This window comes from Oncorhynchus nerka, linkage group LG25 (assembly GCF_034236695.1).
Source record: "Oncorhynchus nerka isolate Pitt River linkage group LG25, Oner_Uvic_2.0, whole genome shotgun sequence".
Taxonomy (NCBI): Eukaryota; Metazoa; Chordata; class Actinopteri; order Salmoniformes; family Salmonidae; genus Oncorhynchus; species Oncorhynchus nerka.
In genome coordinates this window covers 37483549-37722289 of record NC_088420.1, presented here as the reverse complement: position 1 = coordinate 37722289, position 238741 = coordinate 37483549, and the positions used below count along the sequence as shown (strand labels likewise).

General features: G+C 44.7%; 10 protein-coding genes, 2 long non-coding RNA genes and 2 pseudogenes across 13 annotated transcripts; 5 read left to right on the top strand and 9 right to left on the bottom strand.

The window, feature by feature from the left end:
- Positions 1 to 1812: 1812 nt before the first annotated feature.
- LOC115109801 (phosphatidylinositol phosphatase PTPRQ-like) lies at positions 1813 to 43910 on the bottom strand. Its single transcript, XM_065009766.1, has 42 exons — positions 43355 to 43910; positions 43147 to 43258; positions 41981 to 42089; positions 40226 to 40340; positions 35786 to 35855; positions 35503 to 35702; positions 34791 to 35019; positions 34500 to 34628; positions 34234 to 34380; positions 33824 to 33987; positions 29023 to 29554; positions 24879 to 25040; positions 24609 to 24788; positions 20813 to 20920; positions 20416 to 20697; positions 18762 to 18870; positions 18503 to 18675; positions 15133 to 15483; positions 14775 to 15050; positions 14499 to 14650; positions 14235 to 14376; positions 13824 to 14105; positions 13528 to 13745; positions 13230 to 13392; positions 11482 to 11871; positions 11125 to 11366; positions 10592 to 10661; positions 10272 to 10430; positions 9830 to 10148; positions 9649 to 9722; positions 7697 to 7796; positions 6201 to 6329; positions 5775 to 5819; positions 5269 to 5295; positions 4958 to 5039; positions 4775 to 4865; positions 4612 to 4688; positions 4313 to 4447; positions 4088 to 4213; positions 2833 to 3114; positions 2560 to 2683; positions 1813 to 2469 (listed from the first exon to the last, which is right to left on the bottom strand). The coding sequence occupies exons 1-42, from the start codon at positions 43406 to 43408 to the stop codon at positions 2432 to 2434; spliced, it is 6969 nt and encodes a 2322-aa protein (XP_064865838.1). The 5' UTR covers positions 43409 to 43910; the 3' UTR covers positions 1813 to 2431.
- A 15285-nt stretch (positions 43911 to 59195) lies between these two features.
- On the bottom strand, positions 59196 to 61806 carry LOC135564578 (uncharacterized; annotated as a pseudogene).
- A 1633-nt stretch (positions 61807 to 63439) lies between these two features.
- LOC115109477 (otogelin-like protein) lies at positions 63440 to 116789 on the bottom strand. The gene is given in 57 exon segments (XM_065009765.1): positions 63440 to 64985; positions 65069 to 65148; positions 65745 to 65816; positions 67203 to 67248; positions 67323 to 67442; positions 67564 to 67668; positions 68789 to 68967; positions 69049 to 69112; positions 69210 to 69250; positions 69423 to 69527; positions 69645 to 69746; positions 69899 to 70006; positions 70100 to 70204; positions 72024 to 72236; positions 72457 to 72642; positions 72839 to 73198; positions 73578 to 73730; positions 73733 to 73766; positions 73869 to 73961; positions 74053 to 74076; positions 74217 to 74359; positions 74478 to 74655; positions 74798 to 75636; positions 75718 to 75797; positions 75930 to 76047; positions 76150 to 76428; positions 76516 to 76695; positions 76876 to 76902; positions 77254 to 77410; positions 87979 to 88095; positions 88504 to 88623; positions 88782 to 88928; positions 89129 to 89260; positions 95348 to 95486; positions 96163 to 96270; positions 97064 to 97247; positions 97507 to 97550; positions 97698 to 97772; positions 98295 to 98463; positions 100691 to 100900; positions 101021 to 101145; positions 101284 to 101461; positions 101624 to 101756; positions 101850 to 101995; positions 102113 to 102159; positions 102237 to 102345; positions 102433 to 102558; positions 103751 to 103857; positions 104061 to 104167; positions 104307 to 104431; positions 104932 to 105137; positions 105905 to 106181; positions 107934 to 108026; positions 115475 to 115553; positions 115758 to 115803; positions 116037 to 116076; positions 116630 to 116789. Coding segments are annotated over 57 exon segments (7866 nt in total). The 5' UTR covers positions 116715 to 116789; the 3' UTR covers positions 63440 to 64784.
- Positions 76381 to 83977, top strand: LOC135564530 (uncharacterized). Its single transcript, XR_010461119.1, has 2 exons — positions 76381 to 76464; positions 82444 to 83977. It is a non-coding gene; the product is annotated as an uncharacterized LOC135564530 (long non-coding RNA).
- A 1737-nt stretch (positions 116790 to 118526) lies between the features above and the next one.
- LOC115109476 (synaptotagmin-1-like) lies at positions 118527 to 120357 on the bottom strand (annotated as a pseudogene).
- Positions 120358 to 121784: 1427 nt separating this feature from the next.
- calub (calumenin b) lies at positions 121785 to 125477 on the bottom strand. The gene is made up of 7 exons (XM_029634398.2): positions 125371 to 125477; positions 124607 to 124833; positions 124319 to 124512; positions 124042 to 124208; positions 123897 to 123957; positions 123540 to 123739; positions 121785 to 123442 (listed from the first exon to the last, which is right to left on the bottom strand). Exons 2-7 carry the CDS (start codon positions 124828 to 124830, stop codon positions 123338 to 123340), a joined length of 951 nt encoding a protein of 316 aa, XP_029490258.1. The 5' UTR covers positions 124831 to 124833; positions 125371 to 125477; the 3' UTR covers positions 121785 to 123337.
- Positions 125478 to 133036: 7559 nt separating this feature from the next.
- On the bottom strand, positions 133037 to 144831 carry LOC115109468 (NACHT, LRR and PYD domains-containing protein 12-like). Its single transcript, XM_065009767.1, has 14 exons — positions 143850 to 144831; positions 143620 to 143733; positions 143405 to 143503; positions 141927 to 142025; positions 139101 to 139214; positions 138895 to 138996; positions 136964 to 138757; positions 136693 to 136866; positions 136402 to 136575; positions 135819 to 135992; positions 135390 to 135563; positions 135060 to 135233; positions 134752 to 134925; positions 133037 to 134548 (listed from the first exon to the last, which is right to left on the bottom strand). Exons 1-14 carry the CDS (start codon positions 144026 to 144028, stop codon positions 134368 to 134370), a joined length of 3726 nt encoding a protein of 1241 aa, XP_064865839.1. The 5' UTR covers positions 144029 to 144831; the 3' UTR covers positions 133037 to 134367.
- Positions 144832 to 152307: 7476 nt separating this feature from the next.
- Positions 152308 to 154692, bottom strand: LOC135564529 (uncharacterized). The gene is made up of 2 exons (XR_010461118.1): positions 154115 to 154692; positions 152308 to 154012 (listed from the first exon to the last, which is right to left on the bottom strand). It is a non-coding gene; the product is annotated as an uncharacterized LOC135564529 (long non-coding RNA).
- A 4039-nt stretch (positions 154693 to 158731) lies between these two features.
- On the top strand, positions 158732 to 159504 carry LOC135564577 (zinc finger homeobox protein 4-like). Its single transcript, XM_065009936.1, has 3 exons — positions 158732 to 158897; positions 158945 to 159140; positions 159222 to 159504. Exons 1-3 carry the CDS (start codon positions 158777 to 158779, stop codon positions 159502 to 159504), a joined length of 600 nt encoding a protein of 199 aa, XP_064866008.1. The 5' UTR covers positions 158732 to 158776.
- A 123-nt stretch (positions 159505 to 159627) lies between these two features.
- LOC115109467 (zinc finger homeobox protein 3-like) lies at positions 159628 to 172453 on the top strand. The gene is made up of 5 exons (XM_029634379.2): positions 159628 to 160170; positions 160346 to 160574; positions 163654 to 163904; positions 166041 to 169856; positions 169934 to 172453. The coding sequence occupies exons 1-5, from the start codon at positions 159640 to 159642 to the stop codon at positions 170171 to 170173; spliced, it is 5067 nt and encodes a 1688-aa protein (XP_029490239.2). The 5' UTR covers positions 159628 to 159639; the 3' UTR covers positions 170174 to 172453.
- A 16775-nt stretch (positions 172454 to 189228) lies between these two features.
- LOC115109466 (deoxyribodipyrimidine photo-lyase-like) lies at positions 189229 to 194360 on the top strand. Its single transcript, XM_029634378.2, has 10 exons — positions 189229 to 189710; positions 190075 to 190813; positions 190908 to 191219; positions 191312 to 191484; positions 191563 to 191647; positions 191732 to 191964; positions 192062 to 192256; positions 192924 to 193149; positions 193392 to 193567; positions 193749 to 194360. The coding sequence occupies exons 1-10, from the start codon at positions 189486 to 189488 to the stop codon at positions 194100 to 194102; spliced, it is 2718 nt and encodes a 905-aa protein (XP_029490238.2). The 5' UTR covers positions 189229 to 189485; the 3' UTR covers positions 194103 to 194360.
- A 3544-nt stretch (positions 194361 to 197904) lies between these two features.
- On the bottom strand, positions 197905 to 199754 carry LOC115108921 (glycine cleavage system H protein, mitochondrial-like). Its single transcript, XM_029633477.2, has 5 exons — positions 199557 to 199754; positions 199313 to 199392; positions 199095 to 199158; positions 198843 to 198974; positions 197905 to 198688 (listed from the first exon to the last, which is right to left on the bottom strand). The coding sequence occupies exons 1-5, from the start codon at positions 199750 to 199752 to the stop codon at positions 198591 to 198593; spliced, it is 570 nt and encodes a 189-aa protein (XP_029489337.2). The 5' UTR covers positions 199753 to 199754; the 3' UTR covers positions 197905 to 198590.
- Positions 199755 to 202084: 2330 nt separating this feature from the next.
- Positions 202085 to 218501, top strand: LOC115109465 (inosine-5'-monophosphate dehydrogenase 1b). Of its 2 annotated transcripts, XM_029634376.2 has the most exons (16): positions 202085 to 203449; positions 204391 to 204489; positions 205300 to 205348; positions 210439 to 210540; positions 210768 to 210842; positions 211032 to 211238; positions 211387 to 211474; positions 211609 to 211808; positions 211891 to 211981; positions 212090 to 212185; positions 212318 to 212461; positions 212604 to 212748; positions 212855 to 212998; positions 213107 to 213190; positions 213395 to 213491; positions 215438 to 215526. In XM_029634376.2, the coding sequence occupies exons 1-15, from the start codon at positions 203214 to 203216 to the stop codon at positions 213477 to 213479; spliced, it is 1845 nt and encodes a 614-aa protein (XP_029490236.1). In that variant the 5' UTR covers positions 202085 to 203213; the 3' UTR covers positions 213480 to 213491; positions 215438 to 215526. The 2 variants fall into 2 exon arrangements, with proteins under 2 accessions (XP_029490236.1, XP_029490237.1); XM_029634377.2 differs by lacking the exon at positions 213395 to 213491 and having other exon boundaries at positions 215438 to 218501.
- Positions 218502 to 219471: 970 nt separating this feature from the next.
- LOC115108920 (proline-rich transmembrane protein 4-like) lies at positions 219472 to 233519 on the bottom strand. Its single transcript, XM_029633476.2, has 3 exons — positions 233297 to 233519; positions 231783 to 232432; positions 219472 to 225525 (listed from the first exon to the last, which is right to left on the bottom strand). The coding sequence occupies exons 2-3, from the start codon at positions 232321 to 232323 to the stop codon at positions 223355 to 223357; spliced, it is 2712 nt and encodes a 903-aa protein (XP_029489336.1). The 5' UTR covers positions 232324 to 232432; positions 233297 to 233519; the 3' UTR covers positions 219472 to 223354.
- Positions 233520 to 238741: the final 5222 nt, after the last annotated feature.

Below are 238741 nucleotides of genomic sequence, written 5' to 3'. Positions count from 1 at the left end.
ATATATATATATATATATATATATATATATATATAATGTAAAAGGAATGGACGGACTGCCGATGTGTGTATTTATGTATTTGTACAGAGGTGGAAATCTATTTGTTTTTCAGATTATGGGGGCAACAGCACCCCACTGTTACCACGAGAGACACACACACAGATGACACATTATCATAATTAGAGCTCTGTGTAAAGGGCTATACTGTAGCTGTGATCACACTAGCGTTAGCATTAGCTAGATGGTTTAGTGGAAAACAAGCAGGAGTCATAGTAGACATTTTAGCATGTTCTAAAGCCCTAACATATCACCTTAACACTGAGTCTGGCTCGCCTGTCCTGCATCCATCTTGGAGATGTCTTACACTGTTGAACAGAGCACCTGTGCACCGTCACATTAAGTATTTACTAAGATATCATGTTTATAACAATTAGTGTTTACTAATGGAATATTTCTAAAGATTTATGTTTGAAGAGAATGACATAATAAAGTAGTTTGTACTCTGCATTGAGTCCTGGGTCCTGTCTGTCTGTTTGTGTGAAAGGTTTGCCTGCCGACAGTACTTAGCAAATCAAATTTATTTATATAGCCCTTCGTACATCAGCTGATATCTCAAAGTGCTGTACAGAAACCCAGCCTAAAACCCCAAACAGCAAGCAATGCAGGTGTAGAAGCACGGTGGCTAGGAAAAACTCCCTAGAAAGACCAAAACCTAGGAAGAAACCTAGAAAGGAACCAGGCTATGTGGGGTGGCCAGTCCTCTTCTGGCTGTGCCGGGTGGAGATTATAACAGAACATGGCCAAGATGTTCAAATGTTCATAAATGACCAGCATGGTCGAATAATAATAAGGCAGAACAGTTGAAACTGGAGCAGCAGCACGGCCAGGTGGACTGGGGAGAGCAAGGAGTCATCATGTCAGGTAGTCCTGGGGCATGGTCCTAGGGCTCAAGTCCTCCGAGAGAAAGAAAGAAAGAGAGAAGGAGAGAATTGGAGAACGCACACTTAGATTCACACAGGACACCGAATAGGACAGGAGAAGTACTCCAGATATAACAAACTGACCCTAGCCCCCCGACACATAAACTACTGCAGCATAAATACTGGAGGCTGAGACAGGAGGGGTCAGGAGACACTGTGGCCCCATCCGAGGACACCCCTGGACAGGGCCAAACAGGAAGGATATAACCCCACCCACTTTGCCAAAGCACAGCCCCCACACCACTAGAGGGATATCTTCAACCACCAACTTACCATCCTGAGACAAGGCTGAGTATAGCCCACAAAAGATCTCCGCCATGGCACAACCCAAGGGGGGCGCCAACCCAGACAGGATGACCACATTAGCACCTCTGAACAGTGTCGGCAGTCAATCTCTTTTGTGTTCACACAGCAAAGACTTTGGAAGTCGTCAGCCACTCAGCCTTGTTACAATACTCCAAACCAGAAGGGGGCAGTAACGTTGTTTGGCAATGCATATCCATGCGTATTGCTTATGGTCATGATTCTATTTTGTAGAAAGCCCCTATATTTTTCATTTTTTTTGTTGGCTCCCCCACATGGAGGTTTGTGTTTCTGATTGGCTCCAAGTCAAGCTGTTGGCCACTGACAAGCATTGCGTAGGTTCTTCGCTACCGGGTCGGCACGCAACAGGTACCGCTTTTGTACTAGCAAGAGAAGGAACGGCCTCCCACTGTGATAAGTACCTACAGTATCAGCAGTCAGTGAGATTCTCAGTGTATTTCATGCTTCACTCTTTTGGGGTGTCATTTTTATACACTAAACAGCTCACTGAGACAGACAGACAGACAGGTGAGTAGTGGAGTTGATTTTACTTCTGGTCCAAAACACAGATGTGGAACAAAATACATCAAATACACAAGAACACCCCACAAATATATTATACCTCAAACCTCCCAATTACAATGACAAACATAGCAACACGTGACATAAACGTAGTAATACAGCGAAGCAAACATATGAACACCGTGACAACACTATTTGGCCGAAAAACCTAATATACAAAAACATGATCCAAGAATCCAATGAAATACACAGTGGAATGACTATTGCAAGATACCTGTAAACCTCCATGTGTGATATATATCCCTCTCTTTTCTGCCTGTGAACTTATACAAAAGATGCAGGACTCCACAAGGACTGTAATTGTGTGATGATTCAGGCCAGGTAAACAACTAAGTTTTGTTGTGTTGTTTTGACCCTCCTGCCAGAAAAGGGCAACTTGTGTTCCCAAAGAAGCTAGAGGAAACATTACTCTGTTTGGACTACACAATTCTCTCTCCCTCCTCTTTCTCTATCTCTGGTGGAGCAATCCATCTGACAAACAGTCAGAGTGTCCAGGATTTGGCCCCATGACCCAGGGATAGATGTGTGTTCATCAGGTGTGAAGTTGACTGATAAGTTCTCAGCCTTTACATCGTAGTCTCCTCCCATTCCAGCTCGACATCACCTGCAAGAGGACAAAAAAGTAGATATGTGAAATGTGCGTTTATGACGTATGTGTATGCTAGTGTGTGTTCTTGTATATGTGTGTGCTCACCCTCCATAGCTTCCAGTGAGTCCATCTTCTCCAGAGCAGAGTAGTTGATGAACCAGATGGACTGGCTGTTTCCTTTACTGTTCAGCAGATCCAGAGTACTCTGGTGTAGGAACATATACTGGGCCTGGGGATATGCGTGAACAGACTCTCTAAGATTCTGTCTGGCAGGTTTGAATGCACCAGGAAAACTAGATCATACTATGAAGTATCATATCCATATTAGAGTAAGAATATTATATTATGATACATGTTGTATAAATGCATATTTCTCACCAGGTTCTGCACCATACACATCCTCTCACTGCGTAGTTCAGCCACCAGACCGTAGATGTCCACAAAGTCGTGATCACTAACGTGTTGGATCAGGTGATCCAGCGTTATAAACACTCCTGTCCTGCCCACGCCAGCACTGCAGTGCACCACTATAGTAGTGTTCTCATGCCTGTTGGCTCTGATGGCTCGAACAAACTGTATGAGTGTGGTGCTGGAATCTGGTACACCATGCTCTGGCCAGGAGGTGTAGTTGAAGTGGTGAACCACCATGTAGTCCCCATGCTAGGGGGAGAAAGGGAGACAGACAGAGAGAGAGGGGGGGGGGGAGTGTCAGAGGGAGAGAGAGCGAGGGAGTTAGAGAAGGAGAGAGAGAATAATGATTTTATTGTCAAGAGGATAACTCTGAACTTGTTTACTCTGGGGTACTCAAATATACACTGATTGTACAAAACATTAGGAACACCTGCTCTTTCCATGACAGACTGACCGGGTGAAAGCTATGATCCCTTAATGATGTAACTTGTTAAATCCATTTCAATCAGTGCAGTTGAAGGGGAGGAGACAACTGAAAGTAGGATTTTTAAGCCTTGAGACAATTGAGACATGGATTGTGTATGTGTGCTATTCAGAGGGTGTATCGGCAAGACAAAATATTGAATTGCCTTTGAATGGAGTATGGCAGCAGGTGCCAGGTGCACCGGTTTGATTGTGTCAAGAACTGTAGTGCTGCTAGATTTTTCACACTCAATAGTTTCCTGAGTGTATCAACCAACAATGGTCCACAACCCAAAGAACATCCAGCCAACTTGACACAACTGTGGGAAGCATTGGAGTCAACATGGGCCAGCGTCCTTCTGGAACGCTTTTGACACCTTGTAGACTATTCAGACCCCTTGACTTTTTCCAAATGTTGTTACGTTACAGCCTTATTCTAAAATGGATAAACTAGTTTTTTTCCCCTCATCAATCTACACACAATACCCCATAATGACAAAGCCAAAACAGTTGACATTTTTGCTCATTTATAAAAAAAATATTATATATTTATATCTTATTTAAATTCTAAAAATCTCTTTGCTTTGTCATTATGGGGTATTGTGTGTAGATTGATGAGGAAAATATACAATTTAATCCATTTTAGAATAAGGCTGTAATTTAACAAAAAGGTGAAAAAAAGTCAAGAGGTCTGAATACTTTCCGAATGCACTGTATGTATATATGTGTGTGTGTGTGTGTGTGTGTGTGTGTGTGTTACCCGCTCCACTTTGAGAGCTCTGACGGTCCAGTCAGGATAAACGTCCTCTGTCAGCTTGGTGATGATGATGTCCCCAAACACTGTCACCGGCTTATTGTCCTCTGGCCAGTACTGGTGACACCGGATCTAAACACACCCACACACAGCACACACACACAAAATTGGTGACCGGATCTAAACAGACATACGAACCTGACACTACTAAAACCTTGGTCCGGCCCTTACCCTTCCTTTCTCATAGCACTGTGTGAGCATAGCGATGGTTCGTGTGCGAGTCTCCCAGATCATCCTCCAAAAGTCAGCCACAGTGCCGGGGAGAGGACCCTGGGTCGCTATGAACTCACTAGGACACAAGTAACCCTGAGCGGGAGAGGAAGAATGTTATAGTCAGAACAGAGTAGGTCACAGGTCTCCAGTTTTGTAACACAAACGTTGGGGTGTTTAGAAATGTGAGCTTCTCTGAAAGCATGAGTGTTCTCTTTTCTGTGTCTGTGACTGTGTGTGTGTGTGTGTGTGTGTCTCACTGAGATGAAGCTAGCGTTAATGTAGTCAGATCCAGGCATGCCAGGCTCAGACAAGAGCTTCACACGGTTGTTGTTGTCTGTAGAGGAGAGAATGTGTTAGGTTGTGTGTGTGTGTTACGCTCACTGTGTGTGTGTGTGTGTGTGTGTGTGTGTGTGTACATACAGGGTTTGATGTTAGTGAAGCGGTTCTTGGATCTGTTCCAGGGAAGGTCAGCGTCTGAAGTAGCCAGATCCTGCAGCAGTTTGGGCAACTCCTAGAGAAGACAGGGTTAACGCTGTCAATCCACGTACACACACACACATACACACGGGTTTTCACATGGGGTCAGAGGTTAGAGTTACATACGGCAAACTCTTCCTGGAACTTGGTGTTCTCGTTGGCACACAGATCCTCTACATGCTGCAGGAAAGACTTCTTATTGACGGGCCTGAGAGACAGAGATAATCAGAATCACGTTTTTGTCCTACAAGAGCAAAATCTTGGCACAGCTCACACATAAATGCATAAACCTTATATGAATATCAAAAATCAAACAAACAGGAGGTGGGGATAAGAGAAATCCTTCACAGGGCAGCAATCCAAATCCAACTATTATTGCCCAACAAACTCACATAATGTACACATAGAACAACATACACACTCATTAGGTGACTTACTTGAGAGACTTTCTGTAGCTGAGAAGTCTAAAACAGAGTTGACAGAACAATATTAGTCACACCAGTACACTGTGAGTACAGCAGACTTTATTTTCCAGTCACACCAGTACACTGTGAGTACAGCAGACTTTATTTTCCAGTCACACCAGTACACTGTGAGTACAGCAGACTTTATTTTCCAGTCACACCAGTACACTGTGAGTACAGCAGACTTTATTTTCCAGTCACACCAGTACACTGTGAGTACAGCAGACTTTATTTTCCAGTCACACCAGTACACTGTGAGTACAGCAGACTTTATTTTCCAGTCACACCAGTACACTGTGAGTACAGCAGACTTTACTTTCCATTACTGTACAGTTACAGACAGACTGAACAGCACTTCAGTAGACTAAAGCCATGAGACAACAATACACACTTCCAACTGTAGCAATGCAACACAGCAACACACACACACATGGAGTGCTATATAACAAGGGCTACACACACTGCCCACTACAACTTACTGAATGACAAATATCTCCTTCCGTCTAAAGAAGAAGGAGGAATACCTGGAGAGAGAGTTGGAGCAAAGCTTGATGATTAGTTGATCATTTGAATCAGCTGTGTAGTGCTGGGGCAAAACCCAAAACGGGCACCCGTGGGGTCCCAGGGACCGAGTTTGTAAAACCCTGGGTTAGAGTGAGAGTGGAGAGCACAGACAGTCTTTGTGTGATTGTGTGTGTGTTTATGTGTGTACTGTAGTGTGTGTGCGTGTGTATGTGCATGTGTTAGCAGCAGCCATGCACATTCTGTAGGCATGCAGGTAGAGTAGTAGAGGCAGAGTGAGCATAATGTTACAGTGGGTAAACCTTTGTGAAGTTGTGTGCGAATGAGAGAGAGGGAGTGTGTATGTGTGAGAAAAAGACACACACAGGCATACACACACTGACCGGTGTAGTTTCTCTTCCTTCAGCTCCAGGTCAGCCACAGCAATCAGTTGATCCAGTTTAAACTTGGTCTCTATAATCTCCGCCTCCCGGGGAGAGTAGGTCCCGCCCTCCTTCTGCCGCTGACGGATCCTGTCATTGGATGAGGAACATGTCAATCTCTCTGACACAACTGACTATGGCTGGCTGGGCTTAAACTAGAAAACTTAAGGTTATAGATTTCAAAACTCTAATTAATACTTTTAAAATAAATTGGATTCTGAAGTATGTTAAGAACCAGAACAGTATTTAGAATGTCTTCCCTAAGTATTTATTTGACTCTGTTGGTGGTTTAGAATGTTTGCTTTGATGTATTTTGATGTTGATAAAATCCCAGTAAAGTTGGCCAAATTCCATAAACAGGCCATTTTAGCTTGGATGTTAGTGTATAAACAGATACAGATACAGATACTTTATATGGAACAACAAAGATATACGATTGAAAAATAAGTCTCTTTTTTTTCGTAACTGGTTTGAGAATAAAATTATTTTGGTTGGTCAGTTACTGAATGAGGATGGATATCTACTCTCATAAGGGGAATTTCTTGATACATTTAAAATTCCAATAACACTGAAAGAATATGCAATTGTTTTTGATTTAATTTCCAATGGGGGTTGTATCTCTTTTAAATTCCTCTGTGGTTGATGTAAGTAACATAGATTTACATGAAAATATATTAATTGGCAATATTAACATCAAAGATAAATGTAGTAAAAACAGATTAGGAATATTGTTTGTGACACTACAATTCCCTCAGCAAGATTATTTTGGTCAAATATCTATGGTGATATACAATGGGGGAAAGCATGGAAAATTGCTAACAAATATTGTATCAGTCACAAGGTAAAGGGAGTTTCATTTAAAATGTTACATAGAATCTATCCTGTGAAACATGTTTTGAAAAGATTCATGCTGAATATTGACTATAAATGTGATTTCTGTGGAATGGAGAAGGAGACCATTTTGCATTTGTTTTTTGCCTGTATTTATAGTAGAATGTTTTGGATTGACATACAGAATTTTGTTACAAAAAGAAATAGGACCGGTTGTACTATTTAATGGTTTTGATATAATGATTTATTTGATCAATTCTGACATAGATAAAGATGTAGTATATTTAATTCAACTGCTAATAATACTAGGTAAATTTCATTCACAAATGCAAATGGTCTAATTCAAAACCTAACTTTTTTCACTTTATAAATGAATTTAAACAATATGGCACTACTTTAACTCAAATTAAAAACAAAAAGGCAATTAAAACTTGTATTATTAATGAATATGATTGGTTTGTTTAAGATTCCTGGCAATGTAAATCGTTTGTATGTATGCTTGTTTGTATGTGACTATTTATCTTTTGTTTGTTGATATTTGTTAATAATAATTAAAAAAATATATATATATAGAAAAATTAAATAAAAACCTACAAAACTAGAGGCATCAGCTGGAACCAGTTTACCTGACAGAGGCGTAGATGACGAGGATGAGCAGCAGGGCCAGGAAGAAGGAGAGGAGAACTCCCAGAATGATCTGTTCATCTCTGGTCAACAACCCATCCACTGACAGACAGGAGGGGTTGAGGGAAAGAGAAAAAAAGAAGCCTTTCGTGAACTAACACTTGCACTTACATCGACGGCCTGCAATGGATCGGGTCGAGAGCTTCAAGTTCTTCGGTGTCCAAATCACTATGGACTTAAAATGGTCCACTCAACCACACACAGTCGTAAAGATGGTGCCTGAAGAGCTTCTATTCCTAAACCACAAGACATAGCTAACAGAATGGCTACACGGACTATGTGAGTTGACCCTTGCATTTTGTTTTTATTTTTGCACTGTGTAGGGCTTTCTCCTATAGAGCTCCATTTTTATGGAACGGTCTGCCTACCCATGTCAGAGACGCAAACTCGGTCTCAACCTTTAAGTCTTTACTGAAGACTGATCTCTTCAGTGGGTCATATGATTGAGTGTAGTCTGGCCCAGGAGTGGGAAGGTGAACGGAAAGGCTCTGGAGCAACGAACCGCCTTTGCTGTCTCTGCCTGGCCGGTTCCCCTCTTTCCACTGGGATTCTCTGCCTCTAACCCTATTACAGGGGCTGAGTCACTGGCTTACTGGGGCTCTCTCATGCCGTCCCTGGAAGAGGTGTGTCACCTGAGTGGGTTGATTCACTGATGTGGTCATCCTGTCTGGGTTGGCGCCCCCCCTTGGGTTGTGCCATGGCAGAGATCTTTGTGGGCTATATACAGCCTTGTCTCAGGATGGTAAGTTGGTGGTTGAAGATATCCCTCTAGTGGTGTGGGGGCTGTGCTTTGGCAAAGTGGGTGGGGTTATATCCTTCCTGTTTGGCCCTGTCCGGGGGTGTCCTCGGATGGGGCCACAGTGTCTCCTGACCCCTCCTGTCTCAGCCTCCAGTATTTATGCTGCAGTAGTTTATGTGTCGGGGGGCTAGGGTCAGTTTGTTATATCTGGAGTACTTCTCCTGTGGCTAGCTGCTATTCGGTGTCCTGTGTGAATCTAAGTGTGCGTTCTCTAATTCTCTCCTTCTCTCTTTCTTTCTCTCTCTCGGAGGACCTGAGCCCTAGGACCATGCCCCAGGACTACCTGACATGATGACTCCTTGCTGTCCCCAGTCCACCTGGCTGTGCTGCTGCTCCAGTTTCAACTGTTCTGCCTTATTATTATTCGACCATGCTGGTCATTTATGAACATTTGAACATCTTGGCCATGTTCTGTTATAATCTCCACCCGGCACAGCCAGAAGAGGACTGGCCTCTCTACCTCTTTCTTTCTCTCTCTCCACATATGCTCTCTCTAATTCTCTCTTTCTTTCTCTCCGAGGACCTGAGCCCTAGGACCGTGCCCCAGGACTACCTGACATGATGACTCCTTGCTGTCCCCAGTCCACCTGGCTGTGCTGCTGCTCCAGTTTCAACTGTTCTGCCTTATTATTATTCGACCATGCTGGTCATTTATGAACATTTGAACATCTTGGCCATGTTCTGTTATAATCTCCACCCGGCACAGCCAGAAGAGGACTGGCCACCCCACATAGCCTGATTCCTCTCTAGGTTTCTTCCTAGGTTTTGGCCTTTCTAGGGAGTTTTTCCTAGCCACCGTGCTTCTACACCTGTATTGCTTGCTGTTTGGGGTTTTAGGCTGGGTTTCTGTACAGCAATTTGAGATATCAGCTGATGTACGAAGGGCTATATAAATCAATTTGATTTGATTTGAGAGATGTGGTTGACCCGCCTAGTAATCTTAAGATGAATGCACTAACAGTAAGTTGCTCTGGATAAGAGCCTCTGCTAAATGACTAAAATGTAAAAAATTTAAATGAAGGAGTGAGAGTGGTGTTGTTTAATCAGTTTGCATCAGAGAGGAAAGATGTTTGTGGAGAGAAGAGGAGTGCTTACCTGCTGTTCTGATATGCTCAGAGTAGTCGGAGTCTGTATACTGACCCCGGATGTTGGTGGCTCGGAACTTAAATCTGCCACACAGACAAAGACATGTACTGTATTAAACTTTGTACGTATGTGTTTATATCTACGTATGTGCACGTGTATGTGTTTACATGTTTGTGTTGTGTATACTCACACGTAGACAGTGTTTGGTTTGAGGGGTCCGTTACAGAGTGTGTTACTGTACTCTTCAGTCAGACAGTTGTCCTTCTCTCCGATGACATAGTGATCATCCTGGTGGTCTATGCGCTCCCCCCCTGAGTCTCTATGTCCCAGAACCCTGTCCCTCACAATACTGTGTCTAATGAGTGAGAAAGTGAGTTTGCTGGTTTGTGTGTCCCTGCTCATACGGTCCCTCACACAGAGTGGGTTGGGGAAGCCATTGTCTGTTAGGTAGGGGGCGGGACGAGAGAGAAATGCTGTCTTCCAGTTGGTCAGGTTCATGCTGTCCATCACTGAGACAGAGAGACAGACAGATGTCAGACTAGACCTATAGCAGTGGCTCCTACATACTTTAGTTCAGGATATATTTTCTGTGTGATTGATGTGTGTTTATGTGTGTGTGTGTGATGTCGTACCCCCAGATTCGGACATGATGACCTGGATGCTGCTGATTGGTCCGTTGTCATTGCTGTAGAAACAAGCTGGCATGCGAACAATGATGCTTCTGGAGGTTACCATGGCAACTCCTCCTCGGTCCAACATCACCTGGGGTCTCTGGGTGGGCTTGGCAGGAGCTACCCACACACACATTTCTGTATCATGAAGTGTTCGTAGTGCACACACATATATTCACAATATGACACCCCCTACAACTACGTTTCTAAGGATGTTGGGGTTATAAAGGGGTTATGTAGGGATTATGAATGGGTTATGTAGTGTTTACGTAGCACTGTACCTTTGATCCCTGTAGTGATCTGAACCTCTGAGCTGGGGGGGCTTAAACCTGCTCCGTTTACCGCTGCAATCTGTGTGTGAGAGAGAGAGTTGGTCGGAGTGTTTCAAATGGTGAGAATCATTTTTCAGAAAGCACAATTGTTATGTGACACTGTGTGTGTTCCTCACCCGTATACTATAGTTGTGAACCATGTGTTTGTGTAGTTGTGCCTGTGTGTGTGTTCCTCACCCGTATACTATAGTTGTGAACCATGTGTTTGTGTAGTTGTGCCTGTGTGTGTGTTCCTCACCCGTATACTATAGTTGTGAACCATGTGTTTGTGTAGTTGTGCCTGTGTGTGTGTTCCTCACCCGTATACTATAGTTGTGAACCATGTGTTTGTGTAGTTGTGCCTGTGTGTGTGTTCCTCACCCGTATACTATAGTTGTGAACCATGTGTTTGTGTAGTTGTGCCTGTGTGTGTGTTCCTCACCCGTATACTATAGTTGTGAACCATGTGTTTGTGTAGTTGTGCCTGTGTGTGAGATCCTCACCCGTATACTATAGTTGTAGCCTCCCTTCAGCCCGTCGATGACTGCGGTCAGGGTGCGGTTCTCGTTTTGAACCACGGTGAGGCGGTCGATGGTCATCTCTAGCTGGCCCTGGCGGTAGACCAGCACCGTATAGGAACTGATGTTCCCATTAGGCTCCTCCGGGGGGGCAAAGGTCACAAACACACGGGTCACTTCCTCTGGAATTACCTGGAGGGTCACATTCTTAGGAGGATCCCTGGGCTCTGCAGGGGAGAGGGATGGAGGGAGGATGAGGAGGAGGATGAGAGAGAGTGCTTAACTACCTTCTAGCAGTTGAATAAAATAGCTACTGTATTACTGTATGTGTGGGTTCCTCACCCTCCTCCATTGTTCTGATGACAGTGGGCTCAGTGGCTTGTCCGTCCCGCCGTGCGTTCTCCAGTCGTCCAGTGAAGGCGGTCACGGTCACAGAGTAGCGAGTGAACGCAGTCAGGTTTGACACAACTACGGTCCTCAGCTCCTCTGGGCCGCGTACTACAGACTGGTTTAACCCCTCGCTATCCAGCTGAACAACAACACAACATACAGATGCAAGAAACTCCTTTTTTCTCATTATTCTTTGAGTGTGTGTGTGTGCATGTGTACTCACAGAGATTACGTCTATGAGGTAGGAAGTGGGGCCGGTAATCACATCTGGGAGTTGCCATTCGATACGGAGGCCATTGGAGGACATGGTCATTGAGAGGTTGCTGGGAGGGGCATCAGGGTCTGAGGGGAGAGACAGGTATGAATATACGCATACTGCCTGGGTGTGTAGGTACTTGTATTTCCAGTCACATCCAGAATTATTGCTACCCTTGATAAAGATGATTTAAAAAAGACTGTATAAGCTATATTGTATGCTAATTTTAAAAATATATATACAGTACCAGTCAAACGTTTGAACACAACTACTCATTCAAGGGTTTTTCTTTATTTGTACTATTTTCTACATTGTAGAATAAATTTAGGCAGCGGGTAGCTAGCGGTTAGAGCGTTGGGCCAGTAACCAAAAGGTTGCTAGATCGAATCCCTGAGCTGACAAGGAAAAATTCTGTTGTTCTGCCCCTGAACATGGCAGTTAACCCACTATTCCTAGGCCATCATTGTAAATAAGAATTTGTTCTCAACTGACTCCTGAGGGGGAAAAGGTTTTGTTGTGCCCTCTTCACGACTGTTTTGGTATGTTTGGACCATGATAGTGTCACGCCCTGACCATAGAGAGCTGTTTATTCTCTATGTTGGTTGGGGTGTGATAGTGACTAGGGTGGGTCATCTAGGTTATTAATGGTTTAGGTTGGCCTGGTATGGTTCCCAATCAGAGACAGCTGTTTATCGTTGTCTCTGATTGGGGATCATATTTAGGAAGCCATTTCCTCATTGTGCTTTGTGGGATCTAGTCTACAGATAGTTGCCTGTGTGCACACCAGTAGCGGCATGTTTCATTTTTGCTTGTTTATTTTGTTTTGGTTAGTTTCTATGAATTACAATTATGTGGAACTCTACGCACGCTGCGCCTTGGTTCAATCATTTCGACAAGCGTGACAGATATTTTGTTGGTGATGTGGACACCAAGGAACTTGAAACTCTAGACCCGCTCCACTACTGATTATGTTTTGCTTTTCGTGTATTGTTGTGTATAATGATGTGTTTTAATGTGTAGTTTAATGTGTTTATTGTATTTTGATGTGTATTGTGGTGCTATACAGGGCTCAACTGGTCTCAAAATTTAATAATTTTTTGTATCGTCATTAGCACAATATTCATTATCCTAATTCTAGCTCCAAGACTCCGGCAATTAGAAAAAAACAACAATGTAGATTGTGCTGATTTATTGGCTTATTGAACCAGGTCGCGCACTGTAGTCTAAAACAATTATGTCATATCTGAATTATGTCATCTTTATACACATTCACCATTGTATTAGTATAAAATAATAGATTTTTCTCATTTTTTGGAACTTACAATATAGCTCGGTATTTGTATTATTTATTTTAAACAGTCTTTTTTGCTCATATTTGTCAAGGGTTCCAATCCTTTTGGATGTGACTGTATGTGTATGTGCGTGCGTGGGTGGGTGTACTTACTCCCAGCCAATGTGTGTGTGTATCTCCAGGGTGTGTGTTCTCCTGGCCCAGCATTAGTAAGGGCTGTGATTCTGAAGCGGTAGTGGCGGTACTTGACCAGAGACTGGAGAGTGATGCTCCTATTGCCCTCACCACCATCAGAACCATTCACTGACACCAACACCTGACCAGGAAGATCATGAACATGAATATGATGTTGAGTTCAATGTTAGGAAGTTTATTCTGCAGATATACATGTAGAAAGATGACGACACAGCAGCTTAACAACATTTACATTCAGATATCCAGGTAAACGTACCTCCTGATCCACGCAGCCTGGAGCCAGGGAAGGGCTCGGCTCTGGGAGGGGTGTGGCTTCAGAAAGGGGTGTGTTGGACAGGCAGTCAGGTGACAGCAGCTGCACAGTGATGCGGTACTCAGTGAGCATGCCCAGAGCAGAGAGGGGAGCAGCCCATTGGAGCGTCACGCTGGTGGACGTGGCCTCTGACACACTCAGGAATCGAGGGACACCAGGAACTGCAGGAGGATATAAGAGTGGGTTGAGTGGGTACAGTTCATCTGGTCTCCTGGTGTAGTGTACGTGTGTACGTGTACCTGACTCGGGGTGTGTGTAGGCAGTACAGTTGACCTGGTCTCCTGGGCCAGCAGAGTTGACAGCTGTTACGGTGAGTGTGAATTCTGCGTCCGGCGCCAGCCCGCTGACCGTATACTGGTTTGTGTCAGCCTGGTGTATGTATGACTGTGAGTCTGAGTGTCTGTCCACCTGGACCTGGTAGTACAGGATGAGTCCATTGGGGTTGGCTGGAGGCTCCCAGTGTAGAAACACAGAGTCCCAGCCCAGACCAGAGCAGGACAGGTTACCCACCACTTCAGACACTGGAGCCAGGAGACACAGGGGTTATGCAAAAGGATTAATAGCCAATTCCACACGCATATGGCACTTGATTTCTAGTTCCACAACCATACATACCCACACACACATACCACCTACACCCACATACATACCGGACTCATTGGTTGTGAAGGACACAGGAGTGCTATACTGGTCTCCATGACCCACTCTGGTGTAGCTAAGCACACTGATCTCATAGGAGCTGTGAGGCCTGAACCCACTCAGCTGTCCTTCTGTCCACGGACCTGTAGAGTTCTGAGAGTGAGAGAGAGAAAAATGTGGAAATCTTCTAGTCAGAACATAGCAAAGTTGCAGCACTCCAGTTTAAAAATGTTAATGTTTCTTTGTTAGTGTTTGTGTTTGTGTGTGTGCAGTACCTGATATCTGATTGTGTTTGTGTTAATCTCCCAGATCCTGAAGCCGTAGTTTGTGACCACACCATTGGGTTCCAGAGAGGGTTCCCAGGTCAGCCACACAGAAAAGGCTGTGTGGTTATACAGAGACAGATTCCTGGGAGGAGACATCGGACCTGGTGGAACACAATGTTAGAGTACATTACTGGCCTTCGTCTGTATGCAGCAGCAGTTGGAGGGGTTATGGTAGGGTAGAGGTTAGAGGTTAGTAGGGGTTAAAGGTGAGAGGTTAAAGATGACCTGCTTCATCTGTGTGCAGCATCAGTAGTAGCGGGGGTCCGGAGCCCTTGCGGGTGGCTGCGGTGATGGAGAGGTTGTAGGCTGTGTAGGGCAGGAGCTGTGTGAGTGTGAGGATGGTGTTGGGGGTGTGTGTGGTGTTGGAGCCGCCAGGGCCGAACATGGTGAGGGAATACTCTGTTATCTCTCCATTGGCCTCCAGGGGGCGCTGCCACACCACAGACACAGAGGAGGACGACAGGTTCCTACAGGACACCAGCACTGGAGCTGAACTGGGAACTGAAGGGAGAGAGTGGGTTAATAGTATGTATGTGTATGCACATGTGTGCATTTGTGTGTGTGTGTGTGTCTGTAGACTCACTATCATCATCAGTCCTCACGTGCAGCAGGCTGGTGTGGTTGTGGGCCGGGCCGGCGCTGGTTGCCGGAGTAACAGTGAAGACGTAGGGATAGTACTTCCTGAGTTTGGTAAACAGGAAGACGTTATCGTTGGTTGTCTTGGTGATGGTATTGTTGACAGCGGGGGGTCCGGGGGGGTTGGTGTTAGGGTAAGAGGGGTTCATAGGTTTTGGGGGTTGGGGGTGTCCTGCTTCCTGCAGGGTGAGCAAGTAGAAGGGGCGTCCATTGGGTTCCATAGGGGGGTCCCAGCTTACTATGATGGCTGTAGAACTGAAGATCTGAGCACTGAGATTGTGGACCGGATCACTGGGCACTGTGGAGAGAGAGGGGGAATTAGTATCACTGACTGAACTACATAATTCTTCAGACTCAGTCCTAGCACTAGAAGAACATTACAGGTTATTTATGCTGTATATACACATAATAGTACATCTACACCCAAACCAGCAACATCAACCAATCAAACACTGGCACCACCCCAGGGAGAGAAACACACCAACAAACATAAAACAGCACTTTGTCATCATCATCATTAACAACATCGTCATCATTAACATCATCATCACCCCATGAGTCATATGGAGAGAATAACCTCAGTGTGGAATAAAACAAGAACACTTTGACCAGAGATACTTCAAATCGAGAGAGACATTTTGAATAGCAGATACTCATCCTGGCCACACCCACTTCCGGTGTCCATCCTCTAAGTTCCGGTCACTGAGTCTGACCATATGGAGAGAGCAAACTGAGCATGTGCACCAGGGGAAACAGGGATGGAAAGAAGGAGAGACGCAGAGATGGAAGATATAAGGAGGGAGGGGAGACCTCAGTGAAGGCAGATTGAGAGGCTGGTGAAGTGGATGGATGGGTGGAGGAGAGAGGACGGTGTGTGGGTGTCTGAGCCCAGGGCAGTGAGCCCTGCTGGGCTTGGCAGGGCAGGAGAGGCAGGGTGAGCTGGAGGTCCCGTGGCTGGAGCACAGAGGCAGAGACACACAGTCAGTATTAGAGATATCTTCAGACCGAAACAAGAGGCAGTCACTATTATATGTCAGATGGAGGCAGCAGTCTGTCTACACAATTTTTCCCAAAATCACATAAAAACAAAGAGATCATCGTCAAATAGGAACAATAACTACATTTCTTTTGAATAACACAAAAGCTACTATTTTTATCTACATAATTTATTTGACAGGAACATTGCTACTTCTTGTGATCATCCAGATACTGCCATTTGAAAAGGATTCATCTGCATCTTAAGCTACAGACTAAACTACTAACACTAATACGATAATAACCTACTCACAAAACTACATGATGAAACATCTCTACTGGATGTATGTTGATAGCATTGTGACATTGTTGATAGCCAATGTGTTTACAAAAGAACTGGATGCCTGTATCATTGCTCTGTTGGGAATATAAGACATTATCAGATATCCAACAGGTCAAAGAGTAAGCTTCCACAGGGTTCAGTAAAAGGAGATACAAACTGGTTGTCTGAGGTACGGAGGCCTCGGAGGGACAAAAAGGGCCAGTTTGTCAGACTGACAGACTTACCTCCTTTTACCAGCCAGCTGAAAGTTACACTTCAATCGCAGAATTTTTACGTGATTTTAGCAAGTTCAACAAGAGGTTGGAAAAAACAGTGCAGACTCTCTCTCTCTGTGTGTGTGTGTGTGTGTGTGTGTGTGTGTGTGTGTGTGTGTGTGTGAGAAACTGACCGCCATCTGGGGTGAGTAGGTCTAAAGGATCAGTACGGACCCCTCCGTCCCCTTGCATGGTGCTGGAGGTCAGCCAGAGGCTGTAGTTCTGTCCTCCTCTCAGGCCAGACAGACAGTAGGACAGGTCCTCCCCCAGAGAGACAGGGTCCAGCTCTGACACTGGGATATGCTGATGGAGAGGAGAGAGAGAAACGATGCCTTTACAGTAGAAAATAACTCACTTTTACACACGAGCATACAGTGTGTGTGTGTGTTACTCACCTGCTTTATAACAGTGTTATTGTCTGTGTAGTATAGAGTGTAATGCTGTATAACTCACCTGCTCTGTGACAGTGTTATTGTCTGTGTAGTATAGAGTGTAATGCTGTATAACTCACCTGCTCTGTGACAGTGGTATTGTCTGAGTAGTACAGAGTATAGTGAAGGAGGATTCCATTTGGCTGAGTGGGGGGTTGCCAGAGGACGGTCACTGAAGAAAAGGTCAGGTTCACCAACGACACATTCTGGGGTGGGTCAAATGGCACTGGAAGAGAATTGCAGGATGAATTGGTGCAAGTTGCATGTCACTTGTGTTTACTAAAAATGAACTGGAGGCATGTTCAGTTGGGACTACAAGATTTTTCAAAGGGTTGTGAGTGTGAGTGCATGCGTGCTTGCCAAACGTATATGTGTGTGTGTACCTGCGTCAATAATACTGAAGCTGATGTATATGAGGACTCCCCCGTCCCCCAGGCGCGTCCAGCTGGAGACAGAGGCGTTGAAGCGACTTTCTGAGTCAACGCTGATCACCACCGCTGTACCTGTTACATTCTGCCACACCTCAGATGACTCATTCCTACAGGAGAGAGAAGGAAGGAGGAAGAAGAAGAAGAGGCCATGTTGGAGCTGTGTTGGAGCTGGCCATGTTGCAGCTGTAATTCATGCTTCAATCAGAATGACTCATCCCTCAACATCTCCTTTTTCAACATCACATCAGCAGTAGGTTTCAAAATAACGATCAATATTGAAATCAAACTCACCAGACTCTGACTATGTAGTAGAGGATCTCAGAGTTGGCCTCTTTCGGCGGTTCCCATGACAATTCTACCTCGTAGTCTGACAACTTCCTGGCTAACAGGAACTGAGGGGGAGTGTCTGGGTCTGAAACACACTTCCTATTATTTAAGACCAACCAGGTCCCTAGGGGAAATGGACTGGAAGGAGGAGAGAACGTTAGCTAAACGCTCCTTGATCATTGGAAATAGCCTGCATGCTGGCTCATCTGTAAGCACAGCCCTGTGAAGTAAACCTGGTTGGTTAGAAGTGATGGTGTTGATGTTGTTAAATAACACTGTGGTAGCCCCTGACCTTTGACTTGTATTGTCAGAGGATCAGGAAGACTTGAGACAGAGAGGAAGTGAGAGGAGGTGATGATGAACATTCTGTGGTCCAGGATCTCTGGTCTTGTTAACGCCATAGTCCACTACGCGGCCACCTGAAACACAATGACCCTAACCATGGCCTCGCTCTACCTCCCCCCTCTTACCCCAGATCCCTCACTCCATTGGGGTGATGTATAGTGGTTTACTGCGGTGGTTCTGGGGTGTGTTTGTGTGTTAGAGAGGCTCTCACCATCCTCCAGTGTGGTGATGTTGAGTGGGTCACTGCTGTGGTTTCCAGGGCCCATTCGTGTGTGTCCCTTCACCACCAGAGTGTATTGCGCAAACTTCCTTAGGTGAGTGATCTGGACGTGGCTAATGGGTGTGGTCAGGTTGAGGAAGTGGGAAGAGTTTCGCAGCTCAAGGCTGTAAATCAAATCAAATCAAATGTAATTTAAAGTGCCTTTTCATCATGAGACAGTACAATTTCCAAAATCCATGCAGAAATGTACCTGTAGTGCGTGATAACTCCATTGGGCACTAGTGGGGGTTCCCAGGTCACATTCACCTCATTGGGACTGACGGACTCATAGGACAGGCCGTAGGGAGGACTTCCCGGTACTAGAGGGTACACACACACTTCAACAAATCAAATCAAATTTTATTTGTCACATACACATGGTTAGCAGATGTTAATGCGAGTGTAGCGAAATGCTTGTGCTTCTAGTTCCGACAATGCAGTAATAACCAACAAGTAATCTAGCTAACAATTCCAAAACTACTACCTTATAGACACAAGTGTAAGGGGATAAAGAATATGTACATAAAGATATATGAATGAGTGATGGTACAGAGCGGCATGGGCAAGATACAGTAGATGGTATTGAGTGCAGTATATACATATGAGATGAGTATGTAAACAAAGTGGCATAGTTAAAGTGGCTAGTGATACATGTATTACATAAAGATGCAGTAGATGATATAGAGTACAGTATATACATATACATATGAGATGAATAATGTAGGGTATGTAAACATTATATTAGGTAGCATTGTTTAAAGTGGCTAGTGATATATTTTACATCATTTCCCATCAATTCCCATTATTAAAGTGGCTGGAGTTGAGTCAGTGTGTTGGCAGCAGCCACTCAATGTTAGTGGTGGCTGTTTAACAGTCTGATGGCCTTGAGATAGAAGCTGTTTTTCAGTCTCTCGGTCCCAGCTTTGATGCACTTGTACTGACCTCGCCTTCTGGATGATAGCGGGGTGAACAGGCAGTGGCTCGGGTGGTTGTTGTCCTTGATGATCTTTATGGCCTTCCTGTGACATCGGGTGGTGTAGGTGTCCTGGAGGGCAGGTAGTTTGCCCCCGGTGATGCGTTGTGCAGACCTCACTACCCTCTGGAGAGCCTTACGGTTGTGGGCAGAGCAGTTGCCGTACCAGGCGGTGATACAGCCCGACAGGATGCTCTCGATTGTGCATCTGTAGAAGTTTGTTAGTGCTTTTGGTGACAAGCCGAATTTCTTCAGCCTCCTGAGGTTGAAGAGGCGCTGCTGCGCCTTCTTCACGATGCTGTCTGTGTGGGTGGACCAATTCAGTTTGTCTGTAATGTGTACGCAGAGGAACTTAAAACTTACTACCCTCTCCACTACTGTTCCATCGATGTGGATAGGGGGGTGTTCCCTCTGCTGTTTCCTGAAGTCCACAATCATCTCCTTAGTTTTGTTGACGTTGAGGGTTATTTTCCTGACACCACACTCCGAGGGCCCTCACCTCCTCCCTGTAGGCCGTCTCGTCTTTGTTGGTAATCAAGCCTACCACTGTTGTGTCGTCCGCAAACTTGATGATTGAGTTGGAGGCGTGCGTGGCCACGCAGTCGTGGGTGAACAGGGAGTACAGGAGAGGGCTCAGAACGCACCCTGGTGGGGCCCCAGTGTTGAGGATCAGCGGGGTGGAGATGTTGTTGCCTACCCTCACCACCTGTGGCGTTAGTGTGTGAATGTGCCTAGTTTTTATGTGTGTGAAATAAAAGGTAAAATAGGGGGTGCTTATATTTGTCCTGTTTCACTGCATGTACAAGTGGGTAACCACCCGGAGAGTGGTGTGTGTGTGTGTTTGTATGTACTATATGTGTGTGTGTGTATGTTTGTGTGTGTGTAGACTCACCGTCCTCCCCAGACAGCATAGTGAGTGTGTCTGAGGTGTGGTTCCCGTGTCCGAGGCGTGTGTATGCTCTGACAGACACGTTATAGTAGGAGAACGGCATCAGCCCTGTCAGAGTCACTCTGGGGACAGAGCTGTTCAACACTGCCACAAATGATTGGTTCTTGTACAGGACCTCATACTGTTGGATCACTCCATTGGCTCTCTCCGGGGGCGACCAAGAGAGGGTGGTGGTGGAAGGAGAGGTGTCTACGACTGTTAATCCTATGGGTGGGGAGTCAGGTTCTGAGAGGGAGAGAGAGAGGGATAACATTGGACTCTCTATAATGAAACCCACATAATGAGAGAGGTGGGGGTGGGGGTGGGGGTGTGTGTATGTATGTGTGTGTGTGCCAGGTACCATCTTCGGGTGTGACAGCGAAGATATCGTCTCGGTCAGACAGAGAGCTCTCTCCTACAGCAGTAGATGCAGCCACTCGCAGTTTATAACCTGTATACTTCTCCAGCCCTGAAACACACAGCAAGCAGTTTATAACCTGTATACTTCTCCAGCCCTGAAACACACAGCAAGCAGTTTATAACCTCTATACTTCCCCAGCCCTGAAACACACAGCAAGCAGTTTATAACCTGTATACTTCCCCAGCCCTGAAACACACAGCAAACAGCCTATAACCTGTATACTTCCCCAGCCCTGAAACACACAGCAAGCAGCCTATAACCTGTATACTTCTCCAGCCCTGAAACACACAGCAAGCAGTTTATAACCTGTAAACTTATCCAGCCCTGAAACACACAGCAAGCAGTTTATAATCTGTATACTTCTCCAGCCCTGAAACACACAGCAAGCAGCCTATAACCTGTATACTTCCCCAGCCCTGAAACACACAGCAAGCAGTTTATAATCTGTATACTTCCCCAGCCCTGAAACACACAGCAAGCAGCCTATAACCTGTATACTTCCCCAGCCCTGAAACACACTGCAAGCAGCTTATAACCTGTATACTTCCCAGCCCTGAAACACACAGCAAGCAGCTTATAACCTGTATACTTCTCCAGTCCTGAAACACACAGCAAGCAGCCTATAACCTGTATACTTCCCCAGCCCTGAAACACACAGCAAGCAGTTTATAACCTGTATACTTCCCCAGCCCTGAAACACACAGCAAGCAGCCTATAACCTGTATATTCCCCAGCCCTGAAACACACTGCAAGCAGCTTATAACCTGTATACTTCCCAGCCCTGAAACACACAGCAAGCAGCTTATAACCTGTATACTTCTCCAGTCCTGAAACACACAGCAAGCAGCCTATAACCTGTATACTTCCCCAGCCCTGAAACACACAGCAAGCAGTTTATAACCTGTATACTTCCCCAGCCCTGAAACACACAGCAAACAGCCTATAACCTGTATACTTCCCCAGCCCTGAAACACACAGCAAGCAGCTTATAACCTGTATACTTCCCAGCCCTGAAACACACAGCAAGCAGCTTATAACCTGTATACTTCTCCAGTCCTGAAACACACAGCAAGCAGCCTATAACCTGTATACTTCCCCAGCCCTGAAACACACAGCAAGCAGTTTATAACCTGTATACTTCCCCAGCCCTGAAACACACAGCAAGCAGCCTATAACCTGTATACTTCCCCAGCCCTGAAACACACTGCAAGCAGCTTATAACCTGTATACTTCCCAGCCCTGAAACACACAGCAAGCAGCTTATAACCTGTATACTTCTCCAGTCCTGAAACACACAGCAAGCAGCCTATAACCTGTATACTTCCCCAGCCCTGAAACACACAGCAAGCAGTTTATAACCTGTATACTTCCCCAGCCCTGAAACACACAGCAAACAGCCTATAACCTGTATACTTCCCCAGCCCTGAAACACACAGCAAGCAGCCTATAACCTGTATACTTCTCCAGCCCTGAAACACACAGCAAGCAGTTTATAATCTGTATACTTCCCCAGCCCTGAAACACACAGCAAGCAGCTTATAACCTGTATACTTCCCCAGCCCTGAAACACACAGCAAGCAGTTTATAATCTGTATACTTCCCCAGCCCTGAAACACACAGCAAGCAGTTTATAATCTGTATACTTCCCCAGCCCTGAAACACACAGCAAGCAGCCTATAACCTGTATACTTCCCCAGCCCTGAAACACACAGCAAGCAGTTTATAATCTGTATACTTCCCCAGCCCTGAAACACACAGCAAGCAGCCTATAACCTGTATACTTCCCCAGCCCTGAAACACACAGCAATCAGTTTATAATCTGTATACTTCCCCAGCCCTGAAACACACAGCAAGCAGTTTATAATCTGTATACTTCTCCAGCCCTGAAACACACAGCAAGCAGTTTATAATCTGTATACTTATCCAGCCCTGAAACACACAGCAAGCAGCTTATAACCTGTATACTTCTCCAGCCCTGAAACACACAGCAAGCAGCCTATAACCTGTATACTTCCCCAGCCCTGAAACACACAGCAAGCAGTTTATAATCTGTATACTTCCCCTGCCCTGAAACACACAGCAAGCAGTTTATAATCTGTATACTTCCCCAGCCCTGAAACACACAGCAAGCAGCTTATAACCTGTATACTTCCCCAGCCCTGAAACACACAGCAAGCAGTTTATAACCTGTATACTTCCCCAGCCCTGAAACACACAGCAAGCAGCTTATAACCTGTATACTTCTCCAGTCCTGAAACACACAGCAAGCAGCCTATAACCTGTATACTTCCCCAGCCCTGAAACACACAGCAAGCAGTTTATAACCTGTATACTTCCCCAGCCCTGAAACACACAGCAAGCAGCTTATAACCTGTATACTTCTCCAGTCCTGAAACACACAGCAAGCAGCCTATAACCTATATACTTCCCCAGCCCTGAAACACACAGCAAGCAGTTTATAACCTGTATACTTCCCCAGCCCTGAAACACACAGCAAACAGCCTATAACCTGTATACTTCCCCAGCCCTGAAACACACAGCAAGCAGTTTATAATCTGTATACTTCCCCAGCCCTGAAACACACAGCAAGCAGCTTATAACCTGTATACTTCCCCAGCCCTGAAACACACAGCAAGCAGCCTATAACCTGTATACTTCCCCAGCCCTGAAACACACAGCAAGCAGTTTATAACCTGTATACTTCCCCAGCCCTGAAACACACAGCAAGCAGTTTATAATCTGTATACTTCCCCAGCCCTGAAACACACAGCAAGCAGTTTATAATCTGTATACTTCCCCAGCCCTGAATCACACAGCAAGCAGCCTATAACCTGTATACTTCCCCAGCCCTGAAACACACAGCAAGCAGCTTATAACCTGTATACTTCCCCAGCCCTGAAACACACAGCAAGCAGTTTATAATCTGTATACTTCCCCAGCCCTGAAACACACAGCAAGCAGTTTATAATCTGTATACTTCCCCAGCCCTGAATCACACAGCAAGCAGCCTATAACCTGTATACTTCCCCAGCCCTGAAACACACAGCAAGCAGCCTATAACCTGTATACTTCCCCAGCCCTGAAACACACAGCAAGCAGCCTATAACCTGTATACTTCCCCAGCCCTGAAACACACAGCAAGCAGTTTATAATCTGTATACTTCCCCAGCCCTTTTATAACCTGTATACTTCCCCAGCCCTGAAACACACAGCAAGCAGCTTATAACCTGTATACTTCTCCAGTCCTGAAACACACAGCAAGCAGCCTATAACCTGTATACTTCCCCAGCCCTGAAACACACAGCAAGCAGTTTATAACCTGTATACTTCCCCAGCCCTGAAACACACAGCAAGCAGCTTATAACCTGTATACTTCTCCAGTCCTGAAACACACAGCAAGCAGCCTATAACCTGTATACTTCCCCAGCCCTGAAACACACAGCAAGCAGTTTATAACCTGTATACTTCCCCAGCCCTGAAACACACAGCAAGCAGCTTATAACCTGTATACTTCCCCAGCCCTGAAACACACAGCAAGCAACTTAACACCAATACAACTTCACAGGCTTGAACTAGGCCTGTACCATTTAACATTTACATTTAAGTCATTTAGCAGACGCTCTTATCCAGAGCGACTTACAAATTGGTGCGTTCACCTTATGACATCCATACTAGACATCCTAGCAGTAGAGTTACATATATGTATATGTGTACATACAGCATGTGTGTGAGTTACCTGTGAGCAGTATGCTGGTGTTGTTTGTAACTCTCTGCAGGGCCTGGTTGCTGTGCAGGTTGAGTCCGTAAACGGTGTAATGTGTGATTCGTCCGTTGGGGTAGAGGGGCGGAGTCCAGCTGACCAGGATGGAAGTGGAGCTAACGTTCTGATAGGACACAGCCACCACTGAGCTAGGAACTATGACAACAACAACACACAACAATAAGAACAATAATAAACAACAATGACACTATTAAAAAACAATGTATATACAGTATCTATGTGTACCCTGCTCGCGGGTCTTCTCAGAGACGTGTGAGGCAGGACCCTCTCCAATAGCGGTAGCCGCGGTAACGGTGAAGGTGTATTCAGTGAAGGGACTAAGACCAGAGACAAGGTAAGACAGCTCCTCAGACTTCATGTCTATCACCTCCTCTCTCACATACAGTCCTGGAAGACACACACAGTATAGAGGACAGACTGTAGTGCATGGTAACACACCTCACTCTACTCATCAACTCTATAGTCTTCAATCAAGTTTCTAGTTGTAATGTCACATGCACAGGTACAGTGAAACACAAGTAAGCAAGCATACAAAAAGTTACAAAAAATGGCAGCAATTTTACAGGCGCCCAACCAATTGTGCTATTATGTGTTTTTTTTTCACGTTATTTGTAACTTATTTTGTACATAATGTTTCTGCAACTGTATCTTACGGCAAAAAAGAGCTTCTGGATATCAGGACAGCGATCACTCACCTCGGATTAGACTAAGAGCTTCTGGATATCAGGACAGCGATCACTCACCTCGGATTAGACAAAGATTTTTTCTACAACAAGGCGGACGCACAAGACATTCTCCAAACACCCCACAGGGCCGACATCCCCGTTATTTGCAAGAGGAAGTGACGCAGGTACAGAGGACAAAGAGCCGGATGCCTGGTCAGGTCCCGGAGAAGGCGAGTGGGAAAGCTACCGTTACCGTCAATACTACTCGCCAACGTGCAATCATTGGACAATAAACTAGACGAGGTACGATCACGAATATCCTACCAACGGGACATCAAAAACTGTAATATCCTATGTTTCACGGAATCGTGGCTGAATGACGACATGGATATTCAGCTAGCGGGATATATGCTGCACCGGCAAGATAGAACAGCACACTCCGGTAAGATGAGGGGGGGGGGGATCTGTGCATATTTGTAAATAACAACTGGTGCACGAAATCTAAGGAAGTCTCTAGATTTTGCTCGCCTGAATTAGAGTATATTGTGATAAATTGCAGTCCACACCACCTGCCTAGAGAGTTTTCAGCTATACTTTTCATGGCTGTTTATTTACCACCACGGACAGATGCCGCACTCAGTCAGCTGTATAAGTAAATAAGAAAACAGGAAACCACTCACCCAGAGGCGGCGCTCCAAGTGGCCGGAGACATTAATGCAGGGAAACTTAAATCAGTTCTAACAAATTTCTATCAACGTGTTAAATGTGCAACCAGAGGGAAAATAATTCTAGATCACCTGTACTCCACTCACAGAGACGCGTAAAAAGCTCTCCCTCGCCTTCCATTTGGTAAATCCGACCACAACTCTATCCTCCTGATTCCTGCTTACAAGCTAAAATTAATGCAGGAAGCACCAGTGACTCGGTCTATTAAAAAAGTGGTCAGATGACGATGTCCCCACAGTGACCGTATGTACATACCCCAACCAGAAGCCATGGATTACAGGCAACATTCGCACTGAGCTAAAGGGTAGAGCTGCCGCTTTCAAGGTGCGGGACTCTAACCCGGAAGCTTACAAGAAATCCTGCTATGCCCTGCGACGAACCATCAAACAGGCAAAGCGTCAATACAGAGCTAAGATTGAATCATACTACACCGGCTTTGATGCTTGTCTTATGTAGCAGGGCTTGCAAACTATTGCAGACTACAAAGGGAAGCACATCCGCGAGCTGCCCAGTGACACGAGCCTACCGGACGAGCTAAATCACTTCTATGCTCGCTTCGAGGCAAGCAACACTGAGACAGCATCAGCTGTTTCGTAGCCGACGTGAGTAGGACCTTTAAACAGGTCAACATACTCAAGGCTGCGGGGCCAGACGGATAACCAGGACGTGTGCTCCGGGCATGTGCTGACCAACTGGCAGGTGTCTTCACTGACATTTTCAACATGTCCCTGATTGAGTCTGTAATACCAACATGTTTCAAGCAGACCACCATAGTCCCTGTGCCCAAGAACACAAAGGCAACCTGCCTAAATTACTACAGACCGGTAGCACTCACGTCCGTAGCCATGAAGTGCTTTGAAAGGTTGGTAATGGCTCACATTAACACCATTATCCCAGAAACCCTAGACCCACTCCAATTTGCATACCGCTCAAACAGATCTATAGATGATGCAATCTCTATTGCACTCCACACTGCCCTTTCCCACCTGGACAAAAGGAACACTTATGTGAGAATGCTATTCATTGACTACAGCTCAGCGTTTAACAGCGTTGTGGGTGAACAGGGAGTACAGGAGGGGACTGAGCACTAACTGAGCACAAAGCTTATCACTAAGCTAAGGATCCTGGGACTAAACACCTCCCTCTGCAACTGGATCCTAGACTTCCTGACGGGCCGCCCCCAGGTGGTGAGGGTAGATAGCAACACATCTGCCACGATGATTCTCAAAACTGGAGCTCCCCAGGGGTACGTGCTCAGTCCCCTCTTGTACTCCCTGTTCACCCACGACTGCATGGCCAGGCACAACTCCAACACCATCATTAAGTTTGCAGACGACACAACAGTGGTAGGCCTGATCACCGACAACGACGAGACAGCCTATAGGGAGGAGGTCAGACCTGGCCGGGTGGTGCCAGAATAACAACCTATCCCTCAGCGTAACCAAGACTAAGGAGATGATTGTGGACTACAGGATAAAGAGGACCGAGCACGCCCCCATTCTCATCGATGGGGCTGTAGTGGAGCAGGTTGAGATCTTCAAGTTCCTCGGTGTCCACATCAACAACAAATTAGAATGGTCCAAACACACCAAGACAGTCGTGAAGAGGGCACGACAAAGCTTATTCCACCTCAGGAAACAAAACAAAAAAATGGCATGGGTGCTGAGATCCTCAAAAGGTTCTACAGCTGCAACATCGAGAGCATCACTGCCTGGTACAGCAATTGCTTGGCCTCTGACCGCAAGGTACTACAGAGGGTAGTGCGTAAGGCCCAGTACTTCACTGGGGCTAAGCTGCCTGCCATCCAGGACCTCTACACCAGGCGGTGTCAGAGGAAGGCCCTAAAAATAGTCAAAGACCCCAGCCACCTCAGTCAAAGACTGTTCTCTCTACTACCGCATGACAAGCGGTACCGGAGTGCCAAGTCTAGGACAAAATGCTTCTCAACAGATTTTACCCCCAAGCCATAAGACTCCTGAACAGGTAATCAAATGGCTACCCGGACTATTTGCATTGTGTGCCCCCCAACCCCTCTTTTACGGTGTTGCTACTCTCTGTTTATCATATATGAATAGTCACTTTAACTATACATTCATGTACATAGTACCTCAATTGGGCCAACCAACCAGTGCTCGCGCACATTGGCTAACCGGGCTATCTGTATTGTGTCCCACCACCCGCCAACCCCTCTTTTACCCTACTGCTACTCTCTGTTCATCATATATGCATAGTCACTTTAACCATATCTACATGTACATACTACCTCAATCAGCCTATGTAGCCTGTAGCCTTGCACTACAGTATGTAGCCTCGCTAATTTTATAGCCTTGCTACTGTATTTGGCCTGTCTTTTTACTGTTGTTTTATTTCTTTACTTACCTATTGTTCCCCTAATACCTTTTTTGCACTATTGGTTAGAGCCTGTAAGTAAGCATTTCACTGTAAGGTCCACACCTGTTGTATTTGCCGCACATGACAAATAATTTGATTTGATTTATATATAGGGTTAGTCAGTTCCAGTACCATATTTACAATGTGCAGGGATACTGGAGTGATGGAGGTAGATATGTATAGTGTTTACGCTGCAATATGTAACTTTTCCGGCGACCCAACCAAATTCACATAGTAATGTTTGTTATAGATCTGTCATTGGTATTGAAAGCAAGTCTAAGACGCGTTGGATCTGTTCTATGCGTGATATTTCTATGCTTCCCGTTCTTAAGTTTCGCGTTTGTGTCTTATGTTCGGTTTTGTACACCAGCTTCAAACAACTGTAAATACTAGATTTCTGGTTATTTAAAATATATTTTACAGTGGTATAGATTGTACAATGATTCTCTACACTTTGAGTGCTTGTTTGGTCATGTAAACTGAAATTAGGAGAAATATTAGAATTTTAGCAACCAGGAAAGGGCAGAGGCATTTCTGCATAGAGGTTAAAAGGTGAAATGGTTATAGGTTAGAGGTGAGTGCAGTACCTCCCGGGGTTCTGGAGGCTGCAGCCCTGGTGGAGGGGAGTGTCTGGAGGTGTCCTGTGACTGCAGGTGCAGAACGGGTGGAGAGGCGTGGCTGGCCAGAGGTGAGCTGGCCGGGATGTGAGTTGGCAGTGAGCCAGGGGAGGGGTGTGGCCGGGGTTGAAGAGGTCAGGGAGAGGACAGAAGTCCCTGAAGTTACAGCATCAAAGGTCATAGGGGAGGAGTCTGGAAAGTCAGAGGTCTGGTCAGTCCCAGGGCCCATACTGGTCAGACTGGGGCTCTCAGTGACTGTGGGGACAGTGTAATTGTTGTGGTCAAGGTTAGGATTAAGGTCAGGGGGGGTTGAAGCGCTGTGTGTGCGGCTGGTTGTGGTCATGGTCATGCCAGTGACGACTGTGTGGTCGGACAGGGTGACCGTGAATGCAAGTGGAGAGGTGGTCAGGCTGAGGTCAGCTGATCTCTTACGCCGCAGAGAGTCACCAGGGATACCTGGCACTAACGTTCCATCACCATGGAGATCAGTGTCATTTAGGTTCTGAAGATAAGAGGAAAACATCAGGCACAAACACACACACACAATCGTTTGTTTTACAATCGTTTGTTTTACTTCAAAACCTACCCCTAAGCATTACCTTAAACCCTAACCCTAACACCTAGGTCCTAACCCTAACCCTAAACCAGGTATGGGCAACTTTGAACCCATCATGAGGGGCCGCAGTTGCTCGGGGGTCAGGGGTACCCCCTGAGTTCCTAAATTAAAAAAATATATATACAGTACCAGTCAAAAGTTTGGACACACCTTCTCACTCAAGGATTTTTCTTTATTTTTACTATTTTCTACATTGTAGAATAATAGTGAAAACATCGAAGACATCAAAACTATGAAATAACACATATGGAATCATGTAGGAACCAAAAAACTGTTAAACAAATCAACATATATTTTATATTTCAGTAGCCACCATTTGCCTTGGTGACAGCTTTGCACACTCTTGGCATTCTCTCAACCAGCTTCACCTGGAATGCTTTTCTAACAGTCTTGAAAGAGTTCCAACATATGCTGAGCACTGCTTTTCCTTCACTCTGTGGTCCTACTCATCCCAAACCATCTCACTTGGGTTGAGGTTGGGTGATTGTGGAGGCCAGGTCATCTGATGGAGCACTCCATCATTCTCCTTCTTGGTAAAATAGCTCTTACGGTTGCTGACAGGTAAGGCAGCTCTGCTTCTAGCTCCTAAGCAACTAAGTATTTAATTTTTTTGCGTGTTATTTCTTACATTATTAGCCCAGGAAATGTTTTGTGCTATTACATACAGCCGTAAATAACTTTTGGATATCAGAGCGGCGGTAACTCACCAGCATTACGACCTGGAATATGACTTTTCAGAATTGGTTCCTTTGTTCGTACCTCCCAGGGCAATTGAACTGATTCCAGAGGCTTATCCAAAACACCGCTGGCGGAGCAGAGGTATTCGGAGTGGACTTCTAGTCCGACTCAGGAGGCACGCATCCACCACTTCCGAGTATATTACTCGCTAATGTTCCGACTTTGGATAATAAAATAGACGAGCTCAGGGCGAGAATCTCCTTCCGGAGAGACATAAGGGATTGTAACATACTCTGTTACACGGAAACATGGCTCTCTCGGGATATACTCTCTTTGTCCATACAGCCAGCTGAGGTCTCAGTATATTGTGCAGACATGAATAAAGAACTCTCCGGGAAGAAGAAAGGCAGAGGTGTATGTTTCATGATTAACCCCTCATGGTGTGATTGTGATAACATACAGAAACTCAAGTCATTTTGTTCACCCGACCTACAATACCTCACAATGAAATGCAGACTGTATTACCTCCCAAGAGAATTCTCTTCAAGGCCCTCCCCCGCCCTCCCTTTGGCAAATCCAAATAGGCAGAAACTCAAACAGGAAGTAGCCGTGTTATGGACTATTCAACGCTGGTCTGACCAATCGGAATCCACGCTTCAAGATTGTTTTGATCATGCGGACTGGGATATGTTCCGGGTAGCCTCTGAGAATAACATTGACGAATACACAGATATGGTGACTGAGTTGATCAAGAAGTGTATAGGAGATGTTGTGCCCACTGTGACTATTAAAACCTACCATAACAAGAAACCGTGGCTCGATGGCAGCATTTGCGCAAAACTGAAAGCGCGAACCACTGCATTTAACCATGGCAAGGTGACTGGGAATATGGCCGAATACAAACAGTGTAGTTATTCCCTCTGTAAGGCAATCAAACAGACAAAACGTCAGTATAGAGACAAAGTGGAGACGCAATTCAACGGCTCAGACACGAGACGCATGTGGCAAGCCACGTCGCGGACACTGACGCCTTCCGGCCCAGATGGCATCCCTAGCCAAGTCCTCAGAGCATACACAGACCATCTGGCTGGAGTGTTTAGGACATATTCAATCTGTTCCTATCCCAGTCTGCTGTCCCCACTTGCTTCAAGATGTCCGCCACTGTTCCTGTACCCAAGAAAGCAAAGGTAACTGAACTAAATGACTATAGCACTCACTTCTGTCATCATGAAATGCTTTGAGAGGATAGTTAAGGACCGTATCACCCGTACCTTACCGGACTCCCTAGACCCACCTCAATTTGCTTACCGCCGCAATAGACCCACAGACGATGCAATTGTCATCGCACTGCACACTGCCCTATCCCATCTGGACAAGAGGAATACCTATATAAGAATGCTGTTAATTTACTATAGATCAACATTCAACACTATAGTACCATCCAAGCTCCTCATTAAGCTTGGAGCCCTGGGTCTGAACCTCGCCCTGGGCAACTGGGTCCTGGACTTGTTGACGGGCCGACCCCAAGGTGGTGAAGGCAGGAAACAACAACTCCACTTCACTGATCCTCAACACAGGGGCCCCACAAGGCTGCGTGCTTAACCCCCTCCTGTACTCCCTGTTCATCCACGACTGCGTGGCCAAACACAGCTCCAACACCATCATGAAGTTTGCTGACGACACAACAGTGGTAGACCTGATCATCGACAACGATGAGATGGCCTATAGGGAGGAGGTCAGAGATCTGGCAGTGTGGTGCCAGGACAACAACCTCTCCCTCAATGTGAGCAAGATAAAGGAGCTGATCGTGGACTACAGGAAAAGGCGGCCCGAACAGATCCCATTAACATCAACGGGGCTGTAGTCGAGCGGGTCGAGACCTTCAAGTTCCTTGGTGTCCACATCACCAACAAACTATCATGGTCCAAACATACCAAGACAGTCGTGAAGAGAACACGACAAAACCTTCTCCCCCTCAGGAGACTGAAAAGATTTGGCATGGGTCCCCAGATCCTCAAAAAGTTCTACAGCTGCACCATCTTAGAGCATCCTGACGTGTTGCATCACCGCCTGGTATGGCAAATGCTTGGCATCTGACCGTAAGGCGCTACAGAGGGTTGTGCGAACGGCCCAGTACATCACTGGGGCCAAGCGTCCTGCCATCCAGGACCTACATAACAGGTGGTGTCAGAGGGAAGCCCATAAAATTGTCAGAGACTCGCGTCACCCAAGTTATAGATTACAGATTACAGATTACCTCAACTAGCCTGTACATCTTCACTGACTCGGTACCGGTGCCCCCTGTATATAGCCTCGTTATTGTTTTTCTTATTGTGTTACTTTTTATTATTAACCTACTTGGTAAATATTTTCTTCTTCTTGAACTGCATTGTTGGTTAAGGGCTTGTAAGTAAGCATTTCACGGTAATGTCTACACATGTGTGTGTATGGCACATGTGGCAAATAAAGGTTGATTTGATTTCACCTCCAACTCAATCATCAAGTTTTCAGATGACACAACAGTAGTAGGCCTGATTACCAACAATTACGAGACAGCCTACAGAGAGGAGGTGAGGGCCCTGGGAGTGTGGTGCCAGGAAAATAACCTCTCACTCAATGTCGACAAAACAAAGGAGCTGATCATGGACTTCAGGAAACCGTAGAGGGAGCACGTCCCTATCCACATCGATGGGATCGAAGTGGAGCAGGTGGAAAGCTTCACGTTCCTCGGCATACATATCACTGACGATCTGAAATGGTCCACCCTCTGCAGCAGAGGTAACTCCAGGTCTTCCTTTCTTGTGGCAGTCCTCGTGAGAGCTAGTTTCATCATAGCGCTTGATGGTTTTTAAGATTGCCCTTGAAGAAAGTTCTTGAAATCTTCCGTATTGACTGACCTTCATGTCTTAAAGTAATGGTGGACTGTAATTTTCTTTGCTTATTTGAGCTGTTCTTGCCATAATATGGACTTGGTCTTTTACCAGATAGGGCTATCTTCTGTAAACCACCCTACCTTGTCACAACACATCTGATTGGCTCAAACGCATTAAGAAGGAAAGAAATTGCAGAAATTAAATATTAACAAGGCACACCTGTTAATTGAAATGCATTCCAGGTGACTACCTCATGAAGCTGGTTGAGAGAATGCCAAGAGTGTGCAAAGCTGTCAAGGCAAAGGGTGGCTACCTCGAAGAATCTCAAACATAAATATATTTTGATTTGTTAGCACTTTTTTGGTTACTACATGATTCCATGTGTTATTTCATAGTTTTGATGTCTTCACTACTATTCAACAATAGTAAAAATAGTAAATAGTAAAAATAAAGAAAAACCCTGGAATGAGTAGGTGTGTCCAAACCTTTAACTGGTACTGTATAAATGTTGTTCTCCACTTGTCTGAATTTAACTTGTTTTGGTATCCTTGTGAGGACTTCTGGTCCTCACAAGGATAGTAAAACCAGATCCACAGAGTGGTACCTGTGTTCCGATGAGAGTGATGTCCTGCAGCAGTGTGTTGTCAGACAGAACCAGGAGTCTGTACTGTGTGATCAGACCATTGGGTTGGGCAGGGCTTCTCCAACTCACACCCACCGACACAGAGTCTAGTGCTACTGCCTGCAGAGCCTGCACCGCACTGGGAGCTACACACACACACACACACACACACACACACACACACACACACACACACACACACACACACACACACACACACACACACACACACACACACACACACAGTCTTAGAGACAATGTTAGAGAACCAGGCAGAATGTTTAGATATTCAAGGTAGGAAAATACTTCTGCACTCACCTCGTTGACCAATAGGGAAAGGAAAACTACGGCACTGGTAGAGCACATCACTCAAGACATGTGTCTGTTCTTACCCTCAGCGTGTGTCAGTACTGCAGAAAAGGCCTCAGGCCCCAGCAGGCCAGCAGACTTGGCCCGGACCTCTACTCTGTAGTGTGTGTAGGGAGTCAAACCAGAGTACGCAAACTTCAGGTCCCCTGTGCTGTTCTCATAGATAAACCCTGACACACACACACACACAGTGTTAGGGTTAGATCTGCCACCTTCAGTGTTTTTACTTCAGCAAGTATTTTAAATGTACTGTATATGTGTGTGTCTGCATGTGTGCGTGTGTGTGTACCTGTGGGGCCGTAGAGATGGGTGACGTAGCTGAAGCGTCCGGTAACAATGGTTGGCGGATCCCAGGAGACAGAGACTGACTTAGACGTCACATTCCATACCGACAGGTTGTAGGGAGGGTCCTCTGGGGCTGCAGCACACAAATGCATATTCACATGGTGAGAGAGAGAGATGAAGCGAGGAATAGATAGTGAGACACGGAGGGATTGAGATGTAGACGGTTATAGAAAGAAATATGGAGAGATGGGCAGAGATATGTAGATGTAGAGAGGTGGAGTGTGTGTCTGTGTACCTGACTCAGGCATGCGGACCATGGTGGAGGCTACCTGTCCCTCTCCGTCGGAGGTGAAAGCAGACACTTCGAAGACGTATGCTGTGTAGGGACGCAGCTGGTCCACCCCTACGGATATTGGTACAGCCCATGTGGCGGCAGGTGGGACGGCTGACAGGGTGACAGGAGGAGAGGACGCTGTCACCTCTGATGGACTTGCGGTCCCACGAGACAGGATTTCTACTGCATCCTACAAACACAGACACACACTGTGTATTTAAGTACACAAAGACAGAGCTTACATTTTTTAACTGCTAATAATATCAGATTTTAAAAGCTGTCTAATGTTTACTGTTAATGTCTGATTGTTTTTGTCTTCACTTTGTTTAATTCGCTTTGTTGGTTTTTGTCGATGTTGTTTTGTTTTTTCACTTGCTTTGGCACTGTAAACACGTGTTTTTTTCCATGCCAATAAATCCACTTTGAATTTAGTTGAATAGAGAGAGAGAGAGTGAAAGAAAGAGAGGGAGAAAAAAAAATGGAGGCCTGTAGCATTGCTCTGTTTGGACTGCAATATATTTTCTGAAAGTTGAAAAACCAGTTGAAAAAGCTCATCTCACGTCCGTCACAGAGGACCAAAGTTCAAACTAGATAGTCTTCTGTTTCCGATATAGTCAGAGTATCTCTAGACAGACAGAGAAAGAATGAGAAAGACAAAGACAGACATACGTACGTTGCAGTGTGGTAGCGCTACGGTCATGATTTCCTCAGCATCCAGCTCCAGCATGCGGACGGTCTGACCGGTACGAGCGTGTTTGGCTTTGACCGCAAACTTGTTGATCAGACCGTTGATGCGGAGCGGCAGGAACCACGTGACCACTACGAACGTGTGGTTCTGAGCAAATGCTGTCAGATTAGTCACCAGGCCGGGGGCTTGAGAAAGGGATAGACAAACTGATGTCATTGCCTGTGTGTATAAGTGTGTCTGTGTTTGTATGTTATTATTGGATACCTACGGGCCTCAGCAGTTTTGATGTACATAGACTTGCTATAGGGACCAATACCAGCAGAGTTTTCTGCTGCAACCTAGATTTTATATATATATATATGAGAGAGAGAGAGAGAGAGAGAGAGAGAGAGAGAGAGAAGAGAGAGAGAGAGAGAGAGAGAGAGAGAGAGAGAGAGAGAGAGAGAGAGAGAGAGAGAGAGAGAGAGAGAAAGAGAGAGAGTCATTATTACTAATTCAAGATTCAGAACTTTTACTGATGCAACAGCCACACAACACCAGGCAGGCAGGTACACACACACATAGCCATAGCATCCCACTGCTAGTTTGTCTTTGAAGCTAAGCAGGTTGGGCCTGGTCAATCCCTGGATGGTCCATGCTATCTGGGATCCTTTGGAAGTCCCTACCCCATTGAAGTAGAAATGTAAATGGTAAAGGTATGGGTTAATGTTAGGGTTTAGGGTTTAGGGTAGGGACATCCCAAGGATCCCAGATAGCACTAATCATCCCTGGAAGGGAGACACAGATTATGCTGGCTGTGGTGTTGGGGAGGCCAGATGGGGTCAATATTAAAGGAAATATTAGTCTTAAAGGAAATATTCACCCATTTTTAATGTATATAATTTGTGTGCATCTCTGAGCGATTCCCGGGGTCATTTCATGTGCATCTGAAGTATTCCCCGTTCAATCAGGCATACATTTAGGGGGCGTCCTGGTGGCGCAGCTGTCTAAGACACTGCATCTCAGTGATAGAGGTGTCACTACAGAACCTTGTTCAATTCCAGACTATATCACAACCACCCATGACTGGGAGTCCGAAAGGGCGGTGCACAATTGGCAGAGCGTTGTTAAGGTTTGGCCAGGGTAGGCCGTCCTTGTAAAGAAGAATGTGTTCTTAACTGACTTGCCTAGTTAAATAAATATACAGCAAGTATGACAAGTTTTGCATCATATAATGGGTAACTACCGTGTACAGCAGTAGGGCCACATTGGGATTTCAAAATTCAACGGAGGGCCACAGATTATTTTTGTACCATTTTTTTTGTCAAAATCAATTTCACAGGCCAGAAAAAAATATATGAATCCATTATAATTCCTACATCCTCTTTATCTAGTTTTAGACATTCATGAGTGGCCTGGAGTGTTTTTTAAACCCCAAATAATAATTTCCCCCTTAAAAAAAATGACATAAGGGGTTTTACTCAAACCTCCTGCACGGTGGACTGAATGGGCTCGCGGGCCATAGTTTGCCCAACCCTGCTGTAGAGAGTACCCTTTAGATGAGATGTTAAAGTGAGGTTCTGATTCTAATAAGATAATGAAATGGCTACATAGCTTTGAAAATAGAACAGAGAATATTAATAGAAGACCAGGAAGAGAAAAGGAAACAACGGATAGAGATTATTGAATGAGGAGCAGGACAAAGCAGCACATAGCTCGCTCAGTACTGCTGGGTGTGCTTATACAGTACACATAAGTAACGTCTGGTGATGTGACACACACACACACACACACACAGGTAATTAAGGATTAATGCATTCTGAAAACTATTAACCATGACCACATACAATATGTTGACATAAGAGTATGTGGAAAAAGAACAGCATGGCTGATCCATAGATCTGTTTATAAGATCAATAATTTAATCACAATGAATTATTCAACCAGACCAAGAGAATAGTTTCCCCGCTAGAGGCATCTGCCTAGAACACACAGGCATGCACACACACACACACACACACAGCCATTAGGGTAAAGCTAGGCCTCAAAACAAGGCCTCATGAGATATGTTTATTGCCATAAAGATTTAATTAAGCAATAAGGCCAGAGGAGGTGTGGTATATGGCCATTATACCACGGCTAATGGTTGTTCTTATGCATGACGCAACGCGGAGTGGTATTTTGGCCATATATCACAAACCCCCTAGGTGCCTTATTGCTATTATAAACTGGTTGCCAATGTAATTAGAGCAGTTAAAATAAATGTTTTGTCATACCCGTGGTATACGGTCTGATATACCACGGCTGTCAGCCAATCAGCATTCAGGGCTCGAAAACACCCAGTTTATAATTATTTTTAGCTTGGCTGTTTTGCATGTTATTTTGGCATTAATACGTGTCACATATCAGTTTGCAAACAATGTAAAAAAATATATATATCATTGAGTTAATAAGGTGGCATACAAACATTGTCTCTTTTTTGTTTTCTTGAGTAAGGCAGTTTCAGCCTAGCTCAGTGCTTTCTGTGGTGGTGGGGCCAGCCAGCAGAAAATACGGAGCGTTGCACCGTGCTTGGCTCAGTGTTTTGTCACTCATGGGGACACTACGTCACCGCCAAGTCTAAGGGTTAGACCTAAAAATTGTAGCCCTTTGGGTTCTGCCATCGAGTTACATTAGAAGTGCCCATCCAAGAAGGCCCAAGGTCATTGGCCACAGATAAAATTAAGTAAAATCACGTTATATCTACAGTAACTTATCTAGCAAGCTAGCAGTCATCATCATGAATCAAGTCCACGATCTACTGGCAAATGCTTTTCAATCCTTTCTAGAGCTACGACCTGAAGATCACAGACGTCATCATGATTTGACTTTTTTTTTTCAGAGTTCCCAGTTGTTTTGAAATCGCCATAAATCCAGAGAATGCCAGACTTTGATGACAAAGTTCAATCACAAAATATACCCACAAAGGACCGCCGAGCCACATTCCTGTTCAAGTGAGCACAGCACAACAAGGTGACATACTGACCAGACCGCACGCGCGCATTTGTCCGTGTGCGCCATTGCATGTAAGTTGATTTTGTCTACCCACACCAGACGCGATCAGGACACGTAGGTTGAAATATCAAAACAAACTCGGAACCAATTATATTAATTTGGGGATAGGTTGAAAAGCATTAAACATTTATGGCAAATGTTAGCTCATTTGTCCTTGGACATAAACATTGGGTTGTTATTTTACCTGAAATGCACAAGGTTCTCTACTCCGACAATTAATCCACAGATAAAATGGTCAACTGAGTTCATTTCTAGTAATCTCTCCTCCTTCAGGCTTCTTCTTCTTTGGACTTTATATGGCAGTTGTTAACAAACTTTAAGGTGTATTACCACAACCAACTGGACTGGAGTGGATACCTCAGTTCATCTTTCAATCACCTAGGTGGGTATATGCTCCTAAAAAACATTGAGGAGATGGGAGAGGCAGGACTTGCAGCACGTTGAGTATCACAAATAGAACCAAGTTCTATTTTAGCGCCTGGCTACGCAGACGCTCGCTGACGCGCACGAGCAGTGTTGGTGCAATGATAGAATAACATGTATGTGTAAATATACTGCATTTTGCAACGCTCCCGTACGCAATGCGTCCAGTCTGGTCAGCATGTGACTCCAAAAATGTCTTGTATGGTGCTGCATAAATGAAGTAATATGCCACAGAGATATGTATACTGTAGCTAAGAAAGTAATACTAAGTGTGTGCTGTGTAGTAAGCTGTTCATAGCCCATGTGCCTCATCCTTATAATTTGGTATATTTTCCCTTCTTCATTTCATCTACTGTTCTGACTTGGTGTTGCACATGTAGCCTATAACATGTTTTAGAGAAATGTAATCATTGAATATTGTAAGAGCTTTCATCGTCTGCTTATATGCCTCCTTTATTTATCCTACGTTTCAGACTTGGTGAACAGGGAGAACGGCCCATGTTCTGAATTCTGTCGCTGTACATTTCCAAAGTGCTAATCAAATAGTTATATTGACTACGTCCGTCGTGGCTTGCTTATTAATGTCTTAATCGAAATTACAAATTGCGTCTTATCCGCTTGTCGTCCCCTTATGCCTTAGTTTGTACATCTCAATTGTCAGTAGAAACCACATTTGTTTAAGCAAGTCAGGCATATCACCTTTGTTTTTTTAAGTCAGTAAATGAGGCTGAATTAACTGTTTCGCTGCCAGACAAGGCTCTGTTGATAACCAAGTGTCGTAGTGGTAAGGTGTTGGGACTGCTGTCCTAACAGTTTGTGGGCACCGTTTGTCGCCATTACAGGGCAACTAATGTATTGTTTAGTGTTGTGTTGTGTAGTGCCTTTGCTGGCATGCATATGCCCACATTTTTGGGGGTTTGCCCCACCAAGAATTACATGCTAAAATCACCACTGCACCTACTGCCAACAGCGCGAAACAAGAAATAAAAATAGGAACGCAAAGCTTTATCGTTTGATTTTATATAGAAATGTTTTGTAATCGACTACAAAAGGCTTGGAGATCGCGATCGACCGGTTGGTGACTACTGCCCTACAGGGTCACAGTGAATCTATTGGTTTGAGTAATGACTACAAAATCACTTAGAGTAACTGTACTCAGATATTTGAAGTGCAACAGGTTTCCTCAAGAGCTTTGAGTAATGACAACACATTGGGATTTACAGTGTACTTATGTGTACTGATTGAGTGTTACCTTAATGTTATAGGTAGATCCTGGTAAAAAGAGGTTGAGGAGGGTCTCAGGGACATCTAGGTGCTTGGTCACCTCTTTGAAGGTGATATCTGGATATGGACACATCTCCTTGTACCTGAAATAGATACACATTTATTTTTATTTTTAACTAGGCAAGTCAGTTAAGAACAAATTATTATTTACAATGACGGCCTACACTGGCCAAACCCGGACAACGCTGGGCCAATTGTGTGCCACCTTATAGGACTCCCAATCACAGCCGGTTGTGATACAGCTTGGAATTGAACCAGGGTCTGTAGAGACGCCTCTAGCACTGTGATACGGTACCTTAGACCGCTGCGCCACTCGGGAGACCAAAATCTAACCACCAGATGATATAAAAACAACTTTATTTACATTTGATTTAGAAGTAAATAATAGTGGAATATCAACAACCGATTCCCCTTATAGTGTTATTCCCGACCCAGATCAAGCCTGCACTGTAAACTCCAATTTGCTGCCATTACTAAAAACCTTTAAAGAAACCCATTGCACTTCATATACATATACACTTCATATACATTTCCCCCATTAGCTGACGCCCATATGTGAGTGTGGTCACATGGGGGAGAGGCGTTGTGCTGTGAGGTGTTGCTGTGAGGTGTTGCTTTATTTGTTTTTTGAAACCAGGTTTGCTGTTCACTTGCGCACTCATGAGTCTGTATGATACTGTATGTTTCCTTGAATTTGTTCTGGACCTGGGGACTGTGAAAAGACCCCTGGTGGCATGTTAAATGTCGCATGCACAAGTACAGTGAAATGCCTTTCTTGCAAACTCAAAACCCAACAATGCAATAACTAATAACAATGTATTACTAGAAAGAAAAAAAACACGAAAAGTAAGAATAAGAAATATTAAATACACAATAAAGTAAGTAAGTAAGCATACTATATATAGGAAATATTTTTAAAAGTACCATATTTACATGTACATGGATACTGGAATGATGGAGGTAGATATGTAAAGGGTAAGGTGACTAGGCAACAGGATGTAAGATAAACAGAGTAGCAACAGCTTGTATGTGAGTGGGTGTGGGGGTGTATAGTCAGTATAAATGTATGTGCATTATGTGTGAGTGAGCAAATGATGGAGTGGGTGTGTGTGTGTGTTGGAGTGGCTGTGTGACTGCGTAAGGCCCTGTGTGCATAGAGACAGTGCAAAGATTGAAATAAAAGGTCAATAAAGATACAAGGTAAACTCGGTCCATGTAGCTATTTTGTTAGCTATTTATCAGTCGTATTGCTTGGGGATAGAAGCCCTTCAAAAGCCTGTTGGTGTCAGACTTGATGCACCGGTACCTCTTGCTGTGCGGCAGTAGAGAAAATAGTCTATGGCTTGGGTGGTTGGGGTCTTTGATGACTTTCCGGGCCTTCTTTTCACAACTCCTGATATAGAGGTCCTGGTGGGGTAAGTGTGTGTGTCATGTGTGGTGGCGCACAATTGGCCCAGCGTCATCCGGGTTAGGGGAGGGTTTGGCCGGTAGGGATGTTATTGTCCCATCGTGCATTAGCTATTCTTGTGGTGGGCCAGGTGAAATGCATGCTGACATGGTCGCCAGGTCTATGGTGTTTCCTCTGACACATTGGTGCGGCTGGCATCCGGGCTAAGTGGGCGTTGTGTCAAGAAGCAGTGCGGCTTAGCTGGGTTGTGTTTTAGAGGACGCACGGCTTAGTCCACCTTAATCTGGGGTTACATCATACAGTATGTCTCTTTACCTGATCACATAACCGTCGATGGGAGAGTCAGAGGGCATGGTCCAAGACAGAAGGATCCCATTGGAGCCTACCCTCTCTCCCTCTAGATTGGTAGGTGGGGATGTTGGGGCTAGAGGAGGAGGAGGAGGAAGAAGAAGTAGTTCAAGCCATATTCACCAAAATCTCCTGAAATTCTATTAAATATGTCATCATAAAGCATCCAATCCATACATAAAGGTCCTTAACAAGTAAATCCATTCAACAAATTGGGAGGATGTTGTGAAAGATGGAGGTGACCGGGGTTGGTTGCCACTATGTTTGCTAGTAGCTTATTCCTTTTGTAACAGGAAATTAAGCACTATACCATACAGTCTTAGAAATAGCAAAGCCTTTCTTTGATCGAACAATATTCCTAGCAAAATTCAGCATTTTATGCTGTAAGAATAATATATGACATTTTGTGTAAATGTGAGTGTACAGTATTTACAGTATGCGTGTGTTACAGTATGCGTGTGTGGGTGTGTGGGTGTGTGACAGAAAATGGATAGGCTTGAAATATATCTCCCCTGTTTCTCTTTTCTACAACCCATAATTGTTCATGGATACTCACATAATTCAAACATTTCCAAAGAAAATTCCAAGATTATTTTTTAAAACTTTCACCTATGAAAAACATAGATTCACACACCTCAATTATTTGTCATGAGTGTGAGTTGACCAGTTGGATGAGTTCTTTTTTTTTAAATCAGGCATTTTAACCTTAAAAATATTACACAGGTCCATTTAGATTGGGAATAATTAAAACTATGACAACTAACCCTTGAGACAACCAGCCCCGGTCTCCCTTACTCTTGTTGCAGATACTGCAGATACTGTTGTTGTTTGGTATGTTTGGTCAACCAACTGGGTGTGGGTGTGTGTGACCAGCTTGCTCTATTCTGGTGAGAGCTCTGGCATTTCACTGACATTCACTACACATCATTCATCCTGCTTAGCACGACTACAGTTACCACACACACACACACACACACACACACACACACACACACACACACACTGTGTGGGAGATAATAAAGCGAGGGCAGCAGCAGAACAGACCCAACGATTCCTCAGAGCACTATCAGTTTGGCTGTCACACATTAAAGTGTTTGTGTATGCGTGTGCATGTGTGTGTGTTTGTGACTCACCGGTTTCGTTGGTGTTGATAATGCGGCTGACCGGAGGGCTGAGGTTGGAGGAGGACGCGGCAGTCACCATGACTGTAAACGCTGTTCGAGAACTCATACTGGATACATCAGCCTGATGAGAGACCGCATGGTCAGAACATGACCACAACACAACTATGCGGTTGCAGACGTGTGTGTGTGTGTGTGTGTGTGTGTTCGCCAGTCTAACCTGTGAGTGTGTGTATCCCAGGTAGGTGATGAGCAGGAGGAGAGTGAGGCCCATGATGGAGTTAGCACAGTTAGCTGGTCAGAGGCAGCAGGTTAGAGAGGAAGAGGCTGTGTTAGCGTCTATTGCTAGCCATTATCGAAAGATTCTAGATTAGAGGGCTTAGTCCAGAGTTAGCCGTTAGCGTGAAGTTCTAGTTGACAGTTCTTCAGTCCAGTGTTGTCAACAGTTTAGCTACAGCAGGTCAGTGTTACAGCAGGTTACAGCAGCTTAGTTCTTAGTGCAGTAGTCCAGGCCTAAAGTAGTAACCCAGTCCACAGTTAAGAACAGTTAGCCACGGTTAGTCGGTTAGAGTTGAAGAGTTTCAGGGCGGTGCATACCACCGTAAAGTAGAAACAGTTAGAGCAGGTAAGTTACAGTAGTAGTACTAGTCCAGGGTAGCAACTGGTTAGCTTCAGTAGTTATAGTCCAGCTCTGGTAGTAACCCAGTCGTCAGCAAGTTAGGGTCAGAGAGAGTCAGGACATAACTCCATGCAGGCACTCTCTCTCTCTATCTCTCTCTTTCTGGGGAGAGCAGCTTCACTGAATAAATGATTCAGGGTATAGCTCAGGAGGTCTACCTAATAAATAATGAGCTCTATTACTCAACCTGTGTGTGTGTGTGTGTGTGTGTGTGTGTGTGTGTGTGTGTGTGTGTGTGTGTGTGTGTGTGTGTGTGTGTGTGTTAGGTTACATTGGGGGTTATCTGACACCTGGCTGCTGAGCAGGGCTGGGAATGGTTTGGGTCTGGGGGAGCTTCAGTGCCTTGCAAAAGTATTCATCCCCCTTGGTGTTTTTCCTATTTTGTTGCATTACAACTTGTATTTGTATTCAATGTAATGGACATACACAAAATAGTCCAAATTGGTGAAGTGAAATTAAAAAATAACTTAAAAAAAAAATAATAATAATAATAATAAAAAATGTAAAAGTGGTACACTGCTCAAAAAAATAAAGGGAACACTAAAATAACACATCCTAGATCTGAATGAATCAAATATTCTTAATAAATAGTTTTTTCTTTACATAGTTGAATGTGCTGACAACAAAATCACACAAAAATGATCAATGGAAATCAAATGTATTAACCCATGGAGGCCTGGATTTGGAATCACACTCAAAATTAAAGTGGAAAACCACATTACAGGCTGATCCAACTTTGATGTAATGTCCTTAAAACAAGTCAAAATGACGCTCAGTAGTGTGTGTGGCCTCCACGTGCCTGTATGATCTCCCTACAACGCCTGGGCATGCTCCTGATGAGGTGGCGGATGGTCTCCTGAGGGATCTCCTCCCAGACCTGGACTAAAGCATCCGCCAACTCCTGGACAGTCTGTGGTGCAACGTCTGTGGATGGAGCGAGACATGATGTCCCAGATGTGCTCAATTGGATTCAGGTCTGGGGAACGGGCCGGCCAGTCCACAGCATCAATGCCTTCCTCTTGCAGGAACTGTGGACACACTCCAGCCACATGAGGTCTAGCATTGTCTTGCATTAGGAGGAACCCAGGGCCAACTGCACCAGCATATGGTCTCACAAGGCGTCTGAGGATCTCATCTCGGTACCTAATGGCAGTCAGGCTACCTCTGGTGAGCACGTCTCCTGATGTACTGGCCTGTCTCCTGGTAGCGCCTCCATGCACTGGACACTACACTGACAGACACAGCAAACCTTCTTGCCACAGCTCACATTGATGTGCCATCCTGGATGAGCTGCACTACCTGAGCCACGTGTGTGGGTTGTAGACTCCGTCTCATGCTACCACTAGAGTGAAAGCACCGCCAGCATTCAAAAGGGACCAAAACATCAGCCAGGAAGCATAGGAACTGAGAAGTGGTCTGTGGTCACCACCTGCAGAACCACTCCTTTATTGGGGGTGTCTTGCTAATTGCCTATAATTTCCACCTGTTGTCTATTCCATTTGCACAACAGCATGTGAAATTTATTGTCAATCAGTGTTGCTTCCTAAGGTTACAGTTTGATTTCACAGAAGTGTGATTGACTTGGAGTTACATTGTGTTGTTTAAGTGTTCCCTTTATTTTTTTGAGCAGTGTATTCACCCCCTTTGCTACGAAGCCCCTAAATAAGATCTGGTGCAACCAATTACCTTCAGAAGTCACATAATTAGTTAAATAAAGTCCATTTGTGTGCATTCTAAGTGTAACATGATCTGTCACATGATCCCAGTATATATACACCTGTTCTGAAAGGCCCCAGAGTCTGCAACACCACTAAGCAAGGGGCACCACCAATGAAGTGGCACCATAAAGACCAAAGAGCTCTCCAAACAGGTTAGGGACAAAGTTGTGGAGAAGTACAGATCAGGGTTGGGTTATAAAAAAAATACCAGAAACTTTGAACATCCCACGGAGCACCATTACATCCGTTATTAAAAAATTAAAAGAATATGGCACCAGAACAATCCTGCCAAGAGAGGGCTGCCCACAAAAACTCACAGACCAGGCAAGGAGGGCATTAATCAGGGAGGCAACAAAGAGGCCAAAGATAACCCTGAAGGAGCTTCAAAGCTCCACAGCGGAGATTGGAGAATCTGTCCATAGGACCACTTTAAGCTGTACACTCCACAGAGCTGGGCTTTATAGAAGATTGGCCATAAAAAAGCCATTGCTTATAGAGAAAATAAGCAAACACGTTTGGTGTTCGCCAAAAGGCATGTGGGAGACTCCTCAAACATACGGAAGAAGCTACTGGTCAAATGAGACTAAATTTGAGCTTTTTGGCCATCAAGGAAAAAACTATATCTGGTGCAAATCCAACACCTGTCATCACCCCGAGAACACCATCCCCACAGTGAAGCATGGTGGTGGCAGCATCAAGCTGTGGGGATGTTTTTCATCGACAGGGACTGGGAAACTGGTCAGAATTGAAGGAATGATGGCTCTGTCGCACCGGGAGGTCCATGGGGCGACGCACAATTGGCCTAGCGTCGTCCGGGTTAGGGAGGATTTGGCCGGTAGGGATATCCTTGTCTCATCGCGCACTAGCGACTCCTGTGGCGGGCCGGGCGCAGTGCACGCTAACCAGGTCGCCAGGTGCACGGTGTTTCCTCCGACACATTGGTGCGGCTGGCTTCCAGGTTGGATGCGCTCTGTGTTAAGAAGCAGTGCGGCTTGGTTGGGTTGTGTTTCGGAGGACGCATCGACCTTTGTCTCTCCCGAGCCCGTACGGGAGTTGTAGCGATGAGACAAGATAGTAACTACTAACAATTGGATACCACGAAATTGGGTAGAAAAGGGGGTCAAATTCAACAACAACAAAAAAATCTAAAAAAATTATTCAAGGAATGATGGATGCTGCTAAATACAGGAAAAGTCTTGAGGGAAACCTATTTCAGTCTTCCAGAGATTTGAGACTGAGACAGAGGTTCACCTTCCAGCAGGACAATGACCCCAAGGATACTGCTAAAGCAACACTTGAGTGGTTTAAGGGGAAACATTTAAATGTCTTGGAAAGGCCTAGCCAAAGCCCAGAACTCAATCCAATTGAAAATATGTGGTATGACTTAAAGATTGCTGTACACCAGCAGAACCCATCCAACTTGAAGGAAATTGAGCAGTTTTACCATGAAGAATGGGCAAAAGTCCCAGTGGCTAGATGTGCCAAGCTTATAGAGACATACCCCAAGAGACTTGCAGAAGGTGGCTCTACAAAGTATTGACTTGGGGGGGGTGAATAGTTATGCACGCTCAAGTTTTCTGGGTTTTTTTTCACAATAAAAAATATTTTGAATCTTCAAAGTGGTAGGCATGTTGTGTAAATCAAAAGATACAAACCCCACAAAAATCGATTTTAATTCCAGGTTGTAAGGCAACAAAATATGAAAAATGCCAAGGGGGGTAAATACTTTCGCAAGCCACTGTATGTGCTAGTATGTTCGTGTGTGTGATGTTAACAGAAGCAGGTTAACTTCTCGTCTCCACTGCTGCTGATAACATCTACTGCTTCCTTGTGTGTGTGTGTGTGTGTGTGTGTGTGTGTGTGTGTGTGTGCGTGTGTGTGTGTGTGTGTGTGTGTGTGTACCTGTACGTGTCCATTGTGTCTGTGGTAGACAGAGACAGTTCCTTGGATGGGCAGCAGGCTGACAAGGTACTGGTCCACACACCCCTCTGACTGCTCCCAACGCAGAGAGAAGTTCTGAGCAGACACACTCACCATACACACACCCTGCACACGGCCCGGTACTGAGAGAGAGAGGGAGGGAGAGAGATGAAGGGAGGGACAGATAGAGATATGTATTTTTGTGGAGAAAAACTAATTCTGACTGGCTGGGCCTGGATCCCCAGTCGGTGGACCTGGCTGCCAAGTGGGTGGGGCTATGCCCTCCCAGACCCACGCATGGCTGCGCCTCTGCCCAGTCATGTGAAATTCTTAGATTAGGGCCTAATTTATTCGTGTCAATTGACTGATTCCATTATATGAACTGTACTCATTAAAATCATTGAAATTGTTGCATGTTGCATTTATATTTTAGTTCAGTAATAGTTGTGTTGCACTCAGGTACCTGTGGTTATGGTCAGGGAGGCTGCTGTCCCTGCCACTTCTTGTCTGATGCACCCCACACTCATGTTGTAGCTACAGCCGTGCCTCAACCACTAGCGTGTGTGAATGCAAGCCATTTCCCACAGTTACCCTGTGGAAGTCAAACTGGCCAATGGCAGCGTTCCACTTCACCACAGCACAGGAAGAGTTAACATGGAGGAGAGCGAGGGAACACACACCAGCCGGACCTGCAGCACACACACACACACACACATTAGTATAACGTCTCATCTGGCTTATCTCACACTCAGTTCTGTCTCAGTCTCTCCACATATCTGAGGTTCAAAGGTTACAACTAGGAACTCTGATACGGCCCTGATATGGCCAGTTACATTTAGAGTTGCCACAAAGAGGTTGATTTGTGTGTGTGTGTTTGTGTCTTACGTATGGAGAACTGTGTAATGACAAGTTGCCTGGTGTCTGATCCCAGCAGGCTAAGGATGGTAATGTCATAATCTGATCCTGGGGTCAAACCTCCAACTTGGAGACTGTTGCTATGGACCAGCATCTCACGACATGACGACTTGTCCCCTGATGGACACAACAGTAGCTAAGAAGAACACACACAATCAGACAAAACATTAGAGGACCAAATCAAATGTGGGATGTTGTTTGGGCAAAATCAAATGTTGTTTTGGCAGTGACAAACCCCAAATCAATGACATAGAGCGAACAGCATTTCTGTTTATCTGGACAGAATAAAGCAGTAAGTCTGTCTGTATGTGTGTTTGTGTGTGTACGTGCGTGTGTGTATTGTGCTTGGTCATTCTCCCTGGCAGTGGCTGTGGGGGGGTCATACATCTTTAAATGGCCGGTAACCAGAGCCAATCTGCGCTGACGACGATCACTAGGCAACCACCAGGTGAGTGTGTTCTCTTGAGTGTTACTTGACCCATCTGTCCTGCTTCCTCTGACGAAGAACTCATTCTATGTGTGTGTGTGCGTTAGTGTGTGAGAGAGAGCGAGTGATGACTGTGTGTTTGAGCATTTGTGTATGTAAAGGGCTTATTATGAATGGGTAAACCTAGACTGTTGTTGCTAATGATTTGCCATTGTTAATGATTTGTCAGGGGATGTAAATTATAAATTATGGAGAAATGAGGAAATGAAAGGAAAGGAGAGGAGAAGAAAATAGGAGAGAGAGAGAGAAAGGAGAGAGTAAGGGAGAGGACAGGACGGTGTACTACCTTGTACCCCTCCACCCCCCTGCGGCAGCTCCCCAGCTCACAAACACTGATGAGGTCACATCCTCTTCCACCAGCAGCACTTCCTGTGGGGCTCCTTTGACTAGAGAGAAACACCAATCAGAACATCTTTTGTCATATCAGTCAATCAACATTCCCCTCGTCGCTCTCAACCAATCTTAATTAATCGTACTGGGTTCATGTATGTGGTTAATATGTAGTGTGTGTAGGTATGTGAATGTGTATGTGCATGTGTGTGTGCGTGTGTGTGTGTGTGTGTGTGTGTGTGTGTGTGTGTGTGTGTGTGTGTGTGTGTGTGTGTGTGTGTGTGTGTGCATGTAGAAAAAAAGCAGTTGAACTTAACCTGGAACAGAAACTGGAGATAAACTCTGAATTCCTCAGTTCCTGCTGGAACCTCCCAAGATAACTCACAGTTGCTGCCAGTCAAATATCTGGTGTGTGTTTGTGTCTCCATTACTCACTGGTGTTGATGTCTACAGAAGCATTTGTACTCCTCCTCTCTCCATTGCTGCTGATAACATCTACTGTGTAATGGCTTCCTGGGGAGAGGCACTCAAACCTGTAGGACCTACACACACACGCACGCACGCACGCACACACACACACACACAAACATGCAAACACACACAAACACAACCAGTGTTACCCAGACAGCAAGGGGCAGCTAGATCAGCCAATAAGGACAGTGTGCCAGGAGGGCAGGACTCACCATGTCTCCTGGGCAGAGAGGTTCAGCTGCTGATTGGAGGTTTGGTTTGTAATTGACAGGATGAAGCCTTTGACATCGCCGCTGGCTTGGCCCCAGCCAACTGTCACAGACGAGGTGGTCTTACTGAGGATAAAAAACTCCACTGGACTGGGAGCTAACATACACGCACATGCACACACACACCGATTAAGCAGAGCCAGGGAGACAGGTGTGTGTGTGTGTGTGTGTGTGTGTGTGTGTGTGTGTGTGTGTGTGTGTGTGCAGGGGGGCTGTCTGTGAAGGACTCTTTCTCTGTCCTCAGAAAGAAGTGGTACAGCCTGCCTGGTAGCAAACCAGAGAACACTGCCCTCTGAACACATACCTTCTGGACCTAACACACACATATTAACATATTCTATAGATATGCGGCCAAGTATCTATATAATGTGTGCCAACTCACATGAGATGGCGCTGCAGAGATGGATAGCTGCCTGACCAATTCTGTTTTGTGTGTGTGTTTTTTTTACGCTGATCTTGACTTTTTTTGGTACATAATATTTCCACCATAATTTCGTATGACCAAAAACAGCTTCTGGACATCAGAACAGCAATCACTAACCTCAATTTAGATGAAGACTTTTCAACGAGGCAGCAGCTGTGGATGTACTGCTCATCCCAAACTAGGCCCTAATCTCTTTCAAGTCCCGGAGATTCTCCCTGATGAGACTACGACGGTTGAGTAAATAAACCACCTCTACCCTCAGAAACATATAATAACTAGAGAACAAACTGGACGAGCTCCGTTCGAGACTATCCTATCAACGGGACCTGAAGAACTGTATACTATGTTTCCCGGATTCATGGCTGAACAAGGACATAGACTGAACAGAAATAGAAACACAACATGCAACAATTTCAAAGATTTGACTGAGTTACAGATAATATAAGGAAATCAGTCAATTTAAATAAATTCATTAGGCCTTAATCTATGGATTTCACATGACTGGGAATACAGATATGCATCTGTTGGTCACAGATACCTTAAAAAAATGATAGGGGCATGAAAAACACCAGAAAACCAGTCAGTATCTGGTGTGACCACCATTTGACTCATGCAGCGCAACACATCTCCTTCGCATAGAGTTAATCAGGCTGTTGATTGTGGCCTGTGGAATGTTGTCCCACTCCTCTTCAATGGCTGTGCGAAGATGCTGTATATTGGCGGGAACTGGAACACGCTGTTGAACACGTCGATCCAGAGCATCCCAAACAGGCTCAATGAGTGACATGGCTTGTGAGTATGCAGGCCGCCAATAACTGCATCAACGACATCGTTCCCACAGTAACAGTACTTATATATTCCAACCAGAAGCCATGGATATATTTTCCACCCAGAAGCCATGGATTACAGGCAACATCCACACTGAGCTAAAGGCTAGAGCTGCTGCTATCAAGGAGCAGGACACTAATCCAGACACTTATAAGAAATCCCGCTATGAACTCTGATGAGCCATCAAACAGTCAAAACGTCAATAAAGGTAGATTGAATCCTCTGATGCTCATGGTATGTGGCAGGGCTTGAAAACAATCGTAGATTACAAAGGGAAACCCAGCCACGAGCTGCCCAGTGACGCAAGCCTACCAGACAAGCTACATTCCTTCTATGCTTGCTTAAAGGCAAGCAACACTGAACCATGCATGAGAGCACCAGCTGTTCCGGATGACTGTGTGATCTCACTCTATGTACCCAATGTAAGTAAGAATTTTAAACAGTTTAGCATTCACAAGGTCGCAGGGCCAGACGAATTACCAGGACACGTATTCAGAGCATGCACTCACCAGCTGGCAAGTGTCTTCACTGACATTTTTAAACTCTCCCTGACACAGTTTGTAATACCTACATGTTTCAAGAAGACCACCATAGTCCTTGTGCCCAGGAACGCCAAGGTAACATGTCTAAATGACTATCACCCCGTAGTACTTACATCTGTAGACATGAAATGCTTTGAAAGACTGCTCCTGGATCACACCATCATTCGAGACACCCTGGACCCATTCGGATTTGCATACCGCACCAACGGATCCATAGATGACGCAATCTCTATTGTACTCCACACCACCCTCTCCCACCTGGACAAGAGGAACACCTATGTGAGAATGTTGTTCATTGACTATAGCTCAGCGCTCAACACCATAATGGACTCCAAGCTCATCACTAAGCTCAGGACGCTGAGACTGAACACCCCCCTGCGCAACTGGATCCTGGACTTCCTGACGGGGCGCCCCCAGGTGGTAAGGGTCGGCAGCAACACATCCGCTACGCTGACCTTCAAAATGGGGGTGTGTGCTTACGTCCCTCCTGTACTGCTTACGTCCCTCCTGGTTACCCACGACTGTGCTGAAGACACAACAGTGGTTGGCCTGATCACCAACGACGATGAGACAGCTTATAGGGAGGAGGTCAGTGACCTGGCAATTATCATGGCCAACTCCACACACACCAACACAGTCATGAAGAAGGCACAGCAATGTTTCTTCCCCCTCAGGAGGCTGAAAACATTGGACATGGGCTCTCAGATTCTCAAAAAGTACTACAGCTGCACCATAGAGAGCATCTTGACTGGCTGTATCACCACTTGAAATGGCAACTGCTTGGCATCCAATCTAAGGGCGCTACAGAGGGTAGTACATACGGCCCAGTACATCACTGGGGCCGAGCTCCCTTGCTATCCTGGACCTCTATACTAGGCGGTACCGATACAGCAAGTCTGGAACCAACAGGACTCTGAACAGCTTCTACACCAAGCCATAAGACTGCTAAATAGTTAGTCCGGGTAGCTATTGGTTAACTATTTAACTATCTGCATTGAACCTTTTTGCACTAACTATTTTGACTCATCACATATGCTGCTGCTACTGTTTATTATCTATCCTGTTGACTATTCACTTTATCCCTACCTACAGATGAAGTCAGAAGTTTACATACACCTTAGCCAAATACATTTAAACTCAGTTTTTCACAATTCCTGACATTAATCCTAGTAAAATTCCCTGTCTTAGGTCAGGTAGGATCACCACTTTATTTTAAGAATGTGAAATGTCAGAATAATAGTAGAGAGAATTAATTATTTCAGCTTTTATTTCTTTCATCACATTCACAGTGGGTCAGAAGTTTACAAACACTCAATTAGTATTCGGTAGCATTGCCTTGAAATTGTTTAACTTGGGTCAAATGTTTGGGGTAGCCTTCCACAAGAAGTTGGGTGAATTTTGGCCCATTCCTCCTGACAGAGCTGGTGTAACTGAGTCAGATTTGTAAGCCTCCTTGCTCGCATACGTCTTTTCAGGTCTGCCCACAAATTTTCTATAGGATTGAGGTCAAGGCTTTGTGATGGCCACTCCAATACCTTGACTTTGTTGTCCTTAAGCCATTTTGCCACAACTTTGGAAGTATGCTTGGGGTCATTGTCTATTTGGGAGACCCATTTGCGACCAAGCTTTAACTTCTTGACTGATGTCTTGAGATGTTGCTTAAATATATCCAGATCATTTTCCATCTTCATGATGCCATCTATTTTGTGAAGTGCACCAGTTCCTCCTGCAGCAAAGCACCCCCACAACATGATGCTGCCACCCCTGTGCTTCACGGTTGGGATGGTGTACTTCGGTTTGCAAGCCTCCCCCTTTTTCCTCCAAACATATCGATGGTCATTATGGCCAAACAGTTCTATTTTTGTTTCATCAGACCAGAGGACATTTCTCCAAAAAGTACAATCGTTGCCCCCATGTGAAGTTGCAAACTGTAGTCTGGCTTTTTTATGGCGGTTTTGGAGCAGTGACTTCTTCCTTGTTGAGCGGCCTTTCAGGTTATGTCGATATAGGACTCGTTTTACGATGGAAATAGATACTTTTGTACCTGTTTCCTCCAGCATCTTCACAAGGTCCTTTGCTGTTGTTCTGGGATTGATTTGCACTTTTCGCACCAAAGTACGTTCATCTCTAGGAGACAGAATGCGTCTCCTTCCTGAACGGTATGACGGCTGTGTGGTCCCATAGTGTTTATACTTGCGCACTATTGTTTGTACAGATGAACGTGGTACCTTCAGGCGTTTGGAAATTGCTCCCAAGGATGAACCAAACTTGTGGAGGTCTACAATTTTTTTTCTGAGGTCTTGCTTGATTTCTTTTGATTTTCCCATGATGTCAAGCAAAGAGGCACTGAGTTTGAAGGTAGGCCTTGAAATACATCCACAGGTACACCTCCAATTGACTCAATTGATGTCAATTAGCCTATCAGAAGCTTCTAAAGCCATGACGTAATTTTCTGGAATTTTCCAAGCTGTTTAAAGGCACAGTCAACTTAGTGTATGTTAACTTCTGATCCACTGGAATTGTGATACAGTGAATTATGGGTGAAATAATCTGTCTGTAAACAATTGTTGGAAAAATGGCTTGTGTCATGCACAAAGTAGATGTCCTAACCGACATGCCAAAACTATAGTTCATTAACAAGAAATTTGTGAAGTGGTTGAAAAACGAGATTTAATGACTCCAACCTAAGTGTATGTAAACTTCTGACTTCAACTGTATCTACCTCAAACAACTCGTACCCCTGCACATTGACTCGGTCCTCGTACCTCATGTAAATAGCCAAGTTATCGTTACCCATTGGATATTTATTCCTGGTGTTATTATTTTTCTATAATTTCTCTTGTTTTCTCTTTGCAATGTTAGGAAGGGCCCAAAAAATGCTGCTTAACTTGTAAGCATTTCACTCTTAGTCTACTTGGCACTTGATTTGATACTCGACCACATACACACACATTATACAGATACTCGACCACATACACACAGTATACATTACATTACATTTAAGTCATTTAGCAGACGCTCTTATCCAGAGCGACTTACAAATTGGTGCGTTCACCTTATGACATCTAGTGGAACAGCCACTTTACAATAGTGCATCTAAATCTTTTAAGGGGGGGGAAGGATTACTTTATCCTCTCCTAGGTATTCCTTAAAGAGGTGGGGTTTCAGGTGTCTCCGGAAGGTGGTGATTGACTCCGCTGTCCTGGCGTCGTGAGGGAGTTTGTTCCACCATTGGGGGGCCAGAGCAGCGAACAGTTTTGACTGGGCTGAGCGGGAACTGTACTTCCTCAGTGGTAGGGAGGCGAGCAGGCCAGAGGTGGATGAACGCAGTGCCCTTGTTTGGGTGTAGGGCCTGATCAGAGCCTGGAGGTACTGAGGTGCCGTTCCCCTCACAGCTCCGTAGGCAAGCACCATGGTCTTGTAGCGGATGCGAGCTTCAACTGGAAGCCAGTGGAGGGAGCGGAGGAGCGGGGTGACGTGAGAGAACTTGGGAAGGTTGAACACCAGACGGGCTGCGGCGTTCTGGATGAGTTGTAGGGGTTTAATGGCACAGGCAGGGAGCCCAGCCAACAGCGAGTTGCAGTAATCCAGACGGGAGATGACAAGTGCCTGGATTAGGACCTGCGCCGCTTCCTGTGTGAGGCAGGGTCGTACTCTGCGGATGTTGTAGAGCATGAACCTACAGGAACGGGCCACCGGCTTGATATTAGTTGAGAACGACAGGGTGTTGTCCAGGATCACGCCAAGGTTCTTAGCGCTCTGGGAGGAGGACACAATGGAGTTGTCAACCGTGATGGCGAGATCATGGAACGGGCAGTCCTTCCCCGGGAGGAAGAGCAGCTCCGTCTTTCCGAGGTTCAGCTTGAGGTGGTGATCCGTCATCCACACTGATATGTCTGCCAGACATGCAGAGATGCGATTCGCCACCTGGTCATCAGAAGGGGGAAAGGAGAAGATTAATTGTGTGTCGTCTGCATAGCAATGATAGGAGAGACCATGTGAGGTTATGACAGAGCCAAGTGACTTGGTGTATAGCGAGAATAGGAGAGGGCCTAGAACAGAGCCCTGGGGACGCCAGTGGTGAGAGCGTGGTGAGGAGACAGATTCTCGCCACGCCACCTGGTAGGAGCGATCTGTCAGGTAGGACGCAATCCAAGCGTGGGCCGCGCCGGAGATGCCCAACTCGGAGAGGGTGGAGAGGAGGATCTGATGGTTCACAGTATCGAAGGCAGCCGATAGGTCTAGAAGGATGAGAGCAGAGGAGAGAGAGTTAGCTTTAGCAGTGCGGATCGCCTCCGTGATACAGAGAAGAGCAGTCTCAGTTGAATGACTAGTCTTGAAACCTGACTGATTTGGATCAAGAAGGTCATTCTGAGAGAGATAGCGGGAGAGCTGGCCAAGGACGGCACGTTCAAGAGTTTTGGAGAGAAAAGAAAGAAGGGATACTGGTCTGTAGTTGTTGACATCGGAGGGATCGAGTGTAGGTTTTTTCAGAAGGGGTGCAACTCTCGCTCTCTTGAAGACGGAAGGGACGTAGCCAGCGGTCAGGGATGAGTTGATGAGCGAGGTGAGGTAAGGGAGAAGGTCTCCGGAAATGGTCTGGAGAAGAGAGGAGGGGATAGGGTCAAGCGGGCAGGTTGTTGGGCGGCCGGCCGTCACAAGACGCGAGATTTCATTTGGAGAGAGAGGGGAGAAAGAGGTCAGAGCACAGGGTAGGGCAGTGTGAGCAGAACCAGCGGTGTCGTTTGACTTAGCAAACGAGGATCGGATGTCGTCGACCTTCTTTTCAAAATGGTTGACGAAGTCATCTGCAGAGAGGGAGGAGGGGGGGGGAGGAGGATTCAGGAGGGAGGAGAAGGTGGCAAAGAGCTTCCTAGGGTTAGAGGCAGATGCTTGGAATTTAGAGTGGTAGAAAGTGGCTTTAGCAGCAGAGACAGAGGAGGAAAATGTAGAGAGGAGGGAGAAAGGATGCCAGGTCCGCAGGGAGGCGAGTTTTCCTCCATTTCCGCTCGGCTGCCCGGAGCCCTGTTCTGTGAGCTCGCAATGTGTCGTCGAGCCACGGAGCGGGAGGGGAGGACCGAGCCGGCCTGGAGGATAGGGGACATAGAGAGTCAAAGGATGCAGAAAGGGAGGAGAGGAGGGTTGAGGAGGCAGAATCAGGAGATAGGTTGGAGAAGGTTTGAGCAGAGGGAAGAGATGATAGGATGGAAGAAGAGAGAGTAGCGGGGGAGAGAGAGCGAAGGTTGGGACGGCGCGATACCATCCGAGTAGGGGCAGTGTGGGAAGTGTTGGATGAGAGCGAGAGGGAAAAGGATACAAGGTAGTGGTCGGAGACTTGGAGGGGAGTTGCAATGAGGTTAGTGGAAGAACAGCATCTAGTAAAGATGAGGTCGAGCGTATTGCCTGCCTTGTGAGTAGAGGGGGAAGGTGAGAGGGTGAGGTCAAAAGAGGAGAGGAGTGGAAAGAAGGAGGCAGAGAGGAATGAGTCACAGGTAGACGTGGGGAGGTTAAAGTCGCCCAGAACTGTGAGAGGTGAGCCGTCCTCAGGAAAGGAGCTTATCAAGGCATCAAGCTCATTGATGAACTCTCCGAGGGAACCTGGAGGGCGATAAATGATAAGGATGTTAAGCTTGAAAGGGCTGGTAACTGTGACAGCATGGAATTCAAAGGAGGCGATAGACAGATGGGTAAGGGGAGAAAGAGAGAATGACCACCTGGGAGAGATGAGGATCCCGGTGCCACCACCCCGCTGACCAGAAGCTCTCGGGATGTGCGAGAACACGTGGGCGGACGAAGAGAGAGCAGTAGGAGTAGCAGTGTTATCTGTGGTGATCCATGTTTCCGTCAGTGCCAAGAAGTCGAGGGACTGGAGGGAGGCATAGGCTGAGATGAACTCTGCCTTGTTGGCCGCAGATCGGCAGTTCCAGAGGCTACCGGAGACCTGGAACTCCACGTGGGTCGTGCGCGCTGGGACCACCAGATTAGGGTGGCCGCGCCACGCGGTGTGGAGCGTTTGTATGGTCTGTGCAGAGAGGAGAGAACAGGGATAGACAGACACATAGTTGACAGGCTACAGAAGAGGCTACGCTAATGCAAAGGAGATTGGAATGACAAGTGGACTACACGTCTCGAATGTTCAGAAAGTTAAGCTTACGTAGCAAGAATCTTATTGACTAAAATGATTAAAATGATACCGTACTGCTGAAGTAGGCTAGCTGGCAGTGGCTGCGTTGTTGACTTAGTAGGCTAGCTGGCAGTGGCTGCGTTGTTGACACTACACTAATCAAGTCGTTCCGTTGAGTGTGATAGTTTCAACAGTGCTGCTATTCGGGGGCTAGCTGGCTAGCAGTGTTGATTACGTTACGTTGCGTTAAAAGAACGACAATAGCTGGCCAGCTAACCTAGAAAATCGCTCTAGACTACACAATTATCTTTGATACAAAGACGGCTATGTAGCTAGCTATGTAGCTAGCTACGATCAAACAAATCAAACCGTTGTACTGTAATGAAATGAAATGAAAATGTGATACTACCTGTGGAGCGAAGTGGAATGCGACCGGGTTGTTGAGTGAGGAAGTTCTATTCGGTGGACGTTGGCTAGCTGTTGGCTAGCTAGCAGTGTCTCCTACGTTAAGGACGACAAATAGCTGGCTAGCTAACCTCGGTAAATTAAGATAATCACTCTAAGACTACACACTCTAAACTACACAATTATCTTGGATACGAAGACAGCAAAGACAACTATGTAGCTAGCTAACACTACACTAATCAGGTCATTCAGTTGAGTGTAATAGTTTTTACAGTGCTGCTATTCGGTAGACGGGGGACGTTAGCTAGCTGGCTAGCTGGCTAGCTGCTGGGCAGATAGCAGTGTAGACTACGTTAGGACGACGAAATACGATAATTACGCAATTATCTTTGATACAAAGACGGCTATGTAGCTAGCTAAGAAGAAATTGCTAAGATTAGACAAATCAAACCGTTGTACTATAGTGAAATGTAATGAAATGTAATGAAAAGTTATACAACCTGCGGACCGAAGTGCGAACGCGACCGCTCACTCCAACCCGGAAGTGCACACACACTTTATAAACACAAACACACACACTTTATAAACACACACACACACTCTACAGAAGTACCATAAGCGTGTGATGACAGTCGAGACAGATGACTTCATAGTTGTGTCCATGTCCAGGGGCTGGATCCCAAAGCATCTCTAATGACGACTCTGTTACTGAGCCCTCACTCACACTGCTGGGTGACGGCAGAAGTACACACACACACCTGACAGGGTCGGCCAACACGTTGTCAGATTCTCCCCCCTGCTAGAAACATACACACCACCTGGGGGGCTCAGCGCTACACACACACACACACACACACACACACACAGTCAATATACTGTACAGAACCACATAAGCACACACTCAATATATTTATAACACACACAACCACGCAGAAGCACACCTAAAGGATTACACGAACAGAGTTTCATACCAGTGTGTATGGTCAGTTCCTCCACTACTTGCCACATCATGTTCTGTGATGGAGTTAACTCTGACCCTGTACTCCCTGAACCCCTCCAGTCCTCCAATCACAGTCGACCTGGAACTGCTGGCCACGCCCCTTCTCCTCTCCTGGCCTGAAGCTACATCCCCCCAGCAAACCAGGAACAGCACAGCATGCTGGGAGTCTGGGGCCGTCCAGCTTACTGTGATCTGACTGGCTGTCACATTGCAAATGGTGATGTTCCGAGGGGGAAGGGGCCGTGTGTGAGTGATGTGCGTGTTCCCAAGGCTTCAAGCGGCCCCAGCGAGGTGAGAGGCTCTGAGGGACAGAGAGTAGATCTTCCCTGGGGACAGACCTGGCACCTTCAGCCCTCTGGACAATAGGGACACGACTTGCACTTCTCTTCTCCCTTTCTTTCTCCTCTTCCCCATTTTCTTCCCCTTCCTCCTGATCTTTGTATTGGACATAGAGCTGGGGGGGTGACGTCACTCCAGTGGATATCTGCTTTTCTCTCTGTTACATCAAGCAGTTCAATGGTGAACAAACGAGGGAAGAGAGGGAATGAGAGAGAGAAAGAGAGACAGAGAGAGATAGGGTTAATGTGTGTCTGGCAGTGGTAAAGAGGTATTGGTTGTATATTTACTTGGGTATTGACTGTATTAATGCATACTTTCCCAGTGACGGATAAAGGGTAAAAGGATGTGGCAGAAGAACGGCGTAAGAAAGTAGCCGGGTCCAGTAGAGTTCTTCTGCAGGGCAAAACAGTCCGTCTGATTGGCTAGCAGCGATAATGATAGCACTAGCCATATTGTAGGAGGAGCCATCAGACGAATGGGGCCACCTCTTATCCTGTGAAGAAAAACAACAACAACAAAAACATTTTGTGTGTAACGGTTGTCAACTTCCTCCTCTGGGGAGGAGTAGTAGGAAGGATCGGAGGACCAAAATGCAGCGTGGTATGTATCCATAATGTAATTTAATGAATACAAAATATATAATAATAAGATAATCAAAATGAAAACCGAAACAGTCCTGAATGGTGCAAACACTGAAACGGAAAAATAATCACCCACCAATCAAGGGTGAAAACAGGCTGCCTAAGTATGGTTCTCAATCAGGGACAACGATTGACAGCCGCCTCTGATTGAGAACCATACCAGGCCAAATACAGAAATACCAACTCATAGAAAAACAAACATAGACAATCCACCCAACTCACGCCCTGACCATACTAAAACAAAGACATAACAAAAGAACTAAGGTCAGAACGTGACATTGTGTGTGTTTGTGTCAGACAGACACGCTGAGAATGTCCCAATCATCAGTTTTAAATCACAGACTAACACGCTCCTCTGTAAGGAGGAAACTAATGTGTCTGCCTGTTTAGAAAAGCAAATAACTAATAATGCTAACACAGCCCGTTTCTCTCACTCACACGCTTGTGTGTTACCTTTCTGTCATTGAGAGCGGTCCAGAGCAGTAGCAGATTGTTATGTGTGGTCAGGTGAGAGGAGGTCAACTCTGCTGTGATGCTGTAGTGTGCTCCAGGCTGCAGACTTCTCACTGCGTACGAGGAGTTGTGTGTGTGGTCAGTGTGTGTGTGTGTTTGGTGTGCATGGTTGTGAAGAGTGAGGGCAGTGAGAGTCTGTTGGTTCTGTAGGGTGCAGGACAGCAAAGCACTGGTGGTGGTCACCTCGGCATGGAGAGAGGAGAGGGGGACAGGAGCTACACAGTGCACACATAAACAAACACAAATGCACGCGCACGCACGCACACACACATACACACACACGAACCTGTTACAACTGCACAAGTCTAATTGTGAAACAGTAAACCATTCCTTTTCATCCATTATCTGTTCAATTCTGTTGTATAACGGGACCATAGAGGTCAGGGGTCAAGGTTAGGCTCACCAATATGAAAGGTCTTAGTCTCCAGTGTGGCGTTTTTTTTATAGCGTTCCATGTGATGTCACTTCCTACTGGCTCCTCAGCCAATTGCAGCAGCAGCCTGCAGCCTGCAGTCAGGTGAACACTCAGAGCGGCCAATAGGATCAAGCCACACCTGAAGGGGCGAGGACAGAGAGTGGTTTAGTGGTTGCGATATGTTTGTGGTTGTCCAGTGGTTGTGTGGTCAGACCGTGAGGTTGGGTGATGGTTGTATGGTGGGTGGGTTCTGACCATGAGGTTGTGTGCCGTTCTATAGGAGATAGTGTAGCAGTCTGGACCAGAGGGGAAGCGGCCAAACATAACCTCAACAACCATGACCGCCAACTCGGCACACTGGACACAAGAGAAACTGATCACCTGGAAAGAGAGGGAGAGTGAGAGGGAGAGGGAGAGTGAGAGTGAGAGGGGAAAGAGAGAGACGTTCTATACATAGACATTCTATAAATCGCTCAGACTATAGGTGTCACATTTGAAACTTTGACACAGACTGTTAAACGAGAGTTGTGATAGATAACTGTTTCACCTAAGACTAATAGCTAGAAACTGTGTGTGTGTGTCTTACCTGGATGAACCCTATCAGCAGCCACACATGCACCATTCCATCCATTGGGAAGCCTGGTCCTCTCATCATTGCACAACAGGAGTGACATGCACTATCCTCTAAAGATAGTACCACAACACACATACATCCAATATCAATATGGCTTTGGAATCAGAAAACTTGTCTGTTTGGATATCTCATCTATGTACTGAAGAGCGAGGTAATGTCCAGTGGCTTCAGTGAGGACTGAGGTTGTCAGTGTTCTGTGTAAGAGGAGGAGTGTAATCACAGCTGAACTGTACCGAGGAGTCCTCCCCAGTGACGCAACACAACTTTGAATTTAGCGCTCCGCAGCAGCATACCGAGAAGCAGAGCCTCGTGTGAAGACACGCACAGTCCATTTCAATCAGTCTGTGTGTCGTTCAGCCCATTTTTTTCTGCCCTGCTGCCCTTTCCTCTTTGTTGGGATAAGAGCCGGTTACTATGACAACCAGGCTTGCAGCCACACAGAGAGCAACTCCTGGGGAGAGAGGGAGAAAGAAAGAGAGGGAGAGAGAAGGATAGGGAGAAAGAACAGGGTGAAAGTAAAGAACTTAAAGTAGACCAGATAGACAACATTCCATATACCTCAGCCTCTTTGCAGATTTATTCTCTAGTGCATTTAGGACCACTCTCTCTTTCTCACACAGACACACACACCCACTGTTCAGTCGATTAATTTCTGGGCTGTATTGATGCAGTGATTTGCTAACCAACTCCACTGCTGTGTGTTCCACACGGCAGATCAAAACAGTCGGTGTGTGTATGAGAGAGAGTGAGTGTAGAGAGAGCTGAACAGCGAGTAGTTGAATGTGAGCTAGTGGTCTGTGCGAATGATAAAAAAATGAATAATTTACTGATCAATCACTAATCAATGACGGATCAATGTGGTTTCCTGCCTCTTCAATACTTCACCTCTTCCTGGTGGAGGTCACTGGTATTTTACTGATGACGAAGTGTCATTAACATGTTTTATTTAGATGGTAATTATATACTGAGTGTACAAAACATTAGGAACACCTGCTCTTTCCATGACATAGACTGACCAGGTGAATCAAGGTGAAAACTACGATCCCTTATTTATGTCACTTGTTAAATCCACTTCAATAAGTGTAGATGAAGGGGAGGAGACAGTTTTTAAGCCTTGACACTATTGAGACATGGATTGTGTATGTGTGCCATTCAGAGGGTGAATGGGCAAGACAAAGATTTAAGTGCCTTTGAACGGGGTATGGCATTAGGTGCCAGGTGGTTTGAGTGTGTCAAGAACTGCAACACTGCTGGGTTTTTCACAATCAACAGTTTCCTGTGTGTATCAACAATGGTCTACCACCCAAGGGACATCCAGCCAACTTGACAAAACTGTGGGAAACATTGGAGTCAACACGGGCCAGCATCCCTGTGGAACACTTTCAACACCTTGTAAAGTCCATGAATTGAGGCTGTTCTGAGGGCAAAGGGGGGCGCAACTCAATATTAGAAAGGTGTTTCTAATGTTTTGTACACTCAGTGTATATACACACACATTGTTACACAGACCCCCACACAATAATTACACACTACCAGGCCAGAGAAACACAAACACACATCAGCACGGAACACACTGAGTCAGCAGGGGAGTGTGTGTGGAGGAGGATGGAAAGTTTTTCATTCATGCAAAAAAAAACACCAACCAGTCAGACACTGTTGAGTATTTTATTGTTCTATTCTGAGTGGTAACATCTGTGTGATGGCAACAGCACATACTGTATGATTACTGGCACAATGCTTCATAATAAACAACACAGCACATACTGTATGATTACTGGCACAATGCTTCATAATAAACAACACAGCACATACTGTATGATTACTGGCACAATGCTTCACAATAAACAACACAGCAGATACTGTATGATTACTGGCACAATGCTTCACAATAAACAACACAGCAGATACTGTATGATTACTGGCACAATGCTTCACAATAAACAACACAGCAGATACTGTATGATTACTGGCACAATGCTTCACAATAAACAACACAGCAGATACATCCTTCTGTAGAATTACAGATCATCTACTTCCAGATGCTTAGGTGGATTAATAATGCATTGATTTAAATCCAAATACTTTTGTATAAAAGCTTTACATTTGTAATGAATGTTTTTTGTTCTAAGACAAATATTAGCGGCATATTAAACATGTCAGTCATCAGGAGAGAACTAGATCACTGACATACTAAATCAGCAGTACTCCTGTCAGCTGGGACCAACTGATCTGAACATTATAAAGCCAGAGAGGACTAGCTAGTGTTAGCAGGCTACAGCAGTACAGATAGGACTAGTGTTATAATAGTACAGGAGGAACTGGTTACAGCCCTACACATCTGTAATGACAGGGTCACTACAACAGGCCAGCATACACCCTTCAACAACAGACTGAAGGAAGACTAAAGAACTCGCCTACCTGGACGCTTCACCTGTCTGACCTCTAACCTTCCATCCTCCGTCCAACCTACTGTTTGCCATACTGGAGCTCACATTGACTAGATCAGGGTAGATAGACTTTAGTTTTACGTTAAAAAAGACTAAAATCACCAGGAATTCAGCTAAAAATGAGTTTACTTTAGGAAATGTTTCCAAGTATTCCCACAAAAAAAAAAGACGTGTCTCAATGTATGAAATGATTGTTATTTTCAAATAGCATTTATGTTTTGACTTAGTTGTGGTCAATTTGCAGTGTAACTAATCAAAAGAGAACTATCACGCTCTCCAGAAGCTTGGCTGGTGCATAAAACCTGTGAATTCAGACAAACAAAGAGGTGTAATGGGTTCACAAAATATGTTGCATAAAGCTTAGTTCATTATTCAATATGTTACATTTTTCTACTGCATCAGGGATAGCGTACACAGATGTTTCGTCTTTACAGCCTTCTTCAGTGTGTAGGTACCTGTGTACAGTGTACAAATGATTATAATTATTTTCCATGCCCCTGACCATCCTCCTGAATCTAGTTGCCTACCCCTGGATTACAGTAGATCTCTTTAGTTCCATAGGCAGGAGCAGTCTAGAGGTTCCTGGAAGCTGTAGTCCACCAGGGTAGCATTGCGTGAGCAGTAGAGGGTGACGGAGCGGGATTGTAGTCCACTCTCTCTGCAGCACTTACAGAAGCGGGCATGGCTGTTGATGTTGAAGTTAAAGATGGTGGCAGACGGACACTTCCCATCACACGAATACACTGTCAACTGAGAGAGAGAGAGAGAGAGAGAGAGAGGTAAGATTTTATACTCCATAAAAAAACATCTTATTGATACTGTCTCTCTCTCACCGGTGCGTTGCTCCTGCAGTCGTCTTTCCTGATGGTGGTTCGGATTGCTACACGCTTACACATCTTACCGTCCTCCTTACCTAAACACACACGCACACAGAGGAAACGCTCAGATACACGCAAGCACACACACAGCTTTCAGCCCCAGAGTTTTGTCATTCACACAGTAAAAGGCCTATTGAGCAGGACTCTTTTGCCTAGCAGCGGTGGCTCAGTTTAATTGACAGCCAGCTGACTGGGGGCAGTTCTCATGCCAGAGACCCAGCTCCCATTGGGCACTGGCCTGAACTTAAACTCACTCTAGCCAATCGGGGATAAGACACAGGGGGCAGAGGGGTGGGGGATGATGGAATGTTGAGAGGTAGCAACATGGCATCCAGCTCTACACTTGGCCAAACTCTCTGTATATGTGAAGGAATGGGGATGATTCTTACTCACATAGAGGATTCAGCACAGCAATAACATGTTGACACATTGGAATGGGGTTTTGTCCTGAGGAATGTTAGGTGAACCTTGACCTGTAGTTTATATGTATGGTGTGGTAGGGTTAGGACTAGACAAACACACACTGTGATAGGTGAAGGATGAGAGGTCGTGGTACCTGTGTCACAATTAGTACTACCAGTGAGGGTTATGGGGTGAGAGGTTAAAGATGAAAGGTGTGAGGTCGTGGTACCTTTGTCACAGTTAGTACTACCAGTGGGGGTTACAGGGTTAACGGTAAACGGTATAACACCGACTCCAGAACCTGGGAGCAGCGGCAGGAACAACAACGTCAGGAGAACGATAGGAGAACACACAGGTTAACGTTGGTTTAGAACACATTGAAAACACACAGAGGAATCAGCGCAGTGGCATGCACAGCCATGGGAGCCAGACAATGTTCTCTGAGACTGGGGAAGACAGCCAGATGGCCAAACACTCAGGATTACTACACGCTGATGCACCAAGGCTCATTCTCATTGGCCAAACTAAACACCAAGCATCACCATTGGCCAAAATGTAACAAAAACAAAGCATTCCCATTGGCCAAACTGGTAAAGCAGGCAAGCGGACAAGGAGGCAGAGCTGCTGTATTACTGGCAGAGCAGACTGGGTCTGTGTTCTTCACCTTTACATGCACAATTTGTGTTTAATGGGACAGTTCACCAGTGGTGTAAAGTACTTAAGTAAAAATATTTTAAAGTACTACTTAAGTAGTAATAATGTAGTTTATTCCATACATTTTACCTGACATCCAAAAGTACTTCATTTTGACCGCTTAGCAGGACAGGAAAATGGTCCAATTCAAGCACTTATCAAGACAACACATGGTCATCCCTTCTGCCTCTGATCTGGCAGACTCACTAAACACAAATGCATCTTTTATAAATTATGTCTCAGTGTTGGAGTATGCCTCTGGCTATCCCATACACTTTAAAAACAAGAAAATGGTACCATATGCTTTGCTTAAAAGAAGGAATTGGAAATGATTTATACTTCTGATACTTTAGTATATTTGAGCAATTACATTTACTTTTGATACTTAAGTATATTTAGAACCAAATACTTTTAAACTTTTACTCGAGTAGTATTTTACTGAGTGACTTTCTATTAAGGTATCTATACTTTTACTCAAGTATGACAAATGGATACTTTTTACAACACTGCAGTTCACTTAAAATACAAACTGCCTTCCTCTTATGGACTTCTAAGTATTTTATGGATTTACAGAGTCTGTTTAGCTACAGTTTATCATTAGCATCATTGAGTTTAAAAGAAAATTGGAGTAGTAGGACGGACCACTGTTTGCATGCTGTTAATCTCCAGATAACTGTGAGTTATGATCATTTATCCACTAAATAAAGTATTTTCCAATCAACAGTAAAATCCTTCTTCAATATTATCATGACAGTGTATCAGGACCATCAGGCAGATCAAGGACCACCCCTACAGCAGAGGCTGCTGGGTTGTGTAGTGATTCATGCTGGTTGTTGCCAGCCAACCACAAGCTTTTACTCTGCTTTAGGCTGCTACAGGCCACACCCCCCCAACCAGTCAGCCAATAAGCCCAACCGTTGCCAGGCAATGCCCTGCCCACCCCTATGATTGACAGCTGAAAGCATATGAGAAGCAAATGTGATCGGTCACTTACACGTTCTGCAACAGCCGTCCACATAGCTCTGGACCACGCCCCCATTCTGCAATGATTGAAAAAAGGTTACAGACAGACCTCATTGTGTGTGAATGTTAGTGTGTGTGTAGGTGTGTTTACCTGAGTGCACTCTGTGTCGTTGAAGGGGGGGCAGACCACCCCTGATGCCAGCACCACGGTTCCCCCTGCCGTCTCCACACAGTCGTACCGTGTACAGTTATCTACCCAGGAGCTCCCCGCCTGTTCACACACACACCGTCAAAGTTATTCATCCAGGATTTTCCTGTGTGTTAGGTAGATTATTTGTGTCTGTTTGGCAGTATTAGGTTGTGTGTGTGTGTGTGTGTGTGTGTGTTCTCACAGTGAAGACCTCAGTGGTTCTGTTGTGGCTGTTGAAGGAACAGGAGACGTTCTTACAGGAGCCACAGCACACCTGAGGATCTGACGATGCTGCGTAAAGCTGGTGCTGAGAGGTGGGAGGGAGGTCAGAAGGGGGGGGATCAGAAGGAGGTGGAGAAGTCAGAGGAGGGGAGAAGTCAGAAGGAGGGGGAGGTCAGAGGAGGGAGAAATCAGAAGGAGAGAGAAGTCAGAGGAGGGAATAAGTCAGAAGGGGGGGGTCAGAAGGGGGAGAAGTCAGAAAGAGGGGAGAAGTCAGAAGGGGGAGAAATCAGAAGGGGGAGAAGTCAGAAGGGGGAGAAATCAGAAGGGGGAGAAGTCAGAAGGAGGGGAGAAGTCAGAAGGAGGGAGAAGTCAGAAGGAGGGGAGAAGTCAGAAGGAGGGGTTGAAGTCAGAAGGGGGAGAAATCAGAAGGGGGAGAAGTCAGAGGAGGGAAAAAGTCAGAAGGAGGGGGAGAAGTCAGAGGAGGGGACAAGTCAGAAAGAGGGGGAGAAGTCAGAAAGAGGGTAGAAGTCAAAAGGAGGGGGAGTCAGAAGGGGGGAGTCAGAAGGGGGGTTAGAAGGGGAGAGGAGTCAAAAGGGGGGAGAAGTCAGAAGAGAGGGGAGAAGTCAGAAGGAGGGGTTGAAGTCAGAGGAGGGGTTGAAGTCAGAAGGAGGGGTTGAAGTCAGAGGAGGGGTTGAAGTTAGAAGGGAGGAAAGTCAGAGGGAAGAAGTCAGAAGGAGAGGGAGAAGTCAGGGGAGGAGACAAGTTAGAAAGAGGGGGAGAAGTCAGAAAGAGGGGAGAAGTCAGAAGGAGGGGCAGAAGTCAGAGGAGGGGACAAGTCAGAAAGAGGGGGAGAAGTTAGAGGAGAGGGACAAGTCGGAAAAAGGGGGGAGAAGTCAGAAAGAGGTGATAAGTCAGAAGGAGGGGAGAGGTCAGAAAGAGGGGAGAAGTCAGAAGGAGGGGGAGTCAGAAGGGGGGTCCGAAGGGGGAGTCAGAAGGGGAGAGGAGTCAGAAAGGGGGAGAGGTCAGAAAGAGGGGAGAGGTCAGAAAGAGGGGAGAAGTCAGAAGGAGGGGAGTCAGAAGGGGGGGGGTCAGAAGGGGAGAGGAGTCAGAAAGGGGGGGAGAAGTCAGAAGGGTTTACGTAACTCTGATCAGGATGGAAGTTTGGAGTGTGTGTGAGAGAGAGAGAGAGAGAGAGAGAGACATACCGGGCCACACTTCTGAGAGCAGTTGACAGCGGACACGTCCATGGCGTAGTACCCGGTGTGTGTGTCACGGTGTGTCAGACAGTGTACGGTGTAACACAGCTCTCCTTCATAGTACTGAATCAGGCTCTGCCCTGGCCCAAGCACCGTGACTCCCTGGAACACACACACCTCTGCCTTCTCTACACACAGAGATCAGGGGTCAGGGGTTAGTAGCCTAGGGTGTGTTTGTGCATAGTGTGTGTGTATGTGTGTGTACTTACCGCAGGTGTAGCGGGGGCAGCCACAGATGCTTCTGCTGTCTGGAACCTCCACCTGTACCTCCCCCTGAGAGACCAGAGACGTTACTATGACACACACAAACACACACACACATGCACATTGCACACACAAACAGGAATATTCCTGAAGTTGACTGACTCACCACCTGACAGACTGGGAGAGAGCTGTCCTCACACTGGCATTCTGAGAGAAGAAGAGAGACTTTGTTTACTACAGAACTGGAGGCCTAGAACCATGCTCTGTTTGGACTACAAGATTTTTCAAATACACAGTTCTGGGCATGATGGTATGTGTGCATTTAGATGTGTGTGTGCAACTATTGCGTGTGCAAAAATGTGTGTTTGTGTGTGTGTACCACAGCGGTGGTCGGGGCAGCAGTGTCCAGGGTGGGTGGTTTGGACCAAAGACAGGCCAGGAGAGCAGGTCAGAGACGACTCAGGACATAGGTTCACATCACACACTGCACACAGGAGAACACTGCTGTAAACATCAACCCTGTGTGTGTGTGTGTGTGTACATGAATGTGTGTTGTCTGTACAGCTTGTATAGTGTGTAGAGTATAATGTGTGTGTGTTACCACAGTGGTATTGAGGGCAGCAGCTGTTAGTGGTGTTTAGATTCACAGCTAATATCTCGCCATCGGAACAGGCCGGGACGGGCTCGATACATGACTCACACACTGCAGAGAGAAGACACACACACCGTTGGTCACTCACTGTTTTTGGCCGATTGTCGGTCCTCTACTTACGGGCAACATCTACCCAAAGTTCAGCTACAGTGATGTTGGACGGAGACGGTCGACCCAGGAAGCAGTAGAAGGTCTGACCTTACCACACAGGAAGGAGTAACAGCAGGAGTTGTCCTCACGGACCTCCACGAGGAACTGATCTTCTCTGCAGTCAGGGGCGGTGACGGGGGGACAGGCATGGGGGTCGCACTCTGAGACAGACCAATCACAGGACTCAGTTATTAAACCACACCTAACAATACCAGTGAATGATTAAAGCTATTATCTTTTGGTTCAGTACCTACCACAACGGTACTCTGGGCAGCAGGACAAGGCACTGTAACCAATCACCAGCCGGTTCCCATTTTCACAGGGTGGAGCCTCACTCTCACAGATGGTCAGATTACACTCTGAGAGAGAGAGAGAGAGAGAGAGAGAGAGAGAGAGAGAGAGAGAGAGAGAGAGATGCAGCTTAAGCCCCACCCTCTTCAACATACATATCAACAAATTGGCGAGGGCACTAGAACAGTCTACAGTACCAGTACATCTACTGTTTGCTGATGATCTGGTGCTTCTGTCCCCAACCAAGAAGGGCCTACAGCAGCACCTAGATCTTATGCATAGATTCTGTCAGTAAATCTCAGTAAGACAAAAATAATGGTGTTCCAAAAAAGGTTAAGTTGCCAGGACCACAAATACAAATTCCATCTTGACACAGTTGCCCGAGAGCACACAAAAAACTATACATACCTCTGCCTAAACATCAGCGCCGTAGGTAACTTCCACAAAGCTGTGAATGATCTAAGAGACCAGGCAAGGGGCTCCCGAGTGGCGCAGCGGTCTAAGGCACTGCATCTCAGCGCTAGAGGCGTCACTACAGACACCCTGGTTTGAATCCAGGCTGTATCACAACTGGCCGTGATTGGGAGTCCCATAGGGCGGCGCACAATTGGCCAGCATCGTCCGGGTTTGGCCGGTGTAGGCCGTCATTGTAAATAATAATTTATTCTTAACTGACTTGCCTGGTTAAATAAAGGTTAAATAAAAAAAGAAGAGCCTTCTATGCCATCAAAAGGAACATAACATTTGACATACCAATTAGGATCTGTCTAAAAATACTTGAATCAGTTATGGAAACCATTGCCCCTTATGGTTCTGGGGTTCACTCACCAACCAAGAATTCACAACATGGGACAAATACCAAAAATATCCTCCGTGTACAACGTAAAACACCAAATAATGCATGCAGAGCAGAATTAGGCCGATACCCGCTAATGATCAAAATCCAGAAAAGAGCTGTTAAATTCTACAACCACCTAAAAGGAAGCAATTGCCAAACCTTCCATAACAAAACCATCACCTACAGAGAAATAAACCTGGAGAAGAGTCCCCTAAGCATGCTGGTCCTGGGGCTCTGTTCACAAACAGACCCAACAGAGCTCCAGGACAGCAACACATTTAGACCCAACCAAATTATGAGAAAACAAAAAGATAATTACTTGACACATTGGAAAGAATTAACAAAAAAACAGAGCAAACTAGAATGCTATTTGGCCCTAAACAGAGAGTACACAGTGGCAGAATACCTGACCATTGTGACTGACCCAAAATGAAGGAAAGCTTTGACTATGTACAGACTCAGTGAGCATAGCCTTGCTATTGAGAAAGGTCGCCGTAGGCAGACCTGGCTCCCAAGAGAAGACAGGCTATGTGCACACTGCCCACAAATTGAGGTGGAAACTGTGCTGCACTTCCTAACCTCCTGCCAAATGTATAACCATATTAGAGACATATTTCACTCAGATTACACAGACCCACCGAGAATTTGAAAACAAATTCAATTTTGATAAACTCCCATATCTATTGGGTGAAATACCAAAGTGTGCAATCACAGTAGCAAGATGTGTGACCTGTTGCAACCAGTGAAGAACAAACACCATTGTAAATACAACCTCTATTTAAGTGTATTTATTTGAGCTTTTTGCACAACGTTACAACACTGTATATAGACATAATAACACTGTATATAGATCATAATATGATGTCTTTATTCTTTGGGAACCTGTGTGAGTGTAATACTGTTCACTTTTGATTGTTTATTTAAATGTTGTTTATCCATTTCACTTGCTTTGGCAATGTAAACATATGTTTCCCATGCCAATAAAGCCTCTTGAATTGAATTGAGAGAGAGAGAGAGTCGAGAGAGAGAGAGTGTGTGTGTGTCCTCACCACAGATCTTCTTGGGACAGCAGGCCCCCTCTTCCAGGACATCCAGTACATACTCTCCCTCCCTCTCACACAGCGGAGTGGGACTAAAGCTGCAGTCAGGTTCTACTGCCACCACAGAACCGTTCTCCAGGCAGCGGAACAGACAGCAGCCACGCAATGACCCGTTCCACACCTCCCCAGGGGCCCGCGGAGACCCCTCGTTATCCGTACACACTACAAACACACACAGACACACGTATCAGTACACTCTAAAAAACACAGAAGCAGAACCATAACAAGAGTCATACAGAGCACAAGCTCATAGAGCTGACATACTAGAGAAGACGTACACTGACATAGAGATGACATACAGCTGACATAGAGCTGACATACTAGAGAAGACGTACACTGACATAGAGATGACATACAGCTGACATAGAGCTGACATACTCACCACACTGCTCCTCTGTGACGCAGTAAGTGGAGTCTGCTCGGTGCAGGATGGTTCCAGAGCGACACACACACTCCTCTCTGATGTGGGAGCAGGTGGTCTCCTCATAGAACTCTCTGTTCTGACAGGTCCGGGTGGTACAGGTCGACACACACGCCTGGTACTCCCTACCTGAAGGACACCTCAACGCTACACACACACACACGTACGCACAAGCATGCACAGACACGCAAACACACACACACACGTACGCACAAGCATGCACAGACACGCAAACACACACACACACAGACACACCGCTGTTGTTGTCACGTCACCAGCTAATACAGACCTGATGTGTGTGTGTATTAGTGTGTATTGGTGCGTGTGTGTACGAGGTCCTTACGGCAGAAGTTGTGTCGTCTCCAGTTGATGCAGACTTGGTAAGTGTAGCAGACAGCTACGTAGGCTGCCAGGAAGTCACACTGGTGGGCCTTATAGTGGAGGTCCCCTGCCCACATCACATCACAGAACTGCTCTGGAGACACCTTGCTGTGGCAGGGAGTGAAAGGTCTCTGTCTGAGCATGGAGAGACAGGTGGAGCAGTCTCCAGTGGTACAGTTGTCTCCAATGCGCCGTGTGTGTTCCGTGTCCTCTGAGGTGTGGACCCTCCAGGCCTGCAGGAACAGACCCAGGTCTGCCACCTCCCTCACCACCGTACCGTTAGGCAGCTTCAGGTCATCAGCCGGGTTCCCGTCACAACACCCTGGGAGACACACCAGCAGGGAGTAAAAGGTGCTTAACCAACGTGAGACAAGGTGCAACCAAATAATAGTATGAGCATTGAGAAGGAAGAGGCGCAACTCTCGATCACAATTTAAAAACAACTTGATACTTTATTTACAAAACTGTTACGGATACACTTATATTCATCACATGTACGGATGAACAAATGCACGCCCACACGTGCACACCCTGAAGAAATAGGCCAGAAATAGGGCAAGGTCTGAGAGAAACGTTCTCTCTTCTCCAGGTTCATTAAATCGTGCTAGAGGACGTCTTCAAAACAAACCCACATCCCTGATCTGACAATGAAGTATGGAAGCGTTAGAGTAAATGCTAAATCTAGCTCATGGATGTCTTACCACAGAGGCCTCTAGTAGGAGCAGATGTGTTGGAGGGGGCGGTGTATTGCAGCACCATGATGCCAGTGCTGTGGTACCACTGTATGTTGACTCCTCCAGGAGTGGTGATCAGGTACATACTGCCTGTGTCCTCTACTGACAGAGCCTGGCGGAGAAAGGCAGCCGCGCCTTGATGTGGTTCACTGACACCTGTATACCCACACACACACAGATATAGCATGAGCTGTGTTATACAGTGTATGCGATCAGTAATGGTTCAGTGGTCAGTCGGTTGCGGTCAGTGATGGTCACCTTGCGGTCAAGACGGTTGATGATGATCCTGTAGGAGGGAGTGGTGATGTTCAAGTTCTTGAAACACAGACCTGACGTTCCACCACTAGGGCTCTGAGAGAAAGATGTCCAAGTAACACAGTGTAATAATGACCATACAATTACTATGATAATGATCATGATTAGATGTTAAAAGGAAACTCACAGGTCGTCTGATGGAGTTGACGCTCTAAATATGAAACAAGAAAAAGTAAACCAATCAGAATCAGGTGCTTATAGCATCCTATGACAGTTTGTAATAGCGAGTGTATTTAAAACAGAGAGCGTTTGTGTGTGTGTTTTAGCTTGTGTGTGTGTGTGTATGTGTACCTGGCTGGTAGGGCATTTGTTCACTGTTCCTATGATGTTCTCTGTGGGCAGGTAGACCAGGATGTAGGAGCCGTTATCATACAGCGCCACGTTGTTACCGTCAAACGTTATCACACGCAGGTCTGACATCACAGAGCAGCGACCTAACACATACACACACATGCACGGATAGGCAAACACACACAAGCACAGTATGTTTGTAAAATGTGTGTGTGTTGGTATGTATGTAGTGTGTGTTACCACAGTAGTGTGTGTTCTTACAGGGGCACTGCCAGAGCGGGCAGCAGGGGTCGGTGTTGGTGAGGACAGCCATGCCCAGCAGAGAGCAGCGAGGAGGAGTGGTGTTGTACCGACAGTGGAGGGAGGAGTTATGGAGGAGCAGCTCCCCATTAAAACAGATCAGCTCTGCACATTCATCAACACGGTAGGAATACGGGGGCTGGAGAGAACAGAGAGAGACGAGAGAGAGGGAGATCAGAGAGATCAAAAATTCAGCTACTGGCAAAGGGAGTTCTCCAGGGCTGCATGCTTGGCCCTCTTATCATGTCCATACAAAATGTCTCTCACAGATAGGCTCTTACTGTGCAGGGGGTGGTGGGCAGGAGGAAGGGGGACAGCCCTGTCGGCATGCTGACTGCCTCAGGTGTATGAGAGGAGTCTGGGCTAGTGGCTGTTTCCGTTGTTATGGACCCCGTCGTCTCGGGGGGTGATGTCGACATGGTAACGGAGGTGTCATAAATGACTGGGAATACAGAGGTAGTCTCCGTGGGCGTAGCAACAGGACGGTGTGTTTCTGTGGTGGTCAGGGTGGGGGTGGAGGAAGAGAGAGGGGGAGCAAGGGAAAAGGAAGTGGGGGAGGAGATAGGGGGAGCTGAGGGGAGCTGGAAGGCTGGGTGGAAGGCTGGGGAGGGGTAGCAGGAGGGGGGAGGGGGAGAGCGAGAGGGAGAATCAGGAGAGAGAAGAGGAGTGGTGGATTCGGTCACTACCAGGCTGGGGGAAGTAGGGGATGGCATTTCCATAGTTACTCTAGTGACCACTGCAGGGGTCAAGGTCGGGGTCGTGACCCCAGTGGTGCTGCTAGTAATGGTGGGGGAGATGGAGGGAGAGACTGCAGGTAAAGGGGTGTCCTCAGTCACAGTGGAGGTGGAGGGTGCGGGCAGAGAAGGGGGAGGAGGAGAGGGGGAGTGAGGAGGTGTGAGGGTGGGAGTGAAACTCTCTGTTAGGTGGGCTGTACTGGGCATAGTGGGGGCTCTGGTGGCAGTAACAGTTGTAGAGGCAGCACTGGTTGTAGTTCTGGTACTACTAGTAGTGGTCCTAGATGTAGTAATAGTACTAGTAGACCTAACAGTAGTAGTAGTGGGGATGGTGGTCGTTCGGTTTACGAAGGCGTAGGGTGTAGGAGTGGGAGGTAGGGACACACCTGAGGAAAGACACACAGACATACATTACTCTAAAAACGATATAACTTTACCGATCCTGGTGTGATGCACACTCTACTCACAGTCCTCTGTGTAGACACATCTCCTGGTGACCTCATCAAGAACCATGTTTTTGGGGCAGCGAGGGAAACAGCCCTCCACCCTGCCAGACACACATATAGACATGGACAAATGTTCAAAGCGCGTATTAATCATGCCCTTACAGTGTATAACCATGTTGTACGTGTGTGTTTGTAAGTGTGCATGTCTAACTGTGTGTTAGGCGTGTTCTTACGGGGGCAGGAAGTGGCAGCGTGTGGCAGCGGGGTCGCTGCATGTACGGACACACGGACTGGCACATGCATGGTAGCGCCACTCACACATCATGCGGTACGGGATCACAAAACTGCTCTCTGTAATACAAACATACACATTGTGAACATACACATAAGAACTACAGTAAAATAAACTGTGTGTGTGCTGCTGCGTATTATGAATTTGTATTTCTATCTAACCTTCCAGGGTAAAGGAGCTGCTGGTCTTGAAGTTGTCAGAGTTGTCATATTTCTGAGCTCGTGCAGACGTGCGTGTCAGAGTCAAGAACACTCCTGGCTGGCCAATCAGCTCAAAAGAGGTGTGGCCAGGCAGGAACACCCCCTGGTGCTGCAGGAAGGAAGCCCTGTGGCCAAACTCCTCCCCTCGGGTCCACTGCTCCAACCGCAGCCCAGTACGCTCAGACACAACCAGGAAGTAGTTAGGACGCTCTGCTGACTCCAGAGAGACCACCGGGAGACCTGTAATACAGAGTTTAACATATGGGTGAAGCTCATGTGAGTTGAGTTTGTGTGTGTTTTGCCTGTGTAGGTGTGTGGGAGACTCACGTGATGTGCGGTCCTTCTGTAGTCCTGCTGTGATCATGAAGTTGAAGAGTAGCCCAGGGGGAGGCAGCCCGCCTACGAACTCCCTAACTAGAGGAAACACTGACCCACTGGTTCTGTTCACACCGAAGACTGTAGCGTTATATACAGCACTGACCACCGAAAACGGTCCTTCACCTAACTCTACAGAGAGAGAGAGAGAGAGAGAGAGAGAGAGCGAGAGATAGAGCGAGAGAGAGAGAGAGATAGGGGTGGAGGTTGAGTGACTATATTAGGTAGCTCAGTTTGTATATGTGTATTTGTATTTTTGTGTGATTGCATGGTGTTCCTTTGTGAGTCATTTTGGTTAGCGTTCAAACAGACCTTGGTTGTAGTATTCACAATCATAGGCTGAAAGAAAAAACAAGTACAAACATTTAGAAACATACAACATCACATATGTACAGTATGTGATAGTACTGTAGCCATTCATAGCCAAGACATACTGTGTAGATCAAGCAGGGATAGAGAGACCATGGTATTGTGTGTGTGTGTGTGTGTGCACGTGTATCTGTGGTCATTTGATAACAGATATAAATATTTTAGGGTCAGAGGGGGTACTCTATAGTTCTGTGTACTGGCATGTGTGTGTGTGTGCATGCGGGCATGTAGGAGCATTGACTGACCCAGCACCTATGCTGACAGACAGAGAAAGTCAGAGGAACAGACACACATTGCGTGTGTATATGTGTCTGTACTCACGGCAGACAGAGGGGTTTCTCCAGACCACAGTGACACCGTTTTGACAGCAGGTATGTGCATAGGCAGCAATGGACGTACACAGACACTCACAGTCTCCGCCTCGGTTACAGTTACACGTGTCTGTCAAGCAGTTCCTATAGAACCATGATACATCCACCTACACACACACAAAAACACACACACATGAAAACACACACACAGGTCATATCTACCTGGGGGGTGAGTGAGGGTTTAGAGTGGGAGACAGGTCATTGGGGTTAGATGTGGGTTAGGAGTGTGTGTGAATAATGTAGGTAGGAATGAGTGACATGTTTGTGTGTGTTGAAGGGGAGTGAATAGGAGTGATGGGACATCAGAACAATGAGATGTGGGTTAAACTCTGGAACACAGGGATCAAAACACATTTTATTTGTCACATGCTTCGTAAACAGGTGTAGACTAACAGTGAAATGCTTACTTATGGGCTCTTCCCAACTATGCAGAGACAAAATAGAAAAATAATAGAAAAAGAATGACACGAGGAAGAAATACACAATGAGGAACGTTATATACACGGGGTACCAGTACTGAGTTGATGTGCAGGGGAACAATGTAATTGAGGTAGATATGTACACATAGGTAGCGGTAAAGTGACTAGGCAACAGGATAGATAATAAACAGTTGCAGCAGCATATGTGATGAGTCAAAGAGTTAGTTCATAAAGGGTCAATGGAGATGGTCTGGGTAGCTATTTTGTTAACTATTTAGCATACTTATGGCTTGGGGGTAGAAGCTGTTCAAGGTCCTGTTGGTTCCAGACTTAGTGCATCGGTACCACTTGGCGTGCGGTAGCAGAGAGAACAGTCTATGGGTGGCTGGAGTCATTGACAGTTTTTAGGGCCTTCCCCTGACACCACCTGGTATAGAGGTCCAGGATGGCAGGGTGCTCGACCCCAGTAATGTACTAGGCCATATGCACTGCCCTCTGTAGCACCTTCTGGTCAGATGCCAAGCACTTACCATATGAAGAAGTGAAGCAGCCGGTCAAGATGCTCTCGATGGTATAGCTCAGGGCCCATGCCAAATCTTTTCAGCCTCCTGAGGGGTAAGAGGCCATCTTGTGCTTTCTTCACGACTGTGTTGGTGTGTATGGACCATATTAATTATTTACTGACGTGAACAGCGAAGAGCTTGAAGCTCTCAACCCGTTGATGTGGGCATGCTCGGCCCTCCTTTTTCTGTAGCCCACGATCAGCTTCTTTGTCTTGCTGCCGTTGAGGTTGTCACTGACCTCCTCCCTATAGGCTGTCTTATTGTCGTTGGTGATCAGGCCTACCATCATCGTGTTGTCAGCAAAACTTTTGATGGTTTTGGAGTCGTAGGTTGAGATGCAATCATGGTTGAACAGGGAGTACAGTACGGGACAAACACACACACCCCTGAAAGCCCCCATATTGAAGGTCAGCATGGCGGATGTGTTGTTGCCTACCCTCACAATATGGGGGTGGCCTATCAGGAAGTCCAGGATCCAATTGCAGAGGGAGGTGTTCAGTCCTAGGGTCATGAGCTTCAGTAGTGGTGAGTGGGTAAAATCAACAGGGAAGGAATGCCAGGAAAAAACACCATATTACAACCTATGTGTTGTGATAATTGCATTGTTTGTTCTATAACCTGTTAGTTCATATGCCTTGACACCGTGATTTATAGGTCTACAGCTGAGACAATAAGACACAGTGTCAGAATAAATTCAACCACATCTTTGTTTCATCTATCCGATGAAGTCCACAAAACATATTGCATGTCACAAACCCTTACATGACCTACAGCATGGTCAAGCAAATGAATGTTTCCCACATTTTCGGACTACTAAACAACTATTGATTTAGAACCATGGAGAGTTACCGCAAGTCGCAAAGAAAACAGGCGTTGCCTCCACTATTCCAGCACCATTTCAACATCTAATATAGTGACAACTAAAATGTAACAAAAACGATTTAGTCCAATCAACGTAAGCTAAATATGGTGTGGCTGTCTATGGTACTGATTTGTGTGTCTGTACGTGCAAGTAGAAGAAAACATGTTAACTCACCTTACTTGTAGAGAAACGCCAATGCCATTCTCCTATTTCATGTTGCCTAAACGGTGTATGACTCTGTCATACACGCTTTTAGTTTTTGTGGTCTTTGGCTACCTGGATAAAATGCTTTCTCGCTTCCCTAACTTCCTTTCACGGGCAACGATGCGCCAAGCCAGCTAGTTAACATTAGCCTACATTACAGTGCATTCAGAAATTATTCAGACCTCTTGACTTTTTCCACATTTTGTTACGTTAAAGCTTTGTTCTAAAATTGATTAAATGGGGTTTCCCCCTCATCAATCTACACAAAATACCCCATAAGGACAAAGCAAAAGCAGGTTTTTAGCAATGTTTGCAAATGTACATATGCAAATGTGGTATTCAGACACTTTAATCAGTACTTTGTTGAAGCACCTTTGGCAGCGATTACAGCCTCTAGTCTTCTTGGGTATGAGGCTACATGCTTGGCACACTTGTATTTGGGGAGTTTCTCCCATTCTTCTCTTCAGATCCTCTCCTTATTAATTCATATAGAAGTAGCCCATTTCACCGTGACAGACAATTTACATTTGAGGCATGCTATGCTAATCTAAGGCGAGGATTAGCTAGATGAGCCGGATACATTTTTCTATTACATGAGAGCCCAAGCACACCCCTAAAGTTTTCTCAGGTTATATACAGATATTTGTGCATCTCCAGTCAGAACAGAACCTGCCCAAACGTTTTCCCCCTGGTGCATTTTCCGGCTGGCGCCCGCATTGCCTTTATCGTTGTTTTCCTTACTAATAATTACTATGTGCATTCTTATCAAAGTACATTCCTTATTACCTTATCATAATACAGTTTCTGTGTATTGTGTTATGTAATTTCTACTGTAGCACACCTTATTTATGTATGGAGTATAATGTATTCTGTGTGTATTCCTTTACCGTGCACCCTTGAGGTACTGATTTCATAAACTTTATGGTGTTATAGGAGAATTGTGCTTATGTAAACTCAGAAAAAAAAGAAACATCCCTTTTTCAGGACCCTGTCTTTCAAAGATATTTCATAAAAATCCAAATAACTTCACAGATCTTCATTGTAAATGGTTTACACACTCTTTCCCATGCTTTCCCAACAATTAATGAACATGCACCTCTGGAACGGTCGTTAAAACACTAACAGCTTACAGATGGTAGGCAATTAAGGTCACAGATGTGAAAACTTAGGACACTAAAGAGGCCTTTCTACTGACTCTGAAAAACACCAAAAGAAAGATGCCCAGGGTCCCTGCTCATCTGCGTGAACGTGCCGCAGGCATGCTGCAAGGAGCCATGAGGACTGCAGATATGGCCAGGGCAATAAATTGCAATGTCCGTACTGTGAGACGCCTAAGACAGTGCTACAGGGAGACAGGACGGAGAGCGGATCGTCCTCACCATGTCAGACCACGTGTAACAACACCTGCACAGGATCGGTACATCTGAACATCACACCTGCGGGACAGGTACAGGATGGCAACAACATCTGCCCAAGTTACACCAGGAACGCACAATCCCTCCATCAGTGCTCAGACTGTCTGCAGTAGGCTGAGAGAGGCTGGACTGAGGGCTTGTAGGCCTGTTGTAAGGCAGGTCCTCACCAGACATCACCGGCAACAACATCGCCTATGGGCACAAACCCACCGTCACTGGACCAGACAGGACTGGCAAAAAGTGCTCTTCACAGACGAGTCACAGGTTTGTCTCACCAGGAGTGATGGTCGGATTCGTGTTTATCGTTGAAGGAATGACCGTTACACCGAGGCCTGTACTCTGGAGAGGGATCGATTTGAAGGTGGAGGGTCCGTCATGGTCTGGGGCGGTGTGTCACAGCATCATCGGACTGAGCTTGTTTTCATTGCAGGCAATCTCAACACTGTGCGCTACAGGGAACACATCTTCCTCGCTCATGTGGTACCCTTCCTGCAGGCTCATCCTGACATGACCCTCCAGCAGGACAATGCCACCAGCCATACTGCTCATTCTGTGCGTGATTTCCTGCAAGACAGGAATGTCAGTGTTCTGCCATGGCCAGCGAAGTGCCCGGATCTCAATCCCATTGAGCATGTCTGGGACCTGTTGGATCGGAGGATGAGGGCTTGGGCCATTCCCCCCAGAAATGTCCGGGAACCTGCAGGTGCCTTGGTGGAAGAGTGGGGTGACATCTCACAGCAAAATCTGGTGCAGTCCATTAGGAGGAGATGCACTGCAGTACTTAATGCAGCTGATGGCCACACTAGATACAGACTGTTACTTTTGATTTTGCTTCCCCCCCTTTGTTCAGGGACACATTATTCAATTTCTGTTAGTCACATGTCTGTGGAACTTGTTCAGTTTATGTCTCAGTTGTTGAATCTTGTTATGTTCATACAAATATTTACACGTTAAGTTTGCTGAAAATAAACGCAGTTGACAGTGCTGAGTTTCGTTACCTTTTCTATTAGTTATGTAAAACAATGCTAACGCTAATGGAGTCAAAGAAGTTTTAAACCTTTAAAGCTGCCCTGGCCGTATGACCATTGCATTGGCCTGTGTATTAATTTTGCCTGCATAGCTCTGCCTTACCCTGCTCCCTAGTGGATACCTTGTGGAGCTCTTCAGTTATTAAGTTACTTCATTGTAATAAGGATCTATTGCTATATCCTGATAATTTATTATAATTACCAATAATTCCTCTTCATTCTGTACTTTCAGAAACCACACACACAGTATTAAACATAACATGCCAAAATCATAACTTGAACTGGACATCTTTCTTGCCGAAGTTTGAGGACAGCTTTTGTATTCTCGCAACAAGTTGTTTGGAGATGGAGTAGGGAGGATGAGGGAGTGGGGAGGTGGGTGAGATATTGTCCATTTAGTTTCATAAAGGAACTGTATTTGATTTGTATGTGAACTGTATGTCCAATTACAAAAAATCTTGTTCAGTAATCGTTTAGTTTGTTAGCCATTGAGGACAGCAGTACCGATCAGATGGAAAAATATATACCAATTGGTGGTTTTCCTAGCGCATGCCACAAAGCTGTTCATCATGTCCGCCATATCCACTGCCCCCCTTTTGCGATTATAGTCAAGCACACAGTCTGGTTTGATCTTTCTCTCTCCCATCAGGTTCCCTGTGGCTCTCTTCTCCTGTAGGTCCAAGGCATAGCGATTGGTCTCCACCACTATATCTCCACCACTTTCAGAAATAGCTTGAAGCACTCTGCCTCAGAGGGAGATGGCAAGGGACTTTGCACTCCAGACTGGAACTCGTCAAAGCAAACAGCAGGGCCAAACGGGGTGAAATGGATGGCGGCCTTCCAGCTACCGCAGACCCTTCGTACTTCACCCACTGTTGGTCTGCCTCCATCACCACCAGCATCTTCAGAGGGACCTGGGACTTTGTCGGTTGGAAAGGGTTCCTCAGATTCTGAGTTATCAATGGCCACAAGGCTGGGGGCAGCTCCTCAGTGTCACTGTCAGAATCTGATTCCTCACTGTCATACTCAGAATCATTGTCAGAATTTACAAATATCTCCAGAATTTCCTCATTTGTGAGTTGTCTCATTTTGAAAGACATTGCTAATGCTACAGCTTAGCCCACTAGCTACATACATAAACAACAACACTAATTGGCTCCAAGTGAGTGTCAGGGGAGATGTGATTGGCTGCCGGTGTGTTGATACTGATGATTTGTCTCCACAGATGGTTTGTTTATATAGCAAGTTAGGAGAACTAACACAGCAGGTTAGGTGAATTAACGTAGGCTCATAATTAGCTACTATTGCCCCTGACACAACGACCAGATAGAGCTGTTGAAGGCCTCGCTATTCCATCTAGCCACAACAGTAGAAACATAAAACAAACTACCTGTGGCGATCAGTATCATTACACCGGCAAGAGCCACTTGTATCCATAAATCACTATCAGAAAATGGTTTGTGTGGTAATAATTTCTTTATTTGTTGTTTAATTCATATGTTTTCAAGTAATGGTGACAAATCATGCATTCTGATTCTTGCATAGATTTTAATGGACACGTATGATGTGTGTAAAATTATTTTTTGAAGGCTGTACTGAGTATGATGAGCTAATGCTAAGCTATTTGCCGGCTATGTGTGGAGCAATGTTTGTTGACATCATTCAATACATTCTGTTTGTCACGTAAATGTCTGTCAAACCAAAGATATTATAGAAAATGAGGTGAAGGGATGGTTCACTCGTCTTTCGAGTCAACTTCAGGAAGACAATGATGGTAGATGACACAGCCCCTTTCGCCTTTGAAATACATACAGACCCAACTCATCTTGTCATCTCTTCTTATCTTTGGTTGACACAGAAAAACAAACATGGCGGTGCGCACAAACTCTGCCCACCGTCGGATTACATTAGTATTTTAGAAAGTGTTTTACTCAATTACTTCAATCACTGGTGAGCTCACCCGTGATTTGATTAATTGTAAATAGTAACTGCTATTAGCTAATTCATATTATGGTTTCGATCAGCTGAGAGTTAGCTAAATATGACAGTTTGCGTTAGCTCCCTCTTTATTCAGTTAGCACTAGGACTAACGTAGCCTACATTTCTCTGATATGGATGAGAATTGTGTTACACTGTTGCTACTTCTGTGCACATTGCATCCAAAAATAAACTGCTCACATTGAGGACATAGCGTTATTGTAAGGGATCTCGTCCTCCTCTTCTGAGGAGGAGAAGCGAGAAGGATCAGAGGACCAAAACGCAGCGTGGTAAGTGTCCATAATGTTTATTTTAAAACATAAACTGAACACTACGAAATACAAAACAATAAACGTGAAATGAACGAAACAGTCCCGTGTGGCGACAAACACTGACACGGAAGACAAACACCCACAACCCAAAACTGAAACCCAGGCTACCTAAGTATGATTCTCAATCAGGGACAACAATTGACAGCTGCCTCTGATTGAGAACCATACTAGGCCGAACTCAAAAACCAACATTGAAAAACAAACATAGACTGCCCACCCAACTCACGCCCTGACCATACTAAAACAAAGATAAAATAACAGAACTATGGTCAGAACGTGACAGTACCCCCCCCCCAAAGGTGCGGACTCCGGCCGCAAAACCTGAACCTATAGGGGAGGGTCTGGGTAGGCGTCTGTCCGCGGTGGCGGCTCTGGCACGGGACGTGGACCTCACTTCACCATAGTTTTTTTGCGCCTCTTAGCCCGCCTCCGTGGCCTGTTTAGAGCGGCGACCCTCGCCGCCGACCTTGGACTGGGGACCCACGCCACGGGTCTCGAATGGACGGGAGATTCCGGCAGCGCCGGACAGGCGGGAGACTCCAGCAGCGCCGGACAGGCGGGAGACTCCGGCAGCGCTGGAGTGAAGGGTGATTCTGGCATCGCCGGCGTGACAGGCAGCTCTGGCAGTTCCTGGCTGACTGACGGCTCTGGCAGGTCCTGGCTGACTGACGGCTATGGCAGGTCCTGGCTGACTGATGGCTCTGGCAGCTCCTGGCTGACTGACGGCTCAGGACAGACTGACGGCTCTGGCAGCTCAGGACAGACTGACGGCTCTGGCAGCTCAGGACAGACTGGTGGCTCTGGCAGCTCAGGACAGACTGGCGGCTCTGGCAGCTCAGGACAGACGGGAGACTCTGGCAGCGCTGGAGAGGAGGAAGGCTCTGGCAGCGCAGGACAGGCGGGAGCACCTGTAGGGAGAAGACAGAGAGACAGCCTGGTGCGGGGGGCTGCCACCGGAGAGCAGGTACGTGGAGGTGGCACCGGACAGACCGGACCGTGAAGGCGCACTGGAGCTCTTGAGCACCGAGCCTGCCTAACCTTACCTGGTTGAATGCTCCCCGTAGCCAGGCCAGTGCGGCGAGGTGGAATAGCCCGCACTGGGCTGTGCTGGTGAACCGGGGACACCATGCGTAAGGCTGGTGCCATGTACACCGGCCCGAGGAGACGCACTGGACACCAGATGCGCTGAGCCGGCTTCATGGCACCTGGCTCGATGCCCACTCTAGCCTGGCCGATACCGAGGTGCTGCAATGTACCGTACCGGGCAATGCACATGCACCGGGGACACCGTGTGCTCCACCGCATAACACAGTGCCTGCCTGGTCCCTCTCTCTCTCCGGTAAGCACGGGAAGTTGGCGCAGGTCTCCTACCTGACTTCGCCACACTCCCGTGTGCCTCCCCCGAGAAATTTTTGGGGCTGCCTCTCGGGCTTCCAGCCGAGCTGCCGTGCTGCCTCCTCATACCGGCGCCTCTCTGCTTTCACTGCCTCCAGCTCTGCTTTGGGGCGGCGATATTCCCCTGGCTGTGCCCATGGTCCCTTACCGTCCAGAATCTCCTCCCATGTCCAGGAGTCCTGTGTTTTTAGTCGCTGCTGCTGCTGCCCGTTACCACGCTACTTGGTCCTTGGTTGGTGGGTGTTTCTGTAAGGGATTTCGTCGAGAAGCGAGAAGGATCAGAGGACCAAAACGCAGCGTGGTATGTGTCCATAATGTTTATTTTAAAACATAAACTGAACACTACGAAATACAAAACAATAAACGTGAAATGAACGAAACAGTCCCGTGTGTCGACAAACACTGACACTGGAGACAAACACCCACAACCCAAAACTGAAACCCAGGCTACCTAAGTATGATTTTCAATCAGGGACAACAATTGACAGCTGCCTCTGATTGAGAACCATACTAGGCCGAACTCAAAAACCAACATTGAAAAACAAACATAGACTGCCCACCCAACTCACGCCCTGACCATACTAAAACAAAGATAAAATAACAGAACTATGGTCAGAACGTGACAGTTATAAAGACTGTGTTTGTGAAAAAAATGTATGTGAAAAAACGGTATGGCCAGCTCAAATGCTAGATGTTCTAATCAAGTGTTCTAATCACACCGGTTTGAGCGTATGCTGCAGGGACCACTGTAGAATGATCACACCTGTGTGTTTGTACGCGTCAAAGGGTTAAAGGTCTTATTCACATTGGCTACGGAGAGCGAGATCACAGTTGTCCGGAACAGCTGGTGCTCTCATGCTTGGTTCAGTGTTGCTTGTCTCAAAGCGAGCATAGAAGGCATTTAGGTCATCTGGTAGGCTTATGTCACTGAGCTGCTCGCAGTTGGGTTTCCCTTTGTAATCCGTGATTGTTTGCAAGTCCTGCCACATCCAACAATTGTCAGAGCTGGCCTAGTAGGATTCAATCTTAGTCCTGTATTGATGCTTTGCCTGTTTGATGGGTCGTCAGAGGTCATAGCAGGATTTCTTATAAGTGTCCCTATTAGTGTCCTGCTCCTTGAAAGCAACAGTTCTAGCCTTTAGCTCAGTAAGGATGTTGCCTGTAATCCATGGCTTCTGGTTGGGCTATGTACTGTATGTACAGTCAATGTGGGGACTTCGTCGTCGATCCACTTACTAATGAAGCCGGTGCCTGATGTGGTAAACTCCTCAATGTTATTGGATGAATCCTGTAACATATTCCAGTCTTTGCTAGTGAAACAGTGATGTAGCTTAACATCTGCTTCATTGGGCAACTTCCGTATTAAGCGTGTCTTTTGTACTTCATGTTTGAGTTTTGGCTTGTAAGCAGGAATAAGGAGGATAGAGTTATGGTCAGATTTGCCAGGGAGGGCGAGGGAAAGCCTTGTATGCATTTCTGTGTGTGGAGTAAAGGTGATCTAGAGTTTTGTCGCCTCTAGTTGCACAGGTGACATTCTGGTAAAAATTAGGTAAAACAGATTCCAGGTTCCCTGCATTAAAATCACCGGAAATGAGTAGCGTTGCCTCTGCATGTGCATTTTCTTGTTTGCTTATGGCCCTACACAGATTAGACATTAGAGATGCATGGTATGCATGTGCATGTGTGCAGTCTTTGTCATGACAACAAATTACACCCAATAAACAATAATATTTTTTTAAATAAACCTTCACATACATTATCTTACTAAAACTGTCAGCTTAATAAGGGTCACTCTTGTTATTGTTTTATTATTCAATTTGTAAGCAGATGGTGTCATTCAGCACCATTTGTTGGCCGCTTAGAGAATAAGAGCACACAACCTCCAATATCCACCTCACGCACACATTTAATAATAATTTGGTGGGTGCTTATATTTGTTTTTTGCATATCCCAACTCCCCCTGAGACACCCTTGGAGAGTGGGGCCATGGCCAGGGTCTGCCATTATCTTGGTGACACTGGAGCAATTAGGGTTAAGTGCCTTGCTCAAGGGCACATCAACAGATTTTTCACCTTGTCGGTTCGGAGATTCCAACCAGCAACCTTTTGGTTACTGGCCTAATGCTCTAATGGCTACACTTCGAAAAAAAGGTGCTATCTAGAACCTTAAAGGGTTCTTTGGCTGTCCCCATAGGAAAACCCTTCGAAGAACCTTTTTTGGTTGCAGGTAGAACCCATTTGGTTCCAGGTAGAATCCCTAGAACCCTGGAACCAAAAAGAGTTCTCCTATGTGGACAGCCGAAGAACGCTTTTGGAACCCTTTTTTCTAAGACTGTAGGCTACCTGCCGCCCACATTTAACCTGAACCCTGTATGTGTGTGTCCATTAGTGTATATCTCCTGAGAGTAGAGCATGTTTACTGAGAGCAGATAAGAATCGTTCCCATAACCCACTCCCCAGTGTGGGTGTGTGTGTACTCACCACGTTGTGACAGGGGATAAAGATGTCACTGTAGAGTAGTGCACACTCTCTCTTGGCGTACGGCTGTCTACCCAGGTCTCCTTCACACGCTCTCTTCACCACATAGTCACTCTCACACTGACACATGCACGCATGCACGCAGACACACATGCACGCACGCACGCAGACACACACACACACACACACATGCACAGAGTGAGTGGGTGTCTGATTTCTCTTAAATATCACAGGTAGGCCCTAGAGACGCAGGAGACTGGGTTGAAGGGTGGAAGCGGGGGGGGTTGAATAAGGGTAGGGGCGGGGAAATAGACCTCTTTCACTTTCCCAACTAAAGACCAAGAACATGAAATGGAAATGTTCCCCCTTTTAGCCAGCTGGTATTCATTACTCTAGGCATCATTTTTATCATTAGAAAGAAATTAAAAAATCGCTGTGAATCTGTTTAGTTCAGTTGTTATTGTTCCAAGTGGGAGTTAGAGCAGATGGTTCGGAGTTTAAAATTCCACTTTGCGTGTGTGTGTGTACCTGTCCCAGAGCCCAGCTGTCTCCAAAGCCCTGAGCATTGCTGACCTCCATGTGACTGGACGTGGTCATGTCATTCACCGTCACACTGTCAAAGTTCCCACACAGACCACTCAGGAGACCCTAGAGACAGACAGGGGGAGAAAGAGGGAGATGCGAGAAAGAAAAAGACGGAATAGGGGTGGGGGTGGGTGGGTGTGTGTGTGAGTGTTCCAACTCAGTTCTGGTGAGAGAGAGAGAGAGAGAGAGAGAGAGAGTGTGGGCGGTAAAAGTATCCTGACCTTCCACTGTGGTCCAGCTCTGATGTGCACGGTTGTCTTGCGGTCCCAGAGAACGGTCAGGTCCTGTTTGGGGAAGTGAATGGCTGTGTAGTAGCCTGCTGACCAAAGCTCAAACTCTGACCCCTTACCTACCACACTGGAGGGGCTCTGGATGAAGAGAAGAGATCACACACACACACACACATAAACTCAAATAATATGTTTGTTATAGCGGCTATCAGATCAGTAAGAGTTTCTAGCTAGTCCTAAATGAGGGTTAGTGCTGCCCACCAGGGAGCGCTCATGGACTTTCAGGTTTTAGAGTGAGAAGGGAAAGGTTGGTGTGCGTGTATGTGTGTGATGCGCACAGGCTGGCCTGAGTTGTCGTTGAAGTAAATCTTGGTGAATCCAACATGGATGACCAGCATCTTCATACAGACGATCCCACTCTGATAACAATCCTTATTCTGGGCCACGATGGACACCTCACCATCTATACTCTGGAGAGAGAGAGAGAGAGAGAGAGGAGAGAGAGCGAGCAAGAGAGAGAGCAGTCCTTATCCCGGGCTACTATGGACTGCACTTCATCTATACTCTGGGGAAAGAGTACTGTGTGCGGTGTGCAGGTCTGTCCCCAGGGCTGATAGAGTGCATTCCTGGCGCTCACTGTTCCTCCTCTGGGGGACTCTGACATTTACAGTAGCAACATCACATTCAGGGTAGGGAACGTACTAAATGATGCAGATAGCAAAGTCATGAAAAGAGCTGACATACACTATATAATTACAAAAGTATGTGGACACCCCTTCAAATTAGTGGATTCGGCTATTTAAGCCATACCCATTGCTGACAGGTGTATAAAATCGAGCACACCGCCATGCAATCTCCATAGACAAGCATTGGCAGTAGAATGGCATGTACTGAAGAGCTCAGTGACTTTCAACATGGCACCATCATAGAGCTCCCCCGGTCAAGTACTGTTGTTGTGAAGTGGAAATGTCTCGGAACAAGAACGACTCAGCCGCGAAGTGGTAAGCCACACAAGCTCACAGAACGGGTTGACCGAGTGCTGAAGTGCGTAGCGCGTAAAAATCGCCTGTCCTCAGTTGCAACACTGACTACTGAGTCCCAAACTGCCTCTGGAAGCAACATCAGCACACAAACCTACGATCACCATGTGCAATGCCAAGCATCGGCTGGAGTGGTGTAAAGCTCGTCGTCATTGAACTCTGGAGCAGTTGAAACAAGTTATCTGAATCACGCTTCACCATCTGGCAGTCCGACTGAAGAATCTGGGTTTGGCAGATGCCAGGAGAACGCTACCTGCGTTCATGGATAGGCCCCTTAACTCTAGTGAAGGGAAATCTTAATGCTACAGGATACAATGACATTCTAGACAATTATGTGCTTCCATCTTTGTGGCAAAGGCCCTTTCCTGTTTCAGCATGATAATGACCCCGTGCACAAAGCGAGGTCCATACAGAAATGTTTTGTCGAGATCGGTGTGGAAGTACTTCAACCCCATCGAACACCTTTGGGATGAATTGGAACGCCGACTGCGAGCCAGGCCTAATCGCCCAACATCAGTGTCCAACCTCACTAATGCTCTTGTGGCTGAATGGAAGCAAGCCTCCGCAGCAATGTTCTACCATCTAGTGGAAAGCCTTCCCAGAAGAGTGGAGGCTGTTGTAGCAGAAAAAGGGGGACCAACTCCATATTAATGCCCATGATTTTGGAATGAGATGTTCGACAAGCTTTTGGCCATGTAGTGTATCTTAGTGTACCTGTCAGTTAAAAGGCATATCTGTTTCCGGAAGGAAACTTACCCCAGCTCATAGCCCTGAGTAAAATAATAGACAACAGAACAGGGAAATGTGATGTGATCAGCATTAGATGGAACACCTAATATGGCTGCCAGTCCAGCCACCACAGAACCTTGATTAGAACTGGAATGTCCCAACGTCCTGCTCATTCTAATTGTATATCCCTGGGAGTCTGCCGCGAACAGGCCTCTCTTTGTGTTACTCAGGTGTGTGTGTGTGTGTGTGTGTTGCTACAGCTTTGCTTACCTCAGTCGCTCTAATTAAAAATCGTTCCCAGATTAAAGAAACTCCTTGGATCCCCTTTCCCTGATCCCAATCTGCCTACACACACACACACGCACACGCACACACAAATGGCCGAGGAGCACAGCGGCTCTCTTCAAACATTGCACAGTCTCTAACCCAGTGACTCTCTGACAGCCCAAGCCCCTAGATAATTCCCATTATTACTACTCGGTCCCTTGTACGGTCTGTTTGAAATTCTCTCAGTTCTTGGGCTGCTAAAATCAGTCATCTTGTTGAGCTATTTCCCCCCATTAGTACGGTTAGCTCTGCTAGTCTCCAACTGTACACTCTCCAGCAGACTTTAAAACGAGGCTTTGGCTAATGCAAATTAATGTACAAATGAAGTATTATCTCCAAGATGGACATGTTGGACATTTGGGTCCGGGATACAAATCCCAACATTTTAGTGTGATCTGAAACATGGTTAAAAAGCTCTGTTGATGATAATTCCATTGCACTTCATGATTAAAAAGTTTACAGATGTGATAGGACAAGAAGGGTGGTGGTGTAGCAATTTATGTGAAAAACAACTTTAAGGTGACCTACTAGTTGAGCTACTAGTTATAAATGTTATTTCTCAGAATATTCATTTCTATGTTGCTGGGATCTATCGACCTCCCTACACCACAGCGGCAGCAACTAGCTCCATGAATAGCCTCTGAAATAGTGATATCGGGGGTCTGAATCTCGATTAGCTTACTCCCTCGTCTGATTGTCTTAAATCAGCATGTACTGTACCGAACTTAGTCCAACTGATTTCAGAGCCCATTTGTTTGAATGTAGAGAATCCTGCTAAATCAACTCTGATTGATTTCATACTTACAAATAACCCTCCTAAATACTTAACTAGTGGTGTCTTTACTATGGGACCTCAGTGACCACTGTCCCAAAGTCTGTGTCAGAAACACAAAGTTGCCTAAAACTCAACCACGCCTTACTGCTAAGAGAAACTTTAAACACTTCCATGAGTAGGGTTCTGACATGACCTTAACCATTGAGTCTTACTTAGTGTTAATGACACTCCGGAAGCAGAACTTGACCTTGAACAATTCTTTAGTATGTTTATCTCTTCATCTGATAAACATGCTCCTATGAAGAGATTAAGAATGAAAGATAGAGCCAATCCATGGTTCACGCCTGAACTTGATGAGTTCATTCAGCTACGGAACAAAGCTTGGTCTGAAGCCAGACACAATGGTAGCTCTGCTGACTGGCTCACCTTCAGATAACTTAGAAATATATTTACTGCTTCCGTAAAAAGGGCTAAATCTAACTATTTCATTAATTCCATATCTGACCCTCGTGGCAATCCAGCTAAGTTTTGGAAGGCTATTAAATCAATAAAAATAAGCAGCCACACCTTTCAGCCCAATGAGGTTCTATTGAACTCCCAATACTAAAGCAGACAAAACTGAAATAACTGATGAGTTAACCAACATTTTATTGCAGCAGGACATTTTTTGAAAGGGGAAATAGCAGCAATAAGGACAACTCTGAACATACTGTTCATGAACATAATACAAGTTCATCTCTGATGCAACCCTGTTTAATCAGACTTGCCTGCTACTGTAAATGGTGACCCACTGTTCTCTCTTCGGCAAGTCACTAGTAGGGATGTTCTGGACAGTCTCTTAGCGATTAATGTTAAAAAATACACTGGTGCAGACATGCTTGACCCATGTCTTCAACAGTTTACTGCACCTCTGATTATGGAGCTCTTGACATATATTTTTTATCTATCCATTCTCTTGGTTACTATTACTAAGGCGTGGAAGGCAGCCCTTGTTCTCCCACTTCATAAAGGTGGTGATCCCTGCAATCTTAATAATTATTTCCCAATTTCAAAGCTTTCATGTCTTTTGAAAATATTTGAACTCTTGGTAAGCTGCAGTCCATTTCAAATAGAACATTTATCCTGAATACTCATCAGACAGACTTTAGGCCAGGACACAGCACCATCTTGGCTGTTTCTCTAGTCATACATGACATAGTTAATGCACAGGGTAGGAAACAGCACTGCGCTGCCCTAACTGGGGCTTACATCTCTATGTGGATGACACATATATTTATTCCCGTGCCCCCTCAGTGCAGCAAGCCATTCACCACCTTCTGCTTGGCTTTAATTCAATTCAAGAATCGCTCACCGATCTTAAATTAGTGTTAAATGTTGATAAAACCAAGTTTATGTCTTCAGCTCTTGTCAAATTGATCCTAAAGACCTGTATCTGTACCTTGACAGGAGCCCAAAATGAGCTAGACCTGCATTATAAGTATGTAGGTATTTGGATAAGTTGTACATTAAAACACACATTGATAAGCTGACAAAAAGTTGTGAGTAAAGATTGATTTCATGTAAATAAATAAATCTTGAAAATTGATCAAGCAACACTGTGTTAAAACCTCTAGATTCAGTCTATCACTCAGCTTTATGTTTCACCACTGGTGATAATTTCTGTACGCATCATTGTTTCTTATAGTTCTGTTGGCTGGGAGGCTCTGACTACCAGAAGGGCCCAACATTAGCTATTATTCATATACACTGCTCAAAAAAATAAAGGGAACACTTAAACAACACAATGTAACTCCAAGTCAATCACACTTCTGTGAAATCAAACTGTCCACTTAGGAAGCAACACTGATTGACAATAAATTTCACATGCTGTTGTGCAAATGGAATAGACAAACAGGTGGAAATTATAGGCAATTAGCAAGACACCCCCAATAAAGGAGTGGTTCTGCAGGTGGTGACCACAGACCACTTCTCAGTTCCTATGCTTCCTGGCTGATGTTTTGGTCACTTTTGAATGCTGGCGGTGCTTTCACTCTAGTGGTAGCATGAGACGGAGTCTACAACCCACACAAGTGGCTCAGGTAGTGCAGCTCATCCAGGATGGCACATCAATGCGAGCTGTGGCAAGAAGGTTTGCTGTGTATGTCAGTGTAGTGTCCAGAGCATGGAGGCGCTACCAGGAGACAGGCCAGTACATCAGGAGACATGGAGGAGGCCGTAGGAGGGTAACAACCCAGCAGCAGGACCGCTACCTCCGCCTTTGTGCAAGGAGGAGCAGGAGGAGCACTGCCAGAGCCCTGCAAAATGACCTCCAGCAGGCCACAAATGTGCATGTGTCTGCTCAAACGGTCAGAAACAGACTCCATGAGGGTGGTATGAGGGCCCGACGTCCACAGGTGGGGGTTGTGCTTACAGCCCAACACCGTGCAGGACGTTTGGCATTTGCCAGAGAACACCAAGACTGTGCTCTTCACAGATGAAAGCAGGTTCACACTGAGCACATGTGACAGACGTGACAGAGTCTGGAGACGCCGTGGAGAACGTTCTGCTGCCTGCAGCATGACCGGTTTGGCGGTGGGTCAGTCATGGTGTGGGGTGGCATTTCTTTGGGGGGCCGCACAGCCCTCCATGTGCTCGCCAGAGGTAGCCTGACTGTCATTAGGTACCGAGATGAGATCCTCAGACCCCTTGTGAGACCATATGCTGGTGCGGTTGGCCCTGGGTTCCTCCTAATGCAAGACAATGCTAGACCTCATGTGGCTGGAGTGTGTCAGCAGTTCCTGCAAGAGGAAGGCATTGATGCTATGGACTGGCCCGCCCGTTCCCCAGACCTGAATCCAATTGAGCACATCTGGAACATCATGTCTCGCTCCATCCACCAACGCCACGTTGCACCATAGACTGTCATCAGGAGCATGCCCAGGCATTGTAGGGAGGTCATACAGGCACGTGGAGGCCACACACACTACTGAGCCTCATTTTGACTTGTTTTAAGGACATTACATCAAAGTTGGATCAGCCTGTAGTGTGGTTTTCCACTTTAATTTTGAGTGTGACTCCAAATCCCGACCTCCATGGGTTGATAAATTTGATTTCCATTGATCATTTTTGTGTGATTTTGTTGTCAGCACATTCAACTATGTAAAGAAAAAAGTATTTAATAAGATTATTTAATTCATTCAGATCTAGGATGTGTTATTTTAGTGTTCCCTTTATTTTTTTGAGCAGTGTATGCTCCCATACTATTTCACCTCACTTCTAAATTGGAAATCTAGTAACAAATAGACTCGGTTTCTAGACTGGTTGGTACAAGAGGTTCTACGGGTCTCCTCTGAGTTAGGGAAGACTGCTTTCAGTTACTATGCCCCGCCGTCCTGGAATGACCTACAGGTCACTCTAAAACTTTATTCTTTGGTCCCAAAAGGTGAATTTAGGGCAGAAAAAAATAGATTATGAAAAGTGCACTTGTTTTGATTGATTGTATGTATTTGTTTCTGCTTACTGCCCCTTTGAATGTAACGTAATTTATTTGAAATTATGTAACTGTAATTGTTTTGTGATCATGCTCACATTGCTTTAACTGCTGTTCTCAGGGCACCGTTGGAAATGAAACTCTGGGCTCAGTGGGTTTCCCTGGTTTAATAAAGGTTCATAAACACACACACACACACACACACACACACACACACCTTGAGTAAGTAGACCTGACAGTCCGAGTGATAGTCATACTCTAGGCCGTCGAAGGTGTGGTAGTGTCTGTCGCTGTAGACCGTACATACTGCCGGACACGGAGAGTAATTACAGTTAAAATACCCCCGGTGACACACACTGGAGAGAGACAGAGACAGGGAGAGATAGATAGATAGACAGAGGGGGAGAAAAACATACAGACAAAAATAAAGACAAAGAGAAGACAGTAAATGAAACACAATTGAGCATTTGAACAATATTTAGGATACTAGTGCTCTATTTTTTTCATGTTAACAGCATTTAACAATCCTTAATGGAAACACACCAAAAAACAATCTTTTGGTATTTGTTTCATTAGTCCATTGTTGATATAGTCCCTAAATGTTTTGCGAGTCAGCAATCAAGTTTTCAAGATATATAACTTTCAAAATACAGAAATACAGCCGGCATCAAATTAAATTGTATTGGTCCCATACACCGAATACAACATGTGAAGATTTTACAGTGAAATGCTTACTTATGAGCCCATTCCCAACAATACAGAGTTAAAAAGTATGACAAATATTTTCTAAATAAAAAAAGGAAATAGTAACACAATAAAATAACAATAACGAGGCTATAGAATGTACAAGAATGTACAAGGAGTACCAGTACTGAATCAATGTGCATCATACCGGCTGTATTTCTGTATTATGAAAGTTATGTCTTGAAAACGTTATTTTTGACATGCAAAACATTTTGGGACTAATGAAACAAATACCAAAATATTGTTTTTGGGTATAGAGTTTTCCTTTAAGGGATGGGAGGGTCTTACCATCTGTAACAGGGGGTGTCGACGGTCTCTCCTGGCAGATACTCCAGGCCCAGCCAGGCACAGGGACAGTTCTCTGGGTAGTAACACTCCCCACGGTGCAGAACCAGCCTACACACACATATACACACAGTCGGGTAGAACCATTACAATAATCAGGGCTCAAGCATGTGTGTGCTAATAAAGTACTTTTTTCTGTGTTAATAATCTAAGCCTGGGGGGGTAATATTAAGCTAACATACGGAATTGTTTTAAGATGGTCATACCATGGATCATTTAGCTATTTGATTTGGAATTTTAGGACCCTGCAGGTATAAAAAATTATCTAAAAACATTATTTGATAAAATATTGAATTTGGCCTTTACTGCCATAGCTCATAGAAAATGCATTGAATAACACATTCCTTGTGGCACAAAACTTCTTCCATACTACTTCCAAAACTACTTTTTCAACCAGTACTGGGTTACCTTTGGACGAGTCCTGTGACACTTGTGGGGGTCATAGAACGAGTCTCCCCTCCCCTGGTATTAGTTTGTACCCTAAACGGTTTGGATGTTACAAAACGGACAACACCATCATCTTCGTGAGCCTTATCTTTCCTTAGTTTGTAGGCCAAACCATTCGGACGCTACAGATGTTTTTTCATGAGAAGACTGATTTTCAGGATGTCTCCAGGTCTGACAAACAGCGCTGTAGCTCTGCCACTTTCCACAGCAGATGCGGAAGGCCGACATTTGAGGATGTGTTGGATTGAGACGCAGCCCAAACGAAAAAACTAACTTAAACAGATGGATTTTGATGGGGATTTTTTAAAATCATGTTAATTAGTTTGACGCAAGGGTGTGCCAATCGACTCCAGTTTTTTTTTAAATAGTTAAACTAACACACAGACACACACCCTACCCAGGTGGGCAGACACAGCCAGGTATGCAGGGTGTGGTGGGAGGACAGGTGAGGTTCAACATCAGGTTCCGACAGGTGAGCTCACAGGCCACACCTCCTCGCCAAGCCACCACCCCCTGGACCCCCTGGGGCTCAGAACAGCTGTGGAACACCTTTCCCTCTGGACACTGGCCTCGCTCTGGCTCTAAAACACAAAGACAGAAGTCATTCAGAAACAGAGCTTTGTTGATGGATAGATGGATGGATGGGATGGATGGATGATGAAAAACTTTATTTAACTAGGCAAGTTAGTTAAGAACAAATGATGGCCTAGGAACAGTGGGTCAACTGCCTTGTTCATGGGCAGAGAGATAGATTTTTTACTTGTCAGCTCAGGGATTTGATATAGCAACATTTCACTAGGCTACCTGACACCCTGAATAAGAGAGGGATGGTGGGTTTACCTCTTTCTTCTGGTACACACTCCATCCTTCCATTCCTGCAAAGGCTGTTGATGGGAGACAGAGCGGGAGAAGAGAATAAACATTTCAATTAGGGAGATTGTTTGAAGGGCATTATGTCTGTGAAGTGAACTCTCTATAACCTCTCTATGAACTCTCTATGTACCATGGCTAGTGTGTGTGTGGCTGCTTACCAAGGGCCGGCGGCGCTGAAGGACACCTCCCCTGGCTGGGACACTCCACCAATAGAGTAACAATGACACTGAGACCTGAGAGAGAAAAGAGGAGAGGATGATGGGAGGGTCAAGTCCTATGTGTTTGACGATGATGATGATGATAATGTGCTTTTGATCAAGATTATGGTGCATACTTGCCTGACTACTCAGAATTCTTCCGCTGCTCTATGTTTGCTACATATTTCAGTCTGAGACTGCCATCACTGAAATCGTTTGTGGTGATGTCGAAATTTGGGTTGTTGTACAAAACAAAGTCAACAGCGATTTAATCATTTCTAAGCAATCGGGTATCAAAGCCTATGATGCATTTTCTAAATGCTGCTTTACAAACGTGGGTTCTGGCTCTGGCCCCACCCATCAGTTTCTGGGACCAATCAGAACAGTTAGAATGGGTTTGCGTTCCAGAAATCGTCGCGGAGATACTAAGATCCAGACTCATTGCGGACAAGAAACTAACGTCCATGGACGTGTCGTAGGGTTTTACCGAAGCAAGGGGTTTGGGTAGCCAGGCAAGATGCATGTTAGATGATAATGTGTAAGGGGGCGGAGTCTTACGGCTGAACACAGCGTTGTCGTACGTCATCGTAGTAACTGCCCTCTGAGCAGCCACACCCCTCAGCACAGTCATCATGGTTACAGGTCTCTCCACTGGAGAGGGAGCGGCACGAGCGGCCACAGGACGACACACAGGAATGGAACAGCATCCCACCCATACACACCACCCCTACACACACACACACCTGAGTTAAACACCTCCGTCACACCACCTACACTGTAACAAATTGCTGTAACTTTACAGCCAAAAATATACAGTTAGCTACTGTAATTCTATATTACAGTGCAGTACTGTAAAGAGCAATGCATTATGGGGGCTCAATGTCATTCCGCTACACTGCTGTAAAATTGTGCTGTATATTTTGCTGTATATTTACAGTAGCATACTGTGAATTATGGTGCATTGTGGGAAAATGTTGTGGACGGAGAAAGAATGTCTGGCTCATTAACATATTTGGAGGTGTGCCTTGTAAGAAGCTATATTTGTTGCACTCGTAATAGGGAAAGCTGTACAACACAGAACACAGAACCATACCGTATTTTTGTGCTGCCAAAAACCTTTTGAACAGTAGTGGATGCATGGTATTGTTGTTTCTGGCTCATTAAAATATTTTGAGGCATGCCTTGTAAGAGGCTATATTTGTTGCACCTGTCAGTGCTGTACCAATTTAACTGAAATGTGGCAGTAGTTTCCTAACAACGATAGACAGCTGTCCCTGATTGAGAACCATACCCGGCCAAAACATAGAAACAGAAAACATAGAATGCCCACCCCACATCACACCTAACCAAATAGAAAAATAAAACGTCTCTCTAAGGTCAGGGCGTGACAGTCATTGCCAGTTTAGACGCCTTTGTTAAGGGCATTACAAGTGAAAGTGATATAAAACACCAAATATTCATTGGTATGCTGCTGTAAAATATAATTACATATTCCATTTTATTACAATACAATTTAACAATAAAGTATTTTATTGCGGTTTTGTTGTATATGTAGTGCAGCATTCTGGAAATTATGTTGCATTATGGGAGGGGGAAAAGTTGCTGGATTATTAACATATTTTGAAGCGTGCCTTGTAAATGAGTGAGAATGCTGTACCAATTGAACTGATACAATACATGGTAGTAGTGTTCTAACAATTTCATGTGGATATGGAACAGATCAGAGTGGCAGGAAGTCTTAAACCTTAAAAGGTTAAGTGTTTTGCCAAGTCCTTTTCGTCTGTTTTGCCCTGTAATCACGGCCAGTTTGGAAGTCTTTGTTTAGGCCTCTAGAATAATGATGAGTGAGAAAGTTACAGACGCACAAATATCCTACCCCCAAGACATGTTAACCTCTCACCATTAAAATTACATTAAAGGGGAGGTTAGCATTTTGGGGGGGGTATGATATTTATGCCTCTGTAACTTTCTCACACATCATTATTCAGGATTCCTTCACATTAATGTAGAAGTGTTAAGAAACATTCTGTTCTTATTTACAATAAAAGTGACGTCAAAATGACACAATACATTATTTGCCATTCATTTCTATTAGGCACAAAATAATCTGAAACACAACCAAAACAAACAGCAAATGCATCCAACAAATTTGTAGTCACAAGCTTGATGTAGTCATTGTATGCTATGAATATGGGGTCAAATACTTAACTTTTTAGTAATTTAATACACATATAAAGTGAAATTGTCCCAATACTTTTGGTCCCCTAAAATGGGGGGACTATGTACAGAAAGTGCTGTAATTTCTAAACGCTTCACCCGATATGGATGTAAATACCCCAAAAATAAAGCTGACAGTCGGCACTTTAACCTCATAGTCATTGTATCATTTCAAATCCAAAGTGCTGAAGTACAGAGCCAAAACAACAACAAAATTGTCACTGTCCCAATACTTTCAGAGCTCATTGTATATCAAATACTACGTAACAGAAATGCTGCCCATTGTTGGGACTAGCTGCCTGCACTGTAAATCTGCTACAGTTTACTAACCACTGTACATTCTAGAAATACAGCATGTTGCTGTAGTCAGGTGTTACAGTAATAGGCTGTAAATGGGGTGGCAGGGTAGCCTAGTGGTTAGAGCGTTGGACTAGTAACCGGAAGGTTGCAAGTTCAAATCCCTGAACTGACAAGGTACAAATCTGTCGTTCTGCCCCTGAACAGGCAGTTAACCCACTGTCCCTAGGCCGTCATTGAACATTTGAATTTGTTCTTAACTGACTTGCCTAGTTAAATAAAAGTTCAAATGTATGTTTCAGTAAAGGTCCTGTAATTTACTGATGTCTGTGCTGCAAGTATTTTACTGTAAATGTACAGTAACCTACTTTTTACAGTGTAGACACACCACCACTACACACAGGCATATCATTCTCCAGCTCTCCACTGCCCAGACTCACCGCACTCTGAGACGTGGGCCCTGTAGTTGACTACAACATGGTGTTTGGAGCAGAGGTAAGTGTAGTGGGCCAGGGCCGTACACAGACAGGTGTTTCCACAGCGACATGCCTGGTAGCGACACTGTTGCTGGTACACACTGGGACTGACGTAACCATGGCAGGGAGAAAACACACTCCCCAACAAAACCTCACACAGAGAGGCATAGAACACTGTAACACACACACACTTCTCAGCTTTTTAGAGGATATGGCTGCAGCAAAACATGAAGATATATCAAGCAGTCAATGGAGGTCAGGGTTAGAGTTTTGAGGTCAGGGGTGAGAGGTTACCGTTGTGCTGGTTCATCTCACAGGGGTCGATGATTGGCTGGTTGATGGGGGCGGAGCAAGCAGATGAGACCCTCCAGGAGTTAGCATGGAGCTGGGGAGTCCCCTCTATCATCCCTGCTGGGGAACTATACACACACAGGCCAAAATGTCATGAATATACTTACTGTAATACTCTTTTACTCAACTGCCTCAGATATAAATGCCCTAAACCTTTTCTCCAAAGAATATTTAGGGGTCAATATGAGAGGAAGTAGTTTCCTTACAGGAAGTCGTCCCGAAGATTTCCGTTGAAGGTTCCACAAAGGCCTAGCGTGTTCCCACGCCATTGGCTGTCCAGTTGTAGGTAGACGCGCCCACCACGGCCGTCATACTGCAGACGCAGTCCAAGCAAGGTCCTCAGCTGGACGAACACCGACGTTAGCCTCTGCACCTCCACTACATCTACTCACATAAACACATATTAAATCTGACGTTAAATAAGGTGTTCCACAAGGCTGTGTTGGGACCATTACTGTTCTCTCTATACCGGATGTTATCCGTATCATACTGCATATTATACGAAGTAATGATAGGAGTATCAATTCGAAGTTGATTGTATCGTACCATTGGTGTAGGGCAAGGTGGGAGCGTGGTTGACCCCTATAAGCACCTCCCCCTCTCGGGTCAGAGTCACCTGGTGACTAACATTTTCATCCAGTACCACTGTCACCGACTGGATACACGCCTGCTGCTGGGCCTGTACACACACACACACACACGATTGTTTCAGATTGTGTGCGTGTTACCTATGTGAAGGTGGTATACTGCAATATGTGTTTGTGTGTGTTACCTCTGTGCAGGTGGTGTACTGAACGGTAACAGTGAATCTGTTGCCAATCCGGCTCTTAACCAAGACGTACTGACACGCCCCCGGCTGCAGGAACATCCTCCCATCGAACGACGTCACAAACACATCACCGACTACTGAACACTCCGCTGAGAGAGAGAGATAGAGAGAGAAAGAAGAAGGTAGGCAGGCAGGCATTGAAAGGTGTGACATTGGATCATTCAGCATATGAGTTTCTGATCATATGACTTGAGAGGTTAGCTCACCTGTACAGTTGTTCTCTGTGCAGTTCCACACTCCCCCCATACACACACTGTAAATACACCACAGGTTAGCAACTCACAAACACACACACACGAACACACACACAAGTCACACACACACACTCACCAGACGCTGCAGCCCTGCTCCAGAGTGTGTCCCTGTGTGTATGAGGTGCCGTGATAGACACAAGGACACTGAGACACTGCTATACACGTCCCATTCTGTAGAATCAACCCTAAAATAGTCGGACACAGAGGGTGAGATGGAGTGTGTGTGTGCGTGTGTGCATGCGACATGTGTGTATAAATGTGTTTGTGTGTACCATCAGGGCAGTAGCATCCATCCAGACAGTGCAAGTTGGTTCCCAGACATTCCTTGTCAAAGGTACAGGTGGGAGGGCAGCAGCTAATACAGTCTCTATGGACAAAACTCTCCTCACAACCATCATCTACGGAACAGTCAAATGAAGAACTTACTGCAGTAATAAGTTAGCTAACTGTCAATTAAAGGTTAGGGTTAATGTTTTGCTCCAGAACTTTTAGAACATTTCAGCCAAAACAGGTCCCCGTTTACATCATCCAGTTGTGTACTCCCTCATCCATTTCGTATGATATGTTTCGTCATGCAAAATATTATTCTCATAATTTTTAGGGCAATTTGTATGATATGCAACGAATACAATTCGTACAATATGTTGCGAATTAGTTGTGCTGAATGGGAAATAGATGATTTTTTTCTACTTAATAGTCATCCCCAGCACCACCGCAACATCAACATATGTGAAAATTGCACGTATCCATGTTTTGTAATAAGAAAGATAGAGGAAGATAAGTGTTTTCAACGACATCATCAACCAATTAGTAGGCAATTAGTAGGCGATTAGTAGGCAAAGCATACTTATAATTGGTTAAAATCACATGATGCACACTGATGATGTCATTGGAAACACTTATCTTCATATATATTTTTTTCCACAAAACATACAGAAAGTAGACAGCGTTGTACCAGATCTTCAGTTTCTCGGCAATTTCTCGCATGGAATAGCCTTCATTTCTCAGAACAATAATAGACTGACGAGTTTCAGAAAAAAGTATTTTCTTCTAGCATTTTGAGCCTGTAATCGAACCCACAAATGCTGATGGTCCAGATACTCAACTAGTCTAAAGAAGGCCAGTTTTATTGCTTCTTTAATCAGACCAACAGTTTTCAGCTGTGCTAACATAATTGCAAAAGGGTTTTCTAGTGATCAATTAGCCTTTTAAAATTATAAACTTGGATTAGCTAACACAGCGTGCCATTGGAACACAGGAGTGATGGTGCTGATAATGGGCCTCTGTACGCCTATGTAGATATTCCATAAAAAGCAGCCGTTTCCAGCTACAATAGTCATTTACAACATTAACAATGTCTACAATGTATTTCTGGTCAATTTGATGCTGTTTTAATAGACAAAACGTGATTTTCTTTCAAAACAAGGACATTTCTAAGTGACACCAAACTTTTGAACGGCAGTGTAGAAACGCGCCATTTTCACATATGTTGATATTGGGGTGGTGCTGGAGAAGAAGAATATGAATTTTAAATTTCCCGTTAAGATCCTGGACTGCATGTTTAAGTTAGGTTAGTATAATGTTACTGACTGCAGGAAGGGAAGCTGTCTCGCCACTCTCGTACAGGGTATCCTACATGGCTGCAGGCTCGTGTGTACTCCACCAACGCACGACAAAACGTCTCCTCATCATCAGACCTGGATCACAGAAGACAACAGTCAGAAATACTCAAACAACAGTCAGACAACACTCAGACAACAGCCAGAAAACATTCAGACAAAACTCAGACAACACACACACAACATTCCGAAAATAGTGAGACAACACTTAAAACAATAGTCAGCCAGAAGACAGACAGGCAACTCACTCACGCACGCACACACACTGGGGTGTGACTTACACACAGAGGTCAGCGACACAGCTGGCCACGTAGGGGTTTGGATCAATGTTATCATGACAGGACAGGAAGGGGAAGAACAGGAGAGCACTGCACTTCTCTATGGCATCCTACACACACACATACACAAACATCAACATAATACAACAAAACACAGAATATCATTGTACAGTCTTATGGCACACTGACAACCTAGGTTCAAGTAATATGTTCCAAACAGACAGACAGACACAGACAGACAACTCTTACGTCCATATCAGACTCAGAGTGGCAGGGTCCAGTGAAGTCTATGTCCACCAGAGGACAACCTCTCTCATGGGGCAGATCTACTGACCAGCTGTTAGCAAACACTGCTGGCTCCTCTGTCTGCACACCTACACACAGACACACACACACACGAAACACGCACACACACAGTTAAGGGTCCTTCCTCTAGATGCCTGAAAATAATCCAATATAATATAATAACTGTATAATGACTGTATATTAAAATAACTTCTCTCCTCTGCTCTACTTTCCTCTCTTCTCCTCTCCTCTGCTTTCCCTCGTCTCCCTTCCTCCCTCTCTTCTCCTCTCTGCACTCCTGTCCCCTTTGTACTCTTTTCCCTCTCTCCTCTCTTCTCCTCTTCGTTTCCCACTCTCCTCTGCTGTCTAGGTCATGTTACAGGACTACGGCCTCCACCTCAGTAATAATAACTATAATGGTTCCCTGTGGTGCTGAGAGGAGAAAGGTTGTGATGGAAGGATGATTGGGTGCTGAGACAGAGGATAAGAGATGGGTGGAGGAAGGAGGATAAGAGGCTGGTCGGACCCATCTGTCCAGTCTTACAGTAGGCTTTGATGAGGTGTGAGTGAGTGAGTGTGTGTGTCTCACCGCGGGCAGTGGTGAGGTCATCGTTGGGCAGGTTGTTATAGTTCCCACAGAGGCCACAGGGGGTGCCGTGGTGCTGTTCAGACATCTTCAGATATACTCCGCTCTCTCCGTCCCACGCCAGAGAGAAGCCAAACACACTCTTCACCAGAAGGTAGTCAGCCAGACGCTCTATAAACACACCTCCTATTGTTTGGGGCAGGCTCAGCCTATGCACATATGCAGGGATAGGCAAACATTTCAAAATACAATTACAAAATACCATAAAGATCAATGTATCAAAATAAACAACCAAATACATGCGTTTTTTTAGTTTTTTTAAAACATTTTAAATGTATACATTTGCATTTAGCCGGCCGAACAGGAACAACATATTTGTACTGGCTATGACTGTGTTATGTTGTTGCTTAACTACCTTAGTTGAGCAAGTCACTCTGGATACGTGTCTGCTCAATGACCAATATGTACATTTATATGTGAAAATGAACATACCAAAAAGAACTGCAAAGCACACTGTGTATTGTTTCGGCCGGAGCTCATTAGAATAATACTCAGCATGCTTTGCAATTGTTCATTTTTTCATATACAGTTATATTTAGTTGATTTAGCACACGCTTTTATCACACCATAGTGCTATCAGACTTCTGATACCAGTGCAGGGTGAAAGGGTGGACACAAAATATGAACTTCTATTTAAAAAATGGTATAGAATTATTTTGTATTTTGAAAATACAAAATGCACTGGAGTGCAATTCAAATGACAAAATACTAGTAATTCAAATATATATTTCAAAAACTGCCCATCTCTGCACACACACACACAGGCGCACACACACACACACACACACACACACACACACACGCGCGCGCGCGCGCGCACACACACACACACACACACACACACACACACACACACACACACACACACACACACATTACAACAGAAAACATACACATTCCTCCATATCCCACCCACCTGCGGCCCCCCTGGTGGACTTGGTATCCAGAGATGTGGATCTCCTCCTCGTTGGGGAAGAAGAGACTGAGAGCCCTGGGACAGGAGTACACACTGCCCTCACACACACGGCTGTTATGGACCCATACTGTGTACTGTGGTGTGGCTGAGCGGCAGTCCTGGGCCAGTATGTAGGAGCAGGTTCCAGGGTAGTAGAAGTAGCTGCCATCGAACGTCTCATAGTGGTGCTGACCCCAAGACCTGCAGATCCCATCTCTGTCTTGGCCCTGGTTAGGAACTACATGCACACACAAACTCTGAGTTGTGCATGCTTATCTCAACTCTGAATTGGCATGATAGTGCGCTGGTGTGTTTGTTTGTGTGTGGGGGTGCCCACAATGCTAGCTCACTAAAAGCCGCTCAGTTACAGGAAAACCCGTCTCTGTGCCATACCCAGCCAACTACACCCACTGTCTAACAGTGTTGGTGCTCTGGTGGTACTTTAGCCAGGTAGGTACTTGGTTGACAGGAACAGTGTGTATCAGAGTTCATCTGCCACACCCAGCATGATAAACGAACAGCAACACTTCATATTCCTGACGCTAGGGTGCTTACCATTGCGCCAACAAAACCATTGTGGTTGGGTGAGGGAAACACTACTTTAGGTCTCAGGCAATGTATCACTATAGAGCAATGGTTGCCAACCGGTCGATCGTGATTCCTAGTCGATCACCAAATATTTCTGTAGAAAAGCCAACAAACAATAAAGGCTTGCACTCCTTTTTTAGAATCATGTTGTGCTGTTGCCGGTAGGTGCACTTGATTCATGAGACAAACTCCGCCTACCCGGCGGACCGGCAAATCTGTGACTAAATCGAGTGCACCTACTGCGCTGCCCAATCGGATGGCTTAAATCGCCGTGGCTGCAGAGCTTCCGGGACCCTGGCCACAGCCAAGTTGAATAGGCTACTAGCCTACGTAAGATTAAATCACTTTTAAAATCATGACCACAGAGAGACTGTCAAAGAATACAGCAAAGAGCTGCTGTTTTTATGAGTGAGTTCATGTTTAAGTTTAAATTCAGCACTGTCACTGTTTTTATTCAACACTATTACAAAACGCGCTTCTCCATATTCCGTACAGCTGTCATGAATGAGTAGCCAAGTATCGATAGCCCTGCATTTTATTATTATTATCAGCTCATCGTGTCGATTTTAATATTAAATAATATTAAACTTTCTCTGGTCATAGGAACAACATTAATTTGTGCATGAGGCAGATGCGGTGCGCTCAAGACGATGTCCCCACTCTCTGGTCAGTCTCACCAGAGGAAAGGACGGAGAGAGCAGGGACCGTGAGAAGCAGTTGAGAAAAATAGTTTTGAAACTCGGGAATTCCAAGTCGGAAACTCAGGCATCTTTCTAGAGCTCCGATTTTTCGACCTGAAGACCACTGACGTCATGATTTGACCTCGTTGACAATCAGATGCAGGTACCATCAGTCCAGTAAAAATAAAAAAGTGCTAAACCAACTGATCTATTTTGTTATCAAAGCTTCAGTTTTGAAATATAATATGGTCTGTTTAACAATATTGGCAGACCAATCATATAGCCAATATGTTGTGATAATCTATTAGGCCTACTGTCCAAACCTCATTCCTACAAAACTGTTTGTGTGAGGTTAATGTAAAAAAAAAAATCTGAGCGTAGATCTCAACTTGCTTTTTGACTGCGAAAGTGATCTTGACTCAAAAAAGGTTGGTGACCACTGCTATAGAGGCTCTACTAGAGACGCATCTCTGATGTATAGAGACCCTGTGTAGTCTACAGAAACTCAACCCTAATCCTCCAGACTTAATCATACACACTATGGACTGGTGTGTGTATGTGTGTGTGTGTGTGTGTGTGTGTGTGTGGTTATTTATGACAGTGTGGACAGCTTATTAATGGTTGCTGATGGATGTGTCAGTCTGACTCTCATGCAGGCACACACACACCAAAATGAAACATACATTGTGGTTCTAGGTTCAAGATGTGTGTGTGTTACTCACTGATCTGGCAGCGGTCTCCGAGGGCCTGGAACTGTGCACAGTCACACACACCTCCCTCCTGACACCAGCCCCCATTCAGACAGCCACAGTACTCTGGTGAAACACAGACACAATCTTTCCTCAATTCCTTAGAACTCCTCTGGAAATACTTTGAGATTCACCAATTGATGAATAACTTATTCTTTACGAGAGAAATTGCTTTAACCCTTTACACTTGTGATAATTGGCCTATATGGATAGAGACAGATTAAAATGTTTCTAACAGAAGAAATATGAGTAGCACATGCATAACCATGGTAGCAATTGAAAGGGAACACTTTGGAGATGATGGTGAAATGATCAGACCACAGATAAGGACCAAACAGTTCACCTGACACAAGACTGAATCAAAACATTACACTGTTGATTTTACATTAACTGAACTTTTCATATTATTTGTCAACATCGAAATCAGAAAATACTCGGGATATTTAGTAACATAATAAGAATATTCATGGAAGTTTTGGGGTCAGTGCAACATTTTTTTAAATGACAAGGGTCCCCACACCTCTTCAAAGTGTGCACAGTTCCTAAGTCATTTCAATTCTCAAGGAAAGAGCCTTCAAGTATTAGGTGCTTATTTGAGCTCTGTTAGCTGTGTTGTTGAGGAACTGAAGCAAGCAAACGTGTTGTTTTTTGTTTGGAACACATCCCTGCATCCCCCCATCGCACAATTACTGTTGTTTTTACGGAATCCAAAAACGGTCCATTATGAACCATGAAATGGGTCAGGTGGGCATAATTTGAAAGCTTATTCAAATTGCCAACATGACTAGCTAAGTTATAAAATACGGTCTTACAGTGTTTGGCTTTCACAAGGAGAAACAGATAGTAATTGTGGTGCTCATAGAATGGAGTCATGAGTACAGTTGACGTCGGAAGTTTACATACACTTAGGTTGGTGTCATTAAAACTTGTTTTTCAACAACTCCACAAATGTCTTATTAACAAACTATAGTTTTAGCAATTCGGTTAGGACATCTACTTTGTGCATGACACAAGTCCTTTTTCCAACAATTGTTTACAGACAGATTATTTCACTTATAATTCACTGTATCACAATTCCAGTGGGTCAGAAGTTAACATACACTAAGTTGACTGTGCCTTTAAACAGCTTGGAAAATTCCAGAAAATTATGTCATGGCTTAACAAGCTTCTGATGGGCTAATTGACATCAACTGAGTCAACTGGAGGCGTACCTGTGGATGTATTTCAAGGTCTACCTTCAAACTCAGTGCCTCTTTGCTTGACATCATGGGAAAATCAAAAGAAATCAGCCAAGACATCAGGAAAAAAATTGTAGACCTCCACAAGTCTGGTTCATCCTTGGGAGCAATTTCCAAACGCCTGAAGGTACCACGTTCATCTGTACAAACAATAGTATGCAAGTATAAACACCATTGGACCACGCAGCCATCATACTGATCAGGAAGGAGACGCGTTCTGTCTCTTAGAGATGAATGTACTTTTGTGTCGAAAAGTGCAAATCAATCCCAGAACAACAGCAAAGGACCTTGTGAAGATGCTGGAGGAAACAGGTACAAATGTTTCTATATCCACAGTAAAACAAGTCCTATATCAACCTAACCTGAAAGGCCACTCAGCAAGGAAGAAGCCACTGCTCCAAAACCGTCATAAAAAAGCCAGACTACGGTTTGCAACTGTACATGGGGACGAAGATTGTACTTTTTGGAGAAATGTCCTCTGGTCTGATGAAACAAAAATAGAACTGTTTGGCCATAATGACCATCGTTATATTTGCAGGAAAAGGAAGAGGCTTGCAGGCCAAAGAACACCATCCCAACCGTGAAAGACGGGGGTGGCAGCATCATGTTGTGGGGCTGCTTTGCTGCAGGAGGGACTGGTGCACTTCACAAAATAGATGGCATCATGAGTGAGGAAAAGTATGTGGATATATTGAAGCAACATCTCAAGACATCAGTTAAAGCTTGGTTGCAAATTGCTTGGTTGCAAATTGGTATTCCAAATGGACAATGACCCCAAGCATACTTCCAAAGTTGTGGCAAAATCTAGGTATTGGAGTGGCCATCACAAAGCCTTGACCTCAATCCTATAGAACATTTGTGGGCAGAACTGAAAAAGTGTGTACGAGCAAGAAGGCCGACAAACCTGACTCAAGTTACACCAGCTCTGTCAGGAGGAATGGGCCAAAATTCACCCAACTTATTGTGGGAAGCTTGTGGAAGGCTACCCCAAACGTTTGACCCAAGTTAAACAATTTCAAGGCAATGCTACCAAATACTTATTGAGTGTATGTAAACTTCTGACCCACTGGGAATGTCATGAAATAAATAAAAGCTGAAATAAATCATTCTATGTACTATTATTCTGACATTTCCCATTCTGAACAATGCAGTTCACGAAATAGAATTCAGAAAATATCAAACTAAATAAACTAAAGTTTTAAAAAATAAAAAAAGTAACACAATAAAATAACAATAACGAGGCTACAAACAGGGGGTACCAGTACCTAGTCAATGTGCGGGGGTACAGGTTAGTCGAGGTCATTTGAGGTCATTTGTACATGTAGGTAGTGGTAAAGTGACTATCCATAGATAATAAACAGCGAGTAGCAGCAGTGTAAAAATAAGGGGGTGTCAATGTAAATAGTCCAGGTGGCCATTTGATTAATTGTTCAGCAGTCTTATGGCTTGGGGTTAGAAGCTGTTAAGGGGCATTTTGGTCCTAGACTTGGCGCTCCGGTACCGCTTTCCATGCGGTAGCAGAGAGAACAGTCTATGACTAGGGTGGATGGAGTCTTAGGCAAATTTTTGTCCCTTCCTTTGACACCACCTAGTATATATGTCCTGGATGGCAGGAAGCTTAGCCCCAGTGACGTACTGGGCCGTGCACACTACCCTCTGTAGCACCTTAAGGTGACGAGCCGTTGCCACACGAGCAGTTGCCACACCAGGTGGTGATGCAACCGGTCAGGATGCTCTCGATGGTGCAGCTGTATAACTTTTTGAGGATCTGGGGACCCCGTGTCAAATATTTTCAGTCTCCGAAGAGGGAAAAGGTGTTGTCGTGCCATGATAGTTCGTCGGTGATGTGGATACCAAGGATCTTGAAACTCTTGATCCGCTCCACTACAGCCCTGTCAATGTTAACGGGGGCCGGTTAGGCCCACCTTTTCCTGTAGTGCACGATCAGCTCCTTTGTCTTGCTCACATTGAGGGAGAGGTCTTTGTCCTGGCATCACACTGTCAGGTCTCTGACCTCCTCCCTATAGGCTGTCTCATCGTTGTCGGTGATCAGGCCGACCACTATTGTGACAGGTTACCTTCACTTTCTTGGGCACATGGACTATGGTGGTCTGCTTGAAACATGTAGGTTTTACAGACTCGGTCAGGGAGAAGTTGAAAATGTCAGTGAAGACACTTGCCAGTTGGTCCGCGCGTGCTTTGAGTACACGTCCTGGTAATCCGTCTGGCCCCGAGGCTTTGTGAATGTTGACCTGTTAAAAGGTCTTGCTCACATCGGCTACGGAGAGCGTGATTACACAGTCGTCCGGAACAGCTGCTGTTCTCATGCATGCTTCAGTGTTGCTTGTTTAGAAGCGAGCATAAAAGGCATTAAGCTCTTCTGGTAGGCTCGCGTCACTGGGCAGCTCGCGGCTGGGTTTCCCTTTGTAGTCCGTAATAGTTTGCAAGCCCTGCCTCATCCGACAAGCATCAGAGCCAGTGGAGTAAAATTCAATCTTAGTTCTGTATTGACACCTGTTTGATGGTTTGTCTGAGAGCGTAGCAGGATTTCTTATAAGCGTCCAGATTAGTCTTCCGCTCCTTGAAAGCGGCAGCTCTACCCTTTAGCTCATTGCGGATGTTGCCTGTTGGTTGGGATATGTACGGCCAGTCACTGTGGGGATGAGTCATTGATGCACTTATTGATGAAGCCATTGACTGAGGTGGTGTACTCCTCAATCTAGAAGAAAAAGAAACGCACACCTATTTAGGCGAGGTGCTGGCTAGCGGAGTAGAAAACTTGAAAATAAAAGAGAGCCGCACACTCTAGGAGCTCAGATGCAAAAATGTAATTACCAACGTTTCGACAGCCAAGCTGTCTTCATCAGGATATAATCACAAACACTGCGGGATGACTCGTTTATGTAGTGTCAAAAGACACAGGTGTCTGTAAACATGGCCAAAAGTAGTTAAGGGTGACATGTTCGATGCCAATATAACGCAGAGACGAAATCGAGTGGCCTGCCACTTACAGACACCTGTGTCTGTAAGTAAAGTTTTTACACCTAATGGTGCTACGATGCTCTGAGATACATACTTTAAATTCGCGCTTTGTTTTACCTACATAATTTTTACCACAAGGGTAGTTAGGACACAAGAATACGTCTTTTTGCGAGACTGACCTTGAAAAAGGTCATGTCTCATTTTGTTTTGAATTTTCTCAATGGCAATATTAATCTGATCATTCTTGTAGCCCCTAGAGGTTTACTCCCTCGCTTACGAATTCTCACAAGGCAGGCACCATGACCTCCGCCCCATTTTTCTCCATCTTTTTTTCACGTGAATGATGGGGATTTGGGCATGGTCTCGAGAAAGCAGCATGTCCTTTATGTCGGAAAAAATCTTTGTCCAGTTCGAAGTGAGTAATCGCTGTACTGATGTCCAGAAGCTCTTTTCATAAGAGACGGTAGCAGCAACATCATGTATAAAATAAGTTACAAACAACGTGAAAAAAATAAATAAAGAGCACAGTTGGTTAGGAGCCCGTAAAACTATCCTCTCCGGCGCCATTATTAGGGTACACAGGGCGAAAGAAAAATGATAGTAATCTAGGTGACAGACAAACACATTCAATAACACCTTGCCCACTCTTGCCTGCATCTAGCTGATCTAGGGTGTAATCATTACTCCAAGCAGTTGCAAAAGAGAGTTTATTTTGGACAAATTCAGATATGTTTATTCCTGTTTTGTTCTATTTGCTTCCGTATAAGAAAAGTTTTTCAACAGAATCGGCAGAATGAATCAACACATCCCTGATCACCCACAAATACAGTTCAATTTCATAGCAGCCACATACAAACAGCATGATAACATTGATCTTTGTATAATCTTTTCCCTTCGCTTGTGGACTTCAGTGCACAACACAACAACTGTCTGTGACCAGGTAAAAAACACTTTCCAAGCAAAACCTTCATGCCATAAGCGATAACCGCTACACACAGCCTAGTCAAGATAGCTTCTAGCTTCTAGACCTGACGTGTTAGTAAACCCGCTACAATCATGAAGTACAGTGTACAGCAAGCAGTTAAGCAGTTACCTCGCCGGGCCCCAGTGGCAATAAAATAATAAAACCAAAAGCTTACCTTGACTTTGAAGAGTTCCAGTGTTGGATAACTATAGCCAGCTAGCTAACATAGCATCCCTCTCTGTTTGAATACTTTAAAGTATTACTTAAGCCATTTTTTGGGGTATCCGTACTTTACTTTACTATTTATATTTTTTTATACTTTTACATCACTACATTCCTAAAGAAAAGTATGTACTTTTTACTCCATATATTTTCCCTGACGCATACAAATATTTGTTACATTTTGAATGTTTAGCAGGACAGGAAAATTGTCTAATTCACACACTTAATCAAGAGAACATCCCTGGTCATCCTACTGCCTCTTATCTGGCGGATCACTAAACACATGCTTTGTTTGTAAATTATAGTGTTGGAGTGTGCCTCTGGCTCTGCTTTGCTTATTATATGGGTTATACTTGTACTTTTGATACTTAAGTAAATTTTAGCAAGTATATTTACTTTTGATACTGAAGTATATTTAAAACCAAATACTTTCAGAATTTTACTCAAGTAATATTTTACACTGGGTACTTTTTTGCACCCACGGTATACCACAGTAACTTTACTTTACTTAAGTATGAAAATTGGTTACTTTTTTCCACCACTGGGTGTTTGAGTAGGCTAAACTAGCTAGCTGCATTTTATAGCTAAGTAATGAAAGTGAAAAAAATATCTCTCTCAAAACTGTTCAACGATTGACTTTCTCTCTATTTGTGTTAGCTACTCACCTCATGTTATGCACTGCAGTGCTAGCTATCTATAGCTTATGCTTTCAGTACTAGATTCATTCTATGATTCGTTGATTGGGTGGGAAACATGTCAGTTCATGTTGCAAGTTGGAGGACATCCTCCGGAAGATATCATAATTACTGTGCAAGTCGATGGAAGGGGGTGAAAAACATGACCCTCCTGGGTTTTGTATTAAAGTCAATGTACCCAGAGGAGGAAGGAAACAAACTGTCCTCCGGCTACAGAGAGTGATGTTGAGGGTAATGTAGACATTGATTCCAAAACAGTGTGTTTTAATACATTATTTGGTGATGTGAATATATTTAGCATGGTTTAATCTAAAAAGGATAACTTTTTTATGTTTCACTATTTTTATTTTTTATGAAATTCACTGAAGCGGATGGTCCTCCCCTTCCTCCTTTGAGGAGCCTTCAATACATGCAAACTATTATGTGACTTGAACTTCTTAAGTATCCGCACCTTTTTTTTTTTCTCCGCCTAATATGACATACCCTAATCTAACTGCCAGTAGCTCAGGCCCTGAAGCAAGGATATGCATATTATTGGTACCACTTGAAAGGAAACACTTTGAACATTGTGGAAATGTGAAGGAAGGTAGGAGAATATTACACAATAGATCTGGTAAAATATAATACAAAGAAAGAACCAACCGTTCTTTTGCCGTTTTTTGTACCATCGTCTTTGAAATGCAAGAGAAAGGCCATAATGTACTATTCCAGCCCAGGTGCAATTTAGATTTTGGCCACTAGATGACAGCAGTGTATGTGCAAAGATTTAGACTGATCCAGTGAACCATTGCATTTCTGTTTAAAATGTTGTATCAAGACTGCCCAAATGTGCCTAATTTGTTTATTAATAATAACTTTTCATGTTCAAAACTGTGCACTCTCCTCAAACAATAGCATGGTATTATTTCACTGTAATAGCTACTGTCAATTGGACAGTGCAGTTAGATTAACAAGAATTTAAGATTTCTGCCAATATCAGATATGTCTAGGTCGTCCTGGGAAATGTCCTTGTTACTTACAACCTCATGCTAATAGCATTAGCATACGTTAGCTCAACAATCCCAAAGAAGCACATTTTTACTCCTGAACTTATTTAAGCTTGCCATAATAAAGGGATAGAATACTTATTGACTCAAGACATTTCAGCTTTTAATTTTGAATTAATTTGTAAAAATGTCTAAAAGCATACAGTAATTGCACTTTGACCTTATGAGGTGTCATAATGAGGTATTGTGTCTAGCAAGTGACACAAAATCAAAATGTTATCAATTTTAAATTCAAGGGGTGTGAATACTTTCTGAAGGCAAGGCACTTTAGGCCCTGTGTTGTGTGTATGTGTGTGTGTGTGTGTGTGTGTGTGTGTGTGTGTGTGTGTGTGTGTGTGTGTGTGTGTGTGTGTGTGTGTGTGTGTACCTGATGAGGCATCGCGGGCGGTGTAATTGTGTAGAACACTGCGAGGGAGAGTTGCTTCAGAGAGAAGTGGACTGAATGTCTGGTGAGAAGAGAACACTGATGATCACACACACATGCACAAACATGTGTAGTAAATGTGTATCTCTACCCCTGTGTGTAGTTGCACCAGTGTATGTATGTGTATGTGTGTGTGTCCTACAAAGGTGTCTTTGTGCTAGTCAGGGTGTTGTGTGTGTGTGTATGCCCTGACCTCATCTGCTTCTCTTAGGTGTAGTGTGCCTACCTCCTCCCCTAGGAGATCCCGTTTCCTCCGCAGTGCATTAGCCCTCCTGCACGTACGCACGCACGTACACATGCACACACACAGACACACACACACACACACACGGCACAGGGAGATATACATTCATTATGAGGAGAAACATGCAAACTGAAGTTAAGTGCACTTTTGACCACTTGAATACATCCAAACCAAACACACACATGCATCAGTTTAGCCATGACATTGAATTAATGAATCCCCTGAGATTATGAATGTTTCTCGCTTCCTCTCCTCTCTTACCTCTGTAATCTACTGTCTGTCTCTGTCAGTTGGCTCTGAGCTGCTGAACACAACAAAAAAACATCAGTAAAACCTCACACACCATCAAAAGTATTAATTCATTGCACTATCACAACACATAAAATATCATCACATATATACCACAAGTCGACAAAACATATCAAATGTATTAATTTAAACGTTCGAATTTAGGGTCGCTGGAGCACATTATTGAACAGCAACAATTTAGGCTACACCTCTGAATGATTTAAAAGACAGTATCAGCTCTAATGTATTCCTATCCAAAGGAAAACATTTGTCAATCATATTTCCCCAAGGCCATAACGATGTCACTGCGGGGGGTTGAAACCCACATTTCAAACGTGAACAGTACAATTTGCCTATCATCCGATATTTCCTAAGGTTAAAACAGCAAAATATTAACTTTTCAAAAATGTATCGCGCATACAACACTGGTGCTAGTTTTCTCTCTCTTTGACATTTTTGGAATCACTCTTAGAACGTCAAACGTTTATGTTGAAACAGTAAAGGTTATTGTACTCATCTAAGTTATACATTTTGATATGATGAGCGTGTGTCGCTGGGAGACTCACCGTGTGCTGTCAGCAGCTGGAGAACTGAACACCACGAAAGAAGGACCAGTATTACTCTACGTGGACCGTTCATCTCAGAGCTCATCCACCCGGAGGTTAACGGAACATTTCACAGGACAGACCGGAGAGTAGAGGAGGGTCTCTGTTCGTTACCGGACTTCCCGCGGTTCACGTCCACGCGCACATAGTTGAGCGTGCAACTCGGATGAATGACGAGGTCACGAGTTCACCTTGGCGCAGGTGCGGGGGGGGGCATGATTTTTGTGTAAAACTGGTGACATCAAACCGACTGAAAGTGGTGTAAAGTACTTAAGTAAAAATACTTTAAAGTATTGCTTAAGTAGTTTTGGGGGAAATCTGTACTTTACTATTTATATTTTTGACAACTTTTACTTTTAATTCACTACATTCCTAAATAGAATTATGTACTTTTTACTCCATACATTTTTCTTCACACCCAAAAGCACTCTTTACATTTTGAATGCTTAGAAGGACAGGAAACTGGTCCAATTCACACACTTCAAAATCAAAATAACATCCATGGTCATCCTTATTGCATCTGACCTGGCAGACTCACTAAACACAAGTACTTAATTTCTAAATGATGTCTGAGTGGTGGAGTATGCCGCTGGCTATCTGCTATACTTTCACTTCTGATAGGTAAGTATATTTTTCTTAATTGCATCTACTGTTGATACTTATGTCACTAAACAGTACATACACAGTACCAGTCAAAACTTTGGACACACCTACTCATTCAAAGGTTTTTATTTATTTTTTACTATTTTCTACATTGAAGAATAATAGTGAAGACATCAACACTATGAAATAACACATAAGGAATCATGTAGTAACCAAAAACGTGTTAAACAAATCAAAATATATTTTAATAGGGAACAACATTGCATCCTTCAAGATTGTTGGAAAAGCCAGGTGAAGCTGGTTGAGAGAATGCCAAGAGTGTGCAAAGCTGTCATCAAGGTAAAGGGTCACTACTTTGAAGAATCTCAAATATACACTTTTTTTGGGTACTACATGATTCCGTATGTGTTATTTCATAGTTTTGATGTCTTCACTATTATTCAACAATGTAGAAAAAGGTTAAAAAAATAAAGAAAACCCCTGGAATGAGTATGTGTGTCAAAACTTTTGACTGGTACTGTATATTTAAAACCAAATATTTTTAGACTTTTGCTCAAGTAGTATTTCACTGGGTGACTGACTTTTAAGTCATTTTCTATGAAGGTAACTTTACTTTAACTCAAGTATGACAATTGGGTACCTTTTCAACCACTGTCCCTACCCCGTTGAAGTTGACATTTAAAATGGTTAAAGTAAGGTTAGGGTTAGGTAAGGGTTATGGTTAGGTAAGGGTTATGGTTAAGGTTAAAGGTAGGGTAGGGTAGAGGTTAAGGTTAGAGTATCGGTATGGATGTTCCAAGGATCCCTGATCCTGATTGCAGTATCCACAGGAGAATAGTGGGCTACCTGCAAGTTAGAGAGATTCTCTGAGTTTAGGACACAAATGCAACAAATTAATTCACTGTAGGGCCTACTTATGATTACAAATATAGTCTTACTTTAGAGACAGTAATTTAACTTTAACAAAATTATAAATTAGATTGTATGTGTGTGTGTGTGTGTGTGTGTGTGTGTGTGTGTGTGTGTGTGTGTGTGTGTGTGTGTGTGTGTGTGTGTGTGTGTGTGTGTGTGTGTGTGTGTGTGTGTAAGACTTGGACTCCCTCTGCTGGCCATTGATGTATGCCTATCTGATATGAGTGAAAATAGACACGAGCAAAAATCTCTGAATGTTTAATAACATAGTATAATGTACATGTTTAATAGTATTATCATGATATACATGTTAATGTCCTGGATACATAATGCGTCTTAAATTCTTTAAACAGTAGAGGAGGGGGTTTGGGGTGGCACGAGTGGTGGTATTGTTAGAAAGTTAGTGGGGGTTGAGTAAGGCTTGATAGGGTTGCATACCAGTGAAGTATTGGGGGGTTAAGGAGTGGGATTGCTGATGAGGGTTCATGAGTGGTGGATGGGTATCAGGTATTTTGGAGTGGGTAAGTGGGCAGCAGTAGAGGCTGCTGAGGGGAGGACAGCTCATAATAATGGTCTGAAGGGAGCGAATGGAATGGCATCTAACACCTGGAAACCATGTGTTTGATGTGTTTGATACCATTCCACTGATTCTGCATTAGCCGTTAGCACGAGCCCGCCCTCCCCAATTTGGTGCCACCAACCTCCTGTGGTGGGTAGGAGGGCAAAGTCAGTCTGCTACAGAGAGCTGCCTAGTAATGTGACATCACTTCCTGGCAGCCAGTTCAGCGTTGACTTGATCCTCAGTTTTGAGGCCGTGCCATTGGGCGATGGGCCTGCGGGGGTTGGCCAGCATGTCTGACCAATGACGGAGCTCGGTGCCGCTGCTGGCTCCACCCAGAAACACCTTCCCGATGGCATCATTCTTCCCAATCTTATCATAGTCCAACACTGTCACTTCATCCTGCACCTTCTACACACAGAGAAACACAGACCTCTGCTCGAAGGGTTGATCAATTATAAAGGAATTCATTGTAAGGGATAAGTGAGAGAGAGAGAGAGAGAGAGAGAGAGAGAGAGAGAGAGAGAGAGAGAGAGAGTGTGTGTGTGTGTGTGTGGGGGGGGGTGTACCTTTATCTGTTCGAAGGGCACCTCAAAGCCGAAGGACTCATTGTAGTAAGGGTTGAGAGTGTTCTCTTCTTGTCTGGTAGAGTTTAACATACGGGTCTGAACTTCCCCCCACATCCATGGCTGGGAGATCACAAGCCTGCAGGATACCTACTACCATCTATAAACGGGAAAGGGGGGCAGAGGGTATGGAGAAGACCCACAGCTATAGCATGTGTCTGATGGAATAATATTTGGTACTCAGAGAACACGGTGAGAACTCCTTGTTCCTGCTCCGAAGGACATTGGTTAGCAGAATCAGATGTGTTAGAGCAGGGATCGAACAAGGAGTTCTCACTGTGTTCTCTGTGAAGTTGTAGTCCAATGAGAACTCCAGTCTGCCCAACTTCACTTCCTCCTCCCTGCCAGTCAATCCAGTCTCTGTGTCACCCTCATCATTTAGGGGCTACAGGACACACACACAAACACACAGAAAAACCTGATACATACTAAGCAGCAGACCTACACAGGTAAAAAAACGTATTCAGGATCGGTGGGACCCCTACGGGACGGTTGACCTAACGTAGGCTAATGCGATTAGCACGAGGTTGTAAGTAACAAGAACATTTCCCAGGACATAGACATATCTGATATTGGCAGAAAGCTTAAATTCTTCTTAATCTAGCTGCACTGTCCAATTTACAGTAGCTATTACAGTGAAATAATAACATGCTATTGTTTGAGGAGAGTGCACAGCTTTGAACATGAAAAGTTATTGATAAGCAAATTAGGCACATTTGGGCAGTCCTGATACACAATTTTGAACAGAAATGCAATGGTTCATTGGATCAGTCTAAATCCTTGCACATACACTGCTGTCATCTAGTGGCCAAAATCTCAATTCTACCTGGGCTGGAATAATACATTATGGCCTTTCTCTTGCATTTCAAAGACGATGGTACAAAAAACGGCAAAAGAACGGTTGGTTCTTTCTTTGTATTATCTTTTACCAGATCTATTGTGTAATATTCTCCTACCTTCCTTCACATTTCCACAATGTTCAAAGTGTTTCCTTTCAAGTGGTACCAATAATATGCATATCCTTGCTTCAGGGCCTGAGCTACAGGCAGTAAGATTTGGGTATGTCATTTTAGGCAAAAAAAAGAAAAAGGGTGTGATCCTCAAGAGGTTGTTGCTTTACTCCACGCTATTTATTAAAAGTTTGTGTGTAGCCCTCCACAGAGAGTTGATATTACACAATGTCTGTGTGTGTGTGTGTGTGTGTGTGTGTGTGTGTGTGTGTGTGTGTGTGTGTGTGTGTGTGTGTGTGTGTGTGTGTGTGTGTGTGTGTGTGTGTGTGTGTGTGTGTGTGTGTGTGTGTGTGTGTGTGTGTGTGTGTGTGTGTGTGTGTGTGTGTGTGTGTGTGTGTGTGTGTGTGTGTGTGTGTGTGTGTGTGTGTGTGTGTGCATCAGAGTTGTCTCCCTCCAGCTCAGTGTCCGTGTTCAAGCCGTTCTTTCCCTTCTTCTCCTATGTTAGCATACTGAGACTTCAGCAGGAGACATCTACATTCCAACTGGATGACTGGTATTAATGTATACATGTCCCTGTGTAACTGCGCATGCATTTATGACATAGGCATTACTGTATGTGTGATTGTGCGTGCATATACTGAAAACCGGTATGCATTATGTTTCCTGTGGTTGATACTGTTTTGTCTCATATTGACTCTATGTATAGATGCTGCTGCCTGAATTAGAACTGTAGGATGCGGTTTCTGCAGCAACGCCGGTATCAAGTTCCGGCCCCACCCAGAGATAGAGATGCAGATTCACACACATACTGTACACACACACACATAGAGCTTAGACCTCTGTGGAGCGTTGTGACTTCAACTGTTGTTCACCTTGCTGATGATTCGGTGGACAGGGACGTTGTATTGATCTGTGTGTTGATTCATGTCTTATAGGGAATTATAAACTGGGTGGTTTGAGCCCTGAATGCTGATTGGCTGACAGCCGTGGTTTATCAGACTGTATACCACGAGTATGGCAAAAACATTTTTTTACTGCTCTAATTACATTGCTAGCCAGTTTATAATAGCAATTAGGCACCTCAGGGGTTTGTGATATATGGCCTATATACCACGGCTAAGAGCTGTGTCCAGGCACTCCGCAATGCATTGTGCATAAGAACAGCCCTTAGATGTGGTATATTGGCCATATACCACACACCCTCGTGCCTTATTGCTTAAATGTACTCTGTGATTGGAGGCACTATAAGAGGGTCATTCATTTAGATACACCCACAGCATTCTATTCCAGTTTCATTTTTAAAAGAAACTGAATAATAATTTAATGTAACGTCTTGGTTGATCCGATGGTTCTAAAATATGTGGAAACAGATATTTTATTTAGATTGGTCTAAAACTTTTCACCCTATATAATACATAGCACCCAATAGTTCATTATATTTCTATTAAAGCAACCCCACACATCGGTACTCCACAAAATCCTTTTAATCAGAAAAACACTTCTCCATATGATTGGTAACAGCACACACACTGTCGACAAACAGGTGACAATGTATGTACAGGGCAGTCACCAGTGACAGGCATGGCACTGCATTGTGTAAAAAAAACAGCTATATCATATACATTATATAAGACAACGCAAACACTTTACTAGAACCCTGTCATAAGGGCTACCTAACATGTCATAAACAATCATACTGTGTCAAGTTATCACAACTGATTTTACACCAACAATCGTGACTGTTTATGACATTGTTATGGCAGTGTTAAATAGCCCTTATAACAGAGGATTTAAGTCAAGTTGAACCAGACCAATAACAGTGGTTATAGATGGTCATACAGTGAGGGGCATTATACAGTTATGACAACAATAACTAAAAGAAGCCTGAGGGGAAATCTGACTAATAATCCTCCAAAACATAGTGTAGTATGTGTATGATTGTGTAGTGTGGCACAGCATAGAATTCAGCAGATTCCAAAATAAAACAGGATGTTTCATACTCATAGCACAGGGCTATGAATATGTTGTGCTAATACAGGGACTAGATCAGAAATGTATGACCCAGGAGGTTCTCGGACTAAAGTTGAGAAACTCTGATCTAACCCCTAATTAAGCATCACCAAGGGACTAAAACCTGCACACAGGGGTCACCGAGGACCGCTATTGGCCGACGCATGAAGCTTTTCAAGCACACTCCTTGGATTACAACCACTAACCCTAGCAGGATTGGCCACATTGCTGGTCTGCGCATCAACTCAAAGAGCAGTTTGTGGTGGTAGCCCATAGAGTGGCCCCCCCTTCATAGTCCAGTGCATGGCAGAATACACACTGCTATTTTTATTTTACCTTTATTTAACTAGGCAAGTCAGTTAAGAACATATTCTTAGTTTCAATGACGGCCTAGGAACAGTGGGTTAACTGCCTGTTCAGGGGCAGAACGACAGATTGTACCTTGCCAGCTCGGGGATTTGAACTTGCAACCTCCGGTTACTAGTCCAACACTCTAACCACTAGGCTAACCTGGCGCCCCTATACACACACCAGGGTTGAAATCAATTCAATTAGTTTCCTATGACATTTTATTTCCCTTCCTAAATTGAACACTGAATTGACCCCAACACGCAGTTCGGCACATAATTGCATGCACGATATTGTTTTTGTAACCTTGTTTGAACAAACACTTACCGTCTTCTATAAATCTTTTTTTTTTTTTTTTATATAACAAAGTTGCTCTGCAAACAAAAAGACAAGCCAAAGGAAATATCCTTTCCATTGCCCGAGAGGGTGGTGGAGGCAGAGCTGGAACAAGGTGTCCTGATTGTGTACTACTTAGTACAAAGTAATGCATTCACTAGTGTATAATAGGCCAGGAAATCAAATAAATTGTCCTTGGCATCAGAGTGAAAAACTCCATCTCAAATGTCACTCCATATAATGCGCTACTTTAAAATTGAGATTTTAAATTCCATGACTGAGTTGAACTGGAATTGAGCCCAACACAGCATGGGAAGTTGAAGGGTTAGAATTCATCGTGTCTTGCCAAGGCTTCTCCAAAGTCAGTAGCCTGGCTACCAACGAAGAGGTCATACTTCTCAACGATCTCTGCCTTAGTCAGTTTGCCATCCTACAAAGGGAGAATAAATAAATAAGTGTTTCAGTATTTGCTTAAATGCACACACACAATGCAGGCAACTAGCTCAAACATCAACATGTGTGTGTACCTTGTCATTATCTGACTCGTAGACCAAGTGTTTGGCTTCTGCCTCTGCGTGGTCATAGTCTGAAGGCAGGATCCAGTCTTTGGTCTCCTCCTTGTCCATGCGGCCATCTTTGTTTGTGTCTCTGAACTCAGTAAACTGTTCTCTCTCTGTCCTCACCCACTCTGGCTCTGACGGATCCCCCTCTTGGTTATACATGTCACCTTGAGTATGGGAGAGAAGGGAAAGGAAGGAAGGGAGAGAGAGAGAAATGTTAATGAACCGCTCTGCTGATGCTATAAATCGCACCTATGTCCTCCTCCAGGTGTAATATAGCAGGCATTGAATAACCCATGTACTTCTCCAGATGTTATAACTTACCTATGTACTCCTCCAGGTCTATAAAGCCGTCTCCGTTCTTATCAATGTCCTCCATGGTCTCCTACAGGAGGGTAATGTCACAAAGATGTTACTGCCTGGCTACCTTCAAACAACTTAAATGTTTTATTTATTGTCTATAACCTACCAGTACAACTATATCCTTCATATGGTCGTACTCCTCAGGATGGAGGAATGCTGTAAACTCCTCTTTATTGGCCTTCAGGTCAGCATCCAGGTCAGACATTTTGAATCTCCTCTCATCGCGTGAAATCATCTGTCTGTAGCTGAAGCCATCCTCTGGGTCTGGATCATCTAAAAGGTCACACACACCAATTAGAAAAATCTGACCTTCCAATAGAAAGGCACAGATTACAGGTGTCATAGATTACATTCTTATACTCCTTTCAGAGTGTCCCCTGTACCCATTATGTATCCATATGTAGCATTCTTGTACTCCTCCCAGGACACCAGTCCATCTCCGTTAAGGTCATGACCTTTCCACTGGCGGTCCACGTCATCATAGATCCACCTCTTCTGACTGTGTTTGATCCACTTTCTCATCTCCTCTACTGACACATACCCATCCTTGTCCTCATCTATATGCTCTACCAACATACTGTAGGGAGAGAGAGATGGCGTGTTAAACCATCTTTTCTATACAAATCCATTTCTCACTTCTATACAAATGTAGCTGCTAGAGTGTGTGTTACCCAAGTCTCTCCTTGCTCTCCTCTGGTGTGAGCTGATCGAAGGTCTTGGCCTCATCCTGCCCTAGAAACGCCTCGTGGTCGTAATCAAAGTTCTCTGCATCTTCATGGTCGCGGTTGCTAAGCGGGTCGTCATGGTGGACGCGGCCCTTTTTCTCGATGGTGGGTTTACTAGAGGCATAGACCACGCACAGCGCAAAGCACATGACCAACGGCCGCAGCTCCATAATCTGGCACACATACACACAGGAGCGAGAGCAGAGTTAACTAACTTGGTTTACTACACAACAATATCGTTTGTGACAGTGCGTTTAGTTGACAAGAATTCGTCATGACTTTCCTGAGTTGAACTAATTCGGGGTTTCCCCTACTCATCTGTGGGTTCACCGTTTATGGTTAAAATAAACAGGGTAGCTAGCAAATTTGTGAGTGCTAGGACGTATTCATTACGGAAACCGTTTAAGAACCTAACAGAGTAAAACGAGAATTTCTATCGAACAAATTCAGGTACGTCACTCCACGTTTCGTTCCGTTTGTTTCCGTTTAAGAAGCGTTTTGCAACAGAATCGGCGTAATGAATACACCCTTGGTACCGGTGCAGTTTGCAAGCAAGCTAGCCAGACTTCAGTTGTTGTACTAAATGCGAATGTCATTTGCACTCCCTACTTCAGTGTGTGTGTAACGTTAATGTTACAATAACTAAGCAGGGGGGAAAAACATAGATGAACTGTGCATTTACGTAAGCCTGAAATAGATACTTTACTCACCACCGGTCTTTCTGAAAAGTCTTTCGATTTTGAATATCTAGCTACTCCGGATACACACCCATCGTTTCCGGTCCTAAAAACTCAACCAGCCAACAGCGTTACGTATGCGTTTGTGCCATGCCTCTTGTCCATTGGTCCACTTCAGGACAGTTTCGGCCTTGTGATTGGTCAATAACCGCCACGTCCTCAAGCTATGAGCAATGGAACGCGGTTTGAGTCTTTGCTGTCAAAAACGATACACGTCAAATAACACTATTTGACATGTCAAATAAGATTGTTGACCAATCAATCAGGACACGAATATGACTGCACGTCACATAATAATTTAACGCCTTCATACATTTTTTAAAAGGTTGTTTTTTTACGTAGATATTGTACATTGATTACACATTCACATTTCATGTCACAACAATTCATCAATACGTATGCTATGACACTGGTAAAGTTGTTTAGCGCTCCTACGGTGCTGGTCATTTAAAAGAAAGTTAGCTAGTTCATGGATGCAAACAATGTTCTTCCCCAAAACATAGAAAACGACATCTGTTTCAGTAGCTATATAGTTAGCTAGCTAACTAACTAACTATATAGCTAGGTGTCATCATCTAAAATAACCCTAATTTCTAAGATAGTTCTTATTTATTTAATGGTGGTCGGGTCCATCTATGTGAAGCTAGCCACAATAGTGTATTTTGCGGTTAGCCTTCAAAATAAACGTGTCATTGACAGTGATGCAAATGAATACAAATAGTAGAAGTATGCCATAATTGAATAGATCATGCTAAACGAGGTTAGAATGTTATAGAAAATAAACAAACGAAAATAATTAGCTAATTTGACAAAAATCTGTTTGAAATCACACTGGAGTATTATACTATAGAATTGCATAGGGGGCATACTTATTTCACTGTACAGCCTTACCTATGGATTGTGGATCAATGACATGGGCTATCAGTCTACTCAGTGACACGCAGAGAACATTAGCGTCGAAGCTCTAATTGCGGGACTCTGAAACAACTGAATTGAGACACATTTTTTTGTCAACCTGTGTATTGAACACTATTCCAAAGGAAAAACAATACTGGGTTGATGTTTTGGAGTCTAATAACTCAGAGGATGTTGGGGAAAAATATATTGGGTTTTGAGTAGACTTATACCCCATTTCATTGATCCCCAATCCTTAGGTAAAGCTGTACAGTGCAATATGAATGTCTATACACACACTAGGCTGACTGGGGTTTGCTTCACGTGGCTAATGACGCTCGACCGGACCTGGTTATTGGTTGTGAAGCTAGCCACAATAAGGATTAGGCATAATAGTGGAATTTGCGGTTTGCCTTCAAAATAAAAGGTACCTCTTTGAAAGTGATGCTGAAGGTTACAATTGGCTGGAATCATGCCATATTTAGATTAGATCATGTTAAACAAGGTTGGAATGTGAAACAATGGAATGAAGTACCAGTCTACTCAGTGACACCGACAGAACACAACTGTGAAGAGTTTACGCAAATATTAGCATTGTAGATCTTATCGCGGGACTGTGACTGTGTGAAATCACCTTATAAGGTTAGCTTTGGGCAACAGGGTTAAATAGCTGGCTATCTACTTCCATTTCAATAGTCGAACAAGTGGCTATCTAGCTAATACTTACTCACAAGGATTCCTAAATCATTCCTAAGAATAATGAAAATGACTGCAGTTTCTAGTGGTCATTGTTTTCAGGCTGATTGTATTGGTGCAAGCTCGGTACCCCAGAAGTTGCGGTCGAACAAATAATGCCTTATTACGTGGTATTGTAAAAGCATCGTTCGTGGCCGGTGTTTGCTTATTTGCAGACATTTTGTACAACTTTGACAGTTCTACTGATAGTAGTGGTGGCGCTTGCCTTGCACGTACAAATTCAGAACATTACATTACATTTACATTTAAGTCATTTAGCAGACGCTCTTATCCAGAGCGACTTACAAATTGGTGCTTTCACCATATGACATCCAGTGGAACAGCCACTTTACAATAGTGCATCTAGGTCTTTTAAGGGGGGTGAGAAGGATTACTTTATCCTATCCTAGGTATTCCTTAAAGAGGTGGGGTTTCAGGTGTCTCCGGAAGGTGGTGATTGACTCCGCTGTCCTGGCGTCGTGAGGGAGTTTGTTCCACCATTGGGGGGCCAGAGCAGCGAACAGTTTTGACTGGGCTGAGCGGGAACTGTACTTCCTCAGTGGTAGGGAGGCGAGCAGGCCAGAGGTGGATGAACGCAGTGCCCTTGTTTGGGTGTAGGGCCTGATCAGAGCCTGGAGGTACTGAGGTGCCGTTCCCCTCACAGCTCCGTAGGCAAGCACCATGGTCTTGTAGCGGATGCGAGCTTCAACTGGAAGCCAGTGGAGAGAGCGGAGGAGCGGGGTGACGTGAGAGAACTTGGGAAGGATGAACACCAGACGGGCTGCGGCGTTCTGGATGAGTTGTAGGGGTTTAATGGCACAGGCAGGGAGCCCAGCCAACAGCGAGTTGCAGTAATCCAGACGGGAGATGACAAGTGCCTGGATTAGGACCTGCGCCGCTTCCTGTGTGAGGCAGGGTCGTACTCTGCGGATGTTGTAGAGCATGAACCTACAGGAACGGGCCACCGCCTTGATGTTATTTGAGAACGACAGGGTGTTGTCCAGGATCACGCCAAGGTTCTTAGCGCTCTGGGAGGAGGACACAATGGAGTTGTCAACCGTGATGGCGAGATCATGGAACGGGCAGTCCTTCCCGGGAGGAAGAGCAGCTCCGTCTTGCCGAGGTTCAGCTTGAGGTGATGATCCATCATCCACACTGATATGTCTGCCAGACATGCAGAGATGCGATTCGCCACCTGGTCGTCAGAAGGGGGAAAGGAGAAGATTAATTGTGTGTCGTCTGCATAGCAATGATAGGAGAGACCATGTGAGGTTATGACAGAGCCAAGTGACTTGGTGTATAGCGAGAATAGGAGAGGGCCTAGAACAGAGCCCTGGGGGACACCAGTGGTGAGAGCACGTGGTGAGGAGACGGATTCTCGCCACGCCACCTGGTAGGAGCGACCTGTCAGGTAGGACGCAATCCAAGCGTGGGCCGCGCCGGAGATGCCCAACTCGGAGAGGGTGGAGAGGAGGATCTGATGGTTCACAGTATCGAAGGCAGCCGATAGGTCTAGAAGGATGAGAGCAGAGGAGAGAGAGTTAGCTTTAGCAGTGCGGAGCGCCTCCGTGATACAGAGAAGAGCAGTCTCAGTTGAATGACTAGTCTTGAAACCTGACTGATTTGGATCAAGAAGGTCATTCTGAGAGAGATAGCGGGAGAGCTGGCCAAGGACGGCACGTTCAAGAGTTTTGGAGAGAAAAGAAAGAACACAACATTCTATAATATAAATGTTATTTTACGTGTCAAAGTAAAAGCTAATTGAATGCGTCAAAGTGTTATTTGAAGTGTATATTTTGACACGCAAAGACCCAAACGCGTTCCACAATGAGCGTGTTAAACAAATTCACCTTCCCCATTCATGCAAATCAGCAGCACTTCAGGCAGTGAGCGATGAATTATCAAACACAACATTTATAGGTATTACGTATTTATTTTCACAACATAAACTTTAATTTGTTTTTTTAAACTGCACCACACAACTAAGTTTAATAGTAAGTCCTACATTAGTGCATCCCCTCTCAAACTGCATACCCATCTCATCCTCAATTACTGACATTTTGACTGAGTGGGGATGTTCAGAAATGAAAGAATACCATTTCAGAGGTCACCATAATCAAAATATATACTGTAGGATAGAGATGTAAGCAATGCCAGGTTTCTCAATTCCAGGTTAATCAGGAAATATTAGTACTAGAATACGGTAATCAAGCACAACATGTCTAAGAAGACATATTTATTTCAACACCATAAACAAGCAGTGGTGACCCCTCATTCGGGTTTTAACCCCATATTTATAGCAAAAATGGGGCATGCCTGTTTTGCATGTTATTTTGGCATTAATACGTGTCATATATCAGTTTGCAAACAATGTAAAAAAAATAATATACATTAAGTTAATAAAGCCTCATACAAACATGGTCTCTTTTGTTTTCTTGGGTAAGGCAGCTCCAAAATGCAGGTGTTTCAGCCTAGCTCAGTGCTTTCTGTGATGGTGGGGCAAGCCAGCAGAAAATATGGAGCGTTGCGCCGTGATTGGCTCAGTGTTCTGTCACTCATGGTGACTTTACGTCACTGCAAAGTGTAAGAGGATACTTTGTTGCGGTTCAAACACTTAAAAGACACCCTATCCCCTCAGCCCTCAAAATAAGTGGACACTTCTGATGACGTATCATGATGTCTGACGAGTATACACTTGGAGGGCAAGGAGCGAGGGTGGAAAGAATGATTTTTAAATGGGCCACCCATGGCCGGAAATTCATCCCGAGATTATTGTGTTTTCAGCCACCGGTAGCTTGTGGGTGCTTTATATGCGCTACAGTCAATTATGAGTGCATGTCTATTAATATTAAATACATCATTATTAATATACGCCTACTGTATGATAGCAAGGAAATTAATTAGCTAACTAACGTTAGCCTGCCAAACTGGAAAATGTTTTATTTTTACAATTTCCAAAAGATAACCAAACAAAAACATATTTACTTTTTACGAGACGTGTTTGTGCCGTCATGTGCATTAGTTGCACAATTTCTAACTTATTTGCATTTGTTTTTACTTACACTTGTGTGTTGACTTCTCCATTGATGTTTTTAAGTGTTCGCAGACTTTTGTTAGCGGATGTACAATCGTCGCAAATTGAATTCTGGGGAGTTTCGGGGCCAGGAGTGAACATAAGTGTACACTCGCAAAACCGACTAAAAACGAGGGCTGAGGGCCTTGCGTTGCAAACTTCCCTTGCTTGGCTAATCATTTGGACCGCCGTCCAAGATGGCAACGGGGATTCCCCCAAGGGCATAAGGCAATGGAAAGTGGACGAGGGTGAGTCTTTTAAGTGTTTGGACCGCAGAGTGAAAATGTTTGTCCTTTGGCTACTGCGGTAGAAGTGCACATCCAAGGTAATTGGCCACAGATAAAATCGTGTTATATGTGCAGTAGCTTTGATTGGACTGATCATGTCAACATCATACTTTCACAATCTTAATTCGCAATCATCACATGAATCAAATCGACAATATACTGGCAAATCCCTTTTAATCCTTGTCATATGAAGAGAAATAATAAAGAGAAATTATAGGTAAAACGTATCGGTGCTCATCGACCATTGGACATAAACATTACACAACAAGTTGGAAATCGCAAATTCATCAATGAGTGGAACGAATCAGTGACAGTGGCTGTGTGGTGGTCCCATATCGGGGATTAAGGGTCTCATTTCCAAGTTTAAAATGATAAACATTCAACATTGGCCATGCTGTCAATTAAGCAGGATTTGTGCTGCGCTCAAAACAACTTAACTCGGAGGCCCGCGGCACCACCTTCCTGTTCAAGTGAGCATAGCATGAACAATGCGAGTCCAAAAATGTATTGTATGCTGCTGCATAAATTGTAATATGCCAGGGAAATATGTATACTGTAGCTAAGAAAGTAATACTTAGTGTATGTTGTGTAGTAAAATGTTAGTAGGCCATGTGTCTCACCCTAATAATTTGGTCTATTTGAACTGTTTCACTGCCAGACAAGGCTCCGCTGATAGCCAGCTGGAGTAGTGGTAAGATGTCGGGACTGCAGTTGGGACAGCTTTATGTAGGCCCTAACAGTTTGTGGGCACCGTTATAGTGCAATTACTGTATTGTTTAGTGTTGTGTAGTGGCTTTGCTGGCATGCATTCCACTTTTCTTTTCTTTTTGCCCCACCAAGATTTACATGCAAAAATCGGTACTGTAAATAAGACCCACACACACACACAAAAAAAACAACTTAAAATGCTAATTCTTGTACCCCATTGTGTGTGCTCCCCCCTCCCCTGTTGTCTTGGAGGTCCTCTTTGTGTTCTGGATGAAGTAAGAGTCGTGTCTGGCTGGGAACGTTCAGTCACTCAGTGGCCGAAACTGTAATCTCCTGCAACAGAAACAGCAACAAACACCACAAACAGCTGAAATTAAACTTATTGATATGGCATTAAAAACTGAGCTGAATTAAAGCATCTCAATGTTTGTATTTGGCTACAAAGGTACAACTCTGCAGTACATTTGGCATTGAATGGAGTCACTAGAAGAAAAGGTCCAACCCTACCGCAGTTATCGATCAATCCAAGATAGAGAGCACAGCAGTGTGTGAGAGATTTTTTTTTTTAACATTCAGAACAAGCAATTTCAGAGCAATTTCTTTCCATGACAGACTGACCAGATGAATCCAGGTGAAGGCTATGGTCCCTTAATGATATCACTTAAATCCACTTCTATCAGTGTAGATGAAGGGGAGGAGACAGGTTAAATAAGGATTGTGTCTATGTATAAGTGCCATTCCGAGGGTGAATAGGGAAGACAAAAGCTAAGTGCCTTTGAACGTGGTAGGGTAGTATGTGCCAGGTGCACCGGTTTGTGTCAAGAACTGCAACGCTGTTGGGTTTTTCACGCTTAACATTTTCCCATGTGTATCAAGAATGGTCCACCACCCAACATGACACAACTGTTGGAAGCATCGGAGTCAACATGGGCCTGCATCCCTGTGGAAGACTTTCGGCACCTTGTAGTCCATGCCCGGACAAGTTAAGGCTGTTCTGGAGGGTGAAAGGCTGGGGTGCAACTCAATAGTAGGAAGGTCTTATTAATGTTTTGTACACTCATTTATATATATATATTAGTACCAGTAAAAGTTTGTACACATCCACTCATTCAAGGGTTTTTCTTAATTTGTATTATTTTCTACATTGTAGAATCATAGTGAAGACATCAAAACTATGTCATACCACATATGGAAACATGTAGTAACCAAAAAAGTGTTTAACAAATCTAAATATATTTGAGATTCTTCAAAGTAGATACCATTTGCCTTAATGTCAGCTTTGCAGGTAGTCACCTGGAATGCATTTCAATTAACAGGTGTGCCTTGTTAAAAGTTAATTTTACAACCTAATGCTGATCGCATTAGCCTAAGTTAGTTCAAACGTCTCACAGGGGACCCACCAACCCTGAAGTTTAATGCATTTGAGCCAATCAGTTCAGTTGTGACAAGGTAGTGGTGGTATACAGAAGATAGCCCTATTTGGTAAAACACCAAGTCCATATTATGGCAAGAACAGCTCAAATAAGCAAAGAGACATTACAGTCCATCATCACTTTAAGACATGAAGGTCAGTCAATCCTGAAAGTGTCAAGAACTTTGTGCAGTCGGAAAAACAATCAAGCTCTACGATGAAATTGGCTCTCATGAGGACCGCCACAGGAAAGGAAGACCCAGAGTTATTTCTGCTGTAGAGGATAAGTTCATTAGAGGTAACTGCTCCTCCGATTGCAGCCCACATAAATGCTTCACAGAGTTCAAGTAACAGACACATCTCAACAAACTGTTCAGAGGAGACTGCCTGAATCAGGCCTTCTTGGTCGAATTGCTGCAAAGAAAACAATATTAAAAGACACCAATAAGAAGAGACTTGCTTGGGCCAAGAAACACAAGAAATTGGCATTTGTCACAGCTGTTGAAGGAAGTGGACCAAGGTGTAGGCTGGTGTGTGTACATTTTCTTTTATTATAACAAATGAAGCCAACAACCGTGAAGCTATGTGCCATAAACAAAAGTCAACTTCCCACAACGACAGGTGGGAAAAGGGCTACCTAAGTATGGTTCTCAATCAGAGACAACGATAGACAGCTGTCCCTGATTGAGAACCCTACCCGGCCAAAACATAGAAATACAAATAATATAACATAGAATACCCACCCCAAGTCACACCCTGACCAAACCAAATAGAGACATAAAAAGGATCTCTAAGGTCATGGCGTAACAACATTAGACTGGTGGAAATCTGTCCTTTGGTCTGATGAATCCAAATTTGAGATTTTTGGTTCCAACCACTGTGTCTTTGTGAGACGCAGAGTAGCTGAACGGATAATCTCCGCATGTGTGGTTCCCACCGTGAAGCATGGATGAGGAGGTGTGATGGTGTGGAGGTGCTTTGCTGGTGACAGTGTTGGTTGATTTATTAAGAATTCAAGGTATACTTAACCAGCATGGCTACCACAGCATTCTCCAGCTATATGCCATCCCATCTGGTTTGAGCTTAGAGGGACTATCATTTGTTTTTAACAGGACAATGACCCCAAAACTCACCTCCAGGCGGTGTAAGGGCTATTTGACCAAGGAGAGCGATGGAGTGCTGCATCAGATGACCTGTTCGCCACAATCACCCAACCTCAACCCAAATGAGATGTTTTGGGATGAGTTGGACTGCAGAGTGAAGGAAAAGCAACCAACAAAACCAGAGTTGCAAAGAAAAAGCCATGTCTCAGACTGGCCAATTAAAATAAAATATTAAGATGGGCAAAAGAACACAGACATTGGACAGAGGAACTCTGCCTAGAAGGCCAGCATCCCGGAGTTGCCTCTTCACTGTTGACGTTGAGACTGGTGTTTTGCGGGTACTATTTAGTGAAGCTGCCAGTTGAGGACTTGTGAGGCGTCTGTTTCTTAAACTAGACACTCTAATGTACTTGTCCTCTTGCTCAGTTGTGCACTGGGGCCTCCCACTCTTTCTATTCCGGTTAGGACATTTCTAAGTGACCCCAAACTTTTGAATGGTAGTGTATATTTTTTAAACTATATCTTCCCGCTGTCTCTGAATTATTAGCTAACAACCCAGCATTCACAAGGATGCAACAAACATCCTTGTTTCTTGTTATAACAATGTTTATGTGTGACATTTCCCCATACATGCAGTGAAAATGTCTGCAGACAGAAAAGGTTTCTTCACAGAAAACTCTTCTTGAAATGTATGAAAATGCATTAAAAGGTGGAAATGTACCATAATAGTTTTCAGACAAAAATGTTTTACAGAGTACATTATACAGTAAGTTTCTCCAGTTTACAGAGTGGATCCTCCAAGACATCAGAGAGCATCTTCTTCCCTGAGTCTCCTGGTTTATTCATTTGTAGATCTAGCTCTCTCAGGTGTGAGGGGTTTGACCTCAGAGCTGAAGCCAAAGAGGCACAGCCTTCCCATGTGACCCAACAACATAACAGCCTGCAGAGAGAGAAACACCTGTCATTCTGTCAGTTCTGGACACACTGAAAAACCATTTCTGATTACTTTCCTTAACAGCACATTATTTGCCTGATGGGTGGCAACAACTTAAAAAAGGTATAAACATGCTATTTTTGATTACTACATTTAGTTTATCATTTGTTTTCATGCAACTTCATGGTCTCCAAGAAAGATGGCCTTACCCCAGTTTTTCCACTTTACAGTGTGTATTCCCCAATCCAGCAGAGAGCAGCTTCACTCCTGAATCCTGTAGGTTATTGTGACTCAGGTGCAGCTCTCTCAGACTAGAGGAGTTTGAGCTGAGAGCTGAGGCCAGAGACCCACAGCATTTCTCAGTGAGGTTACAGCATTTCAGCCTGGGAAAGATATGAATGCACAGTCACAATGTTAATGTCCATCAGCAAGCTGCCTGCACACTGCCTACAAGCCTCCAGGTGGATCAGTTATAGCGCCCCTATTCTGACATTATGGAATATGCTGTAATACTTACGAAAGTCTTTCCAGTTTACAGAGTGGATCCTCCAGGACAGCAGAGAGCATCTTCACACCTGAGTCTCCTGGTTGGTTGTTGGTCAGGTCCAGCTCTCTCAGATGTGAGGGGTTTGACCTCAGAGCTGAAGCCAGAGAAGCACAGCTCTCCTCTGTGACTCCACAGCCTACCATCCTGCAGACAGAGTGGTTTGTTTGTATAATATGCATTTTCATAGGACATGAGGACATTATTCATGTTCAAACATATAACTACCCAATTTAGTTTTCCTTTATCCTTTGTGAACATTAATGAAATAAACAAAGAACATGTATTTTAATTACACATCACCTCAGTGTTTCCAGTTGACATTGTGGTTCCTTCAGTGCAGCAGAGAGATGGTTAATTCCTGAGTCTCTTAACTTATTTCCACCTAGGTCAAGCTCTCTCAGGTGTGAGGGGTTTGTCATCAGAGCTGAAGACAGATAATAACATCCTTCCTCTGTGGTTTTAGAGTTATACAGCCTGCAGAGGGATTCAACATAATTGAATGTCCTACTGTCATCGGCATTGTAGTACACTTCATTACTCATTGAGAAGTAACTTCGAGTTTCTAAGAGCAACTGGAGAGCTGTACTTCCCCATTCTCCCTTAGGTTTCTGATCTCAGAATTAAATGCCCATGCCCAGATATCCTCAACGAAATCAGATCACAAATCACAAAATCATTTGACCTAAATCCTGAAATTACAGACCATTCTTGAGATGTTCTAGTACTCACTTCAGTTTTTGCAATTTACACTGTGGATTTTCCAGGACAGCAGAGAGCAGCTTCACTCCTGAGTCTCCTGGTTGGTTGTTGTTCAGGTCAAGTTCTCTCAGGTGTGAGGGGTTTGACCTCAGAGCTGAAGCCAGAGAAGTACAACCCTCCTCTGTGACTCCACAACCAGAAAGGCTACAGAGGGAGAGAGTATTACATTTACATTTTAGCCAGTTAGCAGACAATCTTATCCAGAGCGACTTAGAGTTAGATTATAACTATCCCCATGTAAACGGCTATTAGAGATCCACGTATTGCTTAGTGAATGACAGATGAATGACCCAATCTTTTTTCCAAGAAGAGAGCCAACTTCATTTGATCACCTTATTACAGGAGAACTTTCCTCAAAGCAGGAAATGTAAAACTTGCAATATATTTAGAGTTTTTAAAAGACTTCAGAAGTATATAATTTCAATTTTCCCATTAAAAAAAGTCCATGAATTATAATCCACATTAATAATTCAAACTTCCTGTTGCTGCAGGATTCTTTTCCTGCTGTAGCAAACTGGCTCAAATTAGGATCCGACATCTGTATGAAACTAACCTCAGTATGTCCAGTTTACAGTGTGGATCCTCCAGTACAGTAGAGAGCAGCTTTAGCCCAGAGTCTCCAAGGATATTCCTGCTCAGATCCAGCTCTCTCAGGTGTGAGGAGTTTGACCTTAGAGCTGAAGCCAGAGAAGCACAGCCAATCTTTGTGGTACCACAGCTCTTCAGCCTGCAATGGGAAAAATACTCAGCTCTATACACAACTGGACATTTAAAATAGTTGAATCATTTCACATTTCCACAAACGAAAGTAATTATACATTTCCATTCTGAGAGATGCCCTTACCTCAGTGTCTTCAATTTACAACCTGGATTCTTCAATCCATCAGAGAGCAGCTTCACTCCTGAATCCTGCAGTTTATTGTCACTCAGGTCCAGCTCTCTCAGTGAAGAAGAGTTCGATCTGAGAGCTGAAGCTAAAGACTTACAGCATCTTTCAGTCAAGTTACAATCTTTCAGGCTGGAATAAATAATAAAAACACACATTTGGTCCACAAACAGGGTAAAGACTACAAAGACCATGAAGAAATTATGAAAATGTATCCATAAATACTCACATTGCTGTTCTGGTGGCTTTGACCACTGGTAGCAGCCTAAGAAGACCCTCCTCTGATCTGAAATACTTTCTCAGGTCGAAAACATCCTGCTTCTCCACTGAAGTCAGCAAAACAAAGACCAGAGCGGACCACTGTGCAGGTGACAGTTCAGTTTTTGAGAGACTTCCTGAGCTCAGATAGCTTTGGATCTCCTCCACTAGAGAAATGTCATTCAGTTCATTCAGACAGTGGAACAAGTTGATGCACCTTTCTGGAGAGGGATTCTTCTTGATCTTCATCTTTATGTACTTGGCTGTTTCCTCACTGCTTTGGGACTTGCTTTCTGTCTGTGACAGTAAGCCTTGTAAGAGAGTTTGATTGGACTCCAGTGAGAGGCCCAGAAGGAAACGGAGGAACAGGTCCAGGTGTCCATTCATACTTTGTAAGGCCTTGTCCACTGCACTTTTGTGTAGAAACAATGCAGGTGTTTCTCCTGACATTGTCTTAATATTTACACCTCGAGAGAGAAGATTTACATTGCTGTTTTTGAATGTGAGAAACACATACAGAGCAGCTAAAAACTCCTGAATGCTTAGATGTACAAAGCAGAATAACTTCTCCTGGCACAGCCCTTTCTCCTCTCTAAAGATCTGTGTGCACACTCCTGAGTACACGGATGCTTCTGTGACATCAATGCCACATTCTCTTAGGTCTTCCTCGTAGAAGATCAGATTACCTTTTTCCAGCTGTTGATAAGCCAGTTTCCCCAGTTTCATTATCATTACTGTATTCCAGTGGTGATCAATGTAATCTTCTCCAAGATACTTTTTACTACTCTGTTTGGTCTGAAAGATCAGGAAGTGTGTGCACATTTGAGTCAGAGTCTTGGGGATCTCTCCACTCTCTGCTTCACCCAACATTCTCTCTAGAACAGTGGCTGAAACCCAACAGAAAACTGGTATGTGGCACATGATGTAGAGACTCTTTGAGGATTTAATGTGTGAGATGATTCTGCTGGCCAGGTTCTCATCACTGAATCTCTTCCTGAAGTACTCCTCCTTCTGTGGGTCATTGAACCCTCGTACCTCTGTCACCTGGTCAACACACTCAGGAGGGATCTGATTGGCTGCTGCAGGTCGGGAGGTTGTCCAGAGAAGCGCAGAGGGTAACAGATTCCCTTTAATAAGGTTTGTCAGCAGCACATCAACTGAGGTTGACTCTGAGACATCAAAACAGGTCTTATTGTTCTGGAAGTCAAGAGGGAGTCGACACTCATCCAGACCATCAAATACAAACAGGACTTTGCACTCATCATAGTTAATCATTTTGGATTCTTTCATTTCCATGAAAAAAGATTGTAAAAGTTCCATCAAACTGCATCTCTTCGTCCTCATCAAATTCAGCTCACGAAAAGGAAGTGGAAATATGAACTGAATATCCTTATTGGCTTTTCCTTCGGCCCAGTCCAGAATAAACTTCTGCACGGAAATGGTCTTTCCAATGCCAGCGACTCCCTTTGTCAACGCAGCTTTTATATGCCTGTCTTGTCCAGGTAAGGGTTTAAAGATGTCATTACATTTGATTGGTGTATCTTGTGTTGCTGGTCTCCTGGATGCTGCCTCAATCTGTCTTATCTCATGGTCATTATTGACCTTTCCACTTCCACCTTCAGTGATGAAAATCTCTGTGTAGATGTCATTGAGAAGTGTAGGGTTTCCTTGCTGTGCTAGTCCCTCAAAAACACACTGAAATCTCTTCTTCAGAGTTGATTTGAGCTTCTCTTGGATTTCTGCCTCAGCACTGACATTTTGGTGCCTGGGAAAATTACATAAAATGTTTAAACATTTTGTATCAAAGGAGGAACAAATGGAAACTGAATTTCAACAGTTATGAAGACCTGAGACAATGTGATCTCCAAGTGATATGAAACCGTAGAAACAGCAGACACTCACATTTTCTGATCTACGGGAAAGACATTCGCTCCTTCATATGGCTCCATGGACACAGTGCAGGAAGGAGGACAGTCCTGTCTCTGCTGAGGGAGTGGAGGGACCCTGTCAAAACAAACTTTTAAATCTTTACAAAGAACAAGAAGTCCTGGGTGCGTGTTTATGAGTTTTGTTTTAAAGAAACCATGAACTCTAAATATTGTAATAACCTTTTATTTGACATAAGTGGTTCATTACTGAACCTCTTTGGCAGGTCCATAGACTTGTCACTCTTCATAGACAAACAGCTGGGTACAGGAGACACTGGTCTCTCTTGTTGGATCCTGACAAAAAAAACAAGGAAATTATATTTAGTTGGGCTAAGGAAGAAATAGTCAAAGTTGTTGAGGAGTAATTATATAATGTACAGTACCAGTCAAAAGTTTGGACACACCAAGAGTACTCGTTCCAGGGTTTTTCTTTATTTTTACTATTTTCTACATTGTAGAATAATACTGAAGACATCAAAACTATGAAATAACACATATGGAATCATGTAGTAGCAAAAACAGTGTTAAACAAATCTAAATATATTTTATATTTGAGATTTTTCAAAGTAGTGACCCTTTGCCTTGACAGCTTTGCACACTCTTGGCATTCTCTCAACCAGGTTCACGAGGTAGTCACCTGGAATACATTTCAATTAACAGGTGTGCCTTGTTAAAAGTTCATTTGCGGAATTTATTTACTTCTTAAAAGGATCGTCCCCTTTAATTATTTTTTTTTAACCTAAAATGACACCCAATTCTAACGTTCTGTAGCTAAGGCCCTGAAGCAAGGATATGCATTTTATTGGTACCATTTGAAAGGAAACACTTTGAAGTTTGTAGAAATGTGAAGGAATGTAGGTGAATATAACACGTTAGATCTGGTAAAAGATAATACGAAGAAAAAAAACAACCGTTCTGTTACCATCATCTCTTGAAATGCAAGAGAAAGGCCATAATGTATTATTCCAGCACAGGTGCAATTTATAATTTGGCCACTAGACGGCAACAGTGTATGTGAAAGTGTTAGACTGATCCAATGAACAATTGCATTTCTGTTCAAAATGTTGTATCAAGACTGCCCAAATGTGCTTAATTAGTTTATTAATAACTTTTCATGTTCAAAATTGTGCACTCTCCTCAAACAATAGCATGGTATTATTTCATTGTCATAGCTACTGTTAATTGGACAGTGCAGTTAGATTAACAAGAATTTAAGCTTTCTGCCGTTATCAGATATGTCTATGTCCTGGGAAATGTTCTTGTTACTTACAACCTCATACTGATCGCATTAGCCTAAGTTAGTTCAAACGTCTCACAGGGGACCCACCAACCCTGAAGTTTAATGCATTTGAGCCAATCAGTTGTGTTGTGACAAGGTAGGGGTGGCAGATAGCCCTATTTAGTAAAAGACCAAGTCCATATTATGACAAGCACAGCTCAAATAAGCAAAGAGAAACGACAGTCCGTCATTACTTTAAGACATGAATGTCAGTCAATCAATCCTGAAAAAGTTTCTTCAAGTGTAGTCGCAAAAACCATAAAGCGCCATGATGAAACTGGCTCTCATGAGGACCGCCACAGGAAAGGAAGACCCAGATTTACTTCTGCTGCAGAGGACAAGATCATTAGAGTTAACCGCACCTAAGATTGCAGACCAAATAAATGCTTCACAGAGTTCAAGTAACAGATGCATATCAACATCAACTGTTCAGAGGAGAGTGCATGAATCAGGCGTTCATGGTGGAATTTCTGCAAAGAAACCACTACTAAAGGACAACAATAACAAGAAGTGACTTGCTTGGGCCAAGAAACACCAGCAATGTGTGGTGCCCACCATGAAGCATGGAGGAAGTGTGATGATGTGGGGGTGCTTTGCTGGTGACACTGTCTGTGATTTCTTTAGAATTTAAGGCACACTTTCCTGACCCCTCCTGTCTCAGCCTCCAGGATTTATGCTGCAGTAGTTTATGTGTCGGGGGCTAGGGTCAGTCTGTTATATCTGGAGTATTTCTCCTGTCTTATCCGGTGTCCTGTGTGAATCTAAGTGTGCTCTCTCTAATTCTTTCTCTCTCTCTCTCGGAGGACCTGTGCCCTAGGACCATGCCTCAGGACTACCTGGCATGATGACTCCTTGTTGTCCCCAGTCCATCTGGCCGTTCTGCTGCTCCAGTTTCAACTGTTCTGCCTGCGGCTATGGAACCCTGACCTGTTCACTGTGATTACTACTATTTGACCATGCTGGTCATTTATGAACATTTGAACATCTTGGCCATGTTCTGTTATAATCTCCACATGGCACAGCCAGAAGAGGACTGGCCACCCCTCATAGCCCGGTTCCTTTCTAGGTTTCTTCCTATGTTTTGGCCTTTCTAGGGAGTTTTTCCTAGCCACTGTGCTTCTACACCTGCATTGCTTGCTGTTTGGGGTTTTGGGCTGGGTTTCTGTACAGCACTTTGATATATCAGCTGATGTAAGAAGGGCTATATAAATGCATTTGATTTGATTAGATTTTTCAACATGACAAAGACTCAAAATACAACTCCAGGTTGTGTACGGGCTTTTTGACCAAGGAGAGATGAAGTGCTGCATCAGATGACCTGGCCTCCACAATCACCCGAACTCAACCCAGTTGAGATGGTTTGGGATGAGTTGGACCGCAGAGTTAAGGAAAAGCAACCAACAAGTGCTCAGCATATGTGGGAACTCCTTCAAGACTGTTGGAAAAACATTCCTCATTAAGCTGGTTGAGAGAATGCCAAGAGTGTGCAAAGCTGTCATCAAGGCAATGGGTGGCTACTTTTAAGAATCTAAAGTCTAAAATATATTTTGATTTGTTGAACACTTTTTGTTACTACATGATTACATATGTGTTATTTCATAGTTTTGATGTCTTCACTATTATTCTACAAAAATAGTAAAAATAAAGAAAAACCCTTGAATGTGTAGGTGTGTCCAAACGTTTTACTGGTACTATATGTGTGTGGTTAAAACAACAAGTCTTATAACCCTTGTTCACTGGAAAAGTTGATTGGTGGTCCCATAGACTGGTCACTCTTCATAGACACACAGCTGGTTACAGGAGACACTGGTCTCTCCTGATGGACCCTGTCAAAAACCATGGAGATTAGTTTTAGTCTGAATGGGGAAGGGTGCGGGTGCTCAGATATCTGTATGGCAATCATTCTTAAATGGAAGAACTTTGGAACTGGACTCTTCCTAGAACTGCCCACCCAGCCAAACTGATCAATCGGGGAAGAAGGACCTTGGTCAAGGAGGTGACCAAGAACCCGATGGTCACTCTGACAGAGCTCCAGTTTTTCTGTGGAAATGGGAGAACCTTCCAGAAGGACAACCATCTCTGCAGCACACCACCAATCAGACCATTATGGTAGAGTGGCCAGACGGAAGCCACTCCTCAGTTAAAGGCACATGACAGCCCACTTGGAGTTTGCCAAAAGGCACCTAAAGTACTCTCAGACCATGAGAAACAAGATTATCTGGTCTGAAGAAACCAAGACTGAACTCTTTGGCCTGAATGCCAGGCGTCACGTCTGGAGGAAACCTAGCACCATCCCAACGGTGAGGCATGGTGGTGGCAGGATTGAGGAAAAGATGAACAGAGCAAAGTACAGAGAGATCCTTGATGAAAACCTGTTCCAGAGCGCTCAGGACCTCCGACTGGGGCAAAGGTTCACATTCCAACAGGACAACGACCCTAAGCACACAGCCAAGACAACGCAGGAGCGGCATTGGGACAAGTGTCTGAATGTCCTTGAATGGCCCAGCCAGAGCCCGGACTTGAACCTGATCTAACAACTCTGGAGAGACCTGAACATACTGTAGCTGTGCAACTACGCTCCCCATCCAACCTGGACTCCCAAGTGGCACACCGGTCTAAGGCACTGCATCTCCGCGCTAGAGGCATCACTACAGACCCTGGTTCGATTCCAGGCTGTATCACAGCTGGCCGTGATTGGGAGTTCCATAGGGCAACGCACAATTGGCCCAGCGTCGTTAGGGTTTGGCCAGGTTAAGCAGTCATTGTAAATCAGAATTTGTTTTTGACTGACTTAAATAAAGGTTAAATAAAATAAACAAAAAACCTGACAGAGCTTGAGAGGATCTGAAGAGAAGAATGGGAGAAACTCCCCAAATACAGGTGTGCCAACCTTGTAGCATCATTCCCAAGAAGACTTGTGGCTGTAATCGCTGCCAAAGGTGCTTCAACAAAGTACTGAGTAAAGGGTCTGAATACTTATGTAAATGTAATATTTCAGTGTTTTTGTTATACATTTGCAAAAATGAATAAACTTTTTTGCTTTGTCATTATGGGGTGTTGTGTGTAGATTGATGAGGGGGGTGAAAACAATTGAATTAATTTTAGAAATAAGGCTGTAACGTAACAACATGTGGAAAAAGTCAAGGGGTCTGAATACTTTCCAAATGCATCGTATATTTGTGGTTAAAACAATAAGTCTCATTACCCCTGTTCACTGGAAAAGTTGATTGATCGTCCCATAGACTGGTCACTCTTCATAGACACACAGCTGGTTACAGGAGACGCTGGTCTCTCCTGATGGACCCTGACAAAAACCATGGAAATTATTGTTAGTCTGACTAGGGAAGAAATAGTTTTTGACGGCGCTCAGATATCTGTATCAGGATTATGTAGGTGTGTGGTAAAACTAAGTCTCATTACCACTGTTCACTGGACAATGGTTCTTTACTGAAGTTATATGGAGGATCGATTGACATGTCACTCTTCATGGACACACAGCTGGTTACAGGAGACGCTGGTCTCTCCTGATGGACCCTGACAAAACCCATGGAAATTATTGTTAGTCTGACTAGGGAAGAAATCGTTTTTGACGGCGCTCAGATATCTGTATCAGGATTATGTAGGTGTGTGGTAAAACTAAGTCTCATTACCACTGTTCACTGGACAATGGTTCTTTACTGAAGTTAAACGGAGGATCGATTGACATGTCACTCTTCATGGACACACAGCTGGGTACAGGAGACACTGGTCTCTCCTGCTCCTCTTTCTCGCCTGAGAGAATATTTTTCGAAAAACTGTCCCCCTCCTCTCTCTCTGCAGAGAGACTCATTTTAGAGGTCGTAATTCCCTTCTCACGGGAAGACAAATACTACTGTCCTCTGACCTATATCAGCCCTGTGAACACACACACACACACACACACACACCTCCACCCATACAGAGAGGGAGAGAGAGAGTATCAATCATACACAATGCTGTCAAATAGCTACTACACACACTACCAAATTTAAGTGGCTGATTTCTGTAACATTTGTTGGTTATCCAGGAAGTGTATCACTTTCGACTGTTACGCATTTGTCAACTGGACTACTTTAGCTTGTTAGCAACTTTGCTAGCATGTATACCTAGCTGGCACATGTACAAGCCATAGCAGTGACAAAGATTAGTAGAATTTAAATGAATGAGGTGGTCCTTTCTGCAAACATTTTTATGAATTTAGCTGGCTAGATTACACAGTTCGCAAACAGGATCAATAATTGAATAGACATTAAATATGCTACTTCTTTAATATCCCCTTTTCCCCATCTCTGCTCTACTCTTCTCTTTCAATAACTTTCTATTTTCTTGTTGCAAGAAACAAAAACGGTCTGTAATGCTTACCACTGAGATGGGTTGCTCGGTTTGAGAATGCTGCTGTAGGCTGTAGCTTCTTTGTTTGACTGCTTAAAGGGCAGAACGTAGGGAGGGCAAGCCAGGGCAGGCACAGTATTTGACTTCCGTCTTATGGGAATTTGGTAGCTAGATGAGCTACATTTGCTTGGTAGGTTGTTGCTATGCCTCTTTCCTCTCACTGTGATCTTTATGGGTGCTTTTACACTGTGTGGTGCATGGAAACAGAGTAATCTTCTGAGCCACTATCTTCAGACTGACATAGGGTAAAGGGCAATGTGCATCACCAAAGTTGTCCGAAGTGATTTAATAAAATAACAGGAAGTAATTTACACCAGCTGTCTGTATATGAAACCTTGGTAAACAGCCTGTTTTAAAACCTGGGGAAAAATGTATTAAAGGTGGATTAACAAGTGACTCGGTGTGACGTACAAACAAACAAAGCCTCCACTGTGATCCAGCAGTTGTACATTTGATGAGATAGAAAATATCTTTGCTGATAAATGTAGATACTTTACGCCCACTGTAACAGTGTTCCTCTCCACCAGAGAGCACTGTTGTTTAATGAATGGTGAGGTTTGTCACCTGCTCCCCCTCTCTGCCAAATCATACTGCCAATATACCTTTTACTTCCCCTACGTTTGTCTTTTTCAATATAGCTTTTTACTTATCTCTATGGTTCTATTTTGATATTGATCTATTTCTCTCCTTCTCTCTCTCTTTCTCTCTCTCTTTTTCCAACTCTCTCTGTCTCTGTGCATCATCTCCACAATGCTGGACTTCAATGGGGTTGGAATGGATGTTACCATAGCAATCGCTCATTTAGGTGGGATACCATCGGATACCATACTGTAACCAAAGACATATAAATGTCAAATAGGGTCTGGGAGGGTGGGGGTTTGAGGTTGGGGTTTCTGTGAAGTGTTTAGGGGTGTTAGGGGTCTCGTTATCAGTGGTTAATTGCCACATTAGCAGGAACAGGGTAAATCTGTGGTGGATCAAACTGTATTACAGTGATAGCAACACCTCCTGGCACACGCCTGGGGGCAGTGGGAGGGGCAACTGGCATCAGGTGTGTGTGTGTCTTATTACATTTGGGTTGGTTACATGATGGTTGTTTTATTGATCCAGTCTGCATTCCCACCAAGATTCCCACACAGATGAATCTCTTTCTTTCTTTCTTTTTCTTTTTTTCTCTCTCTCATGCTCTTTCTCTCTCTCTCTCTCTCTTCACAGTCACATGTGTGTTTAGTTGCTGTTTACTAGATTGTCTCTGAATATACAGCCTATGCATGCCTCTGACACGCACATATTCCCCTGAGAGATCTCTCCGCGTGCTGCTCCTGTCACAAGATCATATAATAACACAATTGTACATTGTTTAAAAAATATTTATCCTCCATGAACAATATTACATTTACAGTAGACTTTAATAAGACCAGAATGGCTTTCCAGTGATCTGTGCAATTTTACACATTTTGCCATTGGACGGAGAGAAAATGTAGTAATTTTATAACACATTTCATGCTAATCTACTCATTTTGCCATGGGGCAGAGAGTAATTTTTGCAGTTTTAAAGCTAATTTCCTGCAATTCTGCAAATCTTCCCATGGGGTGGAGATTTATCAGCCGGGCTAGACAATCTGGACCCTCTCTGTCTAAAATTATCTGCCGAAATTGTTGCAACCCCTATTACTAGCCTGTTTCTCTTTCGTATCGTCTGAGATTCCCAAAGATAAGAAAGCTGCCACAATCATCCCTCTCTTCAAAGGAGATACTCTAGACCCAAACTGCTACAGACCTATATCTATCCTACCCTGCCTTTCGAAGGTCTTCGAAAGCCAAGTTAACAAACAGATTACCGACCATTTAGAATCCCACCGTACCTTCTCCACTATGCAATCTGGTTTCAGAGCTGGGCATGGATCCACCTCAGCCACGCTCAAGGTCCTAAATGATATCATAACCGCCATCGATAAAAGACATTACTGTGTAGCCATATTCATCGACCTGGCCAAGGCTTTCAACTCTGTCAATCACCTCATTCTTATCGGCAGACTCAACAGCCTTGGTTTCTCAAATGACTGCCTCATCTGGTTCACCAAGTACTTCTCAGATAGAGTTCAGTGTGTCAAATCGGAGGGCCTGTTGTCCGGACCGCTGGCAGTCTCTATGGGGGTGCCACAGGGTTCAATTCTCAGGCCAACTCTCTTCTCTGTATGCATCAATGATGTCGCTCTTGCTGCTGGTGATTCTCTGATCAACCTCTACACAGACGACATCATTCTGTATACTTCTGGCCCTTCTTTGGACACTGTGTTAACAACCCTCCAGACGAGCTTCAATGCCAAACAACTCTCCTTCCGTGGCCTCCAATTGCTCTTAAATACAAGTAAAACTAAATGCATGCTCTTCAACCGATTGCTGCCTGCACCTGCCCGCCCGTCCAACATCACTACTCTGGATGGTTCTGACTTATGTGGACAACTACAAATACCTAGGTGTCTGGTTAGACTGTAAACTCTCCTTCCAGACTCACATCAATCATCTCCAATCCAAAGTTACATCTAGAATTGGCTTCCTATTTCGCAACAAAGCATCCTTCACTCATGCTGCAAAACATACCCTTGTAAAACTGACCATCCTACCGATCCTCGACTTCGGCGATGTCATTTACAAAATAGCCTTTAATACCCTACTCAATAAATTGGATGCAGTCTATCACAGTGCCATCCGTTTTGTCACCAAAGCCCCATATACTTTTTTTGTGTGTGAATTTTTACCCCTTTTTCTCCCCAATTTCGTGGTGTCCAATTGTTGTAGTAGCTACTTGTTGCAGGAATTAAATTCCTCTGTTTTAATACCCAATTGAAATTAAACACTCTGTCAATTGATAAGAATTTGTATGACTCTTATTTGTATAAAATGGACAGAGCCCAGTCTTAAAGTCAACCAGCAGCGTTTATTCACGAGAGTACTGCCCATTATACATTTTACCACAGGTTATAAACTGAAAATGACGTCATTAGTTTTAGTCCTAGCCCGTGTCATCTCCGCTCCAGTACAATGGGCTGTATGGTTCTCACATCGTCTCTCCCTATTAAGATCATTTATGACCGAGCCAAGGCCAGCTTGTGTAGATAAGCCTTCTAGCCAGTCTGGCTATACGTTCATTCATTTCTACCAAGGTACAGACAGTCATTGTTCTAATTCTTGATTATATTTACACACATTATATTCAGTACTAGGATTAAAAAGAAAATTCATACATATACAGTAACATAATAGTATTCTGATTAGTACATATACAGTAACATAATAGTATTCTGATTAGTCAGTCCTGATTGAAATGTATACATAATTAGTCATTATTGATAATAATTCCCTTAACACTACTATCTTGTCTCGTCTCTACAACTCCCGTACGGGCTCGGGAGAGACGAAGGTTGAAAGTCATGCGTCCTCCGATACACAACCCAACCGCACTGCTTCTTAACACAGCGCGCATCCAACCCGGAAGCCAGCCGCACTAATGTGTCGGAGGAAACACTGTGCACCTGGCAACCTTGGCTAGCGCGCACTGTGCCCGGGAGTCACAGGAGTCGCTGGTGCGCGATGAGACAAGGACATCCCTACCGACCAAGCCTTCCCTAACCCGGACGACGCTAGGCCAATTGTGCGTCACCCCATGAACCTCGCGGCCGGTTACGACAGAGCCTAGGCGCGAACCGAGTCTCTGATGGCACAGCTGGCGCTGCAGTACAGCGCCCTTAACCACTGCGCCACCCGGGAGGCCCTAAGCCCCATATACTACCCAAAACTGCGACCTGTATGCTCACGTTTGCTGGCCCTCGCTTCATACTCGTCGCCAAACCCACTGGCTCCAGGTCATCTACAAGACCCTGCTAGATAAAGTCCCCCCTTGTTTCAGCTCGCTGGTCACCATAGCAGCACCCACCTGTAGCACATGCTCCAGCAGGTATATCTCTCTGGTCACCCCCAAAACCAATTCTTCCTTTGGCCGCCTCTCCTTCCAGTTCTCTGCTGCCAATGACTGGAACGAATGACAAAAATCACTGAAACTGGAAACACTTATCTCCCTCACTAGCTTTATGCACCAGCTGTCAGAGCAGCTCACAGATTACTGTACCTGTACATAGCCCATCTATAATTTAGCCCAAACAACTACCTCTCCCCCTACTGTATTTATTAATTTTGCTCCTATGCACCCCATTATTTCTATCTCTACTTTGCACATTTTTCCACTGCAAATCTACCATTCCAGTGTTTTACTTGCGATATTGTATTTACTTAGCCACCATGGCTTTTTTTGCCTTTACCTCCCTTATCTCACCTCATTTTCTCACATTGTATATAGACTTATTTTTCTACTGTAATATTGACTGTATGTTTGTTTTACTCCATGTGTAACTCTGTGTTGTTGTATGTGTCGAACTGCTTTGCTTTATCTTGGCCAGGTCGCATTTGTAAATGAGAACTTGTTCTCAACTTGCCTACCTGGTTAAATAAAGGTGAATAAAACATTTTTAAAAAAATATATATTTTCAGTTTTAAAGCTAATTTCCTGCAATTCCACACATTTTGTTGTGACATATGCCATGTTAAAGGGATATTTAACCACTGCTCTATTTCACTATATATGTCCATTAATATGTTATTAACATATAATGTGTCATAAAAATGTTGAATTTCATCACTACATGCAAATACAAGCGGTTCTGCATCTCACCGGTAGAAACGGGGCAGCTACATTACCTGGTTGTAAGAAAACCACAATATCCAGAATTCAAAGCGATTTCAGGAAGTGGAGGAACACCCCGTGGAGGTGTGAGAAATATCAAAATGTTTGTAGCCAGCACTTTCAGCCAGATGATTTCGAAATGGAACTGATGTCTCAACTGATGGGGTTGCCATGTCGTCAAACTTTGAAAGGTGATGCCATTCTATCGATTTTCCCCTTCACTTCAAAGTGAAGTGAAGGGAATATTCGATCAGCAAACATCATCAGCTTAGCAGAAAATAAGTAAATCTACAGTGGGTGGTGAAGAAAGTGTACGAAAGGCTTGTCCACATGGCTGTGGAGTGCAAAATGACCAGATAGTTGTCTACAAGGAGCCAGAGTCATAGCCCCCTGAACCCAGCATCCCTGCCAACATCGATTACAGCCTTGAGTCTTCTTGGGTATGACGCTACAAGCTGGGCACACCTGTATTTGGGGAGTTTCTTCCATTCTTCTCTGCAGATCCTCAAGCTCTGTCAGGTTGAATGGGGAGCATCGAACATCTCTGGAGAGACCTGAAAATAACTGTGCAGCAATACTCCCCATCCACCCTGACAGAACTTGAGAGGATCTGCAGAGAAGAAAAGGAGGAACTCCCCAAATACAGGTGTGCCCAGCTTGTAGCGTCATACCCAAGAAGACTCGATGCTGTAATCGCTGCCAAAGGTGCTTCAACAAAGTACTGAGTAAATTTTTGTTTTATTTATTTATTTCACCTTTATTTAACCAGGTAGGCAAGTTGAGAACAAGTTCTCATTTACAATTGCGACCTGGCCAAGATAAAGCAAAGCAGTTCGACACATACAACGACACAGAGTTACACATGGAGTAAAACAAACATACAGTCAATTATACAGTAAAAAAAAAAGTCTATATACAATGTGAGCAAATTAGGTGAGAAGGGAGGTAAAGGCAAAAAAGGCCATGGTGGCAAAGTAAATACAATATAGCAAGTAAAACACTGGAATGGTAGTTTTGCAATGGAAGAATGTGCAAAGTAGAAATAAAAATAATGGGGTGCAAAGGAGCAAAATAAATAAATAAATTAAATACAGTTGGGAAAGAGGTAGTTGTTTGGGCTAAATTATAGGTGGGCTATGTACAGGTGCAGTAATCTGTAAAATGCTCTGACAGTTGGTGCTTAAAGCTAGTGAGGGAGATAAGTGTTTCCAATTTAAGAGATTTTTGTAGTTCGTTTCCAGTCATTGGCAGCAGAGAACTGGAAGGAGAGGCGGCCAAAGAAAGAATTGGTTTTGAGGGTGACTAGAGAGATATACCTGCTGGAGCGTGTGCTACAGGTGGGAGATGCTATGGTGACCAGCGAGCTGAGATAAGGGGGGACTTTACCTAGCAGGGTCTTGTAGATGACATGGAGCCAGTGGGTTTGGCGACGAGTATGAAGCGAGGGCCAGCCAACGAGAGCGTACAGGTCGCAATGGTGGGTAGTATATGGGGCTTTGGTGACAAAACGGATAGCACTGTGATAGACTGCATCCAAAATGGTCTGAAAACTTATGTAAATGTGATATTTCAGTTATTTATTTGTAATAAATTAGCAAGAAATTACAAGAACCTGTTTTTGCATTGTCATTATGGGGTATTGTGTGTACATTGATGACAAAAAAATGTTTTTAATAAATTGTAGAATAAGGCTGTAACGTAACAAAATGTGGAAAAAGTCAATGGGTCTGAATACTTTCCGAAGGCTGTGTGTGTGTGTGGTTTGGGCCTGACAGGCTACTTTGTGTTGCTTATACTTGGAGCTGGCCCTGGAGTCATTAAAATGTTGATCATAATGTAGGCATAAATGCTAATGTACATTTAAAAATTTTTTTAAATACAATAATTCTTAACACATTTTTCAATGGAGAGAAAGAAAATAAGTACTTGCTTGGCCTATTTAACCTATTTAAAATGGTGAACTCATAAAATGTTCCTGCATATCTGGGATGCTCTTTTGAGTTGATTTTGATGCAGTTTTTATTATGCAAAATAATCTGATTTATTCAGCATAAACTTGTCAAGAACAACAACGGAAACAATAGAAATGTGTAGGCTTACATCAGTGGAGGCTGCCGAGGGGAGGAAGGCTCATAATAATGGCTGAAGGCGAGCAAATTGAATAGCATCAAATACATGGAAACCAAGTGAAAATAGGCCTATAAAAAGCCTTTTATCATGCATCAACATTAGGTTAATTCTGGAAATGGTAAGGGTCTTATCCATAATATTGTCTTATAATATTACCTTTCTCAGGACCTAACAAGCAACAACAGCTGGTGTGCAGAGGACAGTTTCAATATTTTAATCTCAGTACAACATGCCTTTAAATTCTGTCTCAGAAAGGTGTAGACTACAACCGTTTATATTGATGAATTTAATATTGTAGTGAATTATTTCACAATAACCATCTATGTTTAATGCATACCAATTGATGGGACAAGAGAGCATAGAGATAGAGGAATTTAGGAAGAGATGCACTTGCTGAAAATGTACCAACCTGCATGTTAATTATTATTCAAATTTCTCCCAAATGTAACCTTACAAATTAGCAGAAATTCAAATGTTAATGAATCATATATTGTAATTGCGTAGCCTATCAGATATAATTACTGCATGTGATTTATGAAAATAATAATTATTTGAAATGATATTATATAATTGTATTAGGATGTAATGTGATATGATCCTCTATTATATTGGTCTGTATTGTTAATATTGAAAATAATAATCCTATCATAATAATAATCCAGATTGAGAATAAGCTTCTGCTAGGGAAAAAGCAGAAAGGATTGTTACGAATCCCTTTTGGCCCGACAGTCTAGGGGGGATGGTAATGAGACCCGTAACATAACTCATGCAAATTATTATTGTGACAAAGTAAAAGTGTGAACGAAATAACCACGACAACAGAAATCTACCGTCAAACTCCAGGTTTATTTAAACACACGGTAATGGGGGGAGCAGGAAAAGGGGCTGAGCTGGACCCAAGGAAAGAAACAATAAGTATTCAAAAACACCCCTAAGCTAGACTAGCCTACTTTAACAACAGCTAACTAACTAACCAAAAATACAGTGGGTGGTCCGCCCAGTTCTAACTAGTGTATTTAACAAAGTTCACCTACGGGTAGTGTATGCCCATGGGCGACTTGTCTTGGTTTCCACCTTTTCCCACCAGCAAACAAAACACCATAACCAAAAACAATACTCACAGGTGATGACAAAGTGCTATGAGGTGCTTAAACAAAAGAGAGGTTAAGACACAAAGCGAGAGTGAAACACAGAGACCTACAGACATGGCATTTACAGAGAGATTGAGCTAGAGATTGAGCTAGAGATTGCTCCAGAGCAAACAAATGATGGGGTTTTTAAACCATGGGGAAGGAACTGTGATAGGGTAGGAAATAGGTGTGTCTTCTGATTGATGATTGATTGTTGACTGATTGGGGAGTGATGATTTTCACCTGTGAGGGGAGAAGGAGAGAAAAGAAACACACACAGGATACACACACACAGGATAACTGTATCCGTAACAGGATGATAAGGACATGTAGGCCTTAACCATTTATGACTAAAAAGAGAATACGTCTTACAAGCTACATTCTTTGTTTAGGTTTTTAGTCATAAATATGGCTAGTGTTGGCCTATTTCTAAGAGGCAAAGCGAGAGACATGGCAGATACAGTACCTGATTGTTAACACTAATGAACAATGTATCTGAAGGGATTTTTCAGTTAACTGACCAGTAGGCCTAGTCAAGGTTTCTGTGGATGGACAGAAAAACACTTGTCAAATAATACGTGTTACGGGGTTGGGCAGGTTACTTTCTAAATGTAATATGTTAGTTACAAGTCACCTGTCCAAAATTGTAATCAGTAATATACATTTTGGATTACCCAAACTCAGTAACATAATCTGATTACATTCCATTACTTTTAGATTACTTTCCCTTTAAGAGGCATTAGAAGACAAAAATGTTACCAATTGAACGACATCTTTTGCAGGATAAATCAATGTTAAAGTTTGATTAGCTGGCCATCTATGGATGTAAAATTTTACTTTATGGGTTGGTTATGTAGGCTTCTAACCCATTGCTTAATACTTAATACAATTAAATTATATCATTAAAAACCAAAGTATATTAAAATTCCAGTCATTCCAATAAATGTTATACCCCTTGATCTTCAAGAATAGGACTTAGATTAGCCTAATTGTTTAACCTGAGCATGACCAAAACTAAGGACTTATTAGCCAGCCCTACTCTGTTGTTTATGATTTTGTTGTCATGGAGGACTGATTGGGATCATTGATTCCAGTTGAAAAATAAATGCTGCGCTCATGGAATGACATGCTTTGAGCACTACTGAAAAGTACTATTTACATGTGGAAAATGAATGCTATATGCTGCATTTGTCACGTTCTTTCAAAATCGAACCCAGAAGCAGACCAGGACAAGGAGAGTAGGAAGAAGGTGAGTATTTATTTACAAGTGAATGTGAAGATATATCCAGGTGGCGTAGCGGGCAGCGGTGGTGAGTTGATGGGAGTAAATAGGTGGATCCAATGGGGTAGCGGAATCCTCCGACGACCAGGTGGGAATGGGGTAAATGATCCGGGTGAGTAACTGAAGACAGAACAAACGGAGGTAAGTTTAAGGCAAGCAATAAGTACAAAACAACAAAACAAATTCTATCCAACTTGAGGCTGATACTATGGCACAACATACTGTTCATTGCTAACGATCCGGCAGGGAATGGATGTCAGGTCCGGGCTTATGAAGAGGAGAGATGATGATCAGGACCAGGTGTGCAGATAGCTGATGGGATACAGGTGCGGGTAATCAGAACTCCCAACTGGCCACGATGCCCGGCAACCAGACAGGGTGCGTTCCAGGACGCCGGAAAAAACACTCCAGGACAGAACACAGGCAAAAAAAACAGACTCAGGAAACGGGATTCGTGACAGCATTTGCTATAGGCCTATTGTTTACCTTTTTGTTGGTGACACTTTGATATCTTGATAATATGCAGCTGTTTAAAGGGCAAATCTACGGATGAAACAATAACAAAACAGACACCCCGCCTCTGTTTTGTTAAAAAGCTGAGGGATGGGCCTGGAGACATGTAACCGCTCTCAGATTAATAGACAGAGCTATGGACTGACCATCCCATGATATAAAAATGATTGTTTTAACCATGTTATGAGACTATAAAGTGGTTGTTTACATTTACATTGTTTACAAACATTGGAGAAAAACAAGCTTATATTTTGGGTTCTCATGGAGTGTGACAGTTGAGCTAAACTCATGAGGCATTTATGTTATATTCTTCAAGAATCAATGGATATATATATATTTTTATATATAATTTCTACGTTGAAAAATGGATGTAGCAACTACAGATTGCCCCTTTAAGTCTATCAAAAGTGTGCACGTTTTTTTTTCCAGCACGAATGAGATGTTTTTATTCCATAGGCTGGGATCCGCACTATGCAGCTGTTGCAAGAGCGCATTTTTCACTGGCTGTCCACTGGTTTCAAAAACAATGATTGATAGGCAGATTCAATTCTTGAATTCAACCATTATTGGGTTCAAATACACATTTAGATTTGTGAACAGCCATCCACAACAACCACAATCCGTAAAGCGTAAATAGGTAAATGAGAGAGCAGCAGTGTGATTCACATCAATGCGCTATGTAGAAATCAATAATACGTGTTATCCGTATCGCTGTAAACTACACCACTGCTGTCATCCTTACTGTACCTCTAAGCGTTTAGTCAAGTTGGATAATCTTTGGATGCCGACAGCAGTCGCACCATTGGAAGACAGCTTGGACTGTAGCTCACAAAAACCTATTCCTGCTCGTTTCCCTCGATCCATCAAACACCATTTGGTGTGTCATAATAGTGGTCTCTGACTTGTGGTCAGACTCGCTCTGGTGGAACAAATTTAAATCTGCGCCTTTTTTCAATGCTGATTTGAATGTCATTGAGAAAACAGAGAAGTGTCATCCTTTCTGAATTTAAGTAATACTCCATTTTTTCAAAAGTATCTGTGATCTGATTACAATATTTTTTTGCAGGTAACATAACGGATTACAGTTACCGTTTTTTGTAATCCATTACATATACAGTGGGGCAAAAAAGTATTTAGTCAGCCACCAATTGTGCAAGTTCTCCCACTTAAAAAGATGAGAGGCCTGTAATTTTCATCATAGGTACACTTCAACTATGACAGACAAAATGAGGGAAAAAAATCCAGAAAATCACATTGTAGGATTTTAAATTAATTTATTTGCAAATTATGGTGGAAAATAAGTATTTGGTCACCTACAAACAAGCAAGATTTCTGGCTCTCACAGACCTGTAACTTCTTCTTTAAGAGGCTCCTCTGTCCTCCACTCGTTACCTGTATTAATGGCACCTATTTGAACTTGTTATCAGTATAAAAGACACCTGTCCACAACCTCAAACAGTCACACTCCAAACTCCACTGTGGCCAACACCAAAGAGCTGTCAAAGGACACCAGAAACAAAATTGTAGACCTGCACCAGGCTGGGAAGACTGAATCTGCAATAGGTAAGCAGCTTGGTTTGAAGAAATCAACTGTGGGAGCAATTATTAGGAAATGGAAGACATACAAGACCACTGATAATCTCCCTCGATCTGGGGCTCCACGCAAGATCTCACCCTGTGGGTTCAAAATGATCACAAGAACGGTGAGCAAAAATCCCAGAACCACACGGGGGGACCTAGTGAATGACCTGCAGAGAGCTGGGACCAAAATAACAAAGCCTACCATCAGTATCACACTAATCCGCCAGGGACTCAAATCCTGTAGTGCCAGACGTGTCCCCCTGCTTAAGCCAGTACATGTCCAGGCCCGTCTGAAGTTTGCTAGAGAGCATTTGGATGATCCAGAAGAAGATTGGGAGAATGTCATATGGTCAGATGAAACCAAAATAGAACATTTTGGTAAAAACTCAATTCGTCGTGTTTGGAGGACAAAGAATGCTGAGTTGCATCCAAAGAACACAATACCTACTGTGAAGCATGGGGGTGGAAACATCATGCTTTGGGGCTGTTTTTCTGCAAAGGGACCAGGACGACTGATCCATGTAAAGGAAAGAATGAATGGGGCCAGCAAGGGCATTGAAGATGAAACGTGGCTGGGTCTTTCAGCATGACAATGATCCTAAACACACCGCCCGGGCAACGAAGGAGTGGCTTCGTAAGAAGCATTTCAAGGTCCTGGAGTGGAGTCAGAATTGATCAATTATTCCATCCCTTTCTTATTTTCTATAACATCCAATATCAGCATTACAATGATAATCCATTACTTCCCTATTTTCTCCCTCCATCCTTCATCCTCTCCTCCGTAGTCTACTGCTCCCACTCTTTCCCCTTCCTCTCCTCCGCTCCGCCGCATCCAATTGATGCTGTCTGCGCAATTACGCACATGCGCAATGGGATGTTTTAGCCATTTGCAGGAAACCAACTAGCAGGAATAATAAATAGCTAAGTGTTTTTCTCTCCTATATGATCAGACCTAACTGTACCTTTCCCCTTCCGTCCCAATGTTTACAGTAGATATAGCTTTAAGAAGAAGATTGTAGGAACATAGACTGTTATGCTGCTCTCTCTGGTTGAAAGGTAATATGTGGATGTTCAGTAGACACTCTATGTGACTGGATTACTACAGCTCCAAGGAGTCCGCAGACAACAGACACCGCGGTACAGATGTGAGTCTGCGTATTTTTCTAACAGTCGGCGAAATCCCCGACAGCCCATGTAACCCAGGTAATGAAAGCTGCATGGGTTCGTTGTTGACGGCCTGTTATATCGAAATTTGTATTACTTTATTATATTCTAATCTAGACATAATTATTCTACAGACCAGCGGACTGTTTATTTTAACGCAAATGTGTTTGTTTCGTCAGTGCGAGTTTTGAGTGTCACCTTTGTTTGGCTGTGGTTGTTGACTGGAAAGAAGAGCGCTGTGCCTTTGTAAACTGCTGCGGGCTGTTTGTACTTGTTGTCTCTAGAGTAGGCTAAACGAAGACATAAGTAGGCTACAATAAAATTAACATCGCCAAAGTCACCATTCCAGTTAAATAATGTATGTCTGTTTCAGCCGGTGTATGTTGGTTACCAGCAGCAGTTGCAGGCTACTGTCAGAGATACAGTAGTTCCACGTGTTTTAGTAGTTTTTGGGGGCCATTATTTGAACATAGCCCTAGGTTATTGATCTATCTGTGTGGAAATGAAAACCTTTAGGGCCAGGGGAGCAGCTATAAGTTAGTAGTCTTGCCAATGCCTACAAGTCTGTTGGTTATTGTGTTGCAGTAACAAAGTTATTGGTAGTGTATATGCATTTCTTAATTTATTCACAGTATTTATGTGAATACAACAAAAAAACAATCTGCCTCTCTCAGGTGGGGTAGCAATGTGTGGCTTTGGTAAGCACTGTTATGAACAGCGGTGAGGGGAGGACAGGAAGAGAGGGAGGACAGGAGAGAGAACCTGAAAAGAGCCACAAACTGTTATCCCATCCACCCCTGACCCTGGAAGTGATTGATTCCCTGTGAGGGGTGGTCCTCTCGAACCTTAGCCCTGACCCCAGCCAAAGAGCCCACCTTGATCCAGACAGAGACAGAGCAGTGCAGAGGGGACCGCAGGCAGAGAGGAGATCCCGGGAGGGGAGGGAGGGGAGAGGGTTGGACACTCAAATGGAGGCAGACTGGAGGAAGAGAAGCTAAAGGAGAAGAAGGAGAAAGAAAGATTGTTGCTGGTGGATGACAGAGAGGAAACGGTGGGGAGAGAGAACCTTGCACCAGCCTTTAGTAGCAAAGACAGAGGAGGAAAGGAGGAGAAACAGAGGGAAGAGGCCATCTCAAACCAAAGCCAAATGTAGTCTATTACCTTGACGGAGCCAGCACAGCTCTGCCTCCTGCACAGTTATGGCCAGTGGCACACTGAACAATAACACCCTCATCACTTCTTCCTCTTCTCCAAAATGCTCTACCTTTTTTTCCTCGTCTCCTTCCTCAGAGCGAGACAGAGATGAGAGATACAGGAGGAGTGCAGTGCAGTAGTCCTAGTTTTCCTCTGAGCTTTATTAAACCCCAGAAGTCAGCCCTGCCTGAGTCCACCAGCACACCTGCTACAGATGATAGGAGGGCAGACACCACTCACACTTCCCTTATTGCCAATGGAGACACCGCCAAAGTTCCAAAACCAAACAACAACCCGAAAGAGACAGATGGAAAAAGAGAGGGATATGGAGAGCTAGAAGGAGATAAGGATAGAGAGGGAGATGAGAACTTAAAGACCGTTTCTAAATACCTCCACCCCTCTCCGTCCTCTCCTGGCTCACTGAACAGTCACATGGACTTGATGCACTCCTGGAACTCCTGCAAGATGCTCAAATGCCCCAAATGTAACTGGCACTACAAGTCCCAGCAGACACTGCATGCCCACCTCAGAGAAAAACACCCTGCGTCTGGTGGCTTGTGTGTGTGTGGGGGCTCGGGGGAGAAGTGTGTGTGTGTGGAGGGTCAAGGGGTGTGTGTGTGTACTGTAGCATGGGGAAGGCCCACCCTCGTCTGTCCCGGGGAGAGAGTTATGTCTGTGAGTACAAGCCCTACCGCTGTGGTGTGTGGGATTACAAGACCTCTAAAGGAAACCTCAGCATACACATGCAGTCAGACAAACACCTCAGCAACGTACAGGTAGCAGGACACACACACCCTGCGCACGGCACACACACACTCCGCACACAATGGGGGCTACGCTGTCAGAGACACGGCAGGCGAACAGGGCTACGGACGCACACACCCCACAGTCACACAGCCCCCTGCACACACAACACACCCTACCCCAGCCAGCCCCCTTCCCAGGGTAAGAGGTGGAGGTGTGAGGTGTGTGATTATGAGACCAGCATTGCCCGGAATCTTTGCATACACATCACCAGCGAGAAACACATGCCTAACGTGCTGCGCCTGAAACAAACACACAACGTGTTGCAGAGAAGCTATTACCTGGCCCACTGCAGATGTCTGCCTCCTCAACTCACACACAGCATAGGGGAGAGACCACACACACATACTCAATAACTGTTCTGTTGGGCTCTGTTCACTGGCACATCAAGTTAGGTTGATACTTGATTATATCCATGCTTATATGTACAGTATGTTTTCTCACGGCCTGTTTGTGTGCTGTGTATTCTAGGTGGGGAACAGTCTTTGGATATGCATCAACTATCAGCAGAGGAGCCAGTCGCCCCGGATTCAACCCTGAACCCCTCCCCTTCTCATCCTCCCTCCTCCTCACCATCCCCTTCTCCCCCTCCACTGTCTCTCTCCCCCTCTTCTCCTCTTTCCTGTGGTGTGTTCCAGTGCCTGGTGTGTTCCAGTTTCTCCTCTGACAGTGTGGAGTCTCTTATGTCTCACCTGAGCACCCCCTGCTCCCTGCCCCAGTCTGAGTGGCGCTCTCTGGTGGCTGGAGGCTGCTATTGCAGGCTGTGTGGCTACAGCACCCCCCTCAGTGCTAACTTCACCCTGCACTGCCAGACAGACAGACACAGGGCCCAGTACCAGCTGGCTTCCCACCTCTGGGAGAAGGGGGAGGCCGGGGACAGGGAGGAATTTGGGAAGTTGGTTGCTACAGGCAACCCAGTCCAGCTGAAGTGTAACTTGTGTGACTTCCAGACCACCAGCTTGGAGAAACTGAAAATACACAGCATCAACCCCCAACACCAGGCCAGCCTCAGGGTCTACAGGGTCAGTACACACACACACACGATTTGGAGGCCTGTGTCATTGCTGTACTTGGACTATAAGATTATTTCTAAATATCTGGCATATAGACAGAAAATAAAGCACAGGGACCAGATTTATTTAGTGCATCTTTCTCTCCGTCACAGTCTAACCCCAACCTATCACCCTCTCTCTCTAGTTCTTACAGCAGTACGACAGTGCAGTAGATGGAGGGTCCTGGTTGTTCCACTGTGTCCTGTGTAACTACTCCTCCTGTTCTAAACTCCACCTATTGAGACATACCCACTCCCCTGGTCATCAGAAGAGGGAACTTCACTACTTGCAGTTAGTGAGAGGGAAGAGCCTGGAGGAAGGGGAGGGGCTAGCGGCTACTTTCACCATTAGGAAGTGTCCCAGTCCTGAGACAGGTAAGAGACTTAGCTGGTCATTTCCAAATCCCTCCTATCTGAAGTGTGCACTTGTTCAGTCCCCCTGATGAATTTAAAAGTTTATGATTAATTAAGGCATTGGCAAGAGGGAGTTTCAACCATATTTGTACACCAGTCCAAAACAAGTTGATGAATAGAATGGAGAAAATGATCTGCAGGCCTATAATGTCAATGGAGAGAAGAAACCTGGAGAGGTGGAGCAGGGTGAAGAGAGAGTGATAGAGAGAGAAGGAATGATTGATTATGGTCAGGGATCTATTGGGTTAATTGGTTTGTCGAAACAAGCTCGTTACATCCCATATTGCCCCTGACAATGCTAACTTGAGACATCACCACTGAGACACTGCTATTGAACTTTAATGTTCTAGAATAGAGATTTAAAGGGTCAGTTACCCAGACTCAGAGCCTAATCCTGGACTAAAAAGCACTGTCAATAGAGATTCTCCGGCATGATTTTTAGTCTAGCAGCACTAGGCTTATTCAGGACCCGGGAAATCTTCCCTCAGTGTATCAATCAAATACATTTCTAAAGCCCTTTTTACATCATCAGATGTCACAAAGTGCTTATACAGAAACCCAGCCTAAAACCCCAGAGAGCAAGCAATGCAGATGTCTACGCACTGTGGCTAGGAAAAACTCCCTAGAAACTCCCTAGAGACAGAAACCTAGAGAGGAACCAGGCTCTGAGGGGTGGCCACTCCTCTTCTGGCTACGCTGGGTGGAGATTATAAGAGTACATGGCCATTAAGGCCAGATCGTTCTTCAAGATGTTCAAACTTTCATAGATGATCAGCGGGGTCAAATAACAGTGGTTATAGAGGGTGCAACAGGTCAGCACCTCAGGAGTAAATGTCAGTTTCTTTTCATAGCCAAGCATTCAGAGGTAGAGAGAGCAGGTGCAGTAGAGAGATAGATAGATGGAGAGAGCAGGTGCGGAGGATAGAGATAGATGGAGAGAGATACACAGAGAGATAGAGGGAGAGTACCTTTCTGATGACTCTAATTTCCTCTAGTCTAACTGTCAGGATTTAAATCTGGTCTAACTCAGTCTGCGACTCTATTAATTAAACAGTCAATACCAGGTATTCAGTCTGAATGAACTGGTCTGAACCCCATAGACCTATTTGGTAAAAGACCAAGTCCATATTATGGCAAGAACAGCTCAAATTTTATTTATTTTATTTCACCTTTATTTAACCAGGTAGGCAAGTTGAACACGTTCTCATTTACAATTGCGACCTGGCCAAGATAAAGCAAAGCAGTTCGACACATACAACAACACAGAGTTACACATGGAGTAAAACAAACATACAGTCAATAATACAGTAGAAAAATAAGTCTATATACAATGTGAGAAAATGAGGTGAGATAAGGGAGGTAAAGGCAAAAAAAGGCCATGGTGGCGAAGTAAATACAATATCGCAAGTAAAACACTGGAATGGTAGATTTGCAGTAGAAGAATGTGCAAAGTAGAAATAAAAATAATGGGGTGCAAAGGAGAAAAATAAATAAATACAGTAGGGGAAGAGGTAGTTGTTTGGGCTATGTTATAGATGGGCTATGTAAAGGTGCAGTAATCTGTGAGCTGCTCTGGCAGCTGGTGCTTAAAGCTATTGAGGGAGATAAGTGTTTCCAGTTTCAGAGATTTTTGTAGTTCGTTCCAGTCATTGGCAGCAGAGAACTGGAAGGAGAGGCGGTCAAAGGAGGAATTGGTTTTGGGGGTGACCAGTGAGATATACCTGCTGGAGCACGTGCTACAGGTGGGTGCTGCTATGGTGACCAGCGAGCTGAGATAAGGGCAGACTTTACCTAGCAGGGTCTTGTAGATGACCTGGAGCCAGTGGGTTTGGCGACGAGTATGAACCGAGGGCCAGCCAACCAGAGCGTACAGGTCGCAGTGGTGGGTAGTATATGGGGCTTTGGTGACAAAACGGATGGCCCTGTGATAGACTGCATCCAATTTATTGAGAGGGGTATTGGAGGCTATTTTTTAAATGACATCGCCGAAGTCGAGGATTGGTAGGATGGTCAGTTTTACGAGGGTATGTTTGGCAGCATGAGTGAAGGATGCTTTGTTGCGAAATAGGAAGCCAATTCTAGATTTAACTTTGGATTGGAGGTGTTTGATGTTTGATGAAGCAAGAGAAACTACAGTCCATCAATGCTTTAAGACATGAATGTCAGTCATTCTGGAAAATTTGAAGAACTTTGAACTTTTCTTCAAGTGAAGTTACAAAAATCATCAAGCGAATGAAGAGACTTTCTTTGATCCAAGAAACACAAGCAATAGACAGGTGGAAATCTGTGCTTTGGTCTGATGAATCCAAATTTGAGATTTTGGGTTCCAACCGCCATTGCTTTGTGAGATGCAGAGAAGGTGAACGGATGATCTCCGCATGTGTGGCTCCCACCGGGAAGCATGGAGGAGGAGATGTGATGGTGTGGGGGTGCTTTGCTGGTGACACTATCTGTGATTTATTTAGAATTCAAGGCACACTTAACCAGCATGGCTACCCTAGAATTCTCCAGCAATACGCCAATCCATCTGGTTTGCGCTTAGTGGGACTATCATTTGTTTTTCAATAGGACAATGACCCAACACACACCTCCAGACTGTGTAAGGGCTATTTGACCAAGGAGAGAGATGCAGTGACTCATCAGATGACCTGGCCTCCACAATCACCCGACCTCAACCCAATTGTAATGGTTTGGAATAAGTTGGACCACAGAGTGAAGGGAAAGCAGCCAACAAATTCTCAGCATATGTGGGAAGTTGTTCAAGACAGTTGGAAAAGCACTCTTCGTGAAGCTGGTTGAGAGAATTCTAAGAATGTGCAAAGCTGTCATTAAGGCAAAGGGTGGCTACTTTGAAGAATCTAAAATATATTTTGATTTGTTTAACACTTTTTTTGTTGTTAATACATGATTCCATATGTGTTATTTCATAGTTTTGATGTCTTCACTATTATTCTACAATGTAGACAAAAAATAAGAAAAAACTTTGAATGAGTAGGTGTGTCCAAACTTTTGACTGGTACTGTATGTGTTACCTTTCTAGGTGGAAGCATTGAGGAGGAGGGGGAGAGGAGAGATTCCCTTTCTCCAGCCAAGCGATCGTTCTCTGGGCTGGAGGAGACACAGAGCCCCCTCTCTCCCAAACGCCCCAGAACAGACCAGCGCTCTACTCACCAACAGGCTACTGGCAAGTGCCCACTGTGCCAGGACACACTGGTATACACACACCTGAGACGCCACCTCATACTCACACACAGTGTGGTCCAGGACTGTGTGGACAAGCTCATGAGTGTGGTAAGTGTGTGTGTTTCTGTGTGTGTGTTCTAGCTACCTTTTCTTAGCAGAAGGGCAGTCAAGCTGATGGAGCTTTTAGTGTCTCCAGCAAACAAAGAGTGCTCATTTTTATCCACATCACCAACCTCCATTACTTTGCCCAGCATGATCAGTGCTCTTTGTCTCCCTCTTTGACTCCCTCTTCCTATTTCCCCCTTCATCCCTCTCTCACCCTTTCCTCTCATCTCTCTCACCCTCTCCTCTCATCTTTCTCACCCCTCTCCTCTCATCTCTCTCACCCCTCTCCTCTCATCTCTCTCACCCTCTCCTCTCATCTCTCTCACCCCTCTCCTCTCATCTCTCTCACCCCTCTCCTCTCATCTCTCTCACCCCTCTCCTCTCATCTCTCTCACCCTCTCCTCTCATCTCTCTCACCCCTCTCCTCTCATCTCTCTCACCCCTCTCCTCTCATCTCTCTCACCCTCTCCTCTCATCTCTCTCACCCTCTCCTCTCATCTCTCTCACCCCTCTCCTCTCATCTCTCTCACCCCTCTCCTCTCATCTCTCTCACCCCTCTCCTCTCATCTCTCTCACCCTCTCCTCTCATCTCTCTCACCCTCTCCTCTCATCTCTCTCACCCCTCTCCTCTCATCTCTCTCACCCCTCTCCTCTCATCTCTCTCACCCTCTCCTCTCATCTCTCTCACCCCTCTCCTCTCATCTCTCTCACCCCTCTCCTCTTATCTCTCTCATCTCTCTCCTCTCATCTCTCTCACCCCTCTCCTCTCATCTCTCTCACCCCTCTCCTCTCATCTCTCTCACCCTCTCCTCTCATCTCTCTCACCCTCTCCTCTCATCTCTCTCACCCCTCTCCTCTCATCTCTCTCACCCCTCTCCTCTCATCTCTCTCACCCTCTCCTCTCATCTCTCTCACCCCTCTCCTCTCATCTCTCTCACCCCTCTCCTCTCATCTCTCTCTCCCTCTCCTCTCATCTCTCTCACCCCTCTCCTCTCATCTCTCTCACCCCTCTCCTCTCATCTCTCTCACCCCTCTCCTCTCATCTCTCTCACCCTCTCCTCTCATCTCTCTCACCCTCTCCTCTCATCTCTCTCACCCCTCTCCTCTCATCTCTCTCACCCTCTCCTCTCATCTCTCTCACCCTCTCCTCTCATCTCTCTCACCCCTCTCCTCTCATCTCTCTCACCCTCTCCTCTCATCTCTCTCACCCCTCTCCTCTCATCTCTCTCACCCCTCTCCTCTCATCTCTCTCACCCCTCTCCTCTCATCTCTCTCACCCCTCTCCTCTCATCTCTCTCACCCCTCTCCTCTCATCTCTCTCACCCTCTCCTCTCATCTCTCTCACCCCTCTCCTCTCATCTCTCTCACCCCTCTCCTCTCCTCTCTCTCACCCCTCTCCTCTCATCTCTCTCACCCCTCTCCTCTCATCTCTCTCACCCCTCTCCTCTCATCTCTCTCACCCCTCTCCTCTCATCTCTCTCGCCCCTCTCCTCTCATCTCTCTCGCCCCTCTCCTCTCATCTCTCTCGCCCCTCTCCTCTCATCTCTCTCGCCCCTCTCCTCTCATCTCTCTCGCCCCTCTCCTCTCATCTCTCTCGCCCCTCTCCTCTCATCTCTCTCACCCCTCTCCCTACTCCCTTTTTCTTTACTGCCTTTTCTTATCTCTCCATCTTCTCTCACTTTCTCTATCCCTCTTTCCACTCTCTATCTCTCCATCTTTCTTTCTGCGACCCCTTGTTCTTTCTCTATTCCCATCTCTCCACCCCTTGTTCTGTCTCTGTCTCTGTCTACCCCCCCGTTCTCTCTGATAATAGCATAGGTTCATTAATTCAGACTTGGATTATGATGGCCATTATGTTCCGGGCTTTCCAAGCCTGACCTTCACTCTCTCACTGGGGCGTGTGTGTGTGTGTGTGTGTGTGGTTGATTTAAAAACACTCTTGATTCGGTTTTCCTCCATCTATTATTAGTGTGTAATGGGAGAGTGAGGTGATGTAGACAATACAGGAGCATCACTATTATTATTCCATCTGCACTATCAAACAGGAAAGACACTGTTTTGACTGACTATAAAGGCAATCAGTCATCTGGATAGATTCAGACTGACGTTTTAAACCTTTGTTTTTGGTTTCTTTTCCAGGTGGCAGTGGAGCTGCCAGAGATTCTGCAGAAAGAGACACTGCAGATGGAGTCCCACTCAAATATAAAGGAATCTCAAACAAACGATTGCAACACAAACAGCTCTTACACGAAGGAATCCCTCACAAACGAGTCTCAAACAAACGATTGCAACACAAACAGCTCTTACACGAAGGAATCCCTCACAAACGAGTCTCAAACAAACGATTGCAACACAAACAGCTCTTACACGAAGGAATCCCTCACAAACGAGTCTCAAACAAACGATTGCAACACAAACAGCTCTTACACGAAGGAATCCCTCACAAACGAGTCTCAAACAAACGACTACCATACAAAAACAGAAAAAGTAATCACAGCCAAAGATGTCCCTGCTCTTCTGACCCCTCCCTGTGAGGACCAGCACCCAGCAGAGGACAACACCTCTCACCTCCTTGAGTCCCCCAGCTCTCCCCCTTCCCCACCCACTCTTTCCTCTCTCTCCCCCAGCAACCTCCCTTCATCCACCCTACCCCTGTCTCCTCCCAGTGATGCCCCTCCCCCCTCTGATTGTCATGGTTACAGGTTTCGCTGCGGCAGGTGCAGTCTAGCGGTCCTAAGGCAGAACCACGCCATGAGGGCGGCGACAGAGTGCCACCTCTGCCCCAGACGGTGCCGCAGCCAAGAGGCCCTGCAGAGACACCTGCTCAACACACACCTACAGGACCTACACCTACAGGGTACATACCCTGACCAGAGTGGAGCACACATCCAACAACCAATCAGCCTGGAGGGGGAGGAAGAGGAGGGGGAAAGTATGAGTGAAGAAGAGACAGATAAGAAAGAGGAAGATGATGAGGAGAGGGAGGGAGAGCAGGGAAAGGGAGATGAAGGAGAGGATGAAAAGGATGACCCAGATGAGTTGGAGGAGAGGCCCAGTTCAGGGGTTGGTGACAGTGACCAGGGTTCAAGGCAGCAGGAGGAGAAGGAGGCAGGGTCAGAACCCAACCCCTTCAGCAAGGGCTCCAACCCCACTCTGGAGCGGTTTTTGGACCCGGCTCAGCCCTACAAGTGTTCCTTCTGCTGTGAGTCCTTCACTCAGAGATCCATCCTGCCGGTCCTCTATAACTCTCTGTCCCACCGAGCCAGAGCCAGATGGGTCCTGCAGGACTCCAGACCCAGTTCCCCTGACACCCGCTGCAGCCCGGACACAAGTTCCTACCACTGCAGAATGTGTCGGGTGGCTTACAGCCAGAGTTCCGCCCTGGACATTCACCTCCGCTCTGTACTGCACCAGACACGAGCCCGTGGAGCTCGGACCCAGCTATCACTGAAACCCCACACCCTCCAAACCCTAGTTCCAGCCTTGGTTCAGACCACTGCCTCCAGCCGTTCACCAGGGGGAGGAAAGGTATCTACCAGGGGAACCCCCCCAACAGCCACCAGATCAGCCCCTTCCTCCCCAAGTCCCTGTTCCTCCCTCAGTGAAGCCCAGCTGAGTGTGGGTGTCTCTGGGAAGGCTGAGGGCCACCAGGCTAAGAGGCAGAGAGTAGAGGACCTGACAGCATCTGGAGGACAGCAGGACCTAACGTTACTCCAACAGCAGTTAGCCCAGGCCCAGATGCTACAACAGCAACATAAGTTAGCCCAGGCCCATATACAGGAACACACAGTCCTCCTCCAGCCCCAGCTCTTTAGTCCAACACTGCTCCCGCACCTCCCTTTACTGCAGCAGAACCTCTTAAAGCAGTTCCTCCCTTCAGCAGCAGAGAGTCTCCAACAGAGGAACCTCCTCTCTCCACTCCAGTTCTCCCCAGACAGCCTGTTTTCTCTACAGCAGCAGATGCTCCAGTCCTTCTACCTCTCTGGAGATCTGCAGCTCAACCCTAACATGAACATTAGTCAGATCACCTCAGCCCTCTCCCTCCAGACCATCGCTGCCCTCTCCTCTCAGACAAATGTGCTTAAACATCCCTCTCCAAAGCTGGTGACAACTAGCATCCAGTCTCCAGCCCAGCCCCCGAAATGTGAGACCCAGGCTGAGACAGCTGACAGTGACTCCCCCCTTCACCAGATGGAGAAAGAGTCAAATCCATCCTCATCTCCTGAGGGAGGTGGAGAGATGCAGGAGAGTGAGAAGAGGGATGGAGCAGAGGCCCTCAGAGTTCTGCTGGAGAGATATGGCTGGGAGCTGGCCCTGCAATCCAATCAGAGCAGACAGAGACAGCAGATGACCACTCCGGTAGTGTTGGAGACGTTCTCCAGACAGTATGACTGCCTCTACCCCCTCACACCCTTCCCAGTGGGGGACAACGATAATACTGTTGTTGCACATCTAACCCCAGCCACAGCACTTGTACTTGCACCCTTACCCCCAGCACCAGTCTCAGATTCAATCTTTGACCAAGCCCAATCCCTCTCCCAAGCCTCCATAGGTCCAGATCAAGCTGTACCCACCACACCGGCATCTGTACCTGTAAACTTGTCCACAGACCAAGCCCCAGTTAATTCCTTCTGCCCAGCCCAAGCCTCACCAACACCCTCTCCTCCTTCACCCTCTTCCCAAACACAACCACTTCCAGAGCAGCAGCAGGACACTACAACATTGACAACCACCCCTGTCCCCTCTCCAACTATCATACCCCAGTCCAATCTCTCCATGCATTTCCCCTTATCCCAACTCCCCCTGCCCCCTCTTCCTTTACCAAGCCTCCCCACTCTTCCCTTCCCCATAGACCTCTCTCTCCTCCCCATTGGTCTAATGCAGCCCATAGTACTCCAGTCTATGCTTCAGTACCAGTCCCTGTTATCATCTGGCCACCAACCACCCCTATCCCTATTCACCAACGCTCACTCCACCCACAAACCATCTCTACCCTCATACACTAACACACACTGTGCTCCAAGCCCATCTCTAACCTCATACACTAACACACACTGTGCTCCTAGTCCATCTCTAACCTCATACACGAACACACACTGTGCTCCTAGCCCATCTCTAACCTCATACACGAACACACACTGTGCTCCAAGCCCATCTCTACCCTCATACACGAACACACACCGTGCTCCTAGCCCATCTCTAACCTCATACACAAACACACACTGTGCTCCAAGCCCATCTCTACCCTCATACACGAACACACACTGTGCTCCTAGCCCATCTCTAACCTCATACACGAACACACGCTGTGCTCCTAGCCCATCTCTAACCTCATACACGAACACACACTGTGCTCCAAGCCCATCTCTAACCTCATACACGAACACACACTGTGCTCCTAGCCCATCTCTAACCTCATACACGAACACACACTGTGCTCCTAGCCCATCTCTAACCTCATACATGAACACACACTGTGCTCCTAGTCCATCTCTAACCTCATACACGAACACACACTGTGCTCCTAGCCCATCTCTAACCTCATACATGAACACACACTGTGCTCCTAGCCCATCTCTAACCTCATACACGAACACACACTGTGCTCCTAGCCCATCTCTAACCTCATACATGAACACACGCTGTGCTCCAAGCCCATCTCTACCCTCATACACGAACACACACTGTGCTCCAAGCCCATCCCTGCCCTTTCTGAAGCGTAGGCTGGAGGAAGGGACAGCGGTAACGCCTATGAGGGATGTGATGGACGGTGAGAGAGAGGAAGAGGGAGTTAGAGAGGGTGATGAGCAGAGGAGGGATAGGCGCCAGAGGACCACCATCAGTTCGGAGCAGCTAGCGGTTCTGTACCAGCGCTACAGTCTGAACTCCAACCCAACCCGCTCTGTACTGGAGGGCATCACCAAGGACACAGGCCTGAAGAAACGTGTAGTGCAGGTACTCTATCATTCTCATAGTAACATTTCTATAATTATGTAATGGTGATCATGTTGTGTTTGTCTGTACTTCATCAGGTATGGTTCCAGAACACCAGGGCTCGTCAGAGGAAGGGCCAGCTCCAGACCCTGGGGAGAGGAGGAGGTCTGGGTGAGAACCACAGGCGCTGTCCGTTCTGCAGGGCTCTCTTCAAGGCTCAGAATGCCCTGGACGCCCATGTCAGGGCCCACCACTGTTCACAGAATGACAGAGCTGCCTATGGCTCATTTAATCAGATGGGTCCTGCAGATGACTCCAGCTTCTCTCACAACCATTGATCCTACAGAGACAGAGAGGGTCACTTTCTCTCCATCCAGCCTTTTCCCTCTCTCTCCCAGCATCCTCCTCTCTCTCCCTCTCTCCATCCCTCCCCAAGCCCGTTTCATCCCTCCCCAAGCCCATGGGGCGTCCCCACTGAGAGAAAATACATTTCTGGGAAAACCGATTTGTCCTTTGACCTGAACAAACCCCAAATTGAAGAGGAGGAGAAAGAAAAGAAAGAACATCTGTCAGTAAAAAAAATCCCTTTGTCTGACCAGGCTCATGAGGGTAACTGTAGCAATCTGTTGTCTCTGGGATACAATTATGGAATGGCGAGCTTCAACGTTCAAGACTGTGACCAGAACACCAGTCCAAATCTGTCTGAGTGTGGATAGGCATGTACCGAGACAGCAGCAGAGGCCGCGTACCCAGATGACCCACCAGGAGGTTGCCCAACTCCGTCTGCTACAGGGAGCAACCCGGCCCCCTGCGGTGTGAGGGCCTGGCATGCAGGGTAGTGCAGGTGTGGTTTCAGAATAACCGGGCCAAAGAGAAGAGGGCCAGGAGCCTTAGAGTCGACCCAACCACAGGATATAGAGAGACTGCAGAGGACAGGGGAGAGAACACACAGCCATGAACCAAGTGCACGTCAGTCACAACAATGAACCAACCACAGACACAGCCATGAACCAACCTCACAAAGAGCGATGAACCAACCACACACACAGCCATGAACCAACCACATGCCCAAGAAGCCAAAGAGCATTCTACCAGTGTACCTCATCCCCTCCTCAGCCCAAAAACATCACAGGGCATACCTCCTAGAGGCATACCTCCCTCTCTCCTCTCCTGTCCTTTCTTCCAACTGATACCTCAGGAGTTAACCCCTCCATGCCAACAGATGTCCCTGCCGAGACCATATCATCTGGACAATCAGGAAATGGTATGTCATCTTCCCACTTCTGTTTAAAGACTTTACTAGTGTTGTAGTTCTGTTGCAAGTACGAACAGATTCTATCAAGATAGTCTAAGACGTTTGGTGTATAGAAAGACGTTTGGTGTATAGAATGTTCTTTCAAAGTAAAAGAACTGAAAGAAACAAAAGCCGCTACGGAAAACAAAAATAAAGAATATTCTTCACAAGGAGCTTCTGCAAAGACTGGTTTGGATTCCAAAGCTTGTAACCAAAACCTTACATGTCCTTGGATTGTGTTGTCAACATGGTGGTTTTCATTTCCTGAACTGCAGTACAGACCATACAGTGAAGGGTAGATCTGAGACCGGTGTAGTACCAGGTGTGCGGCAAAAGACTGACTGGCCTATGTGGTGTCGAAGCAGACCTCAACCTTCTCAAGCCAATGGTGACTCTATTGCACATGTAAATGTTCCTTATGTGGATAATAGGCCAAATAGCACTGAGATAAGTCCACTTTGTCCTTTAAGAGAGACGTCATATAAGAAGCTATTTTGATCATGTCCAACCAATATATGTCACAACCACTCCAACCAAACACTACACAACATTGTTTAGTAAATGTTCATGAATATGAATATTATGGATTGACGGTTGTTGTTATGCTTTGATAAGACAAGTGTTATTTTGTGGTTTATGAGAACATAATGTATGTGTTATGATGTGGAGTTTAGGTAAGATGTTACCACGCACTCTAACCATCTCTCTCTCTGTGTATGACGTCTTCTTACTCTCTCTCTGCATTAATATTACTGTAGTAATTATGTAGTAATATATAATGCTTTAAAACACAACCCAAAGACATAATAGCATTGTAATCATTGGTGCATAAAGCCCACAAAAACAACTTGATACTGTATCATTGAATGATGGAAAGAAGAGAGACTGTATAAGAACTGCTGTATAACAACTGCTGTATCTGCCTCTTCACCAGGCCACTGGTGACTGTATACTGAAATCTCCATGCAAACTACTGCTGTACTAGGATGGAGTATCACTTCTCAAAGCCAAACTCCCCAGGCCCTAGTGCACTGGGTAGAAGAGTACTCAGTAGGGAACCAAACCCCAGTCCCTAGTGTACTTAGTAGAAGTACTCTACTCAGTAGGGAACCAAACCCCAGCCCCTAGTGTACTTAGTAGAAGTACTCTACTCAGTAAGGAACCAAACCCCAGCCCCTAGTGTACTTAGTAGAAGTACTCTACTCAGTAGGGAACCAAACCCCAGCCCCTAGTGTACTTAGTAGAATAGTACTCAGTAGGGAACCAAACCCCAGCCCCTAGTGAACTTAGTAGAATAGTACTCAGTAGGGAACCAAACCCCAGTCCCTAGTGTACTTAGTAGAAGTACTCTACTCAGTAGGGAACCAAACCCCAGCCCCTAGTGTACTTAGTAGAAGTACTCTACTCAGTAGGAACCAAACCCCAGCCCCTAGTGTACTTAGTAGAAGTAGCCCCTCTTAGTAGAAGTACTCAGTAGGGAACCAAACCCCAGCCCCTAGTGTACTTAGTAGAAGAGGACTCAGTAGGGAACCAAACCCCAGCCCCTAGTGTACTTAGTAGAATAGTACTCAGTAGGGAACCAAACCCCAGCCCCTAGTGAACTTAGTAGAATAGTACTCAGTAGGGAACCAAACCCCAGTCCCTAGTGTACTTAGTAGAAGAGGACTCAGTAGGGAACCAAACCCCAGCCCCTAGTGTACTTAGTAGAATAGTACTCAGTAGGGAACCAAACCCCAGCCCCTAGTGTACTTAGTACAAGTACTCTACTCAGTAGGGACCCAAACCCCAGCCCCTAGTGTACTTAGTAGAAGTACTCTACTCAGTAGGGAACCAAACCCCAGCCCCTAGTGTACTTAGTAGAAGTACTCTACTCAGTAAGGAACCAAACCCCAGCCCCTAGTGTACTTAGTAGAAGTACTCTACTCAGTAGGGAACCAAACCCCAGCCCCTAGTGTACTTAGTAGAAGAGGACTCAGTAGGGAACCAAACCCCAGCCCCTAGTGTACTTAGTAGAATAGTACTCAGTAGGGAACCAAACCCCAGCCCCTAGTGAACTTAGTAGAATAGTACTCAGTAGGGAACCAAACCCCAGTCCCTAGTGTACTTAGTAGAAGAGGACTCAGTAGGGAACCAAACCCCAGCCCCTAGTGTACTTAGTAGAATAGTACTCAGTAGGGAACCAAACCCCAGCCCCTAGTGTACTTAGTACAAGTACTCTACTCAGTAGGGAACCAAACCCCAGCCCCTAGTGTACTTAGTAGAAGAGTACTCAGTAGGGAACCAAACCCCAGCCCCTAGTGTACTTAGTAAAAGTACTCTACTCAGTAGGGAACCAAACCCCAGCCCCTAGTGTACTTAGTAGAAGAGTACTCAGTAGGGAACCAAACCCCAGCCCCTAGTGTACTTAGTAGAAGTACTCTACTCAGTAGGGAATCAAACCCCAGTCCCTAGTGTACTTAGTAAAAGTACTCTACTCAGTAGGGAACCAAACCCCAGCCCCTAGTGTACTTAGTAAAAGTACTCTACTCAGTAGGGAACCAAACCCCAGCCCCTAGTGTACTTAGTAGAAGAGGACTCAGTAGGGAACCAAACCCCAGCCCCTAGTGTACTTAGTAGAAGAGTACTCAGTAGGGAACCAAACCCCAGCCCCTAGTGTACTTAGTAGAATAGTACTCAGTAGGGAACCAAACCCCAGCCCCTAGTGTACTTAGTAGAAGTACTCTACTCAGTAGGGAACCAAACCCCAGCCCCTAGTGTACTTCGTAGAATAGTACTCAGTAGGGAACCAAACCCCAGCCCCTAGTGTACTTAGTAAAAGTACTCTACTCAGTAGGGAACCAAACCCCAGCCCCTAGTGTACTTAGTAGAAGAGTACTCAGTAGGGAACCAAACCCCAGCCCCTAGTGTACTTAGTAGAATAGTACTCAGTAGGGAACCAAACCCCAGCCCCTAGTGTACTTAGTAAAAGTACTCTACTCAGTAGGAAACCAAACCCCAGCCCCTAGTGTACTTAGTAGAAGAGTACTCAGTAGGGAACCAAACCCCAGCCCCTAGTGCACTTAGTAGAATAGTACTCAGTAGGGAACCAAACCCCAGCCCCTAGTGTACTTAGTAGAAGAGTACTCAGTAGGGAACCAAACCCCAGCCCCTAGTGTACTTAGTAGAAGAGTACTCAGTAGGGAACCAAACCCCAGCCCCTAGTGTACTTAGTAGAAGAGTACTCAGTAGCGAACCAAACCCCAGCCCCTAGTGTACTTAGTAAAAGTACTCTACTTAGTAGGGAACCAAACCCCAGCCCCTAGTATACTTAGTAGAAGAGTACTCAGTAGGGAACCAAACCCCAGCCCCTAGTGCACTTAGTAGAAGAGTACTCAGTAGGGAACCAGACCCCAGCCCCTGTGTACTTAGTAGAAGAGTACTCAGTAGGGAACCAAACCCCAGCCCCTAGTGTACTTAGTAGAAGAGTACTCAGTAGGGAACCAAACCCCAGCCCCTAGTGTACTTAGTAAAAGTACTCTACTCAGTAGGGAACCAAACCCCAGCCCCTAGTGTACTTAGTAAAAGTACTCTACTAGTGTACTTAGTAAAAGTACTCTACTCAGTAGGGAACCAAACCCCAGCCCCTAGTGTACTTAGTAGAAGAGTACTCAGTAGGGAACCAAACCCCAGCCCCTAGTGTACTTAGTAGAAGAGTACTCAGTAGGGAACCAAACCCCAGCCCCTAGTGTACTTAGTAAAAGTACTCTACTCAGTAGGGAACCAAACCCCAGCCCCTAGTGTACTTAGTAGAAGAGTACTCAGTAGGGAACCAAACCCCAGCCCCTAGTGTACTTAGTAGAAGTACTCTACTCAGTAGGGAATCAAACCCCAGTCCCTAGTGTACTTAGTAAAAGTACTCTACTCAGTAGGAACCAAACCCCAGCCCCTAGTGTACTTAGTAAAAGAACTCAGTACCAAACCCCAGCCCCTAGTGTAGTAGAACCAAACCCCCAGCCCCTAGTGTACTTAGTTAAGTACTCAGTAGGGAACCAAACCCCAGCCCCTAGTGTACTTAGTAGAATAGTACTCAGTAGGGAACCAAACCCCAGCCCCTAGTGTACTTAGTAGAAGTAGTACTCAGTAGGGAACCAAACCCCAGCCCCTAGTGTACTTAGTAGAATAGTACTCAGTAGGGAACCAAACCCCAGCCCCTAGTGTACTTAGTAAAAGTACTCTACTCAGTAGGGAACCAAACCCCAGCCCCTAGTGTACTTAGTAGAAGAGTACTCAGTAGGGAACCAAACCCCAGCCCCTAGTGTACTTAGTAGAATAGTACTCAGTAGGGAACCAAACCCCAGCCCCTAGTGTACTTAGTAAAAGTACTCTACTCAGTAGGAAACCAAACCCCAGCCCCTAGTGTACTTAGTAGAAGAGTACTCAGTAGGGAACCAAACCCCAGCCCCTAGTGCACTTAGTAGAATAGTACTCAGTAGGGAACCAAACCCCAGCCCCTAGTGTACTTAGTAGAAGAGTACTCAGTAGGGAACCAAACCCCAGCCCCTAGTGTACTTAGTAGAAGAGTACTCAGTAGGGAACCAAACCCCAGCCCCTAGTGTACTTAGTAGAAGAGTACTCAGTAGCGAACCAAACCCCAGCCCCTAGTGTACTTAGTAAAAGTACTCTACTTAGTAGGGAACCAAACCCCAGCCCCTAGTATACTTAGTAGAAGAGTACTCAGTAGGGAACCAAACCCCAGCCCCTAGTGCACTTAGTAGAAGAGTACTCAGTAGGGAACCAGACCCCAGCCCCTAGTGTACTTAGTAGAAGAGTACTCAGTAGGGAACCAAACCCCAGCCCCTAGTGTACTTAGTAGAAGAGTACTCAGTAGCGAACCAAACCCCAGCCCCTAGTGTACTTAGTAAAAGTACTCTACTCAGTAGGGAACCAAACCCCAGCCCCTAGTGTACTTAGTAAAAGTACTCTACTCAGTAGGGAACCAAACCCCAGCCCCTAGTGTACTTAGTAAAAGTACTCTACTCAGTAGGGAACCAAACCCCAGCTCCTAGTGTACTTAGTAGAAGAGTACTCAGTAGGGAACCAAACCCCAGCCCCTAGTGTACTTAGTAGAAGAGTACTCAGTAGGGAACCAAACCCCAGCCCCTAGTGTACTTAGTAGAAGAGTACTCAGTAGCGAACCAAACCCCAGCCCCTAGTGTACTTAGTAGAAGAGGACTCAGTAGGGAACCGAACCCCAGCTCCTAGTGTAATCAGTAGGGAACTACTTCAGAGCCATTGCAGGAGAGTGGTTGAAATTCTTTCCTCCTCGATGTAACCAACCAGATAGATTGTTTCAGCTCAGTCTTTGAGGACGTCCAGTTTGCTACTCAGTCTTCGAGGACGTCCAGTTTGCTGCTCAGTCTTTGAGGACGTCCAGTTTGCTGCTCAGTCTTTGAGGACGTCCAGTTTGCTGCTCAGTCTTTGAGGACGTCCAGTTTGCTGCTCAGTCTTTGAGGACGTCCAGTTTGCTGCTCAGTCTTTCGAGGACGTCCAGTTTGCTGCTCAGTCTTTGAGGACGTCCAGTTTGCTGCTCAGTCTTTCGAGGACGTCCAGTTTGCTGCTCGGTCTTTGAGGACGTCCAGTTTGCTGCTCGGTCTTTGAGGACGTCCAGTTTGCTGCTCGGTCTTTGAGGACGTCCAGTTTGCTGCTCAGTCTTTGAGAATGTCCAGTTTGATGCTCAGTCTTTGAGGACGTCCAGTTTGCTGCTCAGTCTTTGAGAACGTCCAGTTTGCTGCTCAGTCTTTGAGAACGTCCAGTTTGCTGCTCAGTCTTTGAGGACGTCCAGTTTGCTGCTCAGTCTTTGAGAACGTCCAGTTTGCTGCTCAGTCTTTGAGAACGTCCAGTTTGCTGCTCAGTCTTTGAGGACGTCCAGTTTGCTGCTCAGTCTTTGAGGACGTCCAGTTTGCTGCTCAGTCTTTGAGGACGTCCAGTTTGCTGCTCAGTCTTTGAGAACGTCCAGTTTCCGGCTCAGTCTTTGAGAACGTCCAGTTTGCTGCTCAGTCTTTGAGGACGTCCAGTTTGCTGCTCAGTCTTTGAGCACGTCCAGTTTGCTGCTCAGTCTTTGAGAATGTCCAGTTTCCTGCTCAGTCTTTGAGAACGTCCAGTTTGCTGCTCAGTCTTTGAGGACGTCCAGTTTGCTGCTCAGTCCTTCGAGGACGTCCAGTTTGCTGCTCAGTCTTTCGAGGACGTCCAGTTTGCTGCTCAGTCTTTCGAGGACGTCCAGTTTGCTGCTCAGTCTTTCGAGGACGTCCAGTTTGCTGCTAACATATTTTGTAATATTGCAATAACTGTTATAACATCCATGATGCAGTTTATAACCTGACCTTTAATTCTGATGTTATCAAATAGATACTTGGGGCTCCAGTATCCATTAATGAATTACTATGTGACAGTGGTTTCTAAACAAAGCTAGAAAATACTTCTATACTAAAGATCCTGCATAGCTATGTTTTGCAGGTTAGATTGTATCTAGCCCTAAACCTTCCACAGGTCTGTGTACCAGTCTGTTTCTGTTCTTGTGTCACTGGCTTGTTTAGTCTTGTAGCTAGCCATGTTTGTCTCTGCTTTAGGCCAGGCAACAATGTAGCCATGTAGTGACATAGACACGTATCCATGCAGCCATGTAGCTGAGTAGCCACATAGTCATGTAGCCACATAGATTGTAACAATGTAGCCATGCAGCGGAACTGGACACAGAAACCAGGCTAATCTTCCAAAGGATGCTAACTAACCCAGTTTTAGCTCTAAAACCAACCACAATACCAATGATCTTTTTCTGTACTGAAATTCCAAATATTGTACTACATGGTAGTTATGTACATATTGTTGTTTTGTTCCTTTTCCTCATTTTATCATTTAACTGTAAGATGTAAATATTGTTTTTTATTGTTCCCGGAGGCTGTTGCCATAGTGATAACCAAAATATACCTGTGTTGTGCACCTGTCCCAGTCTCTTGCTCCAGTGGTTTTGTTCGTTCTCCCCAGTTCTCCTACAGATGTTTTCTCCCCCTCCCCACTCTATAGCCACTGAGGTAAAAAAAAGTCTGGTTTGGTGTACATATTTTCCTCGTGCGTGCGTGTGTGTGTGTGTGCGTGTGTGGCCGATGTGAAATGGCTAGCTCGTTAGCGGTGGGTGCGCGCTAATAATGTTTCAGTCGGTGACGTCACTCGCTCTGAGACCTAGAAGTAGGGCCGCGGCTTTTGTGGAGCGATGGGTAACGATGCTTCGAGGGTCCCTGGTTCGAGCCTAGGTTGGGGCGAGGAGAGGGACGGAAGCTATACTGTTACACGTGCTTGTGTTTCATTTGCCTGTCCCCACAAGGAAAAAGGCTATTTTAGGATTAGAATTAGAGTTATAAATTGGGGTTAAGGGTTATTATTAGGGGTTAGGAAAAATAGAGCTTTGAAAGGGAATCCATTTTGTTTGGTCCCCACAAGGATAGTAAAACAAACTGTGTAAGTACATCAGTGACATCCAGCCAGTTGACTTTCCTTTGTGAAAAAATTATATGATGAATATTAATGACCTCGCATGAATTAAACTGCTGCTAACGCTGGGATGGGTATGGTGGAGGGGGGTTGAAGTATGGGGAGGGTATATGTGTGTGTAGGGTATATAATGTTTATTACCTACTTGTGTGTGCATATTTGATGCTGTGGGGTTACAGGGAGGAGGTTTAAGGAGGGGGGATAGTAGGATGTAATGTCATGCACTGGAGTATCAGCGATCCTGGGGGAGGGGTCGGGGAGAGAGAGTAGAGAGGGGGGGAGAGACCATAAGGGTTATCATGTCATTGGTATTGTTGTGTATGTAGGCTCATTTAGATTTAAATTGGTTCAGTGTGAGCTGAGGAGAAAAGCCAGTTCATGTTTATTCATGAGTCTCTTGGCTCAGCCACCAGTTAAAGACATAGGACTCTGTTTTCACTGATAACACCCCCACTCCAGCCTCAACCCCCGCACTAGCAGATTATTTTTCATGATTTATCTGTATGTGTGTGTGTTTTTGTATGTGTATTTCACATTATCAAGGTATCAGGTTTTTATTCATCTCTAGGGATCCCAGTACAGTCACTGTCCTGATGGTGAGCTGATTGATGGAATACTACACTGCAATAGCCATTTCCCTAATGGTGTACAGTATTAATAGTACACACACACACACACACACAGTGAATGTCATTGAGGGAGAGTTTGCTCAGAACTTCAACAGGTATAGAGTGGTGTTTATTAGAAGATGTGCTCTATATCCATCTTCTGAAGGATTTCATAATGGTCGCTAGGCGAGAGAGATTGCCTGGTAACAGTCTATTTACAATGTGAATGTTCTGAAACAAAACCACATTCTCTCCACAACATCTGAAGGATATATATTGTAAGAGTGCCAGAAATGTCTGCTTTACAGGAGCATCTTAAAGGCGTAGTTCACATACATATGTGTAATTCTACCTACCTACAGTTGAAGTCGGAAGTTTACATACACTTATGTCGAAGTCATTAAAACTTGTTTTTCAACCATTCCACAAATTTCTTGTAAACAAACTATGGTTTTGGCAAGTCAGTTAGAAAATATACTTTGTGCATGACACAAGTCATTTTTCCAACAGTTGTTTACAGACAGATTATTTCACTTATAATTCACTGTATCACAATTCCAGTGAGTCAGACGTTTACAAACACTAAGTTGACTGTGCCTTTAAACAGCTTGGAAAATTCCAGAAAATGATGCCATAGCTTTAGAAGATTCTGTTGGGCTAATTGACATCATTCGAGTCAATTGGAGGTATACCTGTGGATGTATTTCAAGGCCTACCTTCAAACTCAGTACCTCTTTGCTTGACATTATGGGAAAATCAAAAGAAATCAGCCAAGACCTCAGAATTTGTTTTTAGACAAATCCCTGAGCTGAAATCTGCAGTTCTGCCCCTGAACAAGGCAGTGAACCCACTGTTCCCCAGTAGGCCGTCATTGTAAATAAGAGTTTGTTCTTAACTTACTTGACTAGTTAAATAAAGGTAAAATAAAATACTTATGGTAAAACCAGATTTACAACCACTCTTCCTTCCCTACCTCTCCCTCCATTGCAGACTGTATCCAGCTCCTCTTGTCATTTCGATCCCGTCTGAAGAGTTGCATTGACTTAATGGGCTAATACTTTTCGATACCCAGGTTTGAACCCCATCGGTCTCAAGCATGTGTAAACTCTTTCTTGTTTCATCAGCTTGTTTCGCACCCGTTATGTTATATTGTGTTTGGTGCAGTGCCAACTCTCCCCCTTTACTGCCAACTATCTGTTTGTCTCTCCTTTGAAAGATGCCATCGCTGGAAAGCGGAGTCGCTGGCAACCGTTACCCTTGTCCAAAAAAAAAAAACAAAAAACATTGATTAGTGATGAATCTTCTCTAATCAATCTCTTAACGAGGCGTTTCTCTGCTGCTAGCTCTGTTGTTTGTGTGTGTGCCACGGCAGCTGGCTGGCATGGTGTCCACTTTCTGGCTAAGGGAGAGATGGGAAGAGAGAAGGATGGAGGGAGTGGACACTTCATTGTTGGTATGATGCCTGTCTTCTGAAAGCCAGCTGCCATTGATGTACCTCTCAAACCGCCTATGCTCTTCATTGTCCTCCTTTTCATCCCTCCATCATCACCCTTATTTTTCTCCATCCTCTCCTCATCCTCATAAATCTAGTCGTCCTGTTTCGGCTCCCCTCCAGGGGTCTTAAGGGCTCTTCCTTCTCTCTTCATCTCCTCTTTATTTATTATTTTACCCAGATAAGTCAATTGCAAAAATAAATCTTATTTGCAATGACAACCTGGCATCTGAGTATCTTGTTTGTCTGTGGGCACTGGTGTATCAGTGTGGAAGACTCTGTTCCTGTTCCTTTCCCCCTCTCGCTCTCCACCACCCTCCCCATCCCAGTGTGTGGGAACTAGCTCTGAGTGGATGGCACCGTGCCAACCTCATTCACAGCTCCTCTCTTCACTGCCTTCTTTCCCTCCCTATCTCTCCCCCTCTCCTCTCTCCTTCCTTCTCCCTCTCTCTCCCCCTCTCCTCTCTCCTTCCTTCTCCCTCTCTCTCCCCCTCTCCTCTCTCCTTCCTTCTCCCTCTCTCTCCCCCTCTCTCTCTCTCCTTCCTTCTCCCTCTCTCTCCCCCTCTCCTCTCTCTTTCCTTCTCCCTCCCTCCCTATCTCTCTCTGTCTGTGTCTCTTACTCTGTCTCTGTCTTTCACTCTCTCACTCTCTGTCTCTCTCTCCAAAGCGCCCTGTGTGTTGAGTTCAGCTGAAGCCCTGAAGTTAGTTTGATTAGGTCCCTTTCTCTGGGGTATACATAACTCATATCACACAATTAACACACGCACCAGGAATCCAGGAAAGGAATCCCAGATTACACACACACATACACAGACACACACCCCTACCACTCCAGTATCCCTGCACATTGTAAATATGTTATTGGCACTGACCCTGGAACTGACCCTGTATATAGCTTACTTACTTTCTCGTGTTTTTCTTATTTCTATTTCTTCTTTTTTTCCACCTTTATTTAACCAGGTAGGCTAGTTGAGAACAAGTTCTCATTTGCAACTGCGACCTGGCCAAGATAAAGCATAGCAATTAGACACATACCTGTACAACAACACAAAGTTACACATGGAATAAACAAAACATAGAGTCAATAATACAGTAGAATTTTTTTTTACAAAAAGTCTATATACAGTGAGTGCAAATGAGGTAAGATAAGGGAGTTAAGGCAATAAATAGGCCATGGTGGCGAAGTAATTACAATATAGGAATTAAACACTGAAATGGTAGATGTGCAGAAGATGAATGTGCAAGTAGAGATACTGGGGTGCAAAGGGGCAAGATAAATAAATGAATACAGTATGGGGATGAGGTAGATAGATGGGCTATGTACAGGTGCAGTGATATGTGAGCTGCTCTGACAGCTGGTGCTTAAAGCTAGTGAGGAAGATATGAGTCTCCAGCGTCAGTGATTTTTGCAATTCATTCCAGTCATTGGCAGCAGAGAACTGGAAGGACAGGCGACCAAAGGAGGAATTGGCTTTGGGGGTGACCAGTGAGATATACCTGCTGGAGCGTGTGCTACGGGTGGGTGCTGCTATGGTGACCAGTGAGCTGAGATAAGGCGGGGCTTTACCTAGCAGAGACTTGTAGATAACCTGTAGCCAGTGGGTTTGGCGACGAGTATGAAGCGAGGGCCAACCAACGAGAACGTACAGGTCGCAGTGGTGGGTAGTGTATGGGGCTTTGGTGACAAAACGGGTTGGCACTGTGATAGACTGCATCCAATTTGTTGAGTAGAGTGTTGGAGGCTATTTTATAGATGACGTCGCCGAAGTCGAGGATCGGTAGGATAGTCAGTTTTACTAGGGTAAGTTTGGCGGCATGAGTGAAGGATGCTTTGTTGCGATATAGGAAGCCGATTCTAGATTTAATTTTTGATTGGAGATGCTTAATGTGAGTCTGGAAGGAGAGTTTACAGTCTAACCAGACACCTAGGTATTTGTAGTTGTCCACGTATTCTAAGTCAGAGCCGTCCAGAGTAGTGATGCTGGACGGGCGGGCGGGCAGTGATCGATTGAAGAATATCCATTTAGTTTTACTTGCATGTAAGAGCAGTTGGAGGCCAGGGAAGGAGAGTTGTATTGCATTGAAGTTCGTCTGGAGGTTAGTTAACACAGTGTCCAAAGAGGGGCCAGAAGTATACAGAATGGTGTTGTCTGCATAGAGGTGGATCAGAGAATCACCAGCAGCAAGAGCGACATCATTGATGTATACAGAGAAGAGAGTCGGCCCGAGAATTGAACCCTGTGGTAACCCCCATAGAGACTGCCAGAGGTCCGGACAACAGGCCCTCCGATTTGACACACTGAACTCTATTAGAGAAGTTGTTGGTAAACCAGGCGAGGCAATCATTTGAGAAACCAAGGCTGTCGAGTCTGCTAATAAGAATGTGTTGATTGACAGAGTCGAAAGCCTTGGCCAGGTCGATGAATACGGCAGCACAGTAATGTCTCTTATTGATGGCGGTTATAATATCGTTTAGAAGCGTGGCTGAAGTGCACCCATGACCAGTTCTGAAACCAGATTGCATAGCGGAGAAGGTATGGTGAGATTCGAAATGGTCAGTAATCTGTTTAGAAAGACAGGGTAGATATAGGTCTGTAGAAGTTTGGGTCTAGAGTGTCACCCCCTTTGAAGAGGGGGATGACCGCAGCAGCTTTCCAGTCTTTAGGAATCTCAGACGATACGAAAGAGAGGTTGAACAGGCTAGTAATAGGGGGGGCAGCAATTTCGGCAGATAATTTTAGACAGAGAGGTTCCAGATTTTCTAGCCCGGCTGATTTGTAGGGGTCCAGATTTTGCAGCTCTTTCAGAACATCAGCTATCTGGATTTGGGTGAAGGAGAAATGGTGGGGGCTTGGAGGGTGCCGGGCAGTTGACCGGGGTAGGGGTAGCCGTAGAGAAATGCTTATTTAAATTCTCAATTATAGTGGATTTATCAGTGGTAACAGTGTTTCCTAGCCTCAGAGCAGTGGGCAGCTGGGAGGAGGTGCTCTTATTCTCCGTGGACTTTACAGTGTCCCAGAACCTTTTTGAGTTTGTACTACAGGATGCAAATTTCTGTTTGAAAAAGCTAGCCTTAGCTTTCCTAACTGCCTGTGTATATTTGTTCCTAACTTCCCTGAAAAGTTGCATATCACGGGGGCTATTCGATGCTAATGCATTGAGTAATGATGAGAGAGATATAGTCTCTAGAGACGTTTAAACCAGGTGATGTCATCGCATATGTAGGAGGTGGAACAACATGGTTGGTTAAGGCATATTGAGCAGGGCTAGAGGCTCTACAGTGAAATAAGACAGTAATCACTAACCAGGACAGTAATGGATGAGGCATATTGATATTAAAGAGAAGCATGCGTAGCCAAGTGATCATATTGGTCCAGTGAGTGGTTGGGCTGGCTGGGGGAATGGCGATTAAGACAGTTAGCAGGCCGGGGCTAACAAGCTAGCAGTTAGTAGGCCGGGGATAAACAAGCTAGCAGTTAGCAGACCGGGGCTAGCAAGCTAGCAGGAGGGCGTTTGTGGGACATCGCGATGGAGGTAAGTCTGTTTTTGCCTCCTCGTGCGGTGACGTCGATAGACCAGTCATGGATTAGTAGGGTTCCAAGTAGCTCTAGGTAGCTAGCAGGCCGAGGTTAGCAAATGGGCCTTCAGCGGACGTCGCCCCTGAGGGGCCTGTTGGAATCCTCGGGCAGATTGTGTCGGCATTCCAGTTGTAGAGGATCGGCGGGGTTCCGTGCCCCGTACTGGCAGTAGAAGGGGTCCGGATATTGTAGCCCAGGAGTGGGCTTCGGTGGTAGCCCAGGTACCCTAGCCGGGCTAGCTTCAGGCTAATTGCTGCTTGCTCCGGAATGGAAACGCTAGCCAGGAGTAGTCACCTGGGATTGCGGTTAGCTAGTTGCGAAGATCCAGATGAAAAGGTTCAGAGTTTGCGGTAGGAATCTGGGGATATGGAGACAAAAATTGGTCCGTTATGCTCTGGTTTGAGTCATGTTGTACGAACTGGCGAGAGCTTTCCGAGCTAAAGGTTAGCCGATGACCGCTAGCAGTGGTTTGCTGACTGATAGTTGTTAGCTAGTTGGCTGTCTAGCTTCAGGTGAGGCAATTCCAGATCCGAAGTAAATAGAAATACTTTAGAAAAAACAGATCCACGCCACATTGGGTGAGGCGGGTTACAGGAGAGTATTTAGAAGTTGAGGTTTAGGGAAATATTTTTAAAATATATGCAAAGAAAATATATAAAAAGATACATACAAGGGACACGACAGGACAACGACAAAGATGTCTGACTGCTACACCATCTTGTGTGTTTTTGTTCTACTTTACTTTTTACTTTTTTTTATTGAAGAGGGCTGGGGGGAGGAATTGTCCTGTCTTCTGTTCTATCTTCCACTATGACACACCTCTTATCTCTCCTTTCCTTCGTCCTCCATTCTTTCTCTATCCTTTTATCTATCCTCCATTTTATCACACACACCTCCTTTTCATTTTCTCAAGCCTCAATACTATCTTCCTTCATTCCCTTTTCCTCTACTATCCTCTTTCTCTTCACCACCACGCATTCCTTCTCTCAAAGCATCCAGAAGGGGATGGTCTCTCATCTCCAACCTTTCTGTTCTGTTCTGTTCTCCTCGCCTCTATTCTAATTTCTTCTCTGCTCTCTCTCCATTTCTGCTCTCTAAACATCCCTGCAGTGGTTCACAAAACCAACAACTGAGTGTTTGATCAGGCACTGGAATATGAACACTGAATTATCTACCCAACCTCCACTGTGTGTTTCTGAGTATATATGTTCATGTTCTGCTATTCATGTAGATGTCAGTGTGGGGCTATGCGATTGCTATAGGGCTAGGTGGTCCCATCAAGCACACATCACAGCTAGATTTCTTCTGTGATACCTGCCAATGAAGTGACGTGGTCTCCCTGTTTCGACTAACCTTTATTAACCCCTCAGCCTCTCACTGTCCTCCTTCTCTCCACTAGCTGACTCACTCAATGCTTCAAATGAGCGATTGACCACCGTGGTAAAACAGAGGAGAGAGATGAGAGAGGGAGAAGGAAGGAGAGAGGAGAGGGGGAGAGAGAGGGAGAAGGAAGGAGAGAGGAGAGGGGGAGAGAGAGGGAGAAGGAAGGAAGGAGAGGGGGAGAGAGAGGGAGAAGGAAGGGGAGAGAGAGGAGAGTGGGAGAGAGGGAGAAGGAAGGAGAGCGAGAGGAGAGGGGGGGAGAAGGAAGGAGAGAGAGAGGGAATGTGTGTGTGTGTGTGTGTGAGAGAGAGAATGATTTATGAGTTGCATATATCTATTCCGTTATGTTTCTCCTCAATTGAGTTTTGAATCTCTTTCCATTCATTCTCCTGGAGATGTTTTGGTTATACAGGAGTCTGCATGTGTGTGTGTTAAGGAGACAGACCTGTGGCCACGTGCCTTGTATGCAGGACAAATACAGACTACAGAGTAACACTATTGTCTGCTCCTTTACTCTTTCTCTCTCTCTCCCTTCGCTGTCTTTTGCTCAAATCAAATCAAAGTTTATTGGTCACGTGCACAGATTTGCAGATGGTTCAGCAAAATGCTTGCGTTTCTAGTTCCAACCGTGCAGTAATAATACCTAGCAATACAAAACAATGCACATATATTCAAAAAAGTAAAAAGAAAGTAAAAAGAAATGAAGAAATATCAGAGAGAGCAATGTCAGAGTAGGTGTGTCCAAAAGTTTGGACACACCTAGTCATGCAAGTGTTTTTCTTTATTTTGACTTTGTTCTACATTTTGAGAATAATAGTGAAGACATCAAAACTATGAAATAACACATATGGAATCATGTAGTAACCAAATAAGTGTTAAATAAATCAAAATATATTTTATATTTGAGATTCTTTGAAGTAGTCACCCTTTTCCTTGATGACAGCTTTGCACACTATTGGCATTCTCTCAACCAGCTTCATGAGGATGTCACCTGGAATGCATCTCAATTAACAGGTGTGCCTTGTTAAAAGTTAATTTGTGGAATTTATTTCCTTCTTAATGCGTTTGAGCCAATCAGTTGTGTTGTGACAAGGTATGGGTGGTATACAGAAGATAGCCCTATTTGGTAAAATACCAAGTCCATATTATGGCAAGAACAGCTTAAATAAGCAAAGCGAAACAACAGTCTATCATTACTTTAAGACATGAAGGTCAGTCTATGCAGAAAAGTGCAGTTGCAAAAAGCATTGAGTGCTATGATGAAACTGGCTCTCATGAGGACCGCCACAGGAAAGGAAGACTCAGAGTTACCTCTGTTGCAGAGGATACGTTCATTAGTTACCAGCCTCAGAAATTGCAGCCCAAATAAATGTTTCACAGAGTTCAAGTAACAGACACATCTCGACATCAACTGTTCAGAGGAGACTGTGTGAGACTGTGTGAATCAGGCCTTCATGGTTGAATAGCTGCAAAGAAACCACGACTTAAGGACACCAATAAGAAGAAGAGACTTGCTTGGGCCAAGAAACACAAGCAATGGTCATTTGACCGGTGGAAATCTGTTCTTTTGTCTGATGAGTGCAAATTTGATATTTTTGGTTCCATCCACTGTCTTTGTGAGACGCAGAGTATGTGAACGGATGATCTCCGCATGTGTGTTTCCCACCGGGAAACATGAAGGTGGTGTGATGGTGCTTTGCTGGTGATTTATTTAGAATTCAAGGCACACTTAACCAGCATGGCTACCACAGCATTCTGCAGTGATACACCATCCCACCTGGTTCGCGCTTAGTGGGATTATCATTTGTTTTTCAACAGGACAATGACCCTATTTGACCAGGAAGGAGTGTAATGGAGTGCTGCATCATATGACCCGATCTCAACCCAATTGAGATGGTTTGGGATGAGTTGGACTGCAGAGTGAAGGAAAAGTAGACAACAAGTGCTCAGCATATGTGGGAACTCCTTCAAGACTGTTGGAAAAGCATTCCAGGTGAAGCTGGTTGAGAGAATGCCCAGTGTGCAAAGCTGTCATCAAGGCAAATATAAAATATATTTTGATTTGTTTAACACTTTTTTGGTTACTACATGATTCCTTGTGTTATTTCATAGTTTTGATGTCTTCACTATTATTCTACAATGTTACAATGTAGAAAATAGTACAAATAAAGAAAACCATTGAATGAGTAGGTGTCTCCAAACTTTTGTTTGGTACTGTTTATGAACACCTGCTCTTTCCATGACATAGACTGACCAGGTGAGAGCTATGATCCCTTATTGATGTCAGTATAGATGAAGGGGAGGAGACAGGTTAAAGAATGATTTTTAAGCCTTGAGACAATCGACACATGAATTGTCTATGTGTGCCATTCAGAGGGTGAATCGGCAAGACAAAATATTTTGTGCCTTCGAAATGGGGTATGTAGTGGGTTCCAGGTTCACCGGTTTGTGTCATGAACTGCAATGCTGCTGGGTTTTTCACGCTCCACAATTTCCTGTGTGTATCAAGAGTGGCCAATCACCCAAAGGACACCCAGCCAACTTGACACAACTGTGGTAAGCATCCCTGTGGAATGCTTTCGAAATGCTTTTTTTGGTGTGTATAGGGAGTATGGACAGTATATGAATAGAATAGGTGTGTACAGCAGTAGTTGTATAGGATGAGCCAGGACTAGAATACAGTATATCCATATAAAGTGGATAAAACAGTATGTAACCATGAATAAAGGGACCAATGTCTCTATGTACATAGGGCAGCAGTCACTAAGGCTCAGCCTAGAGTACCGGAAGGTGGCCGGCTAGTAACACTGACTAAGGTTCAGGGCAAGGTACTGGGAGGAGGCCAGCTAGTGGTGATGGATAAACAGTCTGATGGCCTGGATATAAAAGCTGTTTATCAGTCATGGCTCGGGTTGCTGAGGTCCTTGATGATCTTCTTGGCCTTCCTGTGACACCGGGTGCTGTAGATGTCCTGGAAGGCAGGCAGTGTGCCCTGATGATGCGTTGGGCTGACCACACCACCCTCTGGAGAGCCCTCATCTCTTCTCCTGTCACATATTTTTCTCTCTTTGATCTCTTAGGTATACATTCAAAACAGATCTTTATTGATAGTATGTGACGGCAGACAGATGTGTTTAGGCTTATGGCAGATTGGTCCATTCACTGATCTGTCTGTTAGTGAGAGACAGAGAGAAGAAGCCAGCTAATCTCACTGTTCTCTATTGATCACACACTTAGAGACTACATACTTTGTCTAAACACTATTGATCTCCCTCTCTCTTGTATAGCATGAGTATCAAGAGAATAAATTAAGGGTATAAAAGACACTTGGTGGGAGAGGGATGATGATTTTATTTGTCTTTAGTGTGGAGAGGGAAGCTGTGAGTGTTTCTCAGGAGCACTGTGAGCGTAGGAAGTGAGACTAATGACTGTAATATTGTAGACTTGGGTGCCCTCTACTGGTCACAATGTTACATTGCATCACATCCGATGTAATTACAAAACAGCGTGGGATTGAGTTTGTGTAACTGGCTATCAGCTGTTGAGTAACTCATTCACGTTGCAGGATACTCGATCCTCTCTGTCCCACTATCACCACTAATTGAAAACTATCGAAAAATGCAAAAGAAATCAACAACCTTTAACATTGTCTTCTCATGGATGATTACGACCTAATCTAGATTTTTTGGGGGTATTTGGAATTTTAAGAGAGACTGACAGTTTCAGTAGGGAACTCCTCTCAGTTTTATTGCTTTTCATCACCAGCAATAGACCATGCCTGTATCGGGTGGTGAGGACCCCATGTCCCAGGTTCGTCAGATGCTGAGAGAGTTGCTTGTGGGGAGAGAGAACGCTGAGGGCTTCTTCTGTCTGTGTGTGTCTGTACTGGGACACAACGATACACGGACACATTTCTTGCCGCTCATCCAGCTCCTAGCCACCGATCACAACAGGCTTCACACCACCCTCACCTCCATCTATTTGGAATACTTCTCCAAGGTACGGCTGTTTGCTTGGATGTATGTGTGTGTATGTATGTATGTGTGTATATATATATAGTCCAGTCATATTCTAAAAGTATTATAGATACTCTGTCTCAACACAATGACATTTGTTAGTTTGATAGTTGTGTGTGTTTTGTTAGTGTTGTAGGCTTAACCTACCCTACTGGAAAATCCAGTTTAGACCAGATCGGATTTTGAGCTGTTCACTGGCTTGAGCTGGTACAGCTGGATTTTCCAGCAGAGTTGTATTTGTCAAGAAGGTAATTACAATGTTAGAGGTTCACTATTTTGAACCTCTAACATTGTAAATCTGTATATATGACTAAAGCTGTATATATGACCATAACCGTCTGTTACAGGATGAGGATGATGAGTTGGCAGTGGCTCTGGCTCTGTCCCTATTAGAGGTCAAAGGGCAACAGCAGACCAATACCAAGCCCCTCTTCCCAGACCCTAAACTCCAGGGTCAAACAGACACCCAGGCTACGACAACTTACAGACCCCAGAATAGCTCCATTCAGAGTCAGTCAGTTTTTCCTAATGGTAGCTCCAGCCAGCCTCTGCCAGCCCCTCTGCCCACGGGTGCGAGCTACGCCCAGCTAGCAGCAGTAGGAGGAAGGAGACAGACTCAGGCTCAACACCAAGACTCCACATCACCCAGAAGATCATCTGGACATGGCAGCTCTCCTCAGACAGAGAGACAGAGAGGCCCAACCCAGACCCAGAAACAGACAGACATAAAGTGGTCTAACGTCACTCAGGATGTGTGTGCCTCTATTGCCACTTTGACATCCAATCTCAACCAAACCAAAGATGACGTCACTGTGGTGGAGTGCAAAGTGGACCAATCTGAGAAGCCAAAGCGCTCAAAGAACAGACGTCAGCGGAGGAAGGGGTATGGCCAGCAGGTGGTAGGTGTGCCTCGATGCCCCTCAGCTCCACCCCCTGTGCTGCTGTGGTTCCGCAGGGACCTGCGTCTCCATGACAACCCAGCTGTGATTGGCTCGTTGGAGGCTGGAGGGCCGGTCATCCCCGTCTTTATCTGGTGCCCAGAGGAGGAGGAGGGTCCCGGGGTAACCGTGGCTATGGGAGGGGCCTGTAAGTATAAACATATACATATTATGTCATTATTTCTTTACCTCGGCTTCTGTGTCTCCTGATCTGTGTCTAATCCTTCTCTGTCTCATACCAGGTAAATTCTGGCTGCACCAGGCCCTGTCCTGTCTCAGCTCTGCTCTGGAACACATCGGCAGCCATCTTGTTTTCCTTCGGCCGGATAAGGAGAGAGAGGGAATTGGTTCTTCGCTGCTCGCCCTGAGGAGTCTGGTGAGAGAGACGGGGGCTCAGACGGTGCTGGCTAGCGCCCTCTATGAGCCGTGGCTGAGAGAGCGGGACCAGGTAGTGGTGTCAGCGCTGCAGAAAGACAGGGTGGAGGTTAACATGGTCCACTCCTACTGTCTCAGAGACCCTTATACTGTTACTACTGAGGGGGTGGGACTCAGAGGTATGGTAATACTACTGTTACAACCACTACTACTGTTATTAACATTTAATATGACACAGCAGTAACTCTCTCACACACTTTCCCTCCCTCAGGTATTGGTTCTGTATCCCACTTCATGAGTTGCTGTCAGATGAACCCTGGCCCAGGGTTAGGGGTTCCCCTGGACCCCCCCATATCGCTCCCCTCACCCTCTGTCTGGCCCAGAGGCTGCCCTCTGGAGGGGCTAGGACTGGCACGAATGCCCTGCAGGAAGGATGGAACCACGGTCAGTAACCCCTTGGACTGAAGCACATGGGGGTCTGGGTTATTGTTGGTTGTATGTTAATGTGAGTGTCTGTTCCAGATTGACTGGGCGGCTAACATCAGGAGTTCATGGGACTTTAGTGAGGAGGGGGCTCAGTCACGTCTAGAGGCCTTTCTAAATGATGGTGAGACACACACATTTCCCTTTCTCTACTCAGAATTAAACCGCCCTACAGAATAGATATGTTATGTGTGTGTACATATTCCAGGTGTGTACAGATATGAGAAGGAATCAGGGCGTGCGGATGCCCCCAACACCAGCTGTCTGTCTCCTTACCTGCACTTTGGCCAGCTGAGTGCTCGCTGGCTGCTGTGGGACACTAAAGGGGCGCGCTGCCGATCCCCCAAGTTCATACGAAAACTGGCCTGGAGGGACCTGGCCTACTGGCAGCTAACATTGTTCCCAGACCTGCCCTGGGAATCACTCAGACCACCATACAAGGCAAGGACAGGGTTAACACTAGCTCTAGCACTCTCTTCCTAGTTTGTATCCAATGAAAGCGGGACACTCACTCTCTTCTTGGTTTCTGTCCAATCAGGCCCTTCGGTGGAGCAATGAGAGGGGTCATCTGAAGGCATGGCAGAAGGGCAGGACAGGTTATCCTCTAGTAGACGCTGCAATGAGACAGCTGTGGCTGACTGGATGGATGAACAACTATATGAGACACGTAGTGGCTTCTTTCCTCATAGCTTACCTCCATTTACCATGGCAGGAGGGATATCGCTGGTTCCAGGTGAGACTCACACACACACGGTCACACACACACAGACATACACACCAGACTATAGAGATTTGTCTGTTTAATGAAAATGTCTACTGCAACGAGTCGGCAGCTCTGGATGTTCAGCTTACTCGGGACCAGGCCTCTAGTCCCTGGGAATCGAAAGAGGAAGCGGCATCCTGACAAAAATAAGTTAGGCAGCAAATAGACGTACATTGCCCTCTGTTCTATTGGCGAATGTGCAGTCACTAGAGAACAAACTGGATGAGCTTCATTCGAGACTATTCTATCAACAGGAACTGAAAAACTGTAATATCCTATGTTTCTCAAAATCGTAGTTGAACGAGAACATGGATTATATACACTGAGTGTACAAAACATTAAGAACACCTGCTCTTTCCATGACATAGACTGACCAGGTGAACCCAGGTGAAAGCTATGATCCCTTATTGATGTCACTTGTTAAATCCATCTTTTTTAATGCTTCGTTCAAAACAACTGGGAACTCGGAGCTGGGAAATCTATTTCTATTATTTATTTTTTACTTTGTCTTTAACTCTGCATTGTTGGAAAAGGACCTTTAAGCAAGTATTTCATAGTTAGTCTACACCTGTTGTTTACAAAAGCATGTGACAAATAACATTTTATTTGATAATAACATTGGACTGTGTGTGTGTAGGACACCCTTGTGGATGCTGACGTGGCCATAGATGCCATGATGTGGCAGAATGGAGGCATGTGTGGTCTGGACCACTGGAACTTTGTCATGCACCCTGTTGACGCAGCCATGACCTGTGACCCTTACGGAAGCTATGTCAGGAAGTGGTGCTCTGAGCTGGCGGTGCTGCCTGATGACCTCATACACAAACCCTGGAAGTGCCCAGCCTCCATGCTGCGCCGTGCCGGTGAGAGACAACAGAACCAGCCTTATCCTCCTAATCTTAACTTAAACTTCCAGAATTTTCCCTAACATTATTGTAATAATAATACCATAGCCTTACCCTTATCAAACTGTTGAGTTACCATAACCTTACAATAGCCATACTGTAGCTTTTACCACTAACCCAACTCTCATGTATAGACTTGTTGGTGTTTAACTCCCCTTATCCATCTACACTTTAGCTAAACCTCAGCACTCTCCCTCTAGGTGTAGTCCTAGGCCAGTCCTACCCAGAGCGTGTGGTGACAGATCTGGAGGAGAGGAGGAGCCAGTCTTTGCAGGACGTGGCATTGGTGAGGCGGCGTTTTGGGGAGTACGTGGACCCCTCCTCGGGGTGCGACCTGGTCCCCCTGCCCCCCCGCCTGGTCTCGGAGGCCATGGGTGTACGTCAACTCACTGCTTCTAATCATATTATGTCTCATGAGTGGTCCTCAGTACTGTCTTTCCTGTTTGATTTCATTCTTTGGCCACATAGCTTTTGTATGCCTTGAGACAATATTTTTATATACAAATGTCACACTGTGAACTAAATTGAGTGAGTGACAGCTTCTCTCCCTTTGTCAGGGAGGTATGGTCAACACAGGTGGGCAGTTCCTCCTGCCTGTTATCACCCGTATGGAGTTCAAGCACCAATCAGATGATCCAGACACGGACGCTGCCTCTAACCCCTATAACGCCGTTCTGAAGGGCTACGTGAGCCGCAGGCGGAATGAGACCATCGCCTTCCTGAACCAGACAGACTTCACAGCCAGCGTGATAAACGAGGGAGCAGAGAGGAGGGAAAGACAGGAGCAAGACCAGAGGAGGATGGAGGGACTTCCACGCCCCCTTGCAGTTGAACGAAGGGGAAAGAGGACCCCCGCTGCCAAGGACAGGTTCTCCACAGTGCCTGGGAGAGTGGCTACTTCTCACAGATGACCATAAGGGCAGGGGCTAAAGGTTCGATAGAGCCACTGTGGTGCCCAATGGCCTTTCCTCAATTGATTTGCTTAACTTCTGCGTCCTTCCTCACCTACTTTTGAAAATGGTCAAAGGTAAATCAAGGAGACGCAGGGAAGTGAGGGAACGTGGACTAAAACGTGCTTGTATCAATTGTCTCTCCTTCATTCACGTGTCATCAGGCAAATTGTTTACAGTGGATCACAAAAAATAAATGTGTAAAGTGATCAAAATGAATTAAGTTAGTTGTGCAAGACATTTTCTTGATAAACAATATGCTACTTACCATTTTTAAACGTATGCATGCTTTTCTGCTCCGACAAAACAAAAGCTGATTCAACTGGGGTGTGGCAGATTTAAAAACTCCAGTAGGATACATGACTAACCCCGATTATTTTTTATTTCACCTTTATTAAACCAGGTAGGTTGGTTGAGAACAAGTTCTCATTTATAACTGCGACCTGGCCTCGATAAAGCAAAGCAGTGCGACACAAACAACAACAGAGTTACACATTGAATAAACAAACATACAGTCAATAATACAATAGAAAAAGTATACATACAGTGTGTGTAAATGAGGTAGGATAAGGGAGGTAAGGCAATAAATAGGCCATAGTGGTGAAATAATTAATATAGCAATTAAACACTGGAGTAATAGATGTGCAGAAGATGAATGTGCAAGTAGAGATACTGGGGTGCAAATAAATAACTGGGAATGAGGTAGTTGGGTGGGCTATGTACAGGTGCAATGATCAGTAAGCTGCTCTGGCAGCTGATGCTTAAAGTTAGTGAGGGAGATATGACTCCAGTTTCAGTGATGTTTGCAATTCGTTCCAGTCATTAGCAGCAGAGAACTGGAAAGAAAGACGGCTAAAGGAGGAGTTGGCTTTGGGCATTGACCAGTGAAATATACCTGCTGGAGCGTGTGCTATGGATTGGTGTTGCTATGGTGACCAGTGAGCCGAGATAAGGCAGGGCTTTGCCTAGCAAAGACATAGATTACCTGGAGCCAGTGGGATATGAAGCGAGGGCCACCCAACGGGGGCATACAGGTCGCAGTGGTGGGTAGTATATGGGGCTTTGGTGACAACACGGATGGCACTGTGATAGACTGCATTCAATTTGCTGAGTAGAGTGTTGGAGGCGATTTTGTAAATGACATCGCCGAAGTCAAGGATCGGTAGGATAGTCAGTTTTACGAGGGTGTTTGGCAGCATGAGTGAAGGAGGCTTTGTTGCGAAATAGGAAGCCAATTCAAGATTTAATTTTGGATTGGAGATGGCTAATGTGAGTATGGAAGGAGAGTTTACAGTCTAACCAGATTTGACACACTGAACTCTGAGTAGTAGTTGGTGAACCAGACGAGGCAGTCATTTGAGAATCCAAGGATGTTGAGTCTGCCGATAAGAATGTGGTCATTGACAGAGTCGAAAGCCTTGGCCAGATCGATGAAGACGGCTGCACAGTATCGTCTTTTATCAATGGCAGTTATGAAATTGTTTAGGACCTTGAGCATGGCTGAGGTGCACCCATGACCAGCACGGAAACCAGATTGCCTAGCGGAGAAGGTACGGTGGGATTCGAAATGGTCGGTGATCTGTTTGTTAACTTGGCTTCAAAGATTTTAGAAAAGATTGGGCAGGATGGATATAGGTCTATAACAGTTTGGGTCTAGAGTGTCTCCCCCTTTGCAGTGGGGTATGACTGAGGCAGCTTTCCAATCTTTAGGGATCTCAGACGATACGAAAGAGAGGTTGAACAGGCTAGTAATACGGGGTGCGGTGGATCATTTTAGAAAAAGGGTCCAGATTGTCCGGTCCAGCTGATTTGCAGCTCTTTCAGAACATCAGCTATCTGGATTTGGGTGAAGGAGAAATGGGGAGGCTTGGGCAAGTTGCTGTGGGAAGGGGTGCAGAGCTGTTGACCGGGGTAGGGGTAGCCAGGTGGAAAGCATGGCCAGCCGTAGAAAAATGCTTATTAAAATTCTCAATTATCGTAGATTTATCCGTGGTGACAGTGTTTCTTAGCCTCAGTGCAGTGGGCAGCTGAGAGGAGGTGCTCTTATTCTCCATGGACTTTAGTGTCCCAGTGCTTTTTTTAGTTTGTGCTACAGGATGCAAATTTCTGTTTGAAAAAGCTAGCCTTAGCTTTCCTAACTGCCTGTGTATATTGGTTCTAACTTCCCTGAAAAGTTGCATATTGCGGGTGTTATTCGATGCTAATGCAGTATGCCACAGGATGTTTTTGTGCTGGTCAAGGTCACTCAGGTCTGGAGTGAACCAAGGGCTATATCTATTTTCACTTCTACTTTTAAAGAATCACCGTGCATCCTCTACTGACGGGATTAGGTCAATATCCTTCCAGGATACCCGGGCCAGGTCGATTAGAAAGGCGGAGCGTTTGACAGTGATGGGTGGTCTTTTAACCGCGGACCCATTACGGACGCAGGCAATGAGGCAGTGATCGCTGAGATTCTGGTTGAAGACAGGTGTATTTAGAGGGCAGGTTGGTCAGGATAATACCTATGAGGGTGCCCTTGTTTGCGGATTTAGGGATGTACCTGGTAGGTTCCTTGATCATTTGTGTGAGATTGAGGGCATTTTAGATTGTAAAACAGCCAGGTTATTAATCATATCCCAGTTTAGGTCACCTAACAGTACGAACTCTGAAGATAGATGGGGGCAATCACTTCACATATGGTGTCCAGGGCACAGCTGGGGGCTGAGGGGGGGTCTATAAACAAGCAGCAACAGTGAGAGACTCATTTCTGGAAAGGTACATTTTTAAAAGTAGAAGCTCGAACTGCTTGGGCACAGACCTGGATAGCATGATTGAACTCTGCAGTCCCGCTCTGCAGTAGATTGCAACTCCACCCCCTTTGGCAGAATATGTTGTAGTTGGGGATGGAAATGTCAATTTTTGGTGGCCCTCCTAAGCCAGGATTCAGACACGGCTAGGACATCAGGGTTGGTGGAGTTTGCGAAAGCCGTTTTATTCACTAACTTAGGGAGGATGAAAGGTGACTATAGAGGAGAGGAGGACACTTCCATTCACCTACTAACAAATTGACATCTTATCAGTTTAGTGTCTTTTTCACGTTTGGGAAAAAGTCCATTGGAAGACTGTCCTTCCCACCTCGATAGCCACCTGTTGGTGAGGAAGCACAAGTGTATCCTACCTCGGAAGAGTTTTGATATCTGGCAGTCCCCCTTTCAATCGGATAATGTATTGTCAGAGGAGGAAAGAATGCACTCATTTAAAAACTATATGCTACTTATCCTTTTATCTATAAAATGTCTTACACAACTTATCACTTTACACATTTTGGGATCCACTTCTGTAAACAATTTGCCTAATGGCGTGCGAGTGGAGAAGCTTCTCATTTCATACAAGCACATTTTTCCAGACACCTCTCCTCGATTACTTCTGACTTAAATAAAAAAAAAGAGGCGAGGATGGAAGCGAGGACGCAGGAGATAAGCAAACCTAATTGAGAAAAGGCCCGGGTCACAGAAGGTGGAGGATGGATTTTTACCAAATGAGAAAATGCCAAAGACTACCTTGGTAGTTACAAAACTGTTTCAAAATGGGTGCATGTTGCAGGTCATGCAATCATGCTGCAACATGTCAGGAACCACATTATGGGTTATGCTGTAACAGGAACAAACTGCTGTTTACACAAATGTATTTAAATGAGTCATTTACCAAAGCTATTTATAATAACATTCTGTAATGGAGGCTGAAGGGGGGGGTAAAGTTGAAAAGATACAGTACTAATACATTCAAAGTAAACACACGTGTACGTTTTATTTTTAAGTCTCCTCTCGATAGTGCCAGTACATGCAGAGGCGCAACATACAGTAGAAACCAGCCTGCACTAGATTCAAAGTGCTTTATTGTTAGTCCCTTCACTCTACTCCCTTAGCACACGGACTGATCCAGCTGTAATACAGCTGTATTTGATAGAGTGAAATTGAGGACTATTTTTCAGAGTATTCACAATCTTAAGTTCCTCATACCCTGTGCTCGGGGCAGGCCTTGAACGCCAGAGGAGAGATTGAGGATGAATCTTAAAAGCCTTTTCCTCAATTCCTCAAAACAGAGTGAAACCCTCTGATTTGTTTTATTAAGGAGGCAGAGAGCAGACACAAGGAATCAAGGAAAAGACTTGAGATTCTTCCATAGGTTGCATCAGGAGTCGTACAGTATCACTCATCCACATACTGTACATGTCACAGGTGTAAGACACTTGTCCTCAGCATCTCCATTAAGTCAGTCATTACCAGTACAACAAAGACTCTTAACATTCAGAGCACAATAACACTGGCAGGTCAATACGGATGAGCTCTGCAGTCTCTCCGGCATCTGTTGGTTCCCCGGTGTAGTGTCATGGCACAACTGGTGCACTTCCTCTACTAGTGATTGACAGGCAGGTGAGGGGGTGATAAGGGTTGGGGCTAGGCTGTGCTAGTCCTCTATGGATCGGATGTATCTCTCATAAGCCTTCTCATCCATCAGAGCATCTAGCTCCTTAGGGTTGGCAATGGTCATCTTCATCAGCCAACCTGTCCCAGCAGGGGTTACATGTCAGAGGTTAGCCTAGACATCGGCCCTGTTTGAATATTCTTTCTTTCCTTAAAATAGTCACTGATGTGTGTGTGCACGTGTAGACTAGAGTATGCATGCATGTCTGCAGGTGTAGTGTGTATGTATGCTCACCGTCTTTGTAGCAGGACTTGTTGACAAGGCCGGGGTTGTCTGCAAGGAGTGTGTTGACCACTGTGACTTCCCCGGTTAGAGGAGAGTACAACTCACTAGCTGCCTTCACACTCTCCAATGCTCCAAACTCATCTAAAAAATGACAGCGATGGGTCAGGTCATGAACAGGTCTTGGGGAAGGGTGACTAGTATAACCCTAGAGGACCAGCGTTAGCCTCCTCACAAGTCTGTATGGTAGTAATTGCTCCTTACCAGTCTGCGCCAGCTGCGTGCCAACCTCTGGTAGTCCACAGTACACCACATCTCCTAGAGCCTCCTGCATGACATATTTAAATAATGAGAAATTAACCAAATGTGTCACTTCATGATCCGTGTGCCACAACACACGCTAACATTGGGTAGTTAAGACCACAGGTCCCAATGCGGCTCATACGAACCAGTGGGAGCATAGGCTCGTGAGAACAACTCACCTGAGCAAATTTGCTGATGCCAACCGTTCCTATCTCTCCCTCTACTCGTATCCATTCGTGTTTGTCTGTGAATTTAAGAGCTGCGGAATTCAGGAGAAAAGTAAAATTAGTTCGAGTACACAAACGTAGACACAAACCGAAAAACAGTTATAACTACACGCTTAACTAGCTACGTTACGGTCGTGCTATGCGTTCTTGCTATGAACCACCTGCGTTACGAGGTCCACAAGCCAAGTAACGTTACCTGATGAGAGTCGGGTGGTAGTGGACAAAGTCCGTAGTAAGTATGCCCTGGATACCAGCCCAGAGGGAGGTAGCTGTGCCAAACGGTAGAGCAAGGCAGAGGTAAAATTGGAAGACAAGCAACGTTGCATCACACATGTAGCCATTATCGTCGCGTTTTGACGACTGCAGTGACTGTCGCCTTTTTTAGACGTCATCATCTCAGACGCCACTAGGGGCGCGTTCAGCAGGCACAACGTTATGCAACGTTAGAGTTACAAATAGCCTTGTGGCATGTTTTATGTAAAACAAACATGCATTTTTGACATGTGGAATACAGATAGGCATACATCGAGAGAATAACATATTCATTTATTTTTTTCAATATGGACAATGGGAATAGAAAATACAAAGTTGTTGATTCGAATAGAGAGGCTTCAGGCTACCAAATAAAATGTTATTGGTCACATACAAATATTGTAGCGTAATTAGGTGATAGTGGGGTAAGCCAAGCCAATTTTTACATTCAGCATGACTCCGTCAAGGGAAATATAGTATTCTTACTAACAAAGATATCTATATATATTTAACAATGTTGTGTATCCCTGAAAATAATCCAAATCCATGTAAACAACAGATTTGAAAACATAGCTTGTCCCAAAAAAAGTGGTCTCTTGGCACAACTTGCCCCGGGTATAGGGTAAGTTTAGCCCTAATCGTGACTCTCAGTTCCATTATACTAACTACCACAGTATGAGTCATAATACCCATAAAACCTAGTGGTCAAACAGTAAAATGGTTCCAATTGTTTTTCCCATAGGGGATTTTGGATAAAGGCTTACCCTGGTGTGACTTTTTGATAACGGTGTAAATCTCTCTAGGACAAGGTGACTTTTATCAATATATTCACTGGTATTTAACACCCCCCCCCCCCCCCCCCCCAAATGAAAGACTAACTAGCTGCTAATGCGGCTATCACAAAGAGCTACAAATGCCATGATGATCTGGACGAGACTGCCGAATCGAGGCAAAGGTAAGAATCTCTGTATTAACTAACTAAATGTAGTAGTGAATAAATTGGCTACATTTCTTTAAATGGACAATTGTGTTAACTTTCTTGTGCAAGTTTATATGGACACAATACCTGTTAACAAACGTGTCAGCTAGAAATGACTTGCAGGAGCTTGCAGGGATTTGTAGTTTTGGATGTGTACTTTGATGCTAATTAGCATTTTCAAATCTAAGAGTGAATAGAGCCAAATATATTGATGAAAGTCACCTTGTCCGATAGAGACTTCTATGGTTATAAAAACGTCATGCCAGTGTAAGCCTACATGAAACACAGCCCTTATTTTTTGTGTTTCTAAAATCCCCTATGGAAAAATGAATGGTGGAAAAACAATTGGAACCATTTCCTTGTTTGACTGCTAGGTTTTATGGGTATTATCATACCTCCACTGTGGGGATCTACTACATACAATGTTAGTCATTGGATGAAGACATCTACTATAGGGGGGAGTTTTGTTCGAGATCCCTGACGCTCTGTATGAATATTAACATGTATCGCTTGCAGTGCAGTTTTGGAAGCACCTTATCTTACATATCAGCATTAAAGAAAATAAGGTTAAATTGATACACACCTTGATAGGGTTAGTGTTTCAAAACAGCCATATCTCCATGTTACAGTGCTTGTTTATGGAAAACAGACGACCACCTGTGCTAATTACTTAACTAGCTTGCTCTGAACACCTGTGTGTAAGTGTAACTTGGGAAGTGTAGTTTCCTTAGATGGAGGCACCCATAGTTGAATGGGTCTGTGCAAAAACTGCTACAGTAAGGGTATCTTTTTTATTTGAATGATTATTTCTCCGGATGAAAGATATGGGCCATATGTTTCAAAAGCTGCATCGCAAGCGATGATTATTTATGTTTCTAAACGTTAAAACACAGCGTCGGGATTGTAGTTCACATGAGGCAGTCGTGGGCGACGCTAACAGCTGAGACCTGTAGCGAGAAAGCAGAATGCCGCATAGGGTTTTCAAGAACTACAGGGTAAGTTAAGCCGCCTACACAGTTCTGTACTGAATGAAATATTACCACTACCTTTTTAAAACCACGTCTATCTTTATTTCCCAAACACTATATATATTTTTTGTCTTTTAATCATTTTAATCTTTTAACACCGGTGTGACAGGTTTAACACCTAACAAAACACCTTTAAAAAAAACAACAACACTTTTAACATAGGCCAGGCCCTGATGTTACCTCATATCCCAGCCATAATGCCTTGTGTTACCCCTGGGAAGAAAACACTTCAATTTGCTCAATTTGCCATTGGCTCAACTTACCCAATTTACACTTGGACTATATTTGCCCAAACAGCTATAAGGATGCACTTTCATGCTAGGTTTAGGGCCTCATATTGAAGCTAATAGAGACTGAGGAAATGATGACCTCTTCCTAAATATTTGGTCAAATTATTAATTTTGTTTATGGTTTCCTAAATTTACCCTTTTGGCTCAATTTACCCCACTCTCCCCTACAGGGCATAAAGAAAGAGAGTATACAAGAGAGAGAGAGAGACTGTAAGTGAGTATTGAAGAGGCTTTTTAGATCCAATCCCTCAGTACTTGTCACAAGCAGTCATCTGCAGATGATGTTCCTGAGAGCGTCCCTAGCAACCCAGTCACCCTCTGCTCAGTCAATGGGTTCAGAGCAGCACAGAGTTTAGTTTAGCTAACCTGCCTACACAAAGCTGTCAGAGACTGGTAACACACACTCCCCTCACCATGGCGATACTGGGAAGGGAAAGTGTGTCATCTCGCCACCCCCAACCGTTCCCTCCGCCCCCTCTATCACTCCACTCTCACTCCCTCTCTCCTCCCTCCACTCCTGCTTTAATTCCTCCAATCCTCTTTGTAGGACTGACGTCTGCTACAGTCACAAACAGAGCTAAGACAAGAGAGGAGAGTGGAGGAAAATAGAGTCTGGTAGTCTCAGAAACAAACTGCTCTCTGTCTCTCACACTTCCACTAGCTCAGCTCCCAGGGCTCTCCAGGACTCAGGGGGGGGTGCTCTACCCTCACAGCATCCTCTCCTCGCTCCTTGTTGGGGCTCACCTCACTGCCTGAGGCCGGGGAACATCCAGGGGACATCTAGGTGACACTCACTCAGCCTCACCCAGGACCTGGGACTTCAGCTCCAGCTCGACTCTCTAAAATCGGGTCCTCCTCAAAGGCCTTCTGAGCCTGCAACGTGACCCACCCTTCTTCTGTCTGACTGAGAGAGAGAGGGAACTGTCATTCTATCTCAGGCCTCAACTCCCATGCACTGTATCTGCAGAGAAGCTAGAAGACAGGAGAATACCCTAAAGACAGAGACCGGATGATTTCAATTTGTCCTACCGATATCGTCATAAGAGATAAGACACAGCAGTGAGAGTGTGTGTCTGTGTATTTCTTATAACGAGTGTGACACAGACCACTCTGTGTCAGCTGTGTGTTAGAGAAAGAACACACACTGGGGAAGACTTTTCTTGTGGCATTTGATGTGCAGATGTGTGTGTGTGACATGTCAGGTGTGTGACTCATTGTAGTTGTCAGGCATTGAATGTGCATTTGAGACGCGAGTGTGGCCTTAAGTGTGCGAGAGGCTTCGGTTTCCTCTGGATTTCTCTGGGATGGAGGGTCAAGGCTACGACCGGTTTGGTGAAGGTGAGCGTGACACCTACCAGATCGACTACCGCCATATCGTTGGTGATACCGAGCCCGCTAGGCCGCGTCTCTTGCCCCTCGAAGGGGAACACACACACACCAACACCCATGGAGCCTACACACACACCAACCCTCACGGCCACGAGACAGCCGCGCAGAGATACAGTGCCACACGCATCCAAGCCGGATATGAACCTGAGAGGTGAGTCAGACACACACACACACACAGGTGAGAAACAAAACCGCTATACTGTGCTAGTCATAATCAGCTAACCTTCAATTGCCCTAACAATCAGGAACGAAGCCCTTACAGGGTCCCAGAAGCCACTAGTCTAGTCTAGAATTACTGGCTTTCATCCACATGAACTACAGTAACTGCCAAAATATTAATCTGCCAGTCAAGGTTTTTTCATTGAGGTGGTCAGTGAGCTTTATAAATCCTAGTTAGCTGCTACCCAAGAGACAGTGATGTAACTAAAGCTTCTTACCTGCTGCATGACCATCACACAGACTGAGTTTCCATTGACAGGGTTATAGAGTCTGTAGGTTGGCCAACACATCCAGACTACAGAGCCAACGTATTTATGTAACCAAGAGGTAAACAACCACACTGAAGGTAAACTTGTGATGTTGTCCTACATCCATCCATAATCATAAGGTGCTGAAGAAAGACCACTGCATTCAGTGTATTCCCTTGTATCACGTAAAAACAAGAAATGGTAGGTTACAGCCAGCTCTCCACATCAGTGATGTGGTTAAAAGAAAAATAGGTGGGTAAACTCTGACCGCTTGTCGCAGTGAAAAAAGTAACGCTCCTTATACTTTCAATGCATTTTTACGCAAAAGGTGGATAAACTGTTGAGCAACAACAACAAAAAATGTAGTTTACTTACGATCATGTATTCTACCCAGGCGCTCTTTGAAATTTCACAAACAGTCATGAAGATGAAACATGGAGATGCGGTATTATGGGGGATTACATCATTAAATATGTCCATGTTTAATCTGCAGGGTGAAAACTACAAATCCTGCATTAGAGTAGATTCTAGAAGTTCTTCGCCTCCATTATGGTCAACAGGGTTATGCCTATGGACAGTATATGGGAGAGAGGAAAGAATGTAAGTGTGTGTGTGTGTGTTTCAGCATGGCTGACTATCTGATCAGTGGAGGGACAGGGTACGTGCCTGAAGATGGACTAACGGCTCAGCAGCTCTTCTCTGTCGGGGACGGACTCACATACAAGTAATATTTTGTATACATTCTACCAGAGTTAGAGAGCAGCATTTCCAATGATATTGATTGAAATTGCTATAATTGTGCAATTTAAAGTTATGAAAGAGGGAGTCCATGAAGAGGCCTTCAGCCTGTAGCCACACCCTCAACAGGTGCATGGCGCTATCTATGACAGCGGTGCTGAAACCGCGTTGTTGGTGAGTGCTGCTCGCTGTGCTGTCCATGTTGCTGATTGCTGAATTGTTTACTTATGTGGCAACTACAGAAGTATAACAGATGTGCTCACAGTTCCCGATAACTCAGAGAGCTCTGAAACGCATGTATAAGACCCTGCTGCCAGGTTGACTGTTGTGGTCATATAATTTGGCAAACTTCAGAGCCAGACATCATGTTGCTGCCCCGAGAGTAAAAACAAACACTCACTGACTGCTGAGATGATATGGTGAGACCAGAACAGTAGGAGAAGGATCATTATGCATCCTTACTTTAAAATTAGAATGAGCACAATAGTGTTATCAGCCCTAATGGAGGTTTACACAGAGAGACAATCAAATCATCACATCCCGTACAGTGGGAGTATTATAAAGAGGCTTTATCTCCAATACACACTGTGTGAGGGTGTATGTGTGATATGCAGAGTGGTTAAGGGTGTAGGGATGTGATGCTGTGCTGGCCAGGGGTTAGGGTTCAGACAGAGGACTGGTGATGGGAGGCAAGGAGTGGGGAGAGTTCACCAATCAGTTTTCTCACTGTTTGGCAAAAGGACTTGTGTCTGACCGTACAATGTTTTCTCTCTCTCCCCTCCCTCTCTTTCTACAGTGATTTCCTGATTCTTCCTGGTTTCATAGACTTTAACTCTGATGACGTGGTGAGTTTGTTTGACCTTTTCATTGCTAATAACAACAAAGCTACATATACAATATTATAGCCGTGCTACAGCTTTAGTCAACTCCATTGCTGTTGTCTGGAACATACAAATACAAATGATATCATAACCAGACGTACATAGAAGTCGTGTGTGTGTGCAGCAACTTCTCTCATGTGGTCCTCTGTCTCTCTGAGGACTGGAGGTTGTTGAGTGTTTCTCTCAGTTGAATAACGTGTACACACACACACACACACACACACACACACTTGAGACCTCAAAGGGATTCTCCGCTTCTGTGCCTGTGCAAACATGCCCAGGGCAAAACACACACACACACACACACCGTGGATAGATGGCAGCATCCATGCAAAACTGAAAGAGCGAACCACCACATTTTACTACGTTAAGGTAAGTGGGAACATGGACGAGTACAAACATCCCAGCTATTCCCTCAGTAAGGAAATCAAACAGACAAAATGTCAGTACAGAGGTAAAGTAGAGTTGCAATTCTATTTTGTAGAGACTCCAGACAATCACGGATTATGAAGGGAAAACAAGCCACGTCGCGGACCCCGACGCCTTGCTCCCGGACAGGTTAAACACAATCAAGGATAACACAGTGCCGTCGCTCACGACGACTGTAAGCTCTCGTTCTCCGTGGCCGACGTGATTTAGACATTTAAGTGTGTTAACCCTCACAAGGCTGCCTGCCCAGACAGCATCACTAGCCGTGACCTTAGAGCATGTGCAGATCAGCTGGCTGGAGTGTTTACGGACCTGTTCAATCTCTCCCTGTCCCAGTCTGTTGTCCCCACTTGCTTCAAGATGTCCAAATTGTTTCTACACACTGCCTCAACAGATCCACTGATGACGCAATCACCATAGCACTTCACACTGCCCTTCCCAATCAGGACAAGAGGAATACCTATGTAAGAATGCTTCTCATTGACTACAGCTCAGCCTTCAACACCATAGGGCCCTTTTAGCTCATCATTAAGCTCGGGGCCCTGGGTCAGAAACCCCACCCTGTGCAACTGGGTTCTGGACTTCCTGACAGGCTGACCCCGAATGGTGATGGTAGGCAACAACACGTCCGCTACACAGATCCTCAACACGAGGGCCCCAAAAGAGTGGGTGCTCAGCCCCCTCCTGTACTCCCTGTCTACCCATGACCGCGTGGCCACGGCCGTCTCCAACTCAGTCAACAAGTTTACAGACGACACAACAGTAGTAGCCTGATTACAGCCTACAGGGAGGAGGTGAGGACCCTGGTGGAGTGGTGCGAGGAAATATCCTCTCCCTCAACTTCAACAAAATGAACAAACTGATCTTGGATTTCAGGAGACCACAGAGGGAGCATGCCCCCATCCACATCGACAGGGCCGCAGTGGAAAGGGTGAAAAGATTGAAGTTCCTTGGCGTGTACATAACTGACAACCTGAAATGATCCATCCACACTAACAGTGTGGTGAAAAAGGTGCAACAGTGCCTTTTCAACCTCAGGAAGCTGAAGAAATTAGTCTTTAGTCCTCTAAGACCCTCACAAACTTCTAGATGTACCACTGAGAGCATCCTGTCAGACTGTATCACCGTGTGGTACGGCAACTGCACCGTCCGCAACCGCATGGCTCTCCAGACAGTGATGCGGTCAGCCCAACGGTACACCGGGGGTACACTGCCTGCCCTCTAGGACAGGTATTCCCCAGGGGTACGCACAATGCCGTCGGGGTGATTCACTTTTTTTTTTGTTTTTTTTTTTTTTTTTTTGTCACCAGAGTAGCCTCGTTTCACTGCCAAAAATAAAATGAAACCATCTAGTGTTCAGCGAAATAACAAAGACAATGCCAAATACAGGTAGCCTAGTCAAATAATTAACATCCAATCACATTAACCATTACTCTCTCATGGGGATTCCACTAACGGTTCATATGTAGCCAAACGTAGCTGCTGCTCATTCCGTTCACTCGAAAAATTATAAATGGTTAAAAAAAGTATGGCCCGCGTCCATAAAGACACATACAAGCTCTACTGGTAGTACTGCTACTACCAGCAGTACGACACCTACACCTGTCGACAACACAAGTTGTTCTGCTTCCACGAGCATATCCAATGCTAGCATCAGTAATTCTACATTTTGTTGTTAGCCCAGCTAGCATGGACACTGGCTGCATCAGATTCACAACTGTCAAAGAGCTACTGCCCACTTACCCGGGAAAGCACTGAACAACAGACAGAGACGTTGGACCATCGAAGAGGCGCAAATATGATGAGAACTACATTGATTTGTGGTTCACTTATATTGGGAGTAGTGCCTTTCCTCAGCCACAGTGTGTTATATGTGCAAAAGTATCTCATAGCTCGATGAAACCTTCACTCTTGCACAGAATTTTAGAAGCAAAACATGCCAATTTCAAAAACAAGCCATGGGAGATTTTGAGCGAGAATTAAGAATTTGAGTAGTAAGACATGAATACAAGCAACAGATATCATTAATAAGAAAGGGCTAGAAGCATTTTATATGGTGAGCTACCGAGTGGCTAGGACAGGCAAGCCCCATACTACTGTGGAGGACTTAATTCTTCCTGCTGCCACGGATATGGCTGGGATAATGCTGGGGGAAAGGCCAAAAAAACGATACAGACAATTCCTTCAAAACAATTCCTGCTTTGCATACAAGCCAGTGAAATGTATGTGTTACAGCTGGATGAGTCAACAGACGTGGCAGGCCTGGCACAGCTCCTGGTATATGTTCGTTACATTTATGGGGGGTCAATTAAGAGGATATTTTTTTTAAGTACTGGACAGCTTTGTGACATTACTTGAACTTTTGTAGTCAAGATGTGTTGGTATCTGTACTGATGGCGCAAAGCCATGACAGGGAGACATAGTGGAGTAGTAACGAGCGTGCAAGCAGTTGCTCTCGACGCCACTGCAGCATCCACCGAGAGGCTCTTGCTGCCAAAGGAATGCCTGACAGCTTGAAAGATGTTTTGGACACTACAGTGAAAATGGTTAACTTTGTTAATTTAAGCAAGGCCCCTGAACTCTAATATATTTTCTGCACTATGCAATGATATGGGCAGCGATCATGTAACGCTTTTACAACATACAAAAGTGCGCTGGTTATCAAGGGGCAAAGTATTGACACTTTTTTTTTTAAATTGAGAAATGAGCTTCAAGTTCTTTACTGACCATAATTTTCGCTCATCTGACCCCATGCATGATAACAAGATTCTCACACAACTGGCCATCTGGGTGATGTTTTTTCTCAAATGAATGATCTGAATCTAGGATTACAGGGACTCTCCGCAACTATATTCAATATGCTACTCAATGTGCAATGATTAAGAAGTTGGAGCTCTTCTCTGTCTGCATTAACAAGGACAACACACAGGTCTTTCCATCATTGTATGATTTTTTTTTGTGTGCAAATGAACTCAAGCTTACGGACAATGTCATGTGATGTAGCGAAGCACCTGAGTGAGTTTGGTGCGCAATTACGCAGGTACTTTCCCTAAACGGATGACACAAACAACTGGATTTGTTTTACCTTTCATGCCCTGCCTCCAGTCCACTTACCGATATCTGAATGCGAGCCTCATTGAAATTGCAACAAGCGGTTCTATGAAAATTGAATTTAGTCAGAAGCCACTGCCAGATTTCTGGATTGGGCTGCGCTCAGAGTATCCTGCCTTGGCAAATCGCGCTGTTAAGATACTGATGCCCTTTGCAACAACATACTTATGTGAGAGTGGATTCTCGGCCCTCACTAGCATGAAAAACTAAATACAGGCACAGACTGTGTGTGGAAAATGATATAATACTGACACTCTTTCCAATACAACCCAACATTGCAGAGTTATGTGCATCCTTTCAAGCACACCCTTCTCATTAACCTGTGATGAGTTATTCACAATTTTCGATTAACAAATAAAGTTTTATTTGTAAGATGGCTAAATAAAGAGAAAAATGATTGATTATTATTATTTGTGCCCTGGTCCTATAAGAGCTCTTTGTCACTTCCCACGAGCCGGTTTGTGACAAACTCATTCTCATATTTAATAAATGTGTAGTGTGTGTGTGGCCGGCTTACAATGATGGCAAAAATCAACATTTGAGAGTGCACTGGTCCTGGTGCTAGAGGGGGTACGCAGCTGGAGGTTGAATGTTTGAAGGGGTACGGGACTATAAAAAGTTTGGGAACCACTGCTTTAGGACATCTACAGCACCCGGTGTCACAGGAAGGCCAAGAAGATCATCAAGTACCTCAGCCACCAGAGCCACGGCATGTTCACCCCGCTACCATCTAGAAAGCAGAGACGGTACAGGTGCATCAGCTGGGACAGAGAGACTGAAAAACAGTTTCTATCTCCAGGACACTATTAAATAGTCACCACTAGCTGGCCTCTGCCCAGTCACTTTTTAATAAGATTTACATACTGTTTTACCCACTTCATATGTATATACTGTATTCTAATGAAGGCTCAATCTATATAACTACTGCTGTACACACCTTTTCTATTCATATACTGTTTATACACACCATCATATGCGTATATACTTACATTCCGGACTCTGACATTACTCGTTCTAATATTTCTATATTTCTTAAATCCTTTATTTATTTTGGGGGGGATTTGCGTGTATTGTTTTGTACTGCTCTGTTGGAGCTAGGAACATAATAATTTTTTCTACACTTGCAATAACATCTGCAAAATATGTGTTCTCGACCAATAGAATTTGATTTGAACAACACTGATGAGAACAACAACACCAGTCCCTCATGGCTGCGAGTCAGATTCATGTCCTGTGTAATTGCTTTAGTAGGCTACAGGTGCTGGTGTTTTTAGCTTGTTTGTTCTTTACTGCCAGAAGGGTATATCCCCTGTGGTATTTGACTGTATAATCAGGATTTAACAGGGACAGCTCATGTCCATGGTGCCACCTAATGGCAATGAGGTATTGCATGTTCTGATTGGTCTTGCCTCAGTCACAGATATTTGGTTGAAAGGGTGCTATTATTTTTGTAGTTATGTTTTTTTCCATCACTGTAATGTGATATTAGTGTGACGTCTACTTCCTGTTCCCAGGACCTGACTTCAGCTCTGACCAGGAAGATCACCCTGAAGACCCCTCTAATCTCATCTCCCATGGATACAGTCACTGAGTCCTCCATGGCCATCGCTATGGCTGTGAGTATAGAGCCACTCCTCACCTTCTCACCCAGCCAACACCAATAAGACAAGGCCACAAATCTGTCACAACACTTCATACACTAGTGGTATTTTTGGTTGTGGGTTTTTATGTATTGCGCCCCCCAAAAATGTGTGATAATACCTGGACTCTGGTATATTGAAGTCTCATTGGGCAAACATCTTGTTTGGCTAACCCTGATTGGTCAGTTCACTGTGTGTCGTAGCTCATGGGAGGGATCGGGATCATGCACCATAACTGTACTCCAGAGTTCCAAGCCAACGAGGTCCGCTTGGTCAAGGTAAGATGGAGGCTAGCGGTTGGACAACCTACAGATATATATTGATTTACAAATATATTGATATACCACTACATCAACAGTATAAAGTATCATGTCAAATTACATTGTGACAATATAACAGTATGTGAATACACTCAAACCTCCTGGTACATTTGCTGAATAATGTTTCTTACATTATTTATTTGTCAGAAATTTGAGCAGGGTTTCATCACAGACCCGGTGGTAATGAGTCCTCACCACACGGTGGGAGACGTGTTCGAAGCCAAGGTCCGCCACGGCTTCTCTGGCATCCCCGTCACAGAGACAGGAAAGATGGGAAGCAAGCTGGTGGGTATCGTCACCTCCCGAGACATCGACTTCCTTTCCGAGAAAGACCATGACAAACCCCTGGAAGAGGTGTGTGTTTGTGCTTGACATGTTTTGAATGACATGTTTGTTTGGACATACAGTCATTACAATTGTCAACACATATATTGTTAACTGGGTGACTTGTCTTATTGAATACTATTCCTGCGAGGTTTACATGTATGGTTGATTCTTGCAGGCCATGACAAAGAGGGAAGATTTAGTGGTTGCACCAGCTGGTGTAACACTGAAAGAAGCCAACGATATCCTGCAGCGCAGCAAGAAAGGTACCATATGGTAGTAACACAATGTTCTGTAGAGACTCTTTACTCAGACAGGACATGATCAAATATCTATCTCTGTTTGGTAAATGAAATAATTTTTAGAGAAGTTCTCCTTTTGTGTCCTCTGTCTCTCTTAGGTAAGCTGCCCATAGTGAATGACAGTGATGAGCTGGTGGCCATCATAGCGAGGACAGACCTGAAGAAGAACAGAGACTACCCTCTGGCCTCTAAAGACTCCAGGAAGCAGCTGTTGTGTGGAGCTGCCATTGGAACCAGAGAGGAGGACAAGTACAGACTGGACCTGCTGATGCAGGCTGGTGTCGACATGGTGGTGCTGGTGGGTCTGGGGAAGGAGTTGGGTTATTATATTGTATTTTTGCGTTCCACTCCTCTCTAACCCATGTCTGTTTACCATGTAGGACTCCTCCCAGGGGAACTCTGTCTATCAGATCAACATGATCAACTACATCAAACAGAAATACCCTGAACTACAGGTGGTGGGAGGAAACGGTGAGTCTGCTCTTCTTCTCTAGCAATGCCTCTCACGTTAATCTCTCTTGCATTTTCACTCTGTCTCTCTCTCTCTTTCTCCCCAACCTCTATTTTCATTCTCTGTAGTGGTGACTGCAGCACAGGCTAAGAATCTGATAGATGCGGGTGTGGATGCTCTGAGGGTGGGGATGGGCTGTGGCTCCATCTGCATCACCCAGGAAGGTACGGAGAGACAGAGCAGAATAGCAAATGGGGAGGGAGAAGGAGAGGGAGGGAGGAGAGAAGTTTGACTGTTTAGTTAAAAATACAAACTATTTGTGAATTGCTGACATGTTGCTTTGTGCTGTGTGCCAGTGATGGCATGTGGGCGTCCCCAGGGTACATCAGTGTACAAGGTGGCAGAGTATGCCAGGCGTTTCGGTGTGCCTGTCATTGCAGACGGAGGCATCCAGACCGTTGGACACGTGGTCAAAGCTCTCGCTCTCGGGGCATCCACAGGTGTGTGTGTGTATGTGTGTGTTGAACCCACCCAGCATATTTAACCTTTTTCCATAAACAGGAAAATCCACATCATAGGCTACTATTGATGGTCAGACTTTTACCTCCTTTCACTTCTGACACCTGACCTCTGTGCCCTCAGTGATGATGGGGTCATTGCTCGCGGCTACCACGGAGGCCCCGGGGGAGTATTTCTTCTCGGACGGCGTGCGACTAAAGAAGTATCGCGGGATGGGCTCCCTTGACGCCATGGAGAAGAACAGCAGCAGCCAGAAACGCTACTTCAGGTCGAGAGAGCGAGACAGATTGTTTTGTTTATTTTCAGTAATAGTGCTAAGGAGAGAGATGTGTGTAACTCCACAGTGAGGGGGATGTGTGTGTGTGTCTCGACAGTGAGGGGGACAAGGTGAAGGTGGCTCAGGGTGTGTCAGGGTCGGTCCAGGATAAAGGCTCCATCCATAAATTTGCCCCCTATCTCATTGCTGGCATACAACATGGCTGCCAAGACATCGGAGCCAAGAGCCTCTGCATACTGCGGTTTGTCTATGAACAGATGTTAGACTGTGTTATTGTATTCCACTTCTTTGATATGATCTGTGTGTCTCTGTTCCATTTTTTGTGATGTATTGTTGTATGTTATTCCAGGTCCATGATGTACTCTGGGGAGCTGAAGTTTGAGAAGAGGACCATGTCAGCTCAGGTTGAGGGGGGAGTACACGGGCTGCACTCGTAAGTCTGGTATCGCTTACACATCCTTTCCTCTGGAATTCCTTATAGATCTTGTGCTCCTCTCCTCTGTGATCGACTAACCTGTCCTTTTGTCTCATGTTCTGTCCGACGTGTCCTTTAACTTTAACTTTGCTCTGGGTGGTAGTGTGTGTGTGTTTGTTCTCACCAGTGGCGTCCGTATCTCCTTGACTACATGTTGTTTAGGAGTTGCTACTTAAACCGGGGATTGGCAGTCTTACCATACGAGGTCCATTGTGGGTGCAGGCTTTCGCTCCAACCAAAGCAGTAACAGCAGATGCAAGTAATTACGTTTTGACTATGATTGGTTAATTTATTGTGCTAGAATTGTAACCGCTTTAGCTGGGGCCTAATCCTGCAACCACACTGGCCATTTGCGGATATACAGTGCATTCGGAAAGTATTCGAACCCCTTCCAGGTTTCCAAATTGTATCACATTACAGCCTTATTCTAAAATGTATTAAATAAAAAATGTTCCTCATCAATCTACACAAAATACCCCATAATGACAAAGTGAAAACAGGTTTTTAGACATTTTTGCAAATGTATTAAAAATGTAAAACAGATAACTTATGTAAATAAATATTCAGACCCTTTGCTATGAGACTTGAAATTGAGCTCAGGTGCATCCTGTTTCCATTGATCGTTGAGATGTTTCTACAACTTGATTGGAGTTCACCTGTGGTATATTCAATTGATTGGAGATGATTTGGAAATGCAAACACCTGTCTATATAAGGTCCCACAGTTGACAGTGCATGTCAGAGCAAAAACCAAGCCATGAGGTCGAAGCAATTGTCCGTAGAGCTCATAGACAGGATTGTGTCGAGGCACAGATCTGGTGAAGGGTACCAAAAATTGTCTGCAGCATTGAAGGTCCACAAGAACACAGTCGCCTCCATCATTCTTAAATGGAAAATTTTTGGAACCACCAAGACTCTTCCTAGAGCTGTCTGCCCGGTTGAACTGAACAATCAGGGGAGAAGGGCCTTGGTCAGGGAGGTGACCAAAAACCTGATGGTCACTCTGACAGAGCTCCAGAGTTCCTCTGTGGAGATGGCTGTCCTTCTGGAAATTTCTCCATCTCTGCAGCGCTCCACCAATCAGGCCTTTATGATAGAGTGGCCAGACAGAAGCCACACCTCAGTAAACGGCACATGACAGCCCGCTTGGAGTTTGCCAAAAAAGCACCTAAAAACTCTGACAACAAGATTCTCTGGACTGATGAAACCAAGATTAAACTCTTTGGCCTGAATGCCAAGCGTCACGTCTTGAGGAAACCTGGCAACATCCCTACGGTGAAGCATGGTGGTGGTTGCATCATGCTGTGTTTTTTAATTCAGTGGCAGGGAATGGGAGACTAGTCAGGATCGAGGGAAAGATGGAACGGAGCAAAGTAGAGAGATGCCTGATGAAAATCTGTTCCAGAGCGCTAAGGACCTAAGACTAGGGTGAAGGTGCACCTTCCAATAGGACAACAACCCTAAGCACACAGCCAAGACAAAGCACGAGTGTCCTTGAGTGGCCCAGCCAGAGCCATCTCTGGAGAGACCTGGAAATAACTGTGCAGCGACGCTCGACATCCAACCTGATGGAGGTTGAGAGGATCTGTAGAGAAGAATGGGAGAAACTCCCCAAATACAGGTGTGCCACGCTTGTAGCGTCATTCCCAAGAAGACTCGAGGCTAATCGCTGCCAAAGGTGTTTCGACAAAGTACTGAGTAAAGCATCTGAATACTTATGTAAATGTGATATCTATATATTTTTTTTATACATTTAAAAAAAATCTAAAAACCTGTTTTTGCTTTGTCATTATGGGGTATTGTGTGTAGATTGTAGAATTTAATCCATTTTAGAGTAAGTCTGTAATGTGGAAAAAGTCAGGGTCTGAATACTTTCCCAATGCACTGTAATTGCCTACCCCTTCAGTAGTACTGAAGGAAGTTAAGTCAAAATGTCTTCTCTCTTTCTCTTACTCATATGCTCTCATCATAGATATTATTTTGTGCCATGTAAGTACATTCTCCCTGTGCTCACAACCTTTCCTACTGCAATTTTCTCTTTATCTTTTTGTTTTCAGGAAGACTCAGGGTTAGAAGTACAGATAAGGACTTTTTAAAGCCCTGACAACTTGATAAAACCCTCAATCTAGTATATCTAGTCTGATATGAGTTTCAATGAGACTTGACTTGCATTCCTGATTGTTGTCTGTGTGTTGTCCTCCTGTAGTTATGAGAAGCGGCTATACTGAGGGAGGAGCGAGAAGAAGCACACGAGCAGCTCCCAGCGTACCCCCACCAGCAGCCACCAGGCACAATAGATACATGTGACCTACCTACAACCACTACTCAATTCAACCATCACATAACCTTTTGGCTATACATAAGACCGCTGACTCCTCTCTTCTCCTCCCACCCACTATCTCTCTCTGTCTCTGTGTTGTAAGATGCTTTTGAGGGACCATAAAGTCACCTCTGACTTGATTGATGTTATGACATAATCTACAGGGACTAGGGACTAACGTTCAATGGTCACATGTACCTGGGTCATGGCACAGAGCCATCAGGCTGTATAAGGTATGTAGCGCATGTAGAACTGTGAATACTGTGAACTACTTTACGTACCCTGGAACTCTTTATACCAGTTTTGGTTGATCATGGTCCTATGTCTCAGATGTATTTGAATGTACAGTAGTGTTGATGACCATATGGAATAGCCTAGAGGTCTGTTAGTGTGGCTCTACTGTAGAGAGGACCAAAGCCACGGTAGGCGTTAGCCTTCAATCAGGGATAATCACAGCGCCTTAAGACAGCACATGGAGTCTATACTGTGGATAGTGCTGGAATCTGTTTTTCATTGGATTCTCATCAGTTTGAAGGAAAAAAAAGAGAATCACACATATTTTTCGTGTGAAGTTCACTAAGATTTGGGATGTGTTTTCATTCATGTTATGTGTGTTTTCTGATGACGGGGTGATTGTACAGTGACTTTGGCCTAATCTGTGGTGTTAATAATATGATATGATGTATTTGAGTGCATTTGGAAAGTATTCAGACCCCTTCACTTTCTCCACATATGTTGCGTTACAGCCTTATTCTAAAATTGATTAAATTGTTTTTTCTCATCAATCTACATGCAATAGCCCACAATTCCTGATATTTAATCCTAGTAAAAATTCCCTGTCTTAGGTCAGTCAAGTAAGTGAAATGTCAGAATGATAGTAGAGTGATTTATTTCTTTCATCACATTCCCAGTGGGTCATAAGTTTATATACACTCAATTAGTATTTGGTAGCATTGCCTTTAAATTGTTTAACTTGGGTCAAACGTTGCGGGTAGCTTTCCTCAAGTTGGGTGAATTTTGGCCCATTCCTCCTGAAAGAGCTGGTGTAACTGAGTCAGGTTTGTAGGCCTAATTGCTCGCACACACTTTTTCAGTTCTGCCCACACATTTTCTATAGGATTGAAGTCGGGGCTTTGTGATGGCCACTCCAATACCTTGACTTTGTTGTCCTTAAGCCATTTTGCCACAACTTTGGAAGTATGCTTGGGGTCATTGTCCATTTGTAAGACCCATTTGCGATCAAGCTTTAACTTCCTGACTGATGTCTTGAGATGATGCTTCAATATATCCACAATTTTCCTCACTCATTATGCCATCTATTTTGTGAAGTGCACCAGTCCCTCCTGCAACAAAGCACTCCCACAACATGAGGCTGCCACCCCCGTTCTTCACGGTTGGGAGGGTGTTCTTTGGCTTTCAAGCCTCCCCCTTTTTCCTCCAAACATAACGATGGTCATTATGGCCAAACAGTTCTATTATTGTTTCATCAGACCAGAGGACATTTCTCCAAAAAGTGCGATCTTTGTCCCCATGTGCAGTTGCAAACCGTATTCTGGCTTTTTATGGCGGTTTTGGAGCAGTGGCTTCTTCCTTGCTGAGCTGCCTTTCAGGGTATGTCAATATAGGACTTGTTTTACTGTGGATATACATACTTTTGTACCTGTTTCCTCCAGCATCTTCACAAGGTCCTTTGCTGTTGTTCTGGAATTGATTTGCACTTTTCGCACCAAAGTACGCTCATCTCTAGGAGACAGAACGTGTTTCTGTCCTGAGTGGTATGACGGCTGCGTGGTCCTATAGTGTTTATACTTGTGTACTATTATTTGTACAGATGAACGTGGTACCTTCAGGCATTTGGGGGAAAAAATTGAGGTCTTTGCTGATTTCTTTTGATTTTCCCATGATGTCAAGCAACGAGGCACTGAGTTTGAAGATATGCCTTGAAATACATCCACAGGTACACCTCCAATTGACTCAAATGATGTCAATTAGCTTATCAGAATCTTGTTAAGCCATGACATCATTTTCTGGAATTTTCCAAGCTGTTTAAAGGCACAGTCAACTTAGTGTATGTAAACTTCTGACCCACTGGAATTGTGATATAGTGAAATAGTCTGTCTGGTAACAATCGTTGGAAAACTTGTGTCATGCACAAAGTAGACGTCCTAACTGAATTGCCAAAACTATAGTTTGTTAACAAGACATTTTGTGGAGTGGTTAAAAAAAACGAGTTTTAATGACTCAAACCTAAGTGTATGTAAACTTCCGACTTCAACTGTATATAAAAAATAATAATACCTTTTGTTGAAGCACCTTTGGCAGCGATTTCAGCCTTGTCTTTCGCATGACGCTACATGCTTGGCACATCTGTATTTGGGGAGTTTTTCTCATTCTTCTTTCACTCTCAAGCTCTGTCAGGTTGGATGGGGAGCGTCGCTGCACAGCTATTTTCAGATCTATCCAGAGATTTTAGATTGGGTTCAAGTTCCGGGCTCTGGCTGGGCCACTTCTGCGTTGTCTTGGCTGTGTGCTTAGGGTCATTGTCCTGTTGGAAGGTGAACCTTCGCCCCAGTCTGAGGTCCTGAGTGCTCTGGAACAGGTTTTCATCAAGCATCTCTCTGTACATTGCTTGGTTAATCTTTCCCTTGATTCTGACTAGTCTCCCAGTCTCTGCCGCTGAAAAACATCCCCACAGCATGGTGCTACCACCCTAGGGATGGTGCCAGGTTTCCTCCAGACATGCCGCTTGGCATTCAGGCCAAATAGTTCAATCTTGGTTTCATCAGACTATCTAATCTTGTTTGTCATGGTCTGAGAGTCCTTTAGGTACCTTTTTGGCAAACTCACTGAGGAGTGGCAAAAATTAATGGAGTGCTGCAGAGATGGTTGTCCTTCTGAAAGGTTCTCCCAACTCCACAGATTAACTCTGGAGCTCTGTCAGAGTGAGCCTCCCCCCATTTGCTTGGAAGAGTCTTGGTGGTTCCAAATTTCTTTAATTTAAGAATTATGGAGTCTACTGTGTTCTTGGGGACCTTCAATGCTGCAGAATGTTTGTTGGGTAGCCTTCCCCAGATCTGTGCCTCGACACAATCGTGTCTCAAAGCTCTACGAACAATTATTTTGACCTCATTGCTTTGACATGCACTGTCAACTGTGGGACCTTTTATATTGATATGTGTGTGGCTATCCAAATCATGTCCAATCAGTGGTGGAAAAAGTACCCAACTTTCATACTTGAGTCAAATTTAAAGATACCTTTTTAAAAGAAAATGACTCAAGTGAAAGTCACCCAGTAGAATACTACATGAGTAAAAGTCTAAAAGTATTTGGTTTGAAATGTACTTAAGTATCAAAAGTATAAATCATTAAACATTTCTTATATATTTCTTACAAATAAAGCATTTGTGTTTAGTGAGCAGAGGCAGTAGGGATGACCAGCGATGGTCTCTTGATAAGTGCGTGAATTAGACCCTTTTCCTGTCCTGCTAAAAATACAAAATGTATGGGGTTATTTTGGGTGTCAGGGAAAATGTATGGAGTAAAAATAACATTTTCTTTATGAATGTAGTGGAGTAAAAGTTGTCAAAAATATAAATAGTAAAGTACAGCTATCCAAAAAAACTACTTAAGTAAAAATCTTTAAAAGTACTACTTAAGTACTTTACACCACTGCAATCAATTGAATTTACCACAGGTGGACTCCCAAGTTGTAGAAACATCTCAAGGATGATCAATAGAAATAGGATGCACCTGCGCTCAATTTGGAATCTCATAGCAAAGGGTTTAAATACTTATAAAAATAAGGCATTTCTCTTTATTTAAAAAAATACATTTGCAAAATTTCTAAAGACCTATTTTCACTGTCATTATGGGGTGTTTTGTGTAGATTTGAGGGGAAAAAATGAATGTAATACATTTTAGATTAAGGTTGTAACATAACAATATTTGGAAAAAGTCAAATGGTCTGAATACTTTCCGAATGGACTGTACATGTTGGCCACAATATAATACTGTATACCTAGTCATATATGATACTGAGGTCTGGTTGCCCAGACACGGGTTAAGCCTAGTCCTGGACTAAAAAGTATGCTCAATGGAGAATCTGTTTGGGAAACCAACCTTTAAATATCTTGTTTACCAGGGTGAATGTACTGCTAATACCCTGTGGCAGTGAGTGAAGAAATGTGTTTTTTACTGATGAATAGTTTTACTGATGACACAGATGATTTAATTTCCTTCCTGTAGAAGACGTGCAGCTAGTTTATAACAGTATAGCTGTCAGTTAAATGAGTGACCCACCTGCAATGACAGAACTTCTCCCAGTTTGTTGTGTTTAATCTTTGTGTGAAGTGAACATTAGGTGATGAAAGTTGCACAAAAGTTGTTTTTGTTTTCTCCAGAGGATATACTACAAATCAGGATCAAAGCCAGAAAAATGGCTGAATTTCTTGTTCATTAAGAACTAAACTTTTTAGATATGTTTTTTTGTTGTTTTTTGAGTCAATTATACCATGTCAATTTGTAAAACATGTAACTAAATGTTCTGAAATAACTTTCTGAAGTTAGCTGGCTAACTCTTTGATCATGCTTTGTATTTTACACCTCTGTTGATTTCAACCTCAGACTTTAATTCCTTAATGCTGTACCATGCTATTGCATGAACCAGAATAAAGAAGTTAACTTGAATATAATATCTACTATTCTCCTTATTTGGTGTATGTACAGTATCTGCTATGTTGTGGTTACACTCCCAAAACGGTATGTTGAGTAGGATACATGATATCATTACATCAGCTGCTGCCCATGTCATTCCTGACATAGTGATATTATCCTTTTTCCACACCAGCAGAGGGCAATGTGATCTTTGTTTTTCTCACACACTCCCTTCCTACCCTTTCTTTCCTCATTATTTCACTCATTTCCTCCTCTCTCCATTTGTCTCATCCAAAGTTGTGAAAAGCTGTTTTAATAGCAACAAACCACACTCAAGGCTTACACTACAGAGTTGTGGCTAGATGGACTGAGATTTCATTCATGTGTAAACTATTGCTGCTGACTACAGAGCAAACAAGTAGTTCAACTGAAACAACTCTCTGTGATAGGGCCTATAGATCATGACAATGTATACAGTCAGAGTCCATAAAGGTCCAACTAGAGTGTCAACCATACTGAATTTATTGTACAGTTGCGGCCAAATATATTGGTACCTTTCGTAGCCCTTTCCTGCAGTCAATAACCAAAGCGCCCTCATGGGTGGAATGTTTTTGCGATTTTTCAACAACGAAAATCTGATTGTGTCAAACAGTTTTGTTATATTTCAGTCTTCTGTGATGCATATAAAGTGTAGTATTGGGATGCAAACTCAAAATTGAATACATTTCAACTCTATCTGACATGGTAAACAGGCGTCTTCTTTATTTTTCAAACCCATAACCATGTGTGTGTGGTATATACTTTTGTTTCAAAGTGGATTTGTTTAAGCCTACCAATAATCACCATGTGTGACCCTGATTTAGCCCACTGCAGTAAAATGTTAAAGAATTACTATTTATTGTCAAATAAGTTGAAATTGAAAAAAAACGTATTGGATTTTCCTCATTACAGAACCTATTTTATTTTTGTAAACATAAGTTCACAATTTTAATTGAGAAAATAAAGACAAACGTCATGAACAAAATGATTGCCATCCCGGAGCTATTACTTGGTTGCACAGCCTTTTGCCAAGATAACTGCAGATAAGCACTTGTAGTCATCAATGAGTTTGCTGCACCTTTTCTACTGGCAATGTGGCTCTCTTTTCAGCAGCAAATTGCTTAAATTGTTCTATGTTTTAAGGGGTGCCTTCCACCAACAGCTGTTTTCAGCTCTTGCCATAGCTTATGGATGGGATTCAGATCTGGACTATGCTGCCCACTCCAGAACAGCATCTGTTCTTGAACCTGGGTCTTTTTTGAATGTGTGTTGGGGTCGCTGCTGGGAGACCCACAACCTTCAACGGAGACACTGGGTTGAACATTGGATCCAAAACACCTGATAATCTTATTTCGTGATGTGCCGCAAGTAGCCTAGTGGTTAGAGTTGGGCCAGTAACCGAAAGGTTACTAGATTGAATCCCCGAGCTGTTTTGTACCTGAACAAGGCAGTTAACCCGCTGTTCCCTGGTAGGCCGTCATTGTAAATGAGAATTTGTTCTTAACTGACTTGCCTGGTTAAATAAAAAAATCTAATAAAAAATGCCTTGCACACGGGTTCCAAAACCAAAAACCTGTGGCATTTGTCATTATTTTCTCCATTCAAATTGTAAACTTAAGTTAACTCATGTGGTTCTGCAATGTTGAAAATCCAATAAAAAGGTGTGGAGACAAGTTATTCTTATTTTAGAAGAAATCGGGAAATATTTAAGAAAAATTCAAGGGTGCCAATATTTGTCTGCAACTGTGTGTTCGTATTACTAGAAATAATAATTTTTTCAAACATTATAAACAATTTGTTTGTCATACCTCGTCTACGATGCATGACATACCAGTAGAACTCTTTTCCATGTACATTGTATTTACAATAAAACATTTACTGAGTATACCAAACATTAGGAACACCTTCCTAATATTGAGTTACACCCTCCACTTTTGCCCTCAGAAATTCCTTAATTTGTCAGGGCATGGACTCTATAAGGTGTCGAAAGCATTCCACAGGGTGATGGAACGTTCTTGACACACACAGGAAACTGTTGAGCATGAAAAATCCAACAAGGTTAGAGTTCTTGACACAAATTGGTGCGCCTGGCACCTACTACAGTACCCCGTTCAAAGGTACTTATATTTTGCCATTCACCCTCTGAATGGCACATATCCATGTCTCAATTTTCTCAAGGCTTAAAAATCCTTCTTTAACCTGTCTCCTCCCATTCATCAACACTGACTGAAGTGGATTTAACAAGTTACATCAATAAGGGATCATAACTTTAACCTGGATTCACCTGGTCAGTCTGTCATGGAAAGAGCAGGTGTCCTTACGTTTAGTATACTCTATATTTTACACAGTCTTCAATGATATATACACCGTATGACACCGCGTTACACATTGTAGAGAAAGGGTTTCAAATATCCCAGGTTGAGCTGTTTTTCAATTAAATTAAAAACGTTGAGTGAGATCTTTGCTTTTGGTATCGGGTTCCATGGCTGCATTTGACACTTGAACACTAGTATAACTCCTGGTTTATACTGCTGTTGTAACATAAACAGGTACGGTTGTATTGCTTGGTGGTAGGACACCCGTTGTAAATTCTTTATAAACGGTTTATTAAAAAACAGTTATAATGTATGAGTTACACTTTATGTTCCCTCTCCCTCAGTAGATGGCACTAAAGCATAATGTGATCTTGCATATTGGTATGGTTATCATCAACACTACACTGACATTTCGTATTCAAAGTTCTTCAAATCAGTTCTACTTTGGTTGTTTCAGTAAGTTCATTGTTCATTTAGCACATTTTGGAACTAACTGTACAGTTATATACAGCTTATAACTAATCAAACATAACTATCTATAAGTCTATTTTCTATGTGTAGAATCCCCATAAAACGGCAACTGATAGTTAGTTCTACCTCTGTGCACTTCTGTTGTAGCAGTGAAAAAGCTGCTTGATCTGAATGCTAACATCACTCAAACACTAAGTGTAGCGTATTAGTTAAGTCCTTAGCTCTCACTAAAGGTCAATATAAAATCTCTGTGCATTATACATGTCATATCCTTACTTCCTTGTGGCACATAGATGACGCATGGTTCAAACCCTGTAACATCTGCCTACAGGTCAATAGTGTCACTGCACACGCTAAGAGCATCGATCTGTCGGCACACGTTGACGAATTCCGCTTGTACGGCCGTATCCCGTTCTAGCAACCTGCTTTCACTCAGGTCTTCTCTGCCCTCCAGCCGCCCCTCTCCCCGACTGTCCTGAGAGGCCGAGCTGAGGGTGCGGTAACGTCTGTGATAGGTAAGGTGGGGGAGTGTCCTGGGCAGGCTGCTCTGGGAAGGCTGCCCTCTGGTGGTGTGGGGGTGTGACCATGCCCCTCCTGTCCCTGAGCTGGAGAACAGACCCTGGGAAGACCCACTCAGGGACTCCTGGCACAGATAGCTGGAGTTACTACCTCTCCACCAGCACTCAGGCGGACAGCAGGGATCGCTGTGGCCTGGGAGAATGCATCCCGGCTGGGGAGGCCGTGTAGGAGACATATCCACATCTCCACAGGAAGAGGTCCGGTAGAGGGGACTGTCAGCTGAGCTGTTTCCAGGCCATGAGGCACTCTGGCTGTGGTGGGAGCCAGGGGAGTTCAAGGAGAGGCTGGAAGAGGCGTGGAACAGCCTGGAGGGGCTGAAAAGGCTGTGAGGGAACAGAGTCTCGCTGTACAGGGCCTGGTCTATGCTGCGGGACAGGTCAATGGGAGAGGGGGGGTGGAGGTCCACTGTGGAGTCAGTGTCCAGACATAGACTACCCTGGGAGGAGCCCTGGGACTCAACCCCAGCTTGAAGTCTCCCTGGTGGGCTTGGAGGATCAGGGAGGTTGGGGTGTCTGGAGGTTTTGGTCTGGCCAGGGTGGGGGTTGGGGTTAGGGTTAGGATGCAGGTTCAGTCCATTTGAAGAGGGTTCCATTAGTGTGTAGAGGGGGAGGGCTTCGGACTGGCGCTTCCTGATGACATCACACACCACCTGCTTCTCTTTCTGCCCAAGGGACCAGGGGTAGTGAGGGGGGAGGATGGGAGAGAGGGGAAGTGGGTGGATAGGCCCTCCTGCCGGGGAGGCACAGGGCAGCCGCGCCCAGGACCCCTGACAGGTGTTGGTGTTGAGTTTAGTCCGGGAGGAGGAGTTAGAGTTGGAGCAACAGAAGAGGAGGGGCTGAGTGCCGATGATTGACAGGGACAGACACACCCCCACCTCACAGAGCCTGCAGCCCAGGTGGTATGCCCACCAAGGCCAGGGCTGGAACCCTGCCCCAGCACTCACCCCTCCGAGCCCTAATGCATGTAGCATCCCATACAGCTGAAGCCCCCCACACCCTAACAGGCACAGAGCCCCTCCCACTCCAGCCCTTGCTGCCCTTCTCCACTCCTCAGCCTCAGCGAATGGGCACCGGGACAGCCGCCCCACCATAACTGGTGAACCTGTTACCTCTCCCTCGCCGTCACTCAGCCGTTGGATGTGTTTGGCGTCTTGTCGTACATGGCAGTAGAAGAGGAGGAAGGAGCAGGGGAGGAGGAGGCAGAGGAGGATGAACATTCCCTGGGGGAACAGGAGGAGGACAGGGAGGCTGGGGAAGACATGGAATAGAGCTATGGAGCCCAGGAAGGCCCCGAAGTGCATCAGGGAGAGGAAGAACAAGAGACAAGGCCTGGGCAGGGTGGAGAGAGGGAGGGAGAGAGAGAGGGAAAAATGAAGGGAGAGGTGCATGCGAGAGCGGAGGGAGAGGAGGAGGAAGCAGACGGAGAAGGCAGAGGTGAGGCAGGGGAAGGGTAGTTCAGAGAGGAGGAGAAAGCCCAGAGCAGGCAGGTGGTCCTGGTGACTATAAGCATCATACAGGAGAGAGAATGCTCTAGTGCCTCCGATGGCCAGGAGGAACAGGTGCAGCAGGGTAAAGTAGGGGCTTCCTGGGGGGCAGCGCAGGGGCAAACCTAACAGGCAGAGTACAGATATCAGACCTAATGCAGTGAACACAGATCCCAGACCGTAGATGTGGGCCTCCCAGGCAAAGCCCCAGGTGGCCAGAGCTGAGTTCCAATCAGAATACAGAGGTACAAAGAGAGGAGGGGTTAGAGACAGAAAGGGGCGCTGGGATTGATTGGAGATGATGTCATCGGGGTAAAAGGGGCTCCAGGATTGATCAGTTGTGTTGCAAGGTGTGGTTCTGGTGTCAAGGCTGCAGTCGACGAGAGCCGACTCATTGGTGGCCGACTTTGGCCACCCCTCCTCTGGAAACACACCTGCAAAAACAGAAACAAAGATTCCTGAAACTGATGCCCAAATCAACCACTTGCCCCTGGAATTTCATTGGGTGAAATATCAGGGAGAGGGAGAGAGAGAGAGAGAGAGAGCGAGAGCTAATCCATTATAAAAGTACATTCTTGTAACTGGGGATCTCTAACTGGGTCAGAGAGAGAGTGAGCCCGGGGAGAGAGAGAGAAAGGGTGGGAGGGAGGGACAGAGAGCAAGAGAGGGAGAGAGAGACTGTGTTCAGATGAGGTAGTATTGACCCCATTGCTGTTCTCATTTGTGGAACTATTTATAATCACAAGCACACTCTTATAACTAACATTACATCAATAATAACATAATATTGTTGGTGCATGTACCTACAGTGGCAAGAAAAAGTATGTGAACCCTTTGGAGTTACCTGGATTTCTGCATAAATTGGTCATCAAATTTAATCTGATCTTCATCTAAGTCACAACAATAGACAAATATAGTGTGCTAATAACACACAAATTATTGTATTTTTCTTGTCTATACTGAATACATCATTTACACATTCACAGTGTAGGTTGGAAAAAGTATGTGAACCCCTAGGCTAATTGAAGTCAGGAGTCAGCTAACCTGGAGTCCAACCAATAAGACAAGATTGGAGATGTTGGTTAGAGCTGCCCTGGCCTATAAAAAACACTCACAAAATTTGAGTTTGCTATTCACAAGAAGTATTGCCTGATGTGAACCATGCCTCGAACAAAAGAGATCTCAGAAGACCTAAGATTAAGAATTGTTGACTTGCATAAAGCTCGAAAGGGTTACAAAATTATCTCTAAAAGCCTTGATGTTCATCAGTCCACGGTAAGACAAATTGTCTATAAATGAAGAAAGTTCAGCACTGTTGCTACTCTCCCTAGGAGTGGCCATCCTGCAAAGATGACTGCAAGAGCACAGCGCAGAATGCTTAATGAGGTTAAGAAGAATCCTAGAGTGTCAGCTAAAGACTTCTCTGGAACATGCTAACATGTCTGTTGATGAGTCTAAGATATGTAAAACACTAAACAAGAATGGTGTTCATGGGAGGACACCCCGGAAGAAGCCACTGCTGTCCAAAAAAACCATTGCTGCACACCTGAAGTTTGCAAAGGTGCACCTGGATGTTCCACAGCGCTACTGGCAAAATATTCTGTGGACAGATGAAACTACAGTTGAGTTGTTTGGAAGGAACACACAACACTATGTGTAGAGAAAAAAAAGGCACAGAACACCAACATCAAAACCTCATCCCAACTGTAAAGTATGGTGGAGGGAGCATCATGGTTTGGGGCAGCTTAGCTGCCTCAGGGCCTGGGCAGCTTGCTATCATCAATGGAAAAAAGGATTTCCCAAGTTTATCAAGACATTTTGCAGGAGAATGTTAGGCTATCTGTCCGCCAATTGAAACTCAACAGAGGTTGGATGATGCAACAGCACAATGACCCAAAACACTGATGCAACTGAAGAAAATACGCCTTCTGGAGTGGCCCAGTCAGAGTCCTGACTTCAGCCCGATTGAGATGCTGTAGCATGACCTCGAGACAGCAGTTCACACCAGACATCCCAAGAATATTGCTGAACTGAAACAGTTTTGTAAAGTGGAATGGTCCAAAATTCCTCCTGATCATTGTGCAGGTCAGATCCGCAACTACAGAAAACGTTTGGTTAAGGTTATTGCTGCCAAAGGAGGGTAAACCAGTTATTAAAACCAAGGGTTCACATTATTTTTCCAGCCTGCACTGTGAATGTTTACATGGTGTGTTCAATAAAGACATGAAAATGTATAATTGTTTGTGTGTTGTTAGTTTAAGCAGACTGTGTTTGTCTATAGTTGTGACCTAGATGAAGATCAGATCAAATTTTATGGCCAATTTATTCAGAAATCTAGGTATTACCAAAGGGTTCACATACTTTTCTTGCTACTTTATTCTATACTATATGTCTGTCCCCTATGATTACATAACATCTGAATAATGTAGACAAGTTCATTCCCTATGTGCCCTATACTTCCGGCGCCGACAGAGATGGCCGCCTCGCTTCGCGTTCCTAGGAAACTATGCAGTTTTTTGTTTTTTTTACGTGTTATTTCTTACATTGGTACCCCAGGTCATCTTAGGTTTCATTTCATACAGTCGAGAAGAACTACTGAATATAAGAGCAGCGTCAACTCACCATCAGTACGACCAAGAATATGACTTTCGCGAAGCGGATCCTGTGTTCTGCCTTTCACCCAGGACAACGGAATGGATCCCAGCCGGCGACCCAAAAAAATGACTTCGTAAAAGAGGGAAACGAAGCGGTCTTCTGGTCAGACTCCGGAGACGGGCACATCGCGCACCACTCCCTAGCATACTTCTCGCCAATGTCCAGGTTCTTGACAACAAGGTTGATGAAATCCGAGCAAGGGTAGCATTCCAGAGGGACATCAGAGACTGTAACGTTCTTTGCTTCACGGAAACATGGCTCACTGGAGAGACGCTATCGGAGTCGGTGCAGCCAGCTGGCTTCTCCACGCATCGCGCCGACAGAAACAAACATCTTTCTGGTAAGAAGAGGGGCGGGGGCGTATGTTTTATGCTTCACGAGACATGGTGTGGTCACAACAACATACATGAACTCAAGTCCTTCTGTTCACCTGATTTAGAATTCCTCACAATCAAATGTCGACCGCATTATCTACCAAGGGAATTCTCTTCGATTATAATCACAGCCGTATATATTCCCCCCCAAGCAGACACATCGATGGCTCTGAACGAACTTTATTTGACTCTTTGCAAACTGGAATCCACATATCCTGAGGCTGCATTCATTGTAGCTGGGGATTTTAACAAGGCTAATCTGAAAACAAGACTCCCTAAATTGTATCAGCATATCGATTGCGCAACCAGGGCTGGCAAAACCTTGGATCATTGCTATTCTAACTTCCGCGACGCATATAAGGCCCTCCCCCGCTCTCCATTCGGAAAAGCTGACCATGACTCCATTTTGTTGCTCTCTGCCTACAGACAGAAGCTAAAACAAGAAGCTCCCGCGCTGAGGTCTGTTCAACGCTGGTCCGACCAATCTGATTCCACACTCCAAGACTGCTTCCATCACGTGGACTGGGATATGTTTCGTATTGCGTCAAACAACAACATTGACGAATACGCTGATTCGGTGAGCGAGTTCATTAGAACGTGCGTTGAAGATGTTGTTCCCATAGCAACGATTAAAACATTCCCAAACCAGAAACCGTGGATTGATGGCAGCATTCGCGTGAAACTGAAAGCGCGAACCACTGCTTTTAATCAGGGCAAGGTGACCGGGAAACATGACCGAATACAAACAGTGTAGCTATTCCCTCCGCAAGGCAATCAAACAAGCTAAGCCTCAATATAGAGACAAAGTAGAATCGCAATTCAACGGCTCAGACACAAGAGGTATGTGGCAGGGTCTACAGTCAATCACGGATTACAAAAAGAAAACCAGCCCAGTCACGGACCAGGATGTCTTGCTCCCAGGCAGACTAAATAACCTTTTTGCCTGCTTTGAGGACAATACAATGCCACTGACACGGCTCGCAACCAAAACATGCGGACTCTCCTTCACTGCAGCCGAGGTGAGTAAAACATTTAAACGTGTTAACCCTCGCAAGGCTGCAGGCCCAGACGGCATCTCCAGCCGCGCCCTCAGAGCATGCGCAGACCAGCTGGCTGGTGTGTTTACGGACATATTCAATCAATCCCTATCCCAGTCTGCTGTTCCCACATGCTTCAAGAGGGCCACCATTGTTCCTGTTCCCAAGAAAGCTAAGGTAACTGAGCTAAACGACTACCGCCCCGTAGCACTCACTTCCGTCATCATGAAGTGCTTTGAGAGACTAGTCAAGGACCATATCACCTCCACCCTACCTGACACCCTAGACCCACTCCAATTTGCTTACCGCCCAAATAGGTCCACAGACGATGCAATCTCAGCCACACTGCACACTGCCCTAACCCATCTGGACAAGAGGAATACCTATGTGAGAATGCTGTTCATCGACTACAGCTCAGCATTTAACACCATAGTACCCTCCAAACTCGTCATCAAGGGTCTCGACCCCGCCCTGTGCAACTGGGTACTGGACTTCCTGACGGGCCGCCCCCAGGTGGTGAGGGTAGGTAACAACATCTCCACCCCGCTGATCCTCAACACTGGGGCCCCACAAGGGTGCGTTCTCAGCCCTCTCCTGTACTCCCTGTTCACCCACGACTGCGTGGCCACGCACGCCTCCAACTCAATCATCAAGTTTGCGGACGACACAACAGTGGTAGGCTTGATTACCAACAATGACGAGACGGCCTACAGGGAGGAGGTGAGGGCCCTTGGAGTGTGGTGTCAGGAAAATAACCTCACACTCAGCGTCAACAAAACTAAGGAGATGATTGTGGACTTCAGGAAACAGCAGAGCGAACACCCCCCTATCCACATCGATGGAACAGTAGTGGAGAGGGTAGTAAGTTTTAAGTTCCTCGGCGTACACATCACAGACAAACTGAATTGGTCCACCCACACAGTCAGCATCGTGAAGAAGGCGCGGCAGCTCCTCTTCAACCTCAGGAGGCTGAAGAAATTTGGCTTGTCACCAGAAGCACTCACAAACTTCTACAGATGCACAATCGAGAGCATCCTGTCGGGCTGTATCGCCGCCTGGTACGGCAACTGCTCCGCCCACAACCGTACGGCTCTCCAGAGGATAGAGGTCTGCACAACGCATCACCGGGGGCAAACTACCTGCCCTCCAGGACACCTACACCACCCGATGTCACAGGAAGGCCATAAAGATCATCAAGGACAACAACCACCCGAGCCACTGCCTGTTCACCCCGCTATCATCCAGAAGGCGAGGTCAGTACAGGTGCATCAAAGCTGGGACCGAGAGACTGAAAAACAGCTTCTATCTCAAGGCCATCAGACTGTTAAACAGCCACCACTAACATTGAGTGGCTGCTGCCAACACACTGACTAAACTCCAGCCACTTTAATAATGGGAATTGATGTAAAATATATCACTAGCCACTTTAAACAATGCTACCTAATATAATGTTTACATACCCTACATTATTCATCTCATATGTATATGTATATACTGTACTCTATATCATCTACTGCATCTTTATGTAATACATGTATCACTAGCCACTTTAACTATGCCACTTTGTTTAAATACTCATCTCATATGTATATACTGCACTCAATACCATCTACTGTATCTTGCCTATGCCGCTCTGTACCATCACCCATTCATATATCTTTATGTACATATTCTTTATCCCCTTACACTTGTGTCTATAAGGTAGTAGTTTTGGAATTGTTAGCTAGATTACTTGTTGGTTATTACTGCATTGTCGGAACTAGAAGCACAAGCATTTCGCTACACTCGCATTAACATCTGCTAACCATGTGTATGTGACAAATAAAATTGGATTTGATTTGATTAACATCTGCTAACCATGTGCATGTGACAAATAAAATTGGACTTGATTTGATTTGCCTACTGAGCTCTACAACAAGACCTTCTCTGGTCTCTTCTCTTTGTGTGTGTGTGTGTGTGTGTGTATGTGTGTGTGTGAGAGAGGGATGTGAGACACAGAGCTAACCCAGTTCTGTCTCCCTCCCTCTTAGACCTTTTACTACCCTCTACCTATGATCTCTACCCCTCCCTGGCTGGAGAGGCTTCTACAATGTCCTAAATAAAACCACCAGTCAACTGTGTTTCTCATTCACATCTCATTTACTGTCCTCAGTAACACATTAACAGTCTCCCTCAGCGTAGCTATTTAAGAAGATAGGACAGCAAGGGAGAGAAATAAAGTGTCTGTGACAGAGTAGAAAAGAAGAGGAGAGTGAGAGGTGGTAGCGATGGATGGAAGATGGAGGGGAGAGATGAAGGGGAGATTGAGGGAGGATTGATGGAGTGGGAGAGATGGAGATGAGAGAAGGAGAGGAGAGAATGAGAGGGGAGAGAGAGGGAGAGGCTTCATGATATCAGAGGTAGGATGTCATGAACAGAAAATATATAAGGGGTTACTCTCATCACACTGCCACAGTAAATCAGTACATTCACCACCAGTATTTTACAAATTCGAAAATAGGTCAATTCTGCCAAATATCCTATAAATACTAGGGGAGACTATTCTTACCAACACCCTGAGGGTGTTGTAAAAGTGGACATATCACTGTGACATGGGGGTGAAGGGATGGTGGTGGATACTCTTACTTGTGTCTGTTCCTGTTTCCTCTGTGAAGTCCTGTAACTCGTCTCCAATCCCTTCCACCATGATATCTCCCTCCAGTATGTCTCTCTGGTGAGTGGCTGAGAAGTCCAGAGCTAACAACTCTCTGTTTGTGGCCTGGGCTCTGGGTTGGTGTTGGTCCGAGTCAGTTGTAGACCCTAGCTGTGCATTCACTGTGGCTGGTGATGTAGGTCTAGTGAGTGGATTAAAGCCTTGGGTCTCTGTGTAGTCACTGATAGTTCCCCGAAACTCGTCTTTGTTGTCCTTTTTCTCAGTTTCCTCGGGTGCCAATGTGGGGTCTTTCAGCCCTGGAAACGAGTCCAGAGAGTCGGCCATTCTGGCTCCAGCGGTGGGGACAACAGGAGCCCAGGAGGGCCATACAGTGCTGTGTGAGGCCAGTACTGGGTCATCGATCTGTGTGTCTGTATGTGGGTGTGATGGTGCCTTTGTGGCGCCCTCTGGGGCCAAGGTAAAGGCTTGAAGATGGAGGAGAGGAGCAAGGGAGAGGAGGAGAGAGGTCCACATCACAGAAGCCACGATGGAGACCCTATAGTATAATATTCTCTATGAAGTCACATGATTCCCAACGAACACTTCTTTCACCTCAACGCCACATACTTAAGAATAGGCTCACCTGCAGAACACAGACAACACACACCTCAAAGTCAAATAAAACCACATATTTGTCACATGCTTCGTAAACAACAGGTGTAGACCAACAGTGAAATGCTTACTTATGGGCCCTTCCCAACAGTGCAGAGAGAAAGAAAATAGAGAAATAATAGAAAAGTAATAATAAAAGTAATAATAAATACCCAATTAGTAACGATAACTTGGCTATATACATGGGGTACCAGTACTGAGTCGATGTGTAGAGGTACGAAGTAATTGAAGAAGATATGTACATATAACTAGGAATAAAGGGACTACATAACATGACAGATAATAAACAGTAGCAGCTGTGTATGTGATGAGTCAAAAAACTTAGTGCAAAAAGGGTCAATGCAGATAGTCCGGGTGACTATTGGTTAACTATTTAACTAACTATTTAGAAATCTTATGGCTTGGGGGTAGAAGCTGATCAGGGTCCTGTTGGTTCCAGACTTGGTGCATCGGTACCACTTCCTGTGCGGTAGTAGAGAGAACAGTCTATGACTTGGGTGCCTGGAGTCTTAAAAAATGTTTAGGGCCTTCCTCGCAGTCAGCATACAAAGAAACTATAGCAGTGTCCTCTCCTCCTCCACTAGAAAAAACAAACCCTCCCATGTATGCATGCATACCTTTTTTCCTGCCTATCTCTGCCAATGTACTCAGAAAGTAGCACAGCACTCACCATAGATATGCACAGCAACACCAACCACTTTAAGCTATCCCTCTCCATCATTCTCTATTCTTTGTCTCTTCACAAGTCCCCCACCCCTGCCTCAGTCTTCTAGACCCTCTTATTGTTCAGACAGCAGACAAATACCACACATACACACACATGTGTAGTACTTACTATGCTGCATCCTTCTGCTCTCCATCAGACAGGACAGGTCCCAGCTCAGCCAAGCAACAACAACAATCCCCTCTGTCCCACACCACACTGCTGCTGCCTCCGCTGCTGCTACATAGATCCCTCCATCGGTCTGTGTGTGTGAGAGTGTGAGTTATAGGCTCACTCCTCTTCTCAGTATCACTCACATACTCTCCCCCTCTCTCTCCGTCCCTCCCTCGGTCAGTATCTCTCTTTTTCTGATGTGTGCCGGGAATGCATGGTTCCCGTGGATACACCTCACTGTGTAAATTATTTATCCGTGCGGTCTGGTCGTACACACACACGTCAGTGAGAATAAATCATTAATTGGAGGATGGCACTGTGCATATAGAATTAACTATCAGATCAATACAGTGTATTGGATGTAATTTGCGGCTTGAGTTTAAACCAACCCTCTCCGTGATAATTTACATAAAAGCAATAGTCAGTGTAAAAGTGACTACAAATTAAAAGCATGTCACAAATGATGGTACACACATCACAAGGAATTTGTAACTTGCTTGTGAGCCTAGCACGCACAACTGGTGTTTTATATTGTTATGGGGTGTGTGTCCTCTGCCCTCTGTCATCACACCATCTATCTATCTCTCGTTCTCGCTCATACGTATACATACCCACTTCTCTCTGTCTTTATTTCTTGTTATCTGTTTCCTTCTACTCAACATGTTGATGTCATCAGACTCTGATAGATATAGCACTGCATCTCCCTGGGGGGTAAAGTCCGGGCTCATGTCCTCATTTAATTCCTCTGTGAATACTTGAAAATAAACACTTATCCACATACTGTACCGTGTTAATCTGTGTACATCTTCAATCTGTACTCTGACTGACCAGAGTTGAATAGGATGATATGGGCCATTGTACTGTTTCTACAGTACATTATAGATCTGCTCTGCTAGTATACGACTGACTGGGGGTTGGATTATGGGTGAGAGTCATTGATTACAGCAGTGCATTCACAGAGCATGAACCAATGCGTCTAGCCACCGTCTATGCAATATCATAGAGCAATAACAAAGCTGCATTGAGATATAGTATTCCAGGATGTTCTTTTTTTTTTATACTGACCAAAAATAAATTGGATTTAGAGCAATGATGAATGGATCATCTTCAGCCTCAATATCTCCTCCATCTCTCCTGTCTGTTGGTCAGACTATCAGGCAGGTTTGCGCTGATGGAACAGAAAGCTCTAATTTATTCCTGTAGATACTGTAGAGCAGCTCGTCCCTGACCTATTTATATACCTGGGGAAGATCAACCAGACACACAGGCCGGCAGGAAGACAGCCATCGGTGTAGAATGAGATAGTTTGGTCTCAGGATTGAGGCATTATCTGTCCCTGGGAAACAGCAGAGTTAATGATCCATAACCAGAGAGAGGCCCAATAATTGATCAATGATGGATCAATAACAGTAAACAGGACCTGCTCACGGTGGGGTAAGCCTAGGGGTGGAGGGTCATAGAGTACAGGGTAGTCACCTGGGGTGAAAAACTTACCAGGCATTAAACCAGGGGTGTTCTGTACCCCTCAAAACTGTGTTAGCCAGCTGAGCTGAAGCTCTGGGACCAAACACCGGTCTTCAGGTTTCACACAACAGTTGGCCAGCCCTGCTGTAGGGGGTTAGGAGAGCCACACCAGAGCCGACTGACACTCGTAGTGATGACCGCACAGGAGGCACCAACCAGCCAGAACTAAGGGTTTCAGGAGAGGAACAATGACTGACCAAACACATGACCTCAGCGTTGGGCATGGCCAACCCCCCCAAAAATTACCTACACACACTTAAAAACAGGAGAACACACACAAGCTTGCACAGGAACACACACTTCATGCACATGCAAACCACGCACACACATACACACACCACGCGTACACACACATGCACACAGACATCAAGCACACCACGCCTGAGCGCACATACACTGTCTGCCTGCATGGCTGCTGAGTCAGGCCTGACAGGGGATGAGTTGTCCAAACTGGGGGCCCAATGTGTTCTATGTGTGTGAGTCAGAAAGGCAGCATGATTTGCATGTCAGAGAGATACAGGCCAGCTCATATCTGGCAGAATTACAGCAAAAGCTGCAGAGCATACTGTAACAGCCATATTGAATGAATTAAATACTCTTCAAACACATGGTTGTTTCAACTATGAGAAAATAACACACGTTAAAATGATCGAGGATAAAAACATAATAAATAATTACAAACGTTATGTTTTTCCATTTGGGTCCTCAACTTTCAAGTTCTTCAATTCTGAATTCACAAATGAAAAGTTACAATAATGCATTCATCTACAGATTTCTCCTTGAAAAAAGCGCAGCCTTCCAATTTTCTTAAGGAATTAAAAAGATACAAGCGTTTTCGCTCACTCGGAAAAATAATTCGGTTTTACAGTAAAGGGCTGGTTAAAAATACAAGGGACTGTCACTAAACTGTTGACGACACTCTAAAATGAAACCGTTATAAAATCTTCATAATTAAGTGATGAAACCTTATTCAATGAAAATAAAATGGTCTTTGTTTGGATAAGAATTAGAGTGCTCAAAATTATTATTTTTTGCTCGTTCTTTAGATGACCTAACGATCATCGCCCCCATGTGTAGGAACGATTTCACCGGCTTGGGACATGAGTACAGAGTTGCCAACTAATTTTCAGGGTAATTGCTAGAGGCAGGTTGATTTGTTGCTAAATGACGTTGTGATATCATTGCGTGATAACGTAAAAATGCGTCATTACGTTGAATACACAATAACGTTATTCAAATTAACTGGCCAGCTTGGCTGATATTTGTTCAGGCACAGACTCCCACTCTTTTCTGTACAATTTTGGTTGCGACATGTTGATTGATGTTGTAAGTTCTGTTCAAGATCAAACATTCGTGACCAACTATGTTCATTGGGTTTGACTCGTCGGACTCGTACTACTGCTGCTGCAGTCAGCCAACAATGATTTGCTGAAAATGCTGCTGCCTCTATGCACGAGCTGAGCCCATGCTGCAGACGTCACTCACAAAGCACTTTTGCAGCCAGGCACGTGTGTTGTGACTGAGTGTGTGGCAGAGAACATCGTTTTTGTGTCATTTAGAGGGAAGTTGCGTGCATTTTAGCGTTTGAGTCACTTTTCAAAAGTTGATAAAATAAATGTTTAAAGTAGCTACATTTGTTGCTAGGTGCTATTTGAAAAAAAAGGTTGCCAGGGTAGTCTGAAAAGTTGCTAAATCTAGCAACAAAATTGCTAAATTGGCATCACTGCATGAGTACCGTCTCTAATGAGTACTTCGTGGACGTTGGGGCGGAGCGACATGGCTCACGTTGAAGAGTTACGGTTCTCCTAGCATTCAGTATATCATGCTGGCATCACGAGCGTGGACTTTTTTTCTTCAAACTAAGAGTCCCCCTGCAAAGACATGCTAAACTTTGCACTCTAGCGCAGTGTTTCCCATCCCCGGTCCTCGAGTACCACCAACAGCACACATTTTCATTGTAGCCCTGGACAAACACGCCTCATTCAACTTATTGAGGGCCTGATGATTAGTTGACAAGTTGAGTCAGGTGTGCTTGTCCAGGGTTACAATAAAAAAAAGTGAACTGTTGGGGGGTACCGAAGGAACAGGGTTGGGAAACTGTTTTTCCCAACATTGCAACCACCTTTGAAAAAATAAATACATAATTTGATGTATTATTTATACCAGCATTTATTTTCTAACTTTACACAGATACTGGTATGTTGAAATGTATTGTGTAGGCTATATTTAAAGAAAAATGTTTAATAAAATACAAATATATGTTGTTGGAATTACTCAATAGAGTCTGCTAAACTTAAATTTGTCTGGTGACTCCTTACTCCACCCACTCCATTCACTGCATTGCAATACACAGTATATATAGGATACTTATAGTATTGGGTGGTAGAGAAAAAAAACTTTACTACCTGTCTCATATAGACTGGGGTGGGAAATACTCAGTTGGGTCTCTACTAACCAAATATGGTTAGTTTTGGAGGGGGACTGTGTCGCCCGGCCTGCTGCTGGCTTTTCATTGTTGGGTTGGAGCTAGAAACACAAGCATTTTGCTACACCTGCAATAACATCTGCTAAACACATGTATGTGACAAATACAATTTGAATTGCTGGCTTTTCATTCTGCCCCCTCCATAGCCCCCAATGCAATGTACTGTAATAGACTGTACATGCTAAACATTCTGGCTTGTAGAGATAACTTGTATACCTGTCTCAGCTGAGACTGAGCATTTTCCACCCCACTTTAGCTGAGACAGGTAGAAAAGTTATCTATACAAGCCCAAATGTATCCTATGTACAGTCTATTACAGTGTAATGCATTGGGGGCTGTGGCCGTGTGACAGTCCCCCCCAAAAAGTAACCATATTTGGTTATTAGAGACCCTACTGACTATTTCCCACCCCACTTTAGCTGAGACAGGTGAAAATGTTATCTCTACAGCCCAATATTCTCAACATACCAGTGTCAATATAGTATTTTTTGATTATTGGTCTTAAAAAAAAAATGTAAATCATATTTTGTATTTGTTTTCAGAAATTACTCATTGCCTTTCTTGTTGGCACAATAAAAGTGGCCATTGATTAAAATTCCATATCTTTTGAATTAGTTATCCACGTTGCAAGGTTTCGTCATTACCATACTAACGTGACGTCATTTATGCTGCTGGCAGAATACCAGTCGCTGAAGCGTCTTGTGAGTGAAGCATTTTCACATGTATGGAATGTTCTCATATGATAGCTAGCTAGTCAGCAGCCTTCCAATGTTTTGATGTGTCAATACAGGATTTGATATTAAACCATTAGCAACATCAGAACTTAGCTAGGTCCTGTTGACCCTCAGTTTGTAAAACCACAAAAAAATTGAGTAGCTAGCTAAGTGATTGGAATTGTTTACTTGCGGTAAAATAGCTAGTTAACGTTAGCTATGCCAGTTTTGACAGATCATCATGTTTTGAGTTATTGAATTAATATTGCCCACTAATTGCCCGTTAATATGCCTTTTCAAAATGTGAAATGATGACCAATTAACCTAGCAGCTTTTTTTATTGATATTTTCAGTGTGCAACATCCTATTGTTGCCCGAAAATCTGAAAACGTTAGTGGAAAATTGTGTTTTATTGAGACGGCACACATTTTCCCAACGGACTGCCATTAAAGCTAGTTAAGGAGGAAAGTATGCTTTTGCAGCTGGAATGGAGGATACTTTAAGTACGAGCCGGCCACGGGGGACAAGTATGTTACCAGCTGGGCATATCAAACCTAGACGATAGTGCAGATCTAGCGGCCACCATCGGCTTCCTAGGCTAGTTACACAGTCTGAAACTAAGCACTACAAAAACGTGGAAAGTTAATTTACAAGCCAGAATATTGAGTAAAAATACATTTT

What these genes read in the sequence shown, in the direction of transcription:
- LOC115109801 (XM_065009766.1), bottom strand. Translation starts at nt 43,408, where the DNA reads ATGGGCCTCACTCTCCTCCTGCTCATCACCTACCTGGGATACACACAC. An exon ending in AGTACTGACACACGCTGAGG is followed by an intron (nt 33,988 to 34,233) that starts GTAAGAACAGAC and finishes GTGTGTGTGTAG; the next exon opens with CTCCCAGTGCGGTGCAGGCT. An exon ending in GGAGTTATCACGCACTACAG is followed by an intron (nt 18,676 to 18,761) that starts GTACATTTCTGC and finishes TTTGATTTACAG; the next exon opens with CCTTGAGCTGCGAAACTCTT.
- calub (XM_029634398.2), bottom strand. Translation starts at nt 124,830, where the DNA reads ATGGAGCTGCGGCCGTTGGTCATGTGCTTTGCGCTGTGCGTGGTCTAT. An exon ending in TACATATGGATACATAATGG is followed by an intron (nt 124,209 to 124,318) that starts GTACAGGGGACA and finishes GTGACCTTTTAG; the next exon opens with ATGATCCAGACCCAGAGGAT. An exon ending in ACGAGTCAGATAATGACAAG is followed by an intron (nt 123,443 to 123,539) that starts GTACACACACAT and finishes CTCCCTTTGTAG; the next exon opens with GATGGCAAACTGACTAAGGC.
- LOC115109468 (XM_065009767.1), bottom strand. Translation starts at nt 144,028, where the DNA reads ATGAGTCTCTCTGCAGAGAGAGAGGAGGGGGACAGTTTTTCGAAAAAT. An exon ending in CCACTTATGTCAAATAAAAG is followed by an intron (nt 138,997 to 139,100) that starts GTTATTACAATA and finishes TTGTTTTGACAG; the next exon opens with GGTCCCTCCACTCCCTCAGC. An exon ending in AAAGCCACCAGAACAGCAAT is followed by an intron (nt 136,867 to 136,963) that starts GTGAGTATTTAT and finishes TATTTATTCCAG; the next exon opens with CCTGAAAGATTGTAACTTGA.
- LOC135564577 (XM_065009936.1), top strand. Translation starts at nt 158,777, where the DNA reads ATGGACTTGATGCACTCCTGGAACTCCTGCAAGATGCTCAAATGCCCC. An exon ending in AAAACACCCTGCGTCTGGTG is followed by an intron (nt 158,898 to 158,944) that starts GCTTGTGTGTGT and finishes GTGTGTGTGGAG; the next exon opens with GGTCAAGGGGTGTGTGTGTG. An exon ending in GTAGCAGGACACACACACCC is followed by an intron (nt 159,141 to 159,221) that starts TGCGCACGGCAC and finishes GCTACGGACGCA; the next exon opens with CACACCCCACAGTCACACAG.
- LOC115109467 (XM_029634379.2), top strand. Translation starts at nt 159,640, where the DNA reads ATGCATCAACTATCAGCAGAGGAGCCAGTCGCCCCGGATTCAACCCTG. An exon ending in CCAGCCTCAGGGTCTACAGG is followed by an intron (nt 160,171 to 160,345) that starts GTCAGTACACAC and finishes CTCTCTCTCTAG; the next exon opens with TTCTTACAGCAGTACGACAG. An exon ending in TGGACAAGCTCATGAGTGTG is followed by an intron (nt 163,905 to 166,040) that starts GTAAGTGTGTGT and finishes TTTCTTTTCCAG; the next exon opens with GTGGCAGTGGAGCTGCCAGA.
- LOC115109466 (XM_029634378.2), top strand. Translation starts at nt 189,486, where the DNA reads ATGCCTGTATCGGGTGGTGAGGACCCCATGTCCCAGGTTCGTCAGATG. An exon ending in ATTTGGAATACTTCTCCAAG is followed by an intron (nt 189,711 to 190,074) that starts GTACGGCTGTTT and finishes CGTCTGTTACAG; the next exon opens with GATGAGGATGATGAGTTGGC. An exon ending in TGAGGGGGTGGGACTCAGAG is followed by an intron (nt 191,220 to 191,311) that starts GTATGGTAATAC and finishes TCCCTCCCTCAG; the next exon opens with GTATTGGTTCTGTATCCCAC.
- LOC115108921 (XM_029633477.2), bottom strand. Translation starts at nt 199,752, where the DNA reads ATGACGTCTAAAAAAGGCGACAGTCACTGCAGTCGTCAAAACGCGACG. An exon ending in TACCACCCGACTCTCATCAG is followed by an intron (nt 199,393 to 199,556) that starts GTAACGTTACTT and finishes TGAATTCCGCAG; the next exon opens with CTCTTAAATTCACAGACAAA. An exon ending in GCATCAGCAAATTTGCTCAG is followed by an intron (nt 199,159 to 199,312) that starts GTGAGTTGTTCT and finishes TATGTCATGCAG; the next exon opens with GAGGCTCTAGGAGATGTGGT.
- LOC115109465 (XM_029634376.2), top strand. Translation starts at nt 203,214, where the DNA reads ATGGAGGGTCAAGGCTACGACCGGTTTGGTGAAGGTGAGCGTGACACC. An exon ending in ATGACAAACCCCTGGAAGAG is followed by an intron (nt 211,239 to 211,386) that starts GTGTGTGTTTGT and finishes TGATTCTTGCAG; the next exon opens with GCCATGACAAAGAGGGAAGA. An exon ending in ACAGGTGGTGGGAGGAAACG is followed by an intron (nt 211,982 to 212,089) that starts GTGAGTCTGCTC and finishes CATTCTCTGTAG; the next exon opens with TGGTGACTGCAGCACAGGCT.
- LOC115108920 (XM_029633476.2), bottom strand. Translation starts at nt 232,323, where the DNA reads ATGTGGACCTCTCTCCTCCTCTCCCTTGCTCCTCTCCTCCATCTTCAA. An exon ending in GGAAACAGGAACAGACACAA is followed by an intron (nt 225,526 to 231,782) that starts GTAAGAGTATCC and finishes CTGTTTTTGCAG; the next exon opens with GTGTGTTTCCAGAGGAGGGG.